Source organism: Falco biarmicus, chromosome 8 (genome assembly GCF_023638135.1).
Source record: "Falco biarmicus isolate bFalBia1 chromosome 8, bFalBia1.pri, whole genome shotgun sequence".
Classification (NCBI taxonomy): domain Eukaryota; kingdom Metazoa; phylum Chordata; class Aves; order Falconiformes; family Falconidae; genus Falco; species Falco biarmicus.
Window position 1 is genome coordinate 7,916,532 of NC_079295.1, and position 286,470 is coordinate 8,203,001.

Sequence of the window (286,470 nt, forward strand, 5' to 3'; positions counted from 1 at the left end):
CAGAAATCACCTGGCCTTTTCACATACAGGGAAAAGATGTTGTAAAGAGAGAAAAAAAAAAAAATCTATTAACACTTTAAAAACAACCATCCCCTTCTTCACAAGCTAGAAAAAGAAAAGGTCATTCCCTTTCCTGGGAGAAGACTTGTTTGCAGAACATGTCCCTTTTCTTCCTGGCTTCAAGAAGGCTGTCACCATACATGTTCAGGTGCTGCTTTCCCTCTAAGTTGAAGATGGCATTTCCACACCACCTTTGCCATCTCCACCTGGCCCAGTGCAGGGCAGAGGGAGACTAAAATAATGCAGCCGGCATAGACCCTGTCCCCCAGGGCTGGGTGCATTTTCACGGGTGGCACCTGCACTTCATTGCACATCCCATGGTCCATTTCCCAGGGCTGCACCTCAGGTGAAGTCCCAGACCAGGCAATGCCTGGGCACCCTCTTCCCACGTGTCCTGGGTGCCTCTGGTCCAACACACTTCCCACCAAGCGCAGATACTACGGTAGGATTAGAAGCTTTCCAAGATCACCGGGTTACTTGGCGCAGCTTTGCGTACCTCCCGGACAACACATTTAGATCCTACCACATTGCTTCCCAAACTTCCAGTAAATGGAGAAGGCGAGCTCCATCCTGGTCCCAGCTCTGGTGATCAGTTTAGTTGAAGAAACAAGGCATGACCAGGACAACAGAAGGATTCTCTCTGCCACCTCAGAGCAGGCTCCCATCCCCACCTCTTGCCCCTGAGCAACATAAATGGCACAGTCAAAGATAATCGGCACAACTATGCTGTTACCCAGTGCCATAAGTCTTCCTGGTTCCGCTGAAGTCCCGAGATGTGCAAAGATTCCACAGAGGTCATTTTGGGGCAAAAACACCGGGGCTGGGAGGGTACGGAGAGCTCCCTGGCTTCAGGCTGGACCACAAAGCTGACAGAACCCCAAGGGAGAAGCCACACATGGTTCTGCCCCTGAACAGCAGATGGTTGCTGTAGAAAGTCTGTGATGGAGGAGGAACCACCAAGCAGCGTTACTCCTGCGTACCAGAACTTGCCACCCAACTGGCTTGATCATGGCAGGGGGGCACCGCTGTCCCTGGGGCCAGACCCCTCCCATTCGTCTCTGCCTGATGCTCCTAATCACTATCACTAGCCAAAAAAAAATGCCGAAAAGGGAAAACTGCCTGGAGGGGAAAACCCCCACCTTGCCAGGATGAGCACACGCTCCCTGCACATCTGAACACACACTGTGCCACGTACACACAACCAAGAGCCTCAGTGGCCCAAAATAGCACCTGAACACACAAGTAACCTGCAAAAGCAGCCAAAAAAAAAAAAAAAAATCAGTTTTCAGTCCATTCCTGGGCACACAACAAAGTCAAGTCTGTGGGACCCAGGGTGACATAAAATAAGGCTAACCCATGCAACCTCTGCTTCGCAAGTCATAAATCTGGAGTGGAATTTCTCTCCCTTTTCTTCTTGGTAAGCTTTTCCCTTCTGTGGCTGTCAGATGCAATTCGAGGCCAGGCTGCCATCATCTCAGGTTGGGATTTGGGTAGGAGGGGGAGGGAGCTAATCCTTTTTTCATCACATTAAATTAAACTATAAACTATACCTTTTAATTCCTTTTAATTAAATTTCTCACTGGAAAACGGAAATGTTGTTTTTTAGTATTTTTTCACAAAACACGGCAGGAAGCATTTTGGAAGAGGCGTGCCTCGGTGTCTCAGGCAGCTATCCGGGTGTCCTGGGACATGCCTGGGGCTCTCCGAGGGCTGGCGATCACAGCTGGCAGCTCCCGAGCCCATCACACCAGACTGACTCACCTCCACACGTGCAGAGTCTGGGAAGAGGGGAGAGTGCAAATTCAGCCGAGGCGGGGTTCAGCCGTCTAAGATCTGTGGAGTCCCAGCGCCAGCCCACCCCCTCAGACTTTCCCGGAGGATGCATTCCTAAAAACCCTTGAAACACCCAAGCAGCCCTGCAGTTGCTGGGCTTTTTGCAGCCATGGTCCTGCCCTCCTCTTCGGCAACTGCTGCAGTGGTTGCCTCCTCAGTGGATGGATCCAAACTGCTTTGAGAGAAAAAAAAAAAATAAATATATATCTATCACTGGAGCTATTTAGTTTTTAAAGCAAAGCTGTTTGAGAGCCCAGTTTCAAATTAGCTTTCAATGGGCTGCATCCCCTAAATCACGTAGGGGCTGGCTGGCTTACAAATGCCCGGCTTTTCTCTACCAACACAGAAATATAGCTAGAGCTCTGCAATTCTAAAGCATTTAAAAGTAATTGGCATTTTCCCCTTATGTTCCAAGATGTGCTCATGAGAAGTAACCCAATAGGCAAGAGACTGTCTCCGTGGCCTCTAAATTATTCTGGCTTCATGAAGGAAGAAATCGAATACAGCAAATTGCAGCGAGGAGTCAGTTGAAAGCAAGGGCAGGCCATGAAGGAAGCAATGCGTCCCTCTCCCAGCCCTCCTGGCTTAGAGAGCAGGAGTTTCCATCTGCTATTCAGATCCCCAGCAGCACAGCGACCCCGTGTCACTGAGCCAGAGCAGAGGGGGCTACAGCGAGACCAGGCACCAGCTCAGCCATGCGGAGAAACCTGTATCTGACTCAAGGCCATACGCATCACAGCTGTTGTTGGACACCCTGTATGTCCTGGGTTGCATACACGTGATCAGGAATTTCAGATCTCAAGGCAAAAACAGTGACGCTGGTGTTCCTTTTGCCCAGGCAGGTGAGGATAGTGAGATGTGAACTGCGGTAGAACTGTCTTCCCAGGCCAGCAGGCAACCTGGAGCCACAGCTGGGGAAGAGACAAACCACACGGCATTTGCCTCCGAGGCTGAAACACAAAACGCTCCAGTACCAGCTCTGGGAAGAGCTGCTCGTTTGCCATACTGTTAATGCCCCATCTACATAGCTTCAAGCAGGACCACGTCCCATCAGGACCAAACCACGAGTGAGCTCTGCTCCTGAGCGAGCTGGTTGTATTAGGGAAGCTGTCTCCACCTGGAGGGTACCAGCAGAGAGTGAGAATTTGGGGGAGAAGGGGTGTGCAGAGCCCACCACCCCAGAGCATCTGCCTTTGTGCTGGCTGAGGAACCCTGGCAGATAGCCTCCATGAGATGGGAAGAGACACCTGATCTCGTAGCTAAGGGTCGGAGACTGAAGGACTCGAACTCATCGGGTGGTTGAAACACATCTCACAACTATCAGACACTGGCAAAGTAAACAGCCCTACCTGAGCTGTCTTGCCCAAGGCTCCCCTTGCAGACACCGCAGAGAAATGGGCTTTTCCAGGGAGCCCTATTTTTGAGCTCAGCCTGACAATGAGGTGAATTGAAGAATGCTCAAGAAATGGGCTGAGTCTAGCTCAGATGGCCAGTGTATTTAGACTCTAGACACTTGTCACTGATGTCTCCGGAACTGAGGGACGAGGTCCCAGGTGAGCAGGAGATCCCTCGCAACCACAGCTGGATCCTCTGGTACCTAAGCTCCGTCCAAGTCCCATTTCACACACACCTTCAGGCTTCCTTTCCCTCTTCCTTTCCTAAGCCTCTCCCATTCCCACCCTAGGGAACGGTCTCCAACACCCAGAGCACCCACCGATGTCCTCAGATGGAGACCTCTGAGCTCACCTCACCCTCCCCTTCAGCCTCCTCTGCCCCTGGACCCGAGTCCTGATCTGGGGAGGTCCCATCACCCCACCGGTGTCCCTCGCTAGCTAACCACCGTCTTTTGGGATCCTGCCAACAGCTCTACCTTTCCAGCTAAGAAATACTCCCCGGCCCCACCCCAGAGGGGCTGGCAGCCATCTCCCGACCTGCACAGGAGAGGAATGTCAGGCACGTTGTGAAATACTAGTCCTGCTTCCCGGCACCGTCAGGCTCCGTTAGCGCCAGCGGAGCCCGACAATGGCAGGGTTTTCAACCCCAAACCACCGCGCTAGCAAAGCTTCCTGTGCTAACGAACCACCCACAAGCTGAAACACAAGCCCAAGGCACAGGCAAGGCATCGCGTGCAAGAGAGACGCAGGCAGACGTGCACACACATTCTTCTCCATCCGTTTTCCCTTCCTGAGGCAGAGCTGCTTATTTGCTTTTTCCATGCTGCATCTTTAACCTGCCTTTAAAAATTAAAGCAAGCCTCAGCTCCGAGGCACTAGCCTTGGTCCATCATACTGGAAAACGAAGCAAACCTAGATGGAGAGCCAGCTGAGACCGCGGGAGACATCGGACAGGCTATCAAACCCTAACACTAACCAATTCTTGTTTAAAGTCGTATTTGATGCAGAAAGCATAAGAAAACAGGTGCATAAAGATGCAAGAAGCCATCCCTAAGGTCTCACAGGAACCAAATCAGTGCCTCCAAGCCCTAGGTTTATATGAGCCTGAGGCTTTCCACCCTGACTCAGGGGACAGTCACTTGTAACGCAAGGACACAGGAATGCACGGGTCACACCACCACACAAAGAGCACGCAGCACCCATCAGCAGAGGGACGACAGGGAGACGGGGTCTGGCGAAGGGAACTTTGTGAAACTGAGTAGCAGAGGGAAAGGAAAAAGTCACGATTTAAATCCTAACTCAGGGCAGAGCCGAAATCACTTCATGTCCCCGGAGAACCCCTGGAACTCCCTGCTGCTGGTCTCCTCTCACTGCTTGCCTGCAGCCCCCTGCTCCAGCAGCACTGCAGCTCTGGCCTGTGGATGCAGGAGGGGCATGGAAGAGGCACCGAGGGGGTGACATAGGCTGGGGGACTGGTAACAAATCCGTCTCTTGCTTTTAAAGGGTGGCTTCTAGAAGTGCCAACAGAAGCACCAGGGGCTCACAGGGTCAAAACCAGTGCAAGCAGGGGCCTGAGCAATCCAACCAAACCCTGTATTGTTCGATGCAAGTATTTAAAGGGAGGAGGGAGGGAGTACCGAAACCACTCTGAAGTTATATATTGACCATGCAGGCTTTCACCATCAGTTCTGGGCTCTGGAGATTCCAGCAGACATCCAGAACCGCTTTTCCTCCATGTGATGAGACCTGGGATGTGGTGGACAGGCTTCAACCCTGGGTAAGAAACACAGGCGCCGTCCTGCCTCTCTGGACCCTAATCAGAATATTGCTTCACCATTTAAGTTCAGACATTAAAATAAAAAAATTGAAGTGGCAGTTCAAACAAACAGCATAGTGTCATGTCCTGTTAAGAACTGATCAGAAAATTTCTCCTATACCTTCACAAGTCCCCTGCTTCCTCTCCACACCCACCAAAATCCCACGCAACAAAGCATCCTGCCCTTTAAAATGTCTGTATTTAACATATTTGGTGATGATCCATTTGGTGGGTTTTTGAAGGTCCAGACACCAGCAAAAGAAAAATAAAACCCCCACAGATTGCCAATCTCGGGAAGAAAAATGAGGACGCTAGCACTTCGTACTGCAACAACTCCCCAAACAACGTGGGAAGAGATGTGCTGGCACCTTATAAAAATCTTGAGAGAACAGCCTTGCAGTGGACTAAAGCCTTCTGCGCTCAGTGCAGTGTCATATAGTTGTGTCTACGCTAATACGCTTTGCAGATTTAGGAGTAAGTAAAGCTGGACCCTAATGTGCAGTACATTCAAGAGGTCATTAGGAAAACAGTACAGACGGCTGCAGTTAACTAAAAAAAAAAAAACCAAAACAGTGGAATTATTCACATACAAAAAGTTACAGGAACATGCATTTGGGAGGAAACAGGTACTTAAATTAATCCTTTCCAAATGAACATATGCAATAAAAATGGAATTAACACCTGCGCAGATAAAATACTTCAGCTCCCTTACATGGTGATGCTTGTGCTGCATTTTCTGTTGTTTCTAATAAGATTCCCGATAGCTCTGAAAACATGACGTAATCTCTGCAATGATGCAAAGAACTGCAGGTTACACAAGGCTTTACTTCTTGATCCTGTGGCATTGTTTTGTAGATAATTTTCCCCGTTAATAACAAACTGGATTCAGGAACCGTCTGGATCTGCAGGGGTTTGGAACATTTTTTTAAGGGGGCAAAAGACGCATCTAATACCCATTTTCCGTGACAGCATGTTCAAAAGTAACCTCAGCGGAAATGAAGACAAGGAGATGTAGAGAGACACAGCTCGGAAACTGCGCCACAGGCTGGGGAGAAGAGGGCTGTGAAGACCCGGAGAGCGAGTAACGGCTGCTCACATCTAAACAAACAAGTTCTTTTTAATAGCTCAGCAACTTGAGCATTCAACTGAACATCATTTTATCCTGGGTAATATCAACATCTAAAGATCAATGCAATAATAGGATTTTACATAATTTTTAGCCTTCTGGTCCCTAAATATTTTAAAACTAAGCAAGGCATATCTTAGTTTTCCCCGCTATTTTGTTTTTATTTGGTAGGAATGTCAGTCAGGTGTCAGTCAGTCCCAAGGCTTTTTTGTTTTTAATTCTTCTTCTCCCCTCTTCTTCACCTTCTTGAAGACAGGTTTATGCTAAGAACCATCCTCCGGATTTTTTCTTCGTTCTTTAAAATATTAGCTTTTACAGCACAGATCTTGTCTTGCTGGTCTTTAATCAACTGTTCCAGTTCAGCCAGATCAGCTTTTAACGGTTCTACAGCACTGTCTGTGATGCTGAAAGAGACACAAGGAGTGTAATGTTATTGGAAACATTACGCTGCTTCAGGCTACTTAAGCCTCCAAGAAAGTACATTCAATACCTGAAAGTCTGCAAAGTATTTAAGTTGTGCCCACCCTTCCTGAAAGAAGGTTTTGAATAAGAAGCACAAAGGCAAAGCTAACACCACGAACAGAGAAGAATATTGTTCGAGAGAGATCACCCACAATTCGGCACTAAACCCTCACTTCTTGGCTAACCCAGCTTTCCTGCTAAAACTCTTTGCAGTTATTTCACCCCGCACTATGCATACATCAAGCACTTCTTTCATTTTATCCAGCCAAAAGCAGCAACCACCTGGCCCATGGATGAAGCAGCACCTGACTTTATGGGACGGAACACAGCAAGGACCAGAGAAGCCATGGCTGCCCCATCCCTGGCAGTGTTCAAGGCCAGGCTGGATGGGGCTGGGAGCAACCTGGGCTGGTGGAAGGTGGCCCTGCCTGTGGCGGGGGGGTGGAACTAGGTCATCTTTTAAGGTCCCTTCCAGCCCAACTATTCTATGATTTTAAGGACACCCACCTTTTACAGGGGCCCGTGGGTCCTACCATGATACACACGGTAACAGCCATCCCTCTGGGCCTCACCACAAGAGCTTAAATGAGAGAAGCACACGTGGCAGAGAGGAACAAATGCAACTGCTGTGGTGGTTGCTGGCCTGCTACCAGCAGCTTCCTCCAATAAACCAGCAAGCCAGCAGCCAGACACCAACAACCACCAGCAGCATCCAGCTCCAGCAGGTAGACATCTGAGAAGAGGCAAGGTATATGAAAACTGACCCATCGCTAGACGCTGACAAGGGCAGGCAATCCCACACTAATAGGAAATTTAATAAATCCTATGCTAATAAACCACAAGTGGGCTGATGCTTCTTAAGTGAATAGGGCTGTTCGGCTTTAAAACAAATGTGCCCCCTTCTGTGATGCTTTGCTGATCTGCAGAACACTGAACAGCCAGGGAAGCGACAGACTGAGCTAGCCTGCTGTCACTCTGAATTACCCAGTCACTTTGAGGACTCATTAGCTGAAGTCCACATCTCAATATCATTTAGTTTTCCCCTCCTTTCTACCACATTAGCATAAATCACAAAAAACATCACTAGAAATTGCACTAACATTTCCCCAATGGAAATTAAATTGTCTTTCACAGAAGCAAAGAAAACAAAGATGTGCATCCAAATTCCAGTACATATGGGAAGCATTGTCATCTTCATGTCTGATACTCTGTAATTCTTTCCTGAAGGATTGGACATGCCCTAGCACTACACCCACCTGATTAGGACCACATACGAACCCTTGTGAAGGGCAGGGATACGCTATGGCAGCCTGAGCTCGTGAAACGGAACCAAGCGGCTCTGCCGAGGGGACACTAGCCTGCCTGCAGTGTCACACAAAACAGCTAGCCGCTGTAAAGCTCGGTTTGACAAAAATCTGCCAACAAAATCAGCTGGGCAGTTCTTTCTTCTCACTCCCCCTGTCTTTCTGCACCACTGCCAAGGAGACAGCCTTAGTAAGCTCTGCCTGGAGCTCAGGGGACACACGGAGCCAGCGGATCATGTACAGTCACTGTGCTGGGAAACCAGCCGAAGTGTAAATGACTTGTTTGGCAAGGCCAAAGTGGATCCCCTGAGTAAGCACATGCCCAGGGAAAGGCCCGAGACTCGCTCCCTGTCACTAGGTGCAGCACAAAGGAGAGCGATGCAATACCTCAGTTCCTCCAACCACAAGATACAGCCCAACAACTGTTCCCTTTCTCTTTGCAGGGGTGCTGCATTGTGAGGCCAACCAGACTTTTGAAGCCTGTCAAGGTTTTGGGATAGAAGGTGCTATATAAGTGCAAGGAATTAACATCGTTACACTTTATGTACAAACCAAAGCCCCGATTCCCACCCTAGCCAGTGGACTGGTCAGAAACTTACAGCTGCTGGCTATTTAACACATTGCTACCTACCAAGATAGGACTTAGCTAAGAACACCGCCCATACTTGCTTCTGCATGAATGAAGCACATGGACTGAGGGAACAGCAGGTCTGCCTAGGCTGACTGCGAATCCAGGAGGATCAATACCCAGTTCACGTTTAAGATCAGAGACACACAACTGGAAGTGACGTTCTGTTTCCAAGGAGCATAAACACACGTTGGTGAGACAAGTAAGGCCAAAGAAACTGCTTCTAGGCTTGACCTCCTTGTTTCTATTGCGCATGTCACCTTTGCTCTCCTGGCTTTCCAATGTTGTTTTTTTAACCTTGCACAGACGACAGCTGTTATTAAACACCACTGCAGAACACACTGAATTCAATGGCACAAAGAGAGCAGGTTGAGCTTTAGGAATCCACTCCTAGACCTGATTCAACATCTACTTTGTTTACTAAGCTCTTCCCCCATTGCTCCCTATATATTTGCGAAAAGAATGAAACAAATCAAACCCTCTCATATCACACAAACACTCGCATCTCCGCTGTCATGTACATCATGTGAAATTGAGCTGGAAAGACCTTAAGATTTTAACACTTTAAAAAAAAAAAAAACCAGACTGCAAAAAAAAAAAATCCCCAAACCACAAAAATGACTGATGATGAATCTGCTTTGAAAAATGAGTAAAACTCTCCTCTCTCCTGAATTCAGAAATCCGTCTCGAGATACCAACCAAACTTTCCCTGAGTACACTCACCTTTGCTCTTTCTGTAGAGCTTCTGCATGCTCTCTGTTCTCGTGCCGCCACATCTGCAACTCGTTCTTCATGGCATCCATGTCTTCTTGAATGTAATCCATGATCCTGCCAAGCGTAAGGGCACTCTGGCACAGAGTCTGAATAGAGACCTGAAACTTCTCAATTTCTTTGGCTACCAAGTCTCTCTCTTTCTTCCTAGCTGCTTCCGATACAAAGGGCTTCTCCTAATAGGAAGGATGAATAAGAAGGAAAGCATCAAAACTAGGGAAAACGGTTGTTGTTCATGAGATACTGAACAAAGAATGCTTTGGAGACTAACTGTGAAGCAACGGGAGAAGTGTTTATGACAGTCTGCAACAAAAGAGAAGAAACGAAGCAACAGCCTAGACACAGATGAGCAGACAGCATGCCATACGCAAGTCACCGCTGCTGCAAAACTGTGCAATAGCATCAGCGCTGTTGAATTGCTTGTCAGGTCACAAGTGCACAAAAGGAAAATTAGTATTTGATCCCATAAATGATCTCACTGATGTTGTCATTCTCAACATGGTCTTTCGCAAAGCGGTGGGTGTATCAGGGGGGAAGCCTCTTTTACATTCAGTCATGGTTTACTTCAACCTATTTCTATATATTGAAAGGGAAATTTCTGTGGCTTAACATGGCATCATTAAACAGAAGCTCAACAGACGCATAATAAGCAACAACACTTTTGCTATCAATCTGCCGCTGCCACTGGCTGCCGCCGCGTTCGCTGTGCAAATCACACACCAATCCGTCACCGCGACACGCCACAGCCCTGCAGCAGGACACGGTGGATTGGCATTTACTCAGTAATGCTGCAAGTCACAATGCGTAACGATGATGTCACGTTAAACTCTGGAGGAAGATGATGATAATCCAAAAGGCAGTAATTTGGAGAAGCAGCACCTCCGCTCACCATGTTATAGGCTACTGCACCATAAACATCCATCGGACTTGCTTGCCACAGTGTTTTGCTGCTATTTGGGAGCCACGGTGGATGCTGCAGGGCACAGCCTCCTCCTAGTTCTCATCAGTCCTTTCAAGATGCTTCTCTCCCTCCACTGTATCTGGATTTCCAGCTCCTAATGCTGGTCCTAATAATAGCACTTCATGCTGCACAGCTAAAATAGACGGTGGTTATTCCGTGCCTTGTACTTCTGTTAACAGTGGTTGTAAAATCATGCAGGCTGCAGATGTGGCCTCAATAAACTCCACTACTCAAAAATAATTTGGTCTTGTGCACACTTCCCTCATGTGCAGCCAGCAGAGTCTCTGTGGTCAATCTCCTGAAGCCTTCAAGCTTACTGCAAGTTAAATACAGAGAAACTGTTTGCTAAAGCGCAAAGTCATGGGGAGCAAGAGGATGCCATAAAAATAGCAAAGTGATGCCACATAACTAACACACTGCAATAATCTCATTCCAGAAAAGCCTTCCCTGAAAACAACAATCATCATAAAAGAAAAGTCCACTGGATTTTTTTCTCCGTCATCAAGAAAAAACAAGCTACAAGACCCCTACAGGTCAACTTCCCCACCTGAGTTTTTCTTTAAGACACACAAAGTTTTAAGTAAAATTTATTTAAAGTCATTTTGGTCATTTAATGTATGCCGGAAAACTAGGAAGGTCTTTCTCTACCACCCCAACCGCAGGATCAACCAATTCCGAAGCAGGGCTCCTCGCGGCTCAGCAAACACAGAGGTGGCAGTGTGCTTCCCTCGCGCTGGGACACCACATCTACCACGCTGTCCCCTCCTGCCCCCTTGGCCTGTCTTCCTGTGTGAGCTGCGGGCTGTTTGTTCAGCTGCGCTTGGAGGCAGCAGGGACTACTGCCAAACACATTTCAGCAGCCCTCGGCTTGCTGATGAACTCAGAGATATATATTATATATTTTAGAAAAATACTTCTAAAAGATTTGAAGGCTGAGATTTACTTACCTCCAATGCTTGTGTTTTACCACACACGCGGTGCATGAAAACTGTGGGACTTCTGAGTTTACTGCCATTTTATAATGTTCAAGTCGTTTAATTAGGACCTGGGCTGAAGTGGCAAATGCTGCTGAACTTGTGACCTTTGCTTCCTAAGTCAGTTCACGAGTGCTGGCTAAACTGTTAAAAATAACACTCATCTTAATTCCTTCTCACTCGACCCATACCTCCCTCACAGAAGCAGGTGTTTCATTATACTACATCACAGAAAACACATCACTTAGATGCTTTCTGGAGCCATCCATGTGTTTGCTATCCTTTACGACGCAAAGATGAAAGCGCTGCTTCTTGACCCATTTTGTCCCCCGAGAGCGGGTGAGCACCCCCGTTCCGAGCACAGCTGCTTAGGGTTGAGCAGATCTTCTCCCCTGGGTCTCCTCCTTGGCCAGCGTCTGAGCACTGTGGCCAACCAAGTTCCCATCAGTGTTGTCCAGCCTCTCTCCCTGTTGATCTTGCAGCTCCCTGGAGAAGGGGCAGCCAGGGCAACGCTTCCTAAAGGCACAGATCACAGGACAGGGGCCTGGCACACCATCCGTGTACCAGGGCTCAGCACACATCTCAGGCCGACAGGAGTTTCTCTCCTGGAAATATTTTTTTGCCCCACCGTCTCGCTGCAGCTAGTAAAGATGTATGAGCAGATCTGCACTCTCACAGGGTTCCAAAACTCTTTGCCCTCTATCCTAACTCTGTTTTCCTAGTCCTTGCTACGTGCTGCGCTCCACCAAAGCCATAGGGAAAGCTTAATGCCTGGCACCAGGCATTGCTGGGTAATTGGGAAGTTAGCTGTATGAAGACAATCACTTTCAGTTCGGCAGCAGAGCAGAGCTGTGTCAGATCCAACAGCTTCCCAAGGAGAAGTCCCACGGCCTTGCCTTTCCTCTCCTCCCGAGTGCGCCAAACCTTTACCGCTTTCCTCCCTGCCACCCATTTTAAGAAGCCACAGCCAAGAGAGAAGGAATTTGTTTCAAATACGGCTATCTCAGAAGCAAGAAGACTCAGCCAGTCCATCATCTGAGGATACAGCTGTGTGTGTGAAAACTTGAGGAATGCTTCGTTTTTGTTTTCCAAATACTGCGTTCAATGTTTTACGTTCTCTGGTGTGACCTCCCTGATACACAGACAGTCCAAGCAGCTACACTTCTCAACACCAGCAAGTATGGTATGAAAACAAAAAATAAAAAAGCGAAAAACCCACAATTCAGTAAACAAGCAAACCAGAACTGTATGCTATAAAACACAGATCCAACTAACAATTTGAAATATTCCATGCTAAAATACACAGCTGCTCAAAAAGCTGAAGTTGAAATAAACCACTGCTGAATATTTTCTATGAACTGGGAAGATGTCCTTAGAGTGCATTAGTAAATATTAAAAAATAATTTTAGTGTCCCTGTAACTCCAGCATACTCTTTGTGTAGTTGAATTGTTCAAAACTCATATGAAAAGGACAAAAATATTGTCCCATCCAAAATAATTTCAAGTACTGAAACGACTACCACGAAAAATCTATTAAATTCTGCTTGGAATTAGAACAGGTACATCAATAGGCTTGTTAAAAAAAAACCCTCTGTCTTTCAAACACAATGTGTGATATTGAAGTGGTGTAAGAACACGCAGTTTTTTAGTGTTAAGTCTCTAAAGGAGAAGCACTTAAATGTCAAGTTCCCGATAAAAATGTCCCAACATCTGAAGGTGCAGTAGCTCAGCTGGCACAGGTTGTCCCTCCTCACACGAGTTAAAAAATAACCGTCAATTTTTCTTCTTTCATTTCACCAACACTTACACTACCAAGATGCCACGTTACATTTTCCTGCAGCCTACAGAAAGCTGAGCTCAGGACAGAGAATTATCACCATAAAACACTCAAGCTTTGCCAGCTGATTATTGTTGATTATAATTGTTGATTAGAAGCAATTATGAAGGGTGAAAAAAGCCATACTGTCTGTTCTCAGTTTCATACTTACAGTTATGGGTTAAAATCTACATGGGACGCTCTTTAAATCACTAAGAATTATGGCAGATGGTTTATTACAACAGGCAACGTGGGTGGTAAGAGTCCTGAATGCCACCTTTGCTCATTTTGCACAAACATGTAACAGGATATATTCAGTTTTAAGAAAAATGCCAGAATCAGAATTGTTCCAGTCTATTTAATTAGGCCATACACCTCAATGAACTCTCCTTTCACAAAAGCCCAAGAATCAATAAATTATCCCCATATAAAAGACTCTATCACTTCTGTAGGCCCAACACGCTTCCTTCATGTTTTTCATAAGGCACCAAGATAAATGTTTATTTTGGATTCCTGGGAAAAAGTCTGCCTTTCCCATTACCTCAACGTGAACAGAACACAATGTGGACTCGGATGCAGGGACCTGAGAAATTAAAAAGCAGGAATTTTCTTTTTCATCAATAAAGGGGAAATTATCAACAGGGCACCAGAAACCACCAGAATTTACTTGTGTTTCATTTACCCTCACTAAAGCAATTAGTATAAATATTGCAGTGTGCACAGCTCCATAAAAATGGATCACTTGCAACACATCCATTTCTGATAGCCGGGCTGTTGAGGGCATTTGCAGTACCCAACATCTACTAAGCTAAAAAGGCGATACGAATTCCCCCACCACCACCACCATTTGAAATTTATTTCTAGAAACAGTATTTGCTTACTTTTATAGTTTCTCCTTTCTTTCAATTTTTTTTAATTAACAGTTTTTAAATGTGAATCAAATTATAACAAACATCCATCAAGCACTTAATAGTTTCTACAGCCCCTTTTAACTATTGTATTATGTCCCGTTACGAAAACAGACCCAAGTAATCATAGTTTTATTGAGCTATACCATTTCCCCCCTACCTCTTTCTATAGGACAGGACAGAAACTTCATTTTGGACAAATAATTTTGATACATTCAATGCAAAAACAACAAGGTGGGGTTTTTTTATTGTACAAAATATTTTTTGATCATAAAGGGTGTTTTCTTTTCCTGGTTTTTACAGAGTCTGCATTTTAAGTAGATTGTAACTATCCACTAGGGATCACCATAAGAAACTCTTTCACAGAAACACAGGGAAAACAGTAATGTTAAATCATTTCAAATGAACAGGATGCTTTTTCTGCTTATGCCAGGTACCGAGTTCAGTAACAGGCCAAGGAATAGGAGACATAATGTTCTTTACCATTAGATTTAGCAGTTTGACCTGCCTCTCAGTTCCAAGGCACCAAAAGAAAATAAAAGGATAGCTCTTTAAAGGATGCAAATTTGTTTGTTTGTTTTTTGTTGTTGTTGGTTGGTTTTTTTTTTTAGGGTGGTGGTGGTTCCCCCTGCCCCCCGTCCCGTTCACATTTGATACCTCTAACAAGAGCTGCACTTTTCACACGTACATAAACACCCCAGCTCAGCCCCCAGAGCCAGTCTGCTTTGCTTCACGCTCAGCCTGTGCTGGGGAGAAGGCAGTTCATAAAACCTTATGTGTTTGGTGCAGCATTCAGCACGCTAAGCAGAATCCTATGGGTCTGACCACACACATGCCAAGAGACAACTCTAGCGGTAATTAATGATAGCAGAAAGTATTAATTCAGCCATAATGGCATACTGGGTGCCAGTCCTCCCCAGCTTTCCTCTTCTGCCTCACAGTGCTGAAACACTCTGGGTCCAGGACCATGTCCTGTTGAAAAAGCAGCTTCTTTCCTGTTCAAAAAGCATTTGCAATAAATTTGTTCCTTGTGTTAAAACAACTGCCTTCACACCAATGTATACTCCAGCCAAATCCACTGATAAGCTCTTGAAACATATGAAAGTCACCTGTACTGTGTCCTACAACACACCACTGCTACATAGCTGATGCACTGCATCCTCTCTGAGGGATGGAAATCACAGCTGTCCCACTGCACTTTTATATATCCTTTCTGTTTAACGTATCCATCTGCTGTCTCATGTTGTATTTATACTGCACCCACCGGAGAGAACATTTTGTGCTTTTGTGCACAAAGGCCACAGCAAAGGAGCCATGATACCAGGAATATCACAAGAGTGACAAAAATCCTGTTCCTGTGTTCACAGCTTGTAATGCAATTACTTGGGGGCCACGGTTTTTTTTTTCTGAGAGTCGGCAGTAGCATAACAAGGACACTCAAGCATACACTCATTCAATTTAAGCTCCTGTGGTGCTTGTCCGCTGGGTACAGTTCTGATTTTCCGGGAATTGCATGCTTGCAGCAAAACTTTGTCACTGCAGCTTTATTCGGATGACTGCATTAACGTCACATCGCCATGAACAGAGCTGTCACACAAAGGTGAAAGCCCTTCTGCAGGTAACTCCTACTAAATTTTACTGTCAGCATTTCTCATGACATACTACGCTGGCAGGATGCTGAGAAGCTGTGGTCTTGGGTGGTGAGCCCTTCAAAATACTTAAATGGTGGGATATATGAATACATCTGGTTAACGTGACATGTTAACTAATTGCATTGACTGGAGGAGATACCCAATGTCATGCAGCTGATGGATTAATACAAAAATCAATGACCTGAAGAACTTTAAACAAAATCAGCAATGATTGTATTTGTTCTAAGCTTACAAGTACATACTTAATTTATCACATTTGTAATTAAATTTAATATTACCCAGGTGCTAAGCTATTTAATATCACTTGTTCCTTGCAGAAACCTCAAAGCTGCTGCTTTTCTGAAGCTCGTGAACTGTATTTGGTAGTGCAAAGATGGGAATTCTGCAATCCCACTTGCTTAAACTATTTAATAACCTGCCTACATTTTCCACACATCAAATAAATGAAGTGGAATACAAAATGTAACATCTGTTTCTTTCTCTGTTTAACATTAGAGAGTTAGATTCTAAACAAATACATTTAGGAAGTCTTTTTAGGAATTTGTTAGGCTGAACAGAACTAATCAAGGCAGCAAAAATGCTGTGTATTTCCAGAGTGACCTCTTTGTTTGACCTGAAAATTGTGTATATTATTTTAAGTTTCTGCACATGCAAAACCTACATGATGAAAGTCCCAGTCTTCTTTCCTTTTCTCCTTTTCTTTATTAAAACTTCTTAAAAAGCAAATGCATGTTTGGGAGACACAGCACATAAAAGGTTTCAGAGGAATGCTTTTAACACAAATAAATGCTCCTCGGCAATCAGAAGTTAGAAGTAAAGGTGTGAAACATCCCCAAGAGTTCACCAGCGTTACATCTGGACTAAGTATTAATTCTAAACAACTTCACCTAATTTCTAGTTGATTAATCCACAATAAATCAGCTAGATCCATTGATCATTTTCTTGCTGAATACTGGACTTACTAAAGTACTACCCAAAAGTTCTAGCACTTAAGAGTACAAACGTATTTTTTTCTCCCTTCGTTTTCCCAACTGGCAGAAGAACAAGGCTTAATAACGACTAATGAATATAACTGGGAAAATATTTCATTTACTTTTTATGTCTTAAATAGTTCAACGAAACAATGGAAGATGAACATTCTTACTGATGGACACAAGGATAACCATCATTTCATCAGACATAATTTCCCAAAGCAAGTACCTTTTCAAATTTTCACTGGACTTCTGGTTACCTTACTCCAAAATACAGAAGTACAATTACATTTTACTCTCAATGCCTAATACGTTTTGGAATACAGTTGCATACTGATGTAGAAGATATTTCTTCTGGAGAGTTTGATGGAAAACAAATTAAGTAAGAAAACTGACAGTCTGGGGAGAAATGGTCAAATCCCAGACTGATACTGCTTCCCAGCAGACTGCAGAGCTAGACCTGGCACAAAACCCACGGCCATTTGAACACAGCGTGCTGGCCAGAGTTCACTGACCCATTCTTGCAGTCCCATCAACATAACGGGACATGGTTCCCCTTGCCTGCCTAGACCACTTGGCAGGAATAAACCACTTGAAATGCTTCCTTCTTTTTAATTACTTTTGCTGTCTTTCTCCAAAGAGATTTCGCAGACCAGTAACTATTCCTCCCAGAACTGCTGGTCTGCAGTCTCACAAGACAAAATATCTTGCCACTGCCTTCCTCCTGACGTTAGGAACATCCCTCAGATGGCAGGCAAGTTCACAACGCTAGGGTGACATGAGCATGCCAGACCTCCACCTGCCACCCTCCGCATATCTGGTCCCTGAAATATTCCCAGAGACAATGCCACGTTGGAAATGTATTTTTTACTTTTACTGTCTCCTGCATCACAGTGTCTCTATCCCCTAAAATAAATTCCCAGGATTCAGCAATGTCTCCAGCTCATGTTTTCTTAACTACATCTATCAAGTCCCAGTCACCAACTCTGAGCACTTTTAATCATCTTTTCCATTGATTCCCCCCCCCCCCCCCCCCCCGCTGTCAGGAAAACCACACTTCTCCTCTCCGGATTGCAACGACTTCAACAACATAATTTGAAAAGCAGTAGCAGCAAAGAAACCTACTGCAGTAGCAGCCAGCTGCTTGGATATGAGATCAGATGATATTCCAGGAGCTTAGCATTGTATGCAAGTTTTCACGTGATGGACTAGGAAGTCAGCACGTTTTTTTCCAGAATTAGTTGTCTATTATCAGTGCTGCTAACGCAGATCAGTGCTTCAAAAGATCCAACAAAAGACAAACAAGGACTGAATGAATGTTTTAGAGACTGAAAACAGGCGACAGGACTAAATGGTTATTGTAGAAGGACACCATTGTCCACGTGCATTTACAAAAATCTAAGGGGTTAAAAGGGAATAGTTTTAATTGCTCTTATTCAGAACAAAAACCCCAGAAAATTTAGCACCGACACCAGAGGAAGCTTCCCGAGCATGAAACCTATGCAATTTTGTAAACCCTTCCCCACTGTCCCTTTCTATGCCCAGTGCGTAAGCTGACAGGTCACACCACCAACCAGCACAGCCTACAGCGCAATCATGTACCGGTGGAAGACGTTAATAAATGAACTGCTAATGCTGCTCCCAAACTTGGTCTCGAGACTGCTGGTCCAACAGCACCACCTAGTAATAAAACCAGGAACAGGAGCAGCTGGATCGCGCCACCGCACCGGTGCCAGCTCAACACCACTCCAGCAACCAGCTTTAGAGCTACTGCATAAACAGCAATGGCAACTTTTACCCCTTCGTTGCTCCAACCAGTTAGGTAATGACAGAACTTATTCAAAAAGGCACATTTTCACATCAGACGTATTCATTGGCCATAGCCAGCCGTGTTTCGGTGATCAGCACACAGACGCTACGAGCTGCACGTTTATAAGAAACGGTAATTCAGCAAGTTGGATAAAGCTGTAACTACTCATAACCGTTTATGAGCAGGAAACTAAAGGTGCTTTCCTGTTTTAAGGATTCATTTTCTTCATTAACCTCAGCCTCTGCAATACATGAAAGGAGTTTTCTTCCAGGCAAGGAGGCCTGTAGCTCAGACAGTCCCAAACTTCAGGGAGGGAGATACTCCCCCTGGAGTCTGATCTGCCATCCCAACTTTCTCAGTGTGCTGGGGAAGAAATGAAAAGTGGGATGTGTAGCAGCATAACCCGTTACCCCTGGACATGAAAGCATATGGAGGTATCTCTGTTCAAGAAGAGAGAACTGTTGATTTTACCCTCCCAAAATTTAACACCGTGTCCCTTTGTAACCACCTCTACAATCTGCAACAAAAGTTATACAAGTTCTAGGAAGGGCCATTTTTTAAAAACATTCTACTGTCTACCATGGTTTTAGCCCCTCAGCGACCTTTTTTTTTCTGCTGTACACTTTGCTCATAACCTATCATAATATCATTACTCATTCCCAAATTACTATAGCTGATAAAGCCAAAAGAGGCAGTCAAGTGGTCAATGCTTCAGAAATCACTGATTTCCGACAGCTTTTTGAAAGAGCTTGATGCTCTGTGAAAAGCTGCACTCTCTAGGTCTGAGTTGCAGCGTCTTAAAACAGAATGACAAATTATAGATCATTCCTGAAAAAGGAAATTGGTAATAAAAAACTACAATACTGAATGAACATTTAAAAAAAAAAAAATATGATGCAATTGGAATTGAAGATCTAAGAATCCATGAAAAGCACTCGCCTTTCCAAAACATTGCATACCTGCCTGTATTTTTATAACAGCACCCTGCAATGCATTCCTCAGTGCCTCCTCACCAGCGCATCAAACTAGCTTAGTGATTTAGAAACTTTACAAAGGGCCAGTGGATCAGAAAAGCCCATCTAAATGCTCTGCCTTTTGCTGCTTCTTGTAACATGAGCTCTGCAGGGCTGTGAAAAAACAAGACCTCTCCAGCTGTGACAGAAAGACACTGAAACTAGGGGGGTAAACTTTTTGCTTTGGGTTTTTGATCACTGCTAGACCCTTTCTAGACCTTCTGCAAGTGATCAAAACAACAAAAATCAACAAGGAAACCCAGCTACAAGCAAAATTTCTTCCCCACTCCTAACTACTGATTGTGGAAAAAAAATCAAATCAATCAAATCATTTCATAGATTCAGACCTGAATGCTGGGGTAAGCTAGGATGTTACTAGTGAAACAAAATATAGACATACATTACACGGTTAACTGTACCAGAGATCCCTTTTTTTTTTTTTTTAGACAATGATAATGACTGCTGGGCAATAGGATACTGCTCTTCAAATGCCCAGAACACAAGTAAAATTGAAACAATAATGGTGCAGCTGTGCAAACGCACAGCATGTCCTACTACATCTAGGGCAAGGCTGAAATCAGCAGACTTTGTTCTGGAAAACAAAAGAATAGGCTAAAGAAGGCTCCCTGAAAAATTGTACTAAAATACTAAAAAAAAAAAGCCCTTCAAACCACAAAATTTTTGTGAAAGAGCGTACTGTACAGAGAAAGTAACAACACAGAATCACAGAATCATTTAGGGTGGAAAAGACCTTTAAGATCATAAACTCCAACCGTTAACCCAGCACTGCCAAGTCCATCATTCCTTTACCGTCAGAATTAATAGCAGCAGCCACTTCATTGATTTCAAGAGAAAAAAATAGTCTTTCAACATGTCATTCTTCCCTCGCCCTCCCCAAAATTCTACCATGTACTCAGCAAGCCCTTCTGTCGAGCCGGCGCCTTCTGTCCAGCCGCTTTCAGGGTCCCCTAAAGCAAGCATTGAAATCTCATATTAAGGAACTGGCTCAGACAACCTTAAGACATCTGACAGACTAATGGAGAACAAAAGCAGCATAACACATCAAGAAGGAAATCTTGATCATAAATAGAAAAAAAAACCACATTTGAGCCATAGAAAAAGGTCTTGATTAAAATATTTAATAGTCACAGTTCTTTGAAGGCCATTACCATCTTACCCTCTCTGTTGTCTTTGACGATTTCTGTGATGCCTCATAATCTTTCTTCGTTTCTAGGATTCTTTTTACAAGCCCACCTGTTGGAAAATCAGTATAATTCTCAGCATTGGTTGGCACTAAAATGTTGTTTTAAACATTCAGACAATAAAATCAAAACCAACTGCTTAATATTTTTTTTAATGTAAACAATTTTTAGAGCAATATGAACAGCTTTTTATTATGTATTTTAATTATTGAGATAGAAGGTATTTGTTATTCGATCTTTTTTCTCCAACATCCTCTAAACCAAACTGTATCATCAATATCAGTTACTGAACAATTCCTGGTAGAGAACCAGGTCTCTGAGCTGTATTAACACAAAGGCTTTTCCTTTGCACCCCTCTTTGGAAGAATTCAGGAACTGCATGGTAGGTATATAGATAGATATTCCTTTGTGAGGAATTTTTGGATGCAAAGTGTATCTGCCTAAGCCACATCCAGTGCAACCATAATGGAGGCCCCTGAATCAGTGATCTGAGGTCACAAGTAAGCATAAATGCCGTTGAGAACTGGTCCATCAATTTTTCTAAAAGCTTTTCTATAACTTGCCTTGAACAGCCAATCCCATCTCATGTGTCAAAGCTGACAAGCTGTACCTGACACTGTAAGAAACTTTAATTTATGAGTTTTATGCAGAATTTTAAATCCTGCTGACATTAAAGATTTATAGAAAATCTGTACTTAACATCAGTGTAAATCCAGCTGCACAAGTAAACAAGACTACATTTGATAAATAATTTCTGTTTTTCTTGCAAAAGCTGCAAGCTCCTACCCTCAGGAGGTATTTTTCTGCTTTATTCAGCATTTTAAGTGTTCAGCATTTGGTTTAAACCCATGGTTTTATTCTATGGATATATAAATGTATATAAAAGCAAACATACCATGCTTTTGATCCTCAACCAGCTCCACTTCTGGCTCCTACAGATGCAGGAAAACATCTTTAGTTGCAAAACGCTGGCATTGCTATAACATACTATTCAAAACAACTATTCAAAAATTTTCAGCCAGAAGCTACTTAAACAAGTAAATTACAAACAAACTATGGAAAAAGGTTCTATAAATTTGTAACATGAACAGACCATTTCCATATCTGGCATTTCTGGCAGCAGCGGTGCTGCCTCCACCACAAACTGGTCATCATCATCATCGGAAATCTGCTGGTCTATGATCACGCTTGCGACCATTTTACCGCTACCACTCCTGTAAGAGACATAATAAAAACGAAAACCTATTAAGATCCATCCAAACCTATTAAAATCTATCCAGAATAGAAGAGACAACAGTATCCTTCCTTCCATAAAATAAAGCAGCACCAACTAAAAGCACATCAAATTCTGTCATTTCCATTCACTGCCCAACTCTGAAAACAGTTAGCCATCCTTCTCTCGCAAAAGGATCTTTATTTTCCTTCTAAACATACTACTTCAGTGACTGGCCCTTATCAGAGATCAAGTAAGCCATTTTGTTCATAGTTTCAAATGGCTGGTTCAGCCGTTTTTGGACACCAGCTATTCACTGTATGTTTACTGTTCTACGTTTATTTGTTTCAGAGCTCCCAAAGGCAAAAAAGTTAAGTCACATTTTTGAACTTCCAGATATGGCTACCAACCGTAACTTTTAGATAATACACTGGACTTGCAGAAACAATCAAACAGGCTTGACTTTTCCAGTCTGAAGCAATGAGCAGTGAGGTCAACAGTCTTAAAGCCGCTCAGCGGCAGGTGAGGCACAGAAGACCTGAGAACAGCATGGCACAAGAGCTAGAAACATCTGCTCCGCATCTCCCACATTCCTCACCTTTCTGGAAGCAAGGCCTCCACACTTTCTTGACGTTTTACTCGGGGCGGTGCTGGTCGGGCACTGCTAGGACGGGGAATACGTCTGCAATAACAAAGAGGCTTTTTCATGTATACTATAAAAGGAAGCCTCACATGTCCTCCAAAGGAGCAGACACGTACACACACGTGAGCTAAGTAAATCAGTCAATAACAACACTGAAGACATCCCCAATGTGCAATTCAATTGCAATAGTGATTATCACAATATTTGCTGTCCTAGGAGTCTATGAAAATCTAGAAAATTAGTGTCCTAAAACAAAAAAACACTATGATTCCGTGTAAATCCATATCTTGATTTGTCTCACTAAAAAAAATAACACGTATGCAGCACAGTTATTTATCATTAATAATAAATTTAGCAGTAATAGCACACACTGCAACGTAAACTGAAAAAAAAAAATATTTTCACAAGTGATGCAATTACAGAAGCCTTCCCTGGGCAATGAAAAACTAAATGGGGATTCAAAGGGCAAGTTCATCTTATCCGTAACACCATGCTTATGAAATGCACATATGTAATGCAACCTTCTTCTCATTACTCTCCACACGTCCCTCATATTTTAATAACATTACATCGAAGCACTTTATGGATTAAGAAAGTAAGTCCAAAACATTTCACTATGTTCAAGTTTTCTTTATAGAAGGAAATGAAAGTGAATAAAGGGGAACCATACGTGGGATAGTATTTATTATCTGGTACCACTAGAAGAAGCATACTGCTCCAAGTTTCCTTACTCTTTTCAAATGGCCTGACTGTATTACCTCTAGACACATCACAGTTTGATTCAAACAGAATAAAGGACAGGAACAAACCTTTGGATAGGCTGAGGTGGAATATCATTAAGCACTTCACCGTTTTCAGATACTGCAGGCTTTTCAGCAGCTACATTCTCTGTTTCTCCTTCTATCAAACAAAACAAACATAAATTATGGCTTAGCAGGGCAAGGCAAGTCTAACTTTTGACAGTATTTTGAATCTTATCAGCACTATAATTGAACATGTGCTCATGAAATAACAACATCACATGACAAACTTTTAAAATTAAAAATAAAATTCTATAAGCTTTTATTGAAGTTAATATCTTGTGAAATTCCAGTTTTTAAACACCTTGAGGCATTCACAATTCAAAAGGGACACTGAAAAAGCATGTAAAATGGTTCTATTTTTTATTTGCTTCTTAATCTTATGAATTTCCCTCATCTATGAAAATGAGATCATCTCAAATCTTTCATAGTTGCATGGTAACATTTGCAATATTTCAAGTTCCTCGTTATACAAAATTGTAACAGGAAAAACCATATTAAAAAACCTATATTGTCTGTGCTGTGTTGGTTTTTTTAAACCTTTCTTTTGTTTACCTTAACAACTCATTTTCCTCTACCGGTATTCTTAGTTGACCCAGATTTGAGCAGGGGTTTGGACGGGCTGACCTTCACCTGTCCATCCTTTCAAAATCAAGGATTAGATGATTTAAGGATAAGGGCTTCTTCTGTAACCCACCAGTTATGCTCTCCATAGGGTTGACCCCATTTGCAATTTAACTCAGACAGAACCAGTTTAACCACACCTTCCCAGTTGATAGGTTTCCCACCGAGTTACTCTGACCAGTCCAGTCCAGTCAACAGCAGGAACACACACCTGCCAAGCTCAGGTCGACCGTTCTCTGTAATGGCAGAGAACAAGATGCATGACGTCTTTGCCTTGACAATCTAACTGTGCAGAATTACGGAAATCACTCACCACTTTCTGCTTTAGCATTTCTACAAATCGCTTTGGTAGGTAAAAAGCATTCAGTGGTTTTGGATTCCATCTAGAAAGCTTGCTCAGATGAGTAACCTGTCAGTCAGCATTTCTCCCATGTAATGGCACACACACAAAGGGCTGCTCTAACGCTATGGCCCACTGCAGCGTCCTTCTCCGAAATCACCAACAAATGGCACCATTGACAGAAAAAAGGCCAAGGCAGCTGGGCTTCTACCAGCCCAAATTTAGGCAAAGAAATGCATGTATCCTTCCCAGTTGCATTCCACTTTCCCAATGGGTTTGTGCATATTCTCTGAACAGCCATCCTTCTCATTTAAGGCTACTGACCAGTACATATGCTGTGTTTTTATACAGGGTGTTTGTTTTACATATAGTCCACCGGAGAACGTAAGGAAGCCAGGTAAATACACTTAACAACCCTAAGTGCTGGGTGAAGCTCTCCCTCAGTCTTCCTGGTACAGGAACAACCACCAGCCATCAACCAGCCCTACAATGGTTGGGACACCAGCTGGAGCATCCTCATGGTAAGTCCAAGCCAGGCCCGAAAGCTGTGCTCTGTCGCTGGCTGTACCAGGAGCTTCTTGTGATTCCCTGGGTACCTGATTTAGCATCCCTGCCCCACGGATGCGATAAGAGATTTCAAGATTCTCCTTCCAGACAGTGAAAGGCATTTTCCCACATGATGGAGATTCCAGAAGTACAGAGAAATAAAAACTAGAGGTCTGCTCGTTCTTAAATCATTTGATTTTGCATAAAGACTCTACTTGGAGCCCACATATGCAATCACAGGAGCCAAAACAGCCCACTGGTGACCGTGGGTGTGCTGGGTACCCAGACTCAACTAAGCACTCTTCGGCAGCCCTTACGCAGATGGGCTGGGGAGAGGCGTGAGCGCATCCAGGATTTTTAAGTTTTTGTGTTACATTCAGTCTGTCAATAGTACAGCTTCACTTCTCACACTGGAAAGCCATCACTGACCTTTGGCACAGCAGGTTTCTGCAGGTTTATGGGATGCACAGTCCTCCCTTGCCTTCATATCCACCCAGCTCCCAGGAAACAACACCTGCAAGAACCACTGTTTGTGTTTTCAAAGAAAGAGCTACCATTAAGCTAGGAGGGACGCCTGCTGAAGGCATTTAGCTTTTGGAACAGTTATCAGCCATAATCAAGGTCTCGGCTGATTTTCTGCTCTCACTATGTCCCGATGTGCACCACGCTGACATAACAGCTGCCCACAAGATAATCAGTAGTTGCAAGGAGTCCCCCAAGCATTCATCTACTCTGTGTGAAAAAATGAGCGCCTCAAAAAAATCTCACTTCCCTGGTTCATCCCAGCCCCACAGCACCAGTGGGGACAGAGCAACGACAGCATCACAGCACAGTGCTGTGGCACCTGCACAGAGCAAACTAAGAGATGTATCGAAGGGACCTCCGATACAGCAGGTTTCCAGATTCACAATTACTGTCCTAATTATCCAGTTATTCGAGGAAAGGTTTGGTGGATCACTTTTAGCATGAACAGAAGCCAGAAACGCAACAATAGGAGGACGGAAACAAAGTAATGTGCTGACATTAAGACAAGGGAAAGTGTACCTTTTATTAATCTGGTTGATGCAATAATTACCTGTAATATATCTCAAAAAATTCCCCACAGGTTCTGCTTATACTCAAGTTAGAACCCAATAAAGTGCTCAGAAACTATGACACTTCTTTTTTAAAAAACTTAACCCGAAGCACTTTCATAGATGGCTTTTTGATACTCTCTTAAATAGAAATACTTGGATAAAGTCTAATCAAAGTATTCAAACACAACTTGATTATATTTTGTTACAGTTTAAAAGTTCTTTAATACATAGCATAAAAGCAAAAAGGCTCTCAAGTAGACAAGTGCTTTATTTATTAAAAAGCACTGGGTTTTCTATTAGAAGTTTTTAACTATCTTTGGTATGTTCAGTGCTCTCACTGTAATGTTTCTGAGACACCGGCAAATTCACCTGGAAATAACAAATACATACATCCATTTTTCAACAATCATCTGAGCAAGTTAGGCATGAAGCTGACAACTACAGCCAGCTTCTTACTTAGGAGCTACTACTCGAGCTGGGAGAACAGGGACAAGCACATTAGGGAGCATTTCCAACAAACTCACACTTCCGTGCTAAAGACATCAATCTTCTTGTCACTAAGCTGAACACACTCAGACACAAAACTTTTCTTTAAAGTCAAAAGACACTGGAGGTTCAAAATGTTTGCCTTGACATAACAGCTGAGTAGACACTCCTGAAAGTTAAATGAGATGTGTAAAAGGTGAATTCTATAAACCTGTGCAACAGATTTGAGAGGCAAAGCCATGACAATCTACTTTGAACTAGGAAAGCACAGGGACTGCTCACCCCTCAAAGGAGTCTACCCAGTCCAGAAATTCAGAAGCAGTTCACAGAATGCAATACTTTTTTTTTTAAGTAGTCCCAAGTACCCCCTAAACCCTTGAAAACCTTGTGGAAGAAATATCTCTAGCTCTTTTCTGACTAACCTACTCCAAAGGTAGGTTTGGAGTTACGGAAGGGCAGCAACTGTGATTTTCAAGTAGTTTCAATGCTCAGTTTCCATTTAATTCCACTGGAGTATAAATCTAATGCACAATTAGCCAACCAAAGCCTACCATGGACCAGCTACAGAAGCAAACAAGACAGTGCCTAAGCATCTTGCAAGGACCAGTTTCCAGGATGGGATGCAGTGACAAACTAAACAGAGTTTCAGTAGTTTCCTAAACCCTTCTGCGAGGGTGAAGTGGCACTGACACCACATGAGCACTCCTGCCTTCAACGCCCCGCTCCCTCCCGTTAGCACACGCATTCCCGCGCTGCCTGAAGAGCTGGATCCGCACGGCTGTTTGAGATGCTGCCCTCCCAGCCCCCGTGCCAAGCCAGTGGAAAGGACGTTCAGGTTTTACTTATACGCCAGTTCTCTGCGGATGGGTGGTAGGTGGCTGTGACAGCTCAGCTGAATGAGTGACAATGTCTTAAGGTTACTCTGAGATAAACTTTAGAAAGGGGCCTGTCATTACTCCTCCACAGAGAAGCGCATCTTAACATAATTACAAAAACTGTGAGAAGATAAACTGCACCAAGGAAATGCCCAAAAAAGCTCATTATAGAATTTTAAAAGGCTCAGGAAAATTTTACATAATCATCAGTATCAGAAAAAGCCTCATACAGTCCCACACTTCTAGAGTGACCACAACATACAGCTATCCTCCCTTCTTGCCACAGTGAGTACATTTATGTGCACGTGTCTAAAGACAGTGGTACCCCCGTAACGGCAGAAGGGCATGAGCACACAGCTGAGGCTCCAGTCGGCTGGGACCTCCCTGGCTCGCCAGGGCTGTTGACAAATGATGGAGAGCGGCTTGGTGAGCTCCTCTGCCAGCTCCCTCAGTGCATCCCACCTGGCCCCATAGACTTGTGTGTGTCCAGGTGGAGCAGCAGGTCACTGCCATGTCCTCCTGGGCTGGGGGGGCTTCATTCTGCTCCTCATCCCTGTCTTCCAGCTGAGGGGCAAAGAAAGCATTAAGTACCTCAGCCTCTTTCTCACACTTTGTGGCAATGTTCCCCACCACATCCGATAAAGGATGCGCATTATCCTTGGTCCTGCTTCTGTTGCTAATGTATTTGTAAAAACATTTTTTGTTATCTTTTATGGCCGCGGCCAGCCTGAGCTCTAGCTGACCCCCCTTCCTTACTTTTCCGAGAATCAAGAACTCATCTCATGCCTGCTATGCCCAAGACATCCTCCAGCCACCACGCTGCCCATCAGCCCTTCCCTGTCTGTAAACAGCAGGTCCAGCGGGGCATCTCCCGGGTTGGCACACTGACCACCTGGGTCGGGGAGTTCTCTTCCACATGCTCCAGGAACCTCCGAGGACTGTTTCTTCTCCGCTGTGTTGTATTTCCAGCGGACATCCAGTAAATTGAGGTCCCCCACAAGAACAAGGGCTAGCGATCATGAGACATCTCCCAGCAGCTTGTAGAATGTTTCATCCGTCTCTTCATCCTGGGTGGGTGGTCTGTAACAGACTCCCACCAGGATATCTGCCTTGTTGCCCCCGCCACCACCACCTTCTTGCCCATAAACACTCAACCCTACTGTCACCGTCATTAAGCACTAGGCAGTTGAAACAGTCCCCAACAGGCAGAGCTAATGGAGGACACCATGGGAGAACAACTGATATGCAACAAATCCTCATTTACAAAGAAAGAAAGAAAAAAAAAAAACCACATCAAAAAAAAAACCCCGCACAATGGAAAGATTCAGAGCTTGAATGCTCAGAAACAGAATATAAGACTGAAGCAGAATGCAGAAATAATACTCAAGAAGATCCAGGAAAATAAGTTTATTTCAGCCAGTAAACAACAGTTTTAAAATCCTATAAATGATTCTTCCTTTGGAAATCTTCACTTGCAGTTAAAGACACATGAACGCAGCAAGAAGGGACAGGTGATCACTGACTTATGACTATTCCAAACAGCATCCAACTTGGCTACCTGCAATGACTGTTCTTATCGACTGCCATAATTGATTTCACATTCCAACTGTGAAAGCTATTAAATGCATGAATAACTATTTATGCTTACAGAAAATTAAGGTTCACCAATGCATTACTGTGTTACACTATCTTATTGAATAAAGCTGAAAAATAAAGAACAGTCAATAAATATTTGGTTCTTATACCGCTTGAGAATCCAATCCAAATCATTAATGAACCTGGGGGTACTTCCCTTACATACATTCAAATTATAAATAGAGGAATATAAAGTTATATTCCATAACAGATACACTCTAATAGACAAGACAGCTTCAAAGGATTAAAAGGAATTAGCATGGAAGTTCTCTCAGTTGTGTAAGGTCACACAAATGTCTTGGCCAACTGTCTACATTTCATTAGACTGACACAGCTATGAGGCCCTGAAGGACACAGGTGGACTGGGAAACAGCCTTTGACCTCCCACATATGTGCTGTCAACTCTCCCAACTAGGTCAAGCATCTGGATCTGGAGAAAACAAAAACGTAGCTTTTTTCTTAAATCTCAGTTCTTCCTCCTACATTTTGCTTCTATGGCTCCATGTACATTGTAGCTGGATACAAATACCTCATTAACAATGTATGTCTTGGGAGCTATATACAACTCGAAAAAAAATATGGAGAAATAAGAATGCAGAGATGGAATTTTCCTCTGAAATCCTGTAAAATGCAAACACTAAGACTCTCAAATATTTTTACAAAAAGGCAACATGCAGTGACTCAGTTCTTACATAGCACCAGTCACCCAGGGATTCAGGCACAGCAGCCCTGCATTCTCCGTGGGACACTAAGTACCGTGTCTTTGAAAACATGCATAAGAGTAAAGAAACAGAAAATAAAAGTAACTTTTATCAGGGAACATCCATTTTCCAAACCAGGACATTAATCGCAGGATGTGATTAAAACACAAGGCAGCAGTTGGATTAAGTGTAAATCACCCTCCTTAAATCATTTAGCTGCATGGATTCAAGCTCAATCCCAAAGCACTTAAGTCAGACTTTCCAAGGCAGTCAAGTTTTTATCCTCCTTACCTTCCTGTTTTACTGCAAGTCCTGTTTCAGCTTTCTCTTGCAATTTAGCACCACTGTCCTCTGAAATCCTATCTGCCATGCTCTTCATTTCCACAGTTCCTATAACAAAACAGTTTATAGTCAAATGAAACCAAAGATACAATAACCATTTAAAATAAAAAGCCATGCCAAATACCTGTTACACTTACTATTTATTTAAGGGCTATCCTGGTTTAATAAACCAACTTGAGTGTAAATAAACAACATTCAGAGTTCACAAAGACTTTTTACATAACTGCGGATTGAACTCCTTATATTACTGCAAACTAAAGCCAACTTCTTCAATTCAGAAACTATTTACAGATATAATTTATTAGCCTGATAGCTGGTGAAAGAATACAATATTTATCTAATAAAGCCTAAGTTGCTGCTAAAATACACAATATCTTTTGTATATTACTTGGGATGCATAATGCACTTCGGTTTGTTTCAAAGGCTTTAGCTTTGAACACATTTCATACTAAAGCCATTAAGAAATTGCAAGCAAGAAAAGCTCATTTCTGGTAGCTGAACTCCACAACTTGCTGGTAATGCAATAGAGCCTAGTCCACAAATGCTGTTCACTTCTGATGCTACTTAAAACAGGGTTTTTTTTCCAGGGGGTGGGGGGAGATCATTTCATCTACCAAATATCTTAAATTAATTTCCCCAGCTGCAATAAGATGATGTTGACGAAAGCAAAGTAACACACAGTGGAAGAAAGTTGAAATATTCAGGTATATATCTGATTTCTAAATTATCTGCTCGGGTAGAAGAGACATTCAGGACAGAGATGCAAAGGAGAGACGATTCAGCACCATTTGTACATCATTCCTGAAAATATACCTCTGCATTGAACACAGATGGTCAAGAAACGTTAAACTATTCAGTTTGTCAGATATGTACAGAATGGGTAGAATATTTAGCATTGGTCTTATCATTAAATATATATATATACACACACACCCCTTCACTTGGGGTAATATGTTCAATTCTCACACTCCTCAAAATGCAGCAGAAGCAGGATAAATTAAGAAATAGGCAATATTACAGATACAGAAACCATGCGTGTTTAAAACAGAGGCACTCAAAGTGCTGCCCAGGAACCGAATCCAGCACTTCCAAATCTCCTGATCTGCAAACAGGTAACAATTGTAATGCAAAAGAACAGATTCACAGGGCCCCTGTCTACAGCCAGGACACCTCAGGTAACATTTCTACCACCAGAACAAATGAGGAAACAGTTTTGATAGCACAGGAAAAGATTTACTAGATAGACCCCTGCCTAAGGCTTGGGTTGAAGCATCCAATACTTCCAAAATCAGTGACAAAATCAGTGCATGGAGTATAAAGCTGAAGTTTTCAGGACATACAGATCAGTAGCAGATGATCTACTCCTCCAGCCATGCCACAGGAAGCATCCACAAAGACAGGCAGGCCATGGCAGCAGAAATGCTGAGTTCTACTAGTTTAGGAGGAGATTAACACACAGCAAAGAAAGGTCAACCAGCAATTTCATTTACCTGTGCCAACTAAGGGCAGGATGAATTGTCAGTTAAAAACTGAAACTAGCTTTTAAACGTTCATCACTGACCTACACAGCAGTGCTTCAAGTCACCCGTAAGGTGTGTGCTTAGCAGAAAAGCCAAACTAACAGTGGAAAGTGAAGCACTCCATTTCCATTGAGAAAGTAATTCAGTGTCTGAAAGGAAGCCTGTTCAGATTTCAATTAAGAGCAACTGCAAAGTAAATAGAGCGTAGGTTTTTTTATATATCAATCAACTTCTAAACTAGCAAAAATGGTCTCCACTGCATGATTTTTTTTGCATCATGAAGTTTTGCAGCGAGACATGTTGCAACTACAAAAGCAGTCATTGCCTGAGTACTAATAAATGTAACATTAACTATTAAAAAAGAAAAAGAAACTACAACAAACCATTTTCTCTAATACCATTAGGGATTTGTTAGCAACACGTAAACAAATGCTACTGTGACTTGTTTTAATTACCAGGATAGCAAGTATACCTGGTTTTGCTTAACTAGTCTTCCATTCACCACTTCAGTTTTGTTTATTAAAATCTAGTCTTGACACTAGCCCTTTTGTGTTCTCCTGGTGTGCCTTTATTTCCAGTTACCATAAGAAAATCTAGAAAGCTTCGATCATCATCACCAGTAACTACAGAGACCAGCGTGCAACAGGCTTGAGCATAGTTCCAAAAAGTTTTTACTACCCTCTGGATTATTTCCTGGAAAACCTATGAGCTCTACTCACCTACTGCAGTTCTGCTGCACCAGAACAAAAAGAGGGCTTATACCCCAAAGTATTTATCACTTAGGTAAACTGGAATTTGAGTGTACTGGCTTCCTGCATCACCTAAGATGAGTATTTTTAAATATTTACCTTAAAGCCAAAACACAGGGTAAGCTGTTAACCATATTTATCAGAAAAACTGGATTCTGATTTTAAGGAAGGGGCAATCCTATAAAATGGGGTGTGTCTGGTTGCTGTAATTTAGTGCCAGTTCAGGTTATAAACTAAATATTCAAACCTTGGGAAATAAAAAAAGTTATAGGATCACTAAGTAGTAAAATAAGACTATATTTAATGGAATCCAGACTGTATTTTTCAGCTGCAAAATTATTAAAACCTCACAGCACATAAGTACTTGAGATGCGACGTAAAATTTTCAATTTTCAAGCACCAACTTGAATTAAGCTCCTAAGTCAACAGACATTCATATCCAAAGTGCCAGATCTTTCCCAAGGTAAAGTGCCTAAACATATTTCTAATGTTTTCCCTGAGTCCTTTTGAAAATATGGTTACCGATTGTTCTGAAAACATTACTAAAAGTCTTGATATAACTTCAGTGTTTTGCTGCAGACACACAGAAAACCTAATAAAACAGAAACTTAAAGAAAACGCGGGTGCTTGGGAAGACACACAGTAACATCAAGCTCTTCACATAAATAAATAATAGCGACGCTGGCAGATTAAGTGTATGAAGTTATTCACTTTAGACTTCATTAGTCTAAACAGCACCAGTCCTTAGCCAGAATTAGGTGTTTTAAACTGTATCAATTCACAAATGTTACCGTATCTTCTGAACAAAGATATTAAACTGATTGATGTACAGTGACGACTTCATTAGAAATAACATATCAGTACCCAGGGCACAAAAGCATTGAAATAAAATTTGAATCTCAGTAAATAATTAGGTCACTGAAACAAGAGTAGGGGGAAAAAGGCATTTAAATACAGACAGAAATTGCAGTTATGTTATTGTTGTATAAGGTCTAGGTATCAGCCAGTTTTATTCTTTACCTATGTGTTTTTCTAGGCAGCTCCTCTTGGTTTTATTATATAAAGAGCTATCAGTCTTAAGTTTAGATTCCTTTCTTCCCGATGTGAAACTACTAAGTACTCGGAATATTCTGAAGAGAATCTAGTTTCTAGTTAGTATGCAAATACAATATTTAATACACTTACATTCAAAAGCTGGTGAAATAATCAATTGCAATGAAGCACCTTAACAGACGAAATAAAATCACTCACTTATTTGCAAAGCCTCACCCAACTGTCTATTAAACTCAGCTAAAACCGTTTCAACACTTAAATCGTCACTTAAATCTTGTCCAAAGAGACAAAGAGCAACGACTAATGCAGGTGTGAAGCAGATGAGGAGAGGCGTTTATGGATGCCTGTACTATCTGTCAAATAGCTCCAGTCAACAAAGACTCAGAAAAGGTTGTCATCGAAAGGCCGGTAAAATGGCCCGCAATCAATACAATTACTGTTTATATCAATACACTTCCTAATGGACAAGCAGAGGTACCACAGCTCTGTTATCACAAGTGACAGTCTTGACAGACTTCGCACTGAAGTAAGGATGAGATGACTATAAAGCTACCGCCTCATCTACTGTCAAGACTCAGGGGGGTGGCCAAACCGCTCCTGGGGGTGACTCTGGCCGGCACAGAAAGATGGGCCTTTTACAGATTTTCATTTCCCGCTGGTAATTCCCCTGTAACAAATAAGTATCTGTCCATCCTTCCCTGGCACTCTCGGTGGAAATGGAGCAAAGCTTGGTTCCTTACAGCCGGCTGAGCTACTGTGGAAGTTGACGTAGGATAGGATTCAGTACTGATGACAGCCAGTTCACCCTCCCTGTTCCACCTCAAATCACGAGGTCCTAGGCTTACGCCAGCCCAGGTGCAATAGAGCTGACCACAGCTGTAATGACAGACACTGGAGAAAGTCAAAGATCTACAAACATGTGCCGTTATTTCAATACTCAAGAGGAATCTTCTCTAATCATCAAATGAGCAGTAAGCTAGAGGTTTTGCTGAACACCTTATCTTCACCTTATACCTGGAATATTGTAAGTGTCTCAGGCTACGGAAATCACTCAGAAAGGTTTGGCTCATCTTGAATTCACCCAACCATTTTTTCACAGAGGAAACCCCAGAAAGTGTTAACACCAACGTGAATGGTTTAATGTACTGCTTGCCAAACAAATACCCAGGGAAAATCTTTCATGCACTGGCCAGTATTTAGTTAATCTCAGGGAACACGTCTTGGTTTTACGGTTTTATTTTGTTGGTTGAAGGCTTTTTTGACAAATTATGATCTTTTCATTAATAAACCCAAATTTTCCCCAGACCTAATGCTAAGACTTCAGATTCTTGAGAAACAATATGAAAATCTCAGAAAATAAGTGAAATCTGGATTCCCTACCCAAATTTAGGAAAAGCACTCTTCCCAAATATTAGTGAGTGATAACGTTACAAATTCAGGGTTCATGGCTGTATGATTTATCCCTACAGGAAAGCACATTTTGCCTCACAAATGTCTTTCATCTTACTAAACAACCTTAAACAACGTATCTTAAGTCTTATTAAAACAAAAATACTGTGCTGAATAGCTAACATGCAATGATTTCATCGACTCAGACATACTGTTCGTTCACTAATCCTCAGTAACAGGGGAAAAGAGTGCCAAAGTTTTGCAAAGCATATTTGTCTAAACTTGCTAGATCATTAAGCAAAGAAACAGTTCCTGAGAAACTAGCAGAAAAAGAAATAGTTGTTGACCAACTGACAAAGCTCATTCAGGGAGAACACAATAAATATCAAGAGCAGACTGAACGTATACCGGCAATTGTGCACGAGGAACATGAGCAAACTGAACTGAGTACTACTTTCTATGTATCAAATCCATGCAGAAAAATTGCCTATTGGATTCATAAATGCAGACTGGGAGTACAAAACAAGCACCAAAAATAATCAACACAGATATTTAAGTATTTATGTTATTCCTATTCAATAACCCTCCAGCACATTTAATAGAAATAATATCCTCCCTCTAGTTACCTTCTCCTCCGGGTTTGGCGCGTTGCCTTGATCCTTTTGTTGAAGGCTGCCTTGATATTCCTGCAGGACTTTCACTCTAAAAACAAAAAAACACACACCCACAAATTTATACAGTTTTATATAACTTTTTATATATAAGATTTACTTATATGTGTTACTTTTTAATCTATATGCATTACACAAAAAAATATTCACTTAAACTGACCTACATATTTAAGGTCAATAATGTGTCAAGTCCATTTTCTTCAAAGTCTGCAGGTATTTTTCCTGGATAAATGCTAGCTATTTCCTTTTCCATTAACCTATATGATTAGATTTCATTATTGTAAAGACAGCTTCCAAACGTGAACTAAGAGTATCCAAGGCACAGCAATCTTGTGAAACCTATAGAACATCTACGATGCCACTGCTGGTCTTGGGATACAATGCTTAGTTAGCTACCACTGAGCTACCGGAAGGAGTAAGATGCTTACAATCACCCCTATGTTTCAGCTATCCCAGATACACAGCTCCTTTTTAACCTGCGAGGAAGACTTAAATTTCACCCCAAAATAGAAGCAAAAGGTAAAAAAAAAAAAACCCTGTGCCATTACACTTGCATAGTCCTTTACTCAAATGGCAACTTCCCTGGACAAGCTAAGAAATGGGTCTTGCCAGAAAGTTCAGCAGACAAGTAACGGATGATCTGAAGGTACAACTGGTACAGTAAGAAGGGTAAGAATTCAAAAGTGGAAAATATCGTACTGGAGGAAAGTTGACGACACTTCGGAGGGCTCTGACCTTAGTCCAGAAGTGATTCAGAGACACCAGAAAATGAACAAGCACACACAAGAATTATTTCTCTGGATATAGCTTGCACTGCCTGAAGTCAAAAACACCTAACTGACAATACTTTCTGCATGTTACATGTATCAACTGCTATACATCCTTGGAAAGGAACTAGTTAAATCAGCAGGTCCACTCAGCTGGAGGTTGGGCAAAAGATGTGCATAAGCAGCAGCTTCTCATGAGATGAGAGCAACGCCGGTCCCAGGAGACAAGGCCACCTGGACTGCAAGGAATAACTGAGCCTACGTACAGGTAGTAACCACAGAGAGGCTGAAGGCACCTACAGCACTTGCCTTCCAAAAAGGTTCAAAATGACATTATAGTAAAAGCAGGCAGAGGCAGATCCGTAAGAGCTGCTATAGGCAGGGTATACTACAGATCTACTGCTTGCTCGACCTGAAGCACAGCTGGGGACCAAACCCCTTCAGAGAAGGTGCAAGGTGTAAAAGAGGACTTCTGCCAGCTCAACAAAACTCCTGGATATGAGATCAGGGTGGGAAGGAGGGTGTCCAGCCCCTGACACCACTCCAGGCTAGCAGAAGGTGCAGAGAAAGGAGCCAGCGATGGGGTCCTGCGCACTATGCACACAGGCGGGGCTTCCCGATTCTTACATTACTGTACGTGCTAATAAACCAGTAGCTTCCAACAAGCCACTCATGCTTCTAATAACTTTCCTGTCCTTTTACCCAACTCCCTGATCTTATTAGCAATGTTTGTTGCTAAACAGGAAGGAACCGCCTCTGAACACAACCAATGAAGTACAGGTGATTTACAGAATACCATTTTATGTTTCCATGCCTTCTGTCCCTATAATACATCTCTGCACCTTATCCAAAACCCTGAAATACATTTAGCATCTCACAGGATTTCCTCCTTATCTGCTTTTTTTATAGTTTGTGTCCAATACACAATTCATGCAGTCTGCATCCAAGATTTATTGTCAGTCCTGCTGATTATGTCCCTATGGGTAACTTAAACGAGAATTACAAACTCTTCCATTTCTATGCAAATGCTAATATTATATGTTCCAGTAACCTGTAACAGAAAATTGCCAAATTAAACAATGTAAAAACATTCATTTTCCATAATATTTTGCATATAGGACAGTGGACCATATATGTCATAATGGAAAACAACACCACAAGACATTGAAAAATATAGGAGAGTGGCATTTTTACACAAACTACTTTAGGTGACCACGCAAGAGAAACATCCACCTCTACAAGCTTACAATGCACCCACTGGCCATGGAGACACAGCTACATGAAGGACAGGAATGAAGTTGACATGTCAGGAACATGGTGATAAGTTTCTTTGAAGGCAAACGTTGCTTTTTTATATGCTGTAAAGCACCACAAGCTCAAAAGAATATCTTGACAAACAAAGGGGAAGTGCTTATTAACAACAGACAATCACAGTATGCAAACCAGGATAAACTGAGAAGTTGAGCTGTTGGGAGGTGTTCTACGGGCAAGTGAGCAGTCTATGTGAGCTTCCACAGTTAGTTTAGGTCCTTTAGAAACTGTATCTCCTTCACCTCCATGATTGCAACATAATGTGTATGCTCAGAATTTCAGGTATTCAATCAGGCAAAAGAAAGCCCTACATCCTATGCTTCACAAGAATCTAGCCAAATGGACAGCACGTGGTCCTGCTTTGACATAAAACTAGTTTTCAATTATGCTATATTCACTGGATCATTACAATTATTATTTGACCCACAACCAGAGCTATTCATACTTTTGTTTCACTCTTTAAGAAATAGTGGCATGTTATAAAGAAAAATAGGCAGAAGTCCAAAACGCATAGCTAATATTGAAGTGGTTAATCTTAATCCTAGTTAGTCTTAATTACTACCATCTTTCACAATTACAACACTATGCAAAGAGCAAAAGTAAAGCTTACGTACCATCAGACTGCGGCTCTACAGGCCTGCAGGCCACATCTGGTACACTCAAACTTCAGCAGCTCTTTGGGTGATGTAATTATTAGCACAGGTGGGGAAGGAGTTGAGAATAGGTGCTGAGGCTTCTGGAGGAGTGGATTCAGTCATTTATTTATGTCAAGTAATGACTACAAACACCAGTTAACATTTTTGTATAGCCACATGTGCACAATGGTAACAGGTGCAAAGTAAAAGCTAAAATTTAATCACTATGGTAGCACACAAAAACATAAATCCCACAATATTTACGATTTGAGTCTTTCCAAAGGGAGATAAAAGAGGTCATTCTTCTTAAAAATTCATAGGCTTCAAGACTTTGAAAAGCAGTTACTGGAGTCATTAAAAAGAAATCTTACACTTCATCTCACACCATCCTGGAAAAAACATACTGAAGTGGAATCCTAGATGGACGTATGCACACTTCCCAGTTTTGAGTAATTAAGCTTCTATTTGGACAGCATACAGCAGCCTGCTATAAACCATCCGATCTGCTGCTTTGTCCTTGTTATTAACCTTTAAATAGGTTGACTTTCACTTTAAGACATAAGAAAACAATGATTTCTAACATTTCAGCAGGTGAGGACGAGGAATACGCTTTGAAAAGACATCCTGCAAAACTGTTAGTTCTCCTTTCCATGCAACAACCAACATCTATATTCACAAAAGGATGTTGTGTCCAGTTTCAGTCAGTGACTTTTACACTGCACATTACTAATGCTGTACATGCTTGTATCCATCTCCTCCAGCCATGGCCACACCATGCATCAGAGTCAAAGGCAGAAAAAACACTCCCACCCAAGCAAGGGAAGGGGACAAATCATTATAGAAATCAGTCACTGTGATTTTCCCCTCAAATTCATCAAATCTACTGCTAGTTCACTAATAATAAACAAGGATTAAGTCTGCAAACAGAAATCCAATTCAGTCAACCCTTCACTATTTAGACCTACAGTGCCAGGAGATATACTTGCACGTATACTGTAAACAGCATGTATGTGTATAAGTTTTACATAAATACAACTACATTGTTGTATTTTACATAAATACAAATTTATTTTACATAAATACAAATACATTTTATAATTTTATGCAACAGCCTATTTCTCAACAAATAAACACAGCTCATTTCTAATGCTTTTACTGAAAGCTATGTATCCCTCAAACACTTTCTTTGCCCTTTCACTTAAGCTGTCTGTATTTCCAATATTTATTGCTAAAACAGCTATCATTACTAACCGACGGAATTTATTGGTGTACAACAGCAACAAGGAAAGATCTCTACTTGGTAAGGTCAATTTGACTGCTATGGTGATAAAACATACTAGAAAAATATCGAGCAATTATTTCCTCAAATGAAGGCTCACAAGATGGTGTTCTATTGGTGTTAGCTTCTGCTAATTAAAACCTTTCAAACACAAGAAGAACTACTAGAAAAATCCTGCTTTTTAAGATGCACATTTTAATGATGGATCTCTATTGTGTGAGCCAGTTTATGAACAACTGACACCAAAAAGAAAGGGTCACTCACAGCACCAGAACAAAAATACTTGAGCCATGTCCAGCAGATTTCCATGGAATGATTCTCTCTGCTGCTTCTAGGGCAGTTAAGTCTTTTTCATTCAGTAGTTGTTTCATTATATAGTCAAGATGAGTTCCAACAGCAATAGAAGTTCATTAGATATGACTTAAGAGGCTGATTCAGGTGACCAGTTCCAGAGCAATACCGTTTGTAGGGCAAAAATAAGAGTCATTATAGAAGTGGCCAAAAGTGACAGGATATTACAAAAAGCTTTAGCCAAGAGTTTCGGCAGCTGTCTGTAAAATAGAAGAGACTTTTCCAACGTGTTTGGCCTTAGGGGTAAATGACATACCTGTTCTGCAGCCACTTTCATATAAACAGCACCATACGCTCAGAGGCTCTGTGCCCTGCATCACCTTTTGTCAAAAGATAAAGTTACCTTTATTATTTACAAGGTCAAGAAGTCATGCTAATGAAGTGTCCATTTTAAACAAGACTTCTACCTGAGACGGACTGAGCACTGAAAGATACAACCCAACTCCCTCTGATCACAGACAGTGTCCTATGCAACAGCTAGCCTTGAAGCAACAAGTAGTCGTCTTCTGATTGCCATGTGTTAGCCAAATGTCTCCTCTTAATTCCTACTTATACCTGCTTTCTTTTAGTTCCAGAAAATTATAGATACCATGTGATGACTATGGTGGATAACATACAGAGTCTCTTCAGTACCAGAAAAATATATTATTAAAAAAAAAAATTTTGACCTGTCAAAATTTCAGTAGCATTTTAAAGCTGGCCTCTGATAATTAGCAGCAAGAAAAATTATGACCTGCATGAATACAGAAAGAATCATATGAAGACTCCTAATCTCATAGTAACGAAGCCAGGAACTAATAAGTGATAGCTTTGCTGTACATGTAGAATACAGAAAAAAAAAAAATCTAAATACATTTCTTCCCTAAAGTAAATGCAGCATAAAAGCCACTCAGCCTGAAATTTGTGGACATCTCAAATGAAATAAGAGTTCCCGTTTCCCCACTGCTTTTTCCCCATCGCTATTTCCATGTCCTTATGCTGTCAAGCAGCGTGTCTGAAAAAAAAAGGACCTGATTCAAATATGGAGGCATCAAGATAAAAGTCAAGTGGAAGACAAATAGCTCACTACAACGTGAAGCGATGTAAGGCTAGGCTTGGAAAGAAAGAAAAGCTGTGGCTAGGAGCGTGAGGATAAAGACAGCAGGACTAGGAGCCGGAGGAAACTGGCAAGTGAGCACAACAGGAACAAATGAGGAAAGAAGAGGAGGTTAATCCTTAGGGCAGAAAACAGTACATGATGTGTTAGGTACTGGCATATCAGCCACTGCTTGAGAGGGGCTGCTTCGAAGTGTTTTACTTGTATTTACAAAAAGCTAAAGACAGATGCTGAACATTTATTAAATATGCAGCAGACACTACAAAAATATGATTCAATACTCTCCATGTGCATGAAGACATAAATTGCTTCCCTTCTTTTTAATACACTTGTTTCACTGCCATGTGACTTAAATGGAGTTACAGTAGTTTAAATCAGGGTAAATCCCTGGAAATAAAGGCATTACCCTGCTGTGAAACTACTGAGGGGACAGGAAGATCTACCCCAGCCCATGAGATGCACTTTTCAATTATTTCATGCTGGAATGTCCTCTAAATCACTTTGTGCAGCTATCTTAACTCTCTAGCTCTAAAAATTCATTGGGAACATTTTCATTTCATTTCTCTCTTCCACAGTCTTAAGATGATGATCATTTTTCATGCACTGGTCTAAAGTCTGTGTTTTCACCACCTAAAAACTGAGCAGTGTCTACTGTTACGCAAGCAAGTAGAGGAAAGCATGTCATCTAGATTTAAGGTAATAAACCCACATGCCTTGGAATCGCTCCCAAAAGCACTTAAGACGGGAAATGAAATTTTACTGCCCCAGTGTATTATTGTGGTGCCCAAGAGCACTACGATAGTTTGGGATGAGGCTCAGAATTTCCATTAGAGACCCAATTTGCAGGAAGTTTAACTTGGCCATGAACATTTGCTTCAGGCTAAAAACTATTTTATAAGCTCTCCCTCCAAGTGCCAATAATTTAAAAAGTTTGGTTGGATTTCAGTCAAAGAATAGCTATAAATTTGTCATCTCATGTAGAAGATACAATGATGTCAGTGGCCCATAGACTCTCAACAGAGACTCCTGCTAGACTTGGGATCCTGCCTATTTTTTCCTAGCCTGAGCTGCTTTAAGTTAATTTACTGAAGTCTCACTCTTTAAATATTTAGCCATATGGCTCCAGAATTCCCCAAATTGCCTCAGGACATCAGGAAGCAGCAGATGCAGACGCAATGGTATCACAAGCAACGGCTACTGTTCAGAGGCAAATCAGTGAGTTGCTATTCTGCCCTACCATCATCCAGCTGCAAAACATGGGCCCATACACAACGCTGGACTCTCTTTTTCCAAAACAGTAACTTCATTAAAGTAGAAGAAACTCCCAAAACTAACAGCTTTAGAGGAAAGATTCAGAGGAATAAACAGAAAACTTTGAACAAATACATATTCTTCCTGAAGTACCCAATATATCCATACACAGAAATAAAATTTGGAAAACGAAATTAACTGAGTAACCTTTTTTCCCAAGCTCAGAGAAATTAAAAAAAAAAACCCAACCAAAGAAACACCACACAAAAAAACCAAACCACCAGATAAGCAACTATTTTATTAACTTTTAGAGCTGTAAAACAGGTATCTACCTACCTTTTAATCTTACATTCCTTTCATGCAGACTCCCAAATCATTCTAAACCGCAACACTTAATATTCACCTTCCCAGATCTACTAACCTCATTATCTGGCTGGCACTTGCTGTCTTTAGTTGGCCTCTGCGTTTTTCTAAGTGTGGATTCCTCAGAATCTGCAGACTAAAAAGAAATTAATTGCTTCAGATTAAGCGTACTGAGAAGTGAGCTACTTACCCGAGTACCATGAAAGGGGAAATCAGCACAGAGTAGAACTGAGCACATCGCGATGTGCATCAATCTACCATATCCACCTGCCTGCTCCCTTTACCTTGCCACCCCTGCACAGCAGACTAACCGAGCAAGATCAGCAGTTAAACATTGTTCTCCGAGTAAAAACCAGGAAGGCAAGAATCCTTTAGATTCTTAAGACAGGTACTGCCAGAATTGCTTTCTCACATATAACAAAATGAAGCTACCCCCTAACAGAAGCATCTCTGATGTCCACCAATACTCAATTTCTACCATGAACCAGCATGCAACAGAACAGAAAAGAAAAACAGGAAATGTTTTGAGGAGGAAGAGGGAAGATAAAGAGAACAAAATTAAAGGCAATGAAGAGATGGCTCTTAAGACAGTTCAGGACTTCACACTGAGATGGCCTGAAGTATGGGGATGTAACGTGTGGAGTTCAGTGCAAACAGAGCACCCTCACAAGAATCTAGATGGGCTTCCCAACAGTCCTTTGAAGGAAAGAAAAAGAAGAAAAAAAATCAAGCTGGAAGCAAACAGCTCAATCTAGAAAGCCAGGTAAAAAAATACAAATGTGCCACTGCCATCTTGTGTGTCCTGCTACAGAAGAAGCCAGCTCAAGAGAGACTAGTCGTGGCTCAAAGGGAACTCTCTTCAACCTCGTCTTCCCTAAAAGCCAGCTATGGCTGCAACACCAGCATGCATTACTGGGAAGGCACATGAGGATACAAGTACAGAGTTCCAATAGTCGATGCCACCTCTCTGCCATACAATCTCATGTGATCAGGAGAATTCAGACATGCAGATTTCAGAAAAGAAACTGCTTATTAGATGTTCAAGAAGCACTGTCAGATGACTCCGATGGCTCAAGCCAAGATATATGACAGAGACACTAAGTTAACAGATGGCCTCAGTCACACTCTTACCAGATCAAATCCACACCAAAACTTTCACTTCGTAAGAGTAACTGCTGTTAAAGGAAGTACTTAGTTGTTACACGTGCAGAAATACAAGTACGCAACGTCATTAGAACAAATGCTCAGTCCCTGCCACAGCATGTGGAAAGTTATTCTCTGAAGATTTCAATTACCTTTTTCTCTGCTTTATCCTTTCCATGTTCTCTTAAATGCTCCCCATCTTTTTCTCTGTCCCTTTGTCTATCCCTTTCCTTATCTTTTCCTCTATCTCTGTCTTTCTCTCGTTCTCTGTCTCTAGCCTTATCTTTGTCTCTTCCTTTCAGTTTGTCCTTTTCTCTTCCTCCATTTTTCTTCTCTCTTTCCTGTCCTTTACCATGCTCAAGATCATCTTCTTGCTCTATGTCTCCTTTTCCCTTGTTTTTTTCTGTTTCTCTTCCTTGCTTGGTTGTTCTGCTTTTGTTTCTCTCCCTTTCTTGTTTTTCTCCTTCCTTAAATGTGTCTCTTTCAGGGTCTTTGTGCCTGTCTTCATTATCCTTCTGTTTATCATTTTGCTTTTCTCTTTCTTCACTCTCTTTCAAATCTCCTTTGGGCTTTCTGTCTCTGCTTGAACTTCTGTCTTTAATTTCAGTGTCTCCTCTGTCCTAAAAAGAAATTAAAAGTAAAAATTAATTCCAATACATAGCAACTCAGTCACACAGTTACTTTACACAGACAAAAATGCAAGCTAAAAAAACAACACCCAAACACCAAAAAAACCAAACCATAAAGAGTGGTAGCCCTTGTACCCCACAAAAGTTGCAAATGCCTACCTCTCTATCTCTATGGCTTTTTCGTTCTTCTGGTTTGGACTCTCTGCTTTCTTTATCTCGAGATTTAGAGGACGGAGGTTTCCCTTTAGCATCAGCTCTTTCCCCAGCTAAGATCTTTTTTACAGCAAAATCACTGGACAGCTTTAAGGAATAGGAAAACATCATTGAAATGAGTAAATTACTCTATTAAATACCTCCTTTCTTCCTAACTTTGTAATTAACATGACTTGGGTGAGCTTTTTTGTTTCGGGGTGGGGGGGGTGTTGCTTTTTAATAAACAAAGCTCATGTATTTCTGCTCTTCTGAAACATTCTTTCACAGGAGTAATAATGCTCTCCTATGCCAAATACCTCCTGGTAATTCTTGTAATTATTTGATTACATGGACCAGAGCTATATAAATATATGGTGGTTTTTACGTATTACAGTACAACAGCAATTCTCATTGCGACAATTTAAATATTTTTCAAAATAGTAAAGCAAATGACTATCAAATCCTTATACCACAACTGCTAGATTGATTAAACACTCTTAAAACCATACTGTGTCATATCTGCATCTGCATCCATTCTTAGGCCACTCCACTTTCACCCAATACTTGCTCAATCAGCAATGGTCACTAAAGAAAACTATATTAAGAACGACTTCCAATAAGCTGCAGTTAGTGTTTAAAAAGTTTTTGCATCTGGTTCATTTGTTAATAAGACAAGCAATTATTAATCAGATCATTTAGACAGCAAGACAAGCTTTTGTGTCCAAATGGTAGAAAGTTTGACTACATTAACAAAAAAACAGAAGAAAAAAAAATAATCACAGTCAGGGAATTCTCCTTCCTGAAACAGGAACAGCTTTTAGATCACTAAAACTGATATTACCCCGGGGGCAGACTCCTAATTCTCTCCTGCTTTGTAAATGCAAAACTATGAAATTTTGTGGGTTTTCACATTTGGACACTAACTTCTGCACATTAGCAACACTTGCCTGAACTAAGTAACTCCAAGCAGTACGCTCAGCTCAGCACTAAAGTATCAGGCTAGAGACTGATCCACATTTTTGGGGCTCTTTTCCACAATGCATGTCAAGCTTCTGTTTCACAAAAAAAGCCAGGAGCCTAATTATTTTAGTTCAGATGGGTAGACTATATCCTCTGGATATTAAATCTCATCGCAATATTCTGCAGAGCTGTTCCATCACGCATGTTTTCAAACAAACTCTGTGCATGTTTATCAGTTTCCCCCTTCCCTGTCTCAAGCAGTTCATAAGGAAGAAGCGCACAGCACTCTACTAATTAAAACCACTTAACGTACATTTCAATGAGTAGATTATCAGACAAAGGTAACCCAAACTAAACTTGCAGACAGCCCATAAACACTGCAGTATCTCACAGTTAAATATACACAGCTTCTTCACACTCACTGATCCAAGGTTTTTGGGTAATACCTTTATATTCAAAAAATCACTGTAACACCTATAAGCAAAGAATCCTCATTACTTTTAATACAACAATTATTTTAATAATTGCCTATGCAGTTATTTTTAACTGGTTATCAAAGTTCTCCTTTGCTTCATTTCCATATTGAAAAAGTAAAAAAAGCATCACACTAGAAAAATTACTTTCATTACAGAATTAGAAATTTGACTGAAATTTTGAAGTCAAAGGTGGCAGTATCTGGTCATATAATTAATGTGTCTGCATCCCAACATTTTAAAAGTTCTGAAGCTTCGTGTTCTTCATACCTAACCAATGTTATTAAATGACCAGTGAATAAAGTGAAAAATAAAAAGCAGTATACATTAAAAGCACTAAAATATCCAGAACGTATTTGCATGGGAACCTGGCTCAAACTCTACTAAGGATCATATACTATCCATCTGTTGTTATAGTTTTAAGTGGTAACCCATTTATCTTCTGTAAATAAAAATAGCAGTTGAGTATTAATAAAGTCTGTTACAAATAAGCTCTGATAATATGTCAGTATGTGCATAAAATATATTAGTGATGTCGTACCTTATTTAAGCAACACTTCCCAATTGCTTGAAGAAATTCATTGGTTTTTTCAGGTTCGTGTCCAGCCACAACACGTGCTGGTTTTACTGACAGCGGCTCTCCTGTTACCATTACAACAGCATCAATTGCCTTCTGAAGGAAACTGATTTTGGCATCTTTATCCTGGTAAAAGAGCAATTTAAAATAATACTGAGACTCTAAAGTAATTCCACACACCACCTAACGACTAGAAAAACTGATGGGAGGAACAGTTGCAGACAGCATCCGTACAACAAGAGCAGCACACTGTTTGTAAGGTCAGCAAAGAGGGCCGCACCTGATTTATAGTTAGTTATTTCTAATTAAGAAATGACAGCTTTGATAACAGACGAACATTGAACTAGAACGGCCAAAGTGGAAGTATAACTTTGTCTTTTTAGTAAGTTTATCTTTTAGCTTCAGTGCATTTTAAGACTGCTATTAAAACTTGCTTGGCACTCCATTTTGAAGCATTATACATTAAAGAAGATAAGTTTTATTTAAGAAATGATTGCAAGTACTACCAAAAGAATCACTAGAGAGTTCTAACAGGACTGTTACAGCAGATGTTGCTCAGAAAGACAGTTCTTACCCTGAATATTTTTCAGCATTGAAGTCCCAAAGTTACAGGACTAACATGAGTCTAAACTGAGGGTCTTACGTGCTTGCACATATACTTTACAAACCAGACTTTACAGTGAGTAAAGAAAACATACGAAAGATAGTGGGAATGGGATACAGGCACATATTTTTATCTCCACAATTACCAGATGTGTTTTAGTTTTAGAACCATACTTCACAAACAACTTCTCCCAAGCGGCCTTCAGCAGAGATGATGTCTTTTAGTGATTATGCAAAATCATAGGGGGGAAAAAAAATAAAGACAAAATAAACAACCCCCTACCAATCAAAATTTTACTGGAGGGTTCCTGGCACAGAGAATGAAATCATGGTGTGAAGTCTCTGCAGCTGTAGAATACTCAGCAGAGGAAAAAAAAGGGAGTTTATTAATAAAACGTAATCAAATTAACGGATTATTTACCAGCCCAGGACAGAAGTCTACTCACTCACCCTTTGGACTCATGAGTGGAGATAAAGGATTTCACTAGTCTGTTAAAAAGTAAACCCACATGAGAATTCTGTACTCGTGTTTATATTCTTTTAAACCAATGCCTGTTAAACTGTCACATTCAAACTGATAACTGAGAAGTGGACCACTGCCATTTCAGTTAATTCAGAAAAGGAACAGTGGTAATTATCCTGTAAATCACCCGATTCTGGACTGCACTTACTGTCCAGGTGCACAGATCCAGAATGACCTGCATCAAATCTGACAGACACAGCAGTGCAGAGGCAAGCAACAGAAGCCGCTATTTCCTCTGCTGAGCAAGGCCGACACTCTTTACAGGCACCTGGCAGCACAACCTATTCCTGTGGCACCAAAACTTAGCTGAGCCATTCACGTAGTATCTCAAGTCCCAGAGCCACTCTCCACAAACAAGAACCGGGTTCTGCTGCAAGCACGTGCATGATAGTCAAACGCGTGGGAAGACAGTCTCCAGAGTCAGGGTACTTCCCGTCTTCGATTCTTCCAAACGGATTAAAACAAACAACTGCCACATAGCTGGGATTTTCAGATTGTCTCCATTAACTACAGCAGCACTTCACCCTCACCAGTGCTCCCTGCACTCAAAAATAAAAAAGGAAAGGAAGGAAATACTGCAACCTCCTTCTATTAAAAGTTGTCCACCCTTCCAAGGACATATGTAATCTATTAATTTAGGGAAGGAGACAGGACACTATTTGAAACCAAACATGTTTTTAAATAAAGATCTAAGATTTCATCCTACATCCTCATCATTTTCAGCAGTTAACATTACCAGTGTGTTCTGTCCATGTAAGAAATCCTCATGAACCTGATGAGAAACCTACAGCTCCCACCTACATCGGTAAACAGAATTCTATCCAAATAAAAACAAACATCTGAAACAGTGCTGAGAGCTTAAGAAAATATTTTTTCTTGGATAGATTTCACAAAAAGGTATCTCCCCTGTTTCAGCTAGTAGGACTTTATATATGGAGATATAAAAACAAAGAATTTTTTGTGTGTGTGTATATATATATATAGCTGATGTAAAAGATTCAACAAGCAAGCCTGATGGCCAGTATTTCCATTTATAAAGGAACAACTTTACTAGACCTAACAAGATGAACCTTTCTGATAAACACACAGACAGTATCATCCACTGTAGCTGGCAGAAGAGATGTATTTGGAGAAGTCCCAACAAATAAGGAATCCTCATGCTTTAAATTCCCCTTGCATCCCTCTCCAGTTGATTGCTATGACTATACATCCCTTGAACAAACTAGAACCCAGTGAGGTCCACGTGTGTGCTCTGCAGGCCAGATCTGGCTCGTGGGATGCTTTCAGCCTGCCTCACACAACTTTCCGTGTGGAAGGAGGGGATTAGCCATCCAAGCAGAACGTGTTACCCCAACAGTGGAGACATAAAAAGCACAGAAGAAATGGTGGGTACTTCAGGACCCACCTGCTATGTCCAGGTGGGAGCGGTAAGCTGAAATGGTCACTGCGCTTGTGCGTACATGACGCTGCGCAGCATAAGAAGGGGTGTCCAGACCAGGACCCAGCCCCAGCCACCAGAGGCTGGACCAAGTTTTAGTCTTGCTTAATTTCAGTCTACACACCTCGCGACTGGCAACAGCACAGCCAGCCTGCAAAGAGCACCTGTCAGTTCTCCCCAGCCCACATCACAAAGAGTGTGGACTACAGCACTGGGACTATTTCACAGCGGGTACAAACTTTTTCTTTTTTCTGAAAGCATCCTGCCCATTCCATGTCTGTGCATCTACTGCCAAATCATCACACCAGGTGAGTATCTTTCCCTAGTGTTACATAAAGCAGATCACCCTCACATAGAAATGCACACAGCTATTCACAGCATTGACTCCAGCTGCTGCTCTCAAACTCTAGCTCTCCATGGGTACCTTCCATCTCTGCATAAAGATTACCCTTCTGATTTTCCACAACTCCAACAGAAATCACAGCAAGAAGCATCCTGGGAGTGCCCAGCCTTTCTCCTGACCAGTGTTCAGAAAAAAGGAACGCAAGCTAGAAACATTTTCCACCACAGTACAGCATTTTGATCTCTGCCTGAACTCTTGAAAACCATGATCTCATGGACCGTGAAAGAAATTCTCAGAGAGGTACTCAAGATTGCTGCAACTCGAGAGCTATCACATGATGTGGATACAAACCAAGACCTGCTCAGGAGTTGCTAGGAAATCTGCTTTTTCAACCCACAAATAAAATGCATGGTGCTGTCCCAATAACACATCTTCATCACAGAACTACAGACAAGCTTCAACAGGCACAGTACCAAAAAAAATAACGATCCATTGTATAAATAGCTTAGATTTTAGTCACAGAAATATAAACATATATATCACACTGATAATTAGCTGCAAGAAACGCATAAAACATCCACGCAATTGGCTGTACGGATGCCAAACCAGGCCCATAGACCTCATACTTTCAGTTGCTATGTTAAACAATCACCAAAGGATGTAGCTGTCTAACTAGCAACATACAAACACTAGGTTATTCGCCATGAATAAGTGCCATGAAAAGTTTCCAACCAAGTCAGTAGTTGGAGAACTCTGCATCAGCTCAGCAGAGACGAACAAGAGAGGAAAGGCAGAGACTAAAGTCAACCTTTGTACTTAAGGAAAGCATTTGTCAGTAATAACCTTCTCTAATTAGCTATTTGTATAACGTAATAAACCTATTGTGGAATGCATATAATAGACAAATGCCTCAGTAAGTCCTGGGATATTAAGCATGAATATTTATGCTATATATGGGTACAATATATATATACACACACATACATAAAGCAATAAATCTAAACCCATACATTCTATTTATAGACCACAAGACTCTTTCAAACAGTGTATGTGGATTTCTAGTGTTTGTGATTTATTAACAATGCCCAACTACTGCCTAATTACTATTATCAATGCCAAACTACTTCAAGGCAACCTTGCTACATAATGATTCTTTTCATCCACACTACTATAATATTTTGGAAGCCTACATCTGATCATAGATTAACACTTGTTGTTTTGAAATCTGTACAAAAACAGTTGTTTACTCGCAACAGCTTGTTTGTGTCACATCCACAAATGCAATCTACAGGGGTTCACCCTGTGCGTTGCACAATATAGCCAATAGGCAATACTTCTGACAATTTCTGCACAAGACTAAAGACAGGTCCTTGACATTAAATGCAGAAAAGACCAAAAGTACCTTCGGGCAAGTTTCAAAGAATACTAATATTAAAGCTAAATAAATAAGGAAGTTTCATACCCACCTTAACATTATCCGATTTCAATTCAAAATCCGTGTAAAGTCCTTTCATAAAACCCGTCACTCTAATTACCTTCAAAATAGAAGAAAAACAGTAAGTACACTTGAAGGCCTCTGTTCAATAAAGCCTGTGTAGCAATAGGAAATATATTGGCCTTATTTGCTTGCAGAGATGATACCTTGTGAGAACTGTTTCTAGAGCAGATTCAGAGGCCTCTGAACATGCTCTGTGACAAGACTTAATCCTTGCTTACCGCTCAAGCCTCCCTTCTTACTTAATTCCATCTTTAACCTTGATGGTTGGTGAATCCAGGAGACTCACAATGTAAAGACCTGCATTTGCACTTTAACCACAGCTCTGCATTATTCCTTTATTGACTTCTTTATATGTGACTATATATAAAGCAGCAACTCAGTAAACGTTAAAATTAAGACTGGTGGGTGTTGTGTTTTTGTTAACGGGAGATAGGAAAATAACCTACCAGCAGGTTTCACGGAGGATCAAAGGCAGAGTCAGGCCCTCAGGTCATACCCACAACCAGCCGCCCCAAACCCGACGAGATTTACTTGCTACTCAGCGTCCCCCCCAGCAGCAGTGTCCTGGTGTGCACCAGCCCCGCCAGGCCGCGGGACGGTGACGGGGACACCCCCCCCCACCCCCGAGTCAAGGGGCCTCAGGGCCCCCCGCAGCCCCCCGCCCGGGGGACCCCCTCTCCCCCCTGCCGCGGCAGGCACACCCCCGCCCGCCAGGGGGCGGCCGAGCCCGCAGGCAGGCCCTGTTGCCTAGCAACAGCGGAGCGGGCCCGCAGGCCGGTTCCCGGCCCACCTCGGTGATCACGTCGTGCAGGTAGCGGAAGGGCGGCTTACTCAGCAGCCGGTCCGTCAGCGGCGGCTTGCGGATCACTCGGCCCAGGGACTCCTGCGTCCGCCGCACCACGGCCTCGTTCATAGCGGCGGCGGGACCGCGCCGGAGGCGGCTCCGGGCATTCCCGGCCTGCCCCGCGGCGCGCCGCGCCTCACTGCGCAAGCGCAGCGGCCGAGGGGGGGGTTGCTAGGCACAGCGCGGCCCTAGCAACCGGCCTGGGTAGGCCCGGGCCCGAGGGAGGTGGCCCCGGACGGCTAGTCACGCCCCAGCGCCTTTATGTGAATAATCAGCAGATAAACAGTGCTCAAACTCCATTGTACTTTTTGGTGTTTGTTGTTTTGGGTTTTTTTATTATTGAAATAAAGAAGTAGAAAGTAAGAGTGATGGATGGGGAAGAATGAGGTAACATCCGGATTGCCTGATCCCACATCACACTCCCCAGCAAAGCCAGGCCAAGGCCACTACAGAAGAGCACAGGACCCCTAGCACTGTCCTCAGCCCCTGCAGGCCCATTGCCACCAGGCAACCCACTTCGTCCTTGCCCTGTCACAGCCTGCATCAACAACTGAAAACCTGGCTGTGCCCAGCCTCCAGGTTGCTGCCCATCTCCCTGACCAGGCTTGGGAACCTGAGAAAGAAAATGCTGCTTTTCTGCTCAGCCAGTCGCTACCATTAGTGTTTGAAAGCTGAACTTCAACAGGGCCGCAAGGGGGCCGTGCTGCTGTGCTTCAGCTTACTTGCCTTGCTGAACAACCTTAGAAGAATGAATCAAATTTGGGAAGAGAAAGATAAGTTACAAAGCAAATTTATCTGGCGTTAGTTCAGACAAAAATATAGGTTATTTTTTCAGCAAAGGAAGCAGACAGCTTCCACGTTGACCAGGTAATTACATCTGGGCTCCTGAGAGCAGGTGGTTACAAGGAAGTGATTTTTGTCTTCCCCAAACACAACACACTGGTGGGTTGTTGACTTTCCCAGACAGGCTGTGACTACAAGATCTGGTGAGCCTGGGAAGAAGAGGAGGTGTTGACAGCTTCTACATCCAAGGGCATCAGAAAGTCTCAGAGGAAGCAAGAAGACTGGGAAGAAGCTGCACTGGGGAAGAGGGTTGTTTGTTTTGGAATTGTGTGGTTTATCTGGATTTCTGCCACCAGCTCTCTACAAAGCATCTGAGATGTCTGAGAAGGACTCTCAGGGGTTTTGTTAAATTTGGCCTTTGGCACGCTCGTTTTGCTGAAGAGGTAGTACCCCAAGGAAGCATGGCTCAATTTAACTGAAGAACCAAAAGCTAGCAACCCACAAAATCTCCACGAATCCCTACAGACCTAGAGGCAGGCACTGGAATCAAAAGAATTACCCTAAGACCATAAACCAGAAAGCTTTAAGTTTAGTCTGGAGACCTAGTCTGTTTGAGGACCTGGGACAAGAATTGTTCAGAAACACTGGGCAAGCCAAGACCAATCCTCCTGAAAACGTCAGTAAGAAATTCAGCTGACCACACGACATCAGTAAGAGACAAAGCAGTGTACCCTGTGGCTCAACATCTCCAACATGCACCAAAAGCCATCCTAACACCAAAAGGGTCGCAGAGAAACTGGCTGTTTTGAGCACTTCATCACAAGCAGGGATAGACATCCATGCATATTGCCTTTTCCTCCAAGCTTTGCCTCCTCCTGGAGGAAGGGACTCTGACCTTTCCAGCCACTAGTCTGACTTCATACAGCAAAACTACTTTGCAGAAATAGGCTGGAAAGCAGCAGGACAGCACCACGGTACGTATTGCTGGTCATATATTCAAGGCCCAGCAGCAGGAATGTAAAGCTCCCTACCTCTGATTCTTTTTACATACCACAAACAGCAGGATACTGTCTCCAGCTTCAAATAACCTTATGAACTCAGTAGCTTAAGTGCACACATGTATATATGCAGTTTCCAACCTCTATCAGCTGAGCTACCAAATGCTGCTGTAAAATATAGATGCAGCTTGACAACAGAAAGCACCTTCTGTCTCAGTCAAAAACACAGTTCAAACTGAGGATATTTGTGTCAGGAACAGTAATATGTAGTAATAGTAATATGGAAGGATATACTGACTGCATTATCTTAGAACAAGATTTTTGTTGCTATGATAAGTATTAGCAGGTTTTCATGCTTCACTGGCTTTCTCAGTTTTAAGACTTTAAAAAAAAAAAGAACAGCAAACCAAACAGTTTGTAATTGTGCAGGATTGTAAACATATTCTGCAAGGACTGGAATCAATTCCTAAGGGTTGGTGTCTCTGCACTCCCCTCTTCTGGCTGCCCACTTCAATAACACTTAAGAGGACTATTTTTCTGAGGTCTCAATCCCCAGATCATAGCAAGTTGGGATCAGCTAGATGCAAAAGCTAATGGTAACAAAACAAATCCATCCCACAGACCAGCAGCCTAACAATCAAATTGAGTTCACAGTCCTCTTTTCTAGTCTTTCCACCTCAGCAGCACACAAATTTTTGTCTGACACTCAAAGCTTCGAACCTCACAGGATGCCTGCAAAATGCAGCAAAGTGCATCTGTGCCATCCACCAGCTCCATCAGACAAACTAGTCTATTCTCATGGCACTCTGTCCCTGGAGCGCTGATTAAAATGTGGCATTATATGCACTTTTGCTATCAACAGGAGTTGACAAAAATAGTCAAAGGAGAAAAAAATAAATCATTTTCCCAACTCAGTGGCTTTGTATTTTCTAGAAGCTAATTGCTGTTGCCAAAGCAAAATCGCTACTCAAAACTACACATTAAAATCAAAAGAAAAATAAAATACTTTTAAAGACCTTTTAGAAGTCTAGCTGTCCAGGATAGCTTTGATTTCTGACCTTCAGCTGCATAGAGGTAGGAATCTTCCCTGTCATTCTTAGTATCTTCAGCGCTCTCTCCGCAGTGATTGAAAACGGGAGACACATGGAGGTGCTCCTGCACACAGAGCTCTGAGCCAGACGCAGCACTGATGCCCACGTGTAGGCTGGGACAACAGCTCTGGGAGTGCTGAGAGACATGGCACACTGGTACCATCCTTGCACCCTCCGTCACAGGCCTCTGCAGAGGAGCCATGGTCACAAGAACTCAGTGCACCTCGTGGTGCAATAGATACCTAGAATCAGGCAGCACTTACTGATTTTTAAGTAACAGTTTATCTTAATGGCTTTATGATTAAGAGAAGAATTTTCTTTGCTAGTGTTTACAAACTTTTCTTTACCCCAATCAGTGTCATTCTGAAAGGATGCTTAAATTACAAATACATTTAAGTTTCTCTTGCATGTGCCTAGCTACCTGGTACTTATTGCAAGTTTTCCACAGCACAATTTCTTTTTTTTCTTTCTTCCTCCCCTCTTTTTTTTTAAGCCATAAGTCTTTTAGAGTCATAATTGTTTAGGTTGGAAAAGGTCCTCAAGATCATGAAGTCCAACCATTAACCCAGGACTGCCACATCCATCACTAAATCATGTCCCTAAGCATTGCACCTACACATCTTTTAAATGCCTTCAGGAATGGTGACTCCTTGACAAACCTTTAGGTGAAGAAATGTTGCCTAATATCCAATCCAAACCCCTCTTGGTGTAACTTGAGGCCGTCTTGTCCTGTCAGCTTGTTGACCAACTTCCACCTCACTGCAACCTCCTTTCAGGTAGTTGCATGGAGTAAGAAGGTCTCCCTTGAGACAGAGGAAAGGGTTTGAAAGCCTTTTAGTATAGTAAGAAAAGCAAAGCATGCAATGATAGTCTTTTAAGATAGGGTTTGTATTGTTACTGCTTTGTGGATTGCCACACTCGCTGCTGTGAATGTTTCATTATTATTTGTTAATTTCGTTATTATTTGTTAAATTTTTTTTCCCCCGTATAATTCAAACAATAAAAATTAAGGATTGGCCCATTTCCTTTCTTTGTTCTCCACATTACTTATGTGCACACGTAATAAAGGAATTTATACTCTGCAGGACTGAGAAAATCCCTCTTATCACAACCTGCCAGTTAACCAAGTCATGCAGCCTCCAGCCATGCACAGAGTATGATAGGAAAATCAAGAGTTCATAAATTGCTACAAGTAAATTCTGATTGGAGAACCTTGAACAGACCTATACATCACCGCAAGGGAAGATATGCTCTATCTGTACATTATAGCTATGGATGGATTCTTTCTGCAGTCAGAAGTTTACTAGCCAAGTTAGACATATACGAAGGAACCCAAACAGGTGTCAGCTTAACAGAAACTATGGTGGCTGTACCTCCTCACAATGCAAAAAAAACCCCACACCCAAACAAACCCACCCCGCTATCACAGCCCGTACCTGTCAACGGCAACCGATGGGAACAAAACAGACCATGCTAGCTAACATACCTGTCTTTACAGGCAAGAGGGCTGGTGGCTGGGAGGAGGGTTAAACTTCTTTAGGCATTAAGACCACAGGTATCATTCCCAGATGTCACCCGGGAGCTGTTCCACAAGCACAGGCTGCTGGCAGGGGCTTACAGCCCAAACATGGCTCTGGCCAGCCACGGCAGCCAGGAGACAGGTACGGCAGCGGAACTACACAGCGCACTCAGATTCTGCACGGAACGCAGAAAACTGCACATATTCAGAAGTGATCAGTGAAGCTGATGCTCTCTGAGGAAGAAACCCACGAACTAGTAAAAGGATTGATGCTCTTACTCAGCACGAACACCTAGATGAAGCGGGAGCAGAAGCAGCGGCATGCACAAACCCCATCCAATAAACACAGCTGGTGGGCCTCCACCACCCGGCTGTAATAAAGATCCACAGAAGGAGTTGGATCATGATCCTGTCCTTTGTATTGACCTGCACAAAGCGCTGTGCTGACCAAGGACCAGTCAGAAAACAGAAAACGAACATTCAGTTGTTAGCCTGTCTTGCTCACCCATTCCAGTTCCATCCCCCCAGCGCTATTGCTCGTTATTACCAGGGTTTGTACCTCTGACACCCTTCAGGACGCGACTGCTCTGCTCAGTGGCTGCTGAGGGAAGACCAAAGTGAGCAAGAATGAATTAGCTTTTTAACGGGCCACTTCCCCCTGCTCCACAATCACTTCAGCAAACTGGAATGAGTCATGAGGAAAAGAAAAAGAAAACACACACTCTTCTCATAATAGGGTCCCTGGAGTTGAACACTTGCTCTTTTACAAGGACTGCACCGGGAGTGGATACAAACGGTAAGTTCCTTTGCCTTTCTTACTACACGCAGGACCACAGTGCTCTAGATGCTTCATACTAGTTCACTTGCAAAATAGACCACATTCACATATTTATCCACAAACTGGGAGTTGAAATAATGAGAAGTAAATACTAGACCATGCTTTCTAAAAAAGGGGGGGGAAAACACAAGCTAAAAATCACTTTAACTTGCATCAAAATCCCAGTCCTCCAACTGAACGCAGGGCCTTGCGCAGTACAAACCCAGCTGGGTTGGGTAAACTCACACAGCCATCAGAATGCAGTCTTAGGAACAGATTTTAAAATTAAAGCTTAATGAAGGTTGTGCCCCATCTAACATTAGAAACCAATCCACGCCATTCCCAATCAACATATCAGTGAGACATAACACAGACAAGTCAACTAGACATATAGAAATGACTTTTTATTTTGTGAAGAACACTTGAAAAATAAAGATGAAAGCTTTTCCAGGCTTTGGAATATAACCATCATAAACTATGGAATCACAAAGACTCCATTTTAAAAAGATGTTCCCTATTCCCACCCCCATTTTTAATGAACCCTCTCATTGTGGCATGACCCACAATAGTTTTAAGGAAAAAAATATGCGCATTTGAGCCAATATTAGAAATAATCCAAGATTGGTTCAGTGCAGGCGCTGCTACATTACACTTTAACAAAGGCACATACTAAAACCCCCACGTTAGTACTTGGAATCCATATTTAAATTGCTCCAAAGTTCATGTTTTCAAGAAGAGACTAGAGTTATTAGAAGGTAGGTGGGAAGGCTGAGCTCACTACAGCTGTCCAGCACGGAACAGGAGGAATTAAAGTGCCAGCAAAGTAAGTGCAATGCAAAGAAAGAATCTGCAACACAAACCTTTCTCGTTTACCTTCGCGATCAGCATGTGCTATCACTTCTGTAAACCCTGGCTCACAAGAACATTTGTCAATATGGAAGAAGGCGATGCAAACTATGATAGGGAAAGCAATTGGCTGTCCTCACCTCAGAAAATCTATCCATAAAACTAGGATGGCAAGATTCAAGTAAAGCCTACCTACAACTGAAACAGCGAGATTAGAACATGCCCTTCTTGAACAAATCAGCCTAAGAAAGCACAGATGCACCTGCTGAATTTTAAAGATATGCACTGAAAGAATAATGATATGCTTTTCAAGGTGCTTTTGACTTTTTTTTGCTGATAGCAGAGTGTCAGTTTTTTTGTCTTGATGCTGTCTGAAATACCAGAATATTGTTAACCTATTAAAAGTAAATAAGAGATCTCACATCAGCCAGAACTTTTAGGAGTCTGCTGTACCAGCATCTCCTACTACAAAATCTTCTACACATAAACAGGTAAACATTCATGGCAGTCCCCAAAGGGGACTTGTATTTTGTCCTCTCATTATCTCAGCCTGAAGTTGTCCTTAATTAAATCTCAGTTCAGAAGTAACTTTTGAACAATTGCTTTGCTCATTTCAGAACAGGTTTTGGACATTTCTGCAGCTCAACAAGGCTCTGCAGTGTGTTGGGAGACCAGACCGCCCTCGATACAGCAATCTATTTGCACAGGTTCCCAGCCGTAAAAGGCACACACGTTAGATGCCACCAGCACGTAAACTGCTGTACAGAAACTCTTCTGTGTTACCGTCTGTTCTTCCATTTTCACCTTAGCATTCAAAACATGCTTAGACTTTGTTTAAAAACAATTAACTCCATTAAGAGTTTGGGTTAATTTGTCAATACTGGCTGTGGTCACAGGAAATTCTGAACCTGATGTTAAATTAAGCTAAGGTTATGAATAGTTACATACAGTGGGGGAAACTAAATACTGTAAGCCTTATAAAAAATTTGATAAAGATGCTGAAATGTCAACTTCTGGTAAACCCTGATTCCCAGCCTCAGGGGTAAGAAAAGTATGGTCTCTCATAAGCTAGTTATACACATTCTTAACCTTGAGATCCAATCTCACAGGCATTCAGTAAGCATTTTACTTAATAATTAAGAACCTTTGATACTGAGTTCAGCTGGTAGTCAGCTGCATACATCCCATTCTGTTATGCAGGCTATAAATCAGCTTTGTGACACCAAGAGAAACATTTTCTCAAATGTAACAAAGAATATTAGAACAGTTGAAAAGATAAGAAATGAGGGAAAGTCCTCTGAATAAGAGTACTGAAAATAAACACAAGCCTTTTTCCTGAGTATAATAAAACCCGCTTAAGACCAAACATCAGATCTGCCAATTTTTTCATCCATTTTGTTTGTTAACAAAGCTTATGGACAACAAAAAAAAGCCCTAGGAACTTCAAAATGTAAGGTTACCATGCTTTTGTTCCATATGACAAAAAGTCTTCAGGTTTTAAAGCTTGACAGATTCTGAACTTGCTCTTTTTTGAGCCAGTTTTGTACACTTTGTTCAGAGATTTCCACACTTCCCTCATTCCCGAAACCTGACTCCAGCCACTGCAGACTTAGGTCTATATATAAAGAGACAAAAGCAAATTCTAGCATCTGTAACTTCAAAGATCAGAGATGGAAATAAATTCTAGAAAGAGATGATTATGACTGCATTAAAAACCCCAGCAAACTCAGTAGTGATGTTGCAAGACATCAGCATCTAACCAAAAAAGGTTTTAGGGTGATTACAAAACAGTCACCACAAGGTTAAACAATATATTAACCTGTTTTCTCACAGATAAAGTGCATTTACCTAGCCTGAGAATAAGTAACACATTGATAAAGGGATGCTAGAGCACTTCCCCAAGAGAGATTTTAAAAAAATCAGAATGAATCTGATTCCTATGCCCAGTTTTTCCTCTGTGATTCTTGAAGAGACACTTCAGGAAAGACCCTCTTGCTGGTCCAGTTGAGGTACTCCATGCCAATTTAGTACATCAGTAGTACGGTCTGGTCAGCAAATCACGTGGTGCTATCTGAAAACACCCACATTGATAGAAAGAGCCACTTCTGGTTTACGATGCTTAATACTCAGCTTCTCCTCAGAGAAAACATGGTCCTGTAAGCGTTCAGCTTGCTGACTATTAAAAAAAGAAAAAAAATAGGAGATACTTAGTATTAGCCTTAGCACCAACAGCAGCACAAGCCTGCACTAGAACTCTATTTCCACATGGCTGTAAGGATGACATTGCAAGCTCACACTTAGGACCTCTGCGGTGCCAGTGCAGCCACAGAGTTCATTGTTCATCTCTGGAGGCAGGGACAAATGTTGCAGTACGTTGCAAGAGAGAAAAATGGCAGGCTCACTGCAGGACCACAGCACTTAAAGCCAGGAGTTTAAATTACCTGAGCACTTCTTTCAGAACTACTGGAACTGTCTGCTCTAAGTAGTAAAGAACAGCTGCAAAGAACAGTTTGCACATTTCTACAGAAAAAAAGAGATGTATATACTCAATACCTTTTCTTTTTTTCTAATGCAAGCTGCCTTTGTTTCTCTTTTCCAATGTCATCTCTCACTGTGCTGAAGTCCTTAGTGTCATCAAGAAGAAGATTCTGTTGTGAGAAAGGATTTGGTAGGTGAAAGTTATAAGGTCAAACTATTTCCCACATGCTGCTCAGTTTGCACAATTAATTTTCAAAGAATTTCCTCTAACTAGTTTTGCAGTCATTAAGTTAGCAAAGTGGAAAAAATTCAAAAAGGAAAAAATATTTATCAACTCCTCTATTTAGCTTTTGCATTTAACAGAATTTGCCTTATTCAGAAACTTCTCTAGAGTTTAATGCATCAGGATAAGACATCAGACTTCTCACCTACTGCTTTAAAACCCAGCGAGTATGTTCTTTCAGAGGTCTCCTAAGTAAGCCTTATTGCTAGTACAGAGCTCAATATGCTGCTGCGTAATTCTTTTTTTTTCTTAGTTGAATAGACCTGTAATAATTCTTTGGAAAATATAATGGGTTTAAATTTACAGTAAGATTTTTAAAGGGCATTGTTCTTACATTTTACTCAGTTGGGCAAAAATAGTCAATAAAATAAGGGTAAGAAAAAACATCCGGTTTCTTCTGGAAAGTATTCAAGTGTAGAGCAGAAAACAACTGCTTGCACTGGCCGAGAGCTGCGCAAGAGCCTCTAAGATATTGTCCTCTAGTGCCAGTACTGACATACAAGGAGTAAAGCATCATGTTGATAAAAGAACAAGAGAAAAAGACAAAAAAGACTGGTAGCGACAATTTTCTTAACAACACTACGTGTTATCTAGATCCACGTATCAGTGCTTTCATAGAGATGCAGCAGGATGCAGGAAAACCAGAAAGAAGTTAAGATACTGCAAACGGGAGAGTGCCTGAACCTAACCCTTGGGCAACAATTAAAGCCAAGTTAGTTTTACCTTCACTCCAATGACATCTCCATCTTTCAGGTGGTAAGGTGCTGACTGTAAACTCTCCTGTTTTTTCTTCCGTTTCTTCTTTGAAATTTGCTGTGTCTGAACAAAATCAAAGCAGAAACTTTGTACATGGCAGATTTCAGAAATCTGCTTAAACATGTTTGTTCAAGACCCACAGCACAAACCAACACATATTTCTCTCAAACAACTGTTGGATTCTGTCATTGCAGACCTTACCCAGCTAGATATTGGCAGCCACTCAAATCTTTCAGGGAAGTATTTGGCTATTTCAATTTTATCTACAGGGAGACAATAGTGAGAAGCCACTCTCTGCCTCAGTGCCCAGGTTGTGCATTCTTTGGAGATATCCCACACCAAATCCATGGAGTCATAGTAGTCCCTCTCCCCTGGTATGGCCATCTGGACTCGAAGCAGCAGTTCATGGGGCCTGTCATCATGAAGAGAAAACAGACCATTCTCATCAGTCATGCTTTCAGAATCCAGAATTCCCACTTTTCACTCCCTCTTGCCCTCCCTTATTTTGCTTCTGGAAAACAAAAAGTTCCAAAGTCATCTCGCATACTGACACCTGTAATCCTGACAGACAGTATTTAAGTTAAAAGCTGCTCAGTTACAAATGCATTGCTGTAAGAAATAAGTATCTTGAGATCTTACCCCAAATTCTCTTCTTTTTGCAAAGGTTCTATGCAGATTTCCACTCTGGCACCCAGTTTATAGTCACTGAAAACAAAACAAAGATAATATAAATTTCTAGTCATATAGTCTAAATTTTAGTAGACAAACCACTTTTAGTCAAGTAGACCTGTGCTTGGATGGAAAGCCAAAGCAAGAGGCTATCAGAACAAAAATGAAAAACCCTAGGGAAGTACAAAAATGGCATTTCAGGAAGTCTAAAATAAAGCTTGGCAGCATAAGCATGGCATGATCTACTCATGCTCACACCTTGCCCTTCCACAGCTCTGGTTAAAAAAACATGCTCAGAAAAAAAAAAAAACTGAAGTCAAGAGAAACAAGCTTTCTGTTGACATCTGACTGAGCCCAATTTATTTCTCTACCAATCCATCCCACAACCTACTACTTGCCTACCAGCGCTACTTCTGCTTTCAGTAAGAAACCTACTTGAGTTGCTGCTTGTTGTTTCGTAACAGCTTGCCTGGGCGCTTACTGTCCACTGTCCATGCTCTGAGAAATGAGGGCAGTGGGACAATCTGCTTCTGGCAGCATGGTAAGGTCAGAACCTGAGAAAAGAAACATTTCTTCAATAATTTTAGCAGCCAGTCTCCTTGGAAAAAAAAGAAAGCCACTTGATTAATTCTCAATGCAATACTGAAGCAGTCAAATGGGGCAAGGTATTTAGATTTATTCCACACCAGCTGTTACTTGTGACTTACAGGTAGTGGCTATGATCAATCAACACATTTGCTTTTCAACCTCAAAGCAAGTTGGACTTTGTTCCCTCCCAACACTTCTCAATTTAACTTCCATTTCTAAAGTACTGAATTTCTTTTTTTAACTAAAATTTGAACTGGGAGGGAATGAGGCTGACAATCATTGCCCCAGTCTCTAGCCAAGTGCTGAGCACGCCCCTTTAAGCCCTTATCAAGGACACAATATTCTTTCCATGCTAAGACAATTCTCCTTATTCACAAGAAGCAAATGGTCAGTTTTTCATAGCAGCAGTTTGGCAGAGACTGAAACTGAAGTCATAACCAAAAAAGTAAGTGTTGGTATGGATCAGAATCAGATGAGATCCTTCCACATGCGTTCAAGTAGAACAACCAACTGGCTAAACAACAAAGAGCCTTATGATAGGATTATTTTATGTCTTTTTGGAGTTTTGGGGTTGGCTTTTTTGGTTGGGTTTTTGTTTGCTTTTAGGTTGGGGGGGTTGTTTATTTTGGGGTTCTTCTTTTTGTGTATTAAAATCATACTTTTATGATGAAAAAAAAGCTCAAAAAGGCACCTTAGTTTCTGGCCAAAGAAACTAAGCTATACCTTCCCGAATGACAAACATGACCTTCTGTGCATCAAAAGCAATTCTTTACTCGTTTGATTCAACATACCAAAAAAAAAAAGGAAAAAAAAGAAAAAAACAACGCAGAAAACTAATACAGGAACAATGTGGAAATGGAAAGTGGCTTTTTAGGAAGTGCTTGTATGTGTGTGCTTCTCATGAAGAATTTTTACATTGTACATTGTGAAATAAAGATAGGGCTGCAAGCCGAAGTTCCAGATGAAGTGCAACAAGGCTTTTGCAGGTCAGGACACATGACAGGTAGAATGGCAACTGCAGGGGACATACTAAGGAAGTATCTGAGCTACATGCTCCAACTGCCCCTTGGTACTTACCACTGAACATGGCATAAAAGCAAATGCCATATCAGAACATACTGGAGACAAGGGAAAAGGAAATAGAAAATAGGTATTAATAGAGCTCAATTAATCACAGTGTTGCTGTACATTTCCAATACAGGAGAACATCTAACCTGCATCTTCAGATCTTCCAAAGAAGCTTCTCCTGCTATTTCTATACTGCCAGCGTAACAAAGATCCATGTCTGTGTGGATGTATTCTGGTGAATCTTTAGACAGGAGGGAGAGAGGGGAGGAAAAAACCAAACAACAGAAGAGTCAACATGACTGTTTATTGTCCTAAAAGATAACAGTCACTTCATGGTGAAATTTCACTTAAAGAAGGTACCTGAACTCCTTTTTTTTTTTGGAAGGAAGTTAAAGAAACATAATATACAGTTGATAAAATACATTGTTAGCTGCCAAACAGGATCAGTTGAAACTCCTCCTATACTGCAAATTTTAAAACTAAGACCAGTTATTCACACTTGCAAATAGTAATTATTGGTTATGACTGAACTGTAGAGCATGTTGCAAGGCAAGATAAATCTACATTTATCTATGCTGCTGAAATAATCAGGGGAGAAAGTATAACTCAGAAAAATGTGAAGAAAACTTCTAAAAGAAGACAGGTCCTGCTCTGCAACACAACTGAGCAAAAGGAAGAACATTACTTTTCCTGCAGAAAGGAAAATCAGTTGGTTTCCCATTTTTCAACTCACTGTTGTCCCCACTTCAATTTCTTCTTCCTTCTCAACCCTCACTTCATTTTCCTAGCCTAGCTGGTTTTCGATTTGTGTTTGAGGTTTAAAAGAACAAACACAGCTTAAAATACTGTATGCAATGTCTTTTATGCTATGTAAGATTTACTCGCTTATCTCTCCTTTTACAGCTTCTCAAAAAGCAACATAGTCTAAAGTGAATTAAATGTAATATCAGGAGCATTTTAAGCCAATCACCTCTATGCTCATCAAGTAGATGCTTTACAATACTGCCACTGCCTTCAGGTACAGAGAAGCCATTTTACTTTGACAAGCAAAGAGCCTCTGCTTCAAAATTTAGTGGAGGTCTTACCCTTAAAGACATATAGCTAAGGAACATCAGAACAGTACCATCCGGTATTCGTGGCCTTGCAGAGAACTGCATGTCTCTTAAGTGGCTCCTTTTACCACAAACTTCCTGAAACCTGTACAGTCACTCACAGGTTTCAGACTGATTTTAAGGATTTGGATTAAAATTTTGGGTTTGACTAAAAGCCCTCAGCTCATAGACAATCAGGTCATACAATTCCTTTCACAAACTGATAAAGCTCACCTCCTGCAGAAGACACCTGCAAAGCCTCCATCTTGTAGGTCAACCCATTCACTTTGTCTTCTGCGTTCTCTCCATGCTTCCTGTGACTTGAAGACTTGAACCACCAGATAGGTATTTTCAAAAAGCCCTGAGAAATGAACAGAAAGTACCAGGTAGGTTTTGGTTCCATTGCAGACAATGAAAAATTTCACTTTCATCTCAGGAAGAAGGAAAAGACATGATCGAACCTGAGCTTTTGTAAAGGCACCGGCATTCATCACTGCTGCTGTAAGCTCTTATCCTGCCTTATTTGTCTGAGGACGAATGTATTAAAAATACCTTGTTTCCCTTTATGAAGCTTTATTCACCATGGACTTGCTAAGATCCATTTATATACATACACATAACTACTGAGGGAACTCAGGGTGGCGAGACCCTGGAGAAGTTGTGGATGCCCCATCCCTGGAAGAGTTCAAGGTCAGGTTGACCTGATCTAGTGAAAGATCAGAACTGTGATCTTCAAAAGTCACTTCCAACACAAACCATCCCATGACACTGCTTGAGGTTTGTTAGCAAAGAATCCTTCCATTTGTATAACCATCAGTGACAAGAGAGTCTCCCAGTAGGGCCCTCCATTTTCAAACACCATCCTCAGTACAATTCTAAACTGAAGGCAAACACTTACGTTCCTCCATTTTTATGATTCTGTGAGGAAGCAGTAGTAGCAGTATAAGAGTTGTGCCTTCACAAGAACCCTGCATGCCAGAAATACCAATTTCCTCCAGAACTTAAGACACTTCTAGGGAAGAAGCTGCAACGGGCAAGCCTTTTACCCCAGAAGTTGAAAGAATAATAAATATGGACAGATTCATAATATTCTAAATGTTGACTGAAATAAAAAAAGCTTTAAAAGCACAAAAAGCACTGTACATTATGGCAAACCAAATTTCTTCCGAAGTATCTTAAAATAAAGAGGAAGAGGAAAAAACCCAACAACAAACTACTATCATATTCACGTCTCCAGACACCATCAACCAACTAAAGAACACAATCTCTCTCCTTTTACCTTTGGTGGAAGCTTTCCTTCAGTTATAACCAAAGTATCTCCTCTGCAAACATTAAGTTCCTTCAGAGTGGCATTCTGTAGGAAGAAAAAGCACAGTACACTTGTAAGTCTTCGTGGTTTTGTGCTTTGTTTCCTAAAGTATATGTTGGTGGGGGTTTTAAGCCATGCATGCCAAAGGTCCAATGTGTTTTGCTTTCCCACCAAAGAGCAAAGAAATATTCATTTAATACCCACTGCTTGAAGACAGCTTTGCACACAGCTACGGCACCTACAGGAGTCCTTCCAGAGCATCCTGATGAGCTGTGTATTTCCTTTGCACCTCCTCATCCCACCAACCAACATGCCTCTTTGTAGACGCATCTTTAATGCATGGTAAGCCTATATTTTAGAAAAAACTATGTGCACATGGCTTAATCCTAGTCAATGAAAATAAGAGGCAAGTGCACAAGATTTGTATTTTAACCATAGGTATCCCGCACTGCCTTCATACAGTGCTGTGAAAATAAACCAGCAAGTGTACTAGTGGAGCACACACAAAACCACCGCGCGTTTGCTTTAATGCGGCTCTCTTCAGGAGAAGTTTCTAAAGAAAAACAGATTTATTTTTATAATTAAACTACGGCACGATTGAAGTCAAAAATAGGATCCTCTTACTTCCTGACTTAATGCTTCCCCTGCTTCATAGCACCAGTCAATCCTTCTCAAGTGCCAGTTGTCACCTACCAAAAACCAAAAACATACACATGGAAAACTAAAACAGCCAACAACACTGTTTTGAAAAAACATAACAAAACTCTTACTAAACATTAAAGGGTTCTTTTGCTTGTGGGGGGTTTTTTTGTTTGTTTGTGGTTTGTTGTTGTTGTTTTCTTTTCAGACACTACACTGATAAACTAAAGCACCACCCTTCACGTCCTTCCCCAGACCCTAGAAACGCTACTGTTTGGAAACAGTCTTCTCTTACTTGTATAAATGTCTCTACCTCACACACCCCATTAATTCCCCTGGTTTAAGAGGAAAGCAAAGGAATTCCCATGTCATTTTACAAGTTGAATCAAGGACAGGCTCGTTAAAATGAAAACAATACTATAAGGAAAAATCCAACTTCCCCTCCTCAACTGTCTACCAGGAGACTTCCCGCTAGAGAAAAAAAATGAAAAGATGGTACACTCCAGAAACAATACTTGTAGATTTAGCACCTAAAGCATACTAGGTACAGAAGGAACAAACACAAATGGACATTCTAATCTGACCAAAATAACTGATGAAAACACACTTTAGTCTTTTCAAAGTACAAAATTTGACTTTCACAACTAAAATAACCCAAGCCCAGAAGGAATCTCATCAATAAATTCTGTGGGGAAAAAAATACCTTGCAGTCTTTTTTTAACAACAAGAATATCAAAATCTGCTGCAGTCTGACATTTATTTGAATGAAAGCAGTCAGATCACGAATCTCTACACATCGCCAAATTCAGTTCAAAAATTGTTAGTATAAGAGAAATAAAACTAGAACCATCGTTTCTTGCCAGTAAAACTACACGATAGGTAAATGGAAAAAATTAAGTTGATTTCAAGACATTAACTACTTCAACTCATACATACACGTACATAAGAGCACAATATTTAATTCTCATTTGGGCTATTCAATGTATATTCTGATAATAATGTCTTTCAGGTGAACTTCTATGTTTCTTGAAGCATGGCTGAATTTGCAGCGATCACACAACTGTAACACATTCAGTGTTCAATGAATGTTTAGAGCAATAGCTGGAAAACAACATCACTCCAACTCTCTTCTCCTCCTTCCTCCCTATCAATGGAAAGAGATGTTCAGCCAGGAAATTCACCTGTCATGCTAATGCCATCTGTATCTCCTCCTTAATCCTCATGTAAAAGCTTAGTAAGGAGTAACTGCTACCACTCAGATTCCCAAATAATGGCCAAACTGTGGTCTCATTTTAAATAACTTGGTTTTGCAAAGCAACCAGAAGTTATTTTTTTTACAGTTAATCTCATGCAGTGGTTCCCACTACAACAGAATATCTTTTCAAAGCAGCCAAACATCTGCACATGCACAAATAGTCTAGGAACTGTGGGTTTTGCCATATTTTGATTAAACAGAAAGCTTGAAACTGATTTTCAAGAACAACTGCACAGCCAGCTTTTATTAGAGCAAGACTGTCAAGTTTGTAATTCTTTCCCCTCTTCACATTACAATGACACATAGATCACTGCAACAAACTTAAAACTTAAGTTTAGGATAGCAAGAACTGTCTTGGAAATCCGGAATTTTTAAAATAAAAAATAATCATTAAATAACAATACAATGCAACTGACCTGATAATCCAGATTTTTCCAGCATTAAATTTAGACACTGAAAAAAGAAACATATGGTGAGACTTGTCTCAATGCACTGGTTGGGTAATAAAAAGTTTTCAGCAAATCTACACCACTATTTTCTAAAATAAAGACTGAGTGACAGAAAATCTGCACTGTCAGTTTTTTGCTTTACTTGAGCAAATTCTGTCCCAGAGTTTGAAGATGCACCTTAGAGAAATCAAACCTGCAAATTCAACACTTTGCAGCCACTACTCGTCAATATTTGCTCTCTATGCCAGAAGTCTGGATCAGCAGTACTGAGAACTGCTTCTTTTATTCTGTGCACAGCTCTGACTTCTCTCACTCTAGTTTTGTGCATTCTGAGTTTGATTAACTACAAGAGAAGTGTGGCAGGTTCTGCCACAATTGCATATCATTCTGAGGACTGCTATATATAAAAGGAGTGCCTAGCCATGCATAAAGCAATCAGGCTATGTTAATTCTTGGGAAAAAGCAAAGATGTTTCTTTACTACTTGGTGAAAGTTCAAGGCATTCTTCCTGCTGGCCTTTTGGAGTTGCCTTTGCCTCTGTGTCTCTTGGTGACCTGAAGTGACGTATGGGTATAAGGCAGAGTTCTCCAGGAGCAGCAGACCTGACCCAGGCAAGAGAAAAGCTTTTAAAAGCAGCTAGACTTACCTCTTTGACAGAGGCAGTCTCTTCCACAACTATCTCCATCTCGGGGCTTGCATTCTGGTCACTCCCAACAATAAAATACAGGAAGAGCTAAAAATGCAAGTTAAGCTATCAGAACACATTTAAATACGGAAATACTGTGAAATAACACTCCCTACTGCACACATATACCACCTATTGCAAGCCTGCCATCAGTCAAACAGCGCTGAAACTCCTTTGAGCAAACAAACAATCTAAGCAGTACAAACAGAAGCACGTGCAACTGGGTTATGGCCATCAGTAGGTCTTCATTAACCATCTGTACATGTCTGCTGCAAAGGAGAGATAAAACATGCTAGCGCTCTGATCTTTAGAAATATACAACTTTTTTCTCATGCGTATTTACAACTTGCAGATAACGAGCAATATCCCCTTTTCTTAACTTTATGCTTTTTACAGAAGTATAGGCACATCAGAGCGCACAAGTTGGACAACCACAAACAGACAAATGATTTACCATTAGTCAAATTAGCTATATTAACTGGTCACATATATGCTCTTGGCCTTCTGCAACACAGATGAATGGTGTAAGCCTTCATGCCAATATGTATAATTCAGCGCCACTGAACTTTTTTTTTCCCCCCATCCCACTTACAACCATTACAAGAAGAAAAAAAGGACTACATGAAATACTAGGAAATGGAAACAAAGCATAGAAGCAGCACAGGACTCTTTTTCAGTCACAGCATGGCTGTACCTGAGTGGAAGTTGGAGCTTTCCCATGACATAGCCCAAGCAAGCTCCCCATTTTCAGTTCTGCTTCCTTGACAGTATAATCCTCAGGCACTTCAGGGAGAACAAAAACATGGAGAACATCATAAGCTGCTGCTTCCTGAAAATATCCATTCTATTATGCTGCTCTTTAGAGTAAGATAAAAATGTTCAGAGACATTTGGAGAACTTCACTTCCACAGTGCTGACATCAGCTCTGTAAGCCTCCTATGACGAAAGCAAAGCAACATTTGTAAAAAGGTGATATGGAGAAATAGTGTGAAATGGGGATGATGGACATCAATTGTGATTGTATATGTCTGCTCAGGAATGTGGGTATGGTGACTAGTCATGGGTGCGGTGTCTGGTCACATAGGCACACAGCTTTGAGGAGACTCCTACAGTTTTGAGGAGACGCCTGCCCTTCTTCCTCTAACAAAGGGGCTATTTATAAAAAGGATGAGAAAAGGATGAGAGACATTTCAAATGTTATCTAGAGGGAGGGAGTGCTAAGTCTTCTTGCCAGAGAAGTTCAGATGGTCACAAGGACATGAATCACCTACAAACCTGCAAGACCACCACATTCCAGGCAAAGGACTGATAAGCTAATTAACATACGAAGCGAGAGTAAGCGGGTTTAGGTAACGAATACGTATAGGTGTTAATTGAATATTCATTTGTTTTCTTGTATAAATGTGAGATGGTTCATCACTTCGGGCATGCACGCTTGTGGAGGAGCGATCCCCCATGCATCTGCACGCAATAAACATACCTACTTTATAACTTTCGAGTTATAGAGTCTAACTCCGTACGTCACAAGGTTCTTCCCCACCATCTATTGAATATGGGGCGACAAAAGAATTTTCTAGGTTGTCTGGACCAAACCCCTGCTTAAAGGAGAACCAGCTCTGAAACAGTATCAGTTCAACCTGGGCTTTTTCCAGTCAAGCTCTGAATACCTCCATGGACGGGTATCTCCCAGCCTCCCAGTGCTCACTGTTTATTGTTTGACCACTACCAATGTGAATTCCACCACCACCCCTGTCCGAGCAGCTGCAGTTTCCTGTGCTGAAATTCATGTCTGCTGCCTCTGATCCTTTCCACGTGCTTCTCTGATAAGCATCTGGCTCTGCTTTAACATGGAACTATAGAAAAGGAGTTAAAGATGGCAATTAGCCCTCCTCCTCCTCCCCCCAAGCCTCTTCAGGCTGGAAGAACCCAGCTTCCCTCCTCTTTCATATGTTCCAGCTCTAAAACCATCCTAACTGCTCTCCTCCAGACTGGCTCTAGTTTGTAAGGGCTTCTTTCTCCTGCTGGGGATCCTCCAAATTTGACACAATGCTCCAGATATTCTCTGACAAGCGTCGAATGGAGGGGAATTAATCTCTCCTTCACTTCCTGGCCATATTTTATTAATGCAATATATTAGCAAAATAGCAAAGACACAGAAAACACTTCCCAGCAAGTACAAAGCTGATAGACTCAGTTTCTCACCACCACCCCAACAATGGCAAAAGCAAAACTGGAGGTCCTTTTCTGCTAAACACTGCCCATCAGGAGCACAGTTGTACAGTGACAGGTGCTATCACATGTTCATGTAAATCAAAGAGCAGACTACGGCATGAACATGTTCCCCCAGTCTTAAGGAAGCAGAAATCCACAGGTTATTCAGTGTGATTCATACACCACAAACACAAGCTGCCTTCTCACAGTAAATGGGAACCTAATGGTGCTTCCCCCATCACCACAAGACTCAAGTTTCTGCCAAAGCTGTTCTAAAATTCAACCTTGTGCATCAATACTCTTAACAAATAGATTTAAACCATTTTGTTTCAGGAAATGTAAGTTAGACTGCTTCCTGTAACATCTAGAAGGTTGGAATAATATTTAATAAATTTACAGAGCAAAGAGATCATTTAGAGACTTTTCCATTTAAAAAATCAGAGTCACAGAACAGTTTGGGATGGAAGGGACCTTCAAGACCATCCAGTTCCAAACCCCCCCGCCACGGGCAGGGCCCCTTCCACCAGCCCAGGTTGCTCACAGCCCCATCCAGCCTGGCCTTGAACACTGCCAGGGATGGGGCAGCCACAGCTGCTCTGGGCAACCTGGGCCAGTGTTTACCACCCTCACAGTACAGAACTTCCCAGTATCTAACCTAAACTTACCCTCTCTCAGTATAAAGCTATTCCCCTCTGTCCTATCGCTGCAGGCCCTACTAAAAAGTCTGTCCCCATCTTTCTTAGAGACCCCTTCAGGCCCTGGCAGGCTGCTGTAAGGTCTCCCCAGAGCCGTCTCATCCCCAGGCTGAACAACCCCAGCTCCCAGCCTGCCCTCACAGGAGAGCGGCTCCAGCCCTCTGATGGTCGTCGTGGCCTCCTCTGGACCCGCTCCAACAGGTCCATGGACCTTCTTATGCTTGGGGCCCCAGGGCTGAACGCAGCGCTGCTGGGGGGGCTCTTACTAGAGCAGAGCAGAAACATCTCCCTCAACCTGCTGGCCATGCTCTTTCTAATGTGACCCAGGATACAGCTGGCTTTCTGGGCTAAAAGCACACATCATCAGGCCCTGTTGAGCTTAATAAATAACTATGGGAAACAGAATTTTCTGTTAATTCCCACAGTCTTGAAGCATATGGCCAGTGGTCAATAAACAGCAGGGATGCTAATCAGTTTTGCTCATTAGTGATGCAAGTAATAAAACCAAGCTGAACATTTAAGTCCAACTGCTAGCTTTGTATCGATACTGTTAATGAACAGTAAAACTGGGGGAAAAAACAAAACACATGCACACACACCTGCTTCAGTTAAGTCCGGAAATCAGTGAAGTTGTGTGTGTACTGCTCCCAGCAAAAGACAAAAGGGAAGCTTAAAGTCTCCCAATTGAACTACTTACAGAACAATGATTAAATAAATAAATTTACCTGGAGACAGAAGTTTCCCATTTCTGCTAACAGGTCTAAGACAGCTGTCATTTGCTGTAACAAAAAGGGCAAGAAAGAGACAGACATATTAAATAATTCAACTAAGAAGAAATCTGGCTCAGAAGTTTAGACAGATAACATATTTAAGATGAATGCCAATGGGTTTGTCTTTGAGGCCTTCCTCTGGAGGTATTACATCAAAAGTACGTTGGAGAAAGATTCCTCCTGGAGACCTCATGAGCAGTCTTTTTATTTTTTATGTTTTCAGTGAAAGATTACCTTCTCTTTGAAACCAGCCGTTAGCCACAATCAGTAAAATACTACAAAACTGATCAGGTGCTTCCGAAGGTAAAGGCATCAACAACAAATTTAAAGAAAGAAAACCGGAGTGTCTTAAAGAAAGGAATAAGGTTTCAAAGAAAAAAGTAATTCTGAGTGTAATACTTTAATAAGGCAACAAGATTATTCTTTACTAAAACAGACGCTGAAAAATAAGAGCTTCATAAAATTTTTTAATCAAGACTTACACCAATTTATTTTTTAAGCTAGGAAAAATAATCATTTTATTCAAAATTGGATCAATTTTAAGTCCTTTGCACCCTCTTTCTTTAAAGAAAAAAGAAACAAAACAGCAATGGATTTGCCGTTTTAAATAGATTGATGCAAAAAGCAGGATGCCAGCCAGTACATTCTAACATTATCAGATCTACAAGTAAAGCAACTGAACACTTACCTAGCTCCTCCTCTAACTGAAGCTCCCGTATTGCTTTCCTTTTGATATCTGACATCACCTAAAAGAAAGCAATATTAACACCTCTAATACAGAATGCTAGTAACACACCTGCTGTTCAAATGCCAGGTCCACAAAAGGCAGCCCTCACTTGAAATGTGTCCTAGTTACGTTCTTACTCCTGTTCACACTACCCACAGCTGAGAAAACTTTTAACATCATCATACCAAATATGTATAATACATGTACTGTTATCATAACATATTTATGAGAAGCCCACCCCTTGGGAAAAAACAGCATTTTTTCCTATCCTAGGCTGAAAGCAAGAAATAATACTTTCCTCCTCTTTTAGCTTTTGCTTACTGACAGCCTCACCAAACATACATTTACAGGATGGTCCAAAACCAAAATTTTTTCACACAAATAAACCAGTGCAGTCTATATTGGTGTAAAGTGACCCACATTACAATCTTATTACACAGCAAAGTATCCCAGTAATGGTAACTCTGAGTTGCACGCCATTTTCATCACAGGACAACTTCAGCCCTGTGGTTATATCAAATCCTTATTAATTGGCCCAACTATGCTAGCCAAGCTTTTCAGGGCAACAGCCTGTATCATATTCACGAACAATCACACTCCTTACTGTTTCAATAGTGGCAGTAATTTTAACAGGTTTCTCTTCATCTTCTGTCCTGCAGAAGTTTTTAACTTGGAGCCAGCTGATGTCATACGTAAAAGCAGTCAAATTGCCACTTGACACATTCACAAAGCTGTAAAAACAGACGATGCAAAGATGGTCAATGAAAAGTACACATTGTCTGGGCTACATTACTGAACAGTAAAGTTCGAATAAACCGTTAATGCTTAAGTCATTAATAGCAATGGCATGTCAGCAGGGTAAGAGTCAGAGGCCTCATGCAGCATCCAGGCAGCTGGTTACTGAAAAAAAAAACAGTGAAAACCGTGTGTTGGTAATGGCCTTTCAATGGGACTTGAGCTTCTGAAGGCACTTCAGATTCTAAGTCACTTTCTGAGGTTGGGCTTAAGGCTTCTAGAAAAAAAATACTGTGAAAGCATACCTAGTCATAAATAAAAGGTTGAGATTTTCTTTGTCTTTCTGCTACTGTATACAAATACAGAAAGGTGTTTGTGAAGAGCCTTCTCACCGTTTGATTTACAATCTCAATTTTCCAGTACTGTTTCAACTAGGAAGTCAGAATTTATGTAACAAGCACATATACATGTCTCTGAAGATAGGAATCTAATCTAAAGGCTATGCACTGGGAAGTGAAATAAGACCAGAAATTTGACCCTGGCAACTTTAGATTTAACTGGGAGATTCAGCAGAGTTCCATACTCTTCTGATACTGCTCTCTTCTCTCATCCCACCAAGTCCCTCGGAGAACCACACAATTCAAACCTCAGAAGTTCAGGCCACACCAAAAATGTACCACCACATTGGAAGCAAGTTGTTCTCACAAGGTTTTTCCCTTTACAAATGTAAAGTCAAAGGATATGACTGCACCTGCACTTTAAGAGCAAATAACTATCTAATGCTTGTTAAGTACCTGATCTCCAAACCTTAAGATTACTATATCATGAATTAAAAAGCTCAAAGTGACAATTAGTTAAATGGACATATATACAGCTACCGTAATTGTAACTGAACAGATTTTGCCAAAAATGCTTTTTTTGTTTCATTATATTTGTAATCAAATTGTTACCTCTGGTCATGGCTGTCTAAGATTAGTACTGAGCATCCATCTGTCAGACCAACACTTTTGACTGTTTCTTTCATATCTTCTTCACGAAAAACTTCCCAGTTCTTGGCTTCTTTATCTGGTCCTGCACTGTTCTTTAGAATGATTCCTCCTGACGGTGCTAAAGCTCTGTGCAGATCACCCAGTTTTGTGCTGCATGAAAAGACGTGCTGTGATTCTGTGAAATGCTGGCCCTTCCCTCCTTCATTATACTCCGCTAAACGAAGAACGTTTACAACCACAGGCTCATGATCAGGGCCTGTCATCACCTTTGTACCACCAACCTGAAGTAAGGAATGCAAGATTTATGCAGTGATGATCAATAAAACACAGAAGAGACTAGACAGCAATGACAACAATAAAAATGAGACAAAAAGATGGACCCTCCCTCCTTATTAAACCACCTCTGACCAAACACCTAATGAACAAACTAAAGTAACTCAAAGATGTTGGGAAGAGAAAGCATAATGCTAAGGTATGTTCCAGGTCTGCAGGTATAATAAATACCTGCAAAAAGGTAACAGTAGCTGAGAAACCAGTGGACACGATATCAGATTAAATTCGATTAAGAACAGAGGAATTGAGCCCCTCAAGACATTAAAGAACCACACAAAATTGTGACTCGGGTAGATCACAAAAATTATATTTTAAAACGTGGCCTTTCTTATATTCAACTTCAGAAAAGAATATAGTTCCCTGAAGACAATGCAATCATGCAGGAAGCTGGAGTACTGAATACCATACCAAAAGTACAACCAAGACAAGAACAACGGTTACTAGATGTTCTCTTCTGGTTTTATGTTGGAGTGTTTATGGGGTTTTTTGATAAATCAGAAAGAAAATGCATACTTTTGCAACAAAGATCTTTCAAAAATACGAGGGTTTTTTCATTACAAAGATGGAATAAAATGCCATGTTACATAACCACTGAGGCAAGCTTCTGACAGTTAAGCAGAAACCTTACTATTAAAAGGAAGATGCAACACTAGAAAAGGAGCATAGTATTTCAGGGAGACCATACACAGAAGTAGTCACTGACAGGTCCAGCTTTAAATGTGAAATGATTCGCAACGGGGCTTAAGTTCTTGTTAATGCATTACTATTAACCAACCTCCTTCCAAAAAGGACCAGATGTTTTCAGAATATACTCCAGTGTAACTGGCATTGGGTACCTACAGGCACCTATCAATCTGACCATACTGCATTCTGCATAGTTTAATTCTGTTTATGATTTTGTCAAGCAGCACACTGTACATCACTCAAAATATATTGACAAGCTGTCAAAACACAGTATCCTACGCGAGGCTGAAGAGGTCTCCCTAAAGTCAACATTGGTGTGTCAGCAGCACATCTGCAGAACAGATTGACATTTCCAAAAAGATGTCTGGAGATCAAGCCTTATCTCTTCAGAATTAACAAGGAGAGAAGGTATTTGGTTCTTTTACCTCTTTCCCATTCCACACAAAGACGTCTGTTCCATCAGCCAGCCCGACACCATCCAGGGTCAGCTCATCTCCTAAAAAGGAGCAAATCATCAAGTTCTTGCTCACACCAAAACAGAGAAGCAGGTCAGCTGGTAAACTGAAATATGTTGGCACATTCTACTCTGGCTCAAGCGTACCATTACAAAAGCTGCTGTGTGGTCAGCATTTATGGTGGGTAAGTTAGGGTTCACTCATGTAGCAAGAGCAACTCAAGTGGGTACACACCCCAACAGCACTCTGAGTAAAGAGGGCACAAAGGTTTCAACTTCCTTTCCCATACAAACCAAGGCCCAAGTTACCACTGGGCAAAGCTGCTTAGTCAGGAGCATCTACATGAGGTTTAGCAGTGAATCAACGGATCTAAAATAAAAAGGTTGGATTTAATAAACAAGTTACATACCATACATTCCAAGCCCATTCTCTGAAATACTAATGCCCATGCTGCAGTTTCTTTTGCCTTCCTACTATAAATCAGATTCAGGTTTTTTTTTAAAGTCATTGTCATTTAAAGAACTGCACTAGCATGTGGAAGAATATTTACAGCAATTATGAGTGCCTCTGTATTCTGATGTCGGCAGTCATGGGAAGTTGGGTTATGTTCTGTTAGAACCCCAATTTTCTGAAACAGGCCACAAAGGCTATAAAATTTTGAAATAGCTGAATAGGTTTTTGGAGACCAACACTTAGAATTGCATAACGATGCAAAGCTGGAGACAGAATTCATGATTTTAAAATACAAATATATTCTCCATGTAAGCATTTTTCTTTACAAAATTCCTACTTCAGCTTAAGTCTAACCTGCATTTTTCTTTGATGTCACCCTGGCTTCTCTCTTTCATCCTCTCCTCTACCTAGCAGGTAAATACTATGAAAACATTCATAAGCAGATCCAGGTCAAAATACAGACTAATATATTTTTGTCAGCAAATGTATTTAACTTGCTTAAGATCTGCAGTCTTAGTGCACTTCACAACAAAGATTACATATAAAAGTCTCAACACCCTTCATTTCACTAATAAGATTGTCCTAAATAACAGCAGTGGACTTGCATAGAAGTTTGAGTTTGAAGACTGTTTGGTAATACATGTCTCCAAGATGTTTTACATATGAAATTCTCAGTGTCTGCAGTAAATACAACATATAAACAACATGGAAGCCTCATATGTAGCAGTCTTACCATCAAGTATCTGGTAAAGATGCAGTCCTGCTGGTAAAGGCTTGGCAATACTGAGAATCATGTCTCCTTCCCAAGATTCCAACATCTATTTGGAAAATGAAAAAAAAAAAACCAAAAAACAAAATAAAACACCAGCAAGCAATAACTCTGCTGAACGCTGTTACAGCCTGGCTAACAAGCTCACTTGGTAACACTTAAGAAGTCACATCTATTTATTTCAACAAGGCTAGTAATGAAGGAAACTGTCAAGGATTTAGGATCTGGCCTTTCAGACTAGTCAACAGATAGTCAAACATAGCTTCAGCTGGACACAAACCAGCAATTGTGAGGTACAGGAAAAGCAGACACTAAGTCATCTTTCATTTAGATATCTATGAAAAAGCATTTTACAAACTGTCACATTCCTTTAACATAGTAGAGAATAAATGCAAAGATACCACATCCAATAGTTAAGCTAAATGTTTATTTTAATTAGTTTTCTTTTTTCTTGAACTACCCTGTTTCCTTTTAAGGCCAGCTAGCTCCTTGAAAAGACAAAGACAAAGACAAAACTGTCACAAACTGGAATGTTAAGAACAAGCCTGGAGTTCTGCAAAGCGTCAATCCATGTACATGGTGCCCAAATATAAATAATAAGCTTATGAGAACTTTACAGTCTACCTAATTAAAGTTACACGGCTTTTCAATACTTTGAGAACAGACCTGAAACCAGTGTTTCCTTCTATGTATACCCATATAGTTTTTAGCCCCCTAAAATGACATTTACTATTGAAAATTCCTCATTGAAATAAAAATTGTGGCATAAATAAATTTGTAAGTGTTATGTTTGTTATTATGAAGTGTTTGAGTTCATTTAATATAGGAAATACCTGGAATACCGATTGTCGAAGGTCTCCCAGTGTTTTTCTTCTATCAATAGTCAAATCCACAACACTCTCTTTCCAAGTAAGTGAAGGATGCAAAGCCCCATTGTGAAATTTGTAACATGAGCTCAAATGGAGATGTAAATCAATGCCGTTGTTTGCCGAGTCACATTCCACTCTTTGAAAGAATAACACAATAATAAACCAATGAATTTAACACTGACAAATGGCTAGCTTATCTCAGAGATGCGGCTGTGCAGTTGTCCTGGAACCGATACCCTCGTGGCTAAATTCACCGTCACATTCCCCGCTCCATCAAGGAGTACGCAAAGATGACAGTGATTTACACATTGCACAATACAGAGCTAGTACAGATATGCTCCACATAAGTACTATAACACCAAGTGCCATGTTTCTACACCTTGCTTCTGACTTTCTAAACACAAACTTCATCTTTGGTGATGTAGAGACTTTAGATTTTCAGACTGTGTTCCAGATCAGTACTCCACTGAAATGCAGAGACAGAAAAAACTGCAGGGAAACTGAGACAGGACAGACACAGCCATGCCTTCCTCCTTTATACCTGTATTCAGTTCTATTAGCTAAATGTAGCAGCAAGTATGCCTTTGAAAAAAGGTAAAGGAATGAAATTTACACAGTAGGGAAATACCACACAAGACTGGGTGTCTCGTGTGTGTCTGTATTTTGGTAACTTAACTGCGATTCAGACATATCAGCAGTTCTGTATGTTCCTCAACAGAAGGAAAAGTTTCAACCAACCTGAATATCACTAGCTCCTTCCTCCATGTTTCTGGCAAAGGATACCATTTATCTGTTGTTTCACAGTAAAGCAAGTCACTCCCCCTTCTCCCAATGGAGAACTCCCTCTATAAACATAATTAAGAGAAGGTATTCCATTCTCCTTCCAGAATGGCACTGAATTTTCACACAAAAAATGGTACAATTTAAAACTGTACGTTTCCCTTGAAATTCTGCAGAACACCTAGTTATGCCACTAACAGGGAAGCAGGGAACCAGTAGAAGGCAGAATATGGACATACAAGTTGTATTCCTCGATTAATCTCTATGACATTGAATCATTTTAGTATCTGGCTCTACTCAATGAGTTTCTTTCATTTTAAATCACTTCGGAGATCTGCAGATTAAGAATGCTGTTTAAGAGATTGGTACAGTTACATTAATATACCTCTTTTTTTGCAGCTCAGTATTAGCAGCATTCATTTCATTCAGAAGGTGTTCAGGAATTTGGTACCTTGGATTTCCTCGTGCTGCAACAAATAATATAGGCTAGTTTGGCCTCAGCTGCTTAAAATGTGTTTTGGCAAACAAGAAAAGTGATCAAGATGAGACATTACAGTATGGTAAGCATTGAAAATTCAGAGCAGTAATGTTGCATCCTTTTGTAATAGAGAAAATTAAACTACAAGCTGATATAAAGAATAAACAAGTGCTTTTACTTCTTCCCATCAATCTTTCCATAAGGGAAACTGATACATGAATGCCATTAGTAACTTGTATTTGTTTCAGTAGATGTTCTGCTAGTATTTGTGAAGCATACTAGAAAAAAAGTTAGTGTCAGCTATAATCAGTTAGCTGGTCACTACCTCCTCGGAGGTAACCTCTTTGTATCTTCAGTTAACCCTTTTTTCAAATGATCACTAGAAGGAAAACTGTATCTTCAGTTCTTGAAAGGACAGAAACGCCCAACAGCCTTTGCCCTCCAGAAAACAAACCGCCAACAAAGGAAGCCCCCAGAAAATCAAGATGAGTTTTGTGTACCTTCAGGCGGTCTTTTTAACTGAGATTTTCGATAAAACAGCATGTAGGCACTCTCTTTACCCTGAAATTGTTTCTCAATATCCTTCTCCTTGATCGGCTGGACTTTTGAATCATTCAGATCAAACCAATGGTGACCAGCAGAACTGTCCCTTAGCCTTGTAGGTTTTTTTTCTGCTTTCCACTGGACATCATTCTTCTGAGGGCGGCTTTGGAGATCTTGTCTTTGAGAATCTGACATAAACAGGAGCTTCTGTTTTTCCTTCAGACCAACCTTATTTTCATCAGGACTGAAATGAAATATCTGAGGATGATTCTGCAAATACTAAAAGGAAAGCAAGAACAAGATGAAGATACCCAGTTTTAAATACAGCAGCCTGCACTAGCTACTTCACGTGATTCATCGTCAAATTGATACACAAACCCCAGCACCTCAAACTTGGTTTTGTGATGCTTCCTCAATGTATTGTAGACAGAAAAATGTAGTCTCTTTCTACCACCTTACCTGTCTGATCTTTTATATACTGTTGCTGGCTTTGTTTCTTACGTAACTTCAAACTAACACGCGAGAAGTGGCAGAAGAATTGTTTAGCATAGATGCATCACTAAATACTAAATCAGACTAACTTTTGAATTTCAAGGATTGCTTGAGACACTGAAATCATTTCAAAACACTTCTTACAAGCACATACTCTCCCTGGAAAGGCAGCACAGGGAGTGACACTACAGGCAATCAAAAATCTCTGCTTTATCAGACACACAGTACCATCCCAACTGATCTAGCCCTCCGACATCAGTACTTTCTGCTCCCTAGTCCCTGCAGAAGTCCTCCCTTCTGTATTTACCAGAGAGGGATCTCAAACTCAATCTGGTCTGCTGAACTGTATCTCACCCAAATTAACGCTGCCTGATGTGTCATCTGAAGAACTTGAAACCTACTCACTCAATTTCACATAGTTTATCTACTCTGTCCCCTCCTTTCACATTATCTGCATGCTTCAAACAAGCTTTGTGTCCAATTTACATAAAAAAATCGTGGCTCTTCAGGGATGCGGAGCATGTGTGGACAACAACCAAGCTCCAACCTCCCCACAAACCTACAAAAAACAGCCCACCCCCTCAAAAAAAGCCCCAAACAAACCCTCAAAAATATGAATTTGTTTTAATCATAATGTAAAAAACTCATTTGATACTTCAAAAAGCATAAAACAATTTACATTTATTTCAATAAGGCAAGTCCTGCACTGATCAACTGCTTTTGGTATAGATACAGCACTTGTGAAAAGTCTGCTTTAGTAATATTCACAATAGCACTCAAACTTTGCAATGGTTAATATTGGGTTGCTCGCAACTTGTTTCTATCCCTTCCCTGTCAAAGTCAAAGCATCTACCTCCACAGAAGACTCACATCCAGATTTCACAAGTACATTTAATTAACTATTGTGAAAACTGCATTGTTAGCTCTATACAAGAAACAGTCAAAACACTGATTCTTCCACATATTTGTAACGCAAATGCTAAAGTATTTTCCTTAAAGCATTAGATACAGTGAACAATAGGACAAACAAAATTTTAGTGGAAGTATTAATTTTATGGACATGCCCTAATCAACAGAGAAGTGGCACACATTTTTCAAAGCTTCATTTCTGTTATGATTGTGAAGAGGTACTGTATTTCCTCTAATTCTCATCGCCGCTCTCATGTTCAAGTGATAGTAGTGCTGTTGCAGCTTCATCCGCAGATACAAGGTTCAGTAGGTAAGATTAATTTTTTATAGGTCAACCATATAGATAGAGAAAAAAGATACAAGCTTTCAGGCAGACAATCCCTTGAGAATCTTGTTCATGCTCCCTAGTCTACTAATTTATCTTACAAACCTCTCTTACACATATTGCGTCTTGCTAGTCCAAGGGCCAGTATTTTCAATTACCATCCTAATAATGACTATTCAGTAGAAATATACATGTAAAGTTATCAGTAGAAAAACCAAACTAACATACATGCATATTACCTTTCGTAATGCTCCATATTGTTTTCGGTATTTCTTATTCCAGGACACCCCTTTTTTCTCTAATAATCTCTGCCCTAATTGATCCACGGGAATTTGTTTAGATTCTTCCTACAGATAAATTAAAAACTGGAATAATGAAGGCTGCAAAAGTCAAGGGATCAACACAAAGAAGCCAATTCTGAAGCGTTCAAATCATTCTTGTTTGTTAATAATCCAATGTAACATCACCTTTTGTAACAGCTTCAGTATGCAACTTAAGAAATACTCAAAAGAGGCCCTTTTTGGTATGAAGAGCCACTATTAGTATTACAGTCAGTTAAATTAGAAGTTTTATATGCTTCACAGTAAGTCTAGAAGAGTTCTGTACACTTAAACCTGCCCACCCTTGCATAGACCAAACCCTTTTTCTGTGTTCCCTGATATCAAAATCAAAGCAATAAACTCCTTACATACCATACCTCTGAAAAAATCCCTTTTAAGACTGCCAATGGATTTTCTATTTCTTCAGCATTTTCAGTTTCTCTTAAAAGCTTATCTTCAATCAGTCTGTCCTCTTCCTGTGTAAGAAAAATAAGACTCACAAATACTGTTTCACACACAACTAGTAGGTTTTGTTTATAGTCTGTACCAACATTAGCATGCACAATTTAGAAGTGTGAAGAAAGTTCTGATTAGCTGCCTCTACCACCTGCTACAGACCGTATATTGTCGTACAGAATATCCTTTTAAAAACAAAAAAAACCCAAAAAAAGGCGTTTGCATTATTTACAAACAGCCAGAGTTATTCACTAAAATTACTGGGTTCACTTTTTCTTTCCCAAATGAATTAATACCTTTGGTCAAGACTAGCACAGTCATGTGAGATAGTTCAACATATCAGAAAGCTAAAATTTGCTACAAAATCTTCGCAGAGATCATACCTCATTGAGAACTCTGTTTTTCCACTGTGTAAGAGACCAAACACCCCACTAAAATATTAACTGGTTTAGATGTACATTTTCATCCACTAGTTCTCAGCACTTTTATGAAAAAATGAGATATATCAAGCAAGGAAGAAACACCTTTAGGACTTACTTGTAATTGCCAGTTTCCTAATTCATCCACATCTCTGATATAAACATGATAGTGTCCTCCATAGCAGCCACCTTTATGTATAATAACAGAGAAGAGCTCATACATGTACTCTGAATCATCCATTTCAGTCTTTGAAAAGAAAAACAATAATAGTAACAATAACATATATCAGTAAATCTTTCACACAAGGACAGTTTTACCCCATCAGCTTAGTTTCAGATACTTCTCAGTGAGCATTTGCACGTGCAGAGATTGAAATGGCTTTTCAGGGCTGGGGAACACAAGGTACAGACCAACACAAGCCATGGACCAACGCATGGGCTTTTAAGCCACCTTTTCAGCGCGATTCTGAACAATACTGGAAACTCAAAAATTAAAATAATGAAATATTGATAAGAATAATAGAACAGCTCAAACTGTTCATAACCAGGTTTATTTCGTTTAAAAGACTAGAGAACAAACAAGCAACACATTTATATACATAAACCAACTGAAAAAAGCTTCTTCAAACACAAGCAAACACTGAGAAATTTTGAAGTTTACTTTGCAACATTTCAATAAGAAAAATGTCTTTTTCAGTAACAGTGCCTCTATTAAATGTATTCTTTATATATTTTAAAGATCAAAAATTGTCATCAAGCAATGGTTCAGCTCAGTTTACAATCAATATACATATATGTGAATACAAAGACAGATTCCAAGAAAAATTAAATAACTACAGGCACATAGAACATATACAGCTAAATTTATAAATTATGTTATCAGACAATGACAATACAAATATAAATTTTAGTTTCCAGGTGACAATCTTCCTTTAAAGGAACCATCAGATTAAGTTTTACATAATTATTACACCTTCTACCCCCATGTAGCTACGAGGTATTTCCCACTCAGTTAAAAGTGGAAACAAACTGGAATTCCAGAAATTTGGATTTAGGGACAGAGGAGAACACGCTAAATGTCTTGAATACCTTTCCCTGACAAAATGCAAAATAAAAGATAACTTGTCCTTGAGATATCTGTTCTCTGCTGATTACATAGAAAATTTAACAAATTCAACAGTACAAACCTGCTCACAAAAAGGCCTCAGATTTATCTGGATGGGGAATGTATAGCAGCTTGTTTCCTTGTACCGTTCACACTTCTCAAAATCAAAGTTAAATCTCAGGAGAGAAATGGTGAGAAAGGGCGGCAACTTCCGCAGCTTAGCAGACTGTAAAGTGATTTAAAAAAAACTGTAAGCACAACTATTATAACAGAATAGTGTTTCCACCTTGCTACGGTCAACTTATTTTCCAACAAAGCTTCGTTACAACAAGGCAGACATGACCAGTGTCTCCATTTTTAAAACTTCTTCCTTAATTCTCATTTTCCCTACCAACTACACATCCAAAAAGCAATCAAGATCCTTCCCTTCTGTTAAGCCCTACATCTTCCCTGAACAGAGATCACCAGTCCCACAATTTACCCCGCTATAGAAAATGAAGGACATTGCTGAAATTGTAGCCAGTAATTAATTACATTTCCACAGCCCACATTCTTTGACAGAGGATTTTCTTGAAATTCATACTAAGAAGCAACTGCTTCAAACCCCCTGTGTTTACGTATGAAGTCAAGACTATACAGCATCTTCCCAGCAATTTTGCTCCTGTCCCCTTGCACAGCACCTGCCACCAACAGTCCCAACACAGACCCTGGGAGCCCAGAGAAAAAATACAAATGTTCAATTGCTGCTGCTGAACAGCAGGCGCTGCAGAAAGGTGACAAAGCTTCATGGTAGCTTCACCATTCCCAGATGAACAACAGTAGGGTGCTCAGCATCTGGCGTAGGCACCAAAGCCACCCAAAAAAACCCCACCAACAGCTACAAATGAAGCTCAAACTATAAATGTAGTCTACACGCTTGCTTTTGCTGTCAGGAAAAGCCCTGCTGAGGCTGGGGCTACTACTCTTCTGGCCCCATCCCAACCATCTCCTCCAAACACAGTATTTGTACATCACCTGAGGTTTATTCCAATGACCTTTGAGAAGCCTTCCAGTTCTCTAGGGTTGTGTGACCCCAAGTATAGGTTAGGGCCCATACAGGCACAGTGTTTTCAAATGCAGAAATCAGAAATTATACTATCTGTAACAGTGTAACTAGTTCCAACAGGTATGTTGTCCAGAAAAACAGATCACTCCCACAGTGTATTTTGCAGACTGTTGCCAAGTGACTGTCGGGCTGCCTCCAAATGGAGAAAATGGTCTTAAAAATGTCACCAGAATATATCACAATGGCACCTTGCTTAAAATCTGCCAGGCTGCTTGAAGAAAAGGGCTGTGACCAAGATCTGTGGGCTACAGTAAACGAGCATGATGCTGTGCCATTTGAGTGGCATGGGGTAGGTGTACCCTGGAAGACCCTACAGCCAGCCACAGAACAACCAAGCAAGAGTTAAAGTCTCCTCGTTTATACAGGAGGGGACCTTCAAGGCAGGAAAAACAACATAATCCGTTTTAGTAAGGAAGAATATTAATCAAGATTGAACAACTTGGTGCGTGAACACATCAGGAACCTTACTATGAAGCAAAACCAACCATCTTGTATCACCTCTGAATTGAGCTGTAGATTCAGACACACTTCTGAGCCTTTCCAATGCCTCTCCATCCAACACTCCATTTGCAAAGCCCTAACAGGAGGACTCCCAGGAACATGACATGGTTTAAGAAACACCCTGAATTAGGTAATCCATTTGCATCAGTTATGAAGACTATTTGCACATTCTTCCAAGTTAAGGGTGAGAATCCGACTGTACCATTAAAATTTGATAAAGTTTTGGAACATGAGATTCTTCAACTACTACTCTCTCTAGAGGCCAACAAAAAAAAGGGGGAAGAATAATACCCAAAGACCCACAGAGGAGGAATGGAGTGGGTAGGTATGGGCCATCTTGTTTCTGAAACAGGCTAGCGTGGGCAGGCGGTCACATTGTTAGGCGGCTGCCTTCTTAATGTTGCCACCAAGGCTGGAGTGACTCAGCTGGCACCACACTTGCTGCCAGTGTTGACTCACACTATAGTCTGCTGTGATCACACACATCGTGCTGGCAGGGCCACAGAGCCACAGGCAACAGTGGTGCTGACACAACGTTCCTCCTTCCTGCTACAGCCTTCCAGCACAGCCCCTCTCTCGAGGCTCTCCGTTCACAACCCTCCACCCCCAGCTATGCGACTTCTTACCCAAGTTTGGAGTTCCCACTGTATTCTTGCATGGATGAGCATATTTAAGAGGTAAGCAACTGTTGTCTCACACTCTGTTGAACTCAGCAAAATTTTAACTCAAATAAGTGCTTACAACCAAGACCCATGAGGCATTGGCACATGCCTTTGAACTCTCAAGCCACTGATTAATTTTAGCTGTCCTCAGCTTGCCTTTGCAACTATTACCTTCCACATTAAGAGTGCTGCAAGGTTTGGAATGCACTTATCCTGCTGCAGAAGAGTCATGCAGTAGGCCAAAGAGCTTCGCTGATGTGAAAGAGGCAAAATATGTCAAAGGCAGAGTGCATTAACGGTCTTTGTCTGCTTCCCTTTTACAAAAAATAGTGGGAACAACAGGAAAAAGGAGCAAGTTTTTATACAAAAATCACAACATGCAAAATTAGTACAGAAGAAAACCAAACACCACTTTTTATCATTCTGGAAAAATGCAATTTAAAGACCTACAACTCCCATAAAACTCTCACTGGTCTGTCCTTCCCTGGCTCTGGGGACAGATGACAAGACACAAAGAGTCTTAAATTCAATTACTATGTTGGGGAAAACAGTCCAAACTGTTGTAAACAAAACAAACAGGGACAAGCTGTCAGCACAGGGTTGCACTGGCATACAGACAGTGACCAGTATTAACAGCCACGCCACCATTTAACAAAGCACTTGGGGTCACACATGCAACTCCTCTGGAGGATACCAACATCAAGTGTCAAGCATTTGAAGCCTTCCCAGGGTGCCAAGAGGTGAAGGCAGGGAACCAGGCAGAGAAAGGAGTACTACAGTCTGGATGACCTTAAGCTCCTGGGGACCATTCTCAATAAATACCACAGGCTTAACGTCAGCAGTTCTCCACACATCAGAGCTTTGATGACTCAGCACAGGAAAGGGTCACCCCATTTAGCTTTACAAATATTTTTCAAGAAAAACAACCCAAACCCAGCAGTTCTTAACCACAGCTGAGCACAGATCAAAGCAGTAAACTGTTCACTAGAAGATTATGACAAAGCAGCACAACTCCTCAGATAAACCAATCAGCTTCCCTCAAAAGCATTTTCAAGCTACAGCCTGAAGGAAAAGACTCTTCCACAGTCTGTACTTTGACCACAGGAACATGACTTTGCGGCTTTGCTGCGCCTCAATTTTTATCCTCCTCCTTCCTGGCCTCTCAGATGGAGGGAAAATCCTGGTGGTGCCCATGGCTGGAAGCCACTGGCTTAGCATGCAGCAAGTGGTTGAAAAGCTCATCGAAAGAGGACATGAAGTGGTGGTGGTTACACCAGAAGCAAGCTGGCATATGAGAACGACAGATGCATACGTGGTGAAAACATACCCAGTGTCCTACACATTAGAAGAGCTAGATGGCTCCTTGCACGAATACATTCTTACTCCTAATATGAAGGCTCTAGCACTACAAAACATACTGAAAACACCTACTAAGGTGTTAAAAATTTATCACCGCAAGAACCTGTTCAGCATCAAGGAAACAATGCAACACCAGGATCAACAGATCCCATATCCCTGTGCAGAGCATCAGTTGTTCAATGTTCTTCTGTCCCACGTGGGTTCTCCATGACATGGACCTGTTTGGTTGGGGGTTTTATGCTCTAGCTCAGGGGTCCTCTAACTTTTTAAACAGGGGGCCGGCATGCACATGAAGCGGCAGGAAGCCATCTGCAGCTGCTTGGTTTCCCCCCCTGAACCCCTGGCAGGGGCCGGGGGGTTCTGTAAATACCAGGGGCCGGATTAAGGACCCTGGGGGACCGTATCTGGCCCGCAGGCCACAGTTTGAGGACCCCTGCTTATCTTAGCCTATACTATGAAATGCCCAAAGCCAGATGCACTAGTAGTGTGTGAATGAAGCTTGAAACTACACACCATCCCATTCACCACTGGCTAGATTAAAGACTGCAACAACATTCAAGTCAAGAAATGAGTCACGTGAGCTTTCCTTGACACTGCTGAGATTTAAAAAAAAAAAAACCACACAGGTCAAATTCCAGCATCCTCTTTCACATATACTGCCTGATTAAAGACACAGATTTTATTTCAGAGTTAAGAGGGCAGACACAGCAATGTAAACAAATATCCCAACTATTACCAAACTGAACACAGAGAATCACCGATGCTTTATACCTTTGAAGCTTCAACAAGTTTATCACAGGCTCCACATCGATACAAGTTCTCATTTTCAAAGTACTCTTCTTCTACATACATATTCCACAGGGCTTCCTCCAAGCCAGCAATACCTTTTACTGCCACTGTTAGGTCTAAGAAATCTTCCTATGCAGAAGTACAACAAAAAAATAAGGTAGTAAGCGTTAAGTTCATGGTACATCAGAAAGACATTCATCCCATTCACCACAGCAGACGTTAAGCATTCATGCTTATGGGGAAAAACCCCCATATATGCACAGAAAATTTAAAAAACCCAAACTTTTTTTAAATTACAAAGAGCATAAAAGACTAAATATAATGTTTTACTGTTGCTACCTCCCTGCAGCACTCTGCTAACCACATCTACTAAAGGCAACACCTGCCAACTCAAGACGATGCAACACTTGTTTTTTTTACCCCTGAGTCACAGCCTGATGTAGGTGGTTTAGAAAATGCCAGCCAAGACTTAAAGTCATGCATAATTTTCGTGTTTTCAAGTCTGCAGTGGCCTAATCAACACACACTACCTAGATTCAACAAGGCCACCAGTGACACAGAAAAAAGATGTCATTATTTTTGGAGTTTAAAAAAAATAAAGCACATCTAAAGCATCTTCAACACACTAAACAAACCTATCCTGGAAAATCACCTGGCTTTACCTGTCTCTCACTGACATTCTTGCATTCTTTACAAACAATCTGGTTGACGACAATCCCATGGTACAATCGATTAATAAGGTCATGACCTGAAGTGCCCACAAGAGAAGTTTCCAAAGCACTGAACAGAATCCGATTTAATTCCTGCACATCATGCTGCCTCATTTCCTGCATGAATAAAAAAAAACTTGAAAAAATAAAATAGTGCCATCTGCTTTGCTTATTGCTTAAAAACAACATATATTAAGTGTGACAGACAGCTGCCTCAATGACTACCCATATATTTACTACCTTGAGTAGTGAAATAGCAAAAAAAGTAAAAAGCTAGTAGAATACTACCTTTATTATTACTTATTATTCTTAATTTAGTTATGTTCTCTAAGTACCCACAAGTACATAAACTATAACACACAAGACCATTTTCACTTGGGTAGATTTAGACTAAATTCTAAAACTTCACTTTTGGTAATCTAAGTATTTGAGGGCAAGAACCCCAATTACTGTTCAGAAAATGCTCCTGTAAAAATAAAAGCTACTGAAATTGTATCTAACAGAACAATTTTATTTTGTTGCTTGGTGTAAACAACTGCCACATACTTCTGCAGAGATACAAGAGCATACAACAATCATTGACCCAATTCAGTGCTGTTTCCACAGCTTTAATTATTTCTTAAAGTGTCAGAGTTAAAAAAAAAATCTTCTCCATTTTGGAAAAAGTTTATTAATGATGGTGTCACTGATGGCGATTTGTACCTCATGGCTGTTCCACCCGAAGCTCTCAGTAAGGTCTGTTGTAGATGCAGCCTGCTGGTCCAAGAGCAGAAGCTGAGCAAATAACCGTTGAAGTTGTAATGGAATTATTCGAACCTAGGAAAAAAAAAACCACCTATCAGATCAGAAAGAGTCTTCAAACCTATAATTTAAATAAAACAGGAAAATAATTTAGTACAAAACTTTTAATAAACCACTGCTGCCTGTGGATTTCATAACACATTACTCAATTCACACCAAAACATCAGACTTTGTTCCCAAAAATGTACAGTGCCTCATGTTACTCAGCCAAATAGTCACAGAACATACATTTTGTGACACAGCAAAACCATAGCCATCACCAGAGTAAAAAAGGAGAACTTTTTCTCTGATATTTCTCATAACACTAAACCCTAAAACCCCAGCTACAAAACATCATGACAGACAGAATTAACATGTGCTATTACTCCTTGCTCCAGTAAAGGGTTTGGTGGCTGGTTGGAAGGCATATGGTTAGTGTCAACAAGCTTGATTAGCTACCTATATTTATCTTGGACTTAGGAAGAAAACTTTTCCAAGCAACCAGTTGTTTCATTTTAACCCAAGAACTAAAGAGCAAAATTCTCTAGCCAACTTCGTAAGCACTTTTAACATTTTTAGTATTTTTAAACAAATATTAAATTGCAGTCCCACACCATCTTGTGCATGGGTGGGCTGCTAAACCCTCAGAGAGCAGTCATCTAGACTGCACACATTACTTTTCTTCTGGAGACAAATAAAGTCATAGCACTGTAGCTTAAATTACAGAAGAGAAAAAAACCAATACCTAAGAAAAGGACTGTACAGAATTTGGGATTGCTCCTGCTCCCCTTGACAAAATGATCTCTGCTATCAATTTTGGCAGAAACAGGCTCAGTATCTTACTTCTGAAGCAAAAGCTTATGGCACTGAAAACTTACAACTGTGTGAAAAATCAAGTAATTGGCCAGCCAAACTGCCTTTCAGTATCAAACTTAGGCTTTCATGCATTCTTATAAGAAGTTTCATGTGAATTGAAATTACATCCTTCCAAATCAACACAAGAAAATTTTGAATACCTTTGCATCTGGTTTACTGCTATCATCCAGAGTCCCAAGTTCTTCAGGTCCTAGAGAGAACAGTGCCTCTGAAATTGTAAAGAAAAATGCCTATTTAAAAAGAGGACAATATTTCCTCTCCAAAGACTTACCTTTAAAGATTTTAACTGTCAAGCTCTATGATGCTATTCTTTCTGGCAAACAAAGACATTACACAACATTTCTGAATATCATTCATCCTTGCAACTGGTTCAAGCTATTACAATAAAGCAGAAGTAAGCATGAAGGTGTTCAGATGGCAAAATATTTCTTCAGGAATTGTAGCAGTTCCATTAAAAAAATGATACTGTATAGCCAGCAGTAACCTCTCTTATTATATAAACTGTAACTATCCACCTGTAAGAATTGTAAATGTTGCTTTTCTTACATTTTGTGCAGAAGTGAGGATAATAATTTTACATACCAACAGCTCCGAGTTTTCTGTGGTAACTTATTCTAAGTGAACCAAAGGAACTGTTCCCGAAAACTATCTATATTTGTGGTGTTTCTTTAATAAAAAACCTAGAAATGCAAGTCACTGTAAAATATCAACTCCAACATCATTTTAAGAAGATTTTGAACACATTACCTCTAAATTCAGGTGTGAAAAGCAACGTCTGCAGAAGGGAATTGAGGTAGCAGGTCCCACCCTGATTTTTGATACCACTTAGGTTGGTGAAATCCCTGGGAGCTGGAGGCTCAGAATCTCTGGGCTTTGATTTCTTCCCTTTTCCACAATGATTGTTTGAAATAAAGGAAAAATCCTCTTCAAATAAGTCTCCAAACATTGTGAAGGCAAACCAGTCCTTTAAAAATATAAAATAATCTATTCACTAAAAAAAAAAAATGCAATTTAATCCACCCACCTCTAATCCTCCAAGATAAACCTTTCAGCCCTGACTGAAGAATTTGTTGTAACTTTCTTCATCTTACTCTGTTCACTCTAAAAACTTATGTCAGATCCATACAAAAACATACATTAAGTAACAAAAAAGCATTTATGTTAGCACAGGTCTGACTAGACTTTTAACTAAAATCAAATATATCACATTTCAATTTTGCATGAGCATACAGAAAAATAAATAGGTCCTTCTAAACATCCATAATTAACTAGTGTTCAAGTTGGACAGTTTCCTGCCTGAAAGGTACATAAGGCCTCTCAAACTCATCAAAATCCCTGCACCGTCTCTCAACAAATCCATGTGCACAAGTAACCTGTCTCTGGTATTGGCCAGTTCAGATGGGAAAAGTGTAGTAAGAGTCAAGAATAAATATTATCTTTGCTTCCAGATGTTTGAGCCAGAAACTCAACGTCAACTAAGTCTTCTTACAGAATTTTCTTCTTTTTTTGGAAGCCTTGTGACCTCTTAGCATGTACCAGGACTCCCAAAGATAACTCCCTTTTTTTTTTTTTGTACTTGTCACCCCGTAATTTCATTTGGTATGCTGTAGCTCTTGCATTAGCAGTGAGCTACTTTATAGTATTGTAACTCATACTGAAGCAGTGAATAATCACTCCCCTCTTTACCCTCAGTCTGCATGCAATTTTACAGATATTTATCATACTCCACTCAGGTATCTCTTCCAGATAAAAGCTTCCACAAAGACGTATTCATCCCTACAACCAAACTTGTCCCCTTTTTTTGATTATCCTTATCTAACTGCTCTGACCCCCTCAAGCTTCTTTACTTTTTTCTGAGATCAGAGGACCACATCTGCGTACAATGTTCAAGATATGCACAAACCATGGCCGCCTATAGCTAAATAATGCTGCTCTGGTTTGTTCTCTTTTTGTAAGAACTGCTGAGCACTAAGCTACTTTTTTAAAAGCAATGTTTATTATTACCCCAAGGTCTCACTCCTGTATGCTTACTTCAAACCCCACCACTATATACACACTTTACAGAAATACACATGTGAATATATATAACTGCAAAGCTGTTATCATCTCTGCCCCACACTACACCTCTCTGGACTCATCTACAATGACCATTACCTGCTTTTGCTTCATTTCAGCTGCCTATCAACATAAAGGTCTTATAAAGCTTCACTGATGGCACTTGTCTTTACTGCAATAAATCCACCGATTTCACAAGAAAAATTAATCACCTCAGCACCCACTATTTATTTCCGAGAGTTTATGACATGCTAAACACAGGCCCCAGCAAAAACACAAAGTACCTCCCCTCTGTGACAGCTGATCTTCTGTTTACTATCTTTTAGCTAATTATTTAATTAAGCAACAGCTTTCTTCTCCTGTGTCAGCTTAATTTCTTTAAGAGCTTTCAGTCAAACATTGTCAAATGCCTTCTGAATAGCCGAACATACTTCGTAGCTCTCTATTCAACCAACTTGTAGTTCATCAGGAGTTTCCTACAAGTCTTTTTATAACATAGCATTACATTAAGCCTATTTTAGTCCTTCCCACAGTAGAGCAGTTTTTAGGCAAAAGGCTATGCTCAGAGCTGATACTATGAAGCAGTATGGCAGAGTTCACTCTGCTTGTTCTATAATGCTTCTTCAGCATTTCATACAACAGGTATCCCCATATAAATCCCCACAAAATAAGATGGATGGAGATACTTCTTAATGAACATAGATGGGAAAGAAATAATTTTGATTTCTTTGCATTAGGTTTTTCTGCTCTGAATGCAGCTCTTATGCTTTGACTGCCTATAAAAACCCAAGTCTGTAAAGGTCCCACCCCACATGCTTCAAGACATAATTATTAGGTTTAGTAGTCTTTCCAAACTGCTTTGCAGCCTTCATTCACTTTTCCAGTTAGGCCTGCTGCACTTAGCATTTAGCCACACAAAGATTATGACCCTTCCTATTTTCCTAATCCCAGAGCACAAAGCTCGCTCCTAATAGATTTGTTCACCATAAGAAAGGTGCATATCTAGGAGACAGCAACCATCTCACTGTATGACGGTCTGCTGTACCCACCCACCACTCCAGAGAAGCAGTTCACCAGGACAGTGCCAAATCCTCCCTCGCTCCTTATTTCTGGATCCTCAAAGCACTGCTGTTAGGAGCCTCCTCTTAAAAAAAAAAAAAATCATACAGTAATATAGATTAGAACAAATCTCTGGATAATGCCTCTGGCCCAACAGCCTCACAAAGCTGGGCCAATTTAGAGCGCATCACTTAGTTGGGCCTCGCCCTGCCAAATCCGGAATAACTCCATGCAAGGAGATCCTAAAACGCCTGGAAGGCACTCCCCTCCATTCCTTATCTCTGATGGGAACCTCCCATGCTATGACTTGGGTCTGGCACCGCTCATCCTACTACAGCGCACCCCCTGCAAAAACCACAGCAGCACGGTCTCCACCCCGCTGACCTCCGCCGGCTGCCCCTGCCTCTCTCTGCCTCCCATATGCTCCAGCCCTGGAGCCCCCGCGGAGCCGGGCCCAGTCTTCAGACGCGGTCTCACCGGTACCGAAGACAAGGACCGGTGACCCAGGCCTGCCGCCCGCAGCCAGCGATGCACGGCCCCTCGTCCCCGCTGAGCCCCACTCACCGCTCGGAGCCAGCACCCGAAGCCAGGCCGGCGCCTACCGCCACGGCCCCGCGGCCGCCGCCATATTTGTTGTGGCAGCGCGCAAAGCACGCTGGGACCTAAAGCCCCCGCGGCTCCGGGACTTCCCGCACCTGGCCAAGCCCCGAAGCGAGAACACGGGCGGCCCCTCGCTCCACAGAGAGAGGTCCACCTCTTGCAAGGGGCGGGAGGGACCCGCAGGGCACGGACGCCGATACGAATCAATAGACCGGGCGGCAAGGCGGCCCCGGGGCGGGCGAGCGCGCACAGCCTGCTGGGAGCCGTAGTGCTGCCCGCAAGGCCTTGTGGGGGTTGTAGTTTCCTGCCAGCCGCGGTGCATCGTGGGAGGCAGCCTACTGGGGTCGAGGGCAAGGGTTGCCGTGGAGACCCCGCGGCCTGCGCTGCATGGCCAGCCTGAGGGCCTGGGAGGAGGCGCAGCCTCTGCTGGGCCGTGGGCCTGGCGGGGGGGACAGCACAGCTCTGCCATCACCCAAACCTCTCACGCCGCCACCAGGGACAGGCCCTGCCGAAGCCTTCTGAAAAACATAGCCGGGGATGAAGCTTAATGTACCGGCTTTGTAGCGCAAGAGGCTGGGGCTGCTTCTCCTTCCACCGCTCCTGGTCCAGCTCCCTCCTAGGCATCGCATGGCCCCATCAAGCACAAGCCAGGGCTCGTACTGCTGTTGGGATCACAAATACAGATGAGCCTGGCCAGTAATCAGAGAAGCTCAGCTCCTGCTTGGAAACAAGCGGGTGTTTGCATCTGCCTTCCTAATGCTGCCACCAAACCTACAACTACCCAACTGGCACCTTGCTTGCTTCCGGTGTTGAGTCTCACTGTGCTTTGCTGTGGTCGATTGCATTGTGCCAGCAAGGCCACAGAACCAACGGCAACAGTTGTGCTGACACATCAGTCATTCCCACTGTGGCCTTCCAGTACAGCCCGTCTCCCTTGGGGTTGTCTGTTCAACCCCCAGCCAGGCATGCGGCTTCTTACCCAAATTCAAAGTTCGCACTGTCCTCTTGAGCAGGTGACCACATGTGAGAAGTAAGCAATATATCTTGCACTCCCTTGAACCCAGCAAAGTTCAACTCATCTAGAAACCCTTGCCAGATAACCAGGCCTACTGAGGAACTCTCTGGCAAAGTCTCAAACACCCAGAAACACCACTAAGGTACTGATTAACTTCACCCATCCTGAGCTTGCCTTTGCACCCACTCCTTTCACATGAAGAGTGCTGTGAGGTTTGTGTGGCAAAGTTGTCCTGCTGCAGAAGGTTAGGGGAGAGCAGAACATGTCCCTGCCAGGTCTCTGCTTACCCCTCTTCAGTAAATAGGAGGGGTGCCATTACAAAAAAATATATATTAACCTTTTTGTGAGAGAATTCTGTTTGCTAAACTTACCTTCCCAACAATCATTTTTAAATGCACTTTATATAAATCCAGAGATAATATGTTTTAGTTATTATTCATCTTTTTTTCCTTACAGTTTACAGTAACATAAAAGATTTTAAGAGTATTTTTTTCATTTTTACCTCACAGCTTCTCTCCCGACTCTGAAGTTCAAATATTTTGTTTTCTGCAAAGTTATCATGAGAGAAAACTGCTCCCTGCCACTTTTTCCAGCAGGTTCTCTGCACAAAGAAAAAAAAAGTTACAGACAATGGTAAAACAGGAAAAAGCAATAAAAAGGCTGATAGGAAGACATGAAGAAAACAATACAAAGTTAATTGTGTTGCATTGTCTATTGTATGGAAGGGAGAGAAAAGAAGTTGTGTGCTTGAGGGACAGAGGTTATATGGCTCTAAATATCTTAGGTTGCATTATTTTGTCACGTCACGGTGCTGTTTAGGCATCTAATCATTTCAGTATGCATACATCAAAAACAATGCTGTGAGGCTGAAGGCTCTTGCAAACCCACCCTTGCGCTGAAGCTGCCTGCTAGCTAAGTCAGGTCCAATACCTGGGCTCACACCTGAATCTACTGAACAGCCCAAGGCATACGGGGAGCAGGAGTCATTAAAACACATGTAGTACAGGTCTTGTGTCCAGCCTCTACTTGACATACAGGCAAGTGGTGAGGCTTTTTCGGCTGCCTGAGGGCTGTGTCGTAGGCTGTGAAACAGCCACATTACTGCTCTGAAACAAGAACCTGGGCTTCAGCTTCACAGATCTCTGCCTCAGCTGCCAGGTCAGCCTTTCTCAGTGTCTCTTCTTGGTGTCATTGTAGACTGTGGAGGTTCCTGCTGGCTTATAAGAGCTGGCTTATCTGCCCTTTCCCCTTATCCTGAGGGTCTCCTGTCCTCAGAGAAATTATTGGAACATCCATGTCTCCAACCACAGTGAAATTTGTTGAGGCTCTTTTCATATGTTACTGCGGTGTTGGAGCTGCTCACACCAGACTTGCCTTCCTTGGTCCTGGCCAAGGTGTAGGACAGGACACATCAATGATCAAGTCCTAAGAAATCTGACTAGCAAGTCGAGGAGCTTATTCTCTGTTCAACACTGAGGAACTCCAACGACTCAGCACAAGAAAGGGTCACCCCATTTGGCTTTACAAATAATGAGGAAAAAAACTCCAACCACTCACAATTCAAGGCAGTGAATCATTAACTAGAATATTTTGACAAAGCAGCACAACTCCTCAGATAAACCAATCAGCTTCCCTCAAAAGCATTTTCAAGCTACAGCCTGAAGGAAAAGACTCTTCCACAGTCTGTACTTTGACCACAGGAACATGACTTTGCGGCCTTGCTGCGCCTCAATTTTTATCCTCCTCCTTCCTGGCCTCTCAGATGGAGGGAAAATCCTGGTGGTGCCCATGGCTGGAAGCCACTGGCTTAGCATGCAGCAAGTGGTTGAAAAGCTCATCGAGAGAGGACATGAAGTGGTGGTGGTTACACCAGAAGCAAGCTGGCATATGAGAACGACAGATGCATACGTGGTGAAAACATACCCAGTGTCCTACACATTAGAAGAGCTGGATAATGCCTTTCATGAGTACGTTGCCGCTCACCTGAAGGACCTGCCTTTCCCACTGAACACTCTAGCAATATACAACAGCTTAACGCATATTTTCCGTAAGCTCTTTGTTCAGTGCAAGGACCTGTTCAGCAGCAAGGAGACCCTGCAGTACTTGAATCAAAGTGGCTTTGATGCTGTCCTAACAGACCCCATTGTTTTGTGTGGAGCAACAGTTGCTAATTATTTTTCTCTTCCATCTGTGTTCTTTGTGAGAGGATTTCCTTGCAGCTTACAGTATAAAGCACCGCAGTGCCCAAGCCCTCTCTCCTACATCCCGAGAACATTTACCTCCTACTCGGACCGCATGACTTTTTTCCAGAGAGTGGAAAATGCGTTGCTTGCCCTCCTGGAGCTTGTGTACTGTAATGGTTTCTATGAAGATGCAGTAGAGTTTTCCTCTGAAGTTCTTCAGAGAGATGTATCCCTGCTAGACCTCCTGAGCTCTGCTTCTGTTTGGCTTCTGAGATTTGACTTTGTGGTTGAGTATGTCAGACCAGTGATGCCCAATATGGTCTTTATTGGAGGTATAAACTGTGCTCGGAGGAAACCACTGTCCAAGGTATGTTCTTTTTCCTCCAAATTGTACATTTTCCAATTAAGTGCAATTACATCATTTCTGGAAGTTTAGTGCTATTGATTTTTCTATTATTATTTCTGGTAATGATTTAATACAAACAGGTTTTGACAGTTCTTTTCCACAGGCTGAAATCATACTACCTTGATGGAGGCAGATGACTTACTTGAATTCATTAGGATTATCTGGCAAGTCCAAAAAAGAAAAACCATGGACTTCATCAGCTAGCTACACATTATTGTCCTCAGTGAATGCACATTATTATACACCAACCACGCTCAGTTTTGATTTCATTTTCATGGAGTCTGACACATTTTTTTCACCTGACCAAACCCCCAAAAAACATGCTCCGAGAGTCATCTTTTGTTTTAACTCTAGGCTCAGCAAAGTCAGTTAATTTGCTTTGGTTGTGTTTTCATGACATATGGTTTCCAAACTGGCTGTTTATGTTAAGTTATTTCTGTTTGTAGATCATGGTGAAACATAAATGTGATATGGAAATGGGAAGAATTAACCTAAAATAGTATATTTGGTGAAAGACACTTTTATACAAAACTCAGATAAGTTTTTATACCTATTTCTTGACATCTGCTTTCACTGGAATTGTTCTGTGGCATTTTTAAAGCTAATCTAGAAATTCAAATCTATTTTGATAGTTACCATATAGTCTCTAAATCAATTGATAGCACTAGACATTTCTTTCCAGTCACAAAGTAGAACACAAATCTCTTTCCTATGAAATTACTCCCTCACTTCTGAATTGTGGTCATTGTACTACAGTTGTGCAGAGATGTGATGGTACCACTGCAAAATTGCAGTGCCATATCTTTGAGTTCAAGGGTTTTTTCTTTCCTCTTTCGGATTTCTGTTATACTCTTTAACTGAAAGGCTTATGCAGAGTCCAGTAAACTTAATAAAGAATAAGGCAAATAAAGAATAATATTACAAATTTGAATGATACTATAAATAAGGCATTCTCTCATGCTAGGCTCAAGAGATTGGCACTTTGTAGCTTGAGATTTAAGAGGCCAGTTCTTGCTGGTTGCATGAAGTAAGTGTTTACTTCTGTATCTTGAAGGTCTTGGAGCTGCTGTTCATAAGCTTGCTACAGGGGTAGAGCCTCTACCCTACATCAATCGATAGTTGTCATTTGATGGAAAACCCACATTCCAAATCTGGAAAAACCTTGTGTATTCCTCCTATCTTCAGTCCACCTTTTCTAGCTATGTTTTCTACAGACAGCAGAGGATTTTCTCCTATTTCACTTTGAGCACCGCCCAGGAACAAGGCAATTATGCAGTAGAGTGTAAACAAAGGCGAAGTCATATGGGAGAAAAAAAAAACTATCTATCTATACACAGTGGTGAGCTCTGGGTTGCTTATTACTATTCAGAGATATAACCATATGATAAGACTAGACAATTCTTCGAAACACTATAGCCTATTTCTCAACAGCCCAGAAAACAGAAGGTTAGGATGACTAGGAAAGGGAGAGAGAACAGGAGATTAAAAATGCAGTGTCTTTTCTTGGATGAGGAGCTTAAGCCACAGACCCTCCTGTTACACCGCTTGCCATAATTTTCCACAGGCAGAGAGATCGGTCTTTGTGGCCTCATTCCCAAAGAGGGCATCTTTCTGCCATATCTGACCTGGCCCCTGGAGCTGAAGGCATCAGGGTGCTGAGGAGCTCATGCTTTTGCAAAATTGGGCATATGTGTTTTATCCAGCACAGAGCTGGGAATTAAATCCCAGATTCCCTGACCCTCCTGAGCTGTAAGCATGTCCACAGCCTGCAGTCTCAAAGGGAGTGGGAGAACATGTGACCACAGGGGCCTGGGGGAACACAAACTACACATATTCATTGACCAAGATAACTGAACTGGCAGCCTCAGGCTGGATTTCCTCTTGTCCTGCACTTTGCATGGGCATTTGTCTCAGTAGCAATTACATATTCATTAATACACATATAAATTGAGTTGCCAAGTCCCAGTGTGTCTAGAGGTTTAATACAAGGCTTGCAGGAAATCAGACCCAGAGGTGCTGTGCCATCCTCCTCCTCCAATGACTTCAGAAGTACCCAAAGGCTGGCATGGTAAGCGGTTCCTCATTAGGGGGACATCACAATTAACTCAAACTGGGAGCCCTGAGACACTTTGATGAATATCTCATCTTTAGCCAAAGTTAATAGTACTTTTTGGGGCAGCTCATAAAAACAAAGTTCATATGATTTAATCAAAGCAACGTTCAGAAATGCAAGCTATAACAACCTTTCAAAGTTATTGCCATTTTTTTAACCTAAACCACCCATTACTTATTTAAACAACTGGTTAACTTAAAACATTAAAATAACCCTGGATTTAAGTAGGTAGTTATTCAAGCAAAGGAGAAGCATAACTGAATAAAGACCCTGTGGTTCATTCTCCAGCACCAGAATTAAGAAGATTGGTCCTGTTTTGAAACCTTCCTGCCAAAGCCAGCAGTATCTGGGAAGCTCTGATAAGGAGACATTTCTAACTGGTCCTTTGAAATATGCAATTAAAGTGGAAATCAAAGACTGGCAAGAAACCAAAGAATACAGTAAGCAGTACTAAAGCACGCACACATACCTGGTACACATTTTTCAACAGACTGCACAACCTAAACATCACTTCGTGTGACATCAAAAGGGATCCTGTCATGTCTGTGGATACTGTTTATTTGCTAACATGGGTAGCTAAGTTACTACAATTATAGGGGAACTCTTTGTTTTCAGCCCTGAAGCAGTAGTCATCACTGTCCATGAACCAAAAACTAGGGTTGGTTTTCTTATGCGATATTCAGGGTGTTGATGAGCCTAGTGGCAGTCCAGAGCAGCCCAATATCACATCAGCCTCTGTTTATTATGCTTTTCTAAAGGATGTTAAGCACATCTTAAATGTGCTTAATTTAAAACTGACAATACTGTTCATATCTTATATCATAGTGGCAAAATACACAACATTGGACAAGTAAAAGCAGCACTACTTTTGAAGGTTTAACCGTCACGCATTGTACATTTTCAATGCACAGTATGTATCAACCTGAAATGGCTGCTCTAACCAAACAGTTCATCTCACTGTTCTCTTCAGTTTGCCCTTGTCCACATTCCTGTGCCTCCCATATTTTGAAGAGGAGATATTGAACGAAGCTGTAAACCACATTTCTTTCGACAGAAAGTCCTTCATACCAGATGGAACTACTGCCTTAGTTTCCCTTCCCATGGGAAGTTTATCTCTGGTTAAATTAAGATACCTTCTCTAATATGAGTCTAAAGGTACAATATTTGACTAAGGTCTATGCATAAAGATCTAGAAAGGCTATAAGAGTATTATATTTACAAATATCAAACACATTGCCCTCCATAGGTTAGGAAGTGTTCCAATTACAGTTACCTGGGCAGCCTTAAATGTCACTTTTCTGTTAGGATACAGTTATTAATTTCAGGATCACCTATTATCTTTTTCATATGATTTCTACTTATAGCTTAGGAAAGGGCTGCCCTGGAAATGATCAGTGTTCTGTGATTTGCTTAGCTACCTGCTGTGTCTTGCTCTTGCAAAGACTTTGAGTAAGATTACTTTCCAACTTGCAGTAAACATATAATCACTTTTATGGTGGTTTTGTTTTTCCTCTGAAGTCATGATAGCCAAACTACATACCATCTTGTCCTGTGCAGGCAAGTGGCAGTGTATCTCCATAGCTATGTAAAATGTAAAGGAGGGAATCAGGCAGGTTCACATCAGTAGCTACCACCCTACATTTGCCTGACACTGTTTAGCATCAAAAAAAGGACTAGGTTCAGTTACAAAGCCTGATCCATTATCCAGAAATGTGGGAAACCAAATTACATCATCCACCTACTCTAGCATTTGAGCAACCTTGTCCTGCTTGCAAGACACTGAGCATAAGCAATCTCATCTAACAACAGGAAAACAAATACAGCAGATGAAACCAATGCTTCCAGACTGCCTCAAGAAACATTTTTTTTTAAGTTCTAGATTTAGTGCTGCTTACATAACAAGTAGCTGATGAAGTGTCTATTTGCTATCCTCTTCCCTTGGTGCCACTCAGTGTCTGCTGTTCAGGTTAAAAGAAATCTGCAAATCACAACCAGTCCAACTCAAGAGATAAGCAGTTTGAGAGAGTTTTAGTACCTGTTCCAGGTGAAACAATCATGGGGTGAGGGGAAAGCACCCCTGCACCCAAACCCTTCATGGCTTACGGTCCAAGCAGTTTCAACTCTGCAGAGCTGCTTGCGCACCAGTGCAGTGCTGCTCCATTGCTGCAACGCTGCTTGCCAGCTCAAAGAGACACCCTGGAGTAACCCACACAAACCTTATCACAAGAGATACTTCTGAGGCAAAACCAAATCTGCAGTCTTGGGTAACCCAAGCTTCAGCCTTGTTTAACCTAAAATTTATGTCCTCCAGTATCCAGTGGGAAAGCCTTTCCCCCAAGCTGTCACGTGGCTCTCACTCTTTTGAGACCTCTGTTCATCAAACTACTCTCTGGTGCTCCTCTGCAAGTAATGAGCACCACATCCTTCAAACCTGCAAGGGTTCCAGGTGCCCTTTGCTGCTGTGTAATGAACAACAAACACGTGTAAGTCTAACGTGTTATTTGGAAAAATAAACCAGTGTGATAATTTTCTGAATAATAATTATCCAGCTTAAATCTGACCTCAGCTGATTCTGTGCTAACCTAAGAACTTCATCCTTTCTTTGTGTGTTCTCTGTTTATCTCTAATTTATCTTCCTTTTATTTTTTTTTTTAATTCTGTTTTTTCTGTTGCTGCCTCACCTTTTCCACAGTTTTTCCTCCAATTGTCTGGTGCAAAAGTAGGGAGTCTGTTGAGTCCATACTTGAGTCCAAAGTGTAGCCATACTAGGAAGATACTTGTTTTCTTATAGACACTGGAAGATTAACTTCTTACTGGCTGTTTTCAGCCATCTAATTTTGCTGTTGGAAATCTTATCCAAATGCAGAGTAAAGAAAACACCAAGTGTCAAGTTCCAAATTGATTTGGTCAGTTCCTGTCACAGCAGCTGCAATAAACTCTTCATCTCCAAATCTCCAGCATTTAATGAGAATTAATCATCAATCTGTTCAGTCTCACACTTTCAGTCTCCTGCCTCTCACTCCCAGATATTTGGGCCTTTCTGGAAACTGGTTTTCCAAGCCTAAAGGTGGTTCCTCCATGTCAGCGTGACAGCGTGGAGCTGCACAGAACAGTGCTAGCACCCTTTGGGTGTCTAGTGAGACAAACCCCGTTGCCTAAGGCTGTAAGGTTTTGTTTCTCCATAGTGAAGATGCTGGGAATCCCACTACCACTTATAAAAGGAAGGAACAGGAAAAACTATGCTGATGATAGTTTTGCATCAGCTTTTGTCTTCACAAGGACCCCTTCCTTAGCACCACCCAAAAGACTTTGGTCTGCCATTACTTTTACTTGCATAAACCAAAATATTCCACCAGCAAAGCCCTGAGGGCCTCAGTTCACGGGCATTTTTCCAGAGGATAGCAGCGAATGCCAGAAAACAAGGGGTCACACCACCCTAGTAGAGCTTTCTTTGGAAACCCAAGCTGATGTATTACCACCCAGTTTTTTTTAATATCAGCTCAGCAATCAGTTCCTCCCTCAGGAAGCATGAACTCTAGGGACAGCTTCCACCTCCCTGTGAGTGGATTCAAACCCACAGGTCCAATTGACAAGTTCCTGGCTAATTTAATCAAGAGACAATGGATCGGATCTCTCTTCTCATCAAAGTTGGGCTCAGAAGGGAACACCAGGGAAGAGGAAAGGTGAGTTTGCAGCTTTGTCAGGGCTCATAGCTGAAGAGGTTCAGGAGACACCTAAATGTGGTTTACATTACTGGCTGTACCTGTGAAAGGAGGAAAGCTCAGAAGCCTAGTTTGCTTGTTGGGGTTTTCTACCTGTGTGTTATCAGTGGGATTAGTAAAAGATATCATGTGTCTTCCTAAATTTTGTCTTGCTCACAATATATAGAAAGGGTTTTCAGGACAGTGACCAAAGACCAATGCTCCTTCTTCGTGTCTCAAAAGGTCTATGCTGGCCTCTTAACCCTTCACTTGCATTGAATCCATCATTTAGTTCTTTTTTTGTGTCTATACCATGGGGAGAAAAGCCAAACAGGATTGTTCTTCTCCATCTCAAACTGGGGATTGCATGGTACATCCTGATAGCTGTGATATATTCATAAGACATGCAGGTTTTACTGCTTCCAGGAGGAGAGAATTTAATAACAGCCTTCTACATATTGGTTAGGTGTTCTTAGTTAGGCTAGTCCATAAAAGAAATGGTGTTCAATTTCCATTCATTCTGCTTTGTGTATTTTAAAGATTGCCTTTTGAAAGTAAAACAAATTTTCTCATTGGGTACTTACCAAGACAGTGGCATCAACCACAATTATTGTTACAGGATGACATCCCTGGTCTCAGTTTCATTGAGGAAAGAACATGTTGACATACTTCCAGGCTTAAAAATTAACAGAAAGTACAAAGGGGGGCATCTTTTTCAAGAACAGTGTGCTGCCCTTCCCTGTTATATGAGCAGTTGCAATACTGAAGGATAACCGCAATGATATTGGGAAGTTAATTATTTACTTCTGTGGTCAATAAGTTCCCTGCAGAAAAGTTAAAGCTTGCATGGATCTTCACATAAAGGACTGTGTCAGATGCTTCCAGACCAGGACTCTCCAGCTTTCTTCCATCAAAATGGCTCTTCTGTTTCAGTTTTTTTACCAACATACTGGGCTATTTCTTCTTCTGACATCGTCTTTAATCTTTGTTGAAGGTGGAAAGATCCTGGTGATACCTCAGGATGGAAGTCACTGGCTTAGCATGCGCCCGGTAGTGGAGAAACTCCAGCAAAATGGACATGAAGTTGTTGTAGTTGTACCATCAACAAGTTTGCATATGAAGCCAAAGGAGCCTCAGAATTATACAGTGAAAGTATATCCAATACCTTACGCAGAGGAGCATTTAGGTGTTGTGCTCAACTCATTCATTAATGCTCATTTTGTTGAACAGTCTGTTTTGAATATTATTATTACAATGTATCAAAGCATCTTAGAGATTTCCAGGTTATTTTTCACCAACTGTAAGAGCCTTTTGCACAACAAAGACATGATGCAGTATCTGAGAGAGAGCAAATTTGATGTGGTTTTCACGGATCCAGTTCTGATGTGTGGACCGATAATTGCTAAGTATCTTTCAGTTCCTTCCATCTACTTTTTGCGGGGAATGCCTTGCGGTATGGATTTTGAAGCTACGCAGTGTCCAAACCCTCCTTCCTATGTCCCCAGGCTCTTCCTAAATAATTCAGATAGCATGACATTTGCTCAACGCGTGAAGAACATGCTGGTCCACATGCTGGAGTTTATTTACTGTAAGCCTCTATTTGCTCCATTTGAAGAACTTGCATATGAAATTATGCAAAAGAAAGTGACAGCTACAGAGATTCTAAGCCATGGATCTGTTTGGCTAATGAGATATGATTTTGTGTTTGATTTCCCAAGACCAGTGATGCCAAACATGGTTTTTATTGGAGGGATAAACTGTGATCAGAAGAAAAAACTGTCTCAGGTATAAAATTTTATTTTGTTTTTATTGAAAAGGCAAGAACATAAATGTTTAAGCATCTTACATCAAAACCTAACTGGCAACACCTAGATGTTTAAAGATTGAAAGCTAATGAGGAGTCCTGCATGATGCAGAAATGCCATTTCCTAATATCCGTCATTTTGATTGTATCATATTGTGGCAAACCTAAAGTCTTATCATATGATATGAGAATTTAAGTGACACGTAACTTACACAAACGATAAGCTCCTTTGTTGAAGTGAAGCTCACCTAAATTGTGGTGAGTTGCTAATTTTCCTACCCCACAGGAGCCAGACTTGTTAGCTTCCATTTCATATGCTGTGTCCATCTCTACAAGAGCTGTCCCTGCAACAAAAGCCGAGCTTGGAGGACTTGGCTATGTTGTTCTTAATGAGTAGCCTGAGAAACACCCATAAGCAGTCTGCTCTCTGCCCCATCCTGTCGTCCCTTCCCAGCTGTCTCATGGATACTCCATCCATACTTTCATATATCCGTTCTCCTTTCATCCACATTGAAGGTTACAGGAGTTAAGATTTTAGTTACTCATCAGTTCTTTTTCTGTCACCTCTATCTGATGGATTGATTCATTTACATGTCTGCTGTTATGTCTAGGTGTCAATATCTAACCCCCCAAAGAAAGCCTTTTTAAATTGTATCCTCCCCTTCTTTTATAGGTTACTTAAGTCGTTTTTAAACTTTTCTGGGCATGCATGTCTTCTGTAAATTCCCATTCAGGTTTTTGGGTACCCCCTAGGTCTCTGAATCAAGTACAGCATATTCTATAGCAGATCAAAACCAGGAAAGGGATATTCAAGTATCGCAAATTGTGAGTACCCCTGAAACAGAGTAGTGTTCAAGAAAGCCCTAATATCCTCCCCTTTTGCCCAGATAAGTATGTTTAGTGCTTGTGTTAGAAGGACAGTCTCTAACGCCACTTAATTCACTCTAACTGGTTATATGTATTCGAATGAAGGAAAAGAAATAGCAGTTGCTCACAAGGGGTCTTTGAAAAGGACGTGGAGTCAAGAGTGGGCAAGATTGGTGACTTGGTATTAAAGCCTCAAGCAGATGTTTGTAAACGCCCCACATGAGACATGCATGACTGTCTCTTTTCATCTGTAAGTCTAGCTTGAATGCATGTTCTCCTAATGCTTATCTGACAGCCTTTTCAGAGGTTATAAGCAACAGGTCTGTTTTTGTGCATCACCTTCTCCAGAGCTGTTTGCAAATTCCCATTAAGTTAGTTCTATGTAGTAAACTACTGATATGGGGAAAACATGGGTGATGGAGCTGGCTGCTTTTGGGGGGGAGGGCAGGTTCTCAATAAAGTCATTGCTTTCCCACCAGGCTTGAAAGTAAGCGTGCAGAAACTGCATGTGAAAGAAAGCTCCACCAGTGATGTAAAGCCCTGAATGCCCTGGAGGAGCAAATTGTATCCCAAAGGCACCTGCCCAGCCACCCACTTACAAAATTCCATGGTGAGAGGTTATCACCAACATGTAAAAACCCAGCAGTTTACAACTGAGAAGGATCTGGACCCAGAGTTGATAAACTTTCAATCGTGAACTCAACTGACATTGGCCATGAACTTGTAAGTTTATGAATTGGAAATGTGTTGTTGGTTTATGTTATCTGAGGTACAACGGTGAACTGCGGTTTTGCAACTTAGTTTTATAACCAATAGGATAAGAAAGTTAAATTTAGAAATGAGGAAAGATTTTCTGTTGGCTACTTATCTTCAAAAAAAAAAAAGCATGTTTGCATCAATGAAAAAAATAATTAGTTTTTCTCAATTGTACTAACTGGTTTTGGTTATTAAAAATATAAATATAAGTACATTTTATTATATAAAAAGCAAAAACCAAACCGCAGGTACTTTAACATTGATTTATCGTCTTTATCTTTACCTTAAGTTATGTTTCACTGTACAACTTGCCTCAGCTTCATTACAAAAGAAAGTACTTATAAAAAAATACCAAATTACTACATTCTGCTGATATAAGAATTATTTACTTTAAAAAAGAAAAAGAGAGGGAGGGGGAAAGTAAATATCTATAGTGAAAGACAAAAAAGAATTTGAAAAACAGAAAATGTTAGTTAAACCCTTACAAGCAGTTAACCTGGCCTTGGGAGAAGGAACAGACACCATAAATATGTCAAGCTGGGGAACAACAAGATAAGCTCAAGGGGAACCAAACTGGCTGATGAGACTAAACAGAAAATTACTGGAACTATGCATGAACTATCCTAATTAGCATACTAAAAGATCCACCCTCGAGCAACAAAGCCCCCTCCCATAGAACATGTGCGGTGAAAAAAAGAACACTGTAACTTTAAATCGAGACAAGGCTTGAAGGAACCAATGGAATTATGTGTGACTAAAGGTAACTGTAAACAATTGTTCAAAGCGTATGAGAATTTTTGCTGTGTTAAGGGGTATGCTAGCTTTGTGGATTACCACCTAGCACCCACTTCTGCACATGCATGCAAAGCACAAATATCTCAACTCTGTGTGTGGGTCAGCTGTTGCACACCAGGTGAAGCACCCGGATTTGGGATAACACTGAGACAGCTCTGTCAGCCCGCTGTGGCACAGAGATCTTCAACACAGATGGAAAAGTCATTTTAGCGTGTGCTCTACAGACCCAGTGCTACCGTGTGGGGTCAGCAGTGCTTCTGTCCACGCACTCTGTGTATGCATCTCTTTCATGGATTCATACGTTCTGAAGAGCATGTTGTCAGTACGTCAGCAAAAGTTACTGGGTTGCCGATGGTAAGAAGTGACATGAGGCTGCGGACCTACTAGGGGAAGAAGAAGAGAAGGCTGAGACATTAAGCTGTAGTCTCGGCTTGGGTGAACGAAGTGTGTGATAAGAGATATACCTTTCTCGTGCTCATGCAAATCCACTTTTGATGTACAAACCTCATCCCAACCTTTCATAAACCTTACTCACCTACTGTGACTTCATTGCATGCAAACTTGTGAACACATGAAATATGCTGTGAGTCAAAAGGGCAGAGGTATTGTTAGAAAGCATTGCCCAGCGGTGTGTTTGCATGGGTGGAGCATGCCTATAAAAGCTTGTGAACCAGCCCTGGCCTCTTCCATGAGTGGGCTTCTGTCCGTCCAAGTTGCAAAATGCTGGTGGCAATGCTGCTTCTCTTCTGCTGCTGCTTGGGCCCTGCTGCAGCTGGGAAACTGCTGGTGGTCCCAATGGATGGCAGCCACTGGCTCAGTATGAAGGAATTGCTGGTCGAGCTGAGCAAGAGAGGGCATGAAATAGTTGTTATTGCACCAGACAGCAAAATACTGATAGATTCCTCGGTAATATATGAATTGAAAACGTATCCTGTACCTTTCAAAAAGGAAGAGATGGAAGAACTTATGCGCTCATTTAGTGCAAGCTGTTTCAGTGAAGAGCCTTTTCTGATCAGATTTTTGAATACTTGGGATCATTTCCGAAAGAGCTCTGCCATGTTTCAAGCTTCCTGCAGTTCCTTACTGTACAACAAAGAGATGATGAAATACATTGAAGAAGGTAAATTCGATGCCATCTTTACAGATCCTTTATCACTCTGTGGACAGATAATTGCTTTGTACTTTTCTATCCCTACTGTTTTCTTCTTGCGGGGCATCCCATGTGCTATAGACATTCACGCTGCTCAGAGTCCGGACCCACCATCCTATGTCCCACGAATGTTCTCACTCAATACAGACCATATGACGTTCTCTCAGAGAGTGCAGAACTTCCTGATTAGCATTTCAGAGTCTTTCACCTGCAGTATGATCTTTTCACCATTTGAAAGCTTGGCCTCGGACTTTCTCAAAAAGCCAATGACAATTACACAGCTTCTAAGTCATGGATCCATTTGGCTGAAGAGACTTGACTTTGTTTTTGAATATCCCCTGCCTGTAATGCCCAATATGATTTTCATTGGAGGCATAAACTGTGGGCAGAAGAAACCATTATCTCAGGTCAGTGACTGGCTGGGAAAGGCATAACAAGGGAAAAGTTTTGGCAGTCATACACCTGCATGATCTGAGTGAGCTTTAATAACGTGTTTGATATGGACGTTTACCTAAAGACATAATTTAGATTAATGCTTTCTGTACAGCTGATCCACAGGAAAAACAGACCAGGAGAATCAGATGTGATTCCATCTCCTTTCCTTCAGGCAGCCCAACACAGGGAATTTTTTTGGTGAGGGGGTCATGTGCTATGCTGTGTTAAATTCTAGCTGAAGTCAGGTACACAAATACCATCTCACCCAGGGATCAATGCAAAAAGGACAGGTGAATTATAACGGCTCTTCAAAAAATCCTTTGCCTCACATATGAGGTAGTAGAATATTTCTTCAAGAGCATTAGCTCCTTATCCAGTCAGAAAAATAACTCACTACTGAGTTATGTGCAATAGCATCATGTGCTCCTTTCTGTAACAGCAGTCTTGTGTTTGAGTTCAAGGCTAGTATTTTGTGGTGAAGGTTTTGGTGTGACAACAGCTTCCATCACAAAAATTAGACAGCTGAATTTGCAACTGCATTTTTAGGAGATGTCCAGTTTGGATAGGGAAATGAATGAGTCAAGCTTCACAGAAAACAGATTTGCATTTTACAAGCCTGGCCATTTTCCCCAGAGCCAACCCTAAATGCCCTCAGGCTTCACCTGGTACTTCACCTCTTGCTGCCTGTTAATTTCTGTTGAGCTGATAGTGTTCATATCTTGCTTTTTCACAAAAGTGTCTTTCAAATTGCCGTCAACCCCCCACATGGCCACTTTCATCGCGGTAGAGTTTTTTCCTATCTCTTCTGTCATGAGAGCTGCTTAATGGCTCCTCAGGGACAAATCCAGGCAGATCCTCTGGGAAAGCTGCAAGACAAATCCTGCCTGCAGGCAAGGATATGTAGGAGCCTCAGCTTGAAATCAGACTATCCTCTGAAGACAAACTCACTCTCACACTCCAGCAGCAATACGTATTGCAGAAGTACTGATTGTTCAGTCCTGGTTTCTTGGTGTCTTCCAGCTATGCTTCTGAATTACACAGGTACATCTAACAGCAAAATAAAATCCTGTGGTTTGACAAGTTTGTCAGAAGTACTCGCTAGCTGCTCAGACATGGTATTTTACTTCTAGTTTTTCATCTGAAGTACTGCCAGCGCTTACCATTGAAAATCAATGCTGGTCTGAACCAAGAGGACTATTACTGGCTACTTCTGTCCAAGCTTTGGTGTATTTAATTAGGTACAAGGGGAACTGAGTGGCTTTTTCTTCCTGTTGCTCCTGGAAGAAGAATATGGTCAAAAGAGGCACAGAGAGATAGGGCAGGATGAGAACGAAGAAGTTACATGCATGACAGCATGGATTCAGTGTTTTTCCTTCACTGATACAAACCTCTGCTGCAGTGTTGCTTATTTTAATAAATTTGTACCTGGTGTTGTACCTGGCCCCAGTGCTGAGCTTTATGTAAATCACAGAGCCTCCTCCTCAGGATTTGCACAAATATCATGCTGTATAGTGGCATAATTTTCTAATTTTAGACATAAACTTGACAAGCATTTCAGAACAGCTGTAAAATGCTTATCAAAAAGAAAGGAAAGCAAGAAAGCATTTTAATACCTTCTTTCAGCAAGTCCAGTTGCTTCCAAGTGCCAGGCCTATTCAAAGACTTGGGATTTTTTTTGCAAAGTCTGATTTTCTTTTCAGTCTAACAATTCAATCAGCACAGGGAATCAATCAGAAAGGACCCATCCCAAGGGAGCCTCAGATACCAAGCCCAGTCCTGCCCAACCCAAGTTGATTTATCAAGTTCCTTAAATGACTCATCAATGCCTTGAATGGTTACTGGTGACTGGTTTTACTGGAAAAGTTGGGTTGTTAAGGGGTAATGTGAGAACCTGGCAGGGTGCTGTGGGTCTACTTAAAATCTGTTAGGCCAGGGCAGAGAGCAGAGTCTGAATTTCTAGGAACATGGCTCATGTAAGTAAATACAGTTACTTAGTTTCTGCAGGGGTTTTGGTTTTCCTGTCTCTGTTTTGCTTGGCCAGTGGTGGAAAGCTGTTGGTGGTGCCAATGGATGGGAGTCACTGGCTCAGCATGCGCTCACTACTCGTGGCCCTCAGCCAGAAAGAGCACAAAATTGTCGCTGTGGCACCAGAAGTAAACTTGAATGTGAAGACATCTGAATATTACACCCTCAAAACATATCCAGTGCCTTTAACCAGGGAAGAACTAGAAGCACGCATGAATTCATTTGCAAATGATCTTTTTGAGAGAAGACCTTTTCTTCAAAGAATTGCTGCGCTTTATGAAAAAGTTCAAGTCATCTCTGATCTCTATGTCTCCTCTTGTAGCAGTTTACTGCATAACAAGGATCTGATGCAGTATCTTGAAGAGAGTAAATTTGATGCTGTTCTCACGGATCCTGTTGTGCCATGTGGACAGATACTGGCTCTGCATCTGTCTATCCCATCTGTTTTCTTTTTGCGAGGACTCCCTTGCAGTTTTGATTTGCAGGCTACTCAGTGTCCAGACCCTCCTTCTTACGTCCCAAGAACATTTACAGACAACTCAGACCACATGACATTTATCCAGCGTGTGGAAAACTTATTTCTCAAGTCATCAGAATCCTTTCTTTGCAATTTTGCCTATTTGCCATTTGAACTTCTGGCCTCAGATGTTCTTCACAGACCAGTAACAGTGAAGGAGCTCTTAAGCCATGGATCAATTTGGCTTAAAAGAATGGATTTTGTTTTTGAGTATCCCATGCCAGTGATGCCCAACATAGTTTTTATTGGAGGAATAAACTGTGGAAATAAAAAGCCATTATCTCAGGTCAGTGATTTCCTTGTTAAAATATACTAATGTTTGAAGGGGGAATGCTGTTTGTAAATGCTGTGTGCATATTACTGCATAGGTGATTTTGTGGGATTTATACAGGCAGTAAGGTATACTGTCAAGACAAAGGAAATAGGTGAAAAACTGGGTTGCTTTTAATTGCAGGTACTCTTCCATAGGATTAGCAGGATCTAAGCATTTGTCCTTACACAATTGTTTTCTTTGGCCTAGGTTGAAGTAGTTTACCACTACACTCTCCCTAACGAGGCAAACACCCGAGGCAAACACCCACGAGTGAGGGAGATCCCTGTCTTACCGGGCAGGTCTGCTGCTGGTGTTTGCCAAATCAGTATTGTTAACTCAAACTATTTGTTCTACTGTTACAAGTGATTGTTGAAAACAATTAATCTTTTCAGTTCATAGAACCATCCTTTCCTAATTTAGAAATAAAATGTTGTAATGCATCAGTTGGAAGGAAGTGTTCTGGTTGCTCTGTCAATCTAGGCTTATTCTTTCATTGCATGGATTCCTTACAAAATCTTCTAAACAACTCTTGGAGGTTTTCGTAGCTGCTAGCAAGCACTGAGCTTCTGCAACAGCTTATGCTGCCTTCTGAAAAGTTTCCCTAAAAAGGGTGTCCCTAGAGCTGCAGTAGTTCAGCAAATGTCCCTAAAAAAATTCTGTTGTGTACTATAAACCTCCATACTAAACCATTGTATTGTCAAAATTGACTTCTGTGCAGTAATTTTCATAATTAGGGCTGATTGTCTGCAAATCCTGTCTATGCATTAGACATATGTTGTTTCCTTTCATGCCCCTGAGGCATCCTCTTCCCAGGCTGATCTGGAACAGTGTTTCTGAATTGCTAATTCAGTTTTAAATATAACTGGCACAAAACATGCTGTTGCCCTTCCTTCTTCCAGCCCCTACTTCATCCTTCCAAAAAAGAGGCCTTTCAGCGAAATGAACGTTGATAACCAATTTTCCATTTTCATTACAGTGCCAAGTATAAAACTGATAAAAAACCCAGGCCATTTCACACGTGAAGCATTAATATTTTTATAAGCTTTTCAAATGAAAATGATTTGGACTGGCAAGAGTGAATAAATTTTCATACACTGAAAATTCTTGTTTGGAAAAGGAATGATATGTTAATTAGCTCTTTTGAACAGACCAGTTGTTGAAGGATCCCTCATTTCCTTAAATCCCAGTGTTTCTCCAATACAAAGAGGTGGGTGTTTCTCAGTCTAGCTGATACTCTGAATATTGTGTGCCAAATTGGCTGAACTTTAACACCTTGTATTCCATCTTTGCCATACCCATGTTTGTACATTTACCACACTGCAAATAAGTCTAAAGATCATCTGGAGAAAGCACATCACAGATTGCTTGAAACCTAGCTAGGGATATTCTTTCTGGATCGCACTCACCAGATTCCTGCAGAAATGGCCCCGGTGCTTAACGCTTATCCACAAGCGACGGCGACGCTGCTTCTGCTCCTGTCTATGCTCAGTTTGGCTGCTGGTGGGAAGCTGCTGGTGGTGCCAGTGGACGGGAGTCATTGGCTCAGCATGCGGGAAGTGCTGGATGGTCTCAAGCAGAAGGGACATGAAATAGTCATCGTCGCACCTGAAATCACTATGTTCATAAAGCCAACAAAGAACTTTGTCATGAAAATGTACCCAGTCCCTTCCACACAGGAAGAGATGGATGAAAATTTCCAGCGATTTTTAAGAGATGTACTTCAAGAAGGATCTTTTCTTGAAAGATTTCTTAAAGTATATGAAGGTATGAAAAGAGTCTCTGATTTGGCAGTTTCCAGCTGTGCACACTTACTGCACAACAAAGACCTTGTCAGATATCTTGAGGAGAGCAAGTTTGATGCTGTTCTTACAGACCCTGTACTACCCTGTGGGCCGATACTGGCTGAACATCTTTCAGTCCCTTCTGTGTATTTTTTACGAGGAATACCTTGTGGTTTAGATTTTGAAGCCACTCAGTGTCCCAATCCCCCTTCTTATGTCCCTAGGGCATTTACAGAGCATACAGACCACATGAACTTTCTCCAGCGGGTGAGGAACCTGATCTTTGAAATCCCAAATTATTTTCTCTGTGATTTTGCCTTTCAACCGTATGCAAAACTGGCTTCTGAGTTCCTTGGGCGGGATGTGACTGTGCCGGATCTCTTACGCCAGGCTTCCATTTGGCTGCTGAGGTTAGATTTTGTGTTCGATTACCCAAGACCTTTGATGCCCAACATTATTGCAATTGGAGGAGTACACTGTGCTCACAAGAAGCTGCCTCAGGTGGGTCATGCTCTGTTTTTAATTCATGCTCTGATAGACTTCTGTGTTCACAAGGTGGAATTTTGTATTGCAGATAGGAGTTACGTTCCCATTTAGGATGTGTTAGGCAAATACTCATGAAAGAAATCAGTTTTCTCTCACTTTCTTCCTCACTTTCCATTTTCTGTGTGGGCAGCTATACCTTTTCACTTATAAAGTGTGCTCAGTTGATGCCTTTTTAACTACGTTTATTTGAAGCCATTCTGCGCAATGTCGTGTAACTTAGTACTCTCTTTCCCCTTTAGCAAGTGATGGAAGAACAGCAGGCAAGTCTGAAGACTGTCAAAGCCTTGCAGTTCAGTATAATTCATACAACATTGCACATTGTTCTAGTAGGATCTGTTATTTACTGAGAAATGCATGTGAGGCTTCTGCCCCAGTGCACCCTTGCTGCCTTACCACTTCTTTTTTTTTGTCAATGAATTTGTCTGCATCTTCACATGGGTATTTCCAAAATTGGAACCAGGAGGAATGTTGCAGGCTGCGGACTCTCAGGCTAAGAAGCACTGTCTGTTTACAGGCAGGCCTCAGAAGATTTCCTTGGTGGTGGCTAAGTGACATCTGATAAAAAAATCAATTACAATAAGGCTGAAGGGGCTATGGTGGCTTGGCAGGTCCTGCTCAAAGGCAATAGAGCTGCCAAAGCTTTTCTAATAGAAACAGATGGGGCTTAATGTGGTGCATTCAGCACATTTACCAATCGCCTGCACAGATTGCTGCACTCTAGTGCTTATTTTGCATCCTTTTATCAAATCAATGATTATACATTTACCACACAGCAAATACCGTAAGGATCAAAAGACAGCCTGTAGCAGAGATTGCTTAAAAGCATGGAGCTGGTGCTGTGGCTTCAGTGCCACCAGTGGTTTGCTTTCTGGATCGCACTCACCAGATTTCTGCAGAAATGGCCCCGGTGCTTAACGCTTATCCACAAGTGATGGCGATGCTGCTTCTGCTCCTGTCTGTGCTCAGTTTGGCTGCTGGTGGGAAGCTGCTGGTGGTGCCAGTGGATGGGAGTCATTGGCTCAGCATGCGGGAAGTGCTGGATGGTCTCAAGCAGAAGGGACATGAAATAGTCATTGTCGCACCTGAAATCAGTTTGCACATAAAGCCAACAAAGAACTTTGTCATGAAAATGTACCCAGTCCCTTTCACACAGGAAGAGATGGATGAAAATTTCAAAGCATTTTCACGGGATGTATTTGAAGAAGGATCTTTTCTTGAAAGAGTTATTAGAATGTATCAGCATTCAAAAAAAACCTCTGCCATGTTCCTGTCTACCTGTAGACAATTACTGTACAACACAGAGCTTGTCAGATATCTCGAGGAGAGCAAGTTTGATGCCGTCTTTACAAACCCTCTACTACCATGTGGGCAGATAGTGGCTGAACATCTTTCAGTCCCTTCCGTGTTTCTCTTGCAGCTGATACCTTGTGGTTTAGAATCTGTAGCCACTCAGTGTCCCAATCCCCCTTCTTATGTCCCTAGGGCATTTACAGATCTTACAGACCGCATGAACTTTCTCCAGCGGGTGAAAAACCTAATCTTTGAATTTCCAAATTATTTTCTCTGTGATTTTGTCTTTCAACCATATGCAAAACTGGCTTCTGAGTTCCTTGGGCGGGATGTGACTGTGCCGGATCTCTTACGCCAGGCTTCCATTTGGCTCATGAAGCTAGACTTTGTTTTACACTATCCAAAACCATTGATGCCCAACATGATTATGGTTAGTGGAGTAAACTGTGCTCACAAGAAGCTGCCTCAGGTGGGTCATGCTCTGTTTTTGTTTGTGTCATTCTTGCAGGTTTTTACATACTCTGAAATGTTGCAACACAGGTTTTGTTAGTTTTGTTTCTGTGGGTGATAGCAGAAGGATTTCAAACTGCTTTTGCTTTGCAAAGTGGAGGCAGCACTGGTTTCAGTGAAGGCACCTGAATAGCACAGTATAAAGATGGAGAAGGTGTTGTATATGGAATTAGCTCTGGGAAACTCCCCATTGATCCTGTGTCCCCAGTTCCTAACCATCTTGTTGGCTTTTGCTGGACTTGCTCCAGCACATTGATGTATTTCTTGTACTGGAGAGCCCAAAACTGGGTACATGTCTTCAGATGTCTTCCAAATGCTGAACAGATGAGAAGTGTCATCTCCCTGTCTGCTGGCTGCACTCGTACTCCTATAGTCCAGGATGCTATTGCTTCTGTGGCTGCAATGGCACACTACTGACTCATAGTCACCTTTTGTCCAAGAGGACCCCGGGTCATTTGCTGCAGAGCTGTCCAGCTGGAGTACAGCCTGTCCTGTGGCATGGGGTTATCCCATTCCAGTGGCAGAACTTTGCTTTTGCCTTTGCTGACCTTCACAATGCCGCTGTTGGCCCATTTTTCCAGCTCGTGGCATTCTTTTTGCATACCCCAGGCCAGTGATGCTACTTACCTAAAGTATCAGCTGACATCATAAAAATAAAGTATAAGTTGGGTTACTTTATTCTTAAAAAATGAATGTTGAGTTTATTTCAGATTTTTTTCAATGTGTATTCAAATATAGTAGGTCATTTGCAGAGTAACATCATAGCTTCTATTTTTAGAAATAACTATTCCTGTTAGGTAAGTTTTTCAGATACTGACCTTGCAAAACAGCGAAATGGGGCTTATTTTTCAGAAAAAGCTGAACCTCACACAGTAAAAATGAAGCATTTTAAAGAGGATTCAAACTTGGCACTCAGTCTAGACAAGCAGAGGGGGAATAAACCGTACAGCTAAACCTATGAAAAGAACAATGACAGAGGTCTATAAAATCCTGAAAGGTGTAGTCAGGGTGAAAGGGGAACTGATAGGCAGTTTCTCCCAGTACCAGACCTATGACCAACACTGAAATGTAGCAACAGCAAGCTCCAAGCAAACAAAAGGGAGTACTTTTCCACACTGTGCACACAAAAAAATTAAAAAGCTGCCTCTCAACACCAGCAGATTTTTTTTGTAGGTAAAAAAAATCTGCTTATCAACACCAGCAGATATTTTTTGTAGACAAAACCTATGAATTTAAAAAGGATTTGGATGGTTAATAAGAGGTACATTTTGACTGCCAGGATTTGTAGACTTAAAGTAATCATGCATTCCCTTAACAGGATATTTGCTGTCCTGTTCCCAGTGTACAACCTTGGCACTCAACTCTGTACTTTAGCTTTACTTTCTCCTGATGGATATCTTTTTTCATCCCGGCCTTTGGGATGGGCTGAACTCATGGACTTTAGTCTCTGGACTCATATACACGTGAAAGGGTGTTTGTGTGTTGCTCAAAATCCAGTGACACACCTTCTAAACTCTTAGGAACTTGTTGTTAGCCATAAGGGTTTGGTTTGTGGGGTTTTTACCTCTTTAATGTTGTTTTACAGCAGTTTATATTAGTGTTATTCAGATAATACACATTTTAAGTTCTGCTAATGTTTCAGCCAAGACTAACATGGAAGTGACTATATATCAAATATGAGATTTGAAGGCCCTTTATATGTTAGCATAGGGTTAAGAGTACATCTGCAACTCCGGGTTAACTACCTGAGTGTATGCTGCCACCTTAAGGTATATGTAATGCTGCGTCGCCTTGTTGTGCAAGATCTTTTTGCCACTAGAACCTGAAAACACACACACACAGGTACTGCAGCTATCTCCCTGGCACGTGAGAATGTCTTCTGTCCACCTCCTTTAGTTTTTGGTCTTTTAATATCACCTCAATCTCAGCTAGAGAAGAAAGTTTCCCCAAAACAGGCTGCAGAATGGGACTGTATTGGTGTCTGAAACTGCTTCCTCTTTAATGCAGTTTCCTTAGATGTCACAGTTCTTGCTGGTTTACAAGCATCATTTTTTTTGACAGGCCACATGGAGAAGCTCCTATCAAAACAAACTTTTTAGGACACAATTAGTATTAGCCTTGGAACGTGCTTATCACACCCAGGTACCTTTGGCAAAGCTAGCTATTTCACAAACCAGCTTTCCCATCACTCCTACTTGCTCCAAGACAACTCTTCTAGGCTGCTGCACAGCAGAACAAACTGTTCAGAGCTCTCTCTGATCAGGTGTGCTTGGTTGGGGGGTCTAAAACAGTCTTTCTTCTCCAGCCAGCAATGACTCTTGTTCCACTACCATTCCTGTATCTTGTTTTGTTTTGTAAACTTGCAAATTTTTGGGATCCACCTTTTCCCTTTCCATGAAATATGCCTTAATGGCAGGTGAGATCTACTTAGTCAGGCACTTCCTTAAAGCACAAACTGCAGGTATCTGCTTTTCTGGGTTTATCTTGAAAATTTTCATATGCCTTTGCATATCGTCCCTGTCTAAGGCCATTGCTTTATTAATGGCGCCTATTTCGTTCACTCATCTCCCCATTGAGTTTCCATTGCATCATTTGCTGCAACTTCAACCCAGGTTCTTGAGAATAATTAGGCACTTAAATCCCATTCAAATCAACCTGATTTGGCTATCTAAACAAATCCTTGAAGCGGGACTGTCTTCTATATCAGATCACATCAGTTAAGCTGTTATACAGACAGACCTTCAAAACCTCAGAGGTAAAAAGCTTTTTCCAAATGTTCAGTCTGAATCTCTCAAACTCCTGTTTGTGGCCCCAATTATACTATTTATTGCTGCCCAGAAGTTTGGGTCCATTGTCATTGTTACTTGCCATTGAGTAGCTGTAGGCTGCAGTCAAATGTTATAGAGAACAGGACTCCCAATATGGTTTGGGGGGGGGTTGCCTTAAAAAGCTTATCATGGCATATGCAGAAGCAGCTCAGAAACCCTTGTTCTCCCCTTCTTCTGGTAAGCACAGGAAAAAAGTGTGGACTTCCCTTGGCTCATACCACAGCTTAGGCTTATTAACTTCTTTTGAAAGTAATTAATTTAAGAACTTGCAAAAAAGTTTGGCCTGTGGCCTCTCACCTATGAACCCTTATTACCTCTCTTGAGCAAGGACCACATATTCTGCTGTATCATTGCTTTCAGAAAGACATTCGGCCTCGAGCCACTCAACTACAAACTCTTATGGCCCCTATTGAGCAGGAACTGTGTGTTCTGCTGCATCATTGTTTATATAAAAAAGTGTTTGGTTAATATGTTACCCAAACTTCGGTGACACAACTTCTTGGTGTGTCAGCTCCTGCTTACCCTGTAGAACATCCTGTGTGAACTCCAGGCACCTTTCTGAGCAAAGGTGTAAAAGAGAAAATTGGAGGTTTATGTCTCTCGTGTCGATAGTGCAACACACACAGAGCAACAACTCTTTGGAGAAGCTCAGTGGCCATAAAAGTTGATTCCTGACTTGAATCTGGCACAGGACAGTCAAGTGCACAGTGACTCACTTGAAAAAATCCTGACCCAGAAAAATCCCTCTACAAAAATCTGCTACCTCTGCTAATCAAAGACCCTGCTAATTGTTTCATTTACGATAACTTAAATGCATGGAAATGCTTCTTACTTTACATCCCTTGATAGCACACTTACCGATGCTTTTATCATTGTTTAAAACATGATCTTTGAACTGCAATAACCTGTCTTGGTAAACATTTTGTAGAGGTAAAGATCAAAGACCATCAAGTTATAAATGAGGTACAACTGTTTTTTGTTTTCATATGGTGCTTGTAAGAAGTGAGAAGGAACAGTTCATTTCTTTTCCTGCCGACAGTTATGTGGAGGTACCAGATATATGCTGGGATTGTTCTTTTTCTTTCTTTCTGGAGTTTGGCAGAAGGTGGGAAGCTCTTGGTTGTGCCTCAGGATGGAAGTCACTGGCTGAGCATGCGTGTGGTCCTGGAGAAACTCTGGGAGAGGGGGCATGAAATCATTGCGGTGATTCCTGATGCTAGTTTGCTCATGAGAAGCTCACAGTCTTTCATCATTAAAACATACTCTGCGCCTTACACACAGGAGTTTGTGGATAGATACTACCATTCCATTGGTGAAAAAATATTTGATAACCCTTCCCTTCTGGAAAAATTCACAATTTTATTCAGCAATCTATCAGAGCTGACCACCATGTTCTCTACTACTTGTCAGCATCTCTTATACAATGAAGAACTAATGAAGTATCTCCAGGACAGCAAATTTGATGCCATTATGATGGATCCTGTGTTGCCCTGTGGACCAATTGTTGCTGAATATCTTTCTCTCCCTTCAGTGTACTTCATGCGTGGGTTTCCATGTACCTTAGACTATAAAGCTGCCCAGTGTCCCAGTCCTTTTTCTTACGTGCCAAAGACTTTCACATCCAGTTCAGATCACATGACATTTATGGAGCGCGTGAAGAACCTCCTGATTGGGGTTTCAGAGCATTTGTTCTGCTATCTGTTTTATTTAAAATATGAGAACTTAGCTTCCGAGTTTCTTCACAGAGAAGTAACACTACTGGAACTATTTAGCAAAGCATCAGTTTGGCTGATGAGATACGACTTTATTTTTGAGTATCCACGCCCAATAATGCCAAATATGATCTATATTGGAGGCATCAACTGTGAGCAGAAGGAGCCATTACCAAAGGTTTGACATTGTTTACACTAAGGGTATTATAGCATTTATTAGCTATCATTTAAGATTTGCTTTAAGTGCTTCTTTTTTGTTCTTGAGCCAATACGTGATCAAATAGCAGGACGGCATGATTTGGGAGTGGGAATCTCAGGCTCGGACAGATGATCATGGGATCACTACAAGCAGCTGAAGGGTTTCTCTCTGGGAGAGCTTAGGCAAAGTTGTCTAAGCTGTGTAGCTGCCTAGGCACAGCTTAGCTTGTTGTAAGCATATCACCATGACATTAGACACTCGTGGCCTGTACACTATATCTAGAGAAATGACAAAGTAATTCTAGGTCATATGATTTAATAATCCCAAACAGTTGCAGAATACTGATTAATTGCAGGGGACTTGGCTGGACAAAAAATGGAAATGTGGAATTAACTCTGTGGACATACCCAGGCACTTGGTAGAGGGAGTTCTTTTGCCTCTGAATTTGTGTAAGAAGCGGTGTAAGGTAGCATGTAAGAGGATGATTGGAAAAAGAAGCCTTCAGGATTGTAACTAGATACCCTCCCTCCCTAGCTTGTTTAAACCTCCCTAGAGGGCTGTGCAGGTAGCACAGATGTCAGTCGTTTATTCTGTTTTTCAGACCACGATGGTGTTGCAACAGCAGAGGTTGTTGCTAAGTTTGCATCGCATTTACTACTGTAGACTCAGGGCTTTCACTTTGATAACTGCTACGATATAGAAACAAATCTGAAGATAAACCTTAACAACCCACTATATACCAAACCTCTGTCAATCATTGCTTAGACTGCGAGAGCGCAAGGTAATCCAAAGGTCAGCTTCTGCTCTGAAGCGCTGTGTCCAATCACCTGAGCAGTCCCAAGGCAGGGAGTTCATCATTAACTGGATGTTAACAAGACAGTGATTGCTGGGTCAGGTGTTATCTCCCATTCATGACTCTTGTTCAGCCTTTCAGTGCGACACGCTGCCAATTGCTGGACACTTCTCCATTGAGCATTTGAATCCTCTAATGTTAATTCGAGCATTCAACTTTACTTTGCAGGGCTCAGTTAAAGCCTTCACTGTGCACAGATAAACACAACCTTTATTCACTGTTAAAAATTACCCTTGTTTCTCCCCGCAAACGTAGTGTGTTAAAAATTAAACACTTCCCTTGGTTAAGATTAAAGTGCAAAGTACCCCATGTTTCATTCCTTGTCCCCTGCCATAGTTTTGCCGCTGTTTAAACCTTTGCTGACAGCACAAAGGAAATGGTCTCTTCAAGTCCAGGAATTAATTCTCTTGCCTCCTGGGTTGCGTTTTTCCTGCTCCTGTGGACCTTTTCTGAAGGTGGAAAGCTTTTGGTTGTACCTATCGATGGCAGCCACTGGCTCAGCATGCGCCCGGTTGTGGAGCGGCTCAGGCAGAGGGGACATGAAATCGTGATGGTTGTACCAGAGATAAATTTACGGATAGGTTCGTCGGTGCATTATACCATGAAAACATACTCTGTGTCTTACACTAAGGAGTATGTGGAGGCAGAATTTAAAAAGATGGGCTATAGGAGTTTCACACCTCAACCCTTCTTGGAAAAATTCTCAAAAATGGCAAATATTACAACCATGTTCTTCGATTCCTGCAAACGTCTTCTGTCTAACAAAGAACTGATTAAATACCTTGAAGAAAGCAAATTTGATGCTGTCTTTATGGATCCTTTTTTTCCATGTGGACAGATAGTGGCTGAACACCTCTCCCTACCTTCTGTGTACCTTGTACGGGGACTGCCGTGCAGCCTCGACTTCCATGCTACTCTCTGTCCAAACCCTCCTTCGTACATTCCTAGGTTCTTCACTCGCTACACGGACCGCATGGCATTCCTCCAGCGTGTGGGCAATCTCATAGTTAGCCTGAGCAGTTCCCTGGCTTGCAGTTTTCTTTATTCGCCATACGATCATTTGATCAAAGAATTCCTCCACCAAGAGGCAACAGTGCTTGAGCTGCTCAGCCACGCATCCGTTTGGCTCATGAAATACGACTTTGTGTTTGAGTACCCCAGGCCCCTAATGCCTAACATGGTCTTGATCGGAGGCGTAAGCTGCGCTCGGGAAAGAGCGTTATCGCAGGTCAGTTATCTTTTTTCCCCCCTAGTTTCGCTATGACTGCAATGTTTGCGCTCACCATGAGATGGAGCTCCCGCCAGTAACACATCAAAACAGGCAGAAAAGCAAGGTGGAAAGCAAACCCTCTGGATTCCCAGACAAGCATGCACAAAAAGGCTGGGGCTTACCATTTATTTATTTATTTACTTACTTATTTATTTATTTATCTGTTTATCTATCTATCTATCTATTTATTTATTTATCTATTTATTTATTTATTTCGTCCCAGCATGTTCCGGCTGCCTATTTTCAGTAATTTTGTTTTGTATACCTGTTAACAAGACTTGGTGCTACCTGGAGTAATGCAGCAGGCCAAATCATGCTAGTCCTCTGCTCAAGGGCATTTTTTTTTCCATGTGGACAGATAGTGGCCAAACATCTCTCCCTACCTTCTGTGTACCTTTTATGGGGACTGCCAAGCAGCTTAGACTTCCATGCTACTCTCTGTCCAAATCCTCCTTCTTACATTCCTAGGTACTTCACTCGCTACACGGACCGCATGGCATTCCTCCAGTGTGTGGGCAATCTCATGGTTAGCCTGAGCAGTTCACTGCTTATGGCAAAAAATTACCATTTCTGCAGGAATTTCAGACAGTGGCAGACCTAAATGACAACCCCACCACCCAGTGAAGCAGCAAGAGATGTCTGCTTCTTTTGTATACTCTGTCCCAGATCTGGACTGCAACTGTATTTTGCTTGAACTATGCCAGACTTCCTAAATATGGGATTATCTGCCACTTTCCACTAAGAAATCCTCTGAATTCTTAGTGCTTTCACTTATTTTTCAGTGAGTGTCCACTGCAGGTATTTCATAGAGGTGGTGCTATGCACCACCGAGATGAGCAGATGCTAGTTAAAACAACTACTGAAATAACCTTCGTATTCCCAAAGCAGGGCTGCAAAAAGTTTCCTAAGAATAGTGGCACTCCTGAGCAGGAAGTCAGACCTTGGCACACAAAAACATTTAAAGAACAGAGTAAAACTGATGTGACTGGTCCCGCAGAAAATTAATAAGGCTAAATACACCTTGAAATAGCTGTAAGCGTTCCACTGCATCAGGAACTGCAGGAAGCGTGTCAACCATTGGCCAAAGAAATTTGTATCAGAAGCACATTTGTAATTTGGGGAGGATTTTGCAGTTCCCGGGTGTCTGTGAGTTTCTGTAGAACTGAGACCTGAGTTTCCAACCAGACATCTATGACACCCGAATGGAGAGCGTGTTTTCAGAGAAAACTGGTAAGACAGAACGAAGCCCTGAAATTAGAGTTACATTTCGCCTTGTTTGCCCCCAGGGAGAGCATCAGGTCTGCTGTTCAGGGTGCTGCTATCACCAAACCTTTAATGGCTCTGTCTATTTGGGATCCAGCTTCAAGCGAAAGGCCACGGCACTCTGATCAGCCACAAAAATACATAACAGAGCACCAACGAAGAGATTTAGTCTTGGTTATACCCTCAGACCCTAGAGATAGCACTTCAATCGCCAGACTAACAGGAACATTTAGTTCATTTTATTCTAGCCATTTAACTCTGCCTGCAACAGTTCCCTCCAGTTTTGTCTTTCCTTCCCTGGCTTTACCAAATATTTTTCTATGGCACAGGATTTTTGTTCCAGCCTTCAGCTGTTTTTATGCTTTATAGGAACCCTTTTGTTCTTGGAGTCTAGTGACAGATCTCGTAGCCCTTCTATGATTTAAATCAAACAAAAAAAGAGATAAAAAACTGGCAGCGGTTCAATATTATCATACTCAAAGCAGACCCAATAAATCCAGACATTAGAAGTTAGAGATATCTGCTGTCAGAACACTCTTCAAAAATCTTAATTCTCTCTTGCAGCTGCATGGTCTGAAAAGAAGAGCATCAACTCTAAATCCAGAGCATCTGACTTGCAATAAATGTGAAAATAAACCACAATATATTCACCTGGGGATCAGTTGCCAGGGAAAGTATGACAATGAATTGATCTCCTTAATTGGTACAACACCTTTTTTACTGCACAGAAACCCATGTCTTTGAGCAGGCAGGCTTTGCTATACGACTGGTTTAAAGTAAATTTTTTCTCATGTATGTACTGAATCTTGGTTCAGGCTTCAATCCTGCAAACACTCATGCACCTTCATCCACCTGTGCCTATTTTTCTTCCCTGGGACTCATTTTCATACAGATAACTGATTTTCCTGATCATAATTTTCTTGTGTTGACTGCTTATTTTATTGCCTTTCCAGATAGTTTTGTGGGAACGTGACAGGAATTACAGCATATGATGTGGAAAGGACTTCAACTAAGATGTGCTTTGTGTTGGCAGGAATTTGAAGCTATTGTGAATGCCTCTGGGGAACATGGCATTATTGTCTTCTCGCTGGGCTCCATGGTCTCTGAGATTCCTATGAAGAAAGCCAAAGAAATCGCAGAAGCCTTGGGATCAGTCCCTCAAACGGTAGTTTCCCTTTTCTCCTTCCAGCACAGCAATTCAACAATGTTTTCAAATACAGTACATGCCTACCTTCAGCTTTCAGTGTGCCTGGTCCTCCCTTCTTTCTCCTGCTCCCTGATGCCAGAAAAAACAATCACCCCACCTGGTCTGCTTGATAAAACAGGTTTTGTTCACCACAGACGTTTTCAGCTGTGGCTTTGTAACCCACCGAAGAACAGCAAGAGACTGGTTGCTGAGAGCTGACATTGTGTTTACTTCTCTTGAAAGGTTTTGTGGCGATACACGGGAGAGGCGCCTCCCAACCTGCCAAAGAACGTAAAGCTCGTCAAATGGCTGCCACAGAATGATCTTCTAGGTAGGTCTGACATACCTTGAGAAATATCAGAGTGTTTCTTTTAATCCTGATACTGCTGTTGTAAGGCCCCATTAGCACCATCTGTGCTGACTCTCTGTATCGCTGTGGGTCACAGGACTTCCTTACAGGCTTTGCTGTTTGAACCAGAGCTTGTCTTTCAGAAACTTACCAGATTGCAACTTCAGAATTGCTGAATTATGAAACCACTCTGTCTGGAAAGGTGTTCCAACACTTAACTACCTTTACTGTCACAAATGGGCGTCTTTATCTCTGACTAGCCAGTCTCAACACCCAGCCACGCGTTTTTGTTATGATTTTGTCTACTGGACTGAAAAGAAAATTTGAGGTCCCAAAGTGAACATTTCTAGACAGGTTGTTGGGCTTTTCAGGGGGTAAAATTGTATGTGCTATTACCAGGAGTGCATTTGTTGGTTAGACAACAGGGCTTGGCTGTGGGAGATTTGCAAACCCAGCAAATGGAAGACATGATAAAAAAGTAACCGATGGTAACATCTTCTTTAACCTCACTTGGCTCTGATTTCATCCTAAAGTCTGAGAAACTTTGGAGGATTATCCAAGGTTTTCCAGAGATAACCCAAACCAAGACAGAATGCTACAACCCAATGTTCATTCAGTCCCCCATAATGTCCTGCTCTCTGCAGCCCCAAGTCTGTCCACAAGTAATGACGCACATGACAGCCCAAAATTCTTGATATATACCTCCCAGTGCCATTTTTGTACAAGTTTTTCCCCAGGGATGTGTTACTGTGACTTAATAAATCAAATAACTAAGCAAGTTTTCCTTTCCTCCACAGCTCACCCTAAGACTCGTGCATTTATTACCCATGGAGGCTCACACGGTGTTTACGAGGGCATATGCAATGCGGTGCCAATGGTACTAATGCCTTTATTTGGAGACCAGATGGACAATGCCAAGCGAGTAGAGTCACGGGGAGCAGGAGTGACACTGAATATACTTGAAATGACTTCGAAGGACATATCCGCTGCCCTGAAAGCAGTAATCAACGATAAAAAGTCAGTAATAGGAACACAGCCTTTCTCCTTCTACTGTTGTGTAACACCAGCATGCTAGCTTGCAGCTTAACAGAATGTTAATCTGTTCTTATATGCCTTCTTATATCAAAGTCACATCATTGAGAAGCTGATGCTTGCCCTGGGTTAACCTCATCCTGTCCCTGTAACAGCACTGTCCTTCTCACTGCCTGGGAGTATAATCACTAGGTGACAAGAACTGGCTGATATGAGAGGATGCAGGTATCAGAGAAGGTGGGGTAGATGCAATGGAAGAAATAAAGTTGACAGAAGATGTGTCACCTGCTTAAAGCCAAATTTACCAGGCAGTGATGCAGAGGGCTTTGACACAGCTTGGCAGAGAATGCAATTGGTGAAGGGAGATGTGGCAAAGTGCTTTTGTTTCCCAAATCAGTGGTGACGTGAGTCAGTGGGGAGCCCGAAAAGGTTGAAAGGCTCAGCTGCCTGGCTGGTTTTCTTTGCATGAGGCTTGTCTGGAGATGCTGTCTGCAGAGCAGCAGGAGGAAGCCAGCAAGTGGCAGAGTCTTGGTGTAGTCCAGAGGCTGTACTGCATCAGGAATCATTGCTTTCCAGATGGCAGCGTTTACTAAACATAGCTATTATCACTCATTTATTTTACAGACTAGTTTTTCTCAGCCATTTCCCCCCCCCCCCCCCCCAGTGCTCATAAGGAGCTGTATGAGCACAGTCAGCTGCTGCCTGGCTCAGCAAGGCTGGACAATTCCAGCACAGAGCAGGAGGAACATGCAAGGGTATACTGAGGTGGTACAGGGAACCATCCTACACGTCACAGTATTGCAGCCAGCATGCCCCAGGTGTTCTGAGGTATCACAAAGGGGAGCTTTAAAACATACCCTCCTCTTCCCCGCTCCCATTCTCTGTTGTCATTAGGGCTTCTCAGCCCTTGGCATCCTCTTCCCCATCATGTTTTTGAGAAATGGCACCTTATCGCCATTGCTCTCTAACCACTTTTCTTATAGCAATAACAATAATAATAATGCATCTTGATCTTTGAAAAGCTGTATGGCTTTTCTACATCCAGTCTCATGTTTCAGCCAGATACCTTCACCTTGGAGATGTTGATGACAGCTCAAACTGAGCTTTTTCTTTTTCTTCTTTTCTATTATCTTTCCTTCTTTTTTTTTTTTTTGTCATCGAAAACAGCACATTTCTCGGCCCATAACTTTGCCATTATCCTTGTCATGGGGTGGTGGAGGTGGGGAAACACCGCCAGAGAAGCCCCAGTGGGCCAACCAGACAATTAACACTGCATCTCTTTTTTTCTGAGGACTTGGAAGCACAAGTCATTGAAAACATCCCACATCTTTACTTGACAGGTACAAAGAGAACATCAAGCGTCTCTCAGACCTTCACCTTGACAGACCCATCCACCCCCTGGACCTGGCTGTGCACTGGGTGGAGTTTGTAATGAGACACAAAGGGGCTCCACACCTGCGACCCGCTGCTCACGACCTGAACTGGATCCAGTACCACTCTCTGGACGTCATCGCCTTCCTCCTCGCCGTGGTGCTCCTCTCCCTCTTCATTTCTGTGAAGTGCTGCCTGTTCTGCTGCCGCAGGTGCTGCTTTAAGAAGGGAAGAACAAGAAAGCCAACCAAATCAAAGTCTCACTAGCAGATGAAACTAGTGGTAGGAGATAAGGTCTGCTCAGACCAGAAGGATCAGAGAACATCACAAATCTCAAGAAAATTATTTCTGACTTTCAGTCAAGAAATAATGTTCCTTTAAACTAGCACCATGGGAGGGGTTGTTTCACTGATATAATTTTTGCCTTTAATTAAGAATCGGTTATTAAAATTACTTTGTATAGGACTGCTTCAGTCACTTGGGAAGGTATTAGGTCGAAGTCTGAGGCTCCTGGCTTCCACATCTTGATGTACAGCAGGCTCATGGTGACTTTTTTTCCTTACCTCTCTATGCAATGGGATTTATAGGATTTCATAAGACTTTGCTTCAAGGGCTTTAGAAGAACCATTTACTGAAGTGTAATACCGTCAGGTTTATCAAGCACTTTGAAATCTCTGTATAGCTGTTGTTATAGAAGAGGCAAACGTTATACTCTGACAATGTGTCACATAAGCCTAGCTAGATACATATCTTAAATGGATTTTGTGTGTTTATAATACCCTGAACAAAATTAAGGTTTTGGCAAGGAAGTTGTTGAAAGCCATGGGTGTTTCACCGAAGTTCTCCATCAGGCAGAGCACTGTACCTGGAGATTACCTGTTAGGCGATGAGATCTTCATAATCGTTGTTTATAAAACCCAACTGATGTGCTCTTTGTAAGTGATGTTCAGGTAAGGACCCAAACACCAGCCCTATAAATAAACGCCCAATACTAACAATAGTGGCTCTTGTGTTTTCCGACTTGAGAGGTATGGGGCTGGATGCTTGCTCAATCATGGAGAGAGAGCTGGAGAAGGGAAAGATTCAATGCTCCGCAGTGTGAAAGCCACCTTGATGCACAAAAGCCAGTTCTCAGCATTACTGTCTGTTTGGTGATGTGATCCTTGCTGAGAGGTTACATCCTGAGGCTGCCACAGTTCTCACTGCTACATACAGGAAAAGTCAGAAAAGCCCACAAACACGTTAATATTCAGGGTTCAAATCAGGCTGGGACATCCCATGGCAGCACAGGTGTTCTGCTAAGTACCTGGTGCTGTTATTTTCTATTGCGGTTTGAAAAATCAGTGGTAAGTTCAGTCCCTTTTCTCCTCAGCCTGTCCCCACTGCACTGCCCAATTCTCGTGGGCATCCATGCTACCTGCAACCTGTCCAGGACCGAGAACTGTTGTTTTCCGCCCTCCATCTTTTCTTCCCCTCTCTTCCTGCCCGCAGTGAATAGAATGAAACGCTTCTTTGGGACATGCAGAAAGTCCCTACAGTGCGTGAAAGCTGACCTGCTTTCAAAATGCAACTTTTGCAGCTCCACATGTTTCTGAAGTGACAGCTCTGGCTGTCCCTGTGGTCCTGGCTGGAGCCAGGTGACACCAGCGCATCTGTGCAAAGGTACACAGTGCTTCTACAAATGAGATCCAGAGAGACCTCTCAGCAGCCGCCACACTACCAACCATGGTGGTTTCAGTCCTCTCTGAGCATGGGGCTGGCTTCCAGCAGCTCTCTGATGTAAAATAGACTTTAAAATGTCCTTACAGTGAAGCTCTCCGAGTACTCTGCTGCAAACAGGCTCTGGATCAATCCAGTGACTTTCACTGCAGGGACAAGAGAAAAACCCCTTGGCTTCAGGTCAGGTGAACAGAGTTTAAAATATCCTGATTGCAGCTGTTTGGGTGGTTGGGTTTTTTTTGACTGAAGTTGAAAGATTCAAAGAAACGAAAGAAGAGGAGCTGAGAGAAAAGGAGGAAGAATCAAAATGTCCATCCCATGGCTTTCATTTCATTTCGGAAAGATCTTTAACACAGCCAAAACAAAATAGCAGCAGAGACCAGGTATCCCCTTCCTCTCCTTTTCCCCTCACTCTCCTTAGCCTCAGCTAGTTTGTCCAGCTATTTTCCCCTGGCTCAGCAGAGAAATGAGGAGAGAGGGGCCTTGGGGGATGTGCAGTGCCAGGGCTGGACAACTGCCATGTTGTGTCCAGTTTCAGCCGTGCCCAGCAGAGGACACTACGATATCACTCACAGGAGGGAGCGAGGCAAAAGGCCATCTTCCTTTCCCCAGGCCAGCCCAGGTGTGTCGGTGGAAATCGATAGCGATGCGTCTGTCTGCCTGTGCTCCAGGAACACGGACCCTGCTGCACAGAGGCGAGTTTCAGAGCGAATAAGGAGCCAAAGTGCATGGGACAAGCAGCTTTGGTGCAGAGGAGGGAGGCAGAAGGGCTGCGGCATCACCACGACACGGCCCTCCCAGACCTTCTCAGGGAAGAGTTAAACTGGAGACACCATCTCCTCCTATTGCCCCTTAATTGGGTGCCATGAGCCATGATGCCTCTTCAGCAGGGCAGAGCCCCACAGCCCTGCTTCCTTTCCTGGGAGAACAAAAGTCATCAGCCACAACACATTTTTTTAAGCAACAGAGCTGAAATAAGGTCACTTCCCAAAAGGGGAAACTGAGGCAGGGCCAGCACCACTCCTCTCCCTGAGCCGCACAGGCTCCACGTCACTCCAGGGTTCCAAGCACTGCAGTCTGAGCTTTTTCAACAAACCCTTCCAACCTCTGTTTTTAAACAACTGCCAGGAGACAGCAGCCAAAATCCCTTCTCTACCCTTGGAGAAAGGAGGTACAAACACCTCCCGCCTGCGGCAACCTCTCAGCATCACCCAGCGCTCACGTAGCGCCCCTTGGGAGCTGTGGAAGGAGAGGAGAGCTGTTGCTTTCTGCTCCCACACGGGGACTTTTTTAGTGTTTGTTTTATTTTCGCCTGGATTTTAACATCCAGGCTTGCAAAAGTAAGGCTAGGGAAAAAAAAGGCAATGTGAGACAGTGCTGCTCCAGGCTCTCCTGGTGACCCTTGGACTCCCTGGCTGCAAGACACGGGCAAGAACCTCTTTGGCTTCCGGATGGGGACATCCTGGGGGACACAGAAGCCCTGGCTCCGGTGGGAGAATGCAGCCAGCATCTCTCCCTGCTTCCCAGCAGCTGGACCGAGGGAAATGACAGGAATTGCTGACATATTTCTGCAGCCACAGGGTTTCTGCAGCCTCACCCCAGCCCTCTGGTCCCTAAGGGCAACAACGAGGTTTTTCCATTGCCATGGGAGCTCCGGATGGCTCTCAGGCTCCTCCACCTCCGCGGTGTGTGAGTCCAAGAAGGCCCTTGGCCCATAGGGACACAGCACTTGGAGGCGGACTTGCCCCTTTGCAAGACACACCGAGAAGTTAAACATGCTTGTTAGTCAAGGGCAGAGCAAGGAACAGCAGCGACCTGCAAAGGAGCACTCCCTGCTCCTCCTCCTCCTCTGCACAGGGCTCCCAGGGCCAGATGCCCACAGATGGGTCCCTGGTGCTGCCTTGCCCTGTGCACTCTCACTTGGATGCTCACACTCAGACCTAAAATTACTTAACTGGATTTTTATAACCTTTTGGATGGCTTTGTAAAAAGTAAATACTGCTGCCGGCAGCCAGTCATAACTCCAGTTTGGGGGGTTTCACGGGAGCACCCAACCCCCCTTTTAGCCTTGTTTCCTACTGTGGAAAAGCAGTGAAAGCTTTAGGTGAGCAAACATGGTGTGCATGCCCACATCCCTGAGGACCACAGACGAGGGATGCCAACCTGCCAGGAGCAGCACCAGCCCCATTAAAAAAAAAAAAAAAAAAAAAAAAAAGCCACCCCAAAACCACACGCACCCACAACCTAGGTTGCTGCAGGATTGCAGGTGTGATGACTGTGATGGTCCAGAGCCCTGCCCTCCTCCCCGAGAGCCGGGGGAGCAGTGCAGGGATAATGCCGGGGGGGCAGCACCACGCGAACCCCACGGGAAGCTGGCAAGGCTGCCCCGCCACATACCTTGGCCTCTGCATCATTCTCTGGAGCTATCCCTGCAGCATCCCAGCAGGTGAGCCTAGTGTTTGGCACTGGAGATATCCCATCCCATGACATGCCACGTTGGCCGTCTTCAGTCCCCAGCACTGCCTGGAGGATGCCAGGGAGCCAACACTGGCAAGCCATGTACTTTTAGCTGGAGCAGCCATGCAGCTCTCCTATTAATTATCACCTATAGAGGTGTTTTTAGGAGTTATTTATAGGTAAGCGTGACGAAACCTGGGGAAAAGCAACAGCCAAAGCGAACCAGGTACAAAATGCGGGACAGCCTCTCCTCGGGGAGGCATGTGCCCTGCTGAACCCAGTGAGGAAGCAAACTGCTCCGGCTTTGGGATTTAAGCTCAGTGAGCCCGGTTAAGCCCATGTGGCAGCTGGGCTCATTGCATAGTTTGGTCCATGACCCTGCTGCTGGTGGTGCCGCAGGCTGCCGGGCCTGAATCAGGCTTACAGAGGAAAGAGCAGATGAAATCTCCATCCACAAACATATCCTCACTGTCTGAGGATGCTGGTATTTCTGGGAGAGGCGATGCTGCCTCTGAGCTCACCTTTCCCAGAGTGAACTCCTGCCCTGTGCCACAGCTCATGCTCAAAGCTGCTCTTGCATGATCCTGCTTTGACAGGTACTAGCAAGTGCTCCCAGCATCAATTCCCTTTCTATTAAGGATGGGTGAAAGGTTTCGTGCACCAGATCTGATTGCTTAGGATGATAAAAGCAAGTCATCAGCACAGGCTGTTCAGGCATCAGCAAATCCTAAATCCCCCCCAGCCAGATACTGGCTGGCTTATCTAACCGCGTGACCTATCTTCAAAAGCCAGCCTGAACAAATGGAGCAGATTTCTTCCCTGAAATGCTACCAGCCTGGATTACCTCGGGGGGACACGACACGGTCCCCCCCCTTCACTGGGGCAGATCCAAGCAAGCTGCATCTGTTACCAAGCACCCCTCTCAAGCTCATCTCTCCCAGCAAGGGACCAAAATGCATCCCAGTGACTCGCTTTGTGCTGGACAAGACCTTGCAAAGTGTCTGCTGGAAGCTTTAATTAACGGTCGGTGGGGGGTAATCAAAGCAGGGCAGGAACCCAAGGTTTGTTATCTTCTGGAGGCTGCTGAAGAGACAGTGGGGCTGTCCTTTGAGTTCTGGCCACGAATGGTTGGTCTGAACTCCTTGGAGGGGTGGGTCCGAGATGATTTCAGCATACCACGAGGGAGGCTTGGGATGGATTCAGCGATGGGCAGGGGAAGGAAGGGGAAACCACAACCAACGGCATTCCTGGTGTTGAGCCAGTCTGTTAAACAGTAACTAAAATAACACGTTCATCTCCCCAGCCAGAGGCTCCTTCCTTTTCATGTAGGACACCTGGGCCATTCCACCCCAAATCAAGCAGTCACCCCTCGCAGAACTGATGGCTCAAAGAGCAAAGCTTGCCCGTCTTTCGGCAAGGCTCCTCTGCACACAGCCTTTGTATGCTGCTTTCCCCCCCCCCCCCATAACAAAAAAAGGCCAAATGTGTCATTTGTTGCTTGGAAGTCCCCGAATTTCACTAAGGCATTAAGCCTGCCGAGTTGTGAAGAGGTGAGCCCCACGGGATGCTTTGGGCAACGCCTGTTAGCGAAACAAAAGGGCTTTCAACAGAAGGCTTGAGTGAGTCACGCTGTGGACACGCGATGGGAGTTGCATTTCCGGGGACGATCACCATCGCTGTTAATGCACAGGCATCCAAGACCATGTCTTATGAGTAACCAGGCCTAATTAATTTGGTTTGGGTTATTCAGGTGAAAAGGTTGTAAGGGTCCAGCAGACAAGAAAACCCAAACCTAGAACGAGACTGCTGAGCCAGATGTGCCTGGGATCCTGGTGAAGCCCAGCACCCAGGGCAGAGGTCCAAGCGATGCAACGTCATTCTCACTGAAGGTACTTTCTACCATGGTTTTCACAAAGCAAACCATCGTGCCTCCAGCTGGCATGGGCAATACGGCCATCAGAGGAGGGCAGATGCAGGGGACAGCCCTGGGAAGGATGGGGTTTTGGTGGCAAAAGAAACGTGCCAACAAGAGGAAGACCTAGGAGCAACCCTTTAACCAACTCCTCTCCTCCAAGCACTCGACACCAGCTCTTCATATTGCAAAACAGGGGCGTCCTGAGGGCAGATAATCCACAATGAGCATTTAGTTAAGAGCTGGGAAGGAAACAGAGCAATTGATTTTCAGCAGGGGTTTCCAGGGATGAAAACAGATGCCCTGAGACCTCCAGGGTCTTTAATCATAGATTCTACTTCTCATTGCAAACTGTGCTGGGCATCCAGACACCAAGAGCTGGCAAGAACAAAGCAAAAATCATAGATACAGCAGCTTTTCTGTACAGACACTGATAACCTAGAGGTGACTTTTCTTTCCCTCCCATTCTGACTTATCTTCTTCAGCCATTTAGTGCCAAGCTGAGCTGATGCAGGATGAGCATTCAATTGTGGTGGCTGAAGTAGAGGAGAAAATGGTGCGAATGCATTTGCAAGGTGACCTGTGCTGAAGCTGTTTGTTCCCTTGATTGACCTAAGGAAAAAAAGCCAAAACTTTTCCTTGAAGTTGAAATATTAGGAGTCAGTCAGCAGAGAAGCAGCTAACGGGAACTGCCTGAATCAAACAGCTGGTGCCCCTCTTGCCCAGACCAGGTAGGAGCAAGGAGGTGCACACCAGGGCATCCATGGCGGGCATCATCTGCACCCATCCTGGTGGCGCTGGGGCAAGTCAGGCAGGGACTGATAACCCCAGCAGAAACCAGCCCTTTATGCAAAGAATTCAGAAGTAATTCAGAAAACACCACAGCAGACTCTCACCGGGAATCATCTCACACATGCTCCCTTTTTGCTTTCTCACCAGGCATACCCATGCTGGAGGATGGGGTTTTGTGCCACGCTGCGTTGTGAAGCTCCCAATATCAACCACACCCCAGTCACGGGTTACCAGCACTGACCAATTTCACAGAGGAAAAGAAACAAGGACAGACAACCGAGTTAAAGACCTTCCTCCTGGTGGAAACTTGCTAGCAATCGGAAATGAGGGAGAAGAAAGGCAGGCAGAAATGGGATCTACAGCCACCCGCAGGTTTTAAGGAAGCAAGCCATGGCATCGCTATTGGACCCGCAGGTCTACATGTGTAGACATGTGGGATCCTTATTCCCGTTTTGCTTCTCAGTTCACACACATCTCAAAGCACGTGTATCTGCACAAAGTAAGCAATGAGCTGTTCTAGGAGAGCACCAATAAGGAACAGAGGGCTGAGCAGTGAGTAAAAGAGCGGCTCTGCGGCATCATCCTCCCAATTACAACTTTGCCCCAAATGCACAATTTTAAAGCCCAAATGCTGGCCATGACACAGCAGCTCTCCAACAGCCACGGCCAAGCCTTTGGGCTGCAGTAGGGCCCACCCTGCTCTCTCCAGGGAGCCTCAACCAGGGTCATGACTTGACTGAAGCCCCAAGAGCCTGGGCAGTGTCCAAACTCTGAACTGCAGCCCAAATCCTGTGATGGCCATGGTTCTGGGTACTGAACCAAGTGGGGGATGGTGCAGCAAGGGCTGAGTGAGCCTGGCAGGGAGAAACACGCCAGCAGTATGCCCATCACCCTGCTTTGGAGGCCAACACACTCATAAGTTAGACCAATTTCAGGAAAGTATCTGCTTAGGAAACAAGGGACAGCTGAGATCAGGAGACAAAAGGAGAGCCAACAGCTGGTTGCTGGTGCATCATCCCTGGAAAGGTCTGGGAAGAACTTGTTTACTCACTCCCTTCAACACTGCAAAGGGTCATTCAGTACCTTCCTTAGCTCACGAGTTCCACAAAAAGGTTACTTTACTTTTTCCCCCTGTTCTCTTCAACTTCTCCTAGGCTAGACCTTGGTTTTGCTCTGGAAATCAAGTCACGTTGTGGTGAGCAGGAAATTTCCAGCCTCTTTCCATGAGCCAGATGGCCTGTTATCAGCAGGCACTGGTACACAGCTCCAGGCGCTCATTAGCCACTAGCGTGCATCCTCCTGCAACCTCACCTCCTTGCAAGAAAGGACCAGGCCTTTCAGGAGAGGATGCATCACACCCACCCAGGCATGGATGGAGCAAGGGATGCCAAGGTCCAAGCACATCCTTGTGTGCCACACATCCTCCTGACGACCTGTGAGAGGTGGTGGTGCTGGCTCAGCGGCACAGATGTGCCTCGCCATGCTGGACCACAAGATGCATTTGCCAAGGATGAAATCAAACCACCATGTCACTTCTTCACCCTCGGCAAACTGAAGCCACTGACAGATACCTGAACATTTTGCTTCCATGGCTTCACATCTGAACTCCACTCCTATCAGGAGCATCCCAACTGCTTTGGCTAAATACAAGGATGTTTTCTCCATTAAGAAAAACACCTCCGTACCAAAACACATCCCGCAACCAAATCTTTTCCCACCTCAGAAAGTTCCTTACCTAGTGCTTGAACATAAGCAGCAGCTTGGGAGGCCAGACTGTTTCCAGAGACTTTCCCTCGGAGAGGGCAGGATGGAAAGGCGTGGGGAAGGAGGATTGGATTGAGATCAGCCCCGGAGCATGGCTGGCTCTAGGTTTGGAAACATGCTGCGAGAAACACACTGTCGGCATAGTGGAAAACCCAATAAATTACTCCCACGCATCCAAGCTGCTTTGAGATGAAGAGACAACAGGAGATGATGTTCGGGAGCACTGGAATAGTAACAACTTTAATCATAGTATTTTTTTTTTCCAAAAAATTTTTCTTTAAAAAAGAAAAAAAAAAAAAAGGAACATTAAATGTTAAGTACAATAACCAGTTACTGCACAAAGGGTGGTAATGCAAAGCCCAAAAACAGGTTTTGGAGAAGGGCTTGATGTTTAGCGGGCAGAAGGCATCTGAAGGACATACACCCAGTCCCAGCATGTGAGAAAGGACTGGATTTCAGATCAAGGACAGGGATAAATCAATGCAGCAGTCACCCCAAGGGCCCCGAAACATGTCAGCTGCGCTCCTGCAGGTCCCGGGGAGGGCACACGCTGACGAGCTGAGCACGGCATGTTTCAGGCTGCTGCTGAAATGTTAAGCTGGGTATACGGAGTACCTGAGGTAGATAGAAAAACCAAGGGGGGGGGGGGTTTTAAAAAAAAATAAAACAATGCTGAAATTATTCAGGGATATCCCTGAAACACAAATTCCTGCCCTTGCCTCCTGCTGACACCCTTGGGGGTGCCCAGCACCGCCGTTCTGCAGAGCTCCGGACCTTGCCAAGAGAGCAGCAAAAGCCAAGGTTTGGGTAAAACCCCAGGAGAAAGCCATCCCTCTGCTTGCACGCACGCTCCTGCAGGAGTTATTCCTTACCGCAGTGGAGATTTTTTGCTCATGCACGGAAACATGTGCTCTTAGGGTGCCTTAGAGAAAGAGAAAGGGGATGCGTAAGCGGGCTCGGGTGCTGACGGACCCTCTCTCTGTGCTACGTTAAGTTGCATAGGAAACTCCTTAAAGCCCCTGAGGAGAAATTTAAGGTGCTATTGACTTCTTGTGGGGTCCGTCGAGAGTAATCGTTTCTGGGGACATGATTTTGGGAAGAGGATAGGAGACCATTCCCTCCCAAGGCTGCTGGGCTGGCACGATCCACCACATGCTTTCCCATTCTTTGTTTTGTTTTTTTGGTTGCTTTTTTTTTTTTTTATTAACCTGAAATATAATCATCCTTTAACAACTAACCTTTCTGTGGTAGCAGCATTTCATTACAAGGACCTTTGGACTTAAAATAACCTTTCTGTGCAAAATTATTTCCCTCCCACGTAAAATATTTGAAAGCCGGGGAGAAGGAGGAGGAGGGGAGGTCATTCAAAAGAGTGGGCTATAAAATGAACAGGGACAAAATATGGGCACTTGGTGCCACAAATATTTAGCTCGTTGGCACCAGGTTTATAGCAAAGACTACTTAGAAGTTAAACTGGACTTTAGGAACCTTCAAGAGCCCCACTCAAAGCCCTCTGAAATCAACGGCAATGAGCGTTAAATCGTGTAGCACATCTGGAACATCTTGAGTGAGCTTGGGCTTCAAATTAGGAGAAACATTTTCTCTTTTCCTTCTTTTTTTGTGTGTGTGTAAAGGGATATATGGGTGGCAACAATTCCCTCCCCCCTTTTCTGGCTTCTTCCCCAGAGCAGGAGCATCTGGAGACTTTGCTGCCATGGTAGGGTGAGCCACTCTCACCATCCTCCAGGTCCATCTCTCAAGGTCTCTGCTGAACCCCAAACCTCCAGCTTCTTCCAGAGATGTCCTGCAGCACCCGGGCGGGATGAAGTACAAGGGGCAGCGACCACTTCTCCTGGTTAAAAATGGCACCCGTGCGTCTGAACACAGGCAATGAGCATCTCCCTGTCTGCAAATGAGAAAACGCATGTCTGTACAGACATGAAAACAAAACAAAAAGCAACCAAATGGCTCACAGGGCCCACAAATAGAAAAAAAAAAAAACAACAAAACAACACACCTCCTTTTTGGTGTAAGATGCTTATTAGGCTGAGGACATCCCGACTTCAAACAATGCTTTACAGTCATGCCTGGTAGTCTGCCAAAGCCTGACTGTGGGTGGGGGAGGGCATTTACTGTGCTTCCTTTTAAAATACGTATTTACATGACTCACGTTTGTCTCAAAAACGATAATTTAAAAGCAGTTTCTACAATGTAAAAAACAGCCACAGCTTCCCCCCCGAAGTGGTTACAACCTTTACTGCTCATTACAAAAATTAGACTTTCATTTGTAAATGCCTAAAAAAATGTGATCTCTTTTGTGATCCCTCCCCACCTCCTTGCCCCCTTTAAAGTTTTTTAGTAAGAAATAGTTTAACTGGTATCGATGCCATATGAAAAGCCATCCCCCTCTGGATGCCTTCCCACCAAGAAGGGATTTCTCCTGCTTATTTCCAGTCCCAGTGAACTTGCAAACTTTGGCCTCTTCAAACCTGGGGACAGCAACCTCCGCTTCTTTTTCAAGTCAACTGCTTAAAAAAAGGGGGGGGGGGGGGGGGAAAGCACAGAAAAAAACCCAGCAAATGAGATGTGGACAAAAACGTCGGTGCAGGAGCTAGATGGCAAAATCCTCGTGGTCTTGCGGGCTGAAGGCAGCTGCCCGCAGCATGTCCAAGGAGTTGACAAGTATCAGGGTGCCGGTGAGATGCTTCCAGCGTTTGGTGATGGGGTTCTTCATCTTGTCCAGCCCAGTGTGCAGCTCCTGGATCACATCACGGTAGCTGTCGCCCATCTGGCTGCTCCAGGTGAGAAGGAAGTCGTACGCTGGCTTCCACATGGCCTGTGGCGATGGGGCAGAGGGGAGAGGAGATCAGAGCTGAGCCAGGCTGGACAGCTGGTGAGCGAGCGATGCCATTCCCAACACACCCCCAATCCCAGAAGCAGCACACTCCTGGGAAAAACCACCCCCAAACTTCCCCAGCATTCCCAAACCCCTTTTATCCCCCAAAGGTGCTCCAGAAGAACATGCTCTGGAGGTATCTGCAACCCTAGGGGACCCATGGAGATCCATCCGCTCTCACCTCGCTGTCCACCGTTCCCGTCTTATCCCGGTGCGGGGCCTCGTAGGCATCCATCTGCTGCTTAGAGACTTTGGCGAGCTTCTCGGCGAGCTCCCTCCAGCGCTGGGCCACCTCCACGGCTGTGGTCAGCAGCACAAAGTCCTGGATGAGCCGGACAACCAACCCCTGGCAGTCCATCTTCAGCAGGGCCTGAAGGACAGTGGTGAAACCCAAAGAGAGTCAAGGCAGGCCGTCAATGGCAGGTGACCCAGAGGACCGTGCAGAGAAGTCCCTTGAGAAGCCACCCCAAAAATCCCCCCACCCCCTTTCTAGCGACAGCTGGTGAAATTAGGCCACTAGGCTCAAGGGAAGAGTAATCCCATTAATTGACCAAAGCACCCTACCCCTGTTCCAGGAGGCTTGCAGCCTGGGCTGGCCAATGCAGCCTTATTTTCCAGGCAACCCCTCAAGATGTTCAGGTGTCACCATAAGCAGTTTAAAGCATCCCAGGGCCTGAAAAGAACAGATGCCTTTAATCAAGGTGACTAATCCAGCACAGTCTGTGCACCTTGCGTCCCCCAGCCTGGAGGAGCAGCATCCTTCAGCACAGACAGGTGGGTACAGGCCAGCCAGAACGTTATGGGATAGGACCGGGACATCAACCTTGGGAGGAGGGTGAGACCCAGGCGAAGGGCCAGTCGACAGTACTACAGGACCATCGCTCAGCTTGGGATGTTCTTGCTCTTCTCACCACCCTCTGCCTTCCCAGGCCAGGTCAGAAGCCTCCTCCTTCTGCGTCATTGACTGACCTAAACGCTGAGATTTCCTGCAAGTGGTTTTGAGGAACCGGGGAAGAGGAACTGCAGCAGTCAGAGTTTTCTAGGTAGCAATAACTTAACCAGGAAAAAAATGTCAGAGCGGAGTCAGCACCTGTCTTTAGGTACCAAATCACATCAACACCTGCTTGGAGTGGAAAGCAAGTTGCAATAGGGGAAACCCCACAATTCGGCCCAGGAAAGGAAGGGTTTAAGTGGCAATTATCAGAGGACAGGAATCTGACTGACAGAATCAACATCCCACTCACCAGGGCACCCCCATCCTCTGCCAGAGCCCTTGCAACAGCCCCAGCGGCAACCCCGGTCCCTGGACAAATCCCACCTTGAACCTCAGGTGGCTACAGAAAGGTCTTTTGTATTACAAAATGGGCATCCCCTTTCTAAAACACGAAAATCAAGCAAACAGTCCCCAGACTATGCCTTGGGTGATAGTTTGCCGAGTACCCTCTTGTCTTCCTAGGGCCCGATCCAGAGCTGTGGCACCAGGATGGTGGCTCCAGGATGGGTGAACACCAAGAAGTCCGTGTTTCAACGAGGACTCACTTCAATAAAGGCAAACCACAGCTCAGGGATGCAGGGGACAGCCCCCTGAGGGATGCTGAACACCAGAAACTGCACTGGCACACACGTCCCCACCAGGAACATCACCCACACCTTCACAACACCAGTTATTACAGAAACCGTGGATGTGGTGGTTCCCACATGGCCTGAATCCACCTGCTTTCTGCCACCCTGGGTCCTGACATCCTCTCCTGGCACAGGGTCTGGGCAAACCCCAGCTGGTTTGGCTCTGGGGCTGATGAAGGGTTAAATCATCCCATAGGCAGCTTCACAGGGACAGCTGGGGGAAGAGGGGAACATCTGAAACCACTCCAGCAATTTGCAAAGCAAATGCTTGTTGATTTCTCCCTTATCTGTTTCCAGCTTAGAGCTGGGCTTGATTCTAATTACAGCTGCAGCCCAGGGTTTGTTTGCTCCTCCAAAGTGCTTACCCTGGTTTCCTGTATGAGCAAGAGAAGTAATAAACCCTCTTGTTAAGTGAGCCACACATTCAAAAGTGCCTTTTTAAAAAAAAATAAAGGGCATTAAGAAGCATTTAGACCTCACACCTGTGCCATAACCACCACCTCTCCAGCAACGCTGCCTCAGCACCCAGCCCACACGTTCATCACCCTCTACTCTGCATGAGGAGGATGCGGATGGTCCTAAGGAAGGGCAGATTTAGCATCCTTAAACCTGCCTTTCCAGCTGTCTCCATCACCTGCGTGCAAACCCTGAATCGATCTGGTGTTTAGGCAAAGCAGGCTAAATGAGCCACGCTCATCTCTTGCCGGAGGCTGAGCAGGTCAGAGGCAGTGGAGGCGGCCACCGGGAGCAAAGTGCGCCGCAGGGGTTAAAAGTAGGATAGAGCTGCAGGAGACAGATTCTCCTGTTCCTTCTGCTGCTTGAAGTAAACAAGAAAATGGTATCAAGTACAGCAACTGGGAGGCCACGTAATCGAGAGCTGTATAATCACTCAAAGCAACAGCTTTGGAAAAGATGGATTGCTTCCTGCAGCGCAGCACGTTAACTCTGAAACCTACTGATGGCCACGGAACCACCTACTTCCTGTGCTCCGCACCTGGTGGTTTGAGGTGGGGAGGCTTAACACACAAATTACGGGCTGGGGAAAATGCAAGAGAGCAGGCGGAGGTGATGTGATACGGCGACAGCACCAAAGGCACATGGGGATGGGGGGCAAGAAGGACGCACAGCCACTAAGGTGGTGGCTAAAGGGGGAGTATTCGTGGCGACAGTGACACTTTTTTTGGCCTGGGCACAACTCGCTCCCCCTGTCACAGAAATACATGAAATGCAGGCAGACGCAGGGCTCTCCTGGAAGGCCTGGCTGCCTGGCCGGGATTAGCAGGGCTCACAACAGACTTAATCCTCCAGCAGAAGCTTTTGGGATTACGCTACAATTTCTTTCCATCCTTCTCCCTCGCCCTGGACAAGCCTCCCCAGAGAGCTGGGTACCCTCACCACGTCTCCACCCCTCGGTACCCAGCCATGCTCCCCGCCGAGGCGTGACCTGAGCTGCACCTTGCCAGCCCCCTCCAAAGCGTTTATTAACCTTGGAGCAGCTCCCAGCCGGCTCCACCAGACAAGCGAGCAAAGAAGGTGGTTTGATATTCAAATCCCAGTTCAAAGCCACGCAGAAGCACCTCTACTTAAAAGGCATCCAGGAGAGGCTGAATTTGCATCCTGGCTCTGAAGTGCAGAATCCCATTTCCCATCCCCTAATGATGGAAACCAGCACCTGGAAGAAAGCAAGCCAAGCTAGAAGGAAGAGGCAAACCTGAAGACCGCCTGCAGATGCACAGCCACCCCTGCCTGTGCCCATCACTGCAATCTGCATGGTCCACTCCCAGTTCCGTGAGCCTCCAGCCCTGCTTGCTCTCCCATGCACAAATACACAGCACCACACTGTCCAGCCCTGACCCCTACATGCTCCAGAGGAGATGGCCTGAGCTGGGGGGATGTTTTACTTCTTCCTCATCTTAGGCCAAACTAAAGGGGTAAAAACCTTTCTCTTGCCCCAGGAGCAGAAAGCATCACCAAGTTCACATGTGCCCACCAAGGGTGTGCAAGACCCCCAGGAAGCCATTATGGAAATGGATTTTTTAAATTAATGTGGGTGTTTTATTTGAAATAGCATTTAAATTGGAAATCACCCCAGGGGGTCCAAGTCTTATGACACATTAGTCACCCCTGAAACGTCAGTGAGGAAAGCGGAGGTGAGGTTACTGTAAGCAGTAATTTTTACTGTCCCACTGACCTCTGCAGGGATGTGTGCCAGGGCAGGGATGCGACCTGCGCGTGGCAGGCAGGGCGCCAGGCAATGTGCCTGGGGTGGCACTGTGCCACAGCTCCTGCCCAGGACCTCCTCAAACACGGGAAGAAGGGCCCTGTGTCCCCAAGGAGCCAGTGAGACCCACAGGGCGAGAGGATGCTCACGCACAGGCTCCTGTCTCCATCGCCCTCCTTGGGATGCAGGTTTGTAGCCTCAGCAAGTTGGCTCTGCACAAGCAAAATAACACTTGCTTTAGGCATTAAACATCTCTTCCACTCACTTCTTTTGGCTGTCAGCACCAGTCACACACACTTAAAATACTGTGCTACACATGATCTTAATCATTTTTTTTTTTTTCTAACTTAACAGTCAGGCACAGGCCCTGCTCTTTGGGGCAGTCCCCCTGAACACGGTGCCCAGCTGGCTCTCAGTGTGCCTAAAGCACCACTTCTGAAATGACGCCAAGTGCCACCAGCCACACGCCCAGATGTGGACTGCAGAAGGTACCGTCGATGCAACCACAGGCAGCTTTTTTGGTTTCTTCCAAGAGCAAAATTGCATGGGAACAAGTAACGTGCAACTGCTGCAATGGGGATGGGAAGGCATTAAAGATGTATTTTCTGGGGCTGGCAGGAAAAGCGAGTTGTCTTACACTGTCCCCAGAGCAAGGAGCCTGACAGCTGAAAGGCACTGGTGGCATTTCTGCAGCTTTCTGTTAACTGACAGGGGTGCAGGGCAATGCTTACAAGTGTTGTGCATGGAAAGACCTACAGGCACGGAAGCCTGCAAGCAACTCCTCGTCCTCCTGCGCTGCAAGCAACCTGGCTACACAAGGACAAACCATGCCCTACAGAAAACACCCCCACCAACTTCAGCATGGCGCAGCGTGGTTCCTTAGGGGAACAACGTCCAGGATCTGTAGCTGTGGCGTGGATTTGCTCCCATGAAGGCAGCAGAAGGGCAGGAATCGGGCTTTCCTTCTGGGCTCAAATTCAGCACAGGGACTACCATTAGCCAACAGGTTGCTTTGGGATGGAGGAGCAAAAAGGGCTCAAACCTTGGGCTGGCATGCTCCAGGTGCGCCAGCGCAAGCCCAAACAACGGACACCCTGCTCTGCAGGACATTAAGGACTGCTTAAGCCCACCAGCAGCTCTGTGGGGTCTGCACACACCAGGGAGAAGCAGTATCTTTTAGTAGAAGAAAGGCAGCAGGCAGATACCTTCAGTCAGAACAAATGATAGAAAGAAATGGGGGAAAAAAAATCCCAACATCATCTTCTGTATGATCTTTAGAAGCAACCTGGAGAAGAAAAAGCTCATAGTTTCCGCAGCTCTCTCCTGACGTGCCCAGTGGCACTCCCAGAAGACCCATGTTTTTCCCAACAGCAGTGTCTGCTGGAAAGGCTGATAAATGCGAGGCTCTATAAAAACACCCTATCGAAAATCCAGGGAAGGAGAGAAATGCTCCATCTCATGACAGGTCTAAGCCCAGCTGCCAGGGACCAGGCAGTGCAGTCACTGCATGGCCAGGTACCGGTGGCCCAGCTGCAACAAGCGCTTCTGCATCTGTGCCCAGGCTTTTTTAGCAAGACCGCCTGCGTGCTGCCTGCTTTCCATGGGCAGAGAGGAGGCAGGGGAGAGGTTGGTTTCTCCTTCTGATGTGATGACTTAACTTCTGAGCAACATTCCCCAGTTACCCTCACACACCACTGCTAGTGCTAGATTAGAAAAATAGTAATTAAACGCAGATTACTTATTAACTAGCCATCATGACCAGGCTTTTCCATGCTTGGCTGCTGGTGCACGGCTCCGTCACTGCAATTTTGTGTAGTCAACACTGAAGTCAGACAAGCCTGCTTACTCCTTCTCCCTTCACAGTCCCTTTGAGAGGAAACAACTGACGTTCAGATCAAATGGCCAGATCAGAGCTTAACCCAACCGGTTCTTCTTGCCAGAAGACACCAGAAAGCAAGTCCATTTGTTACAAATAAAATCAGAAAATCAGACAACAAAATAAATTAGTGCTCCACTCTCATCCCCTGAAACATCTGTTGCTGTTTTTTTAATTATATTTTTTAAAAAAATCTCATTTCTCCACAAGCTAAAGAGGATTTGACAGCAGCAAGGAGTTTAGAAGAAGCATCATCTTCCACCCAGTAGGGAGCTCTTCCTTTATCGACAGGCTCAGGCTCACAAAGAACAGTAAATAGAGGCAACGTTTGGGACTGGCCTCTATTCAAACAAGGAAGATGAAGCCTGCTCTGGGGCTCTGCACTCCAGGCATCCCTTGGGGAGCAGGATGTTTTCCTGCAGTTTATGGTCTTTCCCTTGAGTTAGCTGCTCCCTGAGTATCCAAAGCGCCTTATCTTTCCCTTCGCCTCCCCACTGAGGTCTGGCATAGATTTTCCATGACCTACAGACTGTCTGGGACCCCTGGAGACAAAGGGCATAGATAAAAGAAACACTTACAGGTTTGCAAAGCAGTAAGGTAAATAGCACAAAGCCCTTGGAAGCATCCAGCAAGGAGACCACCGATTTCATCCCATTGTCACCGAAGCTAATGATTAAAGGAGCAAACTCGCCCCTGGGGGAACCACAGGGTCAGGCACCAGCCTTGGCTACCATGACAGTTATCCTCCCTTCCTGGATGGCCCCAGGAAGAAGAGACACAACCATCCTGGATGGCCAGAAGAACCCATCAACAGAAGCAGTTTTGGTGGCATGACCTAACCTCAAAGTCAAAGCTAAAACACTGTCCCACGGGCCACAGAGTAGTACCCAGACACTGGGAAGTCCCTGGACAATATTTCCATGAGTAACGAAGGGTTCTGTACTTTTTGTAACACCCTGCACCTCATATTCTATCCTCAGTTTTCCCCCTTCTTATTAAAGGGAGTTTGGGAGACGAAATGCTTCATTCGGCTCCACTCCTCTTTACCCAGCTGCCTACTTGTAATTTCATTTTGCATGCTGCTGCCTGCGCCCATCATCACCAGGCAAAGCTGTCGCTATTCCTTAATTCAGTTGGCATTTCAAACCGCATGATTTGCCTTTAACTCAGTTATCCTGCTTCTGCAGGAGAGCCTGTTAAGAGGTGAGAGCTGCAAATCTCTTCCAGACATTTCGTCCTGTATTTTCTTTGGCTCACTTCCTATGAAATGCTAGAAATGATCATAAAGATGATTTCTCGTAAAAGACTGCCTAACAGCATCCTAGAAACACTTGCAGGCACCGCTTCCCCAAATGCCTTTCAGGACAGAAGCCAGCCGTGCATTTCGATCTGCAGACACGATCCACAGTTGGACGTGAAGCATCGCAGCTCAGCTGCCACTCAAAGAGAGATGGGGCAGATGCAACCTGACATTATTACTTAGGAATCTGAGGTTGTTTTCATGAAGGCGAAGGTGTAAGCATCATTCTTCACAGCAGCTGTAGAACCCCTCTCCAGCATGCTTTGACGCACCTAGCGACGCAAAAGAACGTGACCTGAGAGGCGATTCGCCTACCCCACCCCATAATAGGAAAAGCTTTGGTGGTTTTTGCCCTTTTTCCAGTTTCCCATCAATGCACACTTTGATACTACGGTTGAGGAGACCGGCAGCTCTCTCGCAGCTCCTCAAAACTTGCATCATCAAAGGCTGAACCACAAATACCCAGCAGCAGGGACCAGTAGAGCGCTATGAAAACACCAGACCAAAGTCACCCTGATCTTGAGGGGCTTCAAATGAGCTACCTAGCTTCCAAAGCAACCCTGCTGACTACTCTGACACAACGTGCACCTATGGTTCTTCACCCACTGTATCCTGCATTTATGGACATGATCCCATTAAACCAGGAGCCCACCAACGCATACAGCCACTGGGCTGAACTTCTACCTTGCTGTGCCAAGCAGCCTGAAGAAGACCTTAAAGATGGACTTCATTTTCTACAGGCTGAATTAGGAAACCACCACCTGCCATTCACCCTAGTCACTCTGCACCGCAGGAAATTAAGACCCCCTCATCAGACCTCAGACTGACCGTCATCAGCTCCTTCTGGAAGGATTTTCTCTCCTTGTTCTCGGTGTTGTTGCAGTCCTCCTTCAGCTTCTCCAAGACAGAGGCCACTCGCTCTGGCTCGCTGTCCAACTCTGCTCGGCAGAAAAACGTGAGCGGCAAGTTCAAGTACCCCAGCGCATCGGCGAAGGACCGCCAGCTGCTGAGGTTCTCCATGAGCAGTGTCCTCACGGAGGCGTAGATGTAGGTCAGGAACTTGCAGGGCCTCAGGATCTGCTCCAGCAACAGGCTGGTGGTGAGATCTGGCCCAGAGAAGTAGCTGGGCTTGATCTTCCCGACCACCAGCACGTTTTTGGTGTGCACAAGGCCTATTTTTCCCTGGTAGTAGCCAATATACCACTCCTTGGTCCACAGCTGTCCTTTTAACCTGATCTTCTCCTCACTGAGGAGGGCTATCACATCTCCTTTCTTGTACTCCAGCAAATAGTGGTTCTTGCTCTGCCTCACCACCGTCTTCAGCAGCTTGCCATACTTCAAGTTCAACACTGGCCGGTCCTGAAAAACCGGATACTTGGCAGTGGCAGCCAGAGGTGAAAGGATGATCTTTCCGACCTCGTTCTTCTTGAGGAACCGCCTCTGCCCCGTCGGTTTGATGGCACTTTTTGGAGGTGGCTGCGGCGTCTGGACGCAGAATTGGGTCAAAATGGCATCCTTGTCATCCTTGACCTGAATCCTTAGCGTGAAGTCTGAGAGCTCGTTGGGGTCATGGGACGCAATGGGGAAGATAAGGCGGCTGACCTTGCCCAGCTTCATCTGGAAGCCCCGCACAATTTTGGCTTGCTCACTAGCTTTCACCTCGTAGTTGGTCATGTTGGAGAACATGCAGAGCTTGAGGTCTTGAGGCCGGGACAGAGCAAACTGGTGCTTACCCCAGAGCTGGAGGGCAACAGGAGCCGGGCTGTGGGACTGCCTTGTGACCTCGTTCACCAGGAGGGTCTTGGGTGCACATTCATGCCCGAACATGGCCACGACAGTTTTAAAGGAAGGGTGAATGTGTTTCGGGCCGTAGACGCCAACTGTGATCTTCTTGCTGATGTAATCCCAAACGGTGTAAGGGTAGAGGATGTTCTGCCCCTGGGCTACGGCTGCGATATACATGCAAGGCTCCAGGTTCTCCAGCTGCACCTGGATTGTGTCCCCATACGAATAGCTCAGCTGCATCGGTGTGTACGGCCCCTCTTTCATGTCGCTCCGCAGGCACTGCAGTCCTACCAAACTCTTGCTCATGATGTCATTCTTGACCTCTGCCGACACTTTCATTTCCAGAATGATGAAGGTTTTCACCTCCATATTGCTGAGTTTGATCTGCAGGACCGGGCTGATGGTGCTGCACTTGTCACTGTTCAGCTCCAACGGCGGATCCAGCATCGCTTTCATGGAGATCTGCTGCGTTTCCCCAGGGCACACGTGGCCCTCTGGCACGTGGATGCTGATGTTGGTGTCTGGAAGCTGAACAGCTCCACCAGAGCTATCCAGCTTGCAGACAATGTTGGTCTCTACCGGTTGCGTCTGACCCCAGCCAGGATTTTGACCAAGCAAATCCAAATCATGGCAGGACCGAGCCAGCTTCCTGTGGTTCAGCCACGCTGTCCTAAAATCTTCCCGACTCTGGAACTGCTCAGGGGTGGGAGACTTCAAACCGCTGAAGAAACCCGACGATGCCGGAGCATCCGACTTGGCTTGAAGAACAGACAGTTCAGACAAACTGTAGGAGCGCTTACTTCTGAAGAAGGGATTGTCCCTTTTCACAGGCTGTTCCAGATCCAGCCTGTTCGTGGATGGAAACTCATCAAAAATGTTACCCAGGCTGCTATTAGCAGCTGAACTGGACACAGCTGAAGTAGGAGCCCCCGTGTCAAAGAGCAGCAAGTCGACAGTGACATTGGAGTTGGACTCTTTGTCCGAGCCGGGCACTGTTTGCAAATTCCCATTCAGAAAAGGGTTCGTCTGGACTCCGTTCAAGAACGGGTTGTTATGGTAGGTTTTCACAGAGTTTCTTTTCACGTCAGTCCATTCTCCAAGCAGGTCTAACTCCTTGACTCCCTCGTCGGGGCTCTCCAGCAGATTGTCTATCATCCCGCTGTCCGTTAAGGAAGAGTTGCGGTAGTTTACAGGCTGGACGTAGGAGGAAGGGATGTAACCCATTTCCGTGGTGTTGTGAGCGTACCACCACTCCCCTCCCGACGTGTCTAAGACGTACAGGTGGTCCCCCTTGGAGAACTTCAAAGTGGTGAAATTAGTTGGACAGTAATCTTTGATTGCTATTACTTCCTTTGCATTTCCAAAGGACGTGGGATTGTCAACCAGCAAGGCACTAGGAGAAGGCACTGCAAAGTCAAGAAGAAAACAGCACTGTAAGATACCCACAAGACTCAGAACTTACTGGCATTTGTTTATTTCAGGCCAAGTGATCCGTGCTACTTTAAGTGGTGAAGTAAGGTAGTTGTAAAACTCACACCTGCAGGTGTTTCCCCCCCACTCCCCTAAAATCTTTGAACAAAACTTTCCCCTCCACCACCTCCGATACATTCACGTTCCTCTTGCCCAAAGGGTTCATGATCTAAAGGGATGGGCATCGACACGGCTGGGGAACCGAGACAGAAGCAGTGGCAACTTGTTACCTCCCGATGCCATCCAGTGCCTTAGCAGCAAGCCCCCCCCCCCTCAGCGTAGGGCCCCGGACAGCTGCTCCTGTCCCAGCACCCCACAGCCTCCCTACACTCCCTGGTGAACGATGCACAAGAGGATGTGCTGGAGGGAGTGCCGAGGGAGCGGGAGTCGCTTCTTACCAGCTCTCCTTTCCACCCGGCGCGCTGGGATCTAAGCTCCTACAGGCTCGCGCCAGAATGGCAGCCATCCCCTTACACATTCGCATTTTACATAGCAGAAGCTAATTAGGGGAGGTCTCAGTGACTGCTGCATGGGAAGAGTCATTATCCTACCAATTTGCTTAGCGGTATCTCAAGGGCTTTGGCCACCGGCTCTTTAGCACTGCGACTGCACTCTCCATGCAAATAGTTACCTGTGCTGCTGCTGGCGAATGCCTCCTCTTCAAAGAGATTACGTGATAACCCAAGGTAATATAAACCCAAGATAACTTTCAGCACAGGCTGAAAGCGCTCTCACTCTGCCATAACCCCTCTCCAGCATGTGTGAAACATGTTTCAGTGGCAGAAACTCAGAGCATGGCATACTCCTACTTTTTCACATCACACCAGCCAAAAAATCCAGCATCTCGCTCCTTCTACATAGCACCTATATTTCAAAGCTCCTCAACAAAAATTAACTCAGTTTCTAAAGAAGGTCATCTAGCCGTAACCCTCAGAAAGGACCACGACAACCCTGCAGGAGGGTGATGCTGTGCTTCTATCTCCTTTCAGTGGTGCCAGCTGGAAGTCGTTTTGCCAGGGGATCCCAATTACAAGCAAAACAGCTGGGTCAAGCCTACAGATGCTCATACTGACACCGTATTTATTGGATTTGCTCTCTCTTTCAGAACCTATTTCTGCAAAAAGTACTAGAAACAAGCTGCAGATGATGTTGCAGCAACATTCAAACGTGTGTTATCTCGCTAGACAGACCCAAGAAAAGAAGGAGAGCTAGATTTCCCCCAATACGGAGCTGCAAGAGAACTGGGACAGCACCTGCTTCAACAGGCTCAGGAGCTCTTTGGAGGGAAAAAAGGGATGTAGGGAACACAGGAAGCCCCTGAATTCCTGGAGACAAAGGGATGGCAGATGAGACTGCGCATCCCTGCGGTCACTAGCTGCAGGCTGGCAGCACTTCTTGGGCAGAGAACCTACAAGGCAAGGGAAGATACAGAAAAGCAGAGTCTTTTTATACACTCTAGGGATCAAATATTAAGAAGAGTTTGTACACTTCCTAGACAACTCATCATGAACTCACTTCCTCCGCCAGCAGGTAGGCAAAGTCGTGAGGATATTTATTCAGCGTAAAACTATATGTAAACTCTGTACTGAAAAGTATTTTGCCACCCTGGTAGGAAGCCACCATTAACTCAGTGCTGCAGCTGGAGCTGTCTGCAGGCCATGGTGGTTTTGGTCTCCCCATCCCTTCAGACAGACGGACAAGTGGCTGTCCCCGTGTCCCCCCCCAGCTGTGCACCCAGTTGGCACGGCAGCAGGGTTAACAAGGATGTGCTGAAAGCAGCAAACCCCTTGGAGTATATGAGTAATTCCCATTTTCCCATTTAAAACAATCTCATTTGCAGCAAGAGCGTTTGATGTTCGGGACTCTTCTTGCTACGCCTGCAAAAGCAATTGCTTTTGTGCATGTTTATTTTTAAAGGCCCTCAGTGCACGCTATCTTCCACCTGGAGATATTTCTTGGGGGAAACAGTAATTCCCCTCTCACCCGAACACGGCTTTTAAGCTGGGTAAAGTAAATACAGCTGAAGAAAAAGCAATAAAAGGAAGAAAAAGGATTATTTAAGCAACCTGCAAGCTCTAGGGAAGGGGAAAACAAACCCTTGCAACTGCCTTGTTCCTGTCACCCCTCTTGGCTGCTGGATTTACTGGTGGCAGGTCCACACCCATCCTTGCACCCGTGGATGCACTCATCAACACTTGCTGCTCTTCCCCATCAGCTGCTGTCTGCTAATTATTAACCAATGCCCCTCCTGGACCCCAAGGTGAGAGGATGCACCCTAACTGAGGAGGGGGCATCGTCCCCACCCCATCCCGCGGGGGTCCCCACCCGTCCCTCCGCACCTTTGACGTCGCAGAGGCTGGTTTCGGCAAAGCCCTCGCCGAGGTCGATGAGCGTCCCCTCCGACTTGCACCGCGGCAGGCCGCCCGAGTTGGCGGCCCGGATCCTCTGCGCCGCCATCTCCGGCCCAGCGACCCCACCGGTCCTGGGGGGCACTAGGCGGCCATGACCTCTCCGTGAGCAAAGCCACCGACGGGGACCCCAGTGTCACCTTGTGGGTGGAACCAGCCTGGGGGAGAGAAACAAACACCCCAGCACGTTAGCCAAGGCTCCAGGCCCCACCGTGCCACCCACGCGCCAACAGTGCTACCCCCAGGCGCACGCTGACCCCACGGCACTGATGCAGGAGAACATCCTCATGTTCTCCTCAAAGCATCATGGAAGATAACCTGGGTGCTCCCAGTAAGCACAGCACTGCCTACAAATCACCAAGGGCTTTGGGCAGCGAGGACAGCCTGGTCGTGCACGATGCTACCGCTGGCCACAGCCCCGGACAAAGCAGCCCTCTTGCCTTGAAGAGTTATTTTGGGGATACACTTCCCCCAGGCTCATAAATTGCTCCTTCTCCCCATTTCATAGGAGCTTTCAGGGCATTTGCACATTGCTGCCATACATATTTATAAAGCCATCAAGCACTCGGATGCTGTGGGAGCCCAGGGCAGTGGTTAGCGAGCACGGAGGGCCCGTGGGACCAGGCTTTTTGCACTTTCAGCCAGGTCATCGCTCCCTCCCACCGCAGCACTGGCATCTCCGGGATGGGGACTCTCCCTGCTTGCTCCTTGCATCCCTCCCCTCGCCTGGCCAACTGGGCATGGATCAGGCAGAGAAACATCACTTGAAAAATAAAAATAAAGGGTTTTGTTTCTCCTTTTTCTCCAGAAACGCTTGCAAAAACACTTCCAGGAACCCTGTGAAAGAGCAGCTGCATCAGCACGCCGGAGCCGAGAGGAAAATTAACCCGTTTCCTGCTGCCTGCAGAACACGCCGGCACTTCGACTACCAACGTCGTGGCTGATGCAAGCGCTGGTAAGACGACCTCTGGGGTCATCTGTGTCTTCTGGAGCTGGAGAGGGGCCAGAAAGGCCAGAAGCAAGTGGCCAAGCAGACAAGCCTGGTGCCTTTCTGCGAGCTGAAGGCAAGGCTGGAGCACAGAGCTTAAGCCACACTTTGCTCCTCCAGGTTTGCACCAGGGAGCAGGTATGCAGTCCAGTGGACCTGGCACCATCCCAGTAAATGCTGCCATCCAGCATCCCTACAGGCATCCCTACATCCTGCTCTCTACAAACCTGCCACAAAACTCCAGCCTGGCTGCAAAGCGCCAACAGCTCTTAAAAGTAAAGCCCTGGGCAGTTAGAAGTTATATCCAAATCCCTCGCTTTAGTCTAGCACCCAAAGGGCTTTTCATCCACTCCTAACACGGTTTTTCCTTTCTCCACCTCACATCAGATTTTTTTTCTCCCTCTGCTTGAAAATCAGATCAAGCACAAAATAACCCCCAAACTCAAATTCCTTAGGTGGGAATACAGAGCTGACAGAAACGTGAAGACAAGCGATGACTGCTGTGGCTGCAGCCAGCTGTTATTAAACCACCGCATCTCTCTCCACCGGCACAGCGAGGAGGAGCAGCAAGCCCTGAAGGATTCGGTGCCCTTTTCTGGAATGCAGTAAAAGGAAATTTGCAGGGGAGAGCCTGAGCAGGAGATACTCCAGCCTGCTTGAAATGCTTCCCAAGCCGTCCACCGGGCTGGTATGCCGGGAATGCAGTTAGTTGGAAGGGATGCACCAGGCTCCAGCCAGAAAAGGGAAGGGAGAACTTGTGAGCAAACACTTTTCCCTTTGAGAAGAGCATTGTTTCGGGTCCTGCTGGGAGTACTCCAAGGGGAGAGGGCTTGGCAGGCTTAAATACAGAGGAACCAGGCTTTGAGTCAAGGCTGTGCTTATCAGAGCCAGGCCAGGTAAGAAAGGGGACTTGGAGCGGCCGTCAGAGGCAGGAAAAAGCAGTAAGCAGTCGTCGGGAAGTGAGAAAGGGAGGAAAGATGCTCTCCTTAGCTAGCATGGTTCCCTGTCCATCCATCCAGCTTGCCCCTCCTCTGCAAAGCACCACCACGGCAGGCAGGATACTGTTTTTCATTAATGTGAGGCACTGTTGGGGATTTCATGTTTTCCAGCTGGCACGAAAAGACCCTAAACACTGACTGCCTCCCTCTAAAAAGACCTTGCAGGCACCCCGCTAGGTTCTTGCAGTGTTTCTTCTCTCTAGTTGGAAGGTTCAAAGCTCCACAGTTACAGAAGGAAAAAATTCAGCACAAGGTGCACAGCATCGTCATCACAGAAACAGCGCAAGTGGCAAACTTTTCACCAATTTTAGCAACGCTTGCACACAACCCTGCTAAAAAACAAAAACACTTTGACAGCCCAAAGGTCACTCCCTGCTCGGTAAGCACAGCACCAAGCAAGAAAGAAACCAGGGACAGTATGTGATTTCTCCCATGAATCAAAGTACAAGCCACAGATATATTTTAAACACCTGCCTGGTAGTCCAGCATCCAATAATTTTTGTATCAATCATTGCAGCTACAGCTGCACACTGACAGCTCTCATCGACATATCCACAAGCCTCACGGTGCCTGGCATTTGCAGGGATGCTCCCCCTTCCCCCTATTTATATAACTATATGGGAAGCTTTATGCTAAAGGTCTCTGACATGTGGTTGTGTGGAGAAACAGCTGGAAAAATCCCCCCCTACATGCACCCTGCAGTCTCAAAAGGCAACCAGAATGTAAGTCAAAATGAGCAATTACAAAAAGGTATTTCCTCTCCCAAAAGCAGCATCTCAGCTGCATCTGGGTCCGTTCTGGATGGAGCAGTGCTTACACACACACGAAAGGATGGGGGTGCATGCCCCCCGCAGCTGGACCTGGGGTGAGAGCCGTGTTTTGGAGGTGACGGTCCCTGGGGATGGACCAGAGAGGTTTCTGAATGCAGAGGTGGGACAGATAACCTGCCAGCCTGCAAACTCGGGCTACGTGAGAATAAAAGGGGATGGCCGGGAGCAGGGTGGGGGCAAACAAGGGTGGATGGGGCAAGATTTGTTTAGAAATCACTTCTGCAGCCACGGCTGAGACAATGGTCAGCAAACTCCTCTGAAAGCACTTTAAATATAGACTAGAATTAAATATAGACTAGGAAAACCCCAGCCCCATCTGTTTACCCAAAGCCATAAACAGAATCTGAAATGAATGGGGGGGGCGGCGGGGGGAAGGAAACCGGTGAGCAGCCAGAGCTCACCCTGCACAAGCAAGAAGGCGACAGTATCTCGTCATGCAACCAGCTCAAAGGCACCTGCACTCGCTTCTCACTCCACTTTTTTCCTCCCACGAGGGAAAGGCAACACTGCAGGGTAAAATCCAACCGTGCAAGCCAGGAGGAACTGCTGCGTGCTTCCACACCCCAACAAACCCAACGGGCAAGCAAGGCAGGCAGCAGCTGCCCAGGTTGGGGCTCCACAGTGGTTCCGCCCCATGGTACCAGCCGTGTTGCTGTGCTTCCCAAAATCCTAAACAGGCTTTGCTGATGGTTGGGCAAAGCTTTGACGAGCGGGTTCCTATGGCTGCTGGCTGGCACCCCATAATCCTCACCAGCTTCCTGGGGCACGGAAGCAGCAGGGAGGGTGCTGCCCTCAGACCGCAAGGTGCGGGGCTTCCCTCCAGACACCTCCTTGCTCCTATGCCGGCATCACATGGGGTGACAGAGAGGCTGTGTCACCTCCCTTCTCCATCTGCCAGGCTTCTGCTCCCCGGGGACATCATGGGATGCCTGTCCTGCCAGTCACCCATCAGGGGAACAGCAGGGCCGTCTTCAACAGGGACTTGCGGAGTGTGGATTTGACTTCGCATTATCTGGGGCTGTGAATAAGGTTTTTGGGGAGGGACAGATGGGACATGCAGACCTAGTCGTGCTCCTCTCTGTAGAGAAGCTGGCTACTTCTCAAGGTGTAGAAATGCTGTCGTGAGTAAGCTGGGAAAAGCAAGGATCTCCAGGGTCCTGAATCAGTGCTCTACCTGCTCCTGGATCTCCTCTCCACCAGGCACAGCATGGCAGCAGGTTTGGGGAGAGTCTAAGGGCTGGTAATGGTGTAGTACCTATTAAAAAAAAACTTACTAAAACCTATTAGAAAAAAAACCCCTCCAAACTCAAAGGTCTTTTTCCTGCAACAATTGACTGCGCAGCATTCAGCTTTCTAACAGCAGCGTTTCCTGGTGTATAGTGGCACAGAAAAGGTTAAAATTAACTTCTGCAAACTGTCTGGTATGGCTCAGCCTGGAACCCCAACCGCAGGCTTTCCCCTCCCAGCCCTGCAGAGCCAGGCGTGCCCCCCCAGCACAGGCTGATGCTGGCACAGCAGGGCCAGCAGCAAAGCCCCTTCCTCCCCAGTGCTCCCAGCTCCAGCCATCACACCAAACTGGTCCTGACGGGATTACAGTACAGGCCCACCTCTGCCCGGACACTGAGCTATAAATCAGACAAAGCACTGGCATCCGGCCAGGCTGAACTGGGTTAGAACCGGGCGAGCAGAGAAAAGCAATCCGAGGCAAAAAACTCACTACTGGCAGCATCAAGCCCTGTGTCTGTGAGCAAAGAAATGCAATAAAACCACAGGAACACCTAAAAGTGCAAACCCCGACGCGGAAAGCAGGATCCTGCTGCTGGCCAAAGCCAGGTCTTCTCCAACAAGCACTGCCTGCAGCCCAGCGTAGGTGGGAGAGGATCCCTACAAAAGCATCAGTGACGGAAAAACCCTGACTGCCAAGAATTTGGGCTGATAAGACCCGCGAGGGCTGGGCAGTACCAAGCACCACTGGGGCTGGAGATGGAGCCAGGTCCTTCCACATGCAGCCAAAGCCAGGGCAGTACATGGTACCTACCACCAGCAAAGGAAGGTGGGGAGGACCCATGCACATCCCTGCCTGTCCCACACCCCCCAGCCCTCCCTGGAGCTCAGGCCAAGTCAGGGAGCTGCAGTGTCCATCCCACCCTGGCACACACATGTCCATGGAAAGCATCAGCAACAGGAGCCACCATGACATAAGATGGGTCAGCCTTACAATCACTGATGTACCTACATGCCTGTTCTCCCTGGGTAACACATAAAAAGCCCCTCAAGCCCTAAGTCCGTGGTTCAGGGGAAATCTTCCACCTACCCTTGGCCACAAACTTAAAGTCAGGAAGAGAAGAAAAAGCTTCTAAACACTCACTCATCATCCTCTTCCCACACCAAAGCCAAGACCAACTCCAGGCACTTGTTGCTAATGGCTTTTAACTTGCCTTTTCCTTCTCCAAAGTCAAGCTCCTCGGCTCTCCTACAAACACAGAAGTGTTTTTGGAGGTTTCTTTTAAAAACAGTCAGCTTTGCTTAAATACAAGTGAATTCAACTTTCTGGAGCTAGAAATTCATTTCCCAGAACCACAGCGCTACCCGCAGAGCACGTTCATCCCACACAATGAATTTACTGAAAACATTGCTTTTATCACCATCACAAAAACTTAAGTCAAGACCATGGAAGCAGTTGCAGAAGAGACTCCTCCTAGAAACCCAGGGAACACGCACAGCCCTGAAGGAGCTGGTGACTGCTTGCTCTGGGAGTACCAGAAGATGCGCCTGGGAGCACCAACCAGATTCTGTCATTTCAATGTGCAATGGCCTCCAAAAGAGGCCATTCTTGGCTTGGGGTTGTTTTTTTTTTTGTTTGGTTGTTTTTTGGGTTTTTTTTTTTTGGCTAAAATTGCCAAGTCTTAGTAGACAGTCTAATTTAGAAACTTGGTTTTGCCTTGCAGATTCTTTACCTTCAAGAGCTTCCTCATAACTATTGCTACAACACAATGTGGCCATCAGGCTTAAGTTGCTCAACACACTTCCACCCAGCAGAAAACGATCTGACCATCTAGAGATTTGCCTGCTTTTTCCATGCTTGTATTAACAGATCTTCCAGCATGCGTGAAAAACACAACATCCTCTAAATGGGTGACATCAGCACAGACCCAGCCAGACCCTCTGCAGCCTCCTACCAGACTGGGACAGCTTTTGAAACTGCTAGTGGCCTCTTGCCACCCAGGATGCCAAGGCTGACAGACTGATGTTCTTACAGCTCATCTCTAAGGTCAGTCCCAGACAGACAGGCTTGTGGCCACATAGCGTAGCCATCACTTGCTGCAAGCAATCGCAAGGGTGGCATGGCCCAAGGGCCTCTCAGGGCACATGCACCACTAGCAAAGACCACCTTGACTTGTGCAACCCCATCACTTGCCCCCACCAAGTGACCTCCTGCCTGGCATCTGCCCCATCCACCAGTCTGCCCAGCTGAACCACTGCAGGACACCATGGAGATGCCCTGAAGCACAGGGAGAGGTCTTTTGGCCATGGGATGCCTCCAAGGGTCTCCAAACATCTGGTGGTAGCAAGTGCTGGCAGGGAACAATAGGTTTTGGTTAGGAGGTAGAATGGGACAATTCCTCCTCCCTCTCCTTTGCTCTGGAGATAAAGCATCTCAGCCCTTGTGATCCTGACCTCTTCTGTAAGGCATTTCGAGCCTTGCTGGTGAAGACAAGTGGGGAAAAGTTGGCTGCTTTTGGGTTCTTCCTTTAGAAGCCTGGCCCGTACATTTTGCACGTCTGATGGCAGCAATGCCACACACCCTAGTGGTGCCTGACCTTATCGCCTTTTGCTTATCTCCTACTATTACTTCACTACTTGTGTTTGCAAAGCCAATGCTTTCATCTTCCAAAAAACTCCCAAAACCCAAATGCAACCGAAGGTAAACCACCCCTTAAGACAACCGAAAACACAAGGTCTTTGTACCAGAAAGAACATGTCAGTGTGAACTCACGTACATCCCAGAATGAGCCTTGGAGCTGCCGATGCACCAGAACAGAAGATGTTATTTTAGTCCCTTTTCTAACAGACAAGGGACTTGTGGCTATATCAGGGCTCCCATCCATCCCGCAGGGCTCTCATGTCCCGGGGGTTTGCTCTGGACCCGATTCCCACCATGCACAGCAAGCGGCGGGGATGCTCGCACCCAGCATCCCTGCCTGGGCATCGCAGCAGCACCAGCTGGAGAGCACAGCCCCGCCTGCGCTGTCCCCTCCAGTCCCTGCCAAGTCCTATGGAAAAATCATGCCCACAAGCTTAAGCGTGGCTCAGCTCCTGCCAGCTGCGCCCGCCGCCAGGTGAGGGCAAGACAAACACGGCCAGCTTGATGGAGGAGAGGTAGAAGGGAAGAAAAAAGAAAAAGCAATTACGGCTGAGCATGTGTTGCCGGTGTCTGCTGGCACCTGGTGTCCCTTACAGCCTCCCTGATGGGGATGTCACCCTTTGCGAGCGAAGCAGAAGAACAGGAAAGTTTCCTTTTGTAGCAATGACTTTGGAGCATGAGTTGGATATCCATCTCCAGCCCTGACTTTCAAGCGACTCAAATAAAGATTAGTCTTTTGGGGGTGGGGGGAAAGAGTTTTCCACGCAGGACCTCCTGCTGCTGCCAAGCGCAGGCTCCAGCACAGCACCCAGCCACTGACTCTGGCCACCCGTGTCCCATGCAATCAGCCACCGGATCAGGAGAAAGCACTGCAGAAGCCAGCGGGACTGGGCTGGGTACGGCCTAAGAGCTCATGGTAAGGAAAGCTGGATGTCTTGGCATCCATCAGCAGCATTGATGCGCTGCCTGCCAAGGCACAGAGAGGGTCCCAGAGCTGCAGGTACCACCCTCAAGCACCCACAGCAACTTCAAACTCCAGCCCCGGCCTGCCCACCCCCCCACCCACCCACCCCCCCACTGCAAAACTGCTGGAAATGGTGTCACTGTGCCAAAGGTTTAAGAAGCTTGCAAGTGTAGAAGGTGCTGGCAGTGCTGTACGCAGCAGGAAACCCTTGTGAAGTTCACAGGGCCATAAAAAGGGCGCTCCTGGGCTCACAGCCGATGTCCTACTACCCGACAGCAACGCTCTGCAGCAATGAAACCATCGCACGCACGTGAGTCCTGACAATATAGCAGGGAATTAAACAAAGTTGTACTTGCTTCCATGGTTTCAAGGCTACCACAGGCTGCAAGACCAGTCATCACACATCCCCAACGAAACAAGGCAGAGGGATGATGTCTCCAGGGACACAGACCTTGCTGCAGCTGATGCCGCTGAAACCCCGGCAGAGAGCGGGGTACCTCCTGGCACAGCCTAAGAACAGACTTCTCCGTTCCACACAACAGCAGAAGCTCATGCAGGCAACTGGTGACAGAGGAGAAATGAAACCCAGACATCCAGAGCCACAATCCAGCTGCTGGTCGCAGAGACCCACTTTTAAAGAAGAAACGGGCTTGTCTGACAAGAGGCATCCCACCTGTGGCTCATAATCATCCTCCTCTACCCTGGAAAAGGAGGAAAATCTCTCCTTTTTAAGCACTGCAGACTAATCGGCAGTTTAATCTTGAAGGGCACGTCTGCACCCGGGCACAGACATCTGCACAAGCTGGTCCAGAGCAGGGATGCTGGACAAAGCTCTTGAGCTGTTGCCAGCACCTGCTCTGCCTGCTGGTAGCACACTCTTGCTTGATGGAGGAACAGTATGAACACTGTTCCATGGGCCCACCTAGGATCATCACCAGGAAAAAGCGTACAGGCTACTGTGATGCTGCAGTGGAAGAGATGCCACAGTCACCCATGAGATCTTGGGTCAACATCCACTAAGAGCAGACTAGGGGCAACCACAGAAAACAAAAGGAGGGGAGGTGGTCTCCTGCCTCCATAAGTGCTGCAAGAACCATCTTGTTAAAATCTGCTGTACTTGAGGGGGGGCACCTAAACCCCTATTCCCTGTCTCAAGAGCCAAATTAACCAGGACAATGAAAACTTGAAGGACACAGTAAAAGGCTTTCATTGAGAAAATCCTGGAGCAACTCACTATAGGGCTACCCTCGGGGCCACAGTCCTGGCAGTGCCTCCTTACTGAGATACTGGATGCTAATTTGGACTTTAAGAGCTGTCAAAAGCTGAATCAACCGAATCCGTGAAAAGCTGTGCTTCCCCCAAAAGTGGAGATGACGACAGAGCTTTGACTGCATCAACTTCAGAGCCCTGTCGCCGTCACCCTTCGCTAATATCGTCTTTGTCTGATGGAAAGAAGTAGCTGTGCTCAGCCGAACTGCTGGTGCAATGCACAGAGCCACGGCGCTCTCCTTGCTCCCGGCCACAGTGTTGGGAAACCAGTCCCACCAGCAGGACCAGAGAAGGGCAAGCACAGGAAAGTCACTCACGATGCCAGCCTCCCCAGCCAGCAATGCAACTGATGTGGTGGCTGGGAGGACAACATAAAGCTCCAGAGATGAGGTAGCCCACCCAAGACGAGCTAGCCCACCCAAGATGAGCTAGCTCCAACCTGCTCGCAGACCAGCCCACAGCCAAATCCAAGCAGCCCTCCCTGCGCAAGTACCCACCAAGACACACCTTCTCCACTCCGACCCCTTCCTCACACGAGAGAACGTCAAAGGCTGAAACATCGGTGTCCTGCTTGGTCCTCTGGACTTACCTGCCCATCATTTAAGAAGAGGGGGCTGTGTTCAAGGGGCAGATGCCACAGGCAGGGTGGGCATGCAGCAGCCTCCCATGGGTCATCCAAAAGGTGACTTTATAAGCAGGTAGCCAGAACAAGTCCCCATATCAGCTGGCCTCACTCAGGAGGTACATTTTAGGAAAAAAAGGGGTTTTGTTGCCAGCTCACTGCCTGAGCACACCCACCGACACCAAGTAGCCACCACCTAGCAGCCAGATTCTCTCGCTAATGAGTAAAACCTCTTTGGATTATCAAACCGAAGAAGTCACTCAAGCGATGAGCTCGTGCAAAAGCTTACCCTTGTTTTAATGTTCTTACACACCTTGCCGATTAGTCCAGGTACTGATCTGTTGGTGGATTACATCACACCTTCAGCTATGCTGAAAATACCGGCAGGAGCCAAAAAACATCACCAGCCTGAGTTAGGCAGAAGCAAACATAATCAGCACATTGCAATGAATTTCCTCAAAACCAACATTTTTTTTAAGCACTTGTCCTTGGTAAAGATTTCCAAGCCAGGTTGCCCACGATACCTGGGTTTAAGCAGCCCTAACCGTTTGCTGGAGCTGACTGTCTTCTCATAGGAAAGCAACACGCGGGATCAAACTGGTCTATGGGTTCCTCACTCCACATTTGGCCCAATCCTTGGTGCATGAAGCCATGCTGGGAAGAGGGAAGCTCACTGGGAGCACTACGATACCTGGAGAGCAAACCCCCAGGTGATGATGCCATTCGGGAGACAGGTAGCAAGCGGATGTGAGGACAGGCATCTGCTCCATCCCAGAGCGTGGATGAGGACTTCCTGCAAAAAGCCCAGTTTTTTTGATCTGATCTTACCTACAAGTCCAGCAAGTTGCAGACTCATCCGAGAAAGTGTTCCTGCTTCAATTCCGAGAATGGTTTTAACACCAGGCACATTACAGCGGCACAAAAGACCACGTGGCTCATTTCACGTGGTGGTTTTCAGCAGCCAAGTCCTTGCCTTAATTTATATTAGAGCCTGTCCATAGGTGGGAATTCGCTTTCCAGGTGCGGGCACCCACCTCTGCCAGCCAGGACGGTGTTTCAGATAAAACAAAACAGGCCAGTGTTTATGCAACACAAGAGCAAACACAAACCACGCCTGCTTGCTTAATTAGTTACCCTTGAAATTAAAGCCCGTCAAAGCGCACGGAGGCTTCATGCAACCTGCAAATTAACTAGAAGGGAACGCAACCTGGGGGTGAGGGATGCCAGATACAATCCAAGCAGTGGCTCCAAGCACTTTCCATAACATCAACAGTGCCATGAAGGGAAAAAACCAAAATAACACCACCCACCCCGTCCGTCTGTACTTCAGAGTTTGTTGTTTCGATCTCGCCAGGTTAAAAGCCGCTCGATCCCATCATCACAGGTCAGATGGCTGATAAGAAACCGATTTCATCATTTTAAGACCTGAGCATTTATTGGAAGGGTTTATCGGCAAACAAAGTTATGCACTTTGAACCGTTTAGTTTTACGTCAGTCAGAAATGCATGAGACCCTTGTCTGTGCACTCTCAAAATTAGCATGGCACAAAATGAGAGCCCGAGCCCATTCCATGCAGCCTCCACCACGTGCAGTGTCAAAGACATGCTGCTTCTCTGTGCTGGGACATAACCCTTAACAAAATGGGTGAGCCATTTTGGGGGAAGATGCCCTTTTCTACCAAGACGCTTGGGCAGAGAAATACTCATCTACGTGAACTTGGCAAAATCTCGCCTTTGCTCCAAATTGCTCTCCTTGCCGGATAAAGCAGGGTTAAATCTCAGACACGGTCTTTGCAGCGTTAGTCAGCATGCAAAATTAAAATGACACCTGAAAGTCATCTTAAAGTAATGGTAGGCTTTTCCCTGCTTAAAGTAGAACTTTTGTGGTTGAGCGGAGTCAGTTTCTACAACTTTCTGCACTGCACTTCTTGCAACCACAAAACACCCTCCCACGCATGCCCCAAACGGCGGTGATGCATCTTCACAAGAGCATCCCCTACAAAATGGGCAACTCCGCACCACCGCAGAGGGAGTATTTCCAAAGGGCAAGTTATTCCCTCTGTGCCAAGTCTCCAAGAAGCCAGCCCCAGGTGAGGCTGTAAGGAGATGGACCTGCCCTCGCTTCCCAAGCCCAAGACACGAGGCCCCGAGGGATCTCCGAGCCGCCCCACTCGAGCCCATGAGCTGGGAGCTCCGTTCATTCCTGCTGAGATTTCTAAGGTAAGAGACCAGAACACCAAGTCTCAGATTACTGCAGCTTGAACTGGGGGTGAACCATTACCAGCTGTGGTACGGGGTTGTCTTGGGCCATCACAGAAACACCCATGTTAGAGGGGCAAAAACGAAGCCATTGCAGGGACGTACAGAAAAGCTGGAAGCTTGTCCACTGGTTCTAGCAGAATGCCTCATTCTAGAAAGGAAGGACTAGATTCGGGTTAAAAAGCCCCACATATTCAAGGACAGAAGCCTTGTGTCAGCTGAACATTGGCCATGTGCAGCACAGAAACTGCTCCGTTTATTGACGTCTATGGAAAGCAACTTCAATTCCACCGCTAGCTCTGCTTCAAGGCTGCTTTGATAGCCATGGCAATCTGTGTATTTTAATTTTGGCTCCGTATCTAAAGCACGGGTTGGGATCTACAAGCAGCAGACTCTTGGCTAGAGAAGACAATTCCAGGTACAACCAACCCACCAGGGCACCATCCATGGTCACCTTCACCACCTCACCTAGACAACGTCTCCTTTTCTCAGCATCTTTCACAGCAACACCCCAGATTTTCTTCTCTGTAGGATCAAGTTCTTCCATATCTCAACACCACTCGCATCCAGAAGTGTGGCAGATCTCAGTGCCAGTGATGGGGCAGCTCTGCAAGCAGAAGCAGAGGAGGCAGCGAGAGCTTTCCAGGAGCTGAGGGATGCTCTCCAGCATAACCAGCTGTTGCCCACACACAGCCTACAGATCTTTGCTGTCAAAGGGCCAGGGTCCAGCCAGAATCAGACACGCTCTTGATGGGAAAAAGAGAGCCTAAATATCAACCCAATGCAGATGGGTGTCTTTTTCTTGTTTGTTTGTTTGTTTAATTAAAACTTGCTTGAAGTGACACATAAAAGAAGTGAAATCCCAGGCACAGCTGACGCACTAGGACAGATTTATATTTAGAAGAATGACCTAAGTACTCAATCAACAGGAAAGAGATGGAAACTTTTTTGGCCCTCTCCAGAAGAAGAAAAGAAAAGAAAAAGAAGAGGGACAGCCACTGCCACCCATTACTACCAAGGGCAACATCCACTGGCATTTTAGCCTCCCAACTCTCCACTTTTAGGCTGAATTCAGCCTTTTTTTCCCCAATGCACAATCCCAGTAAACAACATTTACAGCCCATGTAAAGACCAAAGCACATCATGTGCATTCACAAGACAGCTGGCATTATTTATTTTTTTTTTAAATTTAGTGCTTACTACTGTCAGTTTTGTTTTCAACAGGACAATTAACAATGTGTTAGTACTTCAGCATAACACAAATATACAAAGGCGATCTAAAAAAAGCCATTTCCAAGTTTTGCAGACTGAAGTTTCAAGAGAGAGAAAGCAGAGCATCAACAGAAAATATAATCCCTCAAAATCTGCTGCTTCTTCTGCTGTGTTACTCATTCGGGAGCTTTTAGTTCAGAAGTCAGAGATGTGCTTAGCTGGATATCCGATTGTTTGCTGGGCCTCATCCCAAATTTCTCTAACATTACTCACATTTTTCTGTGCAGGAAGAGGGATGACAACTTTATGGCAAAAGGGAGGCAGAAGCGTTTGCAGCACTACGTAGGAATTATAATGGTTAGGCTCAGACCCCAAGGTCTGAATGGTTCTCACATATCCCATCCAGAGGAGAAAGAAATGAGGCTGATGCTTGGACTCCTCTGCCTTTGCACTGCCTGGGACCCAGGGATGAGCTGGGACCTGCCCTGGCCACCCAGGCAGGACTCACAGCACCAGGCAATGGATGCTCAGCTCAAAGGATGATGCTCTGCACAGAAACATCCCTGCCGTGACCGGCAGCATCACCTCCGCCTGCCAGCCTCCCCACAGAGAATTACCCTCTGCCCCTCTGCCCTGCTTTCACAAGCGGAATTGCCTTAAAGCAGCTCTAAGCCAGGAACCACCTGCCCTTTCCCAAAGCAATCTCCCCTTCCCCCTCCAAGCCAGAGGACCATCTGATGCAGTGCCAGCATCACCGCTTTCTGGTCACAATCCCTTAAAAATTAGGCCAAACTGCAAATATTTTTATTCCTTTTATCCTGCCTGACTGCAGGGCAATCTGGGCAGAGTGATCTCCTCCTCCCCTTGCCCCCTCCCACGCACGTTTGAAGTGATTTCAGAGCCCATTTTTGGAGGCATGGGCACCATGACTGCAGAGACCACGGTTCAACCCTCAGACTGTACCTCTGCATGAGCCCAGGCAGCACTGATGTTCCGTGCCTCAGTTTCCCCCAGCGTTATCTGCTGGTACCTAAACCCTTTAAGACATGCATCCCTCTCCATTACCTAAAGGATGCATCTCTGCCTGCCTGCGCTGGGGTCTCCCATCATAGCCAGGTAGCAGGAAAACTGGCAGCAGGACAGCAAGCAGCTTTCCCCAGGGATGCCTGTAAGGCACGGGTTTAAAACAGAGGTCAACACACAGAGGTAAAGCCGGGACGGAAAGGTCAGCCCCGCTGCAGGGCAATTGCAGAGAGGGGGTTAAACACTCGCCCTCCCCAAATCCCTGCTGCAGGGCCCTGCATTCCTCTGCTCAAACAGCGTGCTAGGCTAAGGCTTTTTTTGCTCACTGTTTCCATGCCTGGTCATGTCCTGCATCCTGGATTTGGTGAACGTTTTAATAGCTCCTATTAATAGGCAGAGCAGGAGCTGGAGAGGCACCAGCTGCTCTGGCCAGTCGCACCTCCGAGGAGCCGCAGGGCTGTCCCGCTGCAGGGCAAGGTGCTAAAACTCAGGCAGAGGAGCCAAGCCCGCTCACCCAGCAGCTGAAGCAGAGATTGAGAAGCTCAGTAGCCTTCAAACTCCTTGGTTCAAGGGATTTCAGGCACAGCCTTGCAACAGGATTTTTCTCTGCTAGATAATTTCAGGCGCTGGCAAAAGGATGCTCTCATACGGTCCCCAAATCAGCCGGCACCGCAAGGCAGCTGTGCTGCAACTAGTGCAATGCCGTGTGCAGTGCCAGCCGCGCCCACACCCCGGGCCAGCGTGGAACGGCGTGCACACCCCTCGAAAACATTTGGGATCTATGCTCCGTGTCAATTTTTACACATGTCCTGGAAAAACACCTCCCATTCCCTGCAGGTCCGAGAGCTGGGATGCGCTGGAGAGCACAGCGTGTTCCCCTGGGACCCGAGCGAGTCGGTGTACCTGTCCCTGTCACCAGAGTGGAGCTGCGACCTCGTTCCACAGAACCTTACCAGGCGCTGCAAGAGTCCAGATGGACTGTCTGGCTAATTGAGTTAATTAAAGCGTTTTTCGGCAGCAATTAACTTTCAGGCACACCGCTCCAGAGCAGCTCCAGCTCTCTCTAGGGAGCACAGGCCACACCTCGGGAGCAGCAGGAGAGATGGAAAAGATTACTTGGAAGCACTCACTGGTGGCACCGAGGTGTTTCTCAGCAGCGTCTGCTGACTCTGAGCAGCTTACGGAAAACCCCAACCAACTAACAAAACCCAAACCCCCCAGAAAACCCCCAAACCTTCAGGACAGACTCAGTGTGGAGAGTCTGTCTCAGGCAAGGCTGCATCAGATGGATGCCTGGGAGGGGACCCACCACCCCGATGTCCCAGTCCCAGAGCATCTTTCCCCCAGCCCGGCACAAAGCAGGCACAATAAACTCTGGGAAACCAGCAACACTGCCCGTAACTCTTGGGATGATAACCTGGTCAAGGCCAGAGCCAGCAGCATGAGCTATCCTTTTTGCTGACGAGGTAATCGCCATCTCCCAGGGACAGTAAATACTTTGTCCGCAGCCCTGCCCAGAGATAACCAAGCAAAATGCTCGTGAAGACCAAAAGAAAGGCTTGCTTTGTGGCCGCTGCTGTTTTGCTCCCCGACAAGCAGGACAGCTGCCGCAAAGCACTGGAAAGACGACACGTCCCAGGAAGCTGGTATTACAAAAAGACGAATCACACACCACCAGAATTAAAAAAAAAACACCCAAAGAAACAATCCACCATGTTGCCAGGGACCCTGCTTTCATCTCCATTCCCCAAAAAACTTACTTGTCCTCCTCTATCCGAGCAGACGTGGGATTAGTGCCTACAGAGTACCACCACTCATCCAGAGGCTGCTCCAATAAATTTGCAGCCAACAGCATCCATAGCCAAGGAGGAGCCAGTGCCCTGGAAGACAAGCTGCGGGATGCACCCCCACTATCTCCTCCTCTTTTGCAGGATGTGCCCCCCACCTCATCTTCTTTTGCTGAGTACAGCCCCTCACATCTCCTCCTCCTTTTGCAGGATGCCCCCCCGCCTCCTTCTCCTTTTTTTGCAGGATGCACTTGTGCATCTTTTTTTTTTTTATTGGACACCCCCCTCCCCCCCGCCCCCCCCCCCCCCCCAATTCCAAAGCTTATGAATTGCAAGGACTGGTTGCTCCCAGGCCACATGCACTGGGAACTATTCACTGCTTTCTCACGGACTTTAATAGCTCAATCTGCACCAAAGGTGCAGCCACACGCGCAGCAAAAAACACTAATGGTGTTTTTTGTGAGCAAGGGGGTAAAAAAAGCGCAGAGACGTTTGGGACAGGAGGCACAGTGCTTCGGGGAGACAGAAGAGCAATTTCCAAGGCTCGGTTTGCATGCACGCTGCCGGCTGGGAAACGCTTCTCATGCTCATGCTGGCGGAGAGCAACCCCACCCCGGCGCAGCTAATCTGATGGCAGGTTTTCAATGCGGCAGTCAGGATGCGAGGGGCTAGGGAGGGAGGCTGGCGAGGGGGGAAAGAAAGCAAGGAAATGCCACAGAGGTGAGGACGCATTTTCTGGCCGGGCGAAGGCTTGTTTTGTTTCCCTCCCTTCAGCTAGCTGCCATTTTCCGGAAGCTGGATCAGTCACAAAAAAATAAAAAGTTTCTCTTTGTTTAATTATAGCTGCGGTAGCCCTTGCGCCGAGGGACCCAGCATCTCCCCCGGCTGCTCTGGGAACGGATGCGAATGAAGACGACGGCTCAGCAGCAGGGAGTAACACAGGAGTGAAAGCTTTAACGTCTCCCACAAAGACACAACCCGAGCTCAAACAGACTATTTTTACTCCCGGAGGCCTGAGAGACCTGGGAGACTTTGATCTCAACTCCCTGTGCAACCACCACGTTATTTATTCAAATTTCTGCTCTTTTTCGCTCCCTTCCTCCACCCTTTACCTGGCGTAGGTGTCTTCTAGACAGACAACTCCAGCATCTTCTCCCACCGCGCTGAGCGCACCGACGGATGCTCCAGCCAGCCCCAGTGCTTGCTGAAGCCACATCTGCACCGACACCAACCCGCAGCCAAGAGGTCCAACCGAACCCACCCCTGGCCTTCCTCCAAATTCAACCCTCCTAACTCACCGTCACACAGCTCGTACTGCCCCGGCCAGCCCCAACATTTCTCGGGTGCAACGCCACCAGGCTGGCAGCCCTGAGCAGGACATGCCGTGGGTCACCATCACAGAGAACCACTACAACTGGCAATGAAGCCAGCAGCACCCTCGCTGAGCTCGCTGGCAAGCTAACGGCAGCAGCGACTGTAAAACATCTCCTGCCTCGCTTTTCTCCACTGACCGAGCCGGGGACGCACCATTGTTCAACTCCAAAAAAGCCTTTTCTGTTCCTAAGGAAACAGCCAGCGTCGTTCAAACGAGGCCACACACCAAGCAAATGCCTTCCCCCTAGAAAGATGACCTAAAGCACTTAATGCGGGCACAGTCAGGCTGGCCAGGCATGAAGGGAGAAGGGCGGCTGCTGGATTTGTCCCTGGAGAGAGAGCTGGGGAGAGGGAAGCGGTAACTTTGCATGGGGCTCATTTGCAGTGTGAGACGAGCAACCCAGCCTAACAACTACATACCACAGCCTTGTTTCCTTGCCGTGTCGAAAGGGTGTTTTCTGGAGTCAGCTAGAAAACATCTGGTTTTGCTTCGTGGCAGCGATCTCCCTTCTTGAAAATGATGGGATGCTCCCCAGGCCAACCCTCCCGTGAGGCAGGAGAGGGGGCAGAGGAAGCAATTTCAGAGCCCGCAGAGAGCTGTGAAAAGGAAAGGCGGAAAGGCTTTCACATCATCATCATCTTTTTTAGTTTTATTTTTATTATCATTATTATTACTACTATTGCAACTTTCCTCCTGTCATTGAACAGGACTGCAAACCAGACAGGCATTACTGTGCCTCCAATCTGTGCAAAAGCATCAGAACCGTGAAGAAACACAGACGAGAGGGAAAAAAAAAAAAAAAAAAAAAAAATCACTGAGCCACCTTCTGCCTTTGCCTTTTAATATATACAGGTTTGAGGCTATGAAGTTGCTTTCACATCCATCATCCGCACATGCAGACAGCGTGCGTCAGCCAAGGTGTCGCCGGCAAAGAGGAGATGGGATGCAACGTGCACCGCCTTCCTGCTGATGGGTCTGAAGCAACACCTCGCCCCGGCAGAGCAGGAGCACCTATTCGCGTAGGAGCACGCAGGAACATTTAGCCCTAGGACTTGCAATTCGTTTTCTTCTATCGGTAATGAAAGCGTTACGCTCCCCAGCAGCCCGCTGATACACCAGCTGGGAATGACTACCTCTTGTCACCAGAAATAAACCCTTGCACAAACCCAAATGAAATCAGCAGGTTAAAAATAGAAATATCTTGGGGGGGGGGGGCACTGGCCAAGGGGTTCATAATGGAGGAGCAGCAGACTGGCCAGCCCATAGACAGTGCCAGGTTTCCACCAAAAAACAGGATTAAAGACAGTAGGTGCTGCTTGTGGGACACCAGTGATTTCTTCAAAAAACATGCAATCCACCCAAACTGTCCATCTTCCTAGCAGAGGGAAAAAAACGTGAATCCAAGGATAAGGACGAAAGAGTGGGAAGATTTACAATTGGCTCTCTGACTCATTAAAAACTAACTTTACCCTGGGAACACCGTCAAGACGCACAGGGGAGCGTGGCTGCCTGCTGGACCTGCAAACTGCCCCGAGCAGCAAACCGTTTTGATGTGCTCCTGCATCCTCCTGTTGCTGCGAACCATGGGTACACGTCCCTCTCCATACTCCCACGCTTTTCGTTGTGAGCCCACGGAAGCAGAAATACACTGAACTCACTCGACTCCAAGGACCGCTGAGAGAAATTAAGGACCACGGGAGGGCACAGATGCCACAGGTATCCTCCAAAATTATCCCTCAGTGTGGCTCTGCGGATGGTTGCAGTGTTACTGGAACTAGGACATCATTCGAGCATTAAATGAAACCCAGATGCGACCATCTGACCTGCTGGGAGCAAGTCTCTCCGCCTCATTTAGAAAGCCAAGGCTCTGCGCTGGAAAGAAAGGGGCTTGCCAGGACATGCATGTGCCCACTGGAGGACCTGCTCCCCATCAGCCACAGTTACAGGTCCTGCAAGTGCTTTCTCCTTTTTTATTTTTAAAAAACAAACATTATTTATGGCCACAAAGTGAGCTCAGGCTGCAATTCTCACTTTTGAAGTTAATAAACCCTGCAGCTTCATAATTAAGAAGAAAGGCCGTCCCTGCATCCCCACACCTCTCGTTCGGGTCCTTTAGGGAGAGAAATCAGAGCCAGAGTTTCGGCTGCCCCTCCTGGGTTCGCTCCCAAGTCATGCCTGTGGTGGGCGGCAGGTTTTACCCCGTGCCAGCCCCGAGAGGTCCACATGCTCCCTGCCCCAGCCAAGGCTGGCACAGCGCTTTTGACATCCTCTAACAATCACAGCCCTGTGCCCAAACGCTGGCCCCTCGGCAGGGTTAATGCCGGGATTGTTCGTGCTGTGCTTGCAAGAAGCGAGCAAAAGCAAAGCATCCTCTGCTCGCGCGGGGACCAGGAGCGCACCCTGATGCTGGAGCTCAGGCGCTGTGTGAAATGATGGGGGACTCGTTTTGTGGGTTTTAAGCTGAAATCTCATTCTGCAAATTTCAGGGAGCAGCCTGGACGGGTCCATCAGCCAGTGCCGACAGCGGAGATGCCTGCCATGCCACAGCGAGGGCCGGGCACCCCAGACAGCACCCAGCTTTGCAGCCGCACACCGCTCTTGATAAACACCTCGCTGCAGCCTTCACCCCCCACCCCAGGCTGTCCCTTGCAAGCCTACGTAAAAACCCCTGCAACAAACCCACCAGCCTGGCACCAGGCCTGGGGTATTACCACAACATGAGGAGCACACTGTTTAGCATCCACAGTGACATGTGCACGATGCTACCGAAGCCACCTATGAAAACTGATGTGTGCCCCTCTCCCATCACCTCCAAGAGGTCCCAACCAAGCAACTTTTAAGAGCAAACCAGACCAAAAACCCTGCAAGGGTGAAACGCTGAAGAACATTTTGCTGTATGTATTGCAAGGTATATACATTAATAAGCACAAATACATCTTCCAGCAGGTTGATCCCCCTCCTTCAAACCTGGCTCATCACTGGGGAAGTCAACTTCTGGCTACAAAACTCCTCCAAGAGCTGCCATCCCCTCTGCTCAGGGAAGCCCTCCACCACCACATGCTGCTGCATGCCCAGACACCTTGGTTGAGCAGCATCACAGCCAACCCTGCCAACCCAAAGTACAATCTCTGCAGGGACAACAAACCTCTGACCTGCTGGAAACCCATTGCACCTCCTTACCATCTCCTGAGGAGCTTCCAGGGCAGTCTGCAAAGCTCAGGTTTTTTCAAAATGAATTTTGGAAAGGAGAAAAAAGGCAGGTGCCAAACCTAAGGTTGAGAGACTCTGAAGTGAGGTTATTTGCATTCATTTCTGTTCAAGCTGCCATCAGAAATCCACCCACCAAACCAGAAGGCAATGCAACTTTCAGACCTCTTGAAAATAAGACGACTAAGGAGGATGCAAATTCCCCTTCATGTCCTGACCTCTACAGCTGCTAGCTCCCTTTGCGCAGACAAGCTTCTGTGATGAAAAGCTTCTTGCCATATTTAAATGTTTTTCTCATTTAAAAAAATGCAGTGTCTAAACCACCTCCTTAACATAGATACAAGCTCTTCTGAACAACCCCACCAGGCTAAAATAAATATTTTGCTTCACAAATAGTTTTCCTCTCATTAAAATGAAAACATAATTAGGATGTCAAGCACAGAGGCAAGCAATGGCTGCAATCACTCCACACAGCACCGCGCCGCTCAGACTTTATTTGATTAAAAGTAACAACACTGCTATTTTTGAAAAGCACACTCTCTTCCACAGCCCGACTGGAGTTATTTTGGAAATACATATACGGAAAGCTGGCATCTTTGCCAGCAAAGAATCCCCACCCAGGAGGACATGCATTCAGTGGAGGCTGCAAGTCCATGGCACGGGGCACCAGCGAGCATCACGGGCAACTGCACCCTCGCTGCTCGCGGCCAGGGTCAACGGTTGAAGCTTGCCGTAGGAAGAGCACAGCCACCCTGGGCAAGCATCTAACTGCTGGAAAGGGTGAGGGAGAAGGAGAAATGAGAGAAAAAGGAGAGAAAAAGCACTACTGGAGATGTTGAACGAGGGCACCCATGCAGGGTCTGGTACCAACACTGTAACACGGGAGCTAGAGCTGGGACGTGACGCAAATATTCAGAGCTACAGGACGTCCCGGGAGGACATGTTTCTCAGTATCAGGGTCCGTTTTGGGTTTAGGTAAATCTAAGCATCCCGTTGCTGCAGTCAGGCACTAGGAAATAAAGGATGAGTTCTTCCAGAGTGGAGGGGGACGTTTTGCTACCTAGGCACAGATGTCAACACAACACGCACCCCTCTCCAACTTCTGCCCAAGCTGCATTAGCAGCCATAAATTAATTATTGCAAATCTCAGGTGGTGTTAGCCAGGAAGGGCTAACCAGGGTGGTGATGGGTTTCCTCAGCATCCCCACTGCCAGAGCACGGATGCTGTGCTGGGCATTTGCATGTCCTCTTGCATCCCACCCCGCTTTACACCCCTGGGTCCACAACAGGGACAGAGGCACAAAACTGCGTCACGGTCACCACTGTCCCCCTATGTACCAAAGTTGCTCCGAGTAAAAGTACCACAGAGGCACCCTTGTGGCTGAGGTGTTTACACCTGAACAGCTTTGTAGCCAGGGACCCCAAAAAAACCCCAAATGGGTATCCCAGTACCAGAGCCCGAAGCTGCAATGTGTCACCACCGCTTCGTGCCTCCCCACAACACACCTCCTGCCCGAGTCCACCTCTCCCACCGAACACCGTCCCGCGAGCAACCCGCTGCAGCCACGGCTGCAAACCAAGCCTCGAACAGCGTCCCTTGCTTGCAAAACACCCCGCGGCCAGGCAGCCAGCAAGGAGCAAAAAGGTCAGCGACCCCGCGACACCGGCAATCCCCAGCCGGCCAAACCCTCCTGGAAAATAAGTGTCAGGCACAGCCGGTGCAATGCTGCTAAAAACCTCCCCAAACTTCCAGGGAACGTCCCACCCGGGGCTGATGAGATAAGAAAGGAAAGGCAGGCAAGGCAGCCCGGCCTCGGCCAGCCCCAGCTCCAAGCCACCCCCACGGGTTTACGGGCCAGACACAGCGGGAGACGCCCGCGCACCATCCGCGCAGCGCACCCCGGTGCCAGCCCCCCGCCGCCAGCCCGGGGCTCCCCACCGGGCGCTGGGGTGCCGACCCTGGGATGTGCACCCCCGTCCCCTCCCGGCGGTGCCGGCAGAGGCTGGCGGGGCCGGGGTGCACACACGCGGTGCAGGGGGGAGCCCCCCGACAGCGGCCGGCGCCCTGCGGGGCACGGCAAAGTTCCGCGCAGCGGCGCTCCCCGGGGCAGCGGGAGCGGGGCTCGGGCGGCTCCCCCGCTGCGCCCGCCGGGCTTCCCTGCCTCCGCCCGCGGGGCTGCACACCGGGCGGCTGCGCGCTCGCTGCCCCGGCACACGCCGGCCGGCCGCCGCGCACGGCTCCCGCACGGCTCCCGCACGCACCGCCCGCGGGCACCCACTGCGCGCCCGCACAGGGAGCGCGGCCAGCGCCGCGCACCGGCCCCCCGCAGGGCTGGCACGGCCCGCCCGCCCCGCACAGCCCGGGCCGCTCACCGGGAGCCGGCAGCCGCTCGGTCCCGGGCGGCACCTCCCGCCGTTCCGCTCGCTCGCTCGCTCGCTCGCTCGCCCGCTCGCCCGCCCGGCGCCACCGCCACAAACTTTTCCCCGGCGGCGGGGCGGCACCGGGGGCCGCCGGGCGGAGGCCGCGGGCGGCGGGGGGGCCGCTCCCGCTATAGGTGCCCGCCCCCGCTCCCCGCCCCTGCCGGCAGCGCGGCGCTTACCTGGCACCGGCACCGGCACCGGGACCCCGCTCCGCTGCCGGCTCGCGCCACGGGCCGCGCGCGCCGCCGGCCCCGCGCCCGCGCTGACGTCAGGGGGCGGGGCCGCCCGGGCCGGGGGTGTTTGGGGCGGGGGGGGGAGTTGAGGGGCCGCGTGGGAAGGGGCGGGCGGGCGCGTGCGAGGTTGGGCGCGTGCCGCTCCGCGCGCGTGGAGGGCGGCGGGGGGGAGGGGAGGGGAAATCGATCTGCAAAGCACGTGTGCGTGGGGGGGGGACGAGGGCAGCCCTGCGCAATGGGGGGGGGGAGGGGGGCGTCCTCGTGCGGGGGCGGCGCGGGCCTCGTGTAACACGCGTGTGCGTTCGGGCCTCGGGGTGGACACCGAGGAACCCCCCCGCGTCCGTCCCCCCGTGCAAACCGCTTCCAGGCAGGAGGGGCAGCGGGGTGCTGGAGCCCCGATCCCTGCAGGCGCGGCGATTCCCGTATTTTATGTATTTTTTTATATTTTATTTTTGCATTTTGGGGCCGTGTGCGTGCTTGCTGCGAAGCTCGCTGCGCTGTGCTGCACCCCTGTGCCACCTCTGGGACTGGAGCAACTCCCCCACCCCGTACACCTCTCCCGGGATGGAAATTCCTGCAAGAAGAACCAGAAAAGGAGGAAAACCCTAAAAGAAAATCAACTTTCCTCCTGAGAAAGCAACAAGTGTCGCACCACGATTTCTCGAGTCAGCCACGGTTGGAGAAGCTGGCTTCGAAGCTTGCAGCAACTCCGAACCCCTGGCAACCAAAGCAAACCCGAGGCTTTGTGCTCGTTAACCACACACCCCCTACCCCCCACCCCCACCCCGACTAATTGTGCATCCCACCCCGGGCTGGGGTAGGAAATGTGGTACCAGGAGCAACAAACCTAGCAGGTCGGGACTGGATGCAACGTGCAGCCAGAGGTGGTGGCCACACGTCCCATCACGGTGGCCAGCTCGTGTTTGAACACCCCTGGGAGAGGCAGCTGAGCCAGAAATATCGGGGCAAGCGGGTCCTGTGCGCAGGACGGTCCGGGCTGTGCAAGCCACCACTCTTCCCCCCACCGCCACCCCTTTGTTTTTTCCTGGGTTTAATCAGGATCCCATGATTAAATTTCCTCTTCCTGGTGCTGGCTCCTCCTGCACCCAAACTTCCAGTTCCACAGAAGGGGCCGGGGTTTTCGCCAGGGTGAGGTGCAAGCAGGGCTGCGTGTCCTGGTGCAGCCGAACCCCCTCCGCGGTGTCAGCCGGGCTCCCCGGCCTCATCCAGCCCCTTCCCCGGCTTCGTTTTGTGAGCACAGACGAAACGAGCCGTACAACCACTTCAAAGTGCTCTCGGGAGCTGTTGCTGTTTTGGGAGGTTTGGGAGTTTATCAAAGGGAAGCTCCCCACAGCCAGATCGCCCGGTTTGCTAATTGCAACGGGGCATTTTCATCGCACTTTGCTGGTGCAAACGGTCCAGGTGGCACCCACAAATGCCCGGCTGCTGGCAACACAGGGGGGCAGCTGCGCTGGGTGCTGCTCCTGTGTGGGTGGCGGGTGCTGTGCAGGTCCTGGGGTGCTGCTCCTGTCTGCACCAAGCCTGGGCGCCCAGACCAGGGTGCTCCTGTCCCTCTGCTTCTGCACGTGCTGTGCAGAGCTGCCATTAACAGCACTGTCTGAGCTGCTGATTGATTTCTCTCTTCCATCCTGAGTCTGCTTTCCTATCTTTCTGATGCTGTAAAGTCCAAAATGACTTGTCACAGTAGAAGTTTCTATGTTAGAAACACTAAAGTAGCAGATCTCGCTATCAAAACAGCTTTCCGTGCCAGCCAGCTGATGTTTCACAAAATTTATTGTCCTGCTTTGCTCTGGAATGAATTAGTCTTATGTGAGGGGTAAGTCACACTGTCCTCTCCTGTCCTCAACTAAGTTTGACCCAACTTTTTTTCTCTGCCTCTCAAACCCCAGTTTATTCGTACTTATTTTAATTTTCTGCATAGCTGAGGCCTTGAGAAAGGATGGTGGAGATCTCTAGATCATCCTAGGCTGGCGCCTTGAGTGGCTTTGGGGACATAAGTGTCCCTTCCGATGAGCTGGCTGCTGGGCTGGAGGATGCGTACGTGCACCTAGAGTTTCAGCTCAGCAGCCTCGTGATGCCTCTGTGGTAAACCCACATCTCCAGGCAGTAAAACTGAACTGGAACTCCAAACTGTTGGCTTAGTTGAAAATCAGCAATTCATGCACAACAACCACTGCCAGTCCTGGGAGCTGCTTTCCCCACGCTGACGATGCGCGTTGCTGCCCGGGAAGGGCCAGCCGAGCCTCAGGTGGAGGGATGAGCATCCCTGCCATGTCTCACCCCCCTATTTTGCAAGTGTTTTGCAATGCCCGGAAGAAGCTCAGAGCAATAAGGGACCGTGGAGCGTTTGGTCACAGAGTGGGTGCTGTGCATGGCACGGACCAAGATCTGTGGGTATGGAAGAAGATGCTCCCCCAGCATCCTTCCAGCAGGCACTGGTGTGGGCTACCCACGGGCTCCTGCCTCCCTGCCCTGCTCCAGCCCCTCCTGCCTGTCCCCTCCACTCCCTCTGTGGCCACAGAGAGCCGGGAGAGAGGCAGGCATGCCAGCACGGACCCACCTCTGGACGTGTGCCACTCCTGTTTCCCCTGCCAGGAAGCGATACCGGTGAGTAATTAGACCCGGACAGGATGCCCTAATGAGCTCAAGCTTTTATACAGCACTGGGAATTAATCTTGCAGGAATTCCATGTTAAAGTTCATTTCAAGACTTTCTCTGTCCTTTTGCCTATGGTGTTTCTCAAGCACTTACACAAAACTGAATGATAATTGTCTCTGTTTGGCTAAATAGCGCTTTGGAGAAGGGCTTGTCTGGGATGACATACCCATGACTCAGATATGTGAGTGTATCTGGCTCTTTTGGAAAGAGGAGAGCTCATCTTTGCTCTGATGCTGCCTTCAAAACTGCAGATGGAAGCTGGACGTCTGCTTGTCTTGGAGGAAAACGCGGAGTCGGGCTGCCCTGCACACGTGCCTGGGGCCGACAAGCACCGACCCCAGCAGCAGCAAACGCCTCGCTGGGGCTGCAGGCGCATTAGGATGCTCCCGCAGGTGTAATGGGGGGTCAACCATGGACACTGAGCTCCTGGAACCTTACAGATGGGAGTATTCCCAAACCTAAGCCTAATAACATTTTCTTCCCAAGTGGAATCTAATGAAATCCTGGCCCTCAGTGGGAGTGTCCGGGCTCCCACTGCAGCCCGGGTTTGTTGCAGCCTGTTGCTATGCGCTGGAGGGAGCGCTTTTTCCATGATCCTCCAGTTTTGGTGGGAGTCCAGCAAATCCCTTTGCCTGTATCATGCTATAGATTGCTTTCCAGAGCTGGGGAAGAGATTGCTTGGCTGCCAAGGTACGTTTAGGAACACTTCATTAGTACAGTGAGCCCAGCAAACTCCCTGGGGTGAGCTCTTCCCAGGCCAATCTTCCCCTTGCTGTGAAATAATTACAGCCGTGTTGGTTAATGACGAGAGATAGGGATATAGGGATAGCTGGCGGGTTTCGTGCCTTACCGAGACAGATTTCCAATGGAAGCGGGCGACAGAGCTATTGCTGCCTCCCCAGGAAGCAGCGGCTCTTTATTTATTTGCATCCCTTGGCAGGGAGCAAGGCAGGCTCTGGAGCATCACTGATGCAGGCGGCTCTTACAGGTGTTTGAACTCTGCTTGGTCAGGGTACTTGGGTTTTATGACTAGGATAAAGTAAATGAATGATTCAGACAAGATTTATTTTGTATGTATAGCTTTCTCACTTCAAAACCAATTAACCACAAAAGTTTCTAATAAATAAGTCTTGGTGCATTTGCAACTGGCAAACAAAGCATCGGCTTTCTTCCGCCAGACTCCCCAAATGGATTTTTTCTGCTTCATTTTCTGAATTAGATTACGCTGGGCTGTAATGAAAGCAGGGCAGATTTACTCCTCTGACACTCGTCTCTGCTTCGAACGTGCATTTACCTGACTTGCTTTTGTAGCTGGAGTCTGGAGGATTTTTTCCCATTCCTTCCTTGGCCACACACTATGAACATTACGCAAGGTCTCCATCCATTGCAATAGCCGAAGGTGAAAGCCGTGTTTTCCTACACTGTATTTGCAAGCCTGGCCTCTGCTTTTGCTTCTCCTCAAGTCTCCCAGCACAGCATCCCCCAGACACGTTCGCTGGGGTAACCATTGCGCTGTGGCAGGGGAGTAGACCCTCCCTTCATAAATTTGGAGCCGTGTTGATGCCAAAGGGGAAGGAAAGTTGTGGGGTGGGGGGGCTGCAAGTTCCCAGTGACTGCTGTGCAAACCGCTCAGCCCTCATGTATGGTGTCTGTAAGGTGACAGCAAAGACCCAGCCAGGTAATAATCACTTCCTACTAATAACAGGGATTAGGTTTTTTTAAGGAAAAGCACAAAGGAAATGAACAGGGCTTCCGGAGCAGCTTTTAATTTCTTTGGCTGCCTGACATTGAATGAGCGAACAAAGGAAAGCTAAGAGGCGGAGGTGAGAGATAAGAGAAGCCCGGGGACAGGCCTTGCACCTTCTCCAGTCCTCAAGGTAAAATCTACAGCATCCTTCCATCCCACCGCCACTGCCCTCAGTTTTGCAGCAGCCTTGCACACCGTTCCTGCCCCTGCCGCATCCCGTAGCCTTGACATCATGCATCAAAAGATGCAAACCCCTACCTGCTGCTCCCCCTGCCCCACGGGGGGTGACAGGCAGTGGAGTTTGCTTTGGGCAGCTTTGCACCATGCATGCATTCTCAGCTTCCCTCCTCCAGGAAAACTGCTTCATATGGCAAAATCCTTTATGTTACCCAAAATCCTTTATTTTAACCAGCCATTTCCAGTAAATAGGACTCTTCATTTTCCCCCGTCACCCTTTCACGAGAAGCCAAGCAATCCCCTGGTCTGTACCTTGCACCCTGGCTGGCTGGTTGCAGTGATGAAGACTCGCGATCCACCAGTTAATGCTGCAGTTTCCCATAGAGACTTTCTTTTCGTCCCAGAGTCCGATTGCACAAGATAAAACAGCTTTTGTTCACGGTGGAGATTCTGCTGGCAACAGAAATGACGGAAGCTGCAAAAAATGCTAAGGCTCAATGACAGCTCTATCTAAAGCTAACCACCAAGATGAGTCCGTTTTATCATCGTTAGGGAAGAAAGCACCAAGCTAATGGGAAGGGGGAACCGCTACCGCTTGTGATGGCTTTGGAGATAGACAAATATCCCTTCCCAGCAGAGGAGGTGTTGCAAAAGGGCACAATTATCGATGCATCACTGTGAACCTTGAAACAAGGTTGACAGACAAGAGACGGGCTCCAACCTACACCCTCTGCCCCCAGCAAACTGACAAATTTGGCTGGATTATGGGATTTGCAAGGACTGCTGCAGTCAGTGAAGAGGCTCCAGCAGATTTCTGTGGGTCTGGATCAGGCCCAGAGCTTGCAGGGGGGAGTTAGAGGAGCAGAAAACCCTGCTTTACAGCCAAGGAGGACTTTGGTCTTTAGCACAATGTCCTCCCAGGCTGCCTTTCTGTGTCCCTCAGAAGCTCAAAGCTGCCTTTTCTCTACCAGTTTTGGTTGCTGACTCCCAAATTTCTCCCTACACATCTAAATATCTCCTCTGAAACAAAGACACAGGGAGCAAGAGCCATTTAATAGTGCTGCCAAGTGGCACACCTGTCATTTATTTCCTTCCATCAAATCACTGCCAGACCCCTTCCACCTTCCAGGCAGCACCATGATAAAACAGAGGACAGTTTCCTCATTTAAATAGCGTAAGACACGGTAATTTCCCATGTTTAGTGACAAGCAGCCTGGTTGATGATGTTTGCTGAACTCTTGCATTAATCAATGTGGTTAATGGAATTGATGGTTGCACTGGCTTGTGTTCAAGGGAGCTGTTTCACATCATTAGCCCCACTTAATGTGATGACCTGTCAGAAGAGCTGCCTGTCATCTCTACCTTGATATGCACAGTGGGATATCCTAGGTCTCCCCTCCATATGTCAGCAGTGGTTTGGGGACAGGGACAGGCATTTGGAAGATCCTGTGGCCATCAGTCTCATTTCTAGTGCATACCAGAAGTTCAATCAGATTTGAACGCAAGGGCTGACTGCACCTGAAACAAACACAGGGCAAACCCAAAAGAAGCAGCTTTTTCTGCAAATTTATCCTAGGGATGCTGGGTGCACATGTCCTGGGATAGAAAGAGAGGCTAAAAGTGCCAGCAACTTCTAGCTATCTGCTGTCCACCTTGCGAAAGGGCTCAGGACTCAAAAGATAAGGGGAAAAAAAATAATTCCCAGGCCGTTAGAAGAAGAGGAAAATGGGAGTGAGGTATTAGCTCAGAAACCCGGCAGAGCTGAGTGCCATCAATCATGGGGTAACGAGTGCTAGAGCAGGGCCTGCCGGAGCACGTGCCCCATCAGCAGCCTCACAGAGGCAGGCAGAGGACGTGCGACGGTGATTTATGGTGACGTTATCTCCCCAAAGCAAACACTGGGTGCTGAGCAGCAGGCGGCACAACAAGCATTGTGTTTTTCCCCCTTTTCATATGGTCCATGGACACTGTTTTTTTCCTTGCTGCTCCCATATGCAGAAGGGACATCCCTTCTTCTCATCCTCCTTTCCCTTCTTGCAGTCCATGGGTCTTATTTGCCACCTGCAAAACATTGCAAAAAAAACATTGCAACCCTGGCAATTAGCATTTTGTCCTGGGCGGTTTTGCTCAGGCTGAAGCCTGCGTGACCAAATTTCCACAGCTTCTGTGTCGGATGGGGATGCATCTTTTCCATTTTGCCTGTTTAGTGCAGCCAGGGCACAGGGCTAAAATTTGCCAGCATGCCTGTAATTCAGGGTATTCTCAGTGATTGCTCACCCCGCTTGAGATGATGGTCATCTAAGTAGTGCCTCCTGGATGTAAGGGTTGTGCAGATGCTGACTCTGCTGATTAGTAATTAATTAGTAATTAATGTGAATGCAGCTGCCCCATCAAGAGATGCTGTCTTCCACAAACTCCCCTCAGCATCCTGTTCAAGCCAGCAATGCAAAATCCCTTGCCAACAGTGTTTACCAGCCCTCATGCAACTCATGCCATCCCCTTGGCTTTCCTCCAGAGCGCTGGGCCAGATGAGGCTACACTTCTTCAGCTGACTTCCAAGGGAGGCTGGAAGCTTTTCCTCTCATCCCAAAGGCCTGGAGCTGAAAAATCCCTCTAGGAGGACAATGGCATCTGTCCTAAGTGTGTTATAACCTGAGTCAGAGAGAGCTCGTAGTCTACGTCACCTGAAGATCTGCATTTCTGCTCTGGGTATCGTGCCCTCTGCCCACCTCCTGTGTTGGTTTTAGGTTTCTGGCCAAGGTAATGAACCTCCCAAGCTTCCTCAGCAAAGGGGTGCCTCTGCACTCACCCTGACACCCAGGTGCTGATGTCAGGGCCAAAGAACTGCAAAGATTTCCCTTGCTAAAGTTCACTAAAATTAGGATCGTTTCACGTGGAACATGGGGCTTCTCACCCTTCTTTTCCTCTTTGGAGTGTCAAGGGATATTTAACCATCAGGCAGGAGCAAGGTCTTGATTTTGCTCCTCCTCTGACACACAAAAGCCCTGTGTGTGACCTAGGTGTGGCTCTGTAGGGTCCCATCTTGGAGATGCTGAGCACAGCCAGGACCCAGAGGGCACCCAGCACTCTGCAATACCAGGTACCTGCAGACTTGCAATGTTTTCTCTTTTTCTTAACTCTGTCTACTCTGTATTTGAAGAGTGTCCCTGCTGACACCCTCACCCAAGCATGTTCTCCCCAGGAGCTCCTGTGCAGCCCCACCAACCCTTTCCCCCACCTTCCCCCTGCCAGTTTCTTTGCTGCCTTTGCAGGTCTCTCACCCCAACCACCCGAAACTACCTCTCAGATAAAACTGGGGACATCTGTTGCCGGGAAAGGGAGGGCAGTGGAGCAGTGCTGGTGTGCCACGGGCCAGCTCAGAGCTCCTGTGTTAGTCCCCAGCATCCTGGCTGGGTTTCAAGTCCATAACCATGTGCAAACCCTCTCCTACTTGTACAAGGCATCCTCTGTCCCCTTCCCTAGAGCAGCCCCCAAGGACAGTGCTGCGGTGGCTGGGACAGACGGCGTTTTGCGATGGTCACTGCTAGCGGGTGCATGGGTGCCTGTCCTGGGGGTTGTTACACATGGACAAGGGCAGAGCAACACGAGTCAGTTATAGCGTTATAAAATGATGTCGAATGTCAGATGCACACCACGAAGCCAGGTACTCTTCTGTGGAGCCCTCTGCACATTGCACCATTTGTAGATTTCTTAACAAAGGGAGTCTTGTAAAAAGCACTGCCTGGATGAGATTTAAGCCGTCAGAGATAACCGCTTGGCTGTTTCTTGCTTGGACCTCAATACCTCCCCTTGCATGGTAAAACACACTTCCTTTCTGTACCGCCGGATTTGCTTTTCAATGCTTCATTATATTTCAAGGTCACGGCGTATCAAGCAGTTTGCTCGACTGCCCTGGAAAGAAACGAAGTCACAATTTTTTTTTTGTTTAATAAATGCATGCGCCGAGCCTGAATTGCTTTCTTATAAGTATGTAAAGGAGAACGGAAAGCACTTGGGTCTACATTTATTTTTTTTTTGGCACTCCCTCTTTTATAAGTTCATTATTCACACTCCTTTTCTACGGTGAAGAAATGCCCAGTTCTTTTCCGGCTGGCAAGCGCTGGGCTCTCATTTAGTTCCCAGTGCCATGGGATTATTTGCATGGATGTTAAGAAACCGAACCCTTCACCGCAATAACGGCAGCAAAAAGGCAACACCAGCCCAAATGCTGAGCTTCGCCCTTAGCATCCATCAGAGGAATCGTCACCAGCATGAATGGTATTATTCCCATTTAAAAAGCCAAAAAATTGGTACTGGAGGCTGTTAAAGCAGATGGAAGCAGCGTCGATCAGGCTGGCTATGTCCTGGTGGGCACCCGGTGGAAAGGACTTGGGATTCGTGTGGTCCATGTGTGCCATGGTCCATGGTAGGCTGGTATTACAGGCGGACAGCAGATGGGAGAAGCAGGGCTTTGGGGCAAAATGTTGGTTTCTTTGAAGTCATTGGTGAAATTCCCACTGCCTTTGACCACCAACCATAGCTCGACGAGGACTTTGCAGACCTGCTGACAGTCAGGCCCATAGCCGGAGCCTGTCTGGTGGCGTCCCATTACCAGCTTGTTTGCAATATTAATTAGGGCCGTGAGTCCGCAGGGTTTTCAAGCTCTGTGGCTCTAATATGCCATGCGGGAAGTAGCAGGGATGCAAAGTGAACTCCCCTGTGCAACACTTTTGAGACAGGTCCCACATTATTTTTGCTTCTGACGATGCTCAGACCCATCTTGGGTGATGCAGGGGCTCCCATCGCTCAAAAAGCATCGGTCAGAGCAGCTTTCTGTGTGGCAGTGTTTCATGGGTTGGGGAAACCTTCCCTGTGCACATGCCATTTCTGCCAAGGCTCCAGCTGCAAAGCAAAACAGCCGGGCTAACCGGTTTTCTACTGGCAAATTTTTGGCAGATCCCCTGACACAAAGCCAAGGGTGAGCAGTTCTTGGGTGCTGGCATCTTGCAGGGGCTGAGAGCCTGCCAGGCCAGGGACTGCATCCACCAAATATCCCCCTAAACCTATTTGCAATTTTCAAAAGATAGAGTTTATGCAATTCCTCCCCCTTTACAAACCTCACTTCCCTGGCTCTTGCACCTCGTGGCTACTTGATCACTATGAGCTTTCACCACTTCTCTGTCCTGATGCTTGCAGAAGATGAGGGCCAAGCCACCACGCTGGCTGGCAGGTTGCTTTCCTCCCTGAGGAGCCTCTGGGGCTAATTGCAATCAAATCTGACACAAGCATGGCAATTAAAAGGATAAATATGTCCTGGCAAAATTTCGTATTGAATAACATCTGCATTGAGATGAAAGAACCTGTAAGTGTCTCAGTAAGGAAAAAATTGCACAAGGTGCTCATACCTTACTAATCATCAGAAAGCCCACATCAAGAGAGACATGAAAGTCCCTAATGTGAGAAAAGCATCCGTCAGACCATGCAGTCAGTCTTGGCTGTGGAACGAGCCAGGCTTTGGTAGCTCTTCCGTGCTCATCCAGCTAGCAAGTGTGCAACGCTTACCTTTCCCGGTGGTGATGGAAATGCGTTGTGCCATCACTGGTGTTTCCCCTTTTAATAAAAATACATCATCCCATGCTTGCAGTGAGAAATAGCTGGGGCTGGCAGCTCTGTGATGGGGCCTTAGCACTGGAAATAAATTCTCTGCTGTGACAAACATCCCAAATCCATTGCTGCATGAGGTTTTAGAGACTTTGAGAAACAGAACGAGCAAGTAAACAAGACGGATTTTCCCCTGTGCATGCAGGAATGTCTCCAATGCAGCGGAAAGCACGATCAATAATTGAGTGAGAAGGCAAACCGCTCTGAGCTTTCACAAAGCACAGCCTGAGCATCCAATATTTATTTTCAGGCCTTAAATAATGTATCTGAAAATGCTTCTAACTGGATATTTTAAGGCAAACAAATTTATGTCATGAAAAGTTAATTGGCAAGAGCATCTCTGAAGGAAAATCAATAGCAGCCACAAAAAATACCCCTCAGCTCCTCAACACATCGGTCCTGTTCCTCCTCGTAAGTCAGGGGGCAATTCTATAATTTCTAATTAAGGAATCATTTGCTATCAATTAGGCCATATAAGTAGATTCCACTTCTTCCCCAAGCTAAATCACTTAAGCCCCGGCATTTCCTCCTCGCTGCTGCAAAGCCGGCTGCCAGTGAGGTGGCGCAGAGCTGGGAGTCAGGGGATGGGGTGGCCAGTCCTGGTTCTGCTGCTGATTCCCCATGGGAGCTTGGTGGAGTGGGTTCATCCCCATGAGTTAGTTCACTCAGCAGATGTGTAGCAGCTATTGTAGGCAAATAGGAAAAAACATCAGCCTGTTTCCAGAGAGTTGCGATGGATTGGAGGTGGTGGGGTCTTCCATGGCATGAGATGAACCATATGCCCCCAGCGGTGGTCACAGGTGGCTGTCAGAGGGGTCCTGGGGCTCTGACAAGTGGAGATACCACCATTAAGGGCAACATGGGCCAGAGGTGAAGGGAACAAAGCTGCTCTGCTGCTGGCTGCCACGCTGCTGTATCACACCGCTGCACCTCAAAGCAGCAGTCAGCATGGGCATATGGGCAAGAGCTCTGTAGGAAGGACCTTGGCCAGGGCTGACGCGTTCCCACACATGTTTGCTTGCACGATGGCAGCAGATAAAATATCTGCTATTAAATCCACCATGGCTTTAATACTGGCATGTTCCCTTCCCACCTCATCCTTCAATCCCCTCTATCCAGGGCATGAGCAAACACACACTGTCATGCCAGCAGTCAGCCCTGGGGATGCAAAGATCACGTCTCTAATCCTAGAAGAGACGCAAGTTGTGCCACACAGCCCTGCTGTAGGGCTGCCCCAGCCCCAGCCTGCACTGCAAACCTGGGGCAGGGCCAGGGCCAGGTTTGCTGTCCCCTTGCAGCATCCCCGGCCATCGGTCCGCCTGCCACGCCAGGGCACCCCAGCACCCCGCTCGGGGACAGGTGGCTTGGTGTGAGCCGCCGCTGCCACGTCAGGCTTCTTGTCTTTATGAAACCCAAACAGATAAGATAAGAAAGGTTCATAACCTCTCATCACAGGACAAGATTTCTCATCTCCAGCCAGGCTTTCCTGCCTTTGATACATATTTGCTCTTATATCCTGCATCCAGCAGTAGATGAATTGCCTCCCCTGGGATTTCAATTCACTCCTATCAGAGGAAATCGGTTTTGACAGCTCTGTGATAGAAACATCTTGGGCCAAACTCACCCCTGGTTGAAACTCCCCGGGGTCAGCGGGGCTAGATTTGGCTCTGGCTGGCTGGGCAAATGCAAACCAGTAATGAAAAGGCTGGAAACAGAGTAACCTGGATCCAAAAGTGTTCTTCCAGGTAGCAAGGGATGGATTAGCCCACAACACCTTCAGGAGCTGAGAGGGCAATGCAGGGGGAGACGGAAGGACAGAGGGGCTGGCTGTAGCTGCATCAGGCTGTGCGATGCTGGTGTTATCTCCTCCAGGGCTCTGGCTGGCACAGAAACACAGCCTTAAAAATCATAAGCCAACCCGAGGCAGGTGTACCCCAAACAAACCGAGCTGAACCCCACAGAACCAGTGCTACTGCTTTTCTAGGAGTTATTTCTTCCTGGGCTTTAAGAAGAACCAAGGTTATGCTGACACAGAGCTCTGAAGATCAAAGTGTTACTCCTCGACTCCTTTCTTATGGCAAAACTTTTGGGTCAAGGGAGGTTTTCCCACCCCAAAGGATTTGCAGGAGGTGGGAGGGCTGGGGAAACACAGATGTGCTTTTCATGCCATGCTGTCCTCAGTTCACAAGGCTTTCACCTCCCCAAGAGCACGTTCACTGCTCCTGTCTAGTCACAGCAGCTCTTGTACTTGTCAGGAGCTGGGACAAACAGGAAAGCACGGGCTGGCTTTGATCGCAGCCTTTAACACTACAAGGCTGGATCTTACGCTTGGATGGCGTGAGCTGGATGCTGGAGAAGCGTGGAGCAGCCTCCTCCTCGGATGCCAGGGCTCCTAAAACCTCGAGGCTGTTTGTTGTGATTTCTGACCCCATGAAAGGGCAGGGGGACTCGCAGGCCGAGGCTGATGGCTTCTCAGCAAAGTGCAGAGCTCTTTCCAGCGAGGACAGATGCTGACAGCAGCCATGCAGCCAGTCTGGAGGGAGCCTGCCTGCTGGCTGTCCTGATGGAAGGAACTGGCAAGGATGCTCCCAAACTGGGCTGCAGTACCACTGATGGAGGCTAATGCTTTTTGGGGGTAGCCATGAGAAACCTAACACACAGCTTGAACGTATCACCAACAGGCAGGCATCGCTGGAGCCCAGGATGTTCTCCCTGAGCAGGTCCAGCTGTGTTTCTCCATCTCCCCTGATGGCCTCCAGAGACACAACATCACCCCAAGCTCCAGAACCTTCCCTTGGAGCCACGGCCGGGTCAAGGCACTGGGCCCATTTGGACCCAACTCCACCAGCCCTTTTTATTTGGGTCTAAATCCCTTTTTTTTCCTCCTCAGGGAGTAGGGAATGGGCAGGAGGTGGCAGATAAACATTTCTACAACCAACTATTTGGTTTTGCTTGATGGCTTCATCTTGATGGCTTGTGAAAGCCACAGCTGGGCAGGAAGGAGTTGTTGTGTACGTTCATTATTTACTTAAAAGAATTAAAAATGTAAGCTAAATCGTTTGGTTCCCCGCAGGCAGCTCTCGTGCCTGAGCAGAAGCAGGTGGCTCCTTTCGCATATCTCGGCTTTTCAGAAAGTGAAAAACTTCAGGTAGGACAGCACCAGTGATGTGAAAAGCCTGTATCCCTCCCAGCCCACACCAAATGGATAACTTAGCGCTGTGGTCGTGGCAAAACTAATGTGGATATTGTAGCAGCTGCGGTGAGATAGGGTTGTTACAGATATTTTTACAATGCAGTCTTAATTTGAGATGAAAAATGAAAACACCATTTTAAAAGTATATCAGGAGTTATGTCCAAGTGTCATAAAACTTCAGAAAAGCATAGAATCATGGAGTTATTGTTTAGATTGGAAAAGGCCGTTAAGATCACTGAGTCCAGCTGTTAACCCAGCACTGCCAAGCCCACCACTGAACCATGTCCCCAAGCACCACAGCTGCACATCTTGTAAACCCCTCCAGGGATGGTGACCCCACCGCCCCCCTGGGCAGCCTGAGAGTTTCACTGCCCTTTCGGTGGAGAAATGTTCCCTCAGACCCAACCTAAACCTCCCCTGGCACAACTTGAGGCCATTCGCTCTTGTCCTGTCGCTCGTTCCCTGGGAGAAAGGACTGACTCCCACCTTGCTACAACCTCCTTTCAAGTAGTTGTAGAGAGCAAGAAGGCCTCCCCTCAGCCTGCGGTTACAAAAATGCTCAAATCTTCCTCTCCTTTCCAACGCCGAATGCTGTTCCCAGTTTTGCTGTCCATAATTCACCCATGCAGACTTTATTAAAGATTCCAGTAAATCATTTGCAGAGTTGGAAGCTTGCCAGTTTTGCCTACAGATTAATGGCATGTTTCACTTCACTGTTATTTTCTTTATTTTTTTCAGACTCCACAAAGATAGTCAAGTCTGACTTACTCAAAATCAGTAGGAGGAGCATGGATAATAGGAAAGGAAAGTTTAGCCCTGGTTTATTTTGTAGTTAGTACATTGAGAGCTTGTGGGCTTTTAGAATATGCTCATTAAAACATGTTATCTGTTAAACAAACATATTTTTTATATCACAGAATGACAGAATGGTGATATGTATATTTTATATTTTAATGTATTTGATGTATTTATATATTATATATATATTTAAAAACATGTATGTATATCTATACACGCACTTACTTTAAAGCATGTTAACCCCTCCCTCTGCCCCACCAAACCCACCGACAGAGAACAGGACTTTTGGTCCTCAGGGTCACTGGTTGCTCTCTAGGTTGCAGCCATTGAGTCCAACAACTCTCGGACAGGTTGGACCATCAGGATAACAGATCCATGCCTCCTGGGGAATTTGCCCAGCCCCAGAAAGGAGCTGTGACCCTCCTTGGACAGAAGAAAATGAGTTGTCCCTTCCAGACCTGCCAAAAGTCACAATAGGCTTTGAGGTGCCCACACCACCTGTGGACCACTCACTTTCGGACTCTTCACTGTTGCTTAGTCCTGAAAAAGCAATTCAGCTGCGTATTTTCCATCTCTACACACTGCATCTTGCTCGAGTGGCATTTTCATTAGTCCCAGGGTTTTGCAAATCGGTCTCAAGAGGCAGTCATTAGAGCTGTCAAACTCACCAATCCCCTTGGCAATGAGCAGCCCTCCTCCCGCGGCAGGGTCTGCTGCACCAGCAATTGCTGAGCAGCCCATTCGGGTGATTCAGGGGCAATCACATACTTTAAAGCATAGATGCAATCACCTTTCCTGATTAGTGTCATGCTTCACTGGACTTCCTAACTGATTTACCATTAACATTCACGTCACTATCCAGAAATACTTGCTCTTTGTTAGACAAGCCTGGTATATCATTTACTGAGTGCATACAACTCTACAGATTTCTACCCATTTTTTTGGAAGTGTGGACTGGGGAAACTGAACTGGCCGTGTTTTGAGCTACTTTGAGAAATCAGCAATGCTTTGAACCACCAGCAAAGCTGTAGTCAACCTTTTCATGCAAGAGGATGCTGACAGCAAAGGTAGCACAGTGCAAGTCTCTGTCAAGGTGGCTGGACCAAGCTGCTGCACGCTGTGGCTGAGACTGCCCTCTCCATGCCTGATTCTGCATCTGCTGCAAAGCTCTAGCATGTTGCCTGTACACTCTTGGTCTTTCAGAAGACATTGGGGCCAAGAAACTCAAACTATTTAACAAAATATGGGGAAAGATGTCATGAGGTGGTCCTAATTTGCCAATTGACATAAGTGATGTCAGAGGGCTACTCTGCACAAAACCTGTTTGCCTAATCTCTTTGAAAATGAAGCTTTTTAAGTCAGAAAGATGGCATGGTCCTGCCCTGTCCCTTCAGCCACCCCAAACTGATCCCTTAGGCAGGAGCCTTGCTGGGAGAAGGACCCCCTGTGTACATCCCTGAAGGAGAGCACAGTACTCCGTGATGGAGCAAGGGCTCACACACTGGACAGGCTTTTCCAAAGCTGCTCTAAGCCTCTTAGAGGAGCAAATCCCATTCACACCCTCTTCCTCCAGTGCATGGTATTTACCAGTGGAGGCATCCATTTATTCTAACTTGGATGACACCACGTGGCTTATTCCTGTTCCAGAATAAGCCCCACTCCTCCAAGACCCACCATCCAGACCCTGCCAGGTGCCTTGCAGCATCCTTGGGTGCTGCTGTGCCCCTTCTCCTGCTTCTGGACAGAGGGCTGGGACATCTGAGCATGCAAAGAGCAGTGACCTTGCAGGGGCAGCTGTCCTGCAGCCACTGCTTTCTCCTGCCTCTAGGAAACAAGGGGATCCTGCAAGGACAACACATTTATTGTAGGACACCACAGGGAAAGACCCAATGTCTTGTGCATCTTCTTCAACACCTATTTACTGGAGGCTGCATCCTCTGCTCATACCCAGGCTGCATCACCCCAAGGGCTTCCAGCATCCCCCCAGAGTCTAACCCTGCTGGTGGCCACAGCCTGCTATCATTTGCACCAGTTTCATTTTATTCCTGTCCATTTGAGCCTCCTGTTCCATCCGTGGGGAGCAGACGCACAGCTGTGGATCTGCAGAAGGCAGCTGAGGATGCTGCAGGAGGTGCTGCAGGGATGGCTGCAGTGCGGACTGTGCCAACATCATGAAGTTCAAAGTCACTTCTTTCACAGTCACAGCTCCCAAGCTGCTCCTGCTGCTAAGAAGGACATGCCAGCTCATCTCCCAGCAGCACTGTCCTGCACACCACCCAGCTCTCACAGCTTCACGTGGGGCCTCTTGTTTACCTGCTGCAATGGTACCTTCAGGGCCATGGGGTTGGACAACCCATGCAATAGCTCTGCAGCTCCATTCCTCTGTGCAGGGCTGGAAACAAAGCCAGGGAGTGTGCTGAAAGGAAGCAGGGCTCCAGCCAAGTTTATGAAGCAAACAAGGAACAGGAATGGCAGCTCCACAGGATTAGAGATGTCTTGGTGAAAAGAATGAAGCTAGGTGCTCTTCCTCCACTGGATTAAGTGGAAGGCAGGTGAAGCACTACCTACATCCAAGAAAGAAGCTAACAAGAAAATCAGGGGTGCTTCCCTTCCCTCCAGGGCAACGCAGCTCCAAAACTTTGTGGCCCGAAGGGAAGAAGCTGTGGTTGCCCTGTGGCTACACCTGAAGGTGCACACCCCGACATAACACTTGTCTCACTGGAGCAGGAGCTGTGAAGAGAGGGGGATATGGGCCAGAGATGCTGGCCAGCCCCCCAAGTCATGCCTCACACAGTGCAGGGGCTGCAGAGAACACTTCTGCACAGCCTTGTTCCAGGCTGACGTGGCTTACGGAGACCCAAGCAAATGTGGCTTCTGATGGCCAAGCTCAAGGTCATCAGCTGGGGTGGCTGCGCCAGCCGCAGAGCTGGAGATTTGCCTAAACTGAGGTCCAGCTCTGCTCGGTGCTGGATGGATGGACACACTGCTCCTGCAAATGATTTGCAGTGATGCTCCTTCCTCTGGTGCTCATGCATCAGCATGCATGAGTTTTGCCATCTGTCTGCAGGAAAACCCAACCTGCTCATCTGACCTGCCACAAATCATCCAAAAAACCCACTAGACAAAGAGTTCTGCTTGTCCCAGCCCCAGGGCTGGTGTATGCTGCCAACAAAGAAGTTGCTCATGCCTGGAAGAATTTAGAAGTTGTCAGAGTCAGAGGAGAGAACTGGAGGGTTGCTTCCCATCTGCAGTGCTGGTGGAGGAGCCAGAACTGGTGGCCCAGCAAAACCAATGTTGCGATGCTTCTGGCCATTTCATTTTCCTGTTGTTCCAACCTCGGCGCACCCAGCGAGGGCTGTGGGGTTGCTCAGTAGTCAAGGAGTGGGGTTTGCTCAGTCATTCATCGTCCTTGCCCTTCCCTATTCCCAAGCAGGTCCCAGAGCCACCATGCCACCTCTCAACAAGTTTGGCTCGTGCCTTGTTTTCGAAGTCTTACCTTTAAAGCCTATGTGTCTGTTGAAAAACAACCTCTGTCTGGCTCTTTATGACTGAAGTTCTCCACGCTCCTGAGTTAACAGTAAATGAAAAAAACCATGTCATTTTTTAAGTAATTAGTTCAGTGCTTAAAACCGCTGCTCCCACTGGCTGATGCTTGGAGAGGGATGTAGCTGCTCCATCTCTGCCTTCATTGCAGGATCCTGCACAGCATAAAGCTGCCAGCATCCATTTCTACTACAGCAGTGTCTTTCCTGGTGAGTAACCTTTCCAACAGCCCAAAGGGCAATTTTCAGTTTATAAACATTTGCTCCTCTTCTGATGGTCTCTGAAATGGGGTGCATTTGTTGTCCAACGCATGTGGGTGGCCAGAGGAATGCAAAAGAAATTGCAGTGGGGACCTAGAATCATGAAAACTCATTAATTCTTGGCCACTTTACAACTGCAATCTGGATGCTTTTTGGTTCAATTTAATCTAATCTAGATTGGAAGTGACGCCCCCAAAGAGAGGGAAATCGTGAACAACTGTTCTTCCAACTCCATTTTGATTGCAACGTGATTTCCCAGAGTAGCTGTTGTTTGTATGACTGCAGTGGGAGAGAAGTCTTTTCCAAGCTGCCGCTAAAAATGTCTGAGGGCACGAATTTGTCCCCAGAATCACTTGAGCCCTGAAGTGCTTGGGTGAATCTGCTGCAATGAGAGTAAAGCTCCTTTTCCCAGGAGGGACAGATACTAAGGCTGCTTGACGAGCAGCAGAGTTTTACAATTTGCTGTAAAAGGATGCACAGAGGTTTTTTTTCCCCAAAAAAAACCCCATCCAATAGTCAGGATCCAAAGTTCCTACACGGAGAGATAATCCCCTGAGCTCCATCCACATTTGTGCCTTAAAACTACCTGACCTTGGGGTTTAGATTGTCCATCCATCCCTAGGCAAGATCACAGGCTTATTAGGTTTGAATACCTAATGTGAACTAGAGGCAGAAGAGCCACAAAGACCCATTTGGGATCCTTTCATACACATTGGGAAAGGACAGAAAGCATCTATCTGTTGTTTTGTCCTTGCCAAGAGACCCTTTCCTGCAGGCTTCAGGTTGCACGCTGCCTCCTGCAGAGGAAGGGCCACCAGGAGGTTTTGTGATGCTGAATGGGGATGTTATCCTGCCAGCCATCCTCCTCAGCTGGTTTTGGGGGCTTTGTATGTGAAAAGTGCAGAGCAATCAAATGATCTTTAGACTATACCGACTGGAAAAGGACAGAAAAGAGCCAAGACCCCTGGAGATGGTGAACGGAGCCAACAACAGCTATCTGAACTATTGCTTCTCAGCAACTCCCTTTATAATGCTAATATCCTGGGGAGAAATAGTGCCAAGAAATTGCTCACATTCCTCCCTGCAACAACAAACCCACAAAAGCCAAACCCTCGACCCCACACATTTATCCTGAGCCGGTGCTTGCTTTCAGGCTGTTGGTTCTGCTGGACATGTTCCCTTTCTCCTCCAAAGTCACAGCCCAGCAGCCCAGCTCCACTCCTGCTGCAGTTGGTTTGTGCAGTTTGGTGCCAGGCGTCTGCTGGGTGCATGCCCATCCTGCCTTCCCACCATATATCCCAGATCCCACGGCCTCACCCCTGCCTCCCTTTCCCTCCACGTCACTTGCAAAGCCTCAAGCTGATACTGGTCTGAAAATCTTACAAAGAAAAAGGATCTGAGGGAATTGCTTCTGCCGTGCAGAGGTCCGAAGCAGGAGGTCTCTGCCCTCCGTTCCTACCGAGGCTGAGTTGAACAGCAGGGCTCCTGCAGACACGGAGCAGCACTGGCTCCGAGTGTCTTCCGTTGAGGAGCAGAGGTGCTAGCAGGAGAGAGGCCATATCTGCTGTCCACAGCCGCCCAGCCCTGGCCTTTGGCCCTCTCCATGGATCCTGCCTCTGACAATGCCTCTTCTCCAACACAGCCTTTGGAAACCACTTGCCGCTGGGATGCTGACAAGGGATGGGATGAGCCGAAGAACAGCCTAGGAGCTGAGCACAGGCTTGGGCAAGCCAAATGGGCGCAGGGTTAGACGCAGCCCAGGTGCCAGAGGAGGAAGGTGAGCTGGGCAGCCCGCCCGTGCCTCCTGCCAAGCATCACCCTCCACAGGAACCCGGCTATGGGGGGCTCCTCTGCCAGCCAGGAATGCTCTGCTGTCGCTGCTTTCCACCATCAGCTAGGAAGGCCTGAGTTCCTTCCTGGTGAGCAATTAGCTCTAATTAACACACAGTTAGAGGGCTTCTGTTCCATTATAGCCAAGCAGTGGGACTGGAGCCACTAATCACTGTGCTGGTGCGGCAGCAACCCAGAAGACTGTAACCCTGCGGTGAACCTCTTTTGCGAGTTCTGCCAAATTCCTGCTCCTGGTCCATAATTCCCTTCTCTAATTAGGGTCTGGACACCCAATGAGACTGAATATCAAGTGGCTACAGTGAAAGCCCCCTCTAAATAAGTCCACTTTTCTGAGGGGAGCCATTCTTTGGTCAGCTGGAGCTTGCTCTGAATTCGAATGAGTGAATTCCCAGACGAGGAGGGACAATTACAAGATGAACACATGGGGACAATGCCATGCCAGAGTGAGACACTGCACATGGGCTGGCACCGCAGCTTGATGGAAAAGCAGGAAAATAACCTAAGTCCTACTGAGTTTGTGTTCCTGTATAAATCTGAAAATAATTGTTCAACAGACAGATGAGAACATAAAGCAGAATGAAAATACTTTTATGTTGTTCAGCCACTTAATTCCAAGGAAGATATCCATTGACAGAGCATGGCAGGGTGCACGGTGTTTATCAGCCCCTCAATTTTCTTTGGCACCGGGGCCATAAACAAGAACAGAGCAGCACCAAGTCTCTGAAGTCCAGAAGAAGTCTCTTGGCTTTGGAAGGACTCTGTAAATATTAGGACAGACGCTATCTTAAAAGGCTCAATGCCTTTGATTATGTTCCCGTGTCTAGCTTCCTCCATTTATTTTTGTCTCATCGTCTCTAATGTTGAACTGTGTTGCTTGTAGAGAAGGTTCTGAACTGAAACACCACTGCAAGTTTCTTCTGATGGAGCCTGAGCTCCAGCAGAGAAATTGGCAGTTAAGATTGGGAGCGGTATTTCCAGCCACAGACTCAAAAGCTGATTTTTTTCTAATGGCAGAGCTGTTGTGGCTATGATAGTCCAAGGTCAAGGGTAAGGTAAGGTCTGTGAAAGAGCTAATATCTTTTGTAACGCAGCAAAAACCTCAAGCCCCAAAAACTAGTAAAAATTTTAGCCATGCTAAGCCTTCACAGTATTTGCCTCTCTACGAGGAGGTAGAATTCCCAACCTGTGATGGTGATTTCCCAAAAAGAATTTAAGACTTTAAAAAATGAGAGTGGAGATTGTTTCCTATTCACATGACACTAGAATCTGGGGCTTTCAGTAAACATCAAGTAGGGTTAGGGACACAGCAAAGTCATGTGAGCTGACAACACCATGTGACTCTAATGATGGGTGTGGCACTTGTGGGTTGGGTGGAGGAGGACCTGTAGGCTGGGATGGTGTAGGACCTGTGGGTTGGGTGGAGGAGGACCTGTAGGCTGGGATGGTGTAGGACCTGTGGGTTGGGCGGAGGAGGACCTGTAGGCTGGGATGGTGTAGGACCTGTGGGTTGGATGGAGAAAGACGTGTAGGCTGGGATGGTGTAGGACCTGTGGGTTGGGCGGAGGAGGACCTGTAGGCTGGGATGGTGTAGGACCTGTGGGTTGGATGGAGAAAGACATGTAGGCTGGGATGGTGTAGGACCTGTGGGCTGGGCGGAGGAGGACCTGTAGGCTGGGATGGTGTAGGACCTGTGGGTTGGGCGGAGGAGGACCTGTAGGCTGGGATGGTGTAAGACCTGTGGGTTGGATGGAGGAAGACGTGTAGGACCTGTCAGTTGGGTGGTGTAGAGCCTGTAGGTTGGAACAGCCTTGGTGTTGCAGCTCTGGCTCTGGCCAGCTCATTAACACTTGTTTTGGAGATCCTGTGCCCTGCTGTGACACCTGTGTGCTAGGAATCTCTTACAGCTCCACTCCCACAGGCCACCAAATGGAGACTGGATTTGCCCATGTGTCCCCAAGAGGAAAGGGGTCCCCCACCATCTTATTGCCTGATCTCCTGAGCCACCACAGCTTATTGTCAGTGGTCCTAATGCTTCTAGGGCAAGAGGTCTGTCATAGGGCCCTGCTGGTCTCTAATCACGTTCTCCTTCAGACCATGGCAGAGTTCCCACTGACTTCAGTGAGAACAAGGACCCAGCCATTGTCTGATACCTTTGATATTTTCTGTGACTGAAAGGAGCTATTTTTGTGTAGGGAAGGTCAAAGCGAGAGCAGGCACATGGGAAGAGGGTGGACAACTTCAAAGCTCAGCTCTGAAGTCTCTACGGGCAGGAGCCCACAGAGCCATGTGGAGATAGCCAAAGCAGCGCCAAGCAATCTCACTTTGAAGGAGGTTCCTGAATACTATTTTTATGGTGGAAAGGACCTTCTAGAAGGTTTTGTATACTCCCCAGAGGGTCTAGGCCACTTGGCTTGCTCCTTCTGTGCTGTAAGTTCAGCCCAGTCTCCTCACTCTGGGTGGCTGTGATGTGATTTTGTATTATCTAGATGGTTTGGGGGATAAAAATCAGATCATAGCACATATTTGCATTTTACAGTTCACTTAACGCAGGGCACGTGTGAAGCCACCATGCTGGCCTTGCTGACCAAGGATGGTGGCTACCCAGGCTGAGTGTGGTCCCCTGCCTGGGCTGAGCTCAGGGCTAGCGCACGGCAGGGTTTCGTGTCTGTGTGCACGTGTGCAGTGCCACACTCAGTGACACAACAGAGCATCGTAGCCATTAAACTGTTTCCCATAAGAAGTAACAACCTGTCCTGCTGGTTCAAGCCTGCGAGTGGTACTTGCGATCTCTGCGTAATGACTTTATTAACATTTGCCATTAACTTGATGTTTTAGCAGAGGGAGGAAAGCATTCCTCACAGCTATTAACCCTGCAGTTGGGATGTCTGCTTGACTAAGTCTTTTTTACTCTGTCCAAGGAATGATTATTAGGAACATAAATTTGACCGAAACATCAAAAGCGATCCCTTCCTCTGTTTGCCATTGGCACCTTGCAGGAGTCATGCTGGCAATCTGAGACTTCAAATGGAGCCAGCAAGTCAGGGGTGGACGGGGAGGGGAAGCTGTTACTTTTGGGTTTTTTTGCAAGAGTGGCATCAAAGAAAATTAATTTCACTGTGGACTGCCTGTCAGCTGCAAATTGTTGATATTTGGGGTAGATGTGTAACACCTACTAAGAAACAAGTGCTCGGCTTATAAGGGCTGATCTTGGTGAAAATTGCAAGGGAGCAGGGAGGGGGCTGTTTCAGGATGAGGGGACTGCATGGAGCAGGCACTGCTGGGGAAGCGATGGCCCCTGGAGCAGCGAGGTGCAGGATGCCACGAGAGCACTGCTCTGAGCCAAGGGCGGCATGGAGGCCCTTCTATCATCCTTTCAGTCTTATTCCAGACACGAGCCCTTTGAAGTCTGCTTTGTCACTTGCTGGGTTTGCTCTCCGACGTTCCCTTGACTCTCCGGTTGTCCGTAGGGTAGCCCTCTGTGCCGGTGGCAGGATCTGGGGGTAGGTACAGCAGTCCTGCTGCTGCTGCAAGTGTGTCCGCCTCCCTCTCCATTGCATCGGGGTTCCACAGCCGGAGAAGGGAGGTAGTTCAATTCATACCCCCCTGCTGCAACGTGCCACAGTCCTGCTCTCCTCCAGAGACCATCTTTCTTTGGGTGGCAATATTGCACATACTTGTACCACATACAACAGCTGCAGACAACCTTCCTGCCTGCGAGGAGAAGCTGAATGTCATGGTTGAGACATGGCATGGTCTGGGGGGGCTTTAGGCCTGTAAGAAAAGTAGTAAAATGAGGCTACAGTTCCTGTAAAATGCTATCATTCATCTTTCTGCTGATGTGTTTTAGGTTTGGGCTGGAGAACAAGAACATTTTTTACTTCAGGGCACATGGCAATTTGCTGGTTTGGCTCCCTTTCCCCTCCATTAATACTTCTGCTGGTTGCTAGACAAACAAAAACCTCACAGACGCTTTCAGTTTCAGCTTGGTTTAGCTGAGACCCCAGTTTTCTATTTAAAATAAAGCTTCCAAGTGAGAACTTGTTGTGCAAATGATTGTTGCCTACCAGCTTCTGCAGGGGAGGAATTAAACCCTGCCTGGTTCCCCCACTCCTGGCTGCTGTTACAAACCGGCAGCAGAAAAGAACAAGCCAGGGCACATGCAGCACTGGGGAGATGCCCATCGGCCAGCAGACCACCACCTCTGCCCATCCCCTGCCTGGTTTTTGCTGCTTATGCACCAAAGTGCCTCTTGCTCCCTCTGAAACCGTCCCTGTCCCTTTGGCATTACCCCCTGCCAGTGCAGAAGTAAACTCACATGTTGGCAGATGTATTTTCCTCCCCTCGAACAGTTTACCCAGCTACAGCTTTGGGAAATACTAATTGCCGAACCCTTTTCCTTGGAAACTAATTCCTAGGAAAATTAATTCCCTCGAAGCCGCTTTATGTGCACGGTTAGCTTCACAAAGGTGGGCTGCCAGCAAGATCAAGTGAAAGACCACACAGTGCTTTTTGCAGGTCTCTGGGTCCCTCCCAAAGTACAAAGCACCCACCCCTGCCCAGGCAGCAGCCGTGTGCCCGGGGTGCTGTCTTGAACCCTGCTCCAGCGGTGAGCGCTGGGTGGGAAGCCCACTTGGGCAGCACAGCATCAGATGGCTCTTGACGTGGGAGTGGGGTGCACGAGAGCTGAATTGTCTGGAAAGGGTGAATTATCTCAGTTACCGGCTGGGGGAGACAGGCTGTCTCTCCTCTCATCCATAAATCCTGTCAGCTCAGGTTCCTCCCTGTTTATCTGGAGGCAAGGCCCTCTTCCAAAACCTCTCCGAGATGCCTGGTGGCAGCACGTGCCAGCTAACTTGGGCAAGGGGATGGGGAAGGTGATTCTCCAGCTTCAGCCAGAGCAGGACTGAGCCTGGGCTATTTTTGGCGGCTCTCTTTCCTGCTGCTCAATCACTGATGCAAGAGGATTTTTGCCTTGGCGTGAATGCAGACATGAAGCCTTTCCTGAAAAACCTCTCTTGGGAGGTGTAAATATTATTGCACAGAAAGCCTGGCAGTGAGCGGTGAAATACTGTAAGTAATGGAGAGCATCCTGGGCAGGCACCCAAAACATCATCACCAGTAGAACTGGGGAGGGGGGCGATGGCATTCACTCCGTGTCGTCCCTGATGGCTTGCTGGTGGCAGAGCTGGTACCTGGCATTACAACGAGCCTCTGCTAATGCGGAGGTTTCATAAATCTGATCCCTCCGGTGGGTGACAGGAGGAGACAGATGGAAGTCATTTAAGACAATTGCATCTTTTCTCTCCCGGGCTTTTTGTTATCCACCCTCTCGAGCTCTGGATGCTGGAACTGCTGTTGCTGGAATAAAACACTTGTCTGGCTGCAGTCCCACTGGGGGACAAATACGAGCACCAGCGTGCTCAGTTTCTGGGTGACACGGTGTTTCCCAAGATGCTAGAGCTGGTACAGCCAGTCCCTTAACACCATGGGAGTCTTTGCATCCATTCTGCAATCAGCTGAATCTCATCTACAGCCGGCCTGGGGCTCCTACGGACCACCCAGTCTTCTGCACGACCTCGTGCAATGCCATAGTGCTGAGATCACTGCAGCAAGCCCCTTCCTTCTACTAGCAACTGTTAGGCACGGGCTGCAGCATGGCTGGACCTCCAGGGAGAAATTCAGCCTTCATGGGCGCCCTGGCTGTCCTGTCTTTGCAGCAAGGAAACAAAGAGCTTTTGGGTTAAAAAAAAATAAAAATAAAAAATTAGGTAGGCACACCTTGTATCACAAGACATGGAAAATCACCTGCAACCATGGCAGTTGTGTGCTAACTGGAGGCTGCTGGAACCTGGGGGCTGAACCGCTTCTCAGCCACAGAAGCCCCTTCCCATCAGCTCAGAGTTCAAGGCCACAAAGTGAATGGAGACCTGGCCTGGGGGCTGTGCAGAGCAAGCGATGTGGTGGGGCTGATGGAGGCAGCCCTTGAAGCACGGGTGGTGCAGGGCGGTGTAGACCACCAGATGACCATGGCAGCACCGTCTGTACAGGTGCAGGATTGAGGCCCTGCTGCCCCAGCACATATCTCAGCAGGCTTCCTGAGTGCTCTTTACTCACATTCTTCAATGATTTGCTGAGCTGTGGCATCTATTAGTTTCCTGAAGGATTCACATGCTTGGCAAGGGAGTTTTAGAAGCAATTTCTTTTTTTATTGCGTTTTTCTGCTTATTGTTCTTTACTCTGCTAATAAATAAGTACATTCCAGAGGCTTGACATCACCTAAGGGAAAAAGAATGAAGGTAGGAAATTAAAATACAAAGGAAGGCAGAGCCACAGGCAGAAACATTGCTCCTTGCCTTATTTCTTGCTTAATTTTCCAAATACCAATCTCTTTCAGGATTACCTGTATCGTAATTCAACCAAAATCTTTCCATTGTATGGCTCTTGAGCAGCTAAAGTATCTCCTTCACTTGAGGTCACAGCAAGCAAAGGTAAAAATATTATTTAATAACAAATAATGGAACTTCTTAGGAGACACCAGTGCTCCATTTCTGTCTTTGATAAGAAGGCATGGAGAGCTGGCAACAGCTCTTGGTTCCAGCAGCTCAGAGGTGCTCTAATATACAAACCTGGCTTTGGTGTAATCCAAGAAAAGGGGACACTTCTGGAAATCAAGGCTGTTTTGAAATCTTAACAGGCAGCAGAATTGAAGGCAGGTGTATTTGAATTTAAATTAACAGCTATTGTACTGCTTTTATCTGTGGAACAGTCCTTAGCCAAATTGGCAAGAAGAGAACCACCGTGTTACTAGAGGTTGCAAGATTAAGCTCTAAATGAGTTTTTAAAATAAGGTAAACTCCCTTGCTTCAGGGCATGAGCCAGTGAAGACCTGGAAGAAACCTTCTCAGGACAGTCATTCCGTGCCTGCTCACTTCCAAGTTTTTTATAGCTTTCTTGGGGGCTTGGCACTGGGCTGATGGTGCCAGCAGGCTCAGGAGATTTAAGAGATATTAAACTATGGATTATTGTGTGTCTTTTTCTAAAGGCTTCTGTGCAAGCCGTTCATAGGAAAGGTTCATAGAGAACTGCCTTTAACACAGTTTTTCAACTTGTTGCACTTACCTGTTAGCTAATGAGCTGCCACAAGCTCAGACTCAAAACAGGACTGGGCAGTGCTTTATTTCAGTTCAATAAAACACAAAAGCAACATTTCGGTACCTCTAACTCCAAATCAACAGCAAGGTGTTGATTACCGAAGGAAATAAATGTAGCGTTTGGACCTTGATTCAACAGTGCATTTAAGTACATGCCTACATTTAAGCATGTAATGGCAGCAGGGCTATTCCTGAACTGCAAAAGAGGTGAAGGCTTAATTGCGTTGCTGAATCAAGGGCTTCCAGCGTGGAGAACTTGAATGTTAAATGTCAGCATGAAGGCAGATTCCTATGGCCGGTTACAAATCACTAGGATTTATAATCGCTTTATATCCTGGAAACGCTGACAGCTTTAAATATAGCACCATGGCTGTGATAAATTGTTGGCATTTTTTTCTTGTTAGCCTTTTGTAACTAAATTTAAGGTATCCATTTCAGCATGATCCAATTATGGAAGCGTAATCGGAGCGGTTCCCCATACAAGAGGCCACATCTATTTTTGTCCATGAAGCTTAAATCTGCATTTCTGAGCCCACGATTTATGTCAGGCTTTAAATTAATAATAAGGCATCTATCCACACGCAAATATTTGTATTGCAAGCCCCATTCAGCACAGACTCAGCAGCCAGCCAAGGCTTCCCGAGCAGCCAAGATTCAGTTACAATGGCAGCACAGATCCTATTTCAAACATCACCTGGCCTTGCACAATTATCATCAACTCCTCCTCACCAAGGAGAGTCTGAAACTAATAGCATGTCAGATTAAACTATTGAACCCCAAAAGGTTCATTCCTGAGACAAAAAAGGCTGCATTTCAGTTAGATTTCAGCCAGACCGCGCCCTTGCCTCCATTGCTGATGGGCACATTTCCACAAATACTTCCAGTGACAAAACGCAGGTGTCCTGCCTTGCTGGGCTCAAGCAGGCAGCTGAGTGTGCACGGACATGAGCACACGTACAGAGCCAAGGGAGGTGTAGAGCTGAAAGAGAGAAGGATAAATCCTCGCCACGCTGTTACCTCACAGGGACACGAGGCTGGGGACACGGCAGATGGGAGGTCAAGTTCCACTTTTCCATTGGCTTTTTGAGCAGTCACTGTCTCCTGCATTAATCAGTGGAAAATACACGATTTCCTTTGCAAAGTGCTTTGGGACCTCCTGATGGTAGAAGCAACGTCAGAGCCAAGCACTGTTGTCACGACCCAAGTTCAAGGAACCTTCTGCAATTAGTCTTGTCTAGAGCAGCTTGTCCTGTAGTCAAGGTTTTATTTCTTTTTAAGTATTTGAGGCTGTTGCAGCTTCAGCTTACTGTGGAAACGTAGGTTCAGTTCCCTTTCTCTCAAGTCAGTAATGCTTCCAAATAAACGGAACCGCCTGAGAAATACCCAAAGAAAACCAGAGGACTTCCACCTTAGTCTGACAGCAAAACTAGACACTAGGTGACAAACACTGAAGGTTAAAACCACTTAAGCACAACATTCTTTAGGAAAATCAAGACAAGAAAGTCATATTTCACATGTGATTACCTAAGAGGGTCAACTCTGAGTCCAGGAAATAATTTTGCAATTGATAAATAGCTCAGTGTCACAAGTGCCACACAGCCCTGAGCTGCTGGGTGGATCTAGGTGGATAAGGGGAGCTTTGGAGAACCACAGGACTTTGCTGGGACATGTGTCATCACCTGACATTGTGTCTGAACAGATGGCAAAGCTGTTCCAAGGCAGGGCAGAGATCAGAAGATTAAAAGGCATCACTTTCACTGAATGCCATGCATGACCTGCTTGGTTACATGAGCCACCCTCAGGACAAACAGCCCCTGCTTCCTCTTCCCATTGCCCAGAAGTCTGCATGTCCACCCGTGGCACTCAGTGCTGGTCCCAGATGGAGAGCAGAAATGGACTTGGCTGATCAAGAAGTGTGTTTGTAGCTTCTCGTGGTGCATGTTAGGATCCGTGTGGCAGCCAGTGCCATGCTGCAAGGTGGGATACAGCAACACCTGGGTACAAACCTGCCAGAAACTGGGATAGAAGGAGGTGCTCCCAGCTAAAGGAGTTGGAAGATGCCATGAGGAGTCACATCACTGTCCATGGGTAACCTATAAGCTCTGTTTACAGCATTTCTGGAAGAATTTGCCTTGTTAGCTTTGTAAGTAGGGGATTGTTCCACTGACTTGGTTCCAGGTGGCAGAGCAAGCTTCCCATCCTGCAAAGGCTGCGTCTCCTCAGACACCAACACGATGCCCACAGCGCTGCAGGAGAGCAGGACTGATCCAGCTTTCACCTCAAGTCCACCTGGGCTCAGGGTGAAGGTTTTAGGTGAGCCCGTGGCAAGGCACAAAACTACAGACCTACTCTTTTGTCTTGGGGCAAGCCTGCTTGTGCAAGTCCTCCACGGTGTATTCCACAGGGACTTTCAGCAGCATCCAACAGCTGATGCCTGGGAAGTGCCTGAGCTGGGCTCCTCATAACTGTAACGTGGATGCAGACACATAGGACAGGGAGGGCAGGAGGCCTGAATACGCTTCCTGATTCACATATCCCAAAGGAGATGCAGGACAAGTGCTGAGTGCCCCACCATGGTCAATGGCAGCACAGGGAGCAGGATCTGTGTCTCCCAAGTCCCAGAGCAGCAAGCTCACCTCTGTACCATCCTTCCTGACATACGGCTGAGTGCGGCTGAAGCTAGGAGACTCGTAGCTGGTTTGCTCTCATTCTCTCTGCCCTGGCATGTCCCCATCACTAAAAGAGCCAATGCATTCATTGTAAAGCTCAAGCTAATTACTGTTGGAGAATACAGATCACCTGTGGTTTTGGGCAAGCTCTTAAAAACTTGACCATCCTTTGATTGAGGAGATGCTTCTTGCTAGCCCTACAGACACCTGTAAGCCGAAGTCTCAGTTACTGCAGCTCAGCATCTTCCCCAGCACTATTCTCAGCACAGGTCACCCCAGGGGACACAAGAAAGCCTTGCTCCCCTCCGTGGTCCCTTTCCACACACTGCGGGGTCGGAGGGATCAGCCCCAGACAGAATAAGATGAAGGTGTTGAGTGTAGCCATGTGCATTGCTTCAAAGGTTACACAAAAGCATTGGGAGATGCAGTTCATTCACTCCATGGCTTTACTCATCCTCCAGCTGGTCTAAAGCTCCTGGTGGTCACAGCAATCTGGGCTGCAGCTTTTACTATCACTGCGATTAAGTTCAGCTCGTCTCTCCTTAACCCAGGCCTCTGCATCCCGCGGACTCCTGGCAATACAAGAGCAGCAAGCTCTTTGTGGACAGGGAGGAGGGAAGACATTGGATACAGGCCAAGCTGTGTTTGGAGTTGAGATGAGGAACATAACTCGGCTGGCAATGTGTTGGAGGTAATTGCTAGTTCACAGCCTGAAATATGCCTGCTTTACACTTGCAGATAAGCAGCCTTTTCCCTTTATGTGCCAGTGCAGGTGTGTGCAAGCGGATACAGCAGCACAGTGCAAATCAGCCACTTCTTTTTCAATAGTTTTTGCCAGCATTCATGCAGCCCACCTGGCATGGTGCTCCTGATCCTCCCCCTTTCAATTCTGCAGGCACCTGCCTTATTCTGGGGCTGAGTTTCTCCTGAGGGGCTGGGGGAAGATGCTTCTTGTTACTAGAATGAAAAGATGCTCAGTGGAAGCTGAGGACTGATGGGAGGCAGAGAGAAGCAGCACCCCAGCTTCCAGTCCCCACTGGACCAAATCTCCGTTGGTGCCACCAGGGTATTCTACATCCTAGACAAGTCTCTGAGTCTCCAAAACCAATTCTTTCAGAAAGACCAGTAAGAAAAGCTGTGGGACACAGGTTCAGCTGTACTGCTGGTTGGGTCTTGGGCACGGAGCCGCCTGCTCAAGCTGCTGAGTCTGGCCCCATTCTCTGGCGGTCTGACGTCCTAAACACTTCACCAGGACTTCAGCCGTCCATGACCACACGGGTAGTCATCTCACACAGCCCTGAAGCTCCTGTGCCAGCATCCCCAACCTGCTCTTAGAGGCCTCTGACCCCTTCTTTTTCCTGGGCATAAGCTTAGATGTGCCAAGAGCCACTCAGATGCCAGATTTAATTCTTGTGGACCCACTTGAGATGGGTAGGACTCCATTCATTGCTACCAGCCCCATCCCCCCCGCCCCCATCACCAGCAGACAGCGTTATCACTAAGGACATTTATGATGCTTTGAATTATACTTGCATGTTCCTTTCCATTGAGTTGCGACTGGATGAATTCACCTGCTCTATTTCTGCTTTTACTCTTCAATTTTTCTCTGGGAATGTATGGCTTCCTTTAAGTCATTTTCATGTGTCCGCACAACGGGAGGTTCTTTGGAAAAAATGACATAATCCGTAGAGGTACTGCCTTGTTTGCAGAGCCTGACAGCCCAGCATGAGTCTGAGAGCCACACAGCCTTACCTGTGCATCTCAGGGGGCTCCCCAGGCTGCAGCAAAGATTAATTAAGTGGTGACTAAACATTGCAGCTGTCCCCAGCCTGGCAGCTGGAGCAGAAAGCTGACTTCAGCAGAGGAGAGCAGCTAGGCGGTGGGGATGGGGAGTGATTGGTATCATATCAGGCAATATGAGGACAGTTTGGGTTCATTAAGGAAACTTACCCTCTGCTGTGAAGCTAAGAAAGAGGGGCTGGACAAAGCGAAGGATGGCATCAGTCATGGTTTCAGTTTGGCTCTCCTGCATGTCATCTGCAGCACTCCCAATGGAGGAGCAGCTCTGGAGCCACACAGTGGCATGTTGCTGGCAGGGACCTGGGGCTGGCAAGTAAAGCCTTGCCACCAAGCCGTGGGAACTCGCTAAGGGTACCTGCGCTTCATGCCAGCTCGTGACCCTCAGCACCCATTAGGGTGAGAAAACAGGAGTGTTTAAAGCACGGTGCACCCAGCCTGGGTGAGAAGCTCCATGAGGAAGGGATCACCAGCAGTGCACATTCCTCCCCAGTGCCACCAGTGCAGCACATCCCAGCCTGGCTGGTGGCTGTGCCCCATCTTCTGTGGAGGAGCACATGCTTGGGACACATGGCTGCACGGATGTCCCATCAGCCAGGAAACACAGTCGTCCCCTCGGATGCTCAGCCCCTCATGCCTGTGCACATTGCTCAAAGCCTGCTCTCATGTGTCCTGCACCTGAGAAAACTCAGGAGAGCATCATGTTTCCAGAGGTCCTGGGGCCAAGCCCTTCCGAGGCTGCTATGTTTTTTCATTGTGCTGTTTTACACTGTGCAGGACAGGTTAACAGTCATTTCATCCAGGCAAGAGGGGTTCATCTGGGGTCTGAGAAAGAGTTCCCTGATCCAAAATGCAGTTTAGTGGTGGGAACAGACCCATTTCCCCAGAACTCGATTCATAACTGGAAAACAGTTCTCGAGCTGCTTTGCCGAAAATTAATTGGTGAGATCAGCATTAGACTGTCGCAGACAGTAAAGACACTGCTGCAAAGAGAAAACCCTCCAGACTGATGCCTCCATCAGTTCAAACTGCTGCTGGAGGGAGATGCAAATTACTAGCTCAACCTGTCCCCCCTAGTCATTGCAGGGAAGTGTGGGGCAGCGTTGCCCTCTGGTGTCCCCAGCTGACCCCAATCAGCTCAATATAATTCATTCATTGTTCCTCACTGCTTATTAACATCATTAATGCAGCAGAACCCACGAGTCTTGCGACACCACTTCACCCTCCATCTGCTCACTCCACATCCATACAGTTTTCTCCCCGTTTTTCACACCTCCTTCATCCCCACTGTGCTTAACTGAACCTCTTCCCCTACCTCCTTTCTCACCCTGTCTGGTGCCAAACCCAAATCCAGTATGGTTTGTATCAAGGTCAAAACTGGCTGACAGACTTGAAAAGATGGGCAAGCATTTGCTACAAGACGGCCTGATGCTGGTGGGGACAGATGATAATAGCATTTATTATTTTTTTTCCACATAGGAGACCAAAAGATAGTTTTTTCCTGGGTATTCCTAGGTCAGGGCAATGCTGGTGATGTTTTCCCTCTCCAGCTTGTTTGAGGGTTCAGCAGCAGTAACCAGAGACAAGCTCATTTGGTGGCACTGCCTTTATTTCTTATGGGCCCATCATTAGTGAAAAGTCATTTCAAACAGCAAAGTGTGATGCTTTCCTTCCCTTAAGGATGAACTGAGGGCTTCTCACCTCTGCTCAGAGCCTAAATGCAGCAGCGCTGAAAGAATGTGCCGAGACAAGCTGCAAACTTTGCAAGGCTGATATTAAAAAGCAAAGACAAAGATACCTCAAGGCATGAGAGATCCCACAGCTCCTTGACCCCGGGACACAGGCAGACTGTTGGAGCTGCAGTGCTGAGTCCTGCTTTGATTTTCAAATAGCTCATTTATTCTACCCTCACTGCTAGACTCTGCGATTATTTGTCCTTGGGTTTCCCAGCTCAGGGCATGCAGCCTTCGCTGTACCCTCTCACAGATTTTGCTGTGCAAGGGGTGAAGCGAGACCTGGCAGCAGAACAGTTGTTGCAACAGTCCCTGACTCTGTGCAGAAATCCAAGGCTTCAGGGCGCATTTACAAAGCTCTGTTTGCTTTTAAAGTGTGGTCTCTTTCCCTGACCCTTTGTGGCTCCTTGTTGGTCAACCCACCCCATAAAATGTAGGCACCATTCTGAGACAGTCTGCTGCACAGACCCAGACTGGGCTTAATTTTCAACTTGCAAAGCAAGGAAGCAGAAAGAATCACTGAAACCTTTCCTCTAGGTAGGAGATCTGTCACAGACATAGCCAGGCTCCTGTTAGAGCTGAATTACCAAGTCAGGGCTGGTAAGAGCATCACGGGATACCTGCTTCACTGCTAAGCAAGTTTACAAGAACTGAGGAAGGCACAGACCCAGCAACGTTGCTTCTTACCAGCTCAGGGATGCAAACCCTTCCCCCTGAAAAGCCATTGCACGCTCAGAGTGTGCAATTCGGCCTTGGGAGCATTGATCAGGCAGCCCCAGGGCTCTGTGATTTTTCATCTCCTTTGCGCCATGCATGACTGGTGATAACCATGGGCCAGTTCTGCAGGAACCATGCCAAAGGAGCCCTTCCAGGGGCTGCAGAAGCAGCCTGCGGAGTCATGTGTGACCTTGAAGATTAGCTGAAATGATGCCAAGTGAGCTCACACATCCTGCTCTCTCTTCACAATAAAGAAACCTTTTTCTAATGAACAACAGATTCAAAGAAGAAAAAAACAACAGAATAAATTCTATTCCAAGAGTCCCATTGTTAATGAATTTCAGCATCAAGAAAGATGTGGGTGACATCTCATTTTGGAATAATATCTGCCCCTGAGGGCCAAGTCCTTTCAAACTACTACAGCGAATAGCAGCAACCGCAGTACTCCAGCAAATCTAACCTTAATAAAAGCCCAGCTTCCCTGGCATCTGGACAGTAGAAAAAAAATAGCAAATGCAGAAAGCAAGCAATCAGTGCCGAGTTTATTTTAATAAACTCTTGCGAGTTAAATAATCTCAGTTCTGATTAGCACTGGAGATTAAAAAACGTAAATATTTACCAGAACATCTTCAATATCCTCTTAGAGTCAAAAGGCCAATTTCTGCACGCAGCGTGTCAGTAGTACTTGCTATCACAAGCTCTGAGCTTTCAGCACCCTCAGACAACTGCGGAATTATGCAAGAAGCTTAAATATAATTATATTTATTACAAAGCCAAAGTATCACAGTTTTATTTGCTTTCTGTTCCAAGTTTAAGGTTTCTATGCTTTCTTCCTCCTGTATGAGACTCCAAAACCTCCTTTAACAAAAGCTGTGATACCTGCTTCGCTCCAGGGGGTAGATTTAACAAAAAATAGCAAGTATCACGATGCCTGCAGTGAATCAGGGCTGTGAGACCTACTGTTAAGCTCCCCCATTGGCTTCAGGATGGCTGCCTTTGATTCTCCTTCACTTCAGCAACCTTTTGTTCCAGCTCAGCATGTTTGCACACAAGCCTGCCAGTCACCTGCCTTTCTACTCCAGGAGGTCAGGGAGGTGAGGACCGGCTATTTGTGTCCACGTCATGCATACAAAAAAATCCTCACCCACCTCATTCCACTGTGAGTTTCAAGCAGACACCTCAGGTCTTGAAAGCCTTCAGAGCAAGCCCATAGTGTGGCTTGCTCTGTGATGGGGGAACATCTGCCCTGTATCGCTGACGACACTGGTTCCCAGTAAGCTCTGTATATACAGTCCCATTAAAAAGAAACCAGTTGCCTGGCTCCTTCACCAGATTACTAGACACCTTATTTGAGGAGGCTTAAAGCTAGTTTTAACTAACAAAGGTGCTATGAATGGGCTGGGTCCTCCCTTACCCTCAGTAATAGGGTTGCATCTCAAATACTCCACCACCAACACAGAACCTAGCGTGTACGTCTGCATTTGGGGTAGACTGTGAATTTGAGGTGAAGCAAAAGGAGCAGTCTCTCCCTGCTTGCACGTTAACGTCTTCTGCTGTGTTCTCACCTTTGTGCTGTGCTCGCACCTTTCTGCTGTGATCCCACCTGTCTTTCCATGCACAATTCCCAGTTTCAGCACTGTGCAAGCAGTAGATCAAGATGCCATGGGTGCCATGCCAAAACCTGCCTTTTGGTCCAGGCCTCCAAACTCAGCTTCCAGGGCCGTTCACCCCCAGGACGGAGGGCTTTGAGCTGCTGCTCTTGCTGCTGGGATTGGGCTGCTTCTGGACCCTGGAACCAGCCTGGGAACACCGCACACATGATGCTAACAAAGCAGACAGCATCACCACTTTGCACTCGAACCCCGCTCTTCTCTTCCTTGTCCCGCTTGTGCTCACACCACCTCTCCCATTGCCAGGTTTAACATCTCCATGGTGGGGCTGGGTCTGCTGCTGATGAAGAAAACTGGGACTCTGCTTAGCAAACCCATTGCTGGTCTAAGCAGGCATGAAAGCTGCGCAGTTGGGGACTGACATGGAGCAAAAAGCCAACCTGAAGGAGCAGAGAGGCATTTAATTGCTTCAAAAAGACTGCTGGGTGCCATAGCCTGGGTGAGAGGAAGGAGGGAGGTTTTCCTTGCGTCCAGTTGGTGAGAAATGCCAGCAAGGACCTGTTCTGGAGGCAGAGTTAAACCAACCTGACTGCATTAGCACTTGTAATTGTCGTTGTTAATGCACACAGTAAACAAAGACGTGGTGTTTAGTTTGGGCAGGAGATGCCCCTGCACTCTCCCAGCACTCCCTTGATCTAATGGGGATACACACCAGGACTTCTGCACTGGGACGACAGGTGATACTCGCTTGGTGCCGGCGGTGCAAAGATGACAATCCACACACATGGCAGATTTGGCTTCATGTTGCAGGACCAAGGTTTTTCCCCTCTGTTTTGTAGCAGACAGCACTTTTGGCCCTTGAGGGACAATGCTTCTGACTTGCAGAGGTGGGCAAAGCCGAGGAGAGGATGCACATTGCTGGGGCAGAGCCCTATCTGTACATCTGCCCAGCCTCTCCCAAGCACAAGCAAGGACCCGGAGATTCATGCCTCCTTCAGGCATGCTTGGTGTTTATACAGCAATTAATCTGCTAGCTGACATGGTGTTTACTAAGCTGCAGGTTGCCCGGCAGACTGTGAGCTGCGGTGCTGCATGAGAAGCTGTCCTGCCCAGCCGTTTCAGTGCTCCACCAGCAAGCGAATGGGCAGGTCAGCATTGGAAACGGCACAGGCCACCACTGCTTGCAGGCTGGGCTTGGATTTCCAGCTCTCCTGCAAAACCCTTGGCACCTCTAACAGCACCATTGCCTGCTTTCCATGCCTCTGATGGAGGGGAAACCCTCGTGTTTTGGGGTATAGAGCAGCAGAGGTGTGGGGGGGCTCAGCGAGATGCAGGTGTTTTCCAGCTGTGTTTTGGCACATCTTGGTGTGTGCTTGCTCTTACAGGCTGGAATAAAAATCGAGTCAGATAGACTGGAAGCAATTAGTAATAAACCTGTAAAAGCCACCAGCTTGCTGGGATTTAAGAGGCAGAAACTACAGGTAAGAGGCAGCACTGCAAGTCTTCCTAGTGAAAACCCCACCAACTCTTCAAGCATCACCTGCAAAGACCACAGTTGGCAGAGCTTCAAAGAAAGAGGAGGAATAAAACCCTCTTGCTGACATCCTTAATGGATCAAAAAAAGTCCCCACCCACAAGTCTTTTTTTTTTTTTAAATAATCTGTTTTGAGTTGAGATTAGTTTACTTCAATGCAAGTAGAATACGCAGCGCTCTCCAAACAGGCAATGCACTACAAGTTCACACAGTCACTACTAAAAATGGTGGGTTTGCTGTCAGAAGTCTTGAACCAAGGAACAGGCATCTGAGCCAAGTGGGATTTTTGACCTGCTCTGTTGTTGGACCTCTTCCCACTTAAAGTCTTAGGCCGAGTTTCACAGCAAGCCAACCATTTGATTTGGCAGACGTGCTCGGGCCAGACCTGCCTTTTAAGTAGTGCTGAGCCGTTAAAAAGAAAATACACAGCTCCACAATACAACAAAACCAGCTGTTCTTGAACGGCAGTCAAGAGGGACAATAAGTCTTCTCATGTTGGGAAGAATTAGCAAGCCTTTCCTTCCCACCGAGCCAATATAAGGAAGGGAAAGGCTCAGCCAAAGGCTGAGCAACGCTGGCGCTCAGAGTAAACAGAGGTGAGCTGGAAAGTTGTCTCCGGACTGAACCCTGAAACAATGGGGCCCAAAGGGAAATGGAAAAGCAAATATTAATGTTTTGCCATTCACATGGCCCTGGAGAAAAGAGAACAATGCCTTCAGCTGGACACCCCCTTGACGTCTTCCTCCTCCTCCCCTCTTATTCTAAAATGTCATCTTAGGACCCATGATTTCTTTGGATGAAGCAAGCAATTGCTAAGGACTGCCTGCTGCCCAGTGGGCCCGGCTACCTGCTTTTCCCATGCCAGAGTGAAGGATGACTTAATTATAAATGTATTCCCACCCCTCCCACCCAAAGTCACGCTTCTCCTTGTGAAGCAAAAATCAGAATCGCGTGAGCACCCCTCTCACTTGGCTGTAGCAATGAACGCCCATCAGCGGGGATGAGGGCAGGGCTTGGAAACACAAAGAAACACATGCACCCAACTCCTCTTAAACCTGGCAGAAAGGGTGAGCAAAATGCCAGGGGACTCAACAAACTGACGACAACCTCAGGGAGAGGCAGAGATGAGGTCTTTGATTGCCCTGTACTTCCTCTGGCAGCGTGCTGCTCACCCAGCCTGGCTTTACCAGACCTGCTGCACTTCAGCTCATCACCGGTGATCGGCAGGACCAAGGTCCTCTCCCGGCCAGAGGTCCCAGACCCTCATGGTGATGGTTCTACTGAAGGGTAAGGTTCAGCCTTCAGTGAACCTTACGTCAGGGGGATACTCCTGGGATGTCACCGCAGTGGTGTCACCTGCTAACACTGAGCTCCAGGAGACTCTTGCAGAGAAAAGTGCCTCTCCTGGCTGCGCCAACAGCACCTGGAAGGATTTGTCATCAAGGCAGGTGATGAGCAATTACAATAGAAATAAAAAACAGGCTCCTTGGGCCCCTCTCTGGGGTTCAGCATGGGGGGAGGAGGCATCAGGCTGTCTGCTCTGCCTGTGCAAAGCTGTGCAAGCCATGCTGAAATGCAGCTGGGCTCTTATCCTGGCCTAATTGTTCCAGAGGCAAATGAGACCAAGAAGAAGAGGAGAGAGCCCTTGTGCATGGCCATTTGATATAGGAGGTTGTCATGGAAACCACTGCATAATTAAAGCCTCCCTCTCCACTCTTAGATGCTTTGGTTGTGTAGGAGATGGGCTGCATCATTTGGGGCTTTTCAGTTATTGTTGCCACTACAAAGCGAGCTGTCACAGTTTCCTCTGGAAATCAGGCTGTTTCAGCAACGTGACCGCATCTCAGAAAATATATGGCGTTGCTCGGTGTTCACTGTCTTCAAACAGGACCGTTTATTCATTGCTGATCAGCAGCCATGACTGTCCTGCGCTCTCCTTTAGTCCATCTCCTCCTGAGCAGCAGCAAGGGGAACTGCTGGCGGCCTCCCAGGGCACAGAGCCAAGCTGGGAGAAAACCCTACCTGTTTGGAGTTCAATGAATATTTAAGAGCCCAACCATGACCAGCAGAGCAAGGTCATATAACCCCACACCACATCCGTGCTGATGCCAGTAAATTGTGTGCTGCAGGCACTTAACAACTCTGAGGCCAACAGCACAGCCCAAACCCAGCAGAGATTTTTTGTTTTGCCATAAAGGCATCGTGTGGTGAAATGCTGCGCTCACCTGCCAAATGCTGAAACACTCGTAGTGCCAAAGGTGTCCCAAATTGATGCTGGTGCAGAAAGCTCAGCCCTCAGATGGGGAAAAATCCCTTTTCTCCAGCCCCTCTACACTAGCTGCTCCATGGGCTGGCATGGAGGAGGGGGGAGACCAAGGATGGTCAGAGTTCACCTCTGGCAGAGAAGCTGGGAAACAAGGGACATGCAAAGTTCTGCTCCAGCTAAATGATCCACAAGCCACCTTCCTGCTGCGTGCCTCTGCTTTTGCTGCTCAGCTGAGCCACAGCATGGGTGCCTTGGTGCACAGCACAGGTTCGACAGGGTCACCCATCACAGGTTTCGATTAGCTGCTGTGAGTTAATTACCTATGTTGTCTGGGACATAGCCATAGGCGAGAGGCAGCTGGCTCTCCCTCCTAACCTTCAAAACTGGGCTTTAAAAAGTGATGAAGAGACCTGTGCATTGTCAGGGACATCAGGTGAAGAGGGCTGGGATGTACTCTGCAGCCGGAGGGGATGATGTATAGTCTTGCGCAGGTATCTGTGCTTCCTCATAACAAGTTGTGTTTGAGCCCATGCAGCCTTACTTTCTGGCACATAAGGAATCTTTTAAAACAGAATGGATTTTTTCTTCCTTTTTCCAGATGTAGCCAAAAACTCGGGGGGTTTTATGCTTTTTTTTTTATTATTTTTTAAATAAACCTCCTAGTGTGGGATGAATCACTGTTTTATCGTTCCGTCTCTCACATTCTTTCCCCAAATGGTGTACAGTAAGTTTTAACTTAATAAAATCAGGGGAATATACTGAAAAGTCTCAATAGCAGTGGTTTTTCTCTGCAGAGCAACCGGTAAATCATGCTGTACACTGTAACGGAGCAGGTTCATTAAATTGTACCACTTTGATGTTATCTCTCTGACTGAGCTGCAGGGAAGTCTGGGAAAAACGTGATACTTCTAGGGGAAAACACTTGTTTTGTTCATTAGTATGCATTAAAGCCTGGCTGCCTAGAAGCTAGTCATCACAAAATAAAACAGCTATGATTTCAGGTGCAAAGCAAGCAAGAGTAATATCCATCCTAACAGGTGGGGTTAGCTGTAAGCCATCCTCGAGCTCAGTTTTTTGCAGAGATCTCCAGCAATAACCCTCCATGCAAACTGCTGCAGCCCGTGGACAGTTTTCCCACCAGCTTCTGATACAGCTTTGTACAACACAAGGGAGCTGCAGGTACCTCTTCAGACCCTGCACAGAAAAGCCCTGCCGTAAGAGTGCTACAGTGGTAGTAATCTGGTGGGACACCAAAGGTAAGGAGCAAGTCCCATGGTGAGGACTGACCATCTCCTGGCGGGAGATGAAGCAGTACAAGTGTCAGGGAAGGGATGAATTGAGATGTTACATCTTTGATACAACGATACTGGAGAAAAATGCTGCAAACAGAGTGAAAGACAAACGCCCTCAGCCGAGGAGAACCACAATGTTGAGCTGAGCCATGGAAAGGAGCTCTCTTGCTCCTCCTGGGAAAGCATAAGGGAGGAACCTTTTCTGGTTTGGGGAGGTTACTTCTGAACGGCAAAACCAGGATTTTCCTGGGCCACGTTCAATGAAAAGCACCGTTTCTTTGGAGAAAAACATGGGGCTCAACCTCCAGTTGTGGAGACGTGCCCAGTGTGGCTGTCCCTGTGCAATCTGTCCTTCTCCACCACGTGCAGCTCCTCCACCAGGGTCCATGCTTGCTGATGACAGCTCTCCTGTGCAGCCCTATGTGTGAGGAGCAGGTAGCACCCTGAGAAATGGTTTTCAAGTTGGTGAAGCCCGGGTTTATGTCTTATGATTAGGAGGAGTGCCATAAAAGCAAGGAAGGAAGGGATGCTAGTGCCTGGAAAAGGCCAAGGACAAAGAGCAGGAGGAGGAAAGGTCTTGAGGAGAGGAAGGAGGATCAGCACTTGGGATGAAGGTCTGCTCACCTGGGGAAGGTGAGGAGATAGGGCTCATTCTGGGGAAGGGTCCTTAGAGAGACACCAAGGAGGCACAGACATCACAGCTGGTGGGAGAGGCGAATCTGGAGTGCTGGACCACTGTTTCCCGCTGCACATTCAATCTGGTGTGCGGGGTGAGGACATAAGGCTGCCAGTGAGCTGTGGCAGGTCACAGCTAATATTTTTCCCACCAAACACCATGCTCAGCTTTAATGCATCTCCCGTGTTTGCAGCAAACAGCAAGTGCCGCTGGAATGTGCTTGTTCTCTGATGGGTGTATTTCATCTCTGTGAAACACTGCATACTGTTTCAATAATAAACAAGGAAAAAGGCAGCTAAATCACTGTTCCCCCCTCTTTATATAGCCATTTATTTTACAGCCCAATTGCTGGCAGCAGGTGCAGTTACTATCAGGCTTACAGAATCTCACTCCTGGGGAAAAAAAAAACCCAACAAAAAAAAAAACAACAGCAAAAAGAACATTGCAAGGCTGCACGGTCAAGTGTTCAGATATTAAATTGCTCTGGCACAAAAGCTTGCCTCCAACAGCCTTGTGCTGGGAGCCTTTAAGTGGCTTCTCAGCACTACACAGAAGCAGTGGGGCAGAGGCAGGAGGGTGGTGGCAATGTTCACAGCGCACCCATCCCTCCCCAGGCAGAGCTAAGAGCACTCCTCCCCAAAAGGGCTTGCCCTTGCCTTGCTCACCCCCTGATTTCTGCAGGACCCTGGAGGTCACAGCACCCTTCGGGCACAAGCCTTGCCCATTCACGCATCCCGTGGGGCAGGGTGGTGCATGATAACATGGCAAGATCATGTATCCAGAGCTGGAAAACCTCTTCAGCTTGGAAGATTTTAAATTAACATGGAGAGCAGCAAATGGAGGTGTCGTGTCTCATCCTCATGGGAGAAATGTGATGGCTGTAAGCGGGCTGTACTTGCCTCTCTGGGAGAAGTTTGGGTACAGGCTCTCTGAGTGTGGTACCCAAGAGGAATATGGCTCATTTCGTCATGCTGTGCTTTTCCTTTGCAAAGCTACCTACAGCTGCTCTGCGGAGGTGATGCTGGAAGCTTGTCCCAGAGCATCTCTTCCCAGCTGCCAGCTTCTAAAAACCTCTGGCAAATGAAGGATTTTCAGAAACCCCTTAGCTTTCCGTCAGCCCAACCAGTTAAAATAACAAGCAGGGAGAGACAGAGATGGGAAACAGCACTTGCCTGGGAAACCCAACTATACCAACACCTTCACATGTAAATGTCCTACATACATCTCTATATATCCATATATGGTGGCTCCAGCCCAATATATGCTGAATATAGCAAAAAGTAAAGGTTAGCATGAATCTGTGATAAATTATGTGTGATTACATTGGTATAGATAAGGCTTCTCCTCCTCGCTAGTAATAAGAATGACAAAACTGTAGCATGGAACCAATGATTCACACATCCGGAAAAAAAACCCCAACAAACCCAGGCAGATATTAAATGAGAATAAAATTGATAGTTTTAAATAACTGACTCAAATCACAAGGTAAAACAGTGAGTGGGAATCTGTGATTTAAATAATGCCTTCTGACAATAAGACAAGAAGGATACCATGTATTTTCCTTGTGGACTCTCATTACCATCACGGACTAATAGATGTCTTAAATCAAAAAACCTATTGCACTCTCTCCACCCCAAAAGATGCTTTGCAGTTTCAACCACTGTGTCTGTAAAAAAGTTATTGCAAACATTTGCCTTATCTCATTTTTCTTTTTTTTTTTTTTAATATGATGATCTATTTTAATACTGCCTGCTACCCCCCAAAAAACCCTAAATCATCACCTCCTCTTTCCCAGAGCCACATACATTTTGTTTTGCTTTCCGTGATGATGGGAAGAAAAATGCCTGGCTGCAGACCTTGCTTTATTCAGCCTTAATTGTAAAGTTGCAAACACACAAAATTGCAATTTCAGTGTTCAGCTTGCCTTGGGATTTGCACTCACGAGGAGGGCTGGGCTCCTTTTCTTGCATGCTTAAGGAATTGAATAAATGCTTTGGTGTTGATGTCTACCTCTCCTAAGCATGTGAGCACTATACACCCAAGCAGAGGGATTCATGCAGTTGGTTTTTTTTCACTGTTGGCCTGGAAAGTCATTTTTCAAGACTCTTTTGATCCCCTACAGCTTTCTGGAGCCATCTCCCGGCCAAGTCTTGCAGATTCTGGTGGCCTGAGCCTCCCACCCAGCAAGCAGGTCAGATGCCCTGGCCCGGCAGTGGCCAGAAGACAAGGCGCTCCTTGGCCAAGGCATGGGCCCACATTTGCTTTCACAGCCTTTCACAGATGGACCTCGTCTTTTCCTGACAGCACCCTGGAGTGCAGGACAGACTGGCTTCTCTGGGAAGGGGAGCACCCAGGGAGGGGGCATTGCCAAGGGGCATTGCATGGGAATCACCAGCAGGCAAAGCAATCGGTCCAAAGCTGTGCTAATGCACATGGGATGGGAGAGACTCCATCCCAGATATTAGTCATCTTTGGTATTTTTTTGCTGAATTTTGCAAGTTTTAGCGAGGAAATGACAGCTACCCACAAGAAGTTATTTATGAGCTATTTGAAGCTGGAGAACATCAGACCCTGCAGCCAGTGGAGGCAGAGTTTAAAGTACTTGGTGAAATCCTGGCCCTCAGAGAAGTCAACAACATCCATTTCCTCCTGGCCAGGATTTCATGGGCTGTTTTCCCTGCATCCTGCCGAATTCCTCATGCTTTCCCTTCGTTTGGCCACCCTGCAATCCCTCTATCCTTTCATCTACACTAGAAATGGCTACAGGGGAGAAGAGACATTTATGCAAACAAGAGAAGACCATTGCCAAATAGCAAAGTTTCTAGGGTCTGGGGAAGGACATGAAGGTGATACTTCGTTCAATTTGTCAGAGTTCTGTTTAAACACCAACCAAACAAAAAGCAAGGAAAAGAGCCCCGGAACACTTACTAAGAGTTTTGTAATGGTTTGGTTTTTTTTTTTCAAAACAGCGTTGTTGGCTATTTAGTTTCCCATAGGTATGTTTTTGGGTTTTGGTAGGTGACAACTGGCACTTGAGAAGGATTGACTGGTGCTATGAAGCAGGGGAAGCATCATCAGGAAGTAAGAGGATCCTATTTTTTACTTCAGTCATGCCATAGCTTATTTACTCCTTTTTTTCTTTAGAGACTCTCCCTGAAGAGAGCTGCATTAAAGCAAATGCACGGTGTTTTGTGTGTGCTCCAGTAGTACACTTGCTGGTTTATTTTCACAGCACTGTATGAAGGCAGTGTTGGGATACACTGGGATACATGGCTTGAGAGCAGTCCTGAGGAGGACTCGAGGGTGTTGGTGAGTGAGAAGCTCATCATGGGCGGGCAAGGTGCACTCACAGCCCAGAAAGCCAGCCGAACCCTGGGCTGCACCAAAAGCAGCGTGGCCGGCTTGGGATAGATCCACCCCTGTGGGCTCTGCACCACCAGCAGCACAAGTGATGGCCATCGCTACTGTGAGGCTGATGGTGCCTCTTCTCTGATGGCCTCCCCTGCCCCATGGTTCCTGTAGCCATGTCTCTTCTCTCCTGCTGAGCAGTGGGCAAGTGCCCACCTTGCTGCAATGCGACCTCTTGCTGCCAGGTGTTGTCAGCATGCGAGGGCCACGACGCTCAGCAAATTGTGGGCCAGCTGCCAGGGTCCCTTATAGGGCCCAGAACAGAAGGTTGAGGTGGCCTGTGACATGAGGAGGCCACTGTGATAGCAAGGCATGTTGGCCAAATATGGCTGTTCTGGGAGCTGGGGAGGCTGCAGCCTGAAAGATGCCCTGATGTGGGAGGAGGAGGGTCAGGGGGCTAAGGGCCTCTCTCCTGGGGATTGCTCCCCTGTGCCGTTCTGCTGCCCCTTGGGCACAGGGGCTGCCCTCCACCTCCTCATGTGTGCCCTGGGCTCCAGCTCCCTCCTCAGCCCATACCGGGGTGCCCTGGGTGAGGTGGTGGCAGCAGTGTTTCAGGAGGGTCAGGGGTCCTCGATGACCCCCGGCTGCCTGCATGTGGAGCAGCCCACTGTGCCTGACGGTGGCTGAGAGCGGGCAGAGCATCCAGGCAAGGAGGGGGGGGCATGCCATGAGGGTCAGCCTGCAGTGAACGGCAGGAGGGCTGCTAGATACCACCTCCTTTCACAAATATATTTCCTCCTCTAATGGTCACGCATCCCTCTGTAGTTTTGCCTAGAGGCTGGTGGTCAATTTTTGGGGAGACAGAGCCAAGGACTCCCCAGAATCTGCTGCTCTCAAATGTCCAGGGCATGGCCACTTTGTGTGTGCTGGTCTGGTAACAGCCTACTCCATGCAGCTGGAGGCAATCAATGCCAGCATCAGCCCTGAGGACACAAGCACTGCCATTGACCCCTTGCTTGCTGCCTTTCTGCAGAGAGTCCAGGGGCATGTAGAGATGCTCAAAGTTGTGTCATGGTGCTTTTATATCACTGTGGGGCTGAACCCCACCTTCTGCAACATTTACCTGCAGTAACGTCCCTGTGGGCAGCTCCTCTCTCTTCCAAACTCCCCTTTGGGGTCACACCAGAGGTGTGAGCCCTCCCTGGCACAGATGCCCCAAGACCTTCCAAAGACACAAGCAAAACAAGCTTTTGAAAACCTCTGCAGCCCTCCAAAGCCCAGCCATAACAGATGACGAGATATTTTTTTTTTTAATGTTTTGAAAAAGGAGTGCAGTTTGGGACATGGCTGGGCAGCAGTCATTCGTGCTGGTGAGCAGGTCACTGTATATCGTTTATAAAGTGAAATAAGATTCTTTGGCTATTTCCCTGCAGGTGTTCCTGCCATTCCCTGTTATTTCCCAATTGCAGCAGCTGAGTCACAACTGGCTGCAGAGGGCTGAGAAAGTTTAGGAGGAAAACTAACTAGTCCTGGTGTCTCTGGTGACCTCTACAGAAAATCAGAGCTGGAGTTTAGCATGTGGGATGAGCAGACAGAATGTGCCAATGACCTGAATGTTGGGCTGAGATTAATGTGAATTAACAGCGAAGATGATCAGAGCAGGATGGGAAGAGAAAGGGAGTCAGGGAAAGGGTGGTGTGTATCGCTCTCATTTTAAGAGGTGTATAAAAATGAGTATTTTCCACAAAGACTTGAAACACCTGTCCTCAGTTTTGCCCAGTCTTTGAACATAGTTGATGGGTGACATTTTGTGGGAGAAAGGAATTATTTTTTTTTCTTCAAGCTCTAAGCCCTAGAGTCAAACCTGTAAAATGTGAAGTTCAGGTTTCCAAATTTCAGGGTTAAACAGCACTGACTGATACTCTTACCTGAGCTTCCACTAGCAGAGCAGAAGCAAGAGGTAAATTCAGAAAAGCAAATCTTAAAACCAACAACCTCCAAACCCATGATTTTCTGAGCACCAGCCTGGGGTGGTGGAAGAGGTGGGGCTGATGGGTGCACCTGAGGGAGAGGGAGCTGTTAGGGGAAAACACAGTGCCCCAAATCCTGAGCTGGTTGAGGCTGCTGTTGCTTTATGCCCCAGACAACCCTTTCCCAGCCCAAGAATCCCATATAACTCCTCTGCCATCCCAAACTGCCCTTCTCCTGCACCCCATAATGTGTCCCATACCTCCAGGCAGCGAGTCCCAAAGGTCACCGACTCATTTAACGGGTGTCACATCAAATGATGGGACAGCCCTGGGAGGGTCCCAGGCAGGGCTTTCACTACATAACCTAATGCAGACCCACATCTCCTTCAGAGGAAAGGCTGGGAAAGCAAAAGCAGCAGAACGAGGAGGGGACATTCTGTATTATTTTTCTTCCCAGACTAGGCTCAGTGCCAACAGCGCTGCTGGCATAAATAATGGAGCGTGATGACAGGGACATTTTTAAAGGAGAAAAAAAATCACCAGACTACTTTTTAGAGCTTCTTTCCTCTAGTCTAAGTGATGCTAATGAGGGAGGTCAATCCATTTCCATTTCTCCTTGCTACACAAGCTGGGACATTTATCTCTTTTGACAAAAACCTCCTGGAGCAGACTTTCATCTATCAGTTTGCATGGCTAGTATGCCCCTTTCTGGGGAGGAAAATGCCTCCAGAGGCTGTGATGGGACAATACTCTGGGGCCTGCATGCAGTACTTCTTCCCCATCACCCTTGCTACCTGCAACAAGGAGCTTGAACATCTCATGTCCGAGATGCTGCCTTCAAGGTCATCTTGTGGTGTGCTGGGGACATCTCATACTGTAGCAGCACGACTCCACCGAGCCAAACAGTGACAGAGCTGGCTACCCACAGGCAGGACCTAGAGTGCAGCAGGGTAGGGAGGGGATGCTGGCAGTATCTTCATGCAGCAACTGACAAACTGTCACAGCACTATCAAAGCTCTCAAGCTCAATCAAGGCTTTTACCATCCCATACCAGGTAAACTTCAATAAGTAGCTCCCACACCTTGCCCCAGCACAGCCACCCCACAAGATTTCTAAAGTTCATTTACTGTCTGCACTGTTTCTTTATCCTCTTCAGGCCAGTCCACTGTGCTTCTTGCCTCTGCTGCATCTGGAGTCTTCCTTCTCCTCATCCAGGCCCCCTGCTTCTCCCAGGACCTCCCTTTGTCTCTCCTACATCCAGGGCACTCCCTCTCCTCCATCTGCTTCTTCCACATCTCTTCATCCAGGGCTCCTCTTCTGTACCCCTTAGAGCTATTTAACCACTTAGCAGGAACCAGCCACAGCTGCACGTTATCCACATCAGCCAGCCCACCGCCCCTGAAGCCAGCCCACAGCTGTACATTATCAACGCTAATTAACCCAGCTTCATTCCTCTATAATTCCTCTACAACAAACATCTTGGCAAGCAGCACGTCAGTGGAGTGACATCATCTTTCCAGCCCTGATCTCACATCCTGACCATCTCATATTCCAGTGATCCACATGGGAAGCACTCCCATTTCCAGAAGAGCAGATGCCAGACCACATCACATGCCAGACTGTGTTGGGTATTTAAATAAAACTCAACGTACTTTCCCCTGTGCAGCCAAATCCCTGAAGTCTGGGAGACAGTCCCCAGGGAGCCAGCTTTCCTGGGAGAGTGCTGCCTTTCTTTGCTGTTGTGGCAGCTGGAAGCGGCTCAGGAGCTCCCATCTTCACGGTAGCAAACCTGGGCTCCCAGCTCCTCCTCTGTGGGCAATTTAGGTGTGTACTTTTGAAGGACTGGGCTTTTGGGTCTGTTCCCCTTTCTGCTCTCAAGGGGGAAGATGCTGTGTCCTCCAGACAGGGTGGATATTCCCAGGGAGGAATCAAATGAAGCTGACAAGGGCAAAACTCAGCTCAGACTTAGAGGTGGCTCCTGCAGGGTGCAGCTCCTCATGGAAGTAGGTGGTGGACGCTGGACTGTCCCCTGGACTCAAGGGGAGCTGAAAACGGGTGGAGGAGCAAGAGTGCTTGGGAGATGTACCATCCATTCCTGCCACATCTCCCCTGCCACCGTCATTTATATCCCCCAAAAGAGTTAAAGTGTTTCCAGATGGCTCTGCCAGAAAACCAGCTTGTGAGCCCAGTCGTGGCCTGAGTTGCAGGCACTCGGTGAGAGGCAGCAGTAAGCACAGAGCCACTACGGCGCACGCTGCACCAGGTGTCCCCCCCCCAGGTAGGTGTTTACAAGGGAGAAGCTAAAAATACACAGCGTGCCATGGCAGCACAGTTGTGAAAACATGTCAAGAAGCATTTATGGGAGAGGCATGTCAGGGTGATGGACATACCCTGCCTCTGGGAGCACTTGCTGTGGCCATACAGGCAGGGACTTAGCTTGCTGCCAGCTGGAGAAATGCAGGGCAGGCCGTGTAAAATGGCTTTTGTCACCCATGTAAAGCTCCATTAGAAAATAGCAGCCACTTCTGTTTATCCATGCTGAGCCCTATTATATTTTTCAGGTGAGGTGGGAGCCTGGAAAATGAGAGTTGGCCCCCATCGGGTACCACAGCGTCCCTCCATGTCACCAGAACCTTTCCTCCAGGATTAATATCTTGCTGGTGGGAATGGCTCTGAGTGAGCTCCTGGGGTCCATACCTGGTTCCTACCCCCTTAGCTGGTTATTGTCATGACTCACACTGGGGTTTTTATCTTACTTAACAGGAGAAAGGTGGCTTGCGGGATACAGCAGTGGTTTTGTTCCAGTCTAAGAAAAAAGCGCTGTGAACTGATTTATGTTCACCTTCAGTGCAAATTCCTGGCCAAACCATCTTGGAAATGCCATCATGTGCTCTTCTGCAGGGCTAGCAACACTGACAACATCGAACACCCCAAGGCCCTGGCTCAGTTTCTTAAAAATCGTGAAGATTTATTCACTAGTCATGGTTCTTACATCTCCTTTCTGCAACTAGCTCAACAGCCATAAGTTTAAACACACACACAAAAAAAAAAAAAAAAAAAAAGAAAGAGTAAGGTTTCTTTACAAGGAAAGCAAAGATTAACAATTAATCACCTCTCCCAGGGTTTGAACAGAATAATATAAAATTCTGTAAGAAATAGTGGTGACACTATCTGTGTTTCAGAAGACCTGGTTTCTTGCTTTATTGCCATAGATTGTTGGTTGATAACAAACCTCTAAGAAATATTCATATTTTTAAAAAAAGAAAAAAGGAAACCCGAGACAACTCTTAAATTCTCTGAAGCGTTCCCATTTGGTGAATGGGCTCTGTGCGCTTGACACTAATTAATTAATTTCCTCAGTTTAAATTGCTTCTTCTGCATTCCAAATCTACAGGAAAACTTAAACAAGACCTGAATGCATAAGAGGGGAAGCTGAATTTATTTAAGGTATCATCTAGTATCAGTAATTTTCTGTCTTTATTTTTTTCTGTCTTCTGTCTCCCAGATTGGGCTTGGTCTCAGGGATGCAGCAGCCTTTGGGTTAATTATTTTAACCCACCTGGGGTCAGGGACATGTGCTGGGAGTGGGTCTAAAGCTGTAGCAAGAGCAGCAGAGGTGCAGGCTGGGGCATGTGTGTGATGTTCCCTCTGCTGAACCATGCTGGGGTGATGGAAGCCACGCATGAATCACAGCCTGTCTGAGGCTGGGAGGGACCCCCAGAGCCCATCTGGTCCACCCCCCCTGCTCAAGCCAGGTCACCTAGAGCCAGTTGCCCAGGACCATGTCCACATGGCATTTGAATATCACCAAGGATGGAGACTCCACAACCTCCCTGGGTGACCTGTGCCAGTGCTTGGTTACTCTCACAGCAATAAAGCATTTCCTGGTGTTCAGAGGAAAACTCCTGCACTTCAGCTTGTGCCCGTTGCCTCTTGTTCTGTCACTGGATACTACTGAAAAGAGCCTGGCTCTGTCCTCTTTACACCCTCCCTGCAGGTATTTATATACATTAATAAGATCTTCCCTGAGCCTTCTCTTCTCTAAGCTGAACAGCCCCAGTTCTCGCAGCCTTTCCTCATAGGAAAGATGCTCCAGTCCTTTCATCATCTCTGAGGTCTTTTGTTGGACTCTTTCCAGTAAGCCCATGTCTTTCTTGTATGGAGGAGCCCAGAACTGGACCCAGCACTCCAGGGGTGGCCTCACCAGTGCTGAGTAGAAGAGAAGACTCACCGTCCTTGATCTGTCAGCAATACTTTAGTGCAGCCCAGTATACTATTCACTTTCTTTGCAGTGAGGGCACATTGCTGCCTCATGTTCAGCTCGGTGTCCACCAGGTCTTTTTCTGCAGAGCTGCTTTCTGCCTGGGTGACCCCCGGCACGTCCCGGTGCCTGGAGTTGTTCCTCCCCAGCTGCAGGACTTTGCACTTCTTGCTGAACTGCATGAGGCTCCCACTAGCCCATTTCTCCAGCTTGCTGAGGTCCCTCTGGACTGTAGCAGGACCTCTGGCACACCAGCCGCTCCTTCCCGTTTGGCGTCATCTGCAGATTTGCTGGGGGTACACTCTGCCCCATCATCCACATCGTTAATAAAGATGTTGAACAGGGTCTGATCCAGGATTGATCCCTAAAATGAAACTGCAGTCTGAGCCGGGAAAGTACCTGGCGGCGGGGACCTTTGGGGCTGGTCATGCCCCGCACGTGGGGCAGCCCCGGCTCTGCGGGGTGTCTGTGGGGGACACAGCGGGGACATTGCGGGCACCGGCCCCATCCAGCAGTCCAACGCTTCCCTCTAGCGACACGAGAGCACAAGAGCACGAGTCCCACCGACGTGGAACGGCAAATACATTGCTGCACAGGGCGTGGGGTTGATTTGGGGGGGCTTTAGCCCTCAGCCTTTACAAATCAGGCTGTAGATGGGCAAATTATCCTTCAGGCGCTCAGCTTCGGGATGCCGTGCAGGTGCTTTGGGGACTGCTGGGTGCCTGAAATCAGAAAGGTCCGTTTTCTGATGAGGATGCAGTTGGGTGGTTCATTCATTCCCCTTCTCCAAAGCCTGGATGGGTTGATGTCTGCTTGCAGGGAGGTGGCCAGCCCCAAGTAACAGCCTCCTGCAGCACATGGCACAGACCCCATGGCTTGGACTGATGGAGCCCCAGCACCCGTTGGTGGGTGAGCGCTCCTCCCACACTGATGGGGACATTACTGGGTGCAATGGGTTCAGTCCCTCCCTCCCCTCGGCTGCCTAACTGCAGAGCAATAAGCGGGAGCAACGCAAGAAGCTGGAAAGCTGAGAAATCACTGGCTTCCCCAGGGCACTGCAAAGAGCAATGCCAAGCATGTATGGCACAGCCCACCTGGTCAACTCCTTGTGCCCTGGGGCAGCCAGGGTGGGATGGGGACCGATGGAGATGGGACAGCTTTGCAGCAGCAAAAATGTGCAAATGCCACAGGGAAGACAGAACCTGGACAGGGTGAGAGGTGGGTGTCACATCGCTGCTGGCGGGGAAAGGCTGTTAGCTGGGTGAAGGAGGTCACAGAGCTTAAAACACACAAAGGTTTGTGTGCCCTGGGTGCTGCCAGCATGGTCACCTGCTCCCAGGCAGCAGGACGGCTCACCTCCTTTGCCCTCTGCAGCACATGTGGGTCCTTCTCTGCTCTTCACTGCTCAAATCCTTGTGGATTTACACTCTAGTTGTGGCTATCAGGGAGTCCTCTTAGGGTGAAAAAACTGCTGTTTTTCTCAGCAGCAGACAAAACTCCCCATGGGTCAACTCACATCGCTCTGCTTTTGTATTCTGCACACCAGCTTTTGGTTTTTACCAACCAAATACCCAATGAAAGCATCCGGGAACCAAACTGCACACTAAATGGGTAGAGTGTGGAAACGCATGCTTCCTGAGGCAATGATGTAAGCTCAGATCAGATTGGAAATCTGCTGGGAAGGGAAGGGGTGGGAAGGGGCTGTGCTTTGCCACGACACAGCCCCTAAAGCTGCCAGGTGTGAGGGGCTTCTTTGGGCCCCTGAATTCCAAAAGCAAGGCTTGTTTCCAGGCCATCACCAGGTGGCCCTAGAAAACAGCTTTTGCTAGTCTTGCTGAACCTTCCCTGGCTCATTGAATCAGATTACTTTTATATTTTTTTGGGTTTGGTTTTTTGAAAAGTGAGACAGAGGCCGATGTCATCTGCAGTCGTGCCTCTTCACCAGCATCTCTGTGAGGTCCTTTTGGCCCTGACCCCCTTGGACTGGATTTGGCTCCACTATGAAGCAGGGATGCTTCTGTGCCTCAGGGTATTTGCTATCAAACAGGGATCCGTCACAGTGTTGTGCAGATGGAGGAGGTACTCCTTGGCTCAGCTGCTACATCTGTAGCAGGGACAGCAAGATGCCAGCACTGTGACTGTCACATAGGTGCCCACCACTCCTGTCTACCTGGCAACTAGAGAGCATCCCAATGGAGAATTCGTGCAAGGGAGGCACTGATTGCAAGAAAGGCATTCATTTGCAAGCCCTTCACTTGCCAGCAAGCACAAGCATGCACCCCAGGGCTGTCACCCTCCTTTGGAAATAACACAGCACTATGGGAAAAGCAATCCAAACCCATGCGGTTAAAGGAGTTTGCCCCAGGGATAGGTTATCCATACAAGACCATGTATTTTAGATTACTTCAGGAAGGGAAAAACAGGTAAGAAATGCCACATGCTGGCAGCAGCAGTTTTGCAGACAGACTGTGCACTCACCCTGGTGTAGCTGGAGCCTGAGGCCTGGGGCAGGACTGTTTGGTGGCTGAGCACTGCTCTGGGATGGAGGTGATCTGGATTAATCTCTGCCACAAAGACCCCCTGCATTAGCCTGGGCTTTGTCTTTTTATGTTGACAGGATCCACCTATGAAGATCAAGCAGGGAAAGATGCTTCCTTGTTGACCTGACGGCAGGTCCTGTGCCCATCCCTTGCCTGGCAGCAGGGCGATGAAGTGCTGGCTATCCAGGATGCCTAAAGAAATTCCTGCCCCAGCTCTTAATCCACATCTCCAGCCAGCTATAGGAATTTAGGTTAGTAAATATAAAAGGCCAAAAGAGGGCAGCTTTTAGCTCAGATTCCTTCCCCTGCCCAGGAAACGTAGGTACTGGTGGGAGCAGAAATGTGCAGCCAGGACCAGGACAGAGGCGGTGCCAGCCCTTGGCACCCATAGCTCTGAGCCACAGGGTTTCCCCCAGCCTCTGGCTACTGAATTTCACAAGCATCAGTATGGACCTCCCATAGTTTGACTGTAAAACCCCAAACCAGATTCCTTCCAAGGTCACATCCCCCTGTGGTGACCTTCCCAAGGTTGATCTGTTCTTCCTGCTCATCTCCCAACTCGCCTGCCTTCCTTCCCTGGGGGGAGCATCCCCCTGCGAGATAAGCATTGCTTGGGCTATAATTCTAGCCTGGTGATGTGAACACGCAGCTCCAGCCCCATTTCTACACTTCATTACACGGCCCAGACCACACTTGATTGAATTACAGCTTCACTGCATCGAGCTGCCTCTTGGATTGGCAGCCAGCTGATGTTCAGCACCAGGTACAATCACATCAGGGTGGGGTCCTGGTGTCCCTTCACCACTGTGCCTGGAAGATGCTAAGCAGAGCTGTAATTCCCCGGGCCCCAGAGGCTTGGGCACATCTTGTGACAGAGGCAATGATCAATGCTGCAGTTACCCCAGCAGGGAACAGGCATGATTGCCCAGGGTGCAGGCTTGAAACTGGGGTGTCCTCTCCCACACGCTGCCCACAGTGCTGGGGGGCAGCGGGGATGCTCCCTGTCCCCTGCCAGCCAGCCTTGGATTAGCCTCATCCTTCCAGGCTTTAGGTTTTGGTTCATTTAAGCCATTGCTAGAGGGGGAGCTGGGGGCTGCCTGCAGGGGAAGGCTGGCATGCATTAGTCAGGTGTGGATTAGTAGCTGAGATCTGACCTCCTACATGATCCTGGTGCGTTTTATCTCTGAATCAGGCTCCAGCTGACTAAAGTAGCTGTAAGCAACTGTACACCAGCTAAACACATATAAATCAGCTCAGGGCAAGATTTTACCCTCTGGCCAAGGAGCAGCTCCTTTAGAGAAAAATAAAAATAAAAATAAATATAAAAATAAAAATAAAAATAAAAATAAAAATAAAAATAAAAATAAAAAAAAATTGGAGGACAGGCAGCAAATAAAGTGCTCTGATGTTCTGGGGGGCTAAGCAGAAATTTGTGGTACAAATCACCCGAGGAGGTAATCTGAGATGCTGGTGTGCTGCTGGAGAGCACTGGGTGATTCATGAGCCCTAAATCTCCACCAGCCCTGCACTTTCACTGTCTTTGCCCTGCTTGCAGCTCTGTAGGCTCCAAGATTTACTGCCCTGGGAATGGGTGCTGGGAAATTGAGGTTTTTTCTAAGCCGCCTGCTTATCGCTGGCAGCAAGGCTAATTTTGTTTGTTTGTTTGTTTTTCTTGAGACCGAGACCAAGTGTCACAGAAAAATTATAGGGCAAAATCTGCATCTCTGACTCCTTCTCCAGGCAAAACCACCTGCAGCCTTGAGTGGGAATTTTGCCAGGGCAGGAAGTGGATGAGACCCAGCACTATTCGCAACAGGAATGAGGGAGGGATGTGTAACTATGCACCTCCAGACAAAACTCAACCACGCTATACATCATACCTGTGTGTGCTTAACCCTCCAGGATTCCGCATCCTTTCTCCTACGTGGAAGGGTTTTGGCCTTCTTTGAGTTTCCGGGCTGTCACCATCTGGGGTCACACACCTCCAAACGAGCCCTTCAAGGCCAAATTTCTTCCCTACCCACAGTTACCGGTCACAGGGGTGTTCAGTATGTACCCCAGCACAGGACACCCTGCCAGGGACAGGTCCAGGTGTGCAGGTACTTCCCCCACTCCCCAGGTTTTCCCTTGGCTGCACAAAGGAGAGCTGTGCTTTGCATCCCAAACCAATGCAGGGTCCTGGGGTGATGAAACCAGCAGGGTTTCAGTCTCCTCTCCTCCAGCCCCAGGATGCCTGGAGCACAAAAGCAGTTGTTCAGAGCAATTATTTACTCAGCTGGAAGCCAGCGAGGGCTGAAGGGTTAGTCCCCTCCAGGCACTGCTTGTGCAAAGGGTGTTGGGGGTCTGGTATCAGGTCTCATCCAGGTGGGAACAAAGGGTTTCTCTCCCCTTGCCCTCAGCCCAGGGGGCATATCACCCCTAGACATGTCCTTGATGAAGCAGAGATGAGGGGGTGGAGTATCGGTTCCCAAATAACATCTATTTTCCTCCCCATATGGGTGACTGCCCCAGCTCCAGCTTGGGCTTTTCCAGGGCTTTTTTCCTCTCCTGAAAGAAGGGGTAGCTCAGTTTTGCCCACCAGGGGCCGAGAGGTGCTCAGAGATGAAGGACCAGCGAAATACCCCTGCTAGCAATGTCCCTGGCACCCTTCTGGGACACGTAGGTGCATGGAGTCCCAGATGCAGCTGATTAATCCTAAGGCTGCTGAAACCTCTGCCCCTAAACCGATCAAAGGAGGACATCCTACTTTCCTTACTCTCCGCACACAGGATTTTATTCCAAGCATCCAAGCAGTCAGTTAGGACATCCAAATGTAGATGTTCAGGGAGAAATGTAAGTGCTGTTTTCCTTGATCCCGTGTCCCCTCCCGGTGCCCTCAGCTGCACCAGTGGGACGCAGCACTCGCAGTGTGAAAATGACGTCTGTCATCTCAGCAAATCGCAGGAACAAAGGCAGAGAGCTCGCTTCTTTTGTCTCTGCCTGTTCAAGTCAGGCAGATGTTTTGTTCCTCCTGCCAAATTTCATGGACTGGAGGGGAGGAAGTGACAGGCAGAGTTAGGGCTGCAACGCAAGCATCGCACAAAAGGAATGATTTTTTAGTGAAAATTCCAGCCCAACCTACCAGAAACCCTTTGTGCTTGCTTTCCTTTAACCTGCAAGGCTGTACTTGGCCTGTGTGAGTTTGCAGAGGACATTTCCAGGCAGTTTCACACAGAGAAGATTCCTCTTTATCTGGCCAAAATCGGTAAGCTGTGGCATTCTGCCCCAGGATGCTGAAAAGGCTGAAAGCTTGTAAAGCTTCCTAGCAGAGGAAAAAAAAAGAAAACACACCAAAAATTCTAATACACATCCACCCTGGTCTTGTGCTCCTCCAGCTGCCACCACTCCTGGCTGCTTATAGACACGATGCTGGGCTACGTGGGTTTTGGGCTGCCTCGGTAAGGCTGTTTTCATATCAACTCCTTTAGAGGAAGGTTTTGTTCTTCCTCAGTTTGTGGCTGTTTTAGTGTTTCCCGGGGCTGGGGCTGTTAAAGTCAGCTTTAAGCTGGTCCTTCAAGGACTTTGCTCAGCCTGAGGAGGCATCTGAGGTCATGAAATGGAGCTGAGCTGCTGTGCTGCAGATGAATGGATTATTTTTCACTCCTGCATTAGGAGCTCTGTGGATTCAGTCATTTCTCCGCTATGATGCTGCTTTTATTCATCCCTCTGTCCCTTCCTCCATCCCTTCCTCCACACATCCTTCCATCCTCCATCTACCCAGGAGCTCCTGGAGACATCTCTGAGCCACAAGACCTCCCTGGCCCTTGCCCCAAGAGCCTGCAGGCTCAAATGGGCAGGAGCAAGCAGGGATGGGTGGAGGGCCCCGCTCCAAGGGGCCCTGACCCTCTCAGCACAGGGCTGAATACCAGCAGGTGAGACAAAGCACAGAAAAATACCCAGGTGAGGGTGTCTCCAGAAACCACTCAAGAAACTGGTAGCAGATGTGTAAATCGAGCACTTAGAGGGATAATCTGGTGTGAAATATTCAGTACCTGTCTCTCTCGCATTATTCCCCTGTGACCCTTTGCTCTCCCCCATTAACCCTTTCGGTGGGGGTACCTAGCTGTATCACACTGCTTCTGCAGCCCCACAGAATAAAACGCTGCCTTTCCCAGGAAGAAGGAGACCCATTAAATCTGCAATGCTCTTTTTCCTCAGAGTTAATGTTCAAAAGGCTCCTATGGGACTCACAGGCTATTCAGCCCTTAATGATCCTTCATTACCTGCCCTCCTTATCCAGCAAATAGGCTGGAAGGTCCTTGGAAAGGAAAAGAGTGGATGAAGGCAGGAAGGAGAATGGCACAAGAAAAGGATGCTGACCGCGGCAGGCAGGCGCGGGTGCACTGACCCCAGAAAGCCTCCCCAAGGGGTTTTCCCCACTGTCAGGGCTTGCAAACAGGTATGAGACTTTCCTACACCGTATTAGCCAGTACTGCCTCTCTCACACGGGCCCAGGAAAGCTGCCGCTCAGGCAGAGCTCATCCATGAAACCCTGGCAGAAGAGGGGAGCAGCCACCCTAAGCCATCTGGAGATGCCAGTCGTGTGCCTTGTCCCACCATCAGCTAGCTGAGAGGTGGCTGCTGCAGTTCTGGCTCTCAACGCAGCCTTCGGGCTCTTCCTGTACCCCAGGCATTAGTCACGGGCATGCTATTAATTAGCCTCGGTGATCCCTAATAACAGGGGCAGCCCTAATTACAGTCCTTGCCTGTTAGCTTGGTTTGGGCTGGTCTCTGCTTTTAACACAGGAAGAAAAGGGAGCAGACTAAGGCAAGCGATGCTATTAAGAAGGAAGGAGCAGGGGAGGGAAAAAGGATCCTGCATGCTCCAGGAGTTGGGATGCTCTCTGCAAACAAATTTCCCCCGCCTCTAAGTCACCAGATTTGCCAGAAACCGCTGCAGCTGCAAAAGCTGCTGCTCCAAGGTTTTTCTTTGCCTGGGTGATAAAGGGCTAATTGGATGCAGATTAAAAAGTCACTATTGTAGATAATCCGGGAGCGGGCCGTGGAAGCGCAGGAAGCATCCCTCCATTGTCTTGGGGCAGGGCACCGGTGGATGTGTGCAGGCTGCAGCCCTTTGTGTTTCACCAAAAAAAAAATAATGAAAAAAGATACTTTGAAGCACAAGATGAGCTGGGGGAAGGGAGATGGGATGCAGGGTGGGGGTTTGGGAAGAAATAATTGCCATGTCTGAAAACAGTTACTATGGCAGCAACAGTCTTCTTGCTGCTGGAGCGAAATGTTGGGGACCAGCGAGCAGTCCCTTTGTCAGATACTGAGAGACACATTTAGATGCTAATGCTGGCTTTAACCTTGGCTGCTTAACCTTGATATGATGGAATGGTGTGTAGGGGAGAGAAAAAGCTGGGGGGGGAGTTTACGGAAAAGATGGGTTTCCTCTCCCTGAATTTGCCACTGAATGGAGTTGGCAGACTCCTCTCAGCCGTGATTAACACTTATTTCTGCACTTAATATTCAGTGGAGGTCTTAACAGCTTATTTATGGATAGCTGGCATTAGCTGCAGCATAATTCACCACTACAACGTTCCTGTTTATCTCCGTCCCCTTGGGATTGTCTGATGTAAGGCTGTTTTTTAGAACATCCCCCAGGTTTGATCAGCCTGTCTATCTAATCTCACCTTTATTTATAACTCACAGTCAATGCTGGGGTGAAAAAAGGAAGGGCTCTGAGGAAGGAAGTCTCTCCTTTGGACTTGGGCTATTGAGGGGAAAGAAATTTTGGTAGCCTGTTTAGAAAAGGAAGCCTTTTGACTTGAGGCTCAAAGCTGTCTTCAGCAGCGGGGATGAAGGAGGAGAGAGGGAGAGGGTTAGAAGTGATGGAAGGGAGAGGGGGAATTCCCCAAGGAATTCTGCCTGGCCCCAACACCGAGGGCTGAAACAGCACCTCCTTCACCCGATGCATCATTCACCCGATGGGAGCATGAGCAAGTAAATTCCTAAAGCACAAACCTATTGCACAAAGATTAGCCACTAATTCTGGGGGCAGCCAGGGTTGCACTGGCCTTGGGATTATCCTTCCCAGCAGTGTTTAAGAAAGCTTTTGCTGGAGCAATTCAGGCAGAAGAGATAGCAGTGCCAGATCTGCTGGTGACACCACTCACAGATATGACCCTGTTCTTCTACTTCTGGCATATTTTTTTTTATTTTAATGCTCCGGCTCTGGGAGTCAGATGATCACTCACGGCTTTCTCCACTTGCTCGCCGAAGCTCATTACCTTCATGTGGTCGTAGAGAAAATCCTGAACCCACACCAGCTCAAAGGCCAGCTGATCAGGATAACCCCAGCGCGCAAAACATTTTCAGTTTCCAGCCCGTACAATGCTTGTGTCTCGTTTTTTGAACGGCTGTGCAGAGCGCGGCAGCGATGCCGCCTCACACGTGCCAAGGAACGTTTCTCCCAGCTGCATGCTGGCGGGGACCAAGCTCCCTGCACTTTTCACGCTGTCACCACATGGTGTTTTCCATCAGAACTGTGCCCATTGTTACCTACGGAGACCGTCACAGTGAGCTGCCTGTATTCTTAATGATGGCATGTGTTAGCAGGTAGTCTTATCTCCATGCAAAGCTGCAACACGCATCCTGGGGATGAAATATGAATATGAGAAATGATCCCACTCCAGCCTGACAATCCTCACTGCACACTGCGTGGTGAAAGCATCTTAAATTAAAAGCAGTATCTGTCTTCTGCAGTACACTTCTTTCTCTGGGGCTTTCTAGTTAAGCTGTCAGATACAGTTGATATTTATTTTACAAATGCTGTAAAAGAGGGGGTGGGTAATATTGTAGGAACAACCCTGCTGCTGCTCTTTGGTTTGGGAGCAATGCCAGAAATAAATGCGACGGCAAAGAGTGTGGCAGGCCTTCCCCAGAGCACGCGGCGGGGGGTGGCGTCCCGGTCCCCACGCTGGCCTGAAAGGCGCTTCCAGGAGTAGCTGGACCAGCAGCTACATGGCTTGGGGCACTGAGCTGGGCCCTGGGGACCTCGGGGGCTTTAACATGGGTTGAGGGCATTCACCACATTTACCAAGTATGAGATGCAAAAGGCATTAAGAACAGGGAGGAACATTAGTGCCCCCCCTGCCCTGGGCTCAGCGCAGGTTTTTCCCCTCCTGGCCTCTCTCTACTTTGGGAGACTGTGACAGCCCTGGAGGGATGCAGATGCCCCATGTGCCCAGCCCTGAGGGATGCAGATGCCCCACGTCCCAGCACGACACTGGGTGGTGGTGGCTGCTGAGCTTGCAGGGTCAGTGCAAGCTCTGCCTTTCCAGGAGGAGAGCATCGCTCTCCCGCTTTCCAGGCTCAGCTCATCGCTGGCACCAACCCCACAGAGCCGTGCCTGCACCACTTTGCAGCCCAGCCCCCCCCCCGACCCCCCCCCCCGGTTCCCTTAGCCCGGGATTATCCAGGGTGCAGCAGCAGGTCCCGCCTGGCGCTGCCTTCGCTTGGTTACTATTTTTAGGGGGGCTTAATGATTTCTGTGGCCGTAGGGGATACCCAAGCTGTAACCAGAGGCAGGTTCTGTGGGGGATCTCGCTCCCAGGGGACCCCCACGCCCGCGCCGGGGCTGTCCCTGGGCCACGGGGTACAGCAGGCCATGGCGGTGCGGGCAGGAGCGGGGACTGCCAGGTGGCGTGGGCAGGGACGGGACAGGCAGGGGAAGGGACAGGCAAGTGGTGGTACGGGTGGGGGCAGTGCAGGCAGGGGCAGTGCGGGCAGGGGCAGTGCGGGCAGGGGCAGTGCGGGCAGGGGAAGGTGCAGGCAGGGCCAGGCTGGGGAAGGTGCGGACAGGTGGCAGTACGGGCCGGGAAGGTGCGGGTCGGGTAAAGTGCGGGCAGGGGAAGGTGCGGGGAAGGTGCAGGCAAGGGGCAGTGCGGCTCGGGGAAGGTGCAGGTAGGGCCGGTGCGGAGGCAGTGCGGGCAGGGAAAGGTGCGGGCCGGGGGGCGGTGCGGGTCCGGGAAGGTGCGGGCCGGGGGGCGGTGCGGGCAGGGGAAGGTGCAGGCCGGGGAGCGGTGCGGGCAGGGGAAGGTGTGGGTCCGGGAAGGTGCGGACCGGGCGGGGGCGGAGCCGGGGATCGGTGCGGGCCGGGCGGGGGCGGGGAGCGGTGCGGGCAGGGGAAGGTGCGGGCCGGGCGGGGGCGGAGCCGGGGAGCGGTGCGGGCCGGGCGGGGGCGGGGAGCGGTGCGGGCAGGGAAGGGTGCGGGTCCGGGAAGGTGCGGGCCGGGCGGGGGCAGGGGAGGGTGCGGGTCCGGGAAGGTGCGGGCCGGGCGGGGGCGGGGAGCGGTGCGGGCAGGGAAGGGTGCGGGTCCGGGAAGGTGCGGGCAGGGGAAGGTGCGGGCAGGGGAAGGTGCGGGCCGGGCGGGGGCGGGGCCGGGGAAGGTGCGGACCGGGCGGGGGCGGGGCCGGGGCCGGGGAAGGCGGCGGCGCGGCCCCTCCTTCCGGGCGGGGCGGTGCCCGCCAGTCCGCGCGCGCTGCTGCCGCGTGGAGCCGCGCTGCCCGCCGCTGCTGCTGCCCCTGCCCCGCCGCTGCCCCTGCCCGCTGCCGCTGCCCCTGCCCGCTGCCGCTGCCCGCTGCCGCTGCCCGCTGCCCCTGCCCGCTGCCGCTGCCCGCTGCCCCTGCCCGCTGCCCCTGCCCGCTGCCGCCCGCTCCGCGCCCAGCCCGGCTCGCCCCGAGCCGTGCCGCTGCGGGCCGGCGGCGCGGGGATGGGCGCGGGGCTGTGAGTGCGGTGTGAGCCGTGGCCATGGGGAACATCTCCTCCAACATCTCCGCCTTCCAGTCCCTGCACATCGTCATGCTGGGCCTGGACTCGGCGGGGAAGACCACGGTGCTCTACCGGCTGAAGTTCAACGAGTTTGTCAACACCGTGCCCACCATCGGCTTCAACACGGAGAAGATCCGGCTGAGCAACGGGACGGCCAAGGGCATCAGCTGCCACTTTTGGGACGTGGGTGGTCAGGAGAAGCTGCGCCCGCTCTGGAAGTCCTACAGCCGCTGCACCGATGGCATCATCTACGTGGTGGACTCAGTGGACGTGGACCGGCTGGAGGAGGCCAAAACAGAGCTGCACAAGGTGACCAAGTTCGCCGAGAACCAGGGCACCCCGCTGCTGGTCATCGCCAACAAGCAGGACCTGCCCAAGTCCCTGCCGGTGGCCGAGATCGAGAAGCAGCTGGCCCTCCACGAGCTGACCCCTTCCACCACCTACCACATCCAGCCCGCCTGCGCCATCATCGGCGAGGGGCTCACGGAGGGCATGGACAAGCTCTACGAGATGATCTTGAAGCGGAGGAAGTCCCTCAAGCAGAAGAAGAAGCGGTAGAAGCCCCGCAGAGGCGGGGAGGGATGGGGGAGCAGACAAAGGAACCGAGGGGGAGAGAGAACCAAAGCGATTCTTTTCGGTTTAATTGTTAATAGGTTTTTTTTGTTTCCTCTTTTTTTTTTTTTTTTCTCCTTCTTTCCAAATGAAAAGACAATAGTGGCGATAACAAAGCCGCTCCTGCCAGCCAAGCCCGGAGCCCGGCTGCGGGCAGAGCCGGGCCCCCCTCGCCCCCTCACCGCGCCGGGCTGGGGGCAGCGCCGGGGCCGAGACACCCCCCCCCCCTCCGTCCTTCGGGACCACCGAGCTTTTGTGTGCCGGGGGCGAACAGGGCAGGACCCTGTTGAAGTGCATTTGAGAGAAGCCCAGCGTGCTTCTGGATCTTTAACGTGTGCATTTGGGGGGGGGTGGGGGGGGGTAGCAGGGATGCGGTGGGGAGGGGTGATGCCGAGGGGTGGTGAAGGCAGCGCCCGGGCTTGGCAAGGTCAGCAGCGAGGGGCTTCCAGCTGCGCCCCGATGCCTGCCTGCTTCCCTCCCCCGCGTTTGTTGGTGGGAATAGGTGTTGAAAGTGGTGGGAAGGGGGGGCTTGGACCAGCACGAAAAGTCTGGGGAGGTATGTGGGTGATGGGTAAGGAGACACCCCACCACCCCCAGCTGGCATTTTAAGACACGGATGGGTGCAGAGAAAGGGCAGGCAGCCTTCAGCTCAGGGCGGGTGTAGGGCTGCGGCTCCCGGGGTGCTTCACAGCTGCTGACTGGTGCTGGGCTTTAAGCTGTTTGCTTAAAAAAAAAAAAAAAGAAGAGGGAAAAAAAAAAAAAAAAAGAGAAAAAAGGCAAAGGTTTTGGGTGAATGCTGCTGGAAGCATCGGGGGGTTGTCCAGGAGTCCCCAAGGCTCAGCTGTGTCATCTTCTGAAGCAAAGCCCCGCTCAGGTCTGTATTGCGCCCGGGCAGAGGCACGCTCAGGGGGGCTGCTCTGCTCCAGCTGGGGTGATCCAAACTCGGGGTTAGTTAATCAAAACAAAGAAAAAGCGGTCCTGGTCACTGCACTGCTCCGTGGTCGGTGCAGAGGTCAGGGCAGCGCTTGCTGAACGCAGGTCTGAGGGGGTCGTGACAGGGCAGGATGGAGGCAGGGGTCATGGCAGGGCAGGATGGACACAGGGGTCATGGCAGGGCAGGATGGACATCATGGCAGGGCGGGATGCACGCACGGCTGCCGGCAACTGCCCCGCTGGGATGGCCAGAGCTGGCGAAATCTCTGCTGGTAAGGGACTCGGCGGTGCCGGGAAGATGGCAGAGGTGTCGAAGAGACATGGCAGGGGGAGGGTGGGGAAGATAGGGGGAGTATTAGTTTTTATAAAGATATAAACCTGATTCAAAGCAGAGAGCCCTTGCTGCCCGCAGTAGCCATGTGGCTGCCTCTGCCTGCTGAGCGCCCGGGGACAGGGTCAGGCCTCGCCGCATCCTTCTGCGAGTGAACGTTTTGGTACCTGTGTGGGACTGGGACCAAAAAGCCATTTGCTGTTGGTGTTTTGGCCGGGGACGCAGCTCTCTGGAGGAGAAAACCAGGGTCTTGGCTTTCCACAGTGCCCACACAGCAGAAGCAGGCAGCCCTCGGGGGCCAAATATCCCGAGTTTTGAGCCATGCAGTCTGGCAGGATTTTCTGGTGATTTTACACCAGCCTTCCTGTTCAAACCTCCCTTCCGAGAGCAGCCAAGGAGAAACCACCAAGCAGACAAAAGAAAAAATGCCCTTCGGGCTTCAGGGAGTTGATTCTCCCCTTGCAGCGATGATGAGTGCAGCACCTTCCAAATAGCGGTTCTTTTTGTTAGGAAACCGATGTTGCAGCCAAGTAGTGAATGTCTCTTCTTGCGGGATTTGGGTTCCCAACGCAAGTCCTGACTTGAGCGCTGAGTGAGTGGGCTGGTCCCATCAGTTCAGGTGGCTCTGTTCCCACTTCCTTGGGTTTTCTTTGCTTTGTCTTCACCTCCAACACTTTGGTACTTGGTGTCAAGAGAGGAAAAAAAAAATTATTTATTTTTGATGCTACAGAAGCCACATGCATTAACCCTTTTTGGGGAGCAACCTGTTTTAGCGGCGAAATACAAAGCTACTCTTTTTTCCCTACCAGCTCAAAAGTGATCAGGTTTTAAAAACAACACGTGCAGGCTATTAGTTGTGGGTTTTGCCTCCTTGCTGTCAAGACATAGGTCTTGGTTTAGCAAATGCTGGCATGGAAAGCCTGGTGGCACGCTTTTAGGGAGCTTGGTTTTTCCTGGGAGTTTGTTACGTTCAGCTCAGCTGAGCATCCTCTTGGAGGAATGGCTGGTGTTCGACAGAGCACGTTAAGTGTGTGCTGAACTGGCAGCACACGCTTGAAGGTTCAGCTGAACCAGGTGGGATGCCGTGGCAGTGCTGTTCCCACCAACTCTGCTTTCTGCAATAATTAAAAAGACTTTTCCAATTAGTAGCTAATGGCTTCCGTGGTATTTCTGTAATGTTTCACAACCGTATGCTGATTTTTCCTGTATGAAGATGTGCATCGCCTACCGTGGGCTAGAAGAAGAGGTGCCTCAGCAAAACAGCAGTTGAGGGAAACTACCTGGGTTGTTGCTTTGAAAACAAGCTGGGCTTTTTGCAAGGTTGTGTGTCTTTTCTAAATAAGTTTGAATGACTTTTTTTTTTTTGTTTTTTTTTTTTTTTAAGCAGCTGTCATGAGGTACCAGTCTCATTTTCCCGGGTACCTTTGCAGTGTTCCCATCAGTGTTGGATATCCTGCTGCCTGTGTCCTGCCCTTGCCATTGTCCATCAGTCTCTGTTTCTCCTGTCTTTTCTTTTTTTAAAAGATGCAGACATAATGCTGTGAACTGAAATAAATTATTTATACAATGAAAGGGCCTGATAAAAAAAAACAGTGTTCTTCTGCTTATTTCTCAATATCAATGCTGCGTTTTACAGTTGGTTCTTGTTGCATGCAATGAAGGAGGTTGCTCCTGCCTCCTGAGAGAGAGGAAACGTGGGCACAGGGACGGAGAATTGACCTGCTCAGCATCACTCTGCACCCAGCAGCACGCTGGCACGCCTCTGTCGCATGGCAGCCCTCTGCAGCGTGTCGCTCCAGGACGTGGGGGACATGGATAATTTTGCAGTTAATGAAATCTGAGCTCTTTTGCAGGTCACTTAATTTCTCTGCACCTCTGCTGCTGTCCAGGAAAGGGGAAAAATACTGTTTGTTGTGGGTATTTTCTTCCCTCGCCTCTATTTGAAATCTGTGTGGAGGAGGCGATCGCCCTGTGCACGGCATTAGCAGGGGGAGCAAGAGAAAGTTTTGGTTTTGCTCGGTGTGGCTTTTTTGAAATGTGTGGCCCTCAGGCAAGCCGATGCAGTGGCAGAGAGCCAGGTCTGCAGGGGTTAAAGCACCAGGCGGGCAGTTCGGAACAGGATGCTGCAGAGCTGGAGGCTGCTTCTGCTCCTGGGTGGCTGCTGACACAGGAAACACAGGGTGACACTTCAGAGAGGAGAGCTGGGTGGTAAATGACTTTTTCTTTCTTTTTGAAAATGATGACATGGCAACCAGAGAGGAAATGATGAGCCCAGTTCATGGGAGCGCGATTTGGCAGGGCTTGTGAGCACTTCCACCTCCAGGTTTGCACCTTGCTTCCCAGGTGCCCCCCTGGTTTCCAGGATACCCAGCGCCCAGGTGAGAGGACATGCTCTGCTTTGCAGGACCAGGGCCGTGGGGCTCTAAAGGGCAGCAGGACCTCAAAATGAACCTAAAGGCTTATCCAATGATGCAGTTACTGTGCTCGTATCGAGGCTGTTGGTGCGTGCCGAGATCACTGGGAGCTGAGCTGGATGGTGATCAGTGGCATTCAAGGACTGAGTTGCTGAGTGCTCAGCTGCCTCGTGACTGCGTGGAGAGCCTCTGAAAAGGTGCAGTTCCCCTTGAGCTCCTTCCTTGCACAGAGCATGCCATCCTCTGCCACAACGGGTGGCGTGTTGGGCAGCATCGTCTGGTCCAGCGCTCTTGAAGGGTGCTCATGAGCATTGCTTCCTTTGTGCCTCTGGCTGCGTTTGCCAGGCATGCTGGACATCACATGTTTCTCCTGGCCTGCGTTTCACAGATCTGAAAGCCCAGGAGCACATGCCGCAGTGCCTGCACTCTCCTTAGCATGACGGGATTCGTCCTCACTGGTCCCACCTGACAGGAGCCAACTTACCGGGGGTTTTCCTGCTGGCATGGAGTTGTGCACACTGGTGTGTCCCTGTATAGGCTTATCTGTGTCCCAGGGAGGCTGGACTCGGGGTCTCTCGGGCACACAGGGTGACTTGCTGTGTCCCCACATGGAGCTGGGGGGCTTTCCTCCTCCTGATTAATGGGGGGATCCATCCCTGTCCCTGTGAAGGAGGAAGAGAAACAGCCAGAAGGGTTTGGGCTGTAGGTTTTGAGAGACTGTGACTCTGTGTGTGACTGTGCAACTGATCTCCCCCCCCGCCCCCAGCCCTGTGAGCAGGGGGGTCGCAGCTGCGTTGCCTCAGTTGATTTTACTGCCAAAGCCACTGGCTTGCGGGAAGGGGTGGAGGCGTTGTGGCCTCTCGCAAGCAAAGCTCCTTGCGACTCGAGCTGCAAGGACGGACATCCTCCTTCAAGCCACACAGCCTCTCCTCCTGGCCGGAGAGTGCTTTTGTCAGCAGGGGTTTTGTGTGTTTCGGCCAGTTGTCATGAAACATTGCACAAGGAGCTCGCTGACCTTGCGGTGCCCTGGAGCAGCATGCTGGCTGTGATTTATGCTGCTGGACTATCTCCCCAGCAGGCAGTTCAGCAAAAACAGTGAGTGACGCTGGAGCCGTGTCTGGGGATCCTTGTGGCATGTGGAGCCCGGGCCATGAGGCAGTGCCCGAGGGACGGTCCCTGCATGGGACCAGCCGGGAGAAAAAGCAGTCGGGCTGTCGGCTGTGTCAGATCTCTGTAAGCGTGGGCTAGGAGCAGGTGAGAAGAACCTGCAACCTTTCAAGTGGCAGAAAAAGCAAGAAGGAGAATGGACCAGAGCTGAGGTCCAACCGGGAGCAGCAGGAGATGGGATTGGGAAAGAAATAAGCAGAGATGAGCTACCAGTGTGTCCTGCACTGCTGCTCCTGCAGGTCCCTGACGTAGCCTTTCTGAAGGCCACCGAGGGAGGGCTGCTGAGCGAGCCGCGCTTGCTCTCACGGACAAGGGTGCTTCAGACGCCCCTCCAGTGGCTTGGCATGTCTCACGTGTTCTTACACATAGCTTCATGACGTGTCCTTCACCCCAAGAGCTCTGCGGCCCCTCTTCTGCAGGTTCTCCCTCTGCCTTGCCTCTTGGTGCCTCAGCTACACAGGTCCTTCTCCCTCTCCTTTCCCTGGTTTGCCTTGTTAAGCTAAATCCCTCTGCTTTATTTCAAATGGGATTTGCCTCCTAAGCAAGTATCTTTAAAAGGATCATCTTGGTTAATAGAATTTGCAAGGCACTGAATCCTTGAAGCATGGTGTAATGCAAAGAGCACTATTTCTTTGCATAGCACGGGTACTCCTGGTCAAAGTTTTGGTGAGGATAACCATAACTATAAACCATTAGAAGAAGAAACAAAAAAAAATCTTGCTGATTCAGACTTGGACCCTGTTTGCTTTGTTTTCATTCAGTCAGTTCCATTCCAGAGCTTCTTCAACGTGAATTACCCCCAATCACATGTACTTTTTGTCTGAGCAGTAAAAGGCCGCTGCTGTGAGTCAGGTCTGCAGGGCACCAGGTACTTTAGACACATAACATGCAAAAAAAAGCCAGTAGCTTGCCTAGTAGAGTGAAATTGAGACATTTCAGTGCAAGCATGTTCGTATTGAGGGTAGTTCACTGATGACTAGGGAATATGGAGAGCCCAACCTGGGAATATTTGCTCTAATAAACCATTCTGTTTATTTCAGCTTAGCTTGTGTTTGCTTCCCTCAGATATTTGAGTGAGATTTAAGGGAGGAAAGCTTTCAAAAAAAGAGCACCTTTCCAGCAACTACATTAAAATACTGGTGGAAGGTGAGTGATGAAGCCTATAAATCCCCCAGGTGTTTGCACTGAGCTGTAGCCAGCCAACAGGTGACTAGAAATAATCCCATGTGCCTAACGACCCTCTTATCCTCCCTCCCTGACAGCCTTGACTAATGGCATCTTATGGCTCACAAAAATGCTGCAGCCTGAGGTGAGTTTGTGAGAAGAGCTGCTAAGCCCATGGCTGTGGGGTGCTGGGGAAGAGGGATGACAGCCTGCTTGGCAGACGCGGGAATGGGAGGCAGAGATCCATCTCACCCAGCTCTTCATCAACCCATGGATTATAGTAGTATTATTATTGTTATTTATTATTATTTTTTTATTACTTTGGCCTCATGATACCCCAATTTTGCAGCTGGAGCGGACTACTGTCAGCTTACAAAGCTTGTTGTGATCCCTTGGTGCTGGAGCATTCCCAAAAGTTGGTGTCTGCGGAGATGAGCAAACACAAAGCTCCTGATCCCACCTGACATTGCTTTCAAGTCTGTATTTGGCTTCTGGAAAGAGACACAGAACACAAAGATGGGTCTCAATGCAGTTTTTCAGTCTCTGCCACTGGCTCCTTGCCTAACCCTGGTCACACCACTTTATATGCCCCCAGGCTTCTTTTCCATGAGTGTAAAAGAAGGTTGCCAGCATTTTTCTTACTCCACAGGCTAAAAAAAAAAATAAATTTATTGGTGGTGTTGTGATACTTGGTCCTCATACTAAAGAGGCTAAACCTGCAGGATTGTTCCTCACATGGTGGGGAAAGGGGCTGAACTGGTGCTTGGGGTGGGGGGAGGTTGCTGCAGGTCTGGGCAGTCCTGCTTGCACTGTGGACAGAAGAGCAACTTCAGGGCTGAGTGCCCCGGTTCAGCATCCAGCAGCTCCATGCCACGCTGACTTTGTTTTATGAGCTCTGGCTCTCTGAAAACCTCCAGCCGTATGCTCCAAGTTATGCCCTGCAAGAGGGAAGTTGATAACCCCTTTTAAAGCCCCGACCCCATACCTGTGGGCTCCTCTGCAGTTGCAGGGACGGTACTGAAGTCCTGCAGGCAGAGGCGATGGCGCAGAGGGCTCCTGTCACCAGCGCAGCACCGTGCCAGCAGTGGACAGGCCGTGTCTCCAGGGCTGGAGGCAGCTCAGGACTCCGCAGATCCACTCCACGCAGAGGTGAAAGACCAGGGTGGCAATGGGAAATGGCAACACAGGGCAATTGTTGTGCTGGTTAATGTTTAAATAGCTCTCGGAAAACCCCCTCCCTTGCCACTCTGCTCTCTAACAAGGGGGCCCTTTCAACTCTTTGGCAACTTCCCCATCCTTTGGCATCTGCTGCCTGTTTAAAATGTCCAACAGGCCGGAGGGGGAAAGGCAATGCTGCAGCTTTCCAATGTTTTCTTGCCCACCACATCCTCCCAGGATGGACCAGGCTCCTCCCCCAGCCAGCTTTAGAAACCACCTGGTTACTTAGAAGGAGGGATCTCTTAGAGCTGATTGGTGCCAAGATGATGATGGGTTGTGGGGGAAAAAAAACCCCCAAAAAATAGCAACCCACCACCCATACACAGTTCTTGGACCCATGTGCTCGGTTGTTCCCCATCCAACCTAGAGTGATAGCCACATCTCCAGGAGAAATGGCCTTTAGGATTCCCCCTTGCAACTGCACAGGTCTGGCCAAGTGGTAGCACCCTGGTGGTCCCAGAGCGGTGGGGAGACCCTGCTGACATCGCCCCACAAACCTCAGCCCAGCCCTGGGACCTGCTGCATTTCTTGTAGGACTTCCAGGAGCCCCGGTGGCATCTCAGACCAGACTGGGAATGGGGCAAGGATGGTTTAAAATCCCCTGCCAGTTTTGCCTGCAGCTCCTGGCACCACAGCCAGCCGCCTTCCCACTCAGCCCAGCCTCTCCTAAAGTGCTGCCCATCTTCATCTTTTCATCACCAGGGTGTGATGCAGAGAGTCTCAAGGTGATTTTGTCCCCTCATCAGCTGCAAAACCTCATGCAGGACAAATAACCCATCTGGGGCCCCCCTCCTCCTTCCCCTGCCAACCCCCTGTAAAATTCGATTAGAGCAAAGCAGGGTGGGGGGGTTAAAACTATTTATTAAACCTCAGCATCAGCATTTCTTTTCAGCCTGGCTGCTCCGTGTCCCTGGTAACTGCTGGGGTGTAATGGGTGAAAAGCGAAGCGTGATTGCAGGCGGGGATGTCCTGGTGTGACAATGTGTTGGAAGGGGAGCAGTGGAGCATGAGGATGCCATAAACCCATTCAGGAGGTCACCCAAGGGGCTGGTTCAGAAAAACGAGCCCAGCTGGAGCTTTATCCCTGTGGCCTGAGGGTTTATAACCTCTGAGGGTGCTCTGAGCTGAGTAGAGCCTGTACATTTTAAAGGTCATTTAAAGGTAAAAATTAGCTTAGCTCCAGGTGAGGGGACAGCCTGGGAGAAGAGGGCTTGGGGACCGTGGGCAACGTCCTCGTCCTCCACCTCCTCCCCACACCAGCCTTGCTGCGGGGCTGGAGCCCAGGTGCCTCTTGAGGCAGCAACTGCACAGATGGATGCAGGCTGCTGCTCCCCACCCCTCTCCATGGGTTGCCAACACCAAGGCTTGAAGTTTATCATGCAGGTGCCCATGGGAGACTTGGGTGCCCAGTGCTCCTTTATTTTTAGCTAGATAACAGAGAGAGTGACGCAGAAAGATGGAGGGAGAAGGAGGGGGGCTGTGTCTGCTGAGACCACAGCAACGTTCAAGTTCCTTATCTGTAATTACTTGCAAATAAGTTCTGGGTATGTTTGGTTTTATATCTATATATATTTATTTATATATATTTATAGCCAATGCATGTTCTGGTTTTTTTTATCTGTATCTATATCTGTATCTATCTGTAACGTGTTGCACATGGGGAGAGTATACTGCAAATATTTTATTAGCTCTTGTATTACCAGGACCTCATTTTCCCCAGAGTTTCAGCCCTGGCAGGCAACCACGTACCAGTGTCCCCGCAGGGCTGGCGTGGCAGCCCGAGCAGATGTTAGGAGAGAGAAGCGCTGGGCTGACTTCAAACACAAGCTGGAGTTAGAGCCTTGTCTTCACCAGCAGCTGAAGGACCTGTATGGCAGCTTATGAAAGCTGCTTGCCCCCGTGGTGGTCCGGCACATGCCTGATGGCACTGGGCGCTGGGGGTGGGGTGGGAGCCCCATTCCAGCACTGAGCTGCCTGGTTCTCTGCCAGCTTGTGGGACCGAGGTCTGGCATGGGGCTCACCGACCCCAACCACCTTCAAGAAGCCTCCTTGCCTACTGGCTGAGCCATGGCTCTGCCTGCCCTTCTTGAAGAGGATATTTCTTCTGGTGATTTGAAACCTTTTATTTTCCAGCCCACAACTTTTCCCAGCCGCTTTGTGCCCATTGGCCCTCCTGTGCCAGTTATCCCTTAGCTGGAGCAGCTATCCTCGCTGCTGGGCGCAGATGTGTTTATAGAGGCAATCACAGAGCAATCTGAGCCACCATCCCGTGGGACAGGGAAAAACCCTCTCCATGTCCGCACTAAACTGGGTCCTATTTCTGTTCTGAAACCAGGGAGCGTGGTAGGGATATCAATGAGATAAGAAAGCCAGAGTATCCTCCAGGCTAGGGCTGAGAGTACATCAGAAAGCTGGAGGTGGCAGGGGATGCTTTTGATGGGCTGGGCAGGGTGAGGTTTCTTTTGGAGGCTATTTGCCTGGGCAGATCAGGACAGACCCAAATTTCCACTAAGCCCTGAAGTGGGAGTGTTGTAGTAATGCTGCCCGCAGAGGCAGCACGAGGATGACCATCCAGACCCCACCATTGCCCGGTCCCAGGCAGGCTCAGCCCTGTAGAGCTCATGTCTTGGTGATTAATAAACCAGGATGAGAGAGGCCCTGTGCAAAACACTGGCATCTATAACGAAGCTGCCTGGAAACCATCCAGTGCTCCTCTTTGCCATCCAAAACCGAGAATTCATCAAAAATGAGCCATTTCATGGAAATGCTGATGGCAAAAATGCCACTACGGGGGTGAAAAAGAAGCAAGCCGCAGTGACCTTGAGCATTTGGATGATGCTGAAACAACATTTCTGGAATGGATCATGTTTTGCTTTGAAATGGCTCTTTACTGGAAACTTGTTTAAGGCGTGTTCTGTTATTAAATGTATATAGCGAAGCCTACCTTGAAGTCCAAGCAGGGCACAAGGGAAGCCTGTGCTTGCACAGCATCACTTCTCTCCCCAGCACAGCACCTTGGCCTCCTCCCAGCAGGGTGATGCTCCCCGAAAAACATCCCACCCGCAACACACACGGGTCCTCTGGCTTCTCTGGGAGGCCCTTCCATCTTCTTCGTGCTGTGGCTTTTTTCTGGCTGGGTATCCAGGAGCCTCTGGTATCAGTAGCCTAGAAATCTCAGGAGACTCTTGGGAGCAGAAGAGATCCTATCCCTTTCCCCCCTGCTCCTAACCTCCTGCCCTGTTGGAGCTTTTTTTAAATGATGAAATATGCAGAAAATTGTTGTGTTTCTAATGATCTGAAGTCCTTCAGTCAAGACAAGACTCAGCTTGCAAAGAATGTGAATAATTTATGTGTAGATAATAATGACAGAGGGAGTATGAGGAAAAAGGAGTTTGTCTTTCATTCCCCTCAGTGCTGCTCCTGAGGGCTTTGCCCTACCCAGAATTCCTGATTATCCCAGGTGGGCTCAGTGACGTGGGGATCTTCCACGTGGGGGACTCCGCAAGCAGAGCCCTCCTTTTCGCTTTAATGCAATCCACTGTGGATGCAATTGCTGTATGAGCAGGGGGGAGACTTTTCTCCCCAAATTCACCCAAAACCTGTATTCTTCTGCATCCTCACATATCTGGGACCAGCTTTTCTCTGTGGGCTGGTCCCCAGAACAGCACAGAAATCCAGCTTCCAGCTCCAGCCTTGCAAATGCAGTGACTCACTCCCAAGAAACCTTGTTGTGCTGGCATAAGCCAGAAGCCCTGGCACTTTTCTTTTTTCTTTTTTCTTTCTTTTTTTTTGAGAAGCCCTAGCAAGGGCAAATATATAACTTGTGAAAAAGTATCATGGTGAAAGAACAGCTTCAATAAACAGATTTAATATATGAAAACGTCAGGAGATTTTTGACTGCAGGGAAAATGCCTGGGAGCCTTACGCTGTGTGGCGTGACTTTGAGAGGCAGATTCAGTTCTCACTTCTGTATAATGTCCTGCAATGCTTAAATGAGGCAAAGGCATAAAAATAATTGAAGGTCTACAGCTCAGCTACTCTTTACAGCAGGGGGAAATGTTGAAAAGGAAGGGGAAGGTGTTTGGAAAGTGGGAAACAGAGACTCCAGTGCATCTCAGCTCTTGATGTGAGCTCCCAGGATATTGCTAAGGGCAGTTCATGAAAAGCTTAGTCCTGCTGGCAAAACACAGCTGACAGGCAAGGGGGACCAGCAGCAGTTAGAGCTGAAAAGGTTAAATCTGCTTAAAAAGATGCCCTTTTTTGGTGAGAGGAAAGTTGGCAGCTTCAAGTCCGATTCAGAAAATAATGCAGGGAGATTTCTAAAAAGCTCAGACTTTTTTTTTTTTTTTTCCCCCTTTCTCCACCTCAAAAGGGACTGATCTGTTTCTTTTCAAAGCAAAGAGGTTAAGCCCAAACCAGAATTCCTCACTCCATCCCCATGTTGCTTTTTTATTCTTGTCCTGTCTTGACTTTGCTGTTGATGGGGTCCCTCAGAAAAACAAACCAGCCCACACGGAGGGTTTTCTCTCCTCCCCATCCTCAACACCGGCCATTAGCAGAGGTGGGGATAGGATGGGGGTAAGGCTGGTTTACTGCCCCCTCCTTGAAACCTCCCCTTTAGCCCAAACCCCACTTAACGGGAAAAAAAAAAAAAAAAAAAAGTCTAAGGGTTATGTCTTGACTAAGTGAAATAGGACAGAAAGGGAGTTTTGCAAAGATGGTGCCTAGCTAAGCGGATCAAGTTGTTCATGCAGTTTATGGTTAAAAACTAGTGGAAAGTCACATTCTGATTAAAAAAGACACCACTGGTGTGAAAATAGGGGTTGCGTGTCACGCATGCACAGGTGGACACCTCTTCCCTCCTTCCTGGGACGCTGCTGGGGCAGAGCCCTGCTGTGCCTCATCCAGGCTGCGTGGCAGTGGGGAGGTGTCCCCCAGGGACATCCCTGGCATACGGGGGTGGGGGGGGGGTGAGCAGAGAGAGCGAGCAGAGCTGGCAGTGGTGCCCGGCTTACAGCCCAGCCAGGCTCTTTCCCCTCGCCTTCAGCCCTTGCTTGGGCAAGCTGGCGTAGGGCAGCTGGCAGCACAGGGCTGGGCAGGATGGGCATGGACAACACGCCTGTGGATAACATGCCTTTAATTACTATTAATTACTTAATCATGCTCTCTGTGGCCCTGCTTAAGACAACCGCGTTAATTTACTCACAAACAAGCTCTGGGACACGTACAAGCTGTAACAGAGGCAGCAAGTCATTTGAATCCGGTCCCCCGCAGGTTTGGCCCCTTCTCGTCCTCCTTTTGACCTGCTACAGAAGATGCAGTTACCGGTGATCTGCTCCAGGGTTTCTGTGTTAGTTTTCCAGATGATTTTCGGGTTGCCCAAGGTCTTGCTCCAGGATGCCATCACCTCCTTGTGGTACTATCCAGGCATGGAAGATCATTCCCAGCAGCTCAAGGTGGACATCTCAAGCTCTGCCTCTCGAGGCCAGGAGGGACAGAGGAGCCCCTTCCCTGCCCCACTCATTTCTTTTGCCAGCTGCCGCCGAGGGATGGCTCTCCCAGTCATCAGGGAAAAAATGGGAAGCAAGAAGAGGGAGTGAAACCCCAGGATCCTTGCAGAGATCCTGCAGCAAAGTCCGCCAAGCCAGGGCTTGGGTGCAGCAAGTTCTGTGGGACAAGAAAGGTGTGGGACAGAGTGAAACATATATTTTTAAGCCTGGAGTGCTCAGACCAGGCCTAACGTCTTTGACAGAAGATAGCAAATCTGAACTGTGGAAGAATTAAAAAGAAATCAACTTACAAAACAAAACACTGTCAGAAATCTCAAATTGACATGGGCTCCAGGCAACAAAATCAATCACAACCACATTTTCCAGACCATGCTGGTCAGTCAGACACAATCTTGGGTGTGGGGTGGGAAGAGGAGGAAAAAGAAACATGAACCTAAATTCCTATGAGTGAAACGCAAGAAAATCCACTGTTACAGCATCAAGAACCCACATCAGCAAAATATAGGAAAGCCACATGGAGACCATTCCCAAGGCAAGACAGGAGGAAGATACAGAGAGATGAACAGGTCAAGCTTCTTGGTCCAGTCGCCATGGGACTTTATTCCCTCATAGAGCTTTTCGGGCTTTGCCAAAATGCCATGCCCACCCAGCTGTAGGGTGTTCACACCACCATGGCCTGGTCTTCCTGCTGCTGGAGGCAAACTGTGCCAGGGGGCTGGAAAAAGCACCGCTTCCCATCACTGGAGGAGCCTCTAGCCCCTCCCTCACCCACCATCACTCCCCTTCCCACCTCCCTGACCAACGGCAGGACAGACAGGAGGAACTGGGTTATCATTCCTTCATCGCCATCGCAAGGGTTATTGCATCAGCATCTGAAATGAAGGCATGTTTGAATCAGTCTGATGATTCTCATATCCCCCTAAAAAAAATAGCTCTCTTAAAAGAAAACAAAGGCTGAAATGCCTCATAGTCTGGGCAACTTGACAGCTGTGGAGTCAGCCCTTCCCAGGAGCTCCTGTCTTGTCCCACCATCTCTGGTGCGGCACAGGGGACAGGCAGGCAGGGGTGGATCTGGCAGGGGGTGTGCAGGGATGCAAGCGCACGTGTGTGTGTATCACACCTCTTTCACAACTCTCAATTGATGGTGTTCTCATAACATCGACTCAATCATCCTCTATGATAAACAAAGCCAGCAAAAGACTCCTTCCTAGGGGAAAAAAAAATGGCTGGGGAGGGGTGGGGGGTAACTGAACTTACGTCGACTCCAAAAGCATGTCAGGCAGCAAGTAATCACTTCTGGGGATTTGCTGATATGTAATTATGTCTGGCAATACAGTTTGCTATCAATCATCCCTGTATCAGTCCCATAGGCTGGGCCATCTCATAGCATGGCTTCCAGTTATTTCAAAAGCTAACGTTTCAGGTAAAATCGAAACCCTCAGATTAATTTCCAGCATTTCAAGAGTTTCATGTCACATTCCTGTCTTAAACACCTCCAGCAAGATCGTCTCCTGCCCAGCCGCTCAGGAGACTGATTCACGGAGCGAAGGTTTCCAGAATCACACTTGATAAAATGCAATGTCTGTATGGGCAGCCACAGCGGGGTGGTTTCTCTCCAGCCTGTGCCTACATTTTCTGGCACACATACCCTCGGCCACGAGGATTTTACGTGGCTTCGCAGAAGCTTCCTGCGCTGTGCGGCAGTCGGTGCTTTTGCAGGACTCTGCGCTTACCTTCCCTTAGGAGCCATGCCAGCTCACCCGTGATGGCCCCTCCCGGTAATGTTATTCAGAGGCTTTGTGGTATTTAGTGGTTTAGAGAAAGCCCCACATCCTGGGGGTAACTTTTCGCACTGAGGAGCCCCACCTTCCCTCTCGGACATCAGAAGGAGAGGGGAACTTGCAGCCTCTCAGGTGAGACGGCAGATGAGCAGAAGCCAGTACTTAGCATTAAACAAAAACAACCTTAAGAATTAAGTCATGAGTTTTATGCCAGTTTCAGGATTTTGGAACTGCCTGACTGATGATTTTTTCTTTCTTCTTCTTTTTTTTTCTTTTTTTTTTTTTAATCTGAGGATTTAAAGGAGCCTCTTCTACCCTCACATTCTTGGTGCAGTCACAGCAGCCCTGTTTTCCAGAAAAATGAGCTTCCTAGCTTTCCTGCAAGCCATGGCATGGCCCTCGGTCTGCGCCCACATGCTGAGTGGGGGGATGCAGAGGCTCAGCACTTTGCTGGCGTCCAGCTGCACAGCAAGCTGCTCTCTCTCATCAGACGTGGCAAGTTCCTTCTGGTCCCTGGCACAATGTGCTCTTGTGGATTTGGCTGTCCTGTTAGATGACCCAGGAGATTCTAACCCTCTTTAGGAGACTTCATCTTGTTTAACTCTGCCTGCTGGAAGTGGTTTTGTCCCTTTTAACGTCACTTATGCAGAAGTTGCATGCAAAGCCTTCCTTAAAGTAAGGCTAGGGAAGTCATCTGGAGCAAACAGAGGATGACTGCAGTGAGGAAACCCCAGAAGGCTGGGGTTTTCCACCCACGAGTCAGACAACAAGCCACTGGCAGAGCTGGAGATAAAATCCTGTTCTCCCAAAGGTTTGATCTTGTCCCTATCCTGAAGCACCCTGCTTTGAATGCAGAGATGCACCTCAGGACTGTGTCTGTAAATAAGTAACTATAATCACAGTCCTGAGGATGGGATGGAGAGCCGTGAATGTCCAAAAGTGCACAACTTAATACTGCAGAGTCAAATATCACATCACATCACGTGCTCTCCTCCTTTTCAAAGGAGAAAGGAGTCCAAACCCTTAAGCAGCACTGAGTGTGGGAGACTGGTTGGAAGCTGTGTTAGAAGAGGCTGGAATGGGTATTACCAGATCCAACCCACAAACACGGACTGCTCATTCCTGGCATCAGAGACATCAGACACAGGTTTGGCCCTAAAGCTTCATCTAGGGTAAATGTGGTCAATGACAAAGCCAAGATGCAATACAGCAAAAGCCTGGGGTCCCCATGCCCCCAGCGTCTCACCGGCTGCAAGCGTTGCAGTGGGGTGTTGGGGAGTGGTGGCTGCTCTGCCACCCTGCTGTCCCTCCACCTGCAGATCTTAATTAAACCTCCAGTGACAATGTCATTCTCTCACCTGGGAGGCAACTCCCAGAGAAGTGCAGTTCCCAGAGATGATGCAATAAGGTGAACTTCCCTCTTTGCACACCCTCAACCCATCAGCCATTGCCTCTGGCCTCCATGCCAGGATCTTTGGAGGGAAGGGGAAGGAGGGATGGGGGGAGCTGATTCATCTCTGGCTCAGTTTCAGCCTGAGCCCTTGCTGATCCATCCCTAGGGATGTGTCTCAGCTCACAGAGCCAGACAGTGAGACGCCGGGGAGGGATAATCCCTGGTGCCGCACAGGGTGCAGGAGTCAGTGGTGCAGGGCTTGCATGGTGGCTGGATGCAGGGGTGGCCAGCACATCCCCAGGGCAGAAGAGGAGGCAGCCAGCTGGATGTAGGCTCAACCCCAAGGGAGCCAGGTCTGGTTCACCTCCAAAATAGTACCTTTTTGCAACCTGGGGGGTGAGCCGTGGCTGAAGGGAGCATGTCAGAGTGTGGCTCATTCACCATGCCCTGTTGGTTAGAGTGGGAGAAGGATCCTGCCCAAGCAAGAGCTGCCAACACATAGAATAATAGAATAATTTAGGTTGGAAGAGACCTTTGAGATCAGGTTCAATTTTTAACCCAGCACTGCCAAGCCCACCACTGAACCGTGTCCCCAAGCACCACAGCTACACATTTTTTAAACCCCTCCAAGGATGGTGACCCCACCACCCCCCTGGGCAGCCTGTCCCAGGGCTTCACCGCCCTTTCGGTGGACAAATGTTCCCTCAGACCCAACCTAAACCTCCCCTGGTGCAACTTGAGGCTGGTTCCTGTTGTCCTGTCGCTCATCCCCTGGGAGAAAAGACCAACCCCCCCTGCCCACAGCCCCTGTCAGGCAGCTGCAGAGAGGAATCAGCGCCCCCCTCCCCCCCCCCCCCCCCCCCCCCCCCCCCCGAGTCTTCCTTTGTCCGGACAAAACACCCCCAGTTAATGAGCAGGACCACTCAGCCGGCTGGGATATTCTCCAGCCCCTGTTGCCAGAGCAGCCCTGGCTCTGCCAGGCGTAACACTTGATATGGTGTGATCCCCACGTTCAGCATCACTGTGCCTGCTTAGATCCTGCACAGGGGCTGGAAAGGGAAAGAGAACTGATGACACCAATAAAATGAAGATTGCTGTCTTGGTGTCAGGAAAGTGGCCTCTCCCTAACCCCATCACACATGCCAGTCCCAGGGAGGTCCAGCATCCAATCTCCCCAGCTTCAAAGAGGGAGACAGGTGGGTTTTCAAGGTGGGCTGGGGGGAGCAGCATGTCCCCAGGGCAGGGGCAGACCCTGCTATTGCTTTCTCTACCCTGTAGAGCCCTAGCTCAGAGATAAAGTGGCCTCTCTGGAGGCCCACGATGATGTGGGTGACCCACAAAAAGAAAAAAAGCCACCTGGCCTTTGCCCAGGGCAAGCACAGAAAGCATAGGGCTGTATGCCAGCATGGATGGATATGGACAAGGGATCTGATTGAAGTGGTCCAGGGAAGGAGAAAGCCCTTCCCGGTGGCCCGCAGCCCCCCCAGAGGAATGCAAGCTATGCAGGGACCAGAGGTCACCGCAATCAGGCGCAGTGAAGGGCAGCTGTAAAAGGGAAAGATAAACCCAATAAATCAGCCTGTGGGAAGAGGAGGAGGGCACAAGTGCACAGACAGAGCTGCGGGAGGATGGTACAAGGCAGTACCCCCCCTGCCCCCCCGGCAGAGGGAGGGGGCTTGTGAGGGCTAACCTGGGCCAGAGACCAGCCTGGAGATGGGGGGATGCAGGGCACAGGCAGTGGTATCACACGGGCAGCATCTGCAGAGGGGAAGATGCTGGGGAGACCTGGGAAGCCTGGATGGGGTAAAGGGAGCAAAAAGCATCCACAATGGGGGAAGTCTTCTGGTTTTCCTCTGGCAATAGGGAAAAACAACCGAAAAACAACCCATCAAAAAAATGAAAATGTGGGGAAAAAATCCGGAAGCAGTGGGTTAGATACAGATGGAAAAAGCCCTCAGTTTTATCCTAGTTTATTTTATATTATTCCTATAATGGGAGACGGCAGTCTGTAAGCAGAAGACACAAAACACTCCTTGAAGGAAGTTACAAATGGCTATGAAGTATTTTAAAACCTGTCATTTTTTTTCTGCTTAGACAGGAAGACAGGAGACCTCCCTTAGGCTCAAACCTCTGTTGTGCAAGCGTTCATTCCTGCGGCTCCAGCTCTGTACGTGGACTACAAAACAGTGGTTAAGGGGAGATGGATGGACAAGTTGGCAACTTAGCTGGTGACCTGCTCCCCTTTCTTGAGCCCTCCAGGTGAAAACAGATATCCAGACATATGTTTTTAGGACACAATAGTAGTCAGGTAGCTATACTTGCTTACCCAGAGTGCAGAATAAGCCCTCGGTGAAAATCTGTGCTCGTCCACATCCATTCTGTGTAAGCAGGAGGGCTATATTAAACCTATACCAGATGCTCTGGGTCTCATCCCACCTGGTATGGTCAGAGCCAATGCACCCTGGAAGAGAAGATGCCAATATAATCCCAGCTTCCAAGGCAAAGTACTGAGAACCCAGCTCCAGTACAAACTGAGAAACAAGATGTTAGCCTGCCCGTCTATGGAGAAGTAGATGGGAAACGTGACCCTTGGTGCCTCCAAAAATAAAAAGTTAGTTGTATAGTCTCATGGCTTTTAGCTTGGTTTCTTAAGATGCGAGGCTTGTGTGTCAGGGAATTCACATGCCCCCAGACAGTCCACCATCCCAGTCCTGGGAAGCTTTTGAACCCTTTGGCCAGTGCCCCCCTGATTTGGCAAAGGAGCTGAAGTCTCACTGACACAAAGCGCCTACGAGCCTTGTGAAAATAGGTGACTCGCTAGAGAAGAAAGAAAAAGTGCTATTAATATCCTGAGTGAGGGAAGAATTCATCACTCACACAGCTCTTATTATACATCAGAAAAAGCTGTTATAAAACCCCCTGCCACAAAGAAAGGCCCAAGTATGAATCACTGCTTATGAGATATCAAAGAATCCAACCACAGTGGCGAAATCTACATGGACCCAAACATCCTCGGTGCCTCTGCTCCAGACCACGCAGTCGTGCCCGCTGCCTGGCCTCTGACCATGTGGTGAGCACCCTGCCTCTTTGGGATAGATCTCCTGGGGCAGAGGGACATCTGTTTGAAAAGAGATAACATCTCCCTTTGAAGATGCTGCCTACAAGGGGCTTCTGCCTCTAAAAGACTGAAGGGTAGCAACTACCCAAGCCTGCCTGCCATCCACAGTCTTGAAGGCGCTCCCTAAAAGACCAGGGGAGATGGTTTTTAGGACGCATAAAATAGAAGAGAGTGGAATAAGCATCACAAGCCCATCACCCTTCCTCTGTGGGTTCCCACTGTGTCTCATCTTTTTCCCCTTGGCTAGACTCAAGCAAGCTAGGGTCTGGACCCTGTGGGTGAGGATAACAGCTGCAAGCCCCAGCTGGACCGGTGGCCGCAAGGAGAACTGTGACTCTGTTCAAAGCCCGTTCCCACAGATCAGGCTGCCTCACAGCTTTTGTAAGCTGTTTAACAAAGCACTCTGAATACTGGGCTTACGGTTTTGTGATAGTTTAGCAGGCTAAAGGGAACTCTTAAACCACTTTTCAGTGAATACAGTGAAATCACATGAGATGCATTGGGGCAAAAGTGGCATGCGATGGAGAGGAGAAAAGGAGCAGCTGAAAGTTGAGGGCTGTGGGGATGAAACCAGTTCTGCACTATCCACGACCACGAAGAGGGCTGGATACTGAATACCAAGATAACGTAGATGCCTAGAATAACCTAAATAGCCTAGATAACCCCTAGTCTAGTATGGCACATCCATCCATCACTGAACTGGGGCCATGGCGCCTGCAGTGACCTGACTTAAGTCTTCACATACCGTAGCAGCAACCCTGCATTACAGATCCCAGAGTTGCTCAATGCACGGTCAAAGTCTGTGAATCTGCCCCAGGACAACGTGCGGGGGGGTGGTGGGGTCTCAGGCTGTGGGCTCTGACTTGTGCTGGAGGGCTCTGCTGAAGCAGCCAAGTCCACCCTGAAGGCAGGGACAGCAAGCTTTCGGTGGGTAGGGTTGAAAGGGATTCACACCAGCATTGCACACAGGCAGGGGTGCCAAGAGGAGGGGTTGGCGGTGACCAGGTTGGTAGTGGGTCACCAGTGCCGTGCAAGGCCATGGAGAAGCATCTACAGCATTGCAAATTCTCCAGTGTCTATGCTCAAGAGAGTCACACCCACTAAGCCTGTGGGACACCGCTCTCTAAAGCATTATGAGGTCAGGCATAGGCTGTGGAGGTGGAGGTCCTGATGTATTTATTCCACCTGCTGAGCTCACATCTTGGCAGGGCAAGCTTGCAGGTGATGGGAAATTTAGTGGCTTATTTTTCAATCTCTCCCCATCCATGCCTCAAGCAATGATGCCTGGTCATTTGGCTAGGGTAGAAGCAATACTGACAGCTTTTCCGAGTCTCATCTGTTTTTCAGCCCCTCCTTCTTTTCTTACCTGCTCTCTCACTTCCCCAAGGTCCTGTGAGTGCTGCAGCTGAGTAATCTCTGAAGCATGAGCCCTCGCTCACCAACAGGTCAAACTATTCCCTAGCATAATCTTGGTAGCTGATGGTTAAAGCCAAAACCCCACATCTTGCCTCCCCAGGGATTTCCAAGGGCAAGGAGCCCTGGGAAATGAGGGCAGCTGTGCCAACACAACAGGGGAGATGGATGGAAAGGGCAAAATGGATCAGCAGGGTACTTTCTTATTATAGGCTCTTTGCTGGCTCTGAGAGGCATTTCTTGCAACAAGAGGATCGCATCACACAGCAGCCACCTACAGAAGCCACAAGCGCTGTTCTAGCCATCACCCCTCCCAGAAGCAACAGTTTTGAGCACTGGAAGCTTAAATTTGGCTTCCCTTGTAAATCACCTTGACAACATCCAGGTGTAAGCAATTCCCAGGTTGGCATTTTAGCAACATTTCATCCCACACCATTCTTCAGATGGAGTATTTAAGTCTTCAGAGCCTCCATGGAGAGATTCCAGTAGCCCTGCTCTACCAGGAACGATCAGCTGCACTGGGGTGCTCTGCCCTGGTACCCCACGTGACATGTACAGTGACTTGATGCTTTGAGAGACACTTACCTTGCTAACAGCAGCCACAGCACCTGATTTCCTCTCCTAGATTAGTCACTTTTCCCAAATTTTGTTCGTTTTGTTTGGGTTTTTTTGTGTGTTTGGGGTTTTTTTTTGGTTTTTTTTTTTTTAGTTGTGGGTTGTTGTTTTTTTTTTTTAATAGGGAGTCCCTCTGTTTCCTGCTATAGACTTCATTTTCTCTGCACTATAAGCACTTGAAAGTATTTGTACTGTCAGAGAGACCAGCTCATCTGTTCAGCTATTTTTATTCCTCCTGCCATGGCATCTTAAGAATTGTTTTTCCAGAATAATCTCTGAATGTCAGGAAAGGAAAGAAATCCTCTCAGATACAGTCGAATGGAGTGAAGTCAATTTCTTACACACCAGGACACCATAATCAGGCTGACGTCTTTAACACCAATAGTTCAGTTAGCAGGACGTTCCCATCAGAGGCATGCTCTTTAAGCAGTGCCTTCAGCATCACAGCAGACGTTCACAGCAGGTCTGGGTGCCGAAAGTGCCAGTCCACTGGGGGAACTTGGGGGAGCTCAGGCCATCACGCTACCGAGGGCTAAAGGGTTCTGGTTTATTTCCAGAACTATTAAGCCTCAACTGAACATCCTCCAAAAACTGCTCTTGATGTCAGCACGGCCAGGTCTGGCACCTAGAAACGTGGAAGGATCAAGCCTCTGCAAATATGGATTTGTTTGGAAAAGGACAATCGAAGTATTTCCAGGCTCGGCTCATTCTTCGTGACTGCATTAATATCTGGGGAGTCAGGTTCCTTCTTGCTGCTTCTTGGAGACGCTGTAGCCATGCTTAGCAAACCCAGCCTTGCCCACCAGTGCGGTATGTGTGGACCACCCTTTGTACACGGCTGCTCTGCGTGCAGGGACACGCAGACACTGGCCTGGAAAGCATGGGCAGTGTTATTTAGGAAATACTGTTCCTGACAAAGCTGTGCAGAGGAGAGTAAACTTTGCCAGCTTCTTTACCCTGGCTCCTACCACCACGTCTGGTGCAAGCTGGCACTCATCTGGTCCCAGCAAGCCCTGACACCTCAGCTGTGTCAGCCATCCTCCAGCTTAGGCTTCACGTGGGTGCCACAAGGATCAACCTACGCCTGGTAGGTAATTACACGGAGTGCAAGTCTAAACTAGAGCATCCTTCTGAATTACCTCTGTGGATACTTGTAACACAAAGTTGTATTGAGCCAAAATGCAAACCCACATTCTTTTCGTTACATTAAACCAAGAAACCCCCCACATTTATTCCCTTTAATCTCGAATAATGCATCTGGATCAGCTGCTCTGCAGACAAGCCGTAGGAGCAACAGGCAGAAAATGTGGAGTTTCTTTGGACCAGAACAGTGTTTTCTGAGTATCGTTGATGCTATGTAGCATTTGAAAATCATTTGTGGGACACATCTGAAGGTCTGAGTATGCCTTAAACATCCTAAGGCTTCAATCATAGTTGGTTATTATGGGGCATTTGGAAGATGGCATGTTCTAAAGCTGTTCTAAACACCATGAGGTTTAAAACTGAGCCTATTTTTCCCAAGGGTGTGAACACTCTGAGGCTGTTGATTCAGATGAATACTTCCAGCATCCACTGGCCAGCAACCCTCAGACACCACGTGGCCTGTTCTCAGTTTGTCAGCGCTGCTGACGCTGCCAGAGCTGGTGACATGTTGCGCTCCATCTGCAGCTTCTTCTTGGATCACATCTTCAGCTCCCAATGAGCAGCTGCTCCCTCATCAATGGTCTTGTCAACTTTGAGGGCACCAGTGTCTCCTCTGACTCTCCCTCCTCACACACGTGGCACATCACAGTCAGGTATGGACTTGTACCAGCCTCAGTTTTGCTTCTGGCAGTGAGGCAAGCAGCTCTCGTCTCCCTCTGCTTCATGCACAACACAGCATCCTTCACAGCACAGTGGTGCAAAGCTCCCTGGGGTGGCTGTGCTGCACAGAGAGCCGGGAGCCAGCTTGGCCCTAGGCATGGCCAGGGAAAGGCGATGCCTGTAGGTGCTTCCCTTCAGTGCTGGTAAGTCATAACTTCTGGGCCCTCAAAACTTGCTGGCTTGGCTACTCCTCCTGGCTCTGTGCTGGGCTCCCTTTGGGGGCTGCTTGCACTGGGGATGCTACTGGCTTGGGAGCTGCAGGACAAGTCTAGGTGGAAAACACCTCCAGGGACAACCCTGTTTAATTGCCAAGGTAAATGTCAGTGTGGGCATGGCACTGTTTCTGAGGTGCAGCAGAGGCTTTTGACCACAGCCGTCAGCACCTTGCTTGCTCTTTGTTGTCTTTCAATGGTGGGCCAACAACAGTTATCTAAACCCCCTTGGTGCCCACCATCCAGAGACCTGACCAGCTTCTCTGGGGCCCTTTCCTTCATATTGTCACCATGAGGAGCACACAATGAATATCTTCCTCCCATCAGGTCCATACCCTCCCTTTAGGCTCATCTCAAAACCTTCTGGAGCCACACCAGGGTTCAGCTCTGGGCTCTCACACCTGCACCACCACGTATCTCACTGGCATACTGCATGGCAAACCCCAAAGAACCGTCTGGCCACAGTCATCTGTTAATCCTCCTCTGGCCTCTTCCCTATCGGGGCATCATCTAAACCATGACACAGCCCTGCTGTTGACTTTGCTAGCCTTTGATCATATATTCAGAGGCTGGACAGATTCTCTCCGTTACGAATTACAGGCTTCTAATTGGATTGAGAGCCAAGCCTGTACCTTCCCCTGTAATTTAGCTTTAATTAATGCCCATTTATTATTAACTGTTATCAGCTGGGCTTAGTCTTAATATCAGCTAGTTATTATCCCAAGACCAGCACGGATTGTTTTCATCTCCTTTATTACCCGTTTCAATAATTTCCCCCTCCCCTGTTGACAGATGCACACAAAATGTGCGCATCAGCATAAAGGATTGCTGTTAAGGAACAATGGGTCTTTCAGAGCCGCCAAAGTCAAAAGAAAGTCTCCCCATGTCTCTAGGTCAGTACCCAAGCCAGCATGGACAAAGAAAAATGCCCCTGTATTTCCACAGGAGGTATGTGTTTTACCTTTTTTCTTTTTGCTGAGGCACAAAATCTGTAATTGAGAGTGGAAATCAGTGAGGAGCTATTTTGAAAGAACTGGGGCATTTTCGTGTTCTTTTATATTTCCCATTTTCTCATTTCTGGCTTTAAGAAAGAAGAATCGAAAAAGAAATCTTTCCTTCCTCTTCATCACATTCCCCCCCCAAAAATAGCAGCAGTGAAAGTACCATGAAGCAGACCCAAGAAAATAGCAATCCGAGGACTCAGGAGAGGGCTTTAGAGCCTGGTTAAAAAGATAGAGAGCTGAAGAGGAAAGAAGAATGCTTTGCTTCCAGCCTGCGTCCCTTTTCCATTCTGCAAAACCACTCCACGAGCTCTACTGAGAGTCCTCCAGCAAAGGCAGAGGCTTCAAAGCCAACGCAACCATGCACCAGACTATTTCTCCTGCCCTTCCTTGACCTCCCCTGCAAGTGGAGCCTGTTGAAAGCTTTCCTTTCAGAGCCATGGGAATGATGGTGGCTCTGAAAGGACCCTGAGATGATGCCAGGGTGTCTGTGGCTGCTGTGCAGGAGCCAGGCATCGCTTTCACCTCTCCTCAGACCTCACTCATAGCTGCTCCCATCAGATACTTGGAGACTCATTGAGAGCCTCCCAGGGTTTTGTGCTTGGCGTGGTCTTTATGCCCCTAGAAGAAACACAAACTCCTTCAACTCCCTTGCTACAGCCAGGCTGCCAACAGGACATTGCCCACTTGCCTTGCTCCTGACTCCCAGAGGTGGATTATCAGCAGCAGAACTGCCGGTTCTTTGGCCTTTTGCTTCTACATCCTCATGAGGCCAGAGGATGTGGGCTGAAGCATCTGGAAAGCAGTTCGACAGGATCAGCCCCCACACACTGGGGATCTGACCCACAGCAGCCATGGCTTTTGTTAAAAGACCAATTCCAGGCTTTGCCAGAAGGCAGTGGTTAATCTAGGAGCGAGAGCCCACTTCGACGGCCAGTGCTTAGCAGGCAGTGAGCTTCCAGCTTCTACACACTGTCCCTCCCTAAGGCATTGCTCCAGCCAACTTGGCCAAGAGCATCCAGTGTGCAGAGGGCTGATAACTAAAACGTGGTGCATCAGAGCTCCCGGGGCTGGGCTGCCACTGTACGGCACCGAAGCACAAGCAAACAGCGCTATTACGTACGGTGACAGTGACGGTTGGTGAGGAAAAGCAACAGTGGCAAAGGCAAGAAGTCAGGCATGGGAAGGCCCCTTTCTCTCTCGTCTGGGGTTGAAGACCTCTTTGAGAAAGGTCAGGAACTGGTCAGAGGAACAGAAACGTCCCCAAGGAGAGATGCAACATTTGACTTCCAGGTCAACAATTTTCGTTTGCTTTTTCCCCTATTCTTAGGGAATATTTCAGTTCAATATTTCTCGATAATTGCTGTGAAATTGCCAGTTCTTGCCCAATTTAACACTTTCTTCTCCTTGATTTGTTCTGGGTCAGCCAGCAGACCTGTCCTGTGTGAACTTGTGAGACTGCCAAGTCGGCTTCTATTTTTTGATGAGTAAAGAAATCAACACTTCCAAGTTCTCAGCGTCAGAAGGATTCAAAATCCCACCTTGCTCCCAGCCATGTACCCCTTGCCTCAGGGGTGCAAGGGAACATGGGATCTCCCTAACACCTTGCAAGCCAAATGCAATGCAACGCTCGTCTCCAGCTAGAAGCCAGACCACAACAGACTGACAGCAATACCACTCTGGTTCTAGTTCAGCCACTTCCCATTTAAATCCACTGTAACCGTCAGCAAATCCCCACCGTTTCTGACACTGAAGCGATCATCTGAACATCCTGCAAGCTCTGATCTTGAGGGCAGAGGAGCTTACTCAGGCACTGCAGGGACTGCAATGGGGTGAACAGCTGGCTGGGGCCAGGGGAAAGCTAGGGACTGCCTCGCAGCGCCTTGTCCTCTCTGCAAGCCTTTTTTGCCTGTCTGCAGACCCCTTAGAAGCTTTGTACAGGAGACACAGACCTCTTCTGAAGGGACTTGGCTATAGGGTTGCAGCATAACTTGCACGGATTGGTATTGCTTTGTTGTCTTTCCTCACCCCTTGGGTTGTGAGCCCACAAATTCCCATTGCATCCAGAGATGTGCAATAGCAGGCTCGCTCAGAGAGCAAGCTTTGATCCTGGACCGAGATCTCAAGCCACGCAGACAGGTGCTGCAGACATGCAGCTGCTGGCTCTGGCCACAGGGACAGTGAGGTGTCCTGCACCAGGAGCCCTAGAAATGTTAGCCTCTATGAAATGTACAGCTTCCCAGTTAAATTGCATTAAATCTCTGTGTGGCTAGGATTAATGTAGCTGTGATTCAGCGTGAGTAAGCTGGATCGAATTGCCACCAGTAATTTTGAGTGAGACCAGGCAGGCACAGGCAGAAATCACAAACTAGAGCATACCCTGAAAGCATGTCACGATGATGGGGGACGTCCCAGGCACATGCTGCTACCTCATGGCAAATGGAAAGGAGGGAGAAGGTTTTGGTGACAGTGGCAAATCATCTCATCACCACCACAGCGTGACAGCTGCCCTGGGACAATTACTCTGAGCTGAGTGCATCATCCATCCAGGGGCTCTTCCCTGCAAAGACTTCATTTGGTTTAATTACTCTAATTTGGAAGTCAATTCAGATCGGCTTTCCTAAAGCCTGCCTAGAGCAGCCCTCAAGGAACTTAAAAACAACTGAAACAGTTTTCAGTTCTGTATCAGCTCCCTCAGGCTTGACAAAAATAGGGTAAATGCACCAATAAAACACTTTAAAAGATGCTTTCCCAACTTGCTGTTTACCCAGGCTTTCAGCACAGTCCACTTCCAAGCCCTCAAGGTTGGAAAAAATCACACCCAAGGAAGAAACAGCTAGTACAGGAGGAGCCTGGCTCATTTGTCAGGAGCGTGATGGGTAGAGGAGGGTGATGAGGGTGTCCCTGCGTGTGCACATCCCCCACCAGTGGCTCCCCACAGCTTCTCACCACAGATCAATGCAGCTGGTAGAACAAGCAAGGTGGAGCGATATCTATGGCCACTGCTGTCCCCGGGAGAAGAGATGAGACAGATTTATCTGTGCACTGAAGCTGAGCTAGTAAAGAACTACAAGGTGTACACCTGCACGATGGTTGTGCTCCGGCAAGGTCCCTGGCAGGAGATGCCCAATTGACCTTGCTATTTAATGTGCTGTGACCAGCACGCTGTTACAGTGGGGTTTCATAGCAGGCTCCTGCAGAGCACGGTAAAGAAGCATCTCTCTCCAGCCATCTGAGTCAGCCGCTTCCCCCACGGACAGGCAATCTGTGCAGGGAGCACATCCCAGGCAAAGCTGTAACCAGCAGGAGTGGCATGGGAGCATCACTCAGCGTTGGTTTGGCCGATGGGCCACTCCAGCATCGGTCAAAGAAAGGGGAGCATGTTCACCCTCTGCACAAGGCGCAAGCAGCAATTGCATGGTGCCATGCTGATTTTCTGAGCCACTGCCTTGCTCCAGCCTGCGCACAGTCATACAGCAGAGAGCAGAAATATTGGATGCTGCCAGTCCCAAAGGCATTTTGTTAGCCAGCACCAGCAATGCAGCCTGGCTGGTGGACCAGCATGTTTTCATCCATGGCAGCCACATGGGCAGCTTGGGCTACCAAAGCAAGAGGTGGCTCTGGCCATGCCAGTTTATTTTGGGAGATCTGGAAGGCTCCACTTTGGCTTTGCTTCATCATGGGCAGCATGCACACCTGACTGATGCAGGGGCAAGGTTTGGAAAAGAACAGCATACTGGCAAGGAAGGCTTTCTGAAATATTTTCTAGCACTCACTATTAAAAAAAAAAAAAAGCTGATGTTTCAGTGAAACATCACTACATCTGGAAAGAAAATTCAAGAGCAAAATAGACTGTCTTCTCCGCCGCTCTTCCCAAATTCCTTCAGAGTAGGAGCAGTGACTGCCATGATCTCTGGCTTTCACAGGTGTGTAAATTTATCTAGTTTCAGTCAATTCTAAGCCAGACTCTGAAAATAAGCTCTGTATGGCCTTATATGTGACCCAGAAACAAACAACAGAGCAGGGTTTGGATATCAGCTTTTAAATCCCAGCTTCCCTCGTACCACCAGCCCTTGTCACCAGCTGATAACCAAAGGGCTTGATATGATGCTGTTTTCCAGCACCTTGGACTGATACCCTGTCCTGCAGGAAGCAGATGGCCAACGTGGATCCAGGCATCACCTCGGTTTGTTTAAAGCACTCCTGGCTGCTGTGTCCAAGTCTTCTCCTGGCAAGAATGGACGTGTCCTGACAGTTCTGTTGCGAAGTGGGAACTTTGCAGCAGCTTTCTGTGGCCCCTCTTTCCCATCTAGGTGAGGAGAGAGGAGAGATGGAGCTGTGGGTTGCATTTGCTGGCCCCCAGTGCAACAAGTGCGCATGGTCCCAGATCAAGCTGGTGCTGCTGGTGCAAGTGCAGTGGCTGGAGCCTGGGGATCAGCATCTCTGGGAAGTGGATTGTGAGGAGCTGGAAACGTGCCTCAGGGCACTGCCTTCCTGTCTGCAAAGCCTTCTCCCACGCTCCTCGCTCCTCGGGAAACAGCATACCCGAGGCACGATTTCTCACATTGCCAGCCTGTGCCTGGGGAGGGAAAAGGTACATACAGCAGCCGACGACGTTTGAGGAGGGTTGGTGGGAGGCTGCCGTGGTGCCTGCCTGATGGGAAGCTCCTTGCTGGGCGAGCAGCACTGTCCCAGCTCCTGCCAGGACCTGCTGCTTCTGGCAGCAAGGTGGCTTAGAGCGTGGCATGGTGCCAGTCTCAGAGAAAAGAAAGCGTCCAGCACGGCTCTTCCTCAAAATGACCCAGGTGAATCTTCGGCCAAGATTAACAACAAAGGCTGGAGCCTGCTGGCAAACTGGGCTATGGCAAACCAGAGCATCCCTGTGGTGCTGGCAGCCGCCAGCCAGCTGCAGGAACGGGTGCAGATGCTGCGCAGCCCACAGCCCAGCATCTCCCGGTGCCACAGTGAAGGGGATGGAGGGTGGCCGGGGCACCAGATAAACCCAGCGCCAAGTCCTTCAGGCTGGGGAAGGGAAGGGCTGGGGGCATCCTCCTGTGAGGCTGTAATTCATGCTAGCCTTTTGTCCTCACTCCATTTGCTAGTTAATTGCTTCTGGCAACCAGCAGCAATAGCATAAAGCATCAACGCAAAGCCGTGTGGTTGGGAGAGCCCCAGCGTGGGCACAGACAGCTTGCAAAACCATCATCTCACGGCAAACAGTGGTGTTTCTTATTGCTCTCAGCCCTTCCCAGAGCCTTCCTCAGTGCACTTTCACAGGGAGGGTCACAAAGCTGGCTGAGTTCGGGATATGGGGACAGCAATCTGTCCCTGTATCAGAAGCAGGGCAAAAAAACAAGAAAAGCAACAAATGAAAAACAAGCTCCATCTATTCTGACACAAAGCCAAGCGATCTGCCCTCCAACCTCACCTATCGCTCCTCCACGGCAGGTGTTGTTTTATATTCTGCTCCCTCCACCTCCCTGCTCCTGCCCTAGTGCAGGGAGAGCTCCTGAAATAGCTGCTTCTAGCCACTTTATTTTGGATGCAAATCATTGGTATTCTGCAAGAAGAGCTCTCACTTGGAGAGCTATCCTGCCAGACCTGTTCCAGCTGATTTCCTCACAGAGCTGAAGCCCTTCCTATAACAACCTTTGGCTGCAAACTGAGCGATCAGCCAGGGTTCACCTCCTTTCTTCTTTATCATTCCAAAGCTGTCCCCTCCTCATTTGTTTCCATTTTCCCCCCTTCCTTCAGATCTGCATTACTGCAAAGCGCTGTTAGTAAGATTTATGGCTAAATATTATCTGGCATACAGGTAATTTAATACGCACTTGCTGGTCCGGTTTGAAAAGCAAACAGCTTCTCTCACCATTCTGCTTTTGGTTCAGCTGCCTTAATTGTCTGTGACATACCATGCACAGGGTAAATATTTGGTCCCAGCCCTGAAGCTTGAAGGCTCCCCTCCTGCTCTCTGCGTGTGGATCTGGATCTTGGCAGTGTTTGGGGATGCCTTTTCCCATGCCGGGGTGAGCAGGCTCACTCATGAATTGGGTCGTTGCTGAGGACCAACAGAGCAGAGGAGGGGGGGAGAAAGGGGAGCAATGTGGCTCTGCAGGAGACAGGAATCACAGAACCAGAGTAATTTAGTTTGAAAGGACATCTGGAGGCAACTGGTCCAAACCCCTGTCAGGGTAGGTCCAGCCAGATCCAGTTGCTCATGACTATGTCCAGTTTGACTGTCTCCAAGGATGAACTTGATTTGTGGGAAGATGCTTCTTTTAAAGTGGGGTTTTCCCAGTTTTATTTAACTTTACAAAAGCAGGAGAGATTGAGAGCTTGTCCAGGAGAGAAGGCAGCATAGTAAAACTAAGACATGCTACATCTCCAGCCAAGAAGGCAGAATATGAGGAAAAAAAATTACTTCTCCGAGAGCAATTATGCAGCTCAGTGATTGAGTGGGGAAGTTAAATTGATGCCGTGGACCCTGTGGCAGCAGCACAACCCAGAAGACCTTTTATGGGCTTTCACGCTGAACAATGTGCAAGGGAAACTTGAGCTTTAGCTACTCCAACGACCCAGCCAAAATGGACATGTTCAGTTGGCAGTGGGAGAAAACACAGCATTGCAAAAGGCACGAGAAATGTGGCGCCTGCCTTGCAAAGAAAGAGCCAGTTGCTCACGCTGGAGGATGCCTGCAGTCCTTCCCACCAGCCAGGCTGCATGCACAGTGCAGCAGCACCGGCACTTCCCACTGCAGCCAGCAAGAAGCAACCCATCGGGAAGTGGGAATTTGTAAACAACATAGCAGGAATGTTTCAAAGAGCTGTATTCCTCCATGTAGTCCTCCCATGGACTACATGCAGCACTACTACTACTACTTTTGCAGCACAGGAGGTGCTTTCATGATCTTATCACCTAGCCTTCTGCTGGTACAAGGAGCAAGCTTTAATTACTGCTCTGTGTGTGCTTAATACGTAGGAGAGCACAGGCACCACTGTGTAGGAGAGTCCATGCTTTTCTGCACATGGACCATGCCAAAGGGGTCTTGCTTCACCAAGCTGCAGGTTACCCAGCTCCCCAAAGCGTGGTGATAACGCCTGGTGGAAGGAGCGTGGTGGAAGGAGAGGAGCCTTTCCTTCATCATCAGGTCTCCCTGGCAGCTTCTCTGTGAAGCAACAGAAGAAAAACCAGTGCCAAAGTGTAAGATGAGAAACCGCCCAAATCTCTAATCCCCAGGCACAGCCTAATCTGCTCTGCAACTGGAAATTTATATCATCTGTCAGGAAGAACTACATGCAACAAAAGCAAATTCAAGGGAATCCCATGTTGCATCTTGTGGCTTCTCCTTTTGCTGGCCACTGTGATCTGTTTTTTTAAGGTTGGCCGTGCTTCCTAGAGGGTAAAGTCTTATTCCTAGCTCCACTGGCTGGTCAGATCCCTGTGTGCTCTTCTCCTCCCTTCCTATCAGTTGCAGAACTTGTGATATTTATAGAGCATCTCACATAGGAAGTACTTGGTCCTTTTCAGACCCTTGGGTGAGAACAGACTCTGAATTTTCTGCTCTGCACCAGCTGGCCCTTTGCACCATGCTCAGGCCCTGAGCAGACTTGCACAGAGCTAAGAGTAGCAAGCAGAGGATTATCCATCCCAAAATCTTTCTGAAAGGCCCACAGATGAGAAACCAGAGGAAGACAGAGGCCACATATGAACGACAGCGCTCCAGACAGCCCATCTGCAATGCAGTGCAATCAAGGAGTGACTCTGTGGCAGCCTGAACTCTCGATGAGCTGGTACAGAGCGCTGCATGGGCAGTTTTCGCTTTAATGGAGGGCACTCCCTTGGAACAAGCATTTGGCACCAGATAAGTGAGGACTGAGATGGCTCTAATCCTGTAATTTAATTAGAGCTGCGTAGAGCTGCCTAACGAAAAGACCATTTCCTGAGCAGGCTGCAGCGCTGGGCGCCTGGCTGCTCTCTCTGGGCTGGCAGCCTGGACCCTCTCGGTCCTGCTCTGCCACAAGAAGACAGTGCAGTGCTTTTCCACCCCTGCTGTGTCATATTTTTCCTTCTTATGGGTTTTAGCCAAAGAAGCACATGCTGGGACCGCCCTAGATGTTCATCCTCATATTTGCGAACAGAGGGCTACCCAGTGATGTCTGGTGGGGAGGGAAAGGGCAGGAGCTCTGGTTTTATCCCACAGAGGCAGGAGGTGACAGTGAAATTCCAAGCTCCAGGTCTCCTTCCATTTTGCAACTAAGCAAAAATATTGACTGAGACAAGACAAGGATCTGCTGAAGGAGTGTGCTGCCAATGGTTGAGTCTCATCCTGCACTGACGGGGGGGTCCTGGCACCCTGCTCTCACACCATCCTACGAGCAGGGGTCTTGCTCCAGGTTCTCAGAATCTTCCCAGCTGCATAGGGAGCACTGAACAGTCCCCCGATTATGAAATGGAGTGGCCCCCGTATGCACTCTTACATGCACTGCAGGACAAGCTGGGATGGCATGGGGTGTGCATCACTTTGGAACACAATCAGTCCCTCTCCCAAACGGCCTCAGTGCTCATTTTCCTTTTTGTGGCCCGTACATGTCTGTGATGGAGCAAAAGGAGCTGGGGATGAGTGACCAGAAGCCTGAGGGACCAGCCTGTAAGGGCAGGGATGCATATCCCCATCCCCCGCAAGAGGTGAGCAGCCTGGGCTGATGCCTCCTCTCCGTCTTGGGAAAAGCATGCAGCCTAAGCCTGGCCTGAAATCTGACTGGGATCAGCTCAACATGAGGTTTTGGTCTGAGCCTTTCTGGCTTGACCCTGACCCAAGCACGCCGGGGCTACGGCTCCCAGCAGCCTCTCAGGGCTCAGCCAGCCACAAAGCTCCTCTGGCACAAACAAATTCCTGCACAGCAGCAAAAGCCCAGGCTAGCCAACAGCAACATGCCTAATTAACAATAATTGGCTCCTCGCCACTTCTCTTCCAGGCCCAAGCTTGCACCCGCCCCAATAATTGCTGCCCCATTATGTTTTCCGGATGCTCCAAGGTGAAAGGGAGCTTTGTACAGGAGCCCCAGGCAAGCCTGGGATGCAGCAAGCTGGCAAACAGTTGCTCCTGCACAAAGTCCCGACACTGGGAGAAAGGCAGGGCTGGGGCACCCATTCTGCTCCTCTGAGCTCAGCAAGAACTCCCAGCCCCAAGGGAGAGCGGGGCGGGGAAGCAGATCTGGCATCTCTCTGCCTGCCCTGGCCAGTGTCCCTGGCCATACACTGCTGGGTGCTTATACAGGACACATCCCATAGAAATTCCCCCAGGAGATGTCAGTGGCCCAGCCCCATAGAAATGTCCCCAGGAGATGTCACTAGCCCTGTGATGCCACCAGACTGGGGGGAAGGGACTGCTGGCTGCAGTAAAAGCAGGTGTAATGAACCACCCTGCTACCCTGGTATGGAAAGAGCCTCCCAGAACAGCACTGCCCAGACCTCTGGCTCTGTGGTCTGGCTGCTGGAGGTCCTCTGCCTGCCCCAGCCCGTCATCACCCCAGCTCTGAGGAAGGTCCTCTGCAGGCAGCTTCCTACAGCAGCTTCAGCTGAAGGAAATCCCCAGCGCTGGGGAATTTCCTACCCCATCTTGTAAGCTGAAGGCTGCTGGAAAGCTGCACCAAGACCAAAGACCTCCTATGTTGTTGCTGGTCCCCCAACCTTTTTCTGAGCCTGTCGCATGATGAGAGCAGCTGGGGCCCAGCCTGGAGGGAGCATTGCTTTGTGGCTCCTTGGGGAATCCCACACACAACACTGCCTGTCTGTGGTTAAACAGGGATTTCCCTGCTAGAGCCCACCTTTTCAGTCACAGACCTGCAGCTGGGGAAGGATCAGAGCGGCTCTGGCGTTCCACGTCTTCAGAGGAGGCAGACAACATGCAAGAACACAAGCTGAAGGCCAGAGGCAGTTGGAAAAACTTGGCTTTAAGAACTGCTCCTGGTTTGCAAACAGAAACAAGAATAAAGGTTCATAAATCTGGGGCCAGCACTGCTCTCCTGGCTGCAAGGCACCACGCTCTTTGGCTCAGGTGTGGTGATGCTCTTTGGCTGTACGTGAACCATCCTGCCTCCCATAGCCCAGCCCTGCCCCAGCCGGTCCCCACCAACCCTGGCAGGAGAAAATCAGCACCAAGCACAGCCAGCCTCTGCTACTCCAGGACAAATCCTGGAAAAGAGTTACTGTCATGCCATCTCCCTAAATTGCTGGGTCCTCCTGAAGGACCGTTATATAGTGCCCAAAGGACTGCCCTCCCCTTTCAAAATATTTAGGGAAAGGCTGAAGCGTGGTGCTTCATAACCCAGGGAGAAGAAAGTTGCCCTGATTTAGCTGAAGCTCTCAACCACAATGAATTCGGTGCCCTGATCTCGGCAGCTAAGCACGCTGCCTGCACAGTACATCTGTAGGAAACCACCTCATTATATTTATGCTCCCACTGCCGGTACCCAAGGGACTCCTGGGCAAGAACAGCCTCTAGTGATGGCTGGTTGCTCCAGGCAAACCCAGACCTCACTGAGCTGGTCTGCAAAGCACCAGGCAGGGTTCGTCCCACCAGTTTCCTTTTTTACAGGGAACTTGCATGTGCAGTTACACCTAGCAGAAGCAGACCGGCAGGAAGCTCCCTGTGCCAAAATCCCCACATTCGCCCTGTAAGCAAGTTTTGTTCCCATGAATGTCTTCTTTCTGCTTCCTCCAGCATCACACATGCTGCTGCATTTCTGGCTTTCCTAGAAAACCCACTCCACCCAAACCCGCCTGAGAACCCCTCCACCACTGCTGCATGTCGCAGGTGTTGCCGCACGACTGGCTGCCTTCAGCTGTAGCCTCCGCTACTCCCAGCTCCGACGTGACACAGACAGACTTTGTTGCTCCTTCCCTTGAACTGAAAAGAAAGCTCTGTGCATGCCCTAGCTAGGCTTGAGTTTGTCCACCTTCTCGCTGAGCCGTGCGGCGCTATGCTGTAATTCCTCTTTGCATCCTTCTTCCTGCCATGAAGCAAGCAGCAGGAGTGAGGGGCACAGGATTCCCAGCTACTGCCTGTCCCCATGCCCTGCATTCAGGTCTCTTCACGCACACTCAGCGTGCCAGCCAGGCGGAGCCGCACTGGGCTGCCCATCTAACTGTGCAGGACTTGTCACTCTTCTACAGACACCTTGGCCTGGCACGTTCCCCCATATACATTCTGCTCTCCAGAGATGTAACACGCTGCGAGGTGAGGAGAGAGTTCAGAAGAGGTTATGGCACCAGCCGGGGACATGAGAAATGGAGATTTATTACCCTGCTCTGTTTCAGTCTTTGCATGAATCATGAGTGACTCAGTTGCTTTGAAATCAAGGGGATCTGGGTCTCTAAACAGCATAGAAGGGTGAAGTGACTTTAGCACTTAGTGGATCTGGATGTTCATTTCTGAGTATTGTTCCCTGAGAGTAGCGGGGATGCAGCACTACTGGGGTGGGCAGTGAGGTTCACTCCCGATGCCCAGCAGTCACTCCAGCAGCCTGCAGCAGGCGTGAGGGGGACCTGAGCTCATGGTCACGTCAGCACCCGTGCCCAGGGAAGGCAACTGCTGTGATCAAACCGTGCCTTTTGAGACTGCAGCACTTAATTGTAAGGGGATCTGAGGAGAAAGAGGGGAAAGAAACCCCACCAGTAAAACAAAAGGCATTTCTGAGCAATGTTTGGTTTACCACAACTGCATTTTCATCAAGTCTCCAAATATTTTGGAACAATCCCATTCCTAAGTCATCTTATATAGTTTCTGGAGCTAAATAACTGCTTTTGGGAGGGATACAGCACTATCGTTCTCCAGCCAGAAACAAAACCGCTGGTTTTATTCTTTCCCTTTCTGCAGGAGGGACAGTCTAGTGGTTTCTGGCAGCAATAAGGAGGTATTTACACCAACTCGTGCACACATCTGCAAAGTCCTTCCAGTCCAAGGGAGAAGCCAGACCCGCAGGCTGGCAGGGATGCCTGCCAGGAAAGGAACTCACAAGCCTGTGAGATGCAGCAGTGGAATTGAAAAGGTAAAATGAGAAATCAAAGGAGGGCAAGGAAGGAGAAAGGAAAAGTTGTAGCTACAGAAGGTCTAGCAAAATGTGAATGCTACAGGAGAAAAATGGAGGCAGTGCAGGGAGCGTGTCAGAACCAAGTAAATCAGGCAGCGACATGATAATTAGCCTGGCTTTCCCAGTGGAAAGGTGTTTACATCAGGAGGATTTCCTCCTGGCATAAATCAGGGACAGGGCAAAGTGTTCATCCAGGTCCAGTGCTCCTAAGCAGCGCTCCCAGCACACAGGGACAGGATGGGCCACTGAGGACACTGCATGGGCAACTGGGGTCTGGCTCTCTGACCTCTGGCAGCTTTCCTGCAGGAAGCTTTGTACCCCCCAGGGAAGAGGACAAGGGCAGGCAGCCAGCCCACCTCATCAGGTGTGAGGCGGAAAAACAACGATCCTGTTTTTTACAGGAAATATCTAGAGGTTTCCAAGTTTGTCTGAAAGATTTTGGTGGTGGGGAGTGGAGGTAGGGATGTTGTTACAATTTAGTCTTCAGTAGCATGGCCAGCCAGATATCCATCTTCCTCCTCCACTGCGTCTGACCTCAGGATAAGCAGTGGCTGCATCTGCTCACTCAGGATGACTAAAGCAGACAGCCCAGGGTTTGATCCAGCCTTTCCCCAGAATTGCACCCACACCACGCTCCTTCTCCTAAGAAAGGGTCCTGGGGGCTGGGTTTTGCCAGTCCATCTCATGCCAAGCTAAGGGCAGTCACCACAGTGACACCCATGTAAAAATTCACCCTGTTTCATACCAGCACAACATTGCCATACAGACAAGTTTACGTTTTTATCTTGAGTGCGGCCATCCCACCCTGGAAAGTTACAACACACTGCTTCAGAAAGATACTGGGAAGATGAAACATTACATCAACACATTACCCCATCTGATGGGGTAGAGAGAGACAGAGAGAGCCCTAAATGAAGGTGCCCAGCAGCAGCTCTCTCATGAGCGGGTGCAAGGAAACAGGCACCTTGATTTTCAATGTTCCCCTCATGCCAAAATGCCTTCCTTGAGCAGCTGAAAATGCTCTTAAATTGATGATGCTGACACTGGGAAAGAGGCCAGTTAATGTATCAGATCTGCAGGGAGAATTTGGAGAATTCAGCTCCTCCCCCACTGAATCTGCACTGCATAAAAGTGACAGTCCTGGGCAAGTTACTTTAAGTTAGAAATGAACAAGCTTTGGCATAAAGAGAAGATGGTAAATAAAACCCTATATGTTTGTCCATTGACAAAGAAAACCTCTAGCAAGAGCTTAGCATGATTGATGGAGCCACTGACCGTAGAGAGGAAGCATTAAGGAAAATAGCTACCAGCACACATCCAGCTTGAACACCGGCTTGGGATGATGTATCCACCACAGACCCGAACCCCTCTGGCTGTGTGGCAGAACTTCAAAGCAAGACAGCAGTGGCTGTATTTCACGCCGAGCATAAACACGATGCTTGGGAAGTGGAGCTTGTAAAGGATTGGGCTCCGTGGTGATGAGGCCGAGCTGCTCCTCAGCTACCAGGGCCTGGGGTAAAATCATAAACTTCCTGCAGGCTGCTGGAGGGTCAGAAGATGGGAAAGGCTTTTAAGCACCATGTTTTCTCAGTTCCCACCTCCACGAGTCACATCTTATGTCTACAAGCCAGCCAAGCCTGGGGAGTGTTGCCCAAGGCTGTTGGGTAACCTCCATTTACCCCTGGGCTGGACTGGTCCCTCTGGGGAATTGGGAGCGGCAGAGAGGACAACACTGCATTGAAGCATTCCCTTTGCATGCACAGGGAGAGAAAGGGTCTGGGTATATCTGGTGTAGGCAGCATGCACCCAGTGTAGGCAGGTCAGGGCCAGCCCGTTAATAGCCAGCAAGCTCCTACTTGGTAGCCTGCTTCAAAAAAGGAAGTCAGGAGGAACTTAGGTCAGCCTAGAAGTGTCTACACGCATGACTGAAGAGGCTCCTCACTTGTGACAGGAGGCCAAGTGACTCAGTTGTGGTGGGTGGGGGGCAACAAAGGAGGAGGGGATGTGGTTAGGGAACAGGGCATGAATCACCGAGGAAGCACATATGTTGATAACAGCTGGATAAACTCAAAGCAGAGACATGAGGTCTGCTCAGGAGAAAATCTGAGCTGTACTAGAAGCCAAAACCTGGAGACAGCGATCCCAGGGGTTAGTGCAACAGGGCACTGTAGGTGCCTGGCACAGGCTTTTCCTGCTTTGCAGCTCAGCAAGGGTTGCAGGATGGCCGTCTTCCAACAGGCAAGAAGTGACCATGGTGTTGGCCGTGGTCTCGTGTCTCACATACTGTGATTTCAGCGTTCATCTGAGGCTGGAGGCAGCCGTGTTCACAGAGCCGAGTGGAGTCCTCTCCATTACAGTCCTGCAACCTCACGTCACTGCATGACAGTGATAGTCATAGACACTTCTCTCCCACCCCACAAGGCACAAGCCCTGTATGCTCCTCTTTGGAGGCTTAGTTTCCTACAGGCGTGCTCTTGGGCAAGAGGCATGAGCACAGCTGAGGCACAGGACAGTCTAAGTCAACTCGTAATCTGCTACTGACTCCTTTTGTCCATTGCCTCATAAGCTCAACTAGGGTTGCAGTGGCTTCAAACAGCCTTGAGATCCCACTGAAGAATATGATGATGAGGGAAGATTCATTAGAGTCCATTGGTCAGTGCTGAAAGCCCCAGGGTAGAAGCGGCGTGGAGACCAGAGTGCATACAGAGATGACTCACGTCCCATCTACCCCCACTAAGCTCACCAAATATTCCACCCTGTGGCTCAGCATGGATCTGTTATTATCTGGAAAGGCACAGATGAGCCATCTTCACCTGGTGTGAATGACACACAGGGTGCAAGCAATGGGCCCTCCCAAAGCGTTGCACAGCTCCTCGGGTGCACCAGAGCACAGCTCCGCCGTGACTCTTCTGCTCTGTCCATATTCCACTTGCAGCTTTGCTCACCTGCTCCAGCACCTGCCACAACTGTTTGACTCAGGACAGTGTCACCAGGGAGCACTGCCTGCCAGAGGATTTTTGCACAGCAGGAAGCCAGAAATGAGCTGTAGGTCTCAAAAACACCTATAGCATTGATCCTGCAGCTGCTGAGGAACCTCAGGTAGGGATATGGCCCAGTGCACTCGCTGGAGAGGCCAAGAAATTGCAAATGTAATTACAAGGTTCCCAGGACATTGAGGACATTGCTTACCCCTCTGTGCTTTGTTGTGGCCACAAGCTGGGGAGGCCACGGTGGAGCACATGTGGCTGCGGGCAGGACTCTCACCAGGTCCTTTGCAATGCATTAGTCACCACCGTGCAGAGTACGTGCAGCCAGCAGCCGGCACTCGGCATGGGATCCTGCCTCCCCCTCCTAATCCCTGCTCTCCCACAGATGCTGTCTAGCTCCCAGCTCCCCTGTCCATGTCTAAAACCTCCCTGAAAACCTACTCCCCAGCTCCCTGGGAGCACGGTCAGCTTCAGCCTGCCCGTTCGGTTGGCTCTGCCTTCCTTTCCTGCTTTCCCAGGAAATATTTAGAGGCATGGGCTCATCGCTTTAGCCAGCTCGAAACCCGAGAGGATCGCTGCTGATTAACACGAAATGTGTCACAGTCACAAGCCTGCTTCTTTGCATCCATCACCGCTGTGGCACTTCCCCTTCGGCGGGGAAATGAGACAGAAGCAGGGTCAGCGTGGCGAAGGAGAAGGGCAGAGCCAGCCTGGGTCATGGTGCCAGAAGAGGTGCCTGCCTGGAAACAGCAGCTTTGTTCCTCTGTGACCTTGTGGTCTCATCCAGACACTGGTGCTGCCCACAGCTCTGCCACATGCTGGACCCATTGGTGTCTTGCTGAGAGAGAGCAGCAGCTTATGGAAGGCTCAGGGCACCGCAGCGTGTGGGACATGCTTGCTGTTGTTCATAGTGCCAGGGAGACAAGTCCTCAGGTGAACGGATGAGGCAAGTGGTGGGCAGGAAAATGGATGGAAACCATCTTTGGCATGGAAACTGCAGGAGACCAGTGAAATTCCTGTGCACAAGGAAGGCACAGAACACCTGTCCAGCTCACCCAGGGATGCATGAGGATGGCAGTCAGCTTCTCTGCAAGGGGATGTCACTTTACAATAAAAAACATTTTGTTTCTGAATAAACAAGTCAGCCAGAGTGGAGCCACTGAAGGAACGCACCACTCATTCCAGGACATGCAGCTGGAAGAGAGCAAGGGCCCATATGCTCATCCCAAAGCCATTGATGAAAGTTTGCAGGGTGTGGGAGCCTGACCTCGAGGACGCAGCAGTACAGAAAAGCAGCAGTGATGCTATCTCCCCACAATCCCATCACAAAGACAAAGGTACCCATAGCTGGGAGATGGGCTTAGAAGCAAGCACGCTCAAGGAAAACCTCAGGGAACTCAGCTTTCACCTAATGCCTGTGCCTTGGGGTGCAGTCTGACCACATCTGTACAGCTGTGTCATCCCAAGCACAGAATCCAGACACTTCCATTGCCAGGAGTTTTATTGCTACTCCTATGTCTCTGGAAGCCAGGACCTGAAGGAATAAACATGAAATCTCACAAAACTCATGACTGTATGAGCACTCTATCCATCCTGGGCAGATTACCCCACTGTTTTCCATACCTTGCTTTAACAGAGGAGCAGAGCAATCAGCACGTGCCTTGGAGCAGTGCACCATTTAGCTATGTATCCCGAGGGACAATGATCACCTGCTTGCTTCCAGAAGTTGCTAGTAAACCTCTTCCTAAAATCTGCCACAGGGCAAGAACCAGGTTCCAACACGCAGTTTCTCCTCTCCCTAACCCTCTCAGAGCCATAGGAGTGAAAAGCTCCCAGCAGTGCCTGCTGGCAGCACCAGCTGGCAGCCAGGAATCCCACGGGCTTTTTGCAAAATAACCTCCCACTGCTTTCACCTCTCCTAGAGCCTGGAAGCCACCAGGAGTTCACCAGTAAATTGTCTGCCCTACTTGGACGTGTTTGTTGGCCACATAGACCCAGCCACATCCTGCTTTCTGGGGATGTCAGAGCTGGGGGCTGGGAGAGCTGCTGCTCCCCCTGCGCTGCTCGGGCACCGTCACCCTGCAGCCAGCCCGGGTCACTGCTCCAGGACACTTCATTTGTCCGCTTGAGGCTGTGATGCTCCCACTGTCCATCAGCCACCCAAACCAACTGCCTGCTTTGGTGTGTTCCTGAAACCTCAATTTGGTTTGGGCAAAGGAGGTTTGATTACCCTGAAGAATAATCGCATTAAACACTACACATCAGGAGTGAAATACTTTATGTCAAGCCTACATTTGCCAACATGTGTTGTAAATGAATATTTGATTATGTTATCAACCCTGTTGGAAAAGAGAGATTTACATTACCACCTTTGAACTGAATACAATATACGGCGCCTGCATGTTGCAAAAAACAGATCCTCCCTCCAACCACTCAGAAGCCACAAGGACTACAATTCCACTTTGTGGGCCCTCAGCAAAGGTTGGTTTAGCTTTACTGAGAAAAACCTTTCTTTATAGATTCATTAGCTAGTGCCTGCCCATAGGGGTTTCACAAGCACATCAAGGATGCCTTTCCTTGCTAGCATTGACCTTGGTTGCTGCAGGTGAGGCATGGGGGCTAAACACAAAGAGCTCTGAAGAGGTGCCAGGGAGTAATGCCAGTTAGGATGCCTTGTTCCAGGGCAGAGCAGCCTCCCTGAAAAGCCAAGACATGCTCCGTATATTGTGCTAGGTCCAAAGAGCTCATTGCTTTGCTACAGAAAGTCATCTGCACTCAGAGCTTGGCACTGAGAGCCAGCCCTATGCCAGGGCATGTTCTGGGCTGGGTTGAGGAAACCCCACGGGGCAGGAGGACTTGCAAAGCTGCAACTACACCGTTCCCAAGCTGGTAGCCTGCTGAGAGTGCGCTTCTTACCCCGTTCCTATCCACTTGCTCCCAAAAGCAGAGTACTGCTGCTGAGCAGCCCCAAGCCTAAACCTCCTACGGAGAGCAATTCAGCCAGCGCAGTGATTCTGGGGCATTAGACTACGAAGGCACTTACTTCTGGCACTGGGAGCATCCACATTAAGAGTTGCACAAATTAATTATTCTAGCGTTTACACTACTCCACAAAAGCCACGTAGGATCATTTCCTTGCCTAAACAGCCTTAATGATGCTCCTGTGTGGCAAGCTGGGAAGGCAGCTAACAGAGAGTTTACAGGTTTGGAGAGGCTGGAAATGGAGCCAGCTAAGATGGATAGAGGGGATATATGTGCATGCAGACAAGTGCACGCATGCAGGCACAGATGTCACACTGGTAAAGTGAAACCATCAGGATGCAATCTCCTCTTTCTTGCCAGTCTTCAGCCTGCCTTAGGCACACCTTTGCACTGAGGCAGTAGTTTTTCTGGGTGGGAATAGCTGTAAACAGGTAACAGCACTTCCACAGCATCATTGGTGTCCTCACTAGGAGGCTGGGAAAGAGATCGCTGAATTCCCAGCCCACGCCTGCTTCACACCCAGCCCATGTTCACCTGTCTTGTGGCACAGTGTCCTAATGTACCCACACTGTGTTTTCTATTTTCACAAGTCCACAGTTTAGCAGCCCCTTGTAGGAAAGGCTCTCCACTGCCTGCTCCTTCACACTTCTCCTGGCAGCGTGCTCTTCCTGAGCTGTAAGCGATGGGCTTGGACAAGGTCTATTCAAAGCCTCGTACAGAGGCAGCAATACTTCCTCTCTGCTAAACACATCTTAGGAGCACACTAGCAGCATCTGCCTGTGCCTATAGTCATCCTGCAATTAGTTACTACCCCATTTCCTCTTCCTCTGGTAATTCACATGGACGGGAGTCTAGTGAATGGGACAAGTTTTATTAATAGATTCGAACATGCTACCTGAGTTATGATACCTCACCCTGTTTCTTCCAACAGTCCCCAAGGTCGCTCCATCCTTCCTGTGTGACATTCAGGTCCTCTTCCACTTTGGCAATGCTCTCAACGCTCTCATCTGCAGAAGCAATCCATACACCCCTCCATGTGTGCCCAGCTCATTAAAAAAGCTGTTAATGAAGACAGGTTCCAAAACAAATCCCTGAGCAGTGCCGTTCACTTCTTAACACATCCTGTTGACTCTCTTTCATCCTGTTTCCCACTTGAAATTTCTGTAGCAATGCTCAGGCTTGCTTACCTCATTAGAAAGAAAAAAAAAAATCACTTATCAATAAAAGGTGGTAAATTATTTCGGCTTAATCTATTTAAGCTTGTAATATCACTCAGCTGTTCCACTGAGCCGTTCACATAAGCCCTCACTCGAAACACTGTCATGGCTTACCTTGAGTAAAATCAGTCTTTCCATCTAAGGAGGCCTGCCAGTAGGTCAGAGGAGCTAGATACAAGGGGTTGGGTCTCAAACATCTGTCCATGGCTTAGACTCTGGAGGTGGGTGGAAGCACCTCTGTGTACCTGGATGTGTAGGAGTCAGTGATGCTTCTGCATTTGGGAAAGAAACCTCTACATTAATGAGCTCTTTGCTTTTAAAAGATGAGCCTGCAGCTGGGTCTATAAATGGAAAGGAAATTAATGGGCTCCATTCCTTTGGCACAAATGCCCAGTGACGCATTCTTGTGTGAAGAGCATCTCTGGCAGAGCCAATGTCACCTAGTCCAAATTAGAACAGGTCCAAAATGCAACTAAAATTCAAACCAATTCTGGCTCAGGGATACCAGTGATGAGCAATAACATGGATTACTGTTTCCAGGAAAACTAGCCCTGTCTTGCAAGGACAGAAGAGTCATGTGTTTCAGGGAGCAAAGAAGCAGGATCTTGACCGCTTGGCTGTCAACAACATCATTGGTTTCCACAGAACCAGAACTCCTCACCCCAAGCCCTCCAAGACTAAAATAGTGACATCTCATAGAGGGGTGTTTAACCACAGGTACATCGAGTGAAGCCCACAGGCATAATGCAGAACACAGCTAAGTAAGCTGTTCAGCTTGAGAATTCACACCATCCTCCCACTGACAACATGCTGCTGCTAGACTTGCTGGGTGCAGGTCCTCCCCACCAGCAATGTGAGCACACGGGGCCACTGCAGGCATCCATTGAAAAGGGACAGAAGCATGATCGGACATTGCAGGACTGGAGGTGTCACACAAGAGCGTTCAAATGCAAGACCTTCAGTGTTCTTGCTAAAAGATAATTTCCCGGGAATGCGTCACGGGAGATGGATGCTGTCACACCACCGTCACGCCTATAGCATCTATATATCTCAGAAGGGTCACTGCTGGGTCCTTCCTCAGGCATCACTTACCGCTCTTCACTGATTACTCACAGTCCTCAGCAGGAACTCCTGCTAGATGGAGAGATGCTAACTCAGTATTATTGGAGGCAAAAGAGAGGTGATGAGCCTGTAAAAATGCATGCACCACTTTGCATGTGCTTTCTGGGATGGCTGTGACTGCGGTGCTCCATACAAGGCAATGCAGATGGGGGACCAAGAGGACTTTCTGCCTCACACATCCCACAGACTAACAGCACATGCACATCCTACTGCTGTGATTCAGTTACACTCGGTGACCTGTGAAGGTGCAATAACTTGGTTGGCTTCCAAGCTCTGCCTATCTGTGCCTCGGTATCAGACAACACTGGAAATAATTTCTGGAGACAGGGAAGGAGTTGCTCTAGGCAAACTTTGGTGCGTTAAATGTCTGGTGAAGCCACATGAGAGTGGGAAGCCAAATCAATTAGAAGTCAAGAGTTGATGTCCTTCTTAGATTTATGGGAAGTTCCACCAACCTGCACTAGGAAAAGACCATGTCTTCTCAGGAAGCAATACACAGGAGTCAGGATGGAGGACAGAAACCCCAGAGCCAATATTTGAGGTGCCTCAGAGACAAAGCAACTTCCTCTGCTTTGTACAAGGGGTTCAAAGATGAACAGAGATCATTCAAGCACTAAAGTAATGCCCAGACCAGGAGGTTTTTCTTCACCCCTTTTTGGGTGAAGCATTTTGGACAGGTGGCAGTAAGATCCATGAAACCACAGCTTGGGCTTGCAGGAGCCTGAAGGGTGTTGGGTACCAGAGGCCCCTGCAAACTAAGCCGGAGCTGTTCCCTTTGGGAGGCACTGAGACCTGGCAGCGGGACTCCCACGCAGCCCTACAGCAGCAGCGAGGACCGTGGAGCAGGTGGCTGCGACCTGCGCTCCTGCGGCTGGCACCCACCGCAAACCCACGGCATCTCACAAAGCGGCTCTGACCTCCTGGGGATGCGCAGTTTTCCCCCCATTTCCAGAAGAGCAGTTGCTATGGCAACAAAAATGGTTTGCATTTTTAAATGCTTCCTCAAGGACATCCATTAAAGAGGCTGATGATCAGGAGAACAGCGGGATGTAATGTGGCATGGTGGCCCCAGGCATGGGACAAGCAGCTTTGGAGTGAGCCCAGGTGTCCATCCATTTAATGCATGGACATGCTGGAGTACAGGTGCCTCCACGCTCCCTCTGCAGAAACGGCTGCTTGCACGTGCATCGCAGCAATGAAGATCCAGAGAGGAAAGCTCTGTCACTGGCAGCTTGTCACCGTCAGGGAAAAAAACAACCTCACAGACTCACAAAAAAAGAAAGACAGCCTTTCTGCAGAAGGTACTAAAATTGAATCCACTGTTCTTATTTAAATGGACAAGGACATTCGGGCAGCATTTGCCAAGTTTCCTTCCCAAAAGAGACTCAGAGAAAGTCCTCTGAGGGATAATTAGCTGGCTAACAGACAGGAAACGAGGATAAAAATAAGTGGAATATTTCTGCCATGGAAGAAGATTATCTGCGAGATCTATTCTCCTGATTGCACAGTAATTACAGCATTACTCACAAGTCAGCCAACCAAGCATGTGTTTGGATGCCTGGCCACCACCAGAGAAGTCCAGCATGTCGTCTGCTTGGAAGGGACTCATCCGAGCTGCTGCTTGGATGGTGACCTGGAGGAGCCATCTGGTTTCTGACCCCACCTCTGTCTCGGTTTCCACCTCCTACCTGCAGGATGAGGGCTGGAAACCTCCCAGTGAAAGGGGAACAGAGTCATCTGAGGGCACCTGAAGTGGTCTGGGCAGGGGTTTTCAGGAACAAGCCCTGCTAACCTCTCCCCAGCAGGTCAGAAAATGAAACCATCGCTACTGACTTCCAGTGGTTGAGTTTTCAAGGAGTGTTTTCTGGCTCTGTGTCTTAAGTAGGGGAGGATCCTACTCACAGCAGGTGCGGGGCTAGAGGCTGTAAAGAAAAGCGATGTGGATTTCAAACAGCTCCTACCAGCAAAGAGCGGCTGGGGCAGAGCAGCAACTCTTTTGAAGGCTGTGAATATTAATAACATGCCTGCAAAGCACAGGCACCGGTGCGCCCTTATTACAACACCAAGTGAAATTGCCTGCCTAACCTTTGCCTTGGCATCATCTGTTCCCAGCCGAAGGAGCCACGTAGGAGCTGCATCGCAGGTTCTTAATGATGGATGGCAGAGCGGGGCCAGAGGCAGGAGGGAGCACTCTCAGGGTGGATGCCTTCACTTTGCCAGCTGTTTTAGGGGAGAAAGGGCTCTGTTTGGCATGACTGCAACTCTGTCTCCCCTCCTGAAAAACAAAATTCAGTCTGTTGTCTTTGCAAGACAGAGATGACAGCAAAGCTGTCCCTCAGAAGGACAGAAAGGGCAAGGGAAAGCATCTTACTAGAGGACTTGGCTCTATGAAATGCATGTTCTGGTGGGACAGGGAGCTCAGATAGGTACTCAGCCCCCCAACCTGGTGCAGGCAGGAGCTGGGGCTCAGTGTCCTGTGGTGGCTCAGTGAAATACTGCACTTTCACAGTACTGAC

The 286,470-nt window shown here is 46.8% G+C and overlaps 7 protein-coding genes and 1 long non-coding RNA gene across 29 annotated transcripts; 4 read left to right on the forward strand and 4 right to left on the reverse strand.

Moving 5' to 3' along the window:
* Positions 1-6,243: 6,243 nt before the first annotated feature.
* TRAF3IP1 (TRAF3 interacting protein 1) lies at positions 6,244-51,777 on the reverse strand. 3 transcript variants are annotated; one of them, XM_056349853.1, is made up of 15 exons: positions 51,628-51,777; positions 50,765-50,833; positions 46,356-46,517; positions 44,349-44,489; positions 43,713-44,180; positions 42,476-42,553; positions 35,320-35,395; positions 29,932-30,030; positions 23,367-23,457; positions 22,513-22,596; positions 21,795-21,915; positions 21,597-21,633; positions 20,677-20,753; positions 9,347-9,570; positions 6,244-6,633 (listed from the first exon to the last, which is right to left on the reverse strand). In XM_056349853.1, the coding sequence occupies exons 2-15, from the start codon at positions 50,810-50,812 to the stop codon at positions 6,468-6,470; spliced, it is 1,872 nt and encodes a 623-aa protein (XP_056205828.1). In that variant the 5' UTR covers positions 50,813-50,833; positions 51,628-51,777; the 3' UTR covers positions 6,244-6,467. The 3 variants fall into 3 exon arrangements, with proteins under 3 accessions (XP_056205828.1, XP_056205827.1, XP_056205829.1); XM_056349852.1 differs by having other exon boundaries at positions 51,587-51,773; XM_056349854.1 differs by lacking the exons at positions 50,765-50,833; positions 51,628-51,777 and adding an exon at positions 47,278-47,296.
* Positions 51,778-57,237: 5,460 nt separating this feature from the next.
* Positions 57,238-95,218, reverse strand: USP40 (ubiquitin specific peptidase 40). 9 transcript variants are annotated; one of them, XM_056349129.1, is made up of 33 exons: positions 95,073-95,218; positions 94,372-94,462; positions 92,011-92,227; positions 91,404-91,471; positions 90,310-90,423; positions 89,560-89,724; positions 88,880-89,026; positions 84,564-84,707; positions 83,495-83,623; positions 82,879-82,977; positions 82,421-82,528; positions 80,413-80,734; positions 79,820-79,901; positions 78,619-78,790; positions 77,750-77,834; positions 76,534-76,604; positions 75,053-75,372; positions 73,972-74,098; positions 73,329-73,386; positions 72,596-72,649; positions 69,659-69,747; positions 68,926-69,012; positions 68,247-68,283; positions 66,561-66,625; positions 65,907-65,981; positions 64,862-64,988; positions 63,683-63,777; positions 62,316-62,434; positions 61,851-61,916; positions 61,413-61,623; positions 61,179-61,274; positions 60,248-60,342; positions 57,238-59,870 (listed from the first exon to the last, which is right to left on the reverse strand). In XM_056349129.1, exons 3-33 carry the CDS (start codon positions 92,207-92,209, stop codon positions 59,762-59,764), a joined length of 3,735 nt encoding a protein of 1,244 aa, XP_056205104.1. In that variant the 5' UTR covers positions 92,210-92,227; positions 94,372-94,462; positions 95,073-95,218; the 3' UTR covers positions 57,238-59,761. The 9 variants fall into 9 exon arrangements, with proteins under 9 accessions (XP_056205104.1, XP_056205102.1, XP_056205105.1 ...); XM_056349127.1 differs by having other exon boundaries at positions 94,368-94,462; XM_056349130.1 differs by lacking the exon at positions 95,073-95,218 and adding an exon at positions 94,942-95,050.
* A 2,428-nt stretch (positions 95,219-97,646) lies between these two features.
* On the forward strand, positions 97,647-130,245 carry LOC130153872 (UDP-glucuronosyltransferase 1A1-like). 7 transcript variants are annotated; one of them, XM_056349263.1, is made up of 7 exons: positions 116,217-116,653; positions 117,665-117,677; positions 121,423-121,902; positions 126,343-126,474; positions 126,739-126,826; positions 127,642-127,861; positions 129,217-130,245. In XM_056349263.1, the coding sequence occupies exons 1-7, from the start codon at positions 116,283-116,285 to the stop codon at positions 129,512-129,514; spliced, it is 1,602 nt and encodes a 533-aa protein (XP_056205238.1). In that variant the 5' UTR covers positions 116,217-116,282; the 3' UTR covers positions 129,515-130,245. The 7 variants fall into 7 exon arrangements, with proteins under 7 accessions (XP_056205237.1, XP_056205234.1, XP_056205238.1 ...); XM_056349264.1 differs by lacking the exon at positions 117,665-117,677 and having other exon boundaries at positions 116,217-116,713; positions 121,467-121,902; XM_056349266.1 differs by lacking the exon at positions 117,665-117,677 and having other exon boundaries at positions 116,218-116,623; positions 121,380-121,902.
* On the forward strand, positions 108,475-110,769 carry LOC130153874 (UDP-glucuronosyltransferase 1A1-like). The gene has a single exon (XM_056349268.1). It carries the CDS (start codon positions 109,338-109,340, stop codon positions 110,199-110,201), a length of 864 nt encoding a protein of 287 aa, XP_056205243.1. The 5' UTR covers positions 108,475-109,337; the 3' UTR covers positions 110,202-110,769.
* On the forward strand, positions 111,717-114,482 carry LOC130153873 (UDP-glucuronosyltransferase 1A1-like). The gene has a single exon (XM_056349267.1). The coding sequence runs from the start codon at positions 112,167-112,169 to the stop codon at positions 113,058-113,060; it is 894 nt and encodes a 297-aa protein (XP_056205242.1). The 5' UTR covers positions 111,717-112,166; the 3' UTR covers positions 113,061-114,482.
* Positions 130,246-138,104: 7,859 nt separating the features above from the next.
* Positions 138,105-176,551, reverse strand: SH3BP4 (SH3 domain binding protein 4). Of its 6 annotated transcripts, none has more exons than XR_008823556.1 (6): positions 171,081-171,257; positions 153,402-153,628; positions 148,636-150,998; positions 140,969-141,157; positions 139,443-140,727; positions 138,105-139,404 (listed from the first exon to the last, which is right to left on the reverse strand). XR_008823556.1 is itself a non-coding variant. In XM_056349570.1 (6 exons), exons 3-6 carry the CDS (start codon positions 153,517-153,519, stop codon positions 140,503-140,505), a joined length of 2,895 nt encoding a protein of 964 aa, XP_056205545.1. In that variant the 5' UTR covers positions 153,520-153,628; positions 171,081-171,257; positions 176,469-176,531; the 3' UTR covers positions 138,105-140,502. The 6 variants fall into 6 exon arrangements, 5 of the variants coding, with proteins under 5 accessions (XP_056205545.1, XP_056205549.1, XP_056205547.1 ...); XM_056349570.1 differs by adding an exon at positions 176,469-176,531 and having other exon boundaries at positions 138,105-140,727; XM_056349574.1 differs by lacking the exon at positions 171,081-171,257 and adding an exon at positions 176,469-176,551 and having other exon boundaries at positions 138,105-140,727.
* A 62,038-nt stretch (positions 176,552-238,589) lies between these two features.
* Positions 238,590-241,833, forward strand: ARL4C (ADP ribosylation factor like GTPase 4C). Its single transcript, XM_056350031.1, has one exon. It carries the CDS (start codon positions 238,789-238,791, stop codon positions 239,365-239,367), a length of 579 nt encoding a protein of 192 aa, XP_056206006.1. The 5' UTR covers positions 238,590-238,788; the 3' UTR covers positions 239,368-241,833.
* A 193-nt stretch (positions 241,834-242,026) lies between these two features.
* On the reverse strand, positions 242,027-246,943 carry LOC130154188 (uncharacterized). Its single transcript, XR_008823628.1, has 2 exons — positions 246,416-246,943; positions 242,027-245,921 (listed from the first exon to the last, which is right to left on the reverse strand). It is a non-coding gene; the product is annotated as an uncharacterized LOC130154188 (long non-coding RNA).
* Positions 246,944-286,470: the final 39,527 nt, after the last annotated feature.

Coding starts and splice junctions, on each gene's coding strand:
- TRAF3IP1 (XM_056349852.1), bottom strand. CDS start 51,709: ATGAACGAGGCCGTGGTGCGGCGGACGCAGGAGTCCCTGGGCCGAGTG. Junction 23,458..29,931: donor ACTTGCAGTAAAACAGGAAG/GTAAGGAGGATA, acceptor TTTGTTTGATAG/AAGGAGAAACAGAGAATGTA. Junction 6,634..9,346: donor GCTCTACAGAAAGAGCAAAG/GTGAGTGTACTC, acceptor TGTCTCTTTCAG/CATCACAGACAGTGCTGTAG.
- USP40 (XM_056349128.1), bottom strand. CDS start 92,209: ATGTTTGGAGACTTATTTGAAGAGGATTTTTCCTTTATTTCAAACAAT. Junction 78,791..79,819: donor ACTGAGCTGCAAAAAAAGAG/GTATATTAATGT, acceptor ATTCTTTCAAAG/AGTGGAATGTGACTCGGCAA. Junction 61,275..61,412: donor GGCTGCCAATATCTAGCTGG/GTAAGGTCTGCA, acceptor GATTTTGTTCAG/ACACAGCAAATTTCAAAGAA.
- LOC130153872 (XM_056349259.1), top strand. CDS start 105,242: ATGGATCTTCACATAAAGGACTGTGTCAGATGCTTCCAGACCAGGACT. Junction 106,181..126,342: donor AGAAGAAAAAACTGTCTCAG/GTATAAAATTTT, acceptor TTGTGTTGGCAG/GAATTTGAAGCTATTGTGAA. Junction 126,827..127,641: donor GCCACAGAATGATCTTCTAG/GTAGGTCTGACA, acceptor TTTCCTCCACAG/CTCACCCTAAGACTCGTGCA.
- LOC130153874 (XM_056349268.1), top strand. CDS start 109,338: ATGCTGGTGGCAATGCTGCTTCTCTTCTGCTGCTGCTTGGGCCCTGCT.
- LOC130153873 (XM_056349267.1), top strand. CDS start 112,167: ATGGCTCATGTAAGTAAATACAGTTACTTAGTTTCTGCAGGGGTTTTG.
- SH3BP4 (XM_056349574.1), bottom strand. CDS start 153,519: ATGGCGGCGCAGAGGATCCGGGCCGCCAACTCGGGCGGCCTGCCGCGG. Junction 141,158..148,635: donor TCCAGAAGGAGCTGATGACG/GTCAGTCTGAGG, acceptor ACTGTCCTTCAG/GCCCTGCTGAAGATGGACTG. Junction 140,728..140,968: donor CGGGAACGGTGGACAGCGAG/GTGAGAGCGGAT, acceptor CCATCGCCACAG/GCCATGTGGAAGCCAGCGTA.
- ARL4C (XM_056350031.1), top strand. CDS start 238,789: ATGGGGAACATCTCCTCCAACATCTCCGCCTTCCAGTCCCTGCACATC.